The sequence below is a fragment of the Pseudonaja textilis genome, chromosome 4 (genome assembly GCF_049901715.1).
Source record: "Pseudonaja textilis isolate UNSWEBS1 chromosome 4, rPseTex1.2, whole genome shotgun sequence".
Lineage (NCBI taxonomy): Eukaryota > Metazoa > Chordata > Lepidosauria > Squamata > Elapidae > Pseudonaja > Pseudonaja textilis.
The window spans coordinates 14388661-14594757 of NC_141993.1; the positions used below are offsets into that span (position 1 = coordinate 14388661).

Genomic DNA, 206097 nt, shown 5'->3' on the forward strand with positions numbered 1-206097 from the left:
AAATGTTTTGTATGCTCTAGTTAGTAGTGTGATATTACCAGAGAAAAAGCTAGGTAAGATTAGGTTTACAACTCCTAATGCCTTTTTCGCTATGTAATTACAGTGGCCCCTAGCATTTAGATCATTAGAGATAAGAACTCCAAGGTCCTTGACAGAGTTTGGATCATCAACAAGGTCTTGACTATTCAGCCTGTATTTTATTTTCTGATTTTTTTAAAATAAAGTTTTATTGAGTTTTAACAAAACAAATAAAACATCTTATTTGAGTACAGCATGGTTCCGGGTTATCACATTTCCATACAGACACAATTTCATATGCATATTCATCTTATGTATTCAACTTCATACCACTGAGAAAGAAAAACAAGAAATCCAAGAAGAAACCAGCATGGCTACACAAAGATCTCTGGCAAATTGAAAGAAAAAAAGGACAAGTACAAAAAATAGAAAGGACATACAACTAAGGCAGAATATCAGCAGATAGCCAGAATCTGCAAAGGCAAAGTCAGGATAGCAAAGGTTCAGAACAAACAAAGACTTGCAACAAAAGTCAAAAATAATAAAAAAAAGTTTCTTCCAACATATAAATAAGAAAAAAATCAAGGAAACAATCGGTCCACTAAAGAGAGAAGATGGCAAGGAAGTAACAGGCAACAGAGAGAAAGCAGAACTGCTTAACTCTAATTCTTTGCCTCTGTCTTCACACAAAAAGAAACTATAGCTCAACCCACCAAAAACATAACTGTAAAAGACAGACCAGAAATAAAAGTTGAAATAAGCAAAAAAAAATAGTAAGAGCACACCTGTCTGATCTTGATGAAAAAAAATCACCGGGGCCTGATGGATTACATGCCAGAGTTTTAAAGGAACTGGCAGAACCACTCAGAACCACTGCACCATATCTTTCAAAAATCCTGGAGCACTGGGGAACTACCAGAGGACCGGAAAAGAGCTGATGTGATTCCCATCTTCAAAAAAGGGGAAAAAAAACAGACCCAGGAAACTATAGACCAATCAGCCTAACATCAATACCCGGGAAGATACTGGAAAAGATAATAAAAAAACAGATCTGCCAACATCTAGAAACAAAGTAATAACTAGCAGTCGGCACGGGTGTCAGTGTGTGCTCCCTTCAAAATCCAAGAAAGAAAAAGCCAGACTCCATGGATCAGAGCAAAGTTATTCTTTTACTGGAAATTAAAGCGGAAGCTACAGATGGAATTCCGAAACTGAGAATTTGGCGCGCAGATCACACATACAAAGAAATGGAATTGTTCCCACCCCCCAAAGTCCAGAAGTCTCTTCCAATTAAAAGTTCTGAATATGATCATGTGGGCATCTTCAGGTGGTGATGAGGCCTCTGTCCGTTGACCTTGACATATTTTGATAAGACATCGCAGCTGCGCAAAAAGGGATAGAGGCTAGCAAGGAAATGGAAAGTCGAAAAGAAGAAATTATACACCCCCTCCTTTTGCTTACATTTGTAAAGGAATGCAAAACACCTCCAGCTCTCTTCCCCCCACAATTATCCCTCCCCCCCTTGCTAATGACAGCCAAAAGAATTAAGCCTAGCAGTAGAGAAGATAAAGTAGGTAGGATATGGGAGAGATAAATGAGATAGATAGCAGTTAGGGTACCCGAAGAGATCTTGAGGCTGACATTCGGACCCCCCTAGAAAAAGGACATTAGTCCCTGTAAGAGAACAAAAAAACACGTTAAGCATTGCATACATTTCTATGGTTTATCAGGATACTTAGCATAAAATTTCTTTAGCAGTTCAGGGGCCCTAATGTCTTTTTCGTTCACCCACTCAGCATGGGATGGGGGAAAATGTTTCCAGGCTACAAGATATTGAAGACGACCCCTCCACTTCCGAGAGTCCAAAATCTCTAATCTCGAAATGTTGTTCACCCTCAATCAACAATGGCATGGGGGGGATCAGTCTGGGTCGGTCTCAATGTACAGGTATGTTCGGGTTTTAGCAGGCTAACATGGAAAACCGGATGAATGCGACGAAGAGTTTTTGGTAGTCAACTGAACCGTCACAGGATTCACAATCCGCTCAATAGGGAAAGGCCCCACATACTTAGGACCCAACTTTTTTGATTTCTGAGTGGTTTGCAGATATTTAGTTGAGAGGAACACTTTGTTGCCTACTTGATACGACTTCTGTGGGGCTCTCTTCCTGTCCACAAATTTCTTATGGGATTGGTGCGCCTCGTCCAGAGCTTTACGAGTGACTGGCCAATTGAGTTGAAGTTGAGATATCCAGTCGTCCAATGACTGAACATTGGGTTTCTCGCGAGGGAGTTCAGGTATGGGTACAAAATCTTGCCCCATGGCCACTTTGAAGGGGGTAAAACCAGTACTGCTGTGGACAGAATTGTTATACGCCACCCCCGCAAAAGGTAGTAGATCCACCCAGTTGTCCTGCTGATAATTTATGTAACACCAGAGATATTGCTCTAACACCCCGTTAGTCCTCTCACAGGCCCCATTAGTTTGGGTGTGGTGGGTGGAGCTTAAACCCTGGGTGGAGCCTATTAACTTCAAAAATTCCCTCCAGAAGTTCGAGGTAAATTGAACCCCTCGATCAGAAACTACACGCTCAGGGACACCATGCAGTCTGTAGACATGTATAATGAACAGTCTGGCTAACGACTTCGCCGAGGGAATCTTGGAGCAAGGTATGAAGTGTGCTTGCTTGGAAAACAAGTCGGTCACCACCCAGATGACTGTGTGCCCAGCACTCTCAGGTAAATCTACTATAAAGTCCATAGAGATTTCCTTCCAAGGGGCAGTTGGTCTGGCCACATTCTGCAACAGACCTGGCGGCTTACCAGGAGGTCTCTTGGCTGAGGCGCAAACTGGGCAGCTTGCTACATAAGTTTCAATGTCTTTTTTCAAGGAGGGCCACCAGAACTGCCGCTTCACCAGGTGTAAGGTCTTCACGAAGCCAAAATGATCCGCTGCCTTGGAGTCATGAGTCTGTTGTAGCACTTGGCTCCTCAGTGTTTGTGGTACATACAGCTTCGCACCCATCCAGGCTAACCCATCTCTAACGGTGCAGTTATTTGCATTTGTCTGGAACCACTCATCTGTTTTCAGAGCTTCTTTAAATCGTTCGATCAAGTCATTGGACAGATCTGCCTCTTGTTTCTTCTTTTGCGCTCTGGTGACCACTGGTGCAGCCAGCTGTGTGGTGGGCACAATCGGACTTATCACTTCTTTTCAAACACTGTTGTATTGTGGCATTCTAGATAAAGCATCCGCCTTAAAATTCTTTCCTCCTGGGATGTATTTCAGAAAGAAATTGAATCGCTTGAAGTACTGGGCCCACCTCACTTGCTTAGGAGATAATTTCCGAGGCGTTTTTAAGGCCTCCAGATTTTTATGATCAGTCCAAACCTCAAATGGGTGCCTTGCGCCTTCCAGAAAATGCCTCCAGGTCATTAGGGCCCAACAGACTGCAAAAGCTTCTTTCTCCCAGACGGCCCATCTAAGTTCAGTGTCAGTTAATTTACGGGAGGTATAGGCACACGGTTGTAGTGTCCCCTTCTCGTTTAACTGAAGTAAGACCGCTCCTACAGCCACATCGCTCGCATCAGCTTGAATCACGAAGGGGACATCCATGTCTGGATGCTTTAGCACTGGTTCTGCAGCAAATAATCTTTTTAGCTTCTCAAAAGTGGCTTGGCACTCCATGGACCAATTCAACGGCTGGCTGGGCTTTGGCTTCGCTTCTCCCTTTGTTTTTAGGAGATTGGTGATAGGCATGGCTATTTTAGCAAAACATGGGATGAATTGCTGGTAAAAGTTGGCAAATCCAAGGAAACTTTGAAGTTGTTTTCGGGTTCTCGGTGGGGCCCAATCCAATACGGCTCGTACCTTCTCCGGGTCCATCTCGAGGCCCTCGGGTGAGATACGATATCCCAGGTAGTCGATTTTTTCTTGGTGGAACTCACATTTGGACAATTTGGCGTACAATTTGGCAGCACGCAGTTTGTGCAACACGGACCGTACCAGTTTCACATGTTGGTCTCTAGTCTCCGTGTAGATAAGGATATCGTTCAGGTAGATCAAAACCCCCTTGTATAAATGTTCATGAAGCACCTGGTTGATCATTTGCATGAAAACGGCTGGTGCCCCCTGTAGGCCAAACGGGAGAACATTGAACTGGAAGCAACCCATCGGGCAGTTGAATGCAGTTTTCCACTCGTCCCTCTCTTTAATTCGGATTCGGTAGTAAGCTTCCCTCAAGTCCAGTTTCGTGAAGATCTTCCCCTTGGCCAGGTGGGCTAACATGTCCTTCATTAGAGGAAGGGGGTACATGTTCTCCACGGACACCGCGTTCAAATTTCGATAGTCCACCACCAAGCGCTTGGAGCCATCTTTCTTCTCACGGAACATCACAGGGGCTGCCACTCGAGGTCTGGCAGGTTGGATGAAACCTCGTTTCAAGTTCTTGTCGATAAACAATCTCAATTCCTCCAGCTCCCTTGGGGTCATCGAATACATCTTTGGTTTCGGGAGCGTCACCCCCGGTAGAAATTCAATGCTGCAATCGGTTGACCGATGGGGAGGGAGCTCATCGGAGGCCTCTTCGCTAAACACCTCTCTCAGGTCCCAGTACTCTTGGGATTTTCTCGTCCCCTTCTATGCGCTCGGCCCCTGCGGAAGCTGTCTCAGCAGGGGTTTGGGGCTTCGGAGGGGGATTTTCCCCAGTTCCCGGGGGGGGGTTGCTCCTCCCTTTCCGGAAGTCGGTCGGTACGAATCCGTATCCACCCCTCTCTCCAGTTCACTTGGGGATTCCATTTCCGAAGCCAGGGCAATCCCAAGATTAGGGACTGTTCCATCCCGGGAGCCACAATAAAACACAAAGTCTCGCTGTGGGTTCCCATGGTCATCTCTAGGGGTTCCGTTATAAAACGTGCAGGGCAACCTCCCACCTCAGACCCATCCAATTGACAAAAGGATATGGGCGTTCTCAAGTTTCTCAGTCCTATGCCCATACCCTTGACTACTTTCATGCTAATTAGGCACCTCGTGCCCCCCGAGTCCAATAAGGCCAGCATTTCCCCCTCGGCCCCCGAGGTTGGCACCCTTAACTTAATTGGGATGGTAACGGGGCCCCGGTTAGGGCTTACCGGGATGTCGTCTTCCGAGTCGGTCTCACTCTCGGGAGGAGTCGGAGGTCCCAGCTCTTTTTCTGCTGGGGGAGCGACTTCTACAACCTCCCCTATCTTTAGCCCGGTTTCGCGAGGCCTGGTTGGGGAGGATTCGGGCTTCCTTTCTGGGCCCCGTCCTTTCCTTGGATCTGGTTTGACTCGACAATCCGCAATCCGGTGGCCCTCCTTCCCACAACGAAAACAGGCAGTAGATTTGGCCCTTGCTGTCACCCCTCCCTTTCGGGGTTTAGGGGTCTCTCGGAGCCGGGGAGGGAGCAGGTTGCTCCATGCGGGGCCTCCTCTGCGTCTGCTTCGGGCTAGATCTATTTCCACTTCTTCCGCTAGCAGGTACCACAACTGCAAGTCATGTGGATCCTTTCTGGAGGTGCACATGTGGTATACCTCTTCATTTAGGCCATCTTTGTAGGCTTCTATTAGAGCCTCCTGGGACCAGCCTCGGATGCGGTATGCCAGCTGTCTGAACTCTTGGGTGTAGTCAGCAACTGATCTCCCCCCTTGAGTTATAGTTTTCATTCTGATCCTGGCCCTTCTCTCCGCCAGAGGGTCTTCAAACCTCCTCCTCAAAGCAGTCATGAAAATATCGAGACTTCGCAGTTGGGGGGAGTTATCATTATACAAAGTCACCACCCAGTCTGCTGCCAACCCCTCCAGGGTCCTGGTAACACATCTTACTTTGGCTGCCTCAGAGGTGAACTCCCTTTCATATTCTGCCATATAGCTTCCAATCTGTACCAGGAAAAACCCCAAATCCTTGGGATTTCCTCCAAACTTCACATCTAAGGAGGGCAGGTGGCGTCTTCTAGGCATTACCCCCGCTGCTGGGGCTCCCCGGGCGGCAGCTGGTTGTTGCGCTGGCGTGGGCTGGGCTGGGGGGGTGGCAGCCCGACTTCCCCAGGCTGAACTCACTCCCCTTTCCCCCTCATATATTGGAGCCCTGCCAGGTTTCTCAGAAGCATCCTTAAAGCTTTTCCCGGCTTGATCCAGCCTGCATTCCATCTCCTCCCCCTCTTGCCACAGCCGTTCCCTCGCACCTCTTCGACTTACAGTGATTCCAGGAGGGGGGGGCATCTTCCGGATCTCTCCATCCAACTCCTAACGACCATCTGGGCATCTCAGCTGGAGTTTCTTCCAGAGTAAAATCAGCTAACAAGTCGGCGGCTGGCATCTCTGGTAACAGCATTGGCTGCCCCACCTGCAGCTCCCTGGTCATCTTCATCGCTGGCTGGAGATGACATGATGTGAAACCCCCTCAGAAGAAAAATTGGTGTTTTCTCCGGGTGGGCTGATGGTGAGTTTCGGAATAATGTCAGTGTGTGCTCCTTTCAAAATCCAAGAAAGAAATACCCAGACTCCATGGCTCAGAGCAAAGTTATTCTTTTACTGGAGAATGAAAAGGAAGCTACAAATGGAATTCCGAAACTGAGAATTTGGCACGCAGATCACACATACAAAGAAATGGAATTGTTCCCACCCCCCGAAATCCAGAAGTCTCTTCCAATTAAAAGTTCTGAATATGATCATGTGGGCATCTTCAGGTGGTGATGAGGTCTCTGTCCGTTGACCTTGACATATTTTGATAAGACATTGCAGCTACGCAAAAAAGGATAGAGGCTAGCAAGGAAATGGAAAGTTGAAAAGAAGAAATCATACACCCCCTTCCTTTTCTGCCCACAGTAAAAGAATGCAAAACACCTCCAGCTCTCTTCCCCCCCACAATTACCCCTCCCCCCGTTGCTAATGACAGCCGAAAGAAGTAAGCCTAGCAGTAGAGAAGATATGGGAGAAATAAATGAGATAGATAGCAGTTAGGGTACCCGAAGAGATCTTGAGGCTGACAATATCTAATATTCAAGAAATAAATATTGAAACGGGTATAAGGGCAGACCATAACCCAATGACAATTAAATGGAAAGGACAAAAAAGAAGATCTAGATGGACATTAAACAATACTATTTTAAAGGGAAAAGATTTTACACAATGGATGGGCAAAGAATTGGCTTTCTTTTTCAGTGAAAATGAAAAAGAAGATACTTCAATGCAGAATGTTTGGGATACAATGAAGGCATATGCGAGAGGATTAATAATGGACTATTCAAAGAAAAAGAATATTAGATGATTATAAAAGATTGGAAAAAGAACTGCAGAACATGCCACAAAAAGATATTAAATTCAAAATGGATATAATTAAACATAAGATGGGCCAGGCAGAAAAAGAAGAACTGGCACAAAAAATTAGAAGTGTTAAACAGAACTATTTTGAAGATGCAAACAAACCAGGTAGATGGCTAGCATACAAATTGAGAAAGGAGAAAGAATCTAGGAAAATATTACAGTTAATAGATGATCAAGGCCAAATGTGTTATGGTAACAAGGAGAAAAAGATAATTATTCAAGATTTTTATGGACAATTATATAAAAAGGAGGATTTTGATGAGGAAAGAATTAAACTTTATCTACAAAATGCTAACCTACCTAAGATATCTGAAGAGACTGAAAAAATGGTAGAAAGTACTATAACAATGATGGAATTAACTGAAGCATTCAATAGGCAGAATAACGGAAAAGCACCAGGCCCAGATGGGCTCCCGGCAGAATTTTATAAAACATTACAAGAATTGTTGAGCACTCTACTATTAGAAGTCATAAATGAAGTCATGTTAAATAAGAAAATACCTAAAACATGGTCGGAAGCTTATATTACACTTATTCCAAAAGAAGGGGCTGATCCATTACAAATTAAGAACTATAGACCTATTTCTTTACTGAATGCAGACTATAAAATTTTTGCCTCAATCTTGGCAGAAAGGCTCCAAAGATACTTAAATAACTTTATTCATCCTGATCAGAATGGATTCCTGCCAAAGAGACAAATTAGGGATAATATGAGGGTAATTCTGGATACCTTGGAATATTATGAGGCGCATCCTGAAAAACAAATGGCTTTGATATTTTTAGATGCCCAAAAGGCATTTGATAATGTGAACTGGAGATTCATGTTTTTGTTATTGGAACAGATGGGCTTTGCTAGAAAATTTATTCAAGCAATAGAAGCCATATATGATAAGCAAACGGCAAAAGTAATGATAGAGGGAGAATTTATAGACTCTATTAATATAAGAAAAGGCACAAGACAAGGATGCCCATTATCACCTTTGTTATTTGTATTGACTTTGGAAGTGCTGAATAGAAATATTAGAGAGGATCCAAATATAACAGGAATGAAAATTAAGAAGGAGGAATTTAAACTGCAAGCCTTTGCGGATGATTTGGTTTTTATTCTGGAAGATCCTCTAGAAACAGCTTTAAAACTATTGGAAAAGATAGAGATGTATGGTGAGATGGCGGGTCTGAAAATAAACAAAGATAAAACAAAAATCTTGACGAAGAATATGTTACCAAAACAAAGAGATGAACTGGCAGACTTATTGAAAATTCAAGTTACGAATAAGGTTAAATATTTGGGAATACATTTGACGTCAAGATGTACTACACTGAAAGAGAATAACTATATTAAACTTAAACAACAGATAGCATCTGATTTGAAGAAATGGGAAAACTTACAATTGTCATTGATAGGTAGAATTTCAACAATCAAGATGAATATTTTACCCAGAATTTTATATTTGTTTCAAACTATACCAATTAGACTTGGTAAAGCTTATTTTGAAGAATTAAATAAAATTGTGTTGAAGTTTATATGGCAAGGTAAGAAAGCCAGAATAAAATTAAAACTTCTACAAGATGCTAGAATTAGAGGAGGATTTGGCCTTCCGAACTGGGAGTTGTACTACCAAGCTGCAAATTTAATGTGGGTTAAAGAATGGATAACATTAAGAAAGACCAGATTGTTGACATTAGAAGGACATGATTAATTACCGAGATGGCATGCTTTTCTGTGGTATAAGGGAACTAAATCGCAGGGCTACTTTAGAAGGCATTACATACGGGAGTCTTATGGTTGAATTGGGAGAAAATTAAGAGAAAATGTTATTTGAAAATCCCAGTCTGGTTATCAACTATTGAAGCCTTTTCTTATCCTATAATATATGAGAAGGAACAAACAGTTAGATATGGGGAAATATTGGATGAAAAGAGTGAACTTAAAACAATGCAAAAACTAGAAGAACAAGGCATAAAGATGAATTGGTTTTCATATGCGCAAATACATTCAAGGTATCTTATAGATTCTAAAATGGAGGGATTTTATGATAAATTGACTGATTTAGATAGGATCTTGACAGGTACTGATGAAAAAGTGATTAAAAAACTATACAGTTATCTGTTGGAAATTATATTAGAGGAGGAACAAGTTAAAGAAACGATTGTTTGGGGGAAGAATTTTGGATATGGGATTGATTTGGAGAAATGGGAAAAATTGTGGTCTCAAAATTATAAAATGACAATGTCAACAGCATATAAAGAAAACTTGTATAAGATGTTTTACAGGTGGCATTTTCCCCCGACAAGAATTGCAAGAATGTTCAAGAACAAATCTGAAAAGTGCTGGAGTGAGTGAGACCTGAAATATCATGAAGAGTGAGTCTCCAAACCAAGGAGAGTGAGACCTGAAATATGAGGGCTATCCACAAAATAGATTACATTTTCATCTGTAGCAAGAAGGGGCGGAGCTAGCCTGGCCATCTTTGGTCTGTGCATCCGCCGCTCAGTCTGCATCTAGTCGTGCTAGTGGGAGGTTCGTATCGTTGCCCGTTATTTCACAGCAAACGTTTGAAATGTGTGCTGCAATTGAAAATCCCTCGAGTTGTGAGGTGCGATCAGTGATAAGGTTTTTGTTGGCAAAAAAACATAAACCGATTGAAATTTTTCGGCAACTGTGTGAAGTATATGGCAACAACATCATCACTGAAGGTGGAGTGCGCCAATGGTGCATTAAGTTTAAAAATGGCCGAACTAAGGCACTCAAGAAGTCCTGAATGCTTTCAAGTGGGAGATTTTTCCTCATCCGCCCTACAGCCCCGATCTTGCACCAAGTGACTACCACTTGTTTCCGAGGATGAAAACCTGGCTTGGAACACAGTGCTTTGATGCCTGAGATTTGAGCCAGTCAGTCACGCCCGCCGCGTCATCATCAAAGAGCTGTGTTCCAAGCCAGATATGATTTGGATGAACCCAGAAATTGGAAGATACATAGTCGAAATAGAAATTGCGACAAATACTTGGGCGGATCACAACCCTTTGAAAATAAGTTGGAAATTACAGAAAAGGAGATGGATGTTGAATCAAAAAAATTGAAAGAGGATTATGTCAAAATGAGAAAAGAACTAAAAATCTTCAAAGAAAACAGGAAACAATGCTCCAAAATCTGTGGGAAAGCTTAACAATAGCATATACATCTTGAAGAAAGAAGGAAAGAAGGAAACAACAAAATCTGCTACAGGAAAAACTAAAAAATCTGGAATTAGCACTATAAAAAGAACCACAAAATAATAAAATAGAAGAAAGGACTTTAGTGAGACATAATCTAAGCTTAATGGTGCAAGAAGAAAGGGCACATTTTAAACATGCCAACAAACCAGGGAGATGGCTATCATACAAATTAAAAAAGGAGAAAGAGAAAAGACTAAAACAGCAATTGTCAGGTGAAAATGGAAATTTGCAAGGGGAAAAAATGATGCAAAAATTCTTTGAGGACCTGTACAGGCAGGAAGAAATAGCGAAAGAAAGCATGCAACAATACTTAAAGGAGAGGTGCCTAACTACAATACTAGAAGATAAAAGGGAAATGGTAAATGGTAAAATAACCTTGATAGAACTAAAAGAGGCTGTTCAAAAATGAAAAAAACAATAAGATGATGAGCTCCTGGGGGAATTGTATAAAATAATACAAGAACCATTGAAGATGTTAATGCTAGAAGTACGTAATGAAGCATTGGCAGAGACGAAACTACCAAAATCCTAGACCGAGGCATATATCACACTGCTATTTAAAGGAGGGCACAGACCATCAACCAATCAAAAATTATAGACCTATTTGACTGTTAAATGTTGATTATGAAATATTTGTGATTATCATTGCGGAAAGGGTTAGAAAACTAAATGAAATTATACATCCAGACCAAAATGGGTTTCTATCAAAAAGGCAGATTAGGGATAATACAAGGATGGTAATAAATGTTTTGGAATATTATGAAGCCCATCTGGGGAAACAAGCAGCATTAATCTTCTTAGATGCACAAAAAGCATTTGACAATTTAAATTGGCAGTTCCTTATCCAACAATTAAAAATCATGAACTTTGGAGGGAAATTTGTTGGGATGATATCGTCAATATATTCCACACAAACAGCCAGTGTGTTATTAAAAAGGACAAAACAGAGACATTTAATATAACCAAAGGAGTTAGACAAGGATGTCTACTGTCACCACTACTCTTTATTCTCTCGCTAGAAGTATTAACATGCATTAGACAAACAGGAACTGTCCTACTATGAGAAATTGAAGAGTTTGGCAAGGTGGCAGGACTCAAAAGAAAAATAAAACAAAGCTACTAGCCAAAAATTTCACGGATATCCAGAAAAAAGAAATAGAGAAGTTGGGAATACAGATAGTTAAAAGGGTCAAATATCTTGGAATTTGGTTAAAGGCAAGATGCTCCTCAATAAAAGAAGATAACTATAATAAACTTCTACAAATAAGAAAAGATTTGGATTCCTGGGGAAAATTGCAAATATCACTAATTGGAAGAATCGCTACAATCAAGAATATATTACCAAAAATGTTATATGTATTCCAAACAATACCATAAAATTAGACAAAAGATTCTTTGAGGAGCTAAACAAAATAACAACCAAATTTGTTTGATTGGGGAAGAAACCCCAAATAAAACTTAAATTATTGCAGGATAAAAGAACTAGAGGGGGTTTTGGACTTTCGGGCTGGGAACTATATTATCAGGCAGCAGCGATGACATGAATAAAGGATTAGATAAACCTAAATAATAAAAGGATACTGCTATTAGAAGGCCGTGACCTGCAACTGGGGTGGCATGAATTCATCTGGGAAGGGAAAAGCAAAACACACTCTTTCAAAGACATCAGATGAGAGCTGCACTCATACAAGTCTGGGGGGGAATTAAAAAAACATTAAAATACCAGGTTGGCTGTCAATGATGGAGGCGATGATATAATCCAACGTATTGGGTTTAAATAAAATAGCAAAATATAAGGATCTACTAGACATAAGGGAAATTAAAAATAATTCAAGAATTAAAACAGCAAGGTATAGACATAGATTGGCGGCCATACTTACAAATCCAGGCAAGGTACAAATAAGACCTAGAAGAATATGGTTTCTATAAGGAACAACAGCAATTTGATAAAATAATACAGGGGATGGAGGAGAAGATGATAACCAAAATATACAATTTCCTTTTGAATTTTAAAATGGAAGAAGAAACCGTTAGATTATGATAGCCTGGGCAAAGAACTTTGGGTATAGTGTCAAATTATAGTATTGGGAAATGGGGAAAAATTACAAATTAACAATGTCAGCAGTGTATAAAGAAAAAAATATATATATAATGTTTTATTATTAGCATCTACCCCATGCTAAGGTTCAAAGATGTTCCCAACCAGAAGCCCAGAATGTTGGAAATGCAAAAATAGTCAAGGTACCTTTTTTGACATGTGGTGGACATGCCTGGAAGCCAGGAGGTATTGGATTAGTATTAAAAAATGGTTAGAGGAAATAACGAACCAATAAATTGAGCTTGAACCTGAACTTTTCTTGCTAAGGAAGAGACGATTATAGTAAAAAAGGATAAATATATCATTTTGCATATAACTATTGCAGCCAGAACTGTATATGCACAAATCTGGAAACACGATAGTATACCCTCCGAAGGGATAGTAATCAAAAAGATCTTAGACTGCACAGAGATGGACAGACTTACACTGGAACTAAACGATAGAGGCAAATTGGAATACTATCTGGTCTGGGACGCTTGGTACAGATGGTTAGATTAAAAAAAGATTAATAATGTAATTGTGATGAATATATGAATATCTGCGGTGCTGTAATGTAAAGAGTTTGTATATGTTTTTAAATTGTTGAAAAATGTTCAGTAAAAAAGCAAGCAAGCAAGGCAAGATCAGATTCAAAAGGTGAGAAAGTTACAGATTGACTTTCCCTCTTCAAATCCTACTCCCCAGGATCCCAGGCTGAATGTCCTGTATGTCCACGTCCCGCATGTCATGTGAAGCTCATTTTCAGATATTTTGCCCATCTGGAGTTCTAGGACAGTTGGCCTTGACTGGGTGCAAACAACTCCACTCAGCAACAATAATTCTTGAGAGCAAACCTTCCTTTTAGGTCACATGGGCCTTCACCACACCAGCTCACTTCCCAAACTCAAATGCCATGCCCCTCCCTATTATTATAGTAGCCGATAGCAAGCATGCATCAAAGGAAAATCCCATGCTGGAGATCTAGCTGACATTCAGCCCTCCTGTAGTAGAAGCGTTAGCCCTAAGGAAAAAAACATAAGACAAAGAAGATAGCATAGAAGCAATCTACAATAATGGAGAATAAAAGTGCATTAAGGTTTGTCAGGATACTTAGTGTGAAACAATTGAAGATGTTTGTGGGGCCGGATGTCCTGAGTGTTCACCCATTCAGATTGTGAGGGAAGTGTTTCCAGGCCACCAAATATTGTACTTTTCCCCTATGTTTCCTGGAATCCAAGATTTCCTTGACTTCAAAGTCTTGTTCCACTTTGATGAGAAGGGGAACTGGGGAGGGGACAGGTTGGGCTGGTCAAAGAGGAGATATACATGCTCAGGCTTTAGCAAGCTAACATGAAACTGGATCCACCTAAGGATTTTGGGTAGCTCTTGCTACCATGACTACATTTACGATTCTAACTACGGGGAAAGGGCCTTCATACTTGGGCCCCAGTTTCTTAGATTTCTGGGTGGTTTGTAAGTACTTTGTAGTTAGGAAGACCCTGTCCCCTACTTGAAACTCTTGGTTTAGCTCTTTTCTTGACAGTCTGTTTCTTAATGGCCTGATGTCTAGTGCCTTATGGCTGAGGGGCCAAATACGTTGTAGCTGTTCACTAATGAGAAGATCTGAGACTTTCCCTGAGGCAGTTCTGATATGGGGATGAAATCCTGACCAGAAGCAACTTTAAACGGGGTGAAGCCAGTGCTACTATGGATTGAGTTATTGTAAGCAACCTCTGCAAATGGCAGCAAGTTGGCCCAATTGTCCTGCTGGTAGTTTACATAGCATCTAAGCTACTGTTCGAGAAGCGAGTTTGTACGTTCACAACCCCACTTGTTTGGGGAGTGGGGGGGTCAGATGTTAAACCCTGGGCAGAGCCTAACAACTTCAGGAATTCGCACCAGAAGTGGGATGTGAATTGTACCTCCCTATCTGTCAGCCTCAAGATGATCCCTTCTACATATTCTGTGCTACTTTGCATCTTTCTTATTGCTCCATCTTTCAGCTGCCATTAGCAACGGGGGGAGGGGGGAATTGGAAGGGAAGAAAGCTGGAGATGTTACATTCCTATGCTGTAAATGGGAAGAAGGAGGGGGAGTATAAATTCCTATTCTTAAGTTTCTATTTCCCTGCCTAGCTTTTCTATCCTTTGCGCAGCTGCGAAGTTTTATCAAAATATGTCAAGGTCAACGGACAGAAGCCTCATCACCACCTGAAGATGCCCACATGATCGTATTCAGAACTTTTAATTGGAAGTGTCTTTTGGACTTTGGGGGGTGGGAACAATTCCATTCCTTTGTATATGTGATCTGCACGCCAAATTCTTTAGATTCAGAATTTAACCTGTAGCTTCCACTTTGATTTCCAGTAAAGGGAAAACTTTGCTCTAACCTATGGAGTCTGAGTAGTTCTTTCTTGGATTTTGAATGGAGCACAGACCGACATTATTCTGAATCTCCCATCAGCCCACCCAGAGAAAATATCAACTTTTCTTCCGAGGGGTTTTTACATCATGTCATCTCCAGCTAGTGAAGAAGACGACCAGGGAGCTGTGGGGGGGCAGTCGATGCTGCTACCGGAGGTGCCAGCCGCTGATCTGCTAGCTGACCTCACTCTGGAAGAAGCTCCAGCTGAGAGGCCCAGATGGTCGTTGGGTGTTGGATGGAGGGATCCTGAATACCTCCCCACACCTGGAATCACCGTAACCCGAAGACGTGCGAGAGAGCAGCTGTGGCAAGAAAGGGAAGAGAGAGAATGCATGCTGGATCAAGCCAGACAGCTCCTAAATGATGCTTTCTAGAAGCCTCACATCGTTCCAAGGTATGAGGGGGAAGGGGGAGCAGCTTCAGCCAGGGGGAGCCAGGCAGCCCCCACCCCACTAGCTCAGCCTACAGCCGGCTGCAGCTCCAGGGGCCCCAGCAGGAGGTCTGATCCCTGGAAGGCGCGGAGCCTTCAACCTGCCCCCTTGGAAGTGAAATTTGGGGGAAGTCCCAAGGATTTGGGTTTCTTCCTGGCATAAGTTTGGAGCTATATGGAAGAATACAAGAGAGAATTCACTTCTGAAGCAGCCAAGGTGAGATGTGTTACCAGGGCCCTGGAGGGAATAGCAGCAGAGTAGATGGTGACTTTGTATAATGATAACTCCCCCAAACTGCGGAATCTCAATGTCTTCAGGCTGGTCCAAGGGAGCCCTGATAGAAGCTTACAAAGATGGCTTAAATGAAGATATATACCACATGTGCATCTCCAGAAGGGATCCCTATGATCTGCAACTGTGGTATTTGCTAGCAGAAGAAGTGGAAATAGATCTGACCCGAAGCAGATGCAGAGGAGGTTCTGCATGGAGCAAACCGGGGGCCCCACGTCTCCAAGAGGCCCCAAAGCCTTGGAAGGGAGGAGTGATGGCGAGACCCAAATCCACCACCTGTTTTCAATGCAGGAAGGAGGGCCACCAGATTGCGGAGTGCAGGGTCAAGCTGGATCCAAAGGGAGCGTAGAGGGCAGGGAGGAAGCCTGAAAACCTCCCAGCCAAGCCTCGCGAAACCGTGTTAAAGACAGGGGAGGTTGTAGAGGTCACCCCTCCAGCAGGAGAGGAGCTGGGACCTCCGACTTTCCTTGAAGAGAGTGAGACTGACTCGGAAGATGACGTCCCGGTAAGTCCTAACAAGGGCCCCATGACTTTCCCAATAAAATTAAGGGTGCTCACTTCAGGGACTGAAGGAGAAATGTTAGCCTTACTAGACTGTGGGTGCACAAGGTGCGTAATCAGCATGAAAGTAGTTAAGGAGATAGGCATCAAACTGAGAACCTTAGAAACACCCATATCCTTTTGCCAACTGGATGGATCAGTGTCGGGAGGTTGCCCTGCACGTTTCATAACGGAGCCCCTAGAGATGACCATGGGAAGCCATAGCGAGGTCCTGTGCTTTATTGTGGCCCCTGGGATGGAGCATCCATTAATATTGGGGCTGCCCTGGCTCCGCAAGTGGAACCCCCATGTGAACTGGAAGAAAGGGTGGTTATGGATTCGTACCAATCAGCGGCCGGAAGGGGAGGAGCGATCCCATCCGAAGCTTCAGAACGTGGTTGAGTCAGCCTCCACAGGTGTCGAGAGCTTGGAGGGGGAGGACAAAATCCCAAAAGAATATTGGGACTTAAGAGAGGTGTTTAGCAAAAAGGCTTCTGATGAGCTCCCCCCTCATCGATCAACGGATTGTAGTATTGAGATTCTACCTGGGGTGATGCTCCCAAAACCATAATTATATTCGATGACGCCACGGGAATTGGAGGAGTTGAGATTGTTTATTGATAAAAATTTGAAACGTGGTTTCATCCAACCCGCTAGACCTCGGGTGGCGGCCCCAGTGTTGTTCCGTGAAAAGAAAGATGGCTCCAAACGCTTGGTGGTCGACTACCGAAATTTAAATGCAATTTCTGTGGAAAACGTGTACTCCCTCCCCCTGATGAAGGACATGTTGGCTCACCTGGCCAAGGGGAAGGTTTTCACGAAGTTGGACCTGAGAGAGGCGTATTACCAAATCCGAATTAAAGAAGGAGATGAGTGGAAAACTGCGTTTAACTGCCCGATGGATTGTTTCCAGTTCAATGTTCTCCCTTTTGGCCTACAGGGGGCTCCAGCCGTTTTCATGCAAATGATCAATCACGAACATTTATACAAGTGGGTTTGGTTTACCTTGATAACATCCTTATCTACACAGAGACTAGAGACGAACATGTGAAACTGGTACGCTCAGTGCTGCACAAACTGCGAGCTGCCAAATTGTATGCTAAACTGTCCAAATGTGAATTCCATCAAGAGAAAATTGACTACCTAGGATATCGCATTTCGCACGAGGGCATCGAGATGGACCCAGGGAAGGTGCGAGCTGTATTGGACTGGGCCCTGCCAAGGACCCGAAAGCAGCTTCAAAGTTTCTTAGGATTTGCCAACTGTTACCGGCAATTCATCCCGTCTTTTGCTAAAAATAGCAATGCCTATCACCAATCTCTTAAAGACAAAGGGGGAAATGAAACCAAAGCCCAGCCAACCATTGAAGTGGTCCATGGAATGCCAAGATGCTTTTGAAAAACTAAAGCGACTGTTCGCTGCAGAACCAGTACTGAAACACCCGGATATGGATGCCCCTTTCGTGATCCAAGCCGATGCGAGTGATGTGGCTGTTGGGGCGGTCTTACTTCAATTAAATGAGAAGGGAACACTACAAACTTGCACATACACCTCCCGTAAGTTGACTGACACTGAGAGGAGATCGGCCTTCTGGGAGAAGGAAGATTTGCAGTTCGTTGGGCTCTACTAACCTGGAGACATTTCTTGGAAGGAGCGAAACACCCATTTGAGGTTTGGACTGAGCACAAGAATTTGGAGGCCTTAAAGACACCTCGAAAATTATCTCCTAAGCAAGTTAGGTGGGCCCAGTATTTCAAACGATTCAATTTCTCCTTGAAGTACATCCCGGGAGGAAAATTTTTTATGGCAGATGCTTTATCTAGAATGCCTCAATACAACAGTGTTCATCAAGAAGTGATAAGGCCGATCATGTCAACCACACAGCTGGCCGCCCCAGTGGTCACCAGAGCGCAAAAGAAGAAGCAAGAGGCGGAGCTGTCCAATGACTTGATGGAACAATTTAAGGAAGCGTTGAAAACAGATGAGTGGTTCCTAGCAAATGCAAATAACTGCACCATTAGAGATGGCTTGGCCTGGGTGGGAGTGAAATTGTACGTACCACAGACCTTGAGAAGCCAAGCGTTACAACAGACCCATGATTCCAAGGCAGCTGGTCACTTTGGTTTCGTGAAGACCTTACACCTGGTTAAGCGACAGTTCTGGTGGCCTTCATTGAAAAAAGACATTGAGACTTATGTAGCAAGCTGTCCAGTTTGCGCCTCAGCCAAAAGACCTCCTGGTAAGCCACCAGGTCTGTTACAGAATGTGGCCAGGCCAACTGCTCCTTGGAAGGAAATCTCCATGGATTTTATAGTAGACTTACCCGAGAGCACTGGACACACAGTTATCTGGGTGGTAACTGATTTGTTCTCCAAGCAGGCACATTTCATACCTTGCTCCAAGATTCCCTCGGTGAAATTGTTGGCTAAACTCTTCATCATACATATCTATAGACTGCATGGTGTCCCTGAGCGTATAGCTTCTGATCGAGGGGTCCAATTCACCTCGAACTTCTGGAGAGAATTTCTGAAGTTAATAGGCTCCACCCAGGGCTTAAGCTCTGCCCACCACCCCCAAACTAATGGAGCCTGTGAGAGAACTAACGCGGTGTTAGAGCAATATCTCAGGTGTTACATAAACTATTAGCAGGACAACTGGGCTGATCTGCTGCCTTTTGCGGAGGTGGCATACAACAATTCTGTCCACAGTAGTACTGGCTTTACCCCGTTCAAGGTGGCCATGGGGCAAGATTTTGTACCCATACCTGAGCTTCCTCACGAAAGACCCAATGTCCAGTCGTTGGACAAATGGATATCTCAGCTCCAACTCAATTGGCCAGTCGCCCGTAAAGCCTTGGATGAGGCACATCAAGCTCATAAGAAATTTGCCAACAGAAAGAGAACTCTACAGAGGTCAACGGACAGAAGCCTCATCACCACCTGAAGATGCCCACATGATCATATTCAGAACTTTTAATTGGAAGAGTCTTTTGGACTTTGGGGGATGGGAACAATTCCATTCCTTTGTATATGTGATCTGCGCCCCAAATTCTTTAGATTCAGAATTTAACCTGTAGCTTCCACTTTGATTTCCAGTAAAGGGAATGCTCTAACCTATGGAGTCTGAGTATTTCTTTCTTGGATTTTGAATGGAGCACAGACCGACACTATCTGAAATCATGCAGCTAGGAACCCTGTGTAACCTATACACATGTTGAATAAATAGTTTGGTGAGTGTTTTTGTGGAGGGTATCTTGGGGCAGGGTACAAAGTGCATCTGCTTGGAAAATAAGTCTGTAATCACCCAAATGACTGTATTCCTCCCACTCTTGGGTAGTTCAACAATAAAGTCCATAGATATTTCCTTCCATGGGGCTCTAGAACTGGCAACACTCTGGAGGAGTCCAGCAGGCTTCCCTGGAGGCCTCTTAGCATCACACACAGGACAGTTGGCCACATAGATCTCTATGTCCTTTTTCAACAAGGGCCACTGACATTTGACCAGGTATAAAGTTTTCACAAATCCAAAGTTCCCAGCAGCTTTTGAATCATAGGCCCATTGCAGCACAATCCCCCTAAGACTGGCAGGAGTTTAGCACCAATCCATGCCAGGCTGCCTCGCATTGCGCACTCGTTTGGGACAGGAACCAGTCATCACTTTTTAGCACTCCTTTCAGATTCTCACATAAATCACTGGGAAGGTTGATGTCTGCTTTTTCCTGGGATTTGGTGACCACCAGGACAGCTAGTTGCTTGGAAGGGATAATGGGGGCAATCTAGACAAAGCATCCACCATAAAGTTCTTCCCCCAGGAATGTAGCGCAAGGAAAAGTTAAAGTAAACTGTTAAAGTATTACGCCCAACGAATTTCCTTGGGTGACAGCTTTTGGGGAGTTTTTAGGGCTTTCAGGTTTTTATGGTCAGTCCACACCTCAAAAGGGTGCTTTGCCCCTTTGAGGAATGCCTCCAAGTTAATAGGGTGCAATGGACAGCAAATGCTTCTTTCTCCCAAATTGCCCATCATCTTTCAGTTTCGGTTAATTTCCTGGAGGTGCAAGTGCAGGGTTGTAAGGCCTCCAGCAGTGTTTACCTGCAAGGGCATGGCCCCCACAGCCACATCACTGGTGTCAGGCTGGATTATGAAGGGGACATCCATGTTGGGATGTTTAAGGATAGATTTGGCTGCAAATAGCTGCTTAAGTTTCTCAAAGGCTGCTTGGCATTCCATTGTCCACTTGGGATGGCAATGTAATGCAATGTTAGCAAATGAGGGGATGAATTGTCTATAAAAGTTTGCAAAACCCAGGAAACTTTGCAACTGCTTTCTGGTGCATGGGAGCACCCACTCCATTATTACTTGTACCTTCTCAGGGCCCATTTCTATTCCCTCATACAGTAACCCAAATAGTCATTTTTATCCTGGTGAAATTTGCACTTTGACAGTTTGATGTACAGTTCATCAGCCCTGAGGTTTTTTTAGGACTACATGCACTAATTTCATATGTTCCTCCATAGTTTCGGTGTATATAAGAATGTCATCTAAGTAAACCAGGAGCCCCTTGTACAAGTGCTCATGCAGCACCTTATTGATTAATTGCTTGAACACAGCAGGTGCCCCTTGTAATCCAAACAGGAGCACCATGAACTCGAAGCAATCCAAAGGGCATTTGAAAGCAGTTTTCTACTCAGGATTTCCGGTTGATGTTACGGCGAGAATGGCTGGAAAATAGCAGAGCTCCACCAGGCTCCATGAAATGCAGCTGGCAACTGCTTGCTGGGTGACCCTATGGGGTTAAGCTGCCCTGGAGGAGTGAAGAAAGGAGAGGTGCTTTGTCAATCACAAGGAAATCAATATTTCCTCGATCCAAAGAAAGCTCTCCTAAATGGCAGCAGGGACGACAGCCATTTTGGTCAGTCACAAGCTGGGACAACTGGGACACTAAGATCTTGTGCTGGAGTGGTGCGTGGACAGAGTAGTGAAACTGGGTGAGATAACTTACAACTATTACTTTAGAGATTTAACCCAAGAAAAAAGTTCCAAAAATTATCTCCTAATGTAAAGAAAGCAATGACTGGATTTATGGAGAAAGATTAAAGACTAAAAACTAAAGAGGAAGATTAAAGACCTAGAAGTAAAAGAAATATTTAGAAAGAATGATTTAAAACAGAAAGCCTGGGAAAGCCTAATAACATTGTGAAAGTGATCATTGGGAGAAATTGCTTTTCTAAAATCTATTTTTAACACCTGACTGGATGACAATAAGCTGTTTTTTACTTTTACATTATTAAATGCTGGAATTGGGAGCAGGAGAGCCACCTATTAGAGGAAGATGATTACTGCAATGTGTAAAACTCAAAGGAAAGTGAGGGAAGGAAAGAAAGTAACACTTGGAAGGCTACTTGACTTTGACTTTATCTTAGTAGGTGATTTGGATGCTGGGAAATATTCACTGAGCTTTTTGAAGATCCATAAGGCAAATTAAACTAAACACTAATAACTTTATTGGAACTGTGCATTGAAAAGTGGATTTGAAAGGCTTGAAGAAACCTGGTGGGCTAAGCTGGATTTGGATTATTAAGTTAATAATATTAAATTAAAAAGCATGACAGATTATCCTATGAAGCAAAAGGAGAAAATCAATAGAAGGATGAAAAAAGAAAAGATAAATAAGACTATAAAATCTGGACAATTGGGAAGGTGTAAACTAGGAATTATAAAGACTGAAAAGCACAAATTTATAGCACTTAAAGACTAGAAATTTAGGGATCTTGGAGGAACAATTTTGGGATTGACCAAATTTTATTAACAATTTATTTTTTTCTGGAGTTTTTAGATATTGGGATATTAGGGGTATATTAACTTGGTACAAAATGACCCAGCAGGACATAATAAAGTTCTATGAGGAAATGTTAGAAATGGGGACAAAGAATTATAAGAAGATGGGGATATTTAAAGATAAAGATGTGAAAGTAGAAGGCCCTCAAATGGTGGGAAAAGATGAATATAATACACAGAAGACAGGTGAGAAATTAGAAGTGGTAGAGAAGACAAAGCAAAATTTACTACAAGAAGATAAAAATAAAAACACTGAAACGACAGAAACAATAAATATTAAAAATCAAATAGATTATCCCTTAATCTCTTAAAAATTTATAATAAAATAGAGAAAAAAAGGAAGATTTTCCAAAAACAATGAAAGGGTTATGGATGGATATACAAAAGATGCAGCAGGAGGAGATAAAGGCAGAGGCAAAAATGCTAGAAAGACACATAGAAATATAAAAGAATCACCAAAAATTCAATAAATGATGAATTTCTAAAAAGGCTGAGAGACCATGTATAGAGACATATTACCTTGCAATACAGTAATTATATTAAAAACTAATAGAAATAAGGAGAAAGTTTAAGTTGGGAAATTAGTAGCACATATATAGAGATTGTGTGGAAAGAGTTCATAGGTTTAAATTTCTAGGAACTCATATTTCCAACAACCTTACTTGGTCAGTCCACACTATGGCCACTGCAAAGAAGGCCCAACAGCCTGCACTTTCTTTCACATGCTGAAAAAGAGTGGTCTGGGTGAGAAGTTGCTGGTTACTTTTTACTGTTCTACCATCAAGAACATTTTGGCATACTGTGTAACGGTGTGGTATGCTGGATGCTCTGCAGTGGATAAGAAGATGCTCCAAAGAGTTATAAACACAGCACAAAAAATTATCGGTTGCTCTCTTTCTTCTTTGGAAGAGATTGTGGAGACTAGACTCCTCTCTGGAGCACTAAAAATCTCCACAGACCGTTCTCATCCTGGTCATTCATATTTTGAACTGTTACCATCAGGGAGACGCTATAGGTGTTTTAAAATGAGGACTAATAGATGGAGAAACAATTTCTTTTCCAAGGCAATAATTGTCTTGCATCAAACAATGCATATATGATTTAGCCCTATGTATATAGTGGCATTTTTAAACTATCTAACTTACTATATGTTTTAGATAGGTTTTAGACTAGGTTATTATTATTAATAATATTAACATTAATATTATTTAAATACTCTGTAGTGTGATTGTGATGTGATGTTTGGGCACTGCTGGAGTAGCTTTCAAATTTCATTGTATTGTAGAATGCAATGATAATAAAGGTATTCTATTCTATTCTATATACAATAGAATTTATTATAACAATAAATATATTAAGATTAGGAGGAGGAAGACTAGGATTAGGTATATCAAATTTATTATGGTTAACAGGGTGCAAATATATACTGGAATATATAGTTTTCAAGGACTATAAATACAGGGGAATTAGAGATGTAATCTGGGGACTAATTAAATCTTATTAACAATAGGTTTTATTGGTGTTTATAGAAAATTGAGATATTAAAAATGTGGTGGAACACTGAATGATATAATATTAAAAAATTAGTGGCTTAATGTATTAATAAGTATATTGTATGAAGAGGTGTTATTGATGTTTACATATATTTTTGGAGAAAGTGAGGAAAAAAATCATAAGAGAGAATAGTATTGTTTAAAGATAATGAGGTGAATATAGAAGAACCCCAACAAAAAATGAATAAGTACAAATTGGGAAAATAGTATAATATACAGTATATTGATACATAAAAGAATATATTATAATTATAATGTACATATCAAGGTTAGAAGTTGGAAGATAAAAGCCCTGTATATGTAATTGTATTATTACGGTTAGCATTGTGTGAAAAATGTATTAATCCAGTCATTACACTGTCCACAAAAAATGTTGGTTGTTAAAGGAAAACTACAAATAAAGCATATACAATTTTTAAAAACTAGTTTTCCACTCGTCTCCCTCCTTAATGTGAACTCTGTAAGCTTCTCTCAAGTCCAGCTTAGTAAAGTTTTTTTCCTTTGGCCAGATGACCCATCATGTTTTTCATTAGGGGCAGCAGATAAGCATTCTACACACACACTGCACTAAGTTCTTTATAGTCCACACACAGACCAAGAGATCCATCCTTTTTTTTCATGAAACAACACAGGCAGCCACTCGTGGCCTACCATGTTTCCCCGAAAATAAGACTGGGTCTTATTTTCTTTTGACCCCCGAAAAAATGGCTAGGTCTTATTTTGGGGAGTGTCTTCCTTTTCCGCACATGGGGCAGGAGGCAGGGTGACTGGCCCCTTGCACCTCCTAGCCTAACAATGTTACCAGCAGCTTGGTCTGTGAAACAGCTGGTCTGCTGGTGCATTCCTGCTGCTGTCTCCAAGAAGTAGAGAATTTTTTATTGGCCAGGTGTGATTGGACACACAAGGAATTTGTCTTGATACATATGTTCTCGGTGTACATAAAAGAAAAGATACATTTGTCAAGAATCATAAGGTACACTTAATAATAGTCATAGGGTACAATAAGCAATAAGCAATCAAATCATATTAGGAAACAGTCAGTAAAAATTGTAAGGATACAAGCAATGGGAATGGGAGGAGATGGGTGAAAGGAAGCATGGGAGGATTAATAGTAATAGTAATGCAGACTTAGTAAATAGCTAGACAGTGTTGAGGAAATTATTTGTTTAGCATAGTGATGACATTCGGGGGGAAACTGTCCTTGTATCTAGTTGTTCTGGTGTGCAGTGCTCTATACCATCATTTTGAGGGTAGGAGTTGAAACAATTTATGTCCAGGATGTGAGGGGTCTGTAAATATTTTCACAGCCCTCTTTTTGAATCATGCAGTATAAAGGTCCTCGATGGAAGACAAGTTGGTAGTAATTGTTTTTTCTGCAGTCCTAATTATCCTCTGAAGTCAGTGTCTGTCTTTTTGGGTTGTAGAACTAAACCAGTTATAGAGGTACAGATCACAGACTCAGTAATTCCTCTGTAGAACTGTATCAGCAGCTCCTTAGGCAGTTTGAGTTTTCTGAGTTAGCACAGAAAGAACATTCTTTGTTGTGCTTTTTTATGACTTTTTTGATGTTAGATGTCCATTTTAAGTCTTGAGATATGATAGAACCTAGAAACTTGGTCTCTACTGTTGATACTGTGTTGTCTAATATTGTAAGAGGTGGTACTATGGGAGGTTTTCTCCTAAAGTCTGCCACCATTTCTATGGTTTTGAGTGTGTTCAGTTCCAGATTGTTCCGGTTGCACCACAAGGAAAGTTGTACAACCTCCTGCCTGTATGCGGATTGGTTGTTGTTCGAATGAGACCAATTACTGTTGTATCATCTGCAAACTTCAGTATTTTAACAGATGGATTGTTTGAGATTCAGTCATTGGTATATAAGGAGAAGTGGAAAAAGCATACAGCCGGGGCGGGGGGGGAGCTGTGCTAATTATACAGGTGTCAGATGCGATTCTGCCTAGCTTCATTTGCTGCTTCCTGTCTGTTAGGAAGCTTATGATCCACTTACAAGTGTGTTCAGGTACTGCTACCTGGGGTCAGTTGTGGGAGGTTTGGCTGTTGTTGGTGTGTCTGAGATGAGGTCAGTTGTAGGAGGTTTGGCTGTTGTTGGTATATCTGAGATGGGAGTTGTAGAGAAAGGTGGCTGTAGTTTCTTTTCAAACCTTCAGTAAAACACATTCAGGTCATCTGCTAGTTGTTGATTTCCTTTTTTTTTTTCAATAAAATTTTTATTTTTAAAAATATCTCTTTAGGAGAACAATGTGGATCCAGGTTTTTACATTTCAATACAAATATGACCATGAGTACATATTCAGCTTTCATGTCCAATTTCATATCATATTATTGCTTATTTCATTTTTCTTTAAATATTCTCATGCATCATTTTACAATATTATCTATATTCTTATTCAATTACTATATTAATTACAAACATTTTCTTATATCCATCATATTTGCAACTTTTATCACATTCTACTATTCCATTCATTGTTTAATAAAATTCATCTTATTATCGAAAAGTTATCCCCTTTCATTGTCGATTCAACCTTGCCACCCACTTTATCTTATGTATTTTCCTCATTTTATTCTCTTTGACCCATTATAAGAATTTATAGCAATATAGCCTGTGGTGGTCTCTCATGGAAAAGATGAGACACAAGCGAGTGTTCTTGGGATGAGAGCCCAGAGCAAATTCCAATGCTCTCTTTTATTGAGATTTTTAGCATAGCAAGTATAGTCACATTGTGGATTACAATAATTAGATATAGTACAGACTTGTTTACAGTTGTCTGAGCTGCTTGATTGTTTCTAGTGTTTGTTCTTAATTTCCTTACACTATCTCAGTGACCTTTAAGCAAGCATGTATGTATAAGGTCTTAGACCATTACCCAATACCCAAGTCAAAGTTTATTCCCACATCTTCCCTGTTTCATTTTTTTGATGATCGCGGATGCCTCGGTAGCTTTTCGCCATCTGCAACAGCAGTTCTCCTTTCGTAGGCTTCACCCGACACATTCCTAAAAGTCCAGGGAGACATTGGATACAACAGCACAAAGAGAAAATATAATAAGCAATATCACTCCAACAATTAGGTGACGAATCCATGAACCATCTGGCAACCAGGACCAAAGTGCAGACCACACGTCCAGTCCCTCACCCTCCTATTGTAATGGATTCTCCTTCAAGGTTCGTTCCATATGCTGTATAGTAGCTGTAATGTTTGGAGAATAATCAGAGATATACATGCAACAATGCGTATGAACCACAGCGCAAACTCCCCCTTGCGCAGCCAAAATAGTGTCCACCGCATATCTGGTTTGCAGGACAAAGTCAAGAATTTTGCCTTGCTCTTCTTCAGCAGCTTTAGCGTTTTAATGGTGTCTTTAAACATAGTAACTGTCCAATTGTTTAAATGATGTAAATCTCTATAGTTCATCATGACTCCTAAAGGGGGAATGACTCCCCTTGATATTTGTGTCCAGTAGTCATGGGTCAAAACAGAGTTTACTTCCGTTGCAGAACGCGCATTGCGGATATGAGCAGTCCCCAAAGATTTTAAAATGACATGAGATGGGATTACTTTCCCAAAGGTGCAGACCCCTTTCCATCATGCTGGCATGAGATCATAGGCCATCCGTCCACACAGCAACCATAGATTTGCTCCTAGGAGATGACCAACCTTTTTTGGCTCAGCATAGATTAGTTTTGCAAAGGACCCCATTAACATAGCCAAATAAGTGGACGATGGTGCGTTATTCCCATTTCTACATTTAGGCAGCTGGTTTTCTTTCATGGTGGGACAGCATGTGGCAGGAATATATGGACACCCATTTTCATTGATCGAAGATGTGATATCAAAATAAGAAATGTTGTGTACAAAGTAAGTAAGATTTTTTGTTTTCATGTCACCTGAATAAACCCGACTTCCATTGCCAATAACAATTGTTTTGTTACAAAATGGATATGTTCCCAAGTCATATTCTCTACCGTCTCATTGTGGGTCCAGCAAATACCCACCTCTTGGATCCGGCTTCCAAGGTGTAAGGTATTTATGTTACTTGTAGTCCAACTGCTAGACCACATCCCCGAACAAGCATACAATTGTTCCTTATACCAGTCGCCTTCGGCCAGAGGTACTGCAATCATTGGAAGCCCTGATGTTTTGTGAGTTGGCATGTGCATACATACCCAACAATCAGTTTTATTATGAAGGTTTGCTAGCTTCTCCATGTCCTGGATCAATGTGTTTCTTTTCCATTCCCCCAAATCCACCCCCTTGCCCCTTTGGCTGATGATAAGGATGCACACAGCGAGCAGGAACCCAAACAACTGTCCCCTCATCTTCAATGGCAGTGTATCCTCGGCCCCAAGTTATCAGCAGGACAGGTCTTCTCCACGTTGGATCTGGCAGTCTCCTATACCAAACTTTTGGTCTTGGTGCTCCTGCAGAAGGGGAAGAAGCAAAATGTCTACTGGCTGCCATAGCAGCAGGGGATCCTGTCATGTTTAAAAAATTTAAAGTGTATAAGGTAATATTAAGAATGTTTTGTATGTAAGGCAAACCATATCCATCCACTTCCCCCGTTTTTGTTTTTATATGAAGGAGTGCTTGTTTGAGTGTCTGATTAGCTCGTTCCACGATGGCCTGAACAGTGGAATTGTAGGGAATGCCAAATTTATGTATAATTGACCATCGATGACAAAATTCCGCAAAGGTGGTGCTGATGTAAGCAGGGCCATTAACGTTTTTTATCTCCATTGGTGGCCCCACATGTGTGAAGGTACGGAGACAATGGTTGATTACATGTTTTGTAGCCTCTCCTCATTGAGATGTTGCCATAATGAATCCTGAATAGGTATCAATGGTGACATGTAGATGGTGCCATGGTTTGAAAGGAGGGTGTTGTGTGACATCCATCTGTCATAGTTGACAAGCAGCTGTTCCCCGATGATTTACTCCTTGAGGAAGAGCACTGGATTGGGCACTGCAACTAGGACATTGCTGAATAATAGCTGCAGCTTCTGCAGCAGTGAGACCAAATTGTTTACAAAGAGCTTTGGCATTCTGATGAAAATAGCCATGTGAGTCCCACGGAGTAACAGGGGAAAGCGAGAGGCAGGACATGGCCGAGGCGGCCGCGTCGGCCACGTCATTCCCTTCCTTCAGCTCCCCGGGAAGTGGTTGGTGGCTGTGAATATGTGCGATATGCAAAAAATATATGCGAGAATGAAGACAGCTTTGCAGGGCTAAAAACAAACTCATAAGATTAGCATCAATAGATGGGGAAAGATAAGCAAATTCAATGTTAAGTATCAATTGATAAACGTAAAGAGAATCCACAATTAGATTTAGCGGTTCTTGCGCAAATTCCTGTAAGGCCAAAATAGCAGCAGCTAATTCAGCCCTTTGTGCTGATTGCTGTGGAGGGATAATCTTTGTTTTCCATACCCCTTCCTGTCTCCATGCACAAGCGCCGTAGGTCTTACCACCATCCGCATAAATGGTCATGCCCTCAATTGGCTGCTTAGCAATAACTGAATTAAAATTTACAGATACGTTTCGGTGCAACTGGAAACGGGGGTCACTGGGGGTATGGCAAGAAATCTTCCCTGGCCAATTTTCAAGAGCAATTTGCAATTCAATGGATTGACTATATCAAGTTTCCCACAAAGTGAGGGAGATAGGTAAAAATAACTGAACTAGATCTATGCCATATAAATGCATACTGCGATTCTGGCCTTTGATGATTAACTCACTATAAAGCATAGCCATTATAGAAACTGTTTTTCTGGGAGTGTTCTGCAAATGCAACCATTCAATGATATAAACCTGTGTTTCCTATAATTGAAATAAAGCTGCCGTAGGCAAGGCTGGAGTTTGTAAAATTGCCAAAGCAAATGGAGTGTCAGGAATGCATCGATCAACCCAACGCTGCGTTAAAGCCGCATTTACATGTGCCAGTACCTCCCTTTGTTCCGCTGATAAGGTTATAGCAGAGTCCGGTCTCGCAGAGCCCTTTAGGGCCAAGAACAAAGGCTGGAGTACCGCTGTAGTTAACCCCAGGTAGGGTCTAACCCAATTAATTGTCCCTAGTATTTGTTGTAATTTTACTAGAGAAATCTTTTCCTCAATTTTGATTTCCGTAATAACCGGATGAGCATAGGTTGCAAGGACCTTATGCCCTAAGTAGGCGTATGGTGTTTGACTTTGAATTTTTTCTGGGGCAATATGAAATCCAAATTGCAATAATACCTCTTTAAGGCAAGGTAACACTGCCTTAACCATTTCCAGTGGGCCGGGAGCTGCAATTAAAATATCATCCATGTAATGGTAAACCTTCCACCCAGAATGGGAGGTTCTGAATGGAGCCAGAGCCATTTGAACATATGACTGACACATCGTTGGGCTGTTTAGCATTCCTTGTGGCAAAACCTTCCATTGGTAACGAAAGGTAGGTGCATTGTTATTCAACTCAGGTATGGTAAAGGCAAATAATTGCTTGTCATCTGCATGCAAAGGGATAGAAAAGAAGCAATCCTGCAAATCTACTACAACTAGATCCCAATTGCGCGGGATCAGGTTAGGGTTAGGCAAGCCACATTGTAATGCTCCCATTGGTTGAAGGATGGCGTTGACCACTCTCAAGTCATGTAAAAATCTCCATTTTCCATTTTTCTTTTTGATAACAAACACCGGAGTGTTATACGGACTAGAAGTTGGCTCAATGTGGCCTAATTGTAGCTGCTCAGCTACCAATTGATGTAAAGCTACAAGTTTTTCCTGTGGAAGTGGCCATTGGTCAATCCAAACTGGCTGAGAGGTTAACAGTTGTAACTTTTCCATTATCCAATAACAATTTTTGTGCGGAACTGTGACAGCAAATCTCTACCCCACAAGTTTATGTGCAGGGGCAACACAAGAGGTTGAATCCTTGCGGTCTCGCCAGTTGCTCTATGCAATGCCGTCAACCAATGTACACTACTTCTTGCAAACTGCATACCACCTACGCCACGAACAGCTGGAGAGTCCTCAAGCGCCCATTCATTTGGCCATTCCTTTTGGCGTATCACACATCTGCTCCGGAATCTTTAAGGCCAGAAAATGATTTTCCTTGAATTTCAATTGTCATTTTTGGTTGGTCTGTAGTCAAATTTTTTGTCAGTGCTAGCAATTCTGCAGCAACTGGAGAACTGGCCATTTCAGTGGACCCAAAACCGCCAGTTCGTGGGATGCCAATTAAAGGATTCATAGGAATGTATGGAAGCAATAATAACTGGGCAATAGATTCACCGGCCATTAATGATGTAGGAGTATCAGTGTACAATTGTATCTTAATAACCCCTTTATAATCTTGATCAATAACCCCTGGAATAACAAAGAACCCCTTTTTTGATGCAGAAGACCTGGGAAGTACCAATCCCACTGTTTTTTGTGGCAGTGGCCCATGCAAATGAGTGTCCTCAATGTACACCTGATTAGGAAAAGTCACATCCATCAAGTGCAACATTTTTAAACACAAACCTGCATTCCCGGTAGTTGAAGGCGATGCCTTTGTAACAGCCTTGGGAGCGGGGCTAGCTGCATGCCCCAAATTTAGTTTCCCGAATTTTGGTTCTGATCAGAGCGACATTGATTTGCCCAATGAAACCCTTTTTTGCATTTCGGACAGACCGACTTCGGGCAGATGTCCTTATTTTTGTTTTTGTTAAACGCCATTCCCCCCCCCCCAGGTGCTTGGCACTGGGCTTTAAAATGGCCAGGCTTCCCACAATTAAAACAGTTCCCCGTAGGTTTCATCCCTCTTTGTAATGCCATAGCCAAAGTCTCCATGTTGTAAGCCTGAGAACCCACCACTGCACATGCCTTTAACAGATCAGCCAGAGTAACCTCACCTCTAGCCACCAAAGGCTGTAAGATACGCTTGCAGTCAGCGTTTGCATTTTCGACTGCCAATCTCAGCAAAAGTTCCTTTGCTGCTTCCTCATTGGAGATTTGCCGGGTAATAGCCAATTGTAGTCTTTCCACAAAATCGTTATAAGACTCAGATGCTGTTTGCTTAATTTGAGAAAAAGACCGTGCCGGGGTTCCCACATCCTGGATGCGGGACAACGCCCCAAGGACAGCCGCCATAACCACGGGAAGTGTGTGATCAGGCAAATTAGTAGCTTGATCAGCAGTGGATTCAAACAAGCCTGCCCCATAGATTTGGTCTGGCGTATACAGCCCCCTGAATTTCATCCCCCAATGATAGCTTCCCTTTGGTACTCTGAATCAAAAACCACATACTGAGTAGAACTCAATATCATTCTCATTAAATCTTTCCAATCATTAGGAATCATACGTGAGGTAGCCAAACTTGTCAGAAGACCCTTTGTAAAAGGACTTTGAATACCATAATGTTTAATGGCGTTCTTGATTTCCCTAAGTACTGCCAATGGAATTGGGACCCATTCCGCCTGCATGTTGCCTTGAGCATCCACTTGCCTATTAACTGGAAACAAATTCATCTGGGGAATCTCATCAGGCTCTAATTTCCCCTCATTGAAAGCTTGATGCATCATTGCTTGAACTTTTCCCATTTGTGGCTGGGGTTTCTCATCCACAGGCATAGGCGCTGTTGGGGGTGAGAAAATATACTCCAGCTTTGGAGTCGGAGGGTGCAACACAACTCCTTTATAAGGAGGAAGTTCTGCTAAAGGTTTTAAAAGAGGTTGTTGCTGGGTCTCTAAAGCAGTCATAACAACCTTCCAATATGTCAAAATTTCAGCTGTTGCCCGTGGTTCCTCATGAAGGATAGTTCCAATTTTCCTCCACGTGTCTAACTTTAAAGACCCCTTCTCTGAGTACCAGGGGCATTGCCGCCAGATCTCTTGCAGCAGATTTTTCACATTACCTCTTGAAAGAACTATATGCTCCCCTCCAGAAGGTTTAAAAATAAAGAAATTTGTCCTGACTAACTTCAGCAGCTCACTAACATGACGTTCCTGTGGCTGAGAAAGTTTTCCCCCCATGTTCCCTGAAAAATCCTATTGTCCAGCAATAGTTAAGTATGTACTTTACCTATTCCAGGCGAGGAAACATGGAGGTCCGGACACGTACCACCTGCAGTGGATCACGTCGGGGTCACCACTTGTGGTGGTCTCTCATGGAAAAGATGAGACACAAGCGAGTGTTCTCAGGATGAGAGCCCAGAGCAAATTCCAGTGCTCCCTTTTATTGAGATTTTTAGCATAGCAAGTATAGTCACATTGTGGATTACAATAATTAGATATAGTACAGACTTGTTTACAGTTGTCTGAGCTGCTTGATTGTTTCTAGTGTTTGTTTTTAATTTCCTTACACTATCCCAGTGACCTTTAAGCAAGCATGTATGTATAAGGTCTTAGACTAATCATTACCCAATACCCAAGTCAAAGTTTATTCCCACAATAGCCATTTTTAATTACCACATTCTACATTAACAATAATAATCCTTTAATTACTATATATCATGTACATATATATATCTATATTTTAAATCAGATTCCTCATGGTATTTTTTGTGAGGCACAAATGATGTCCATGATTTATTAACTAGTAACTATTAACTGTAACAAGTACTGTAAGAATAACTGTAACCGCGGTAACCGCAATAGCTGTTACTGTTGCGAGTCAGCTGGCAAGCACAAGCAATTAACCGATGTGGTCTGACAGCTTGCTTTTATATGGCTCGCTGTCAGACTGCTCAGCCAATGGGAATGGACTTCAGTTCCTGCTCAGCCAAACATAACACCCCTTCCCGCCAGTCAAGTGCATTCATAGTCATTCAGATAGGTGGGGCGTTGTCTATTCCGGCTGGACCTACGGAACTCAGCTTGCCCAGTCATCTGAGAATGATGGCCTGTAGGGTTAACAGACAACGATGGAAACATCGCTGGACCCCTCCCCTCTGCTGACTCGGACTCAGATGGAGGAACTTCTAAAGGTAGATCTTCTCTTCTTGGCAAGTCGTCCACTTTGAGTTCGCGTTGCTGTGTGTTAGCCGACTTGCAGTCATACGGATCCTCTGATAACTCAGCCCAACACCCCCTTATCTGGTCTACATATTGGCGCCAAACTTGGCCATCCAACAGAGTTATTTTATAAGATTTTGGGCCGGTAACTGCCTCTATTTTCCCTGGCAGCCACAATGGATTACCTACAAAATTCCGTGCATAACCCAAATCCCCCACTTGGAAAACTTTCATGCCACTAAAAGAATTTAAAGGAACATTGGGCATAACTGGGGTGGAGTCTGACCATATGGTTCCTTAACTTTCGGCCCATTAATAACTCTGCTGGGGAACGATTGGTCACTGTGCTGGGAGTAACGTGCTGCATTAGCAGGTACTTTGCCAACTTAGAGTGCCAGTCCTCACCCTCTAATTGTCCTAGCACTTCCTTGGCAGTCCTCACAGCCCTCTCTGCTTGACCATTAGACGCCAGTTGGTAAGGAGCAACAAGGGCGTGCCTTATGCCCTGGTGTACCAAGAATAACTCAAAGTTTGCTGTGGAAAACTGTGGACCGTTATCCGACACTAGGATGTCGGGAAAACCATGAGTTGCAAAAAGGCGATCTAACGCCTTGAGGATCATCTCTGATGTGGTAGACTTCATGAGGACCAACTCTACCCACTTTGAATATGAGTCCACAATGATAAGGAAGATGCAACCTTGAAACAACCCAGCCAGGTCAATGTGGACCCTGACCCATGGCGACTTAGCAGACTCCCATTCCCCGGAAGTAGCTGCTGGAGGTGCCGCTCTAGACATTTGGCATGTATGACATGCCCTAACTCTTGTGGTAATATCAGAGTCTATGCCAGGCCACCAAACATAGCTCTGAGCTAAAGCCTTCACACGGGCTATTCCTGGATGGCCCTCGTGCAAGCTGTTTAAAATCTTAGGTCTGAGGATATTACTCTTCCTCCCCACAGTAGGCAGCCCTGTTGGGTGGATAAGTCATGCTGCTTTGCTCTGAATGGCACAAATGGGACATCTACAGCCTGCTCTGGCCACCCCCTTATCACCCAGTCTAATACCTGTAAGAGAATAATATCATTAGAGGAGGCTTTCACGACATCTGCGGCCGTAATAGGTAATTGATGATCATCAATTAGTAGTATAGATGAGGAAGGGGCAGGGTCTATAATTTTGTCTGGCAAAGGGCAATGGCTCAATCTGTCTGCATGTCCTAGGTACTTTCTGCTCCTGTATTGCAAGGTATAGGAGTATGCTGCCAAGAATAATGCCCAGCGGGTCATCCTAGGGGACAAAATAGGGGGACTTTGTCAGTCGCCAGCCAGGATACTCAGGAGAGGCTTGTGGTCCGTTATTAAATGGAAGTGACGGCCATAGAGGAATTCGTGGAATTGTTTATCAGAGGCAACAGCTGCCAAAGCTTCCTTATCTATTTGCGAGTAATTTCTTTCTGTTGCTGACATAGTCCTTGAAAAATAAGCTATAGGGGCTTCCATTCCACTAGGCAATATGTGAGCTAAGACAGAACCTATACCGTAAGGAGATGCATCGCAACATAAGATCAAAGGCAATTGGTTATTAAATTGCATTAATACGCTGTCAGAAGAAAGCATTGCTTTGATAGCGTCAAAAGAATCCTGTTGTGATTTGCCCCATGACCATTTAGCTTGAGAGTCTAATAATCTGTGAAGTGGTTCTGCAATAGAAGCCTTGTGTGGCAGAAATGAGGCATAGAAATTTAGGAGACCTAGAAAGGCCTGCAGCTCCTTTTTGTTGGTAGGAACAGGTGCTTTTTTATGGCTGTAACTTTAGAGTCTGTAGGGTGAATCCCTTGGGCATCAAATGCGGTATCCTAGGAAGTCCACTTGGGAAACACCAAATTTGCATTTATCTCTTTTTGAGTCCTGAGTTCTTGAAGCAAGTGAGGACTTGTCTAAGGCGTTGCAGGTGGTCTTGCTTGTTTTGTGCCGAAATGATGACATCATCAAAGTATGGTATAATACCAGGGATACCTTGCAGCAATCATTCCATAAGGCATTGGAATATACCAGGAGCCACAGATACCCCAAACTGCAAGCGTTTACACTTAAATGCTCCCCTATGTGTTACAATGGTTTGGACCAGAACAGTTTTTTCAGTGACAGGCAGCTGTTGATATACTTGGGCCATGTCAAGCTTAGCAAATATGGTGCCCTTTTCCATTGAATGGAGATGTTGAATTACAGGCACAGGATAAGCGTCAGTGTGCAAGGCCTTATTTATTTATTTTTTTAAAATAAATTTTATTGAATTTACAATTTAACAACGTATCAACAATACATACACAAAATAGAAAAAGTAAAGAAAAGAGAAGAAAGAAAACACCCGGCCTAACAAACCGGAAAGGGACCAGTTGGGAGGGAAGAGAAAGAATATGAAGGGAGAAAGGGAAAGGATGGGAGGGGGGGAATAGAATAAAAAAGTACATTTAAAAGCAAACAATATCTTTTTGTGACAGTCTGTAAGGTTCGTTTCTCTACGTTAGATCAAATCTACTCTTCTTTTCCACTATATTTAAGTTACCCTATATCTTTTACACAATTTGTCTCTGAGTAAGCCAATTGTACCAAGAATCCCAGTTGTTATAAAATGTTGAAGACTGTTTTTTAAGGCTATAGTTAGTTTATCCATTTCAGCACACTCACATATTTTCTGAATAACCATTTGCTCTGTAGGTGTATGGGGTGATTTCCAACATTGAGCAAACACTAGTCTAACCGCAGTTAAGATATGAATTATTACATATTTTGTCTTTTTGGATAGATATCTGTCAGAGATCCCTAACAGGAAGAACTCTGGTTTATAGTCTATTTGTTCTTTAGTTATCTCCTCCAATCATTTTCTAATTTTTTGCCAAAATTTTTGAGTAGCTTTACAGGACCACCACGTGTGGAAGAAAGTTCCTTCTGTGCTTTTACATTTCCAACACTTTGGGCTCATATTGGGGTTCATCTTCGCCAGCCTCAAAGGGGGCAAGTGCCATCTATATAACGTTTTATATATATTTTCTTTGTATGCCGCCTATTTCATAATCTTGATATTTCTATTCCAAATCTTTTCCCATTCTGTTAGTGTAATGCTTCTTTCAATATTCCTACTCCACGCTATCATGTTCCCTTTCACTATCTCTTGCTCTAATTCTACCTCCAGTAAGTATTTATAAAATTTAGAAATATTCTTTTTATTTGATCCTAATAAGATTTTGTCTAAATATTGCAATTTGCTATAGATTCCAAACTCTTTGATATCTTGTTTGTATCTGCTATGGATTTTTATGTATAACCACTGGTCTATTTTGAATCCCTGTTCCTGTAAATCCTGTCGAGTTTTTAATTTTCCTAATGGATCTAATAAATCTTTATATTTAATCATTTTTGTTATATCCAAATTGTTGGGATGTACCATTGCCTCCATTGTTGAAAGTCAGATCGGAATTTTTAGATAGTGTTTTTTGCATATTTTTTCCAATTAATTAGTAATGAGTCTCTAATAAGGTGTCTATGAAATATGACTGTTTAGTTTTCCCCACTTCCCATAGAAATGCGTGCCACCCTCTCTGAAGGTCATGCCCTTCTAGTGCTAGAGTTCTTTTATTGAGTAGATTCACCCAGTCTTTCAACCATAGTAAGATGGCTGCCAAATAATATAATTCCCAATTTGGGAGCACTAGCCCCCCTCTACTTTTTGCATCTTGTAAGGCCTTAATATTAATACCTTTTTTCCCTTGCCAAATAAATTTAAGTGTTAACCTATTTATGTCTTCAAAAAATTTTTTTGGTAACTTAATTGGAATTGTCTGGAATAAATAAAGAAATTTTGGTAGAATATTCATTTTGATCGTGGCAATCCTGCCCAGTAGGGAAAGCTGCAGCTTGTTCCAGGATTCTAGGTTTTTCTTGATTTGTTGGAGTAATTTATTGTAATTATTCTCTTTAAGCAATTTGCCTTGTGGTGTTAGCCATATGCCTATGTTGTAGGGAGCTGTTGTGGTTTGTTCCTTGGGTTCAAGCCTTTTTGTTGCTACAGTTGTTGGTGATTGGAGAGGCGATTAACATCTTCATCATAATCTAATAATTCATTAGGGGCAAACTCTTCAAAATGAACAGTAGCATTTGGTTTAGCCCCTGGACTGCTAATTGTGCCTTGGATCTCAGCTGCAGAGAGATTGGACATCTCAGCAGCTTGAGCCACTTCAATTGCCATTTTTAAAGTGAGGTCACCTTTTGCTAACAGACGTCTTTGGAGTCTAAGGTCTCTCACTCCACATACTAGTTGATCAAGCAGCATATCATCCAGTTCTTTAAAACCCACATTGCAATGCAGCCATTCGGAGAGCAGCCATATACATACTGATGGTCTCTCCCTCAGCTTGTGCCCGTCGCTGAAAAGCGTGCCGCCTAGCGATTTGTGATAGTTTGGGAGCATAATGGTTACTCAGGATTTACTGTAGGGCTTCCCAGGAAACCTCTTTAACTGATTGCGGTGCCAATAAAGCGGTAGCAGTGTCGAAGATAGCTGCTCCACAAAAGCTTAGGAAATAAGCTTTTTTTCTGTGATTTGATACGTCCGCCAAATCTGCAGCATCTAAAAAACACTCAAAACGGTTAATGTAGGAATACCACGTCTCCATTGTAGGGTGGAAACACGGGAATGCTGGAGTGGAGGACATCTCATCAGCTGGCTGAAATAACTTTACTGCATGCTCCGACTCCTTGAGATTTCTGTGTGCCTTCACTGTGTCGATCCCATCCTCATCACCAGTTTCGTGAGGCACAAACGACGTCCATGATTTGGCTAAATCAACATTTATTAACTAGTAACTATTAACTGTAACAAGTACTTTAAGAATAACTGTAACTGCGGTAACCACAATAGCCATTACTGTTGCGAGTCAGCTGGCAAGCACGAGCAATTAACTGATGCAGTCTGACAGCTCGCTTTTATATGACTCGCTGTCAGACTGCTCAGCCAATGGGAATGGACTTCAGTTCCTGCTCAGCTCAGCCGAACGTAACAGTATTCCCTTTTCTCTATTACATTCTAATTCTTATATTTATTTCAAAAACATTTGAATAACATTATTTTTCCCATTTTATTCCATTCAGTTAATTATAAAAGCTAGTAATCTTTCTATTTTAATTCTCATATTCCATATTCACTTTAGTCGTGACATTGTTAAATATTAATTAATATAGTAAATTCTTATTTCCATATCTATTCCAATTAAATTTATATATAGTTTAACAATAATTCTTAATAAAGTATCAATTCCAATCCCCTTCATTTTTATATCTATATTCTTTTTTTTAAAATAAAGTTTTATTTGGGTTTTCATACATACAAAATACAAGTAAAACATCTTTTTTGAAAACAGCATGGTCCCGGGTTGAACTTCTTTATACAGACACAAAACTCAATTTCATGCTCCTTTTTGTATTCTATTCCATATCTTATACTATTTTACATTTTCTATATAGTTTTTCCCCTCTTTTAATTTTCTCAATTTTATTTTGATTATCTCATCTCAATTCAAATCATTATATTTATACTTTTATCAGTTCTGTTTCAATTTCATATTATCTTTTCTCATTAAACAAATTTTCTCCTGTAGTTACTAATTGGAGTATGACACCTTTATATCTTTTAATTACATCCATTCAACTCTTATTTAAACTTCAATATATACCTTAAGTTTATGACCTTCAATATAATACATAATACATAACTTCCAATCGAATTCTGCTTGGTACATTCTTATAATACACACTATATTCTTTTTTTTTAAAAAGAAGGATTGTAAATATATGTAATTATAAACCCTCATTCAATTCCAGTTCAGTTCTATCATTAATAATCATTAAAATCTTAACATCTCTAACACTTCTTTTCAATTAAATATCGTACTTCCTTAAAAACATATATAATCTCCATAATTAATTTTTCCCTTATTTCTCTTCACGTTTTATAAATCATTGAATATACCTTTTGTTACATTTATTTATTGACAAGCATTCTACTGAATTAAAATAGCTATTTTATCAGACATTTTAATCATACATTGTTTCATATTTTCTAAAATTATTTGTTTCTAATATAACCATACTATCTTATGTACCTTTGCAGAATCCCTTTTTCCATTAAGTTTTCATCCATTATCTCTAAATAGGCCCTGTTTCTCTATATTTTGCTTCTGTCCTTTATGACTTTTCCTTTCTTTCTTCCCTCTCATCTTCTCCCTCCCCCTTTTCCCCCTTTGTCTCTCTAGTTCTAATTCTCTCTTCTGCATTTCCCTCTTCTGTTGCTTTCTGATTTTATACTTATTTTTCACTCTATTTTTTTTGGAGTTGTTTTTCCTAATCTTAAACTTTTCATTCTCTTTCCCCCTTTCCATTTCCCCCCCATCTAAGATTACTTGTTCATTAAAGATGGCTTCTTCTTTGTCCCAATCTTCTTGTTCTGCAGGCATTTTTTGTTGTTTCTCAAAATTCCAAATCTCCATTTCTAAAAACTGAAATACGAAGCCAAAAGAACCTCTCTCTTGTGCATCTTCTTTGCATTTTTTAAGTTCCATTTTCAATTCTTCTAAAAGTGGAGCCATTTTAAACAGTTTTAAACAACCACCCAATTGATTTTAGTCATTCAAAACAGTAACCAAGAATCCAGAAATCATCAAGTAATCCAGATAGTCCCAAGTTATATCTTCTTATTTCTTTTTCGACTTTCTCTTCCTGGGGTTTTTGTTGCAATATTTCAGTTAGAATGTATCTTTTGGAAGTCTTGTTGAGATTTTGCTGTAAGTTCTTTTTTAATTCCAGGCAGTCTCCTCCCTTCCAGATCCTGCCCTTTTATTCTTTTTCTCTCCTTTCCTGTTTTCAAAAGCTTTTAATTATCCAGAAATATTTATTATCCCTTTGACTTTTTATTTTCAGCATTAAATGCCTATTGATGTCAAAGTGGATTTTTTTCCAATTTCTTGCTTAAGTCTCTTAGCTGTCAGTATAGGAAAAGGAAAAAACCAAATCTTTTCCCTTTTCTCTCTCCTTCGCAGCATTGTTCTTAAGGAACAATGTTATTGTTTTTTACCAGTTTCAATTCCAGGGTACCTTATTTGTTGCTTTTGCTGTTTGACCCGGTCAACCAAAATTTTCTCTTCTTATCTTCCTCCTGCACATTCTTTTCCGGTCGAGTTCTTTGTGGTGGCCATTTCTGACCATCGCTGCAACCACCTTCAGGAAAGGGAGTAATGGCCATCTGGGGAGAAGAGATGCGGCTCTCCTCAACCCTGCAGGCAGTCTCCCCCCTCTTCACCACCTCTATGGGGTAGCTTAGCCCCGAAACCAGCTGGCTCGGGGCACTCTAGCGGCGAGCACGGATCGAAGCCTCGTAGAGATGAGGTCTCGGTCTGTCGCTGAAGAAGCTCAAACCGGAAGTCCCTTTTTTATATCTATATTCTTGAATACCACAGTGCATTTCTATGCAGAATCCCTTTTCCTACTCATCTTTTAACCATTGTCTCTAGTCCTCCTGACCAGTGGCCCCCAACCTTTTTTGTGCCATGGCCCGGTACCGGCATCACAAAATGATCCACAGCCCGGTTCCAGCATCAGCACATATGACAAAGCAAGGCAAGCCAAGCAACTGGCCAGCCAGCTGTCCCCCGCTTCTCCCCACCACCTTCAACTCCTCCTTTGTACCTTTGTCGATGGGCTTCGCTTTGGGACGGCTTTGGGACGGTCACTCAGCTCGCCTTGCCTTGGGTGTTGAAAGAATCCTCGCGCCTTAGTTTCATTCGAAGCCCCCCCACCCTCGATGAAACTAAGGCCCGAGGATTCCTTCAGGATCCAAATGCTGCTTTCCAACCGGAAAAGCTCACCTGGAAGCACTTTGGAAGCACTTTCTCATCAGACAAGATGTCGGTGCCCAGCAAACCAGTGGCCCGGTAGGAAATGTTCCACAGACCGGTACCGGTCCACAGCCCAGTGGTTGGAGAACCCTGCTCCTGACTATATAATTTCTCTTCATCTTGCTTGCTTTACATTTTCTATCATATTTTGGTCCTTTCTCTTAATTTCCCCTCTTTTCCCTGTTATTTCCCTCCATTTCTTGCTCCAATTATTTGTTTTGTCCCCCTCCCTCTTTTGATCTTTCCTCTGTAATTCCCTCTTCCTTTGTTTAACCTTCCAGTTAGTTCTCCCTTTGTTTATCACATCCAACCTTAAAGTCTTAATTTTAACTCCTTTTTTGTCCTGTCTTAATGTTCGTTGTTCGTTGTTCCACTTGTTCTTTGAAGTTGATTTCTTCTTTGTTTAACTCCTCTCCATCTGGCTCTCTTTGTTCTTCTTTAGTTTGCGTTGCCTGTTAGGAATAACAAGGTTACCTAACGTCATTTGGGTAAAATAATATATATATAAACTATGATTGTAAGTTTAAGTGTGTGTCACTTTAAACTGCAAAGCATGTAATTTTGGGTGCGGTGTTGAACCGCCATAAGAGGGAGCAAGAGAACCTGACGATTCCTGACAATTACTGGTTTGATGGATTGATGGTTTGCTAACTGCGTGTTTTCCCTACTACTGAGTTGCTGAACGTTGGAGGAAGAAAGGAGGTTTGACTTCTTCATATCTCTACTGCGAGGAGATAAATTACTGGACTGATATTTGTAAGTTTACTGATCTCTTTTTCGACACTGGACTTTGCAACTGATTAATCCCCGGATGGACTGAACTAGTGAATGATATATGGACTGTTTTTTTGACTATGCTAAAACTCTTACTGGAATAAACTATTTAACTAGCACAGTGTATCTGTTTTACTGAGTGTAAGCTACAAAAATGTTTATCTCACATATTTTGCCTGCCTGCCTGACTGCCGTGCAGATTCTGCTAGGGTGTATCCCTAACATTGCCATTTCTAGTTTTTCTATTATAGTACTCCATATTTCCAAGGTTTTTTTCATCATATCCTTTACGCTTTGCAGTTCCAAACTTATTTCCATATATATTCCACTCATTTTGTGCACCTTCTTTTTCTTTTTTAGTATATCCAATCCAATTATCCTGCAGTTTATTTAAACCAGCGTCTTTTAAATTTAATTTTTACAGTCAATATCTATAAGTCTTTATTTCCCAGTTCTATTCAGTTTGCTCCTTTACAAACTACTTTTTAAAACCACTAATCAGTCCCGGGGTAATATCTTCAAGTATCCCATTACTGTGATATTTTAATATTCCACTTTTCAGGAGTTTTGTTATATTAAAATTCCTCTTATTTCATTTCACATTCCAATCTTAAATAGACCAAATACTTTCCATAAAGTCAATGAAATTTTCCCTTTACCATTAGATGGTGCTCTTAATTCAATTTCTACTTTCCACCTTTTATTTTTCAGCTTTTTCTTTTTTTAAGCTTTTATTAACTTCACTAATTCCCAATTATTAGCTGTTATTTCTTTTTAATATAGTAAATTCCAGCATTTATTGCCTTAGTGCCAAAATCTGAATAATTGTCCAATTCAGTTTCCAAATCTGTTATAGTTAAGCATTTTTCTCTGAGTTATTTCACATCCAATTAACTTTTTTCCAAAATCCAATTTCTTAAGTTTCCAATTTTTCTGTCTCTTTCAGGCTGCTGCTTTTACAATCTTTTGTGAGAACTCTTTCCTTTAATTCCGGGGTTACCTTTTAATGTCCTGTTATTTCACCTGGTCCATACACTGTTCACTACTTCACCGCTCCAGCATAACCTTATTTCCTGGTTAGCCTTCCGTCTTCATGGTGGCCATTTTAAACCACTGCTACAGCCCATCTTCAGGGGTAGTGTTCCTAGCCAGGGAGGGGAGATGTGGCTCCCCTCAATCCAGCAGGCAGTCTCCCCCTTTCTCATCACCCCTACAAGGTGGCTCTGGTCCTGTTTGGGACCCTCCAATGGGTAGAGCATGAATTGAAGCCGTGCACAATTGCAGACTCTGCCTTCGATAGAGGTGCCACCAGAAGTCATTGTTGATTTCCTTCTGCCTGGGAAGGAGGTTTGCCATAGCCGGTGATATTTTTAAGAGTTTTCCACATGTTTGCTGGTTCATTTATTGAGAACTGATTCCTTAACTTTTCAGAGTAGCTTCTTTTTGCTGCTTTGATCTCTCTTGTTAATACATTTCTGGCCTGATTGTACAGCATTCTATCACCTTTTCTGTAGGCTTCCTCTTTGGAACATCGAAGCTGCTTAAGTTTAGCTGTGAACCAAGGTTTACTGTTACTGTATATTCACAGGTTCCTGCACATAAATCTTCACAGAAGCTGACATATGATGTTACAGTATCTATGAGCTCATCTAGGTCTGCAGAGGTATCTTCGAAAACATTCCAATCAGTGCAATCAAGGCAAGTCTGTAGCTTTAGCTTTTCCTCCTCAGTCCAAGTCCTCACTGATTTAATTGTTGGTTTTGTAGTTTTAAGTCTTTTCTGTAAACAAGTACAAGATGAATCATGCAGTGATCAGAGTGTCCCACAGCTGCTCGTGGTAAAGACCTATAAGCATCTTTTAATGTTGTCTTTTAATGACCTAAAGTATTTTTGCCTCTGGTGGGAGACTCAACATGCTGGAAGTGCGGCGATTATGGCTGCAAAAGCAGCAGGATGCCCCACATACCTCTGCAAAACAGCTGATCTGTGTGCTCCTGCAGATGGCTCAAAGAATTCTGGCCCTTTTGCAGCTTCAATCTGCAGGCGTCCTCCTTCCCTTGGATCCTGCCCTTCATTTATTGTAACCCAACACAACTTTGGGTGGGGGAGGATGGGCAGCGTGAGCACTAAGTTGTAAGCCGGTCGTCGCTCCTCTCTTGCTCTTTGCCAAACCTTGCCTGCCTTCTCCCTGACCCCAAACACCTTGCATTGTGGCTGTTTTGAGGGGGGCGGGGAAGAGACCTGTGTGTCTGTCTGTGTGTGAATGAGAGAGAGCGAGGCTGCTGCTACACGGCAGAAAGCCATTTGGTGTGTTGGGATTGCCTGCTCTCTCCCACACTTCTACCTGGCAGCACCTGCTGCTGTTGGCTTTGTGAGGGCTCTTCGCCTTCCTGGTCGACTGATTCATAAAAGCCCCTTCTTCCAATTCACATGAGGGTTCCATTTTTGGAGCCAGGTTAATCTAAGCAAGAGGCATCTTTCCATTCTGGGGGCTACAATGAAACTCAGTGTTTCTTGGTGGTCCCCCATCCACATCTCCACTAGTTCAGTTACAAAGTGAACTGGGCCTCCTCCAGTTACCAACCCATGCAGCTAGCAATATGCTATGGGTATCCTCAGTGTTCTCAGTCTCAGTCCCAATTTCTCTACCATCTCGGGGCTAATCACATATCTGGTACACCCTGAGTCCAAAAGGACCAGCATCTTCCCCAGGAGGCCAGATGAAAGCACCTGCAGCTCCACTGGATGGTCATGGGGGCCATATGCTGATTTACCAAGGGGTTGGAGTAAGAGTCGGTTCTCACTGTCCTCTGGGGTGATTGGAGTTCCTGGCTGCTCCTAGCCAGAAGGGGTGAACTCAATGACCTCTGGCCCCTTCAGTGCTGTTTCGTGATGCTTTGCTGGCTGCTTCTCAGGCTTCCTGTCCTCAGCTGTTGCCAGCTTGGAGCTTGGCTTGGTGAAACAATCAGCTGCTTAGTGCCTCTCCTTTCCACACTTGGACCTTAGTTTAGCTGCTGGCCCTCCTTTGGCAGTCCTCAGGGCCTCTTTAGGAGCAGAGGGGGAAGGCTTGCTCCAGCTGCGGCTTCCACAGTGCCGGTCTCTAGCCAGATCGATTTCCACTTCGGCTGCCAACACATACCAGTGCTGAAGGCCTCAAGCCCCCACCCCCCTGCCTCCCCAGGAGACACAGGTCTGATAAGTTTCTTCATTAAGCCCATCTTTGTAACACTCTATCAGGACCTCTGGGGCTCAGACAAACATGTGGCAGACCAACTCACGAAACTCCTGGGTGTATTCTGCTACTGACCTCCACCCCTGGTTTATGGTTTTCAGTCTGGTCCAAGCCTTGTGTTCACCTAAGAGGTCCTCAAACCATGTGCAGAGCACCATCATAAACTGGTTGTAATCCCTCAGTTGGGGGACATCATTGTTGTGAAGGGTGACCATCCAATCTGCCATAGCCCCTTCCAGGCCATGGTGACACATCTCACTTTGGCTATCTCCGAAGTAAAGTCCTCTCCATACTCCTGCATGTGATTCCAGACTTGAGCTAGGAAGGGCTTTGGGATTCCTTCCATATTTTACTCCCAGTGGAGGAACCTTTGGAATTTGGCACCTCTGGGGGATGCTCCCCTACTGGGCTGGGCTGGGCTGGGCTGCAGCAGCAGCTGCTGCCAGGGTAGCTGCTGCTAGAGCCAGCCCTTGCTGAGCTACAGGAATTGTCGCTGGGGTTGCAGAGATGGCAGTTCCCCCTGTTGCCTCTCCAGCGTCTTTGTGCACTGGCAGGGCATGCTTCTGTGGAAGGGCCTCCCGAGCTTTCCAATTCTCAAGCGCTTCATGGGTCAGCAGGAGGTCCTCTGTCAGCCTCCTGCAAAGCATAATCTCCCCGCCAGCCTCTCCTGAGAGTCACCTGCAGGGGGTGGTGCTCCTCAGAGTCTTCCACGCATCCTACGTACAGTGACTATCTGGCTTGGACTGGATTTTCTCCAAGCTGCAGCTCCTCCAGCCATTCAGTTTCCTCACGGCACTGGTGTGGCTGGGGAGAGGTTGGCTCTGCAGTCTTCCTGGTTGTCCTCGTGGATTGACATTATGCGCTCAGCCACCTTGGTAGACTGGGGTCTTCGGGCTGGCCAATAAAGCAGATCTTGCCTAATGCCAGGCCTTTCTCTGCTCAAAATCCAAAAAACATATTTTATAATCAACATTTAATAGTGATATAGGTCTATAATTTTTAATCTGCATTAAGTCTGAATCGTCTTTCGGTATAAGAGTAATGTTTGCTTCTGTCCAAGTATTTGGTATCTTAGCTTCTAACAGTACTTCATTATAAACTTCCAACATTGATGGTCCTTAGAGTGTCTTGTAAATACTTATAGAATTCTGCCGGTAGCCCATCTGGTCCTGGTGTTTTATTATTCTTTTGTCTCTTGATCACCTCCATTCACTCCATCATCATTATCCTTTCATTTAACATGGCTTTCACCGTTTCAGGCATTTTAGGTAATTTAGCTTTTTCCAAATATTGTTTTATCTCCTGGTGCTGTGTGTGTGTGTGTGTGAGAGAGAGAGAGAGAGAGAGGAAGGAAGGAGGGAGAGAGAGGGAGAGAGGCCACCAGGCTCATATAACACTCCGAGATTGGATCCCTCTCTCTCACACACACAGAGGTTAGATTGGATGTATCTCTCCCTCCCTGCTTTAGGCAGGCTTAAAAGGTCTGTCAGGCCCAGCATGCTGAGGACGCCCCTCGTTCAAGCCCCTTTGCCTGGCTTCCCTCCTCCGCAGTCTTCTCGGTGCTCACTCACGTTCTTCCTCCCCAGTACAGCTCACTTTGCCCTTTCCAAGCCCGCTGTTGGTGAAGCTGGGCGCTGGTGAGGGCTGGCTTTTTGCCTAGCTTTGTCCAGGGGAGGGGGGAACAGATGGGGGCCTGGGGAGGAAGCCTGCATCAAACTAGACTGGGAAAGCTGGCTGTGAGAAGAGAAGTTGCAACCTCACACTCTTCTTCACATGGGATTGCCCAGCAACAGAGACAGAGAGAGAGGAGGGGACGGCGTTTCTGTGTGTTCCTGTTTCTGTGTGGCACTCTCCCCTGAATGCTAGCCCAAATGGTACCCCTCCTCCCTCTGTGGAGGAGGGAAGCCAGGCAAAGGGGTGAGCGAGGGGCATCCACAGCATGCCGGGCCTGGCAGACTTTCTAAGCCTGCCTAAAGCAGGGAGGGAGGGAGGGAGGGAGGGAGAGAGAGAGAGAGAGAGAGAATAAGAGAGAGAATGAGAATAAGAGAATGACAGAATGAATGAGAGAATGACAGAGAATAAATGAGAATGAGAGAGAGAGGAGAGAGAATGAGAGAGAATGAGAGGGAGAGAATGAGAGAGAGGAGAGAGAAAATGAATGAGAGAATGAGAGGGAATGAATGATAAATGAGAGGGAATGAGAGAGAAAGGAAAATGAGAATGAATAAAGAATGAGAGAATGTATGTGTGTGTGTGAGTGTGTGTGTGTGTGTGTGTGTGTGTGTGTGAGAGAGAGAGAGGCATCTGAGAGTTATATCAGGGCTGGCGGCCATTCTCTCTCTCTCTCACACACACAGAGAGAGAGAGAGAGAGAGAGAGAGAGTTGGATCTTTTTTTCCTCCCTTCTGCCCCACCCCCAGAGACCCCTGAATTCCCTCCCCAACCCTGCCTGTCTCATACAGGCATCACCCACATGAGTGACAGAGTTGGCATGCCCCCCGCAACCATGTCTACCCAGTCATTAGGAAGAACTGGTTGTTAAATCATTTGAATCTCAGCACTGGAGTAAAACTTCAGTATTCAGGTTAAATTGCTGTGTTGGCACTTTGCGATATAAATAAGTGGTTTGGGGTTACAGTTTGGTCATTTGGTCCCTAAAAAGTTCACCATCATTGCTATAGCCATCACTCTTCACACTGTTCTGACTCATTTGGAATGGTGGTGGGGGCAATGTGGGGATGCTTTTTGTTAGATTTTAGCTCTGCATTTAACACAATTCTTCTATATAGACTAGCCTTGGGCTTTCTTATTCGATACGCCTTTGGATTATGGATTTCTGGACTGGTGGCTCTCAGAGGGTCAGATTAGGTAATATCTCTTCAGCCTTTATTCTTAACACTGGTACACTACAGGGTTGTGTGTTGAGTCCTTTACCCTATACACCTTATATGCATGACTGCATTCTCACTCATGGCAGTAATATTATTAAATTTGCAGATAATACAACATTGGTGGGACTCATCTCCTGAGAGGTGGGGAATGAGTCTGCCTATCAAGATGAGGTGGACCGGTTGCTTTTGTGGTGTGGAGACAATAACTTGGTCCTTAACACCAATAAGACCAAGGAGCTTAAGGTCGACTATAGAAGGAACAGATCAGATATCCAGCCCTTGTTTATCAATGGAGTGGAGCAAGTGGCCAGTTTTAAATTTCTGGGTGTTATCATAAAAGAGGACCTGACCTGGGGCACTCACATTGGGTCAAAAGGGCCCAGCAGAGATTATCCTACCTGAGACTGCTCAGGAAACAACAACTGAATGAAAAACTGCTGGTGACTTTCTACCACTGCACCAGAGTATTTTAACTTACTGCACCTAGGTATGGTTTGTCAGTGGCAGATAGAACAGCACTCCAGAGGGTTAACATCAATGTCCAGAAGATCATAGGTTGCCCTCTCCCCTCTTTGGAAGAGCTTTGTAGCTCCTGCTGCCTTAAGAAAGTTCAAAACATTCTTAAAAATTCATCTCATCCTGGGCACCCTTTTTTTTTTAACTATTACCACCTGGCAGATGGTACAGGATAAGAAAAACAAGGATAAATAGGCTGAAAAACAGCTTCTATCCCAGGGCAGTAACTATATTGAATTCTTCTGTATAGTGCAACATTAATGCAATATCAGGGGTTTTCAATTCAAGTGTATAGAACACAATGGAAGTTTTTTCATGTGTCTCCATTGTCTTAATAAACTTTACAAGATTGCTTTTGCAGAGTGAGTACACTGGTTGAAATTGAGTCTAAACCTAATTTAAAAAGAGATGGTTGCAAATTGTTTTGTATTGTTTTTTAACACACAGGTTATCCCCAGGGACATGCTAAAAACTTTAGAAACAGTTATTATGCACTGTAGATAAAAATAAATTGAAATAAAATAGATGTTTCGACTTCTTCTTGACATATAAATTTGAGAAGCATGTCATTTGTCTGCAAGGCATAGGATTAAACCACAGCACACTGGTAAAAGCTGAAGAGTTCAGAACACCTGAATCAAGCTTTTGTCTTCACTTGAACAGAATTACGTAGCAGTGGTACAACCACATAATAAACAGCAGATTGATTAAAATGTCTACCTACTGATAGATTTGTGCACATACAATATTTGAAAAGTATCAGTGGATAATGAATTTATATGCATAGTGAACTAACAAATTAAGTATATTCATGTACATTTCTTACAAAAACTACAGCTGAAACATTATCTAACAAGTAAAACAATAGCACATGTTCTTACAAAAATCAACAGAAAAGTATAAATTAATAACATTATTAATTAAATCATCTTTTTTAAAAAAGTATTTGAAACAAACAATAGGTATTCATGGTTTGTGAGTTCTCCTGCCAGTTCTGTCTCTTAAGAATCAAGGCTTCAACAACAGACTAGCTTTGTTATTTCTAAGTCAAATTACTACAATGCAGTCTACAAGTAGCCCTTGATTTATGACCACAATGGGAACTAGAATCTCAGTCATTGAGCAAAGTGGTCATCAAGCAGACAGCCATATGACCACTCATTCAGTGACCACAATTCCGGCTCTCTCAGCTGCACTTGCCAAGCGATTGTTCAGGTCATTAAGCAGAGCATCAGGGAGAAGGGCTCTCTGTGGCCCAGCACATCCAGATGACCCAGGCTCTCTCCCCAACCCAACCAAGCCCAGGTCCATTACTTTTGCCTTTTTCTTAGCTGCAAGTGTGCCCAGCTGATGTGTGATTGGCCTTCCTATCAAAGCCATCTTGTGCCATTCGGCAGTGGGCAACATTCTTGCAAATGGAAGGCTCAATCACGCCATTTGAATTCACTAATCTTCCTAGCCTAGGAAAGGTAGACAGCTAGTGAACATCATTTGTCCTGAAGGCTAGAAAACTAGAAGTAGAGGTCAGCCCCTCCACTGAGCTGCAGAAATGGGGCTTGGATCTTTGGCATCTAAGCCATGACTCTGCAGCCTAGTAGAGGCTGAGCTTTCCTATGTGTGTGGAAGAGAATGTCTCTGTCAGGCTGCTGAAACAGGGCTCAGGTCTTCAGGAACTAAGCCCTATTTCTGAAGCCCAACAGAGGGCTTGAGCTCCATTTAGTTGGCAGGTCTTTCAGCAGCCCTCCCAAGATGAGAGGGAGTCCAATTGGCAGGTAGCAGCAACTTACAATCTTCCCTGTTGGCTTCCACTTTCTGAGAAAACCCACGGAGAAGCTGGCAAATAGCAGTCACATGATAATGCGGTGCTTGGCAACCAATCATAAGTGCAAACAGGTTGCCAAGTGTCTTAAAAGTTAGTCATGCAAGAGAAAAAGTGTGAATGAACCTAGAAACAAAACTTTTTAATAGTTGCCTATCCATTTAGGGGAACGGAATGTACCGTCCCCTAAAATCTGTATGACTTCAACACATTTTCCACAAAGCAACCTTCCTAGAAACTCTCTCCGCTATCTTTAAATAAGTTGAGGTATTGCAAAGGCCAGTCCTTGCTAGTTGTCCCTGAAAATTGCTCTGTAACAATATAATCTGTGCTTCAGTTAAAATAGCCGTTGGGTATATGTAAAGAGTACATTTTTCACCTCTCTATTGAATGTACCAAATTGGAAATAACTTGATGACACCTGCATGTCACATTAATGAGCTTTCGAATGTATTTCTTTATTTTTTAAAGACAGAAAATGAAAATTCTGAAAAAAGGAAACTGTCTTTAGAATTTCAATCCTATGCATGATGATTTGCTTAATGATGGCAATTGGAAGTGCCAGAACTTCTATTGCTACGCAACGTTGTCTAGTGATGTCACACGTTATGATTGTATCACTTAGAAATGAAATTCTGGTCCCAACTGACGTCTCAAGGATTACCTGAAACTGAATGCAAATAGGGTCTCGCAGCTGCTCCACCTTGTTAAGTTAATTCCATCTCATGCTGGGTTATTACACTTTCTCACAAACCAACACGGCTAGCTGCCTTTTTGGATACAGTCTGTTTACAATGGGAACAAGAATCTCTTCTAGTAATGATGTGATCCCTGTCAGTTGAGATTGGTGCACAAATTTTATTGAAGTTCAAAAATAAACACCAAGTTTCTTTATATTCATGGTCTGCTAAGTACTTCTTGGCATATTCTCACAGAAATAATACAGATTCAAGACTCATATTGATGACTCATATAGAGACTCTTTGATTTAAGCTATACAATCTGAAAAGAAAAATCCTCCCCAATTTCTCAGTATAGTATTACTGGAACAATAACCAGAGGCATCAATTAGACAATTGTGAATATGAAATTATAATAAAATCATTAAGAAATTAGACAAATTTCAAATGAATTGCACTGTACAATGCAAGGCACTCTAGATTCACTATATTGTGAAAATATAGTTATCTACAATGAGTAAATATTTTCAGAGCATCATCACCGGCTACTTTATTTGTAGATAAACAGACAAAAAATATCTGCCGGTAGCTACTCCTTTCTGAAGTTTTAAAATATGTGAGAAATGATTGAGATACCTTTAGTCTGGTGTAATTAGAATCTAAGAATTCTAATAAGTTCAGCATATTTTTTGATGTTCTAATAGTTTATTTGTTCTAAATGCTGAAATTTTGTTGATTCAATTTTTAGAGTAAATTTGACCAAAATTATTCATTTGAGATTTACAAGGGGTGAACTGATATGCTGATTAGAGTTACAGCATAACCATTCAAAAGTCTTTTTGAAGAATAAAAGTTCTGCTTTCTCATGTTTCAGTTTTTAATATCCAAAAGATTTAGTGTAACTTATCACGACCTCTTGGAGGCACAGGTGGTGGATGGAAGTTGTCAGTGTTTGACAATCTGCAAATAAATATTTGAAAATAGCATAAGAATAGTTTATTATGTTACATAACCTATTACACTTCCACATTTATTTTAAAAAGCAATTAAATACTTTGAAATGTAGGGTTTTTAAAGTTGATATACAATAACATTTACAATAGAAAAACATTATATTATTATTCTTTCATGTGGAATTATTCATTGACATCCCATTACAATACTAGCAATTTCTAACTCTATTAAATTAATCAGGTAATATACAGGTAATACTCAACTTACAATTTCTTTAGTGACATTTGTTACACTTACAACCATTGCAGCATCCTCATGTGATCAAAATTCATATTTATGATGGTTGCAGTGTCCCAGGGTCATGTGATCATCTTTTGCAATCTTCTAATAAGCAAAGCCAATAGGGAAGTCAAATTCACTTAACTATCGTGTAACTAACTTAATAACTGGAGTGATTTGCTTAATGACTGTGGCTAAAAAAGTCATAAAATGGGAAGAAACTCACTTAACTGTCTCACTTAGCAACATAAATTATGGTCATAAGTCAAGGACTAGTTATAATCCTTAAATAAACAAGGAATTAGATCTCCAAATCTGCAAATGTTTTTCTGATTCTGTAATCTTTATATTAATCAAATATATATAATTTGTACATTCATTACAAATTACCACCTTATTCTAATCTGTCCACAGAACTTCTGCCAAAAGGGCTAGATTCTAATGGTTTTGGACAACTAAAGACCAGTCTCCAATCTTCGTTTTTTGGGGAAGGTTCATAAGAAGATGGTTGGTTTATAGCAATTGAGAACTGTGGAAGAAATAGATTATCTAGACCTCATGCAATCCATTTTCAGACTGGGATTTAGCATGGCAGCACTGCAACAACATTGGTTATGCTTATGAAATACCTGTGACACACCTGGGATTGCAGTGTTGCATCCATACTTGAGCTGCTTGATTTCTCAGTGGCTTCTAATACTGTCAACTAAAGTATCCTTCTAAACCAGCTTGGAAGGATGGGGATTGGGATTGGTTCTCTTCCTCCAAAGCCGGTTCAGGATGGTGTTGGTTAGAGATGGGGGAGGTGTCATTTCCTGTGCCCCTACTCTGTGGGTGTGCCTTCCCTCCTTTTCAGTATCTACATGAAACCATTAAGTTTAGGATTCTATACCCTGAAAATGCTGATGATGCTCAGCTATATCTTTCAACCCCAGACCAGCCAAGTAAGGTTGTCAAGGTTTTGTCCTAACGCCTAGAGGCTGTGCAGGTTTGGATGGGGAGAAACTGTCTCTGATTCAATCCTAACAAGACCAAGTGGTTGTTGGTATCTAGCTCTGGGGATGGAAATCTTTTACCTTGGATGAGGTACCATTTCCCCCTTCAAGCTTGGTATACATTCTGGGGCTCTTTCTGGACTCACTGCTCTTGATTAAGGGCAGGTGTTGGTTGTGGACATGAAGGCCTTTGCACAATTCCATCTGATAGCCTGTTGCACCCTATCTAATTTGCCCTCCTTTCAGAAAGTTACTCATTTCTAATTACCTCATGGCTTGACTACTTCAATGTGTTATAAATGGAGCTGCCTTTCAAGGTCATTCAACTGATCCAAAATGCAACAGCACAAGCAGTAATGAACATGTCTCAGTGTACTCATACAACCCTTCTACTTAGCAAGCTGGCTGCTTTCTGGCTTTCTTCTGAGTGCAATTCAAGAGGTTGATTGCTATCTATAAAGACCTACATGACCTTGGTTACTTGAGGGACTATCTGCCTCCCATAGCATCTGTCTGGTCAATTCAGTCCTGCAGGGCTGGTACACTCTAGGTTCCTTTGATTAAACTATGTCACCTATCAGGATCCCGGAAGCATGCCTTCTCTATAGCAGTATCTGCCCCCTGGAATGAGGTCTTGGCCAAGAATGAGGTTCTCCTGCCCCCCCCCAAATTGTTGTTTAAAAGAGCCATGAACACCTCTCTGTTTATCTAATCGATATTTAGGTTTAGGGACATAGTGAAGTTCTGGTTTCTATATTCTGCTACCATGTTTCCCATCTGTTTTACTTTGTTATATCCCTTTATATTATCTATTTTAGAATTAATCCAGGTAGAACAGGGATCTGTCAAATTCATTCTTTGTACAGTATAAATGTATTACAAAACAATATATAACCTGCTAGCAACTCGAGGAGGTATTCTTGGTGGTCTTCCAAATGAAATGGAAAGTTGGTTGTCTATCTGCAAGGTTCTCTTCATGTCAGGTATCTCATTATCCTACATAAAAAAGACAGTGATGTTCATTCAGTTTTAATTATCCTTTTTGAAAGTAATGTAACATTTTTTTCTTATTCCCCAGAAGATTTTGTATACCCAAAATTCTTACCGACATTATTTTCTCCCTTCCAATCTTGTGGTTAGATAAATTTATATTTTTAAAGACATTATCTCATTCACTTTTATTTACAAATTAGAGCAGAGAACACGATAGGCATATTAGAATAGGTATAAATGAACAGTAATATACTGTACCTGCTGGATAAACACTAAAAATAAACATTTTAATAAAATGAATATTTTCAACTTTAGACTAAGTAATGAGGAATAATTTCTGTAGTTGCAATTCCTTAAATGTTCCTACTAGGAATTCTAATTCTGGGGGAAAGGAGTGAGTTTTTAAAAATTATGCTTTAAATATATAGAAATTATCCCCAGCCCCTTTATCTGTAACCTTCTCAAACTGTTTTGCATTATATTAAGGTACATATTATGGTACTTCACTGTAAATTTAATTTAATATATATATATATATATATATATATATATATATATATATATATATATATATATATATTACTATTATTTGATTCTTAACAAAAACAATCAATCAATCAATAACCAATACAAACATACAATCAATCACTTCAGTAAATAATGCCATCAGAATTCTGTAAAAATAGATCATATTAGCAAAAACAGTCCTTTGTATTTCAACGAAACCTTCTCTGTTAAAATTATTTGGTGTATTGATTGTATACAATTGTATAGTTGTATTAAAAATAACTGATGAAGATTATGACATGCATAAATCTGTCTTTTTATCTTACGTTAAAAGACTTTTAAAATAAACAAATAGCCTTATTCTTTTAACAACTATTTTCAAGTTATCTCTGCATTAGATAGAACAAAATCTACTGCTTATGCATTCTATGTCATAAATATAGAAAAATAATTATTTATAGCCTTGGTAGGAAATTCATACTAGTGTATGTATGCATGTGTGTGAGACAGAGGAAAGAAAGAAAGAAAGAAAGAAAGAAAGGAAGGAAGGAAGGAAGGAAGGAAGGAAGGAAGGAAGGAAGGAAGGAAGGAAGGAAGAAAGAAAGATTGCACAACTAAAGTTTACCTCATTGTCACCCTCCATTCCACTACTGATACTCAATAGACTTCGGGTACTTGATCGGTTACTTGAACTGCCTGGTTAGAAGAGAAAATAAGCATTTTATAGTAGACTCCACTAATTTAAATTTCCACCCATTTTTGCCAACTCTGACTTATATTTTGGTTTATCATATATTTTTAATTAGTCAAATATTTTCCTACAAAGCTTTAGTCATTCTTGAACTATTAAACGCTATTCTTTCTTGCTTTTGAATAAGCAGCAATTAAAAAACAAAAGTAATTTATCTAGAATCTATATCAGAGGTCTCCACACTTGGCAACTTTAAGACTTGTGGATTTCAACTCCCAGAATTCTGGGAGATGAAGTCCGTAAGTCTTAAAATTGCCAAGTATGGGGACCCCTGATCTATATAATATATATATAATATCTATATATTCTATATAATCCTATGCAATGTCACAAAAATCAGTTTATATTATTCATAAATATGTGCACATATTAATCATTTCCCATTGTGTATTTAGTATGCCCAATGGGAATGATAGTGACAGATATAATTCAGAGTCTCATCATATATTTTATGCTTATTTTCACTATTCTTAAAATTATAAATGATTTTTTTTCTTCAAGAAAATGAGAGAATGATCAGAATTCCAAGCCTATATTTGTAGATTTGCAATATACACTGCTCAAAAAAATAAAGGGAACACTTAAACAACACAATGTAACTCCAAGTCAATCACACTTCTGTGAAATCAAACTGTCCACTTAGGTAGCAACACTGATTGACAATCAATTTCACATGCTGTTGTGCAAATGGAATAGACATCAGGTGGAAAGCATAGGCAGTTAGCAAGACATCCCCAATAAAGGAGTGGTTCTGCAGGTGGTGACCACAGACCACTTTTCAGTTCCTATGCTTTCTGGCTGATGGTTTGGTCACTTTTGAATGCTGGCGGTGCTTTCACTCTAGTGGTAGCATGAGATGGAGTCTACAACCCACACAAGTGGCTCAGGTAGTGCAGTTCATCCAGGATGGTACATCAATGTGAGCTGTGGCAAGAAGGTTTGCTGTGTCTGTCAGCGTAGTGTCCAGAGCATGGAGGCGCTACCAGGAGACAGGCCAGTACATTAGGAGACATGGAGGAGGCCGTAGGAGGGCAACAACCCAGCATCAGGACTGTTACCTCCGCCTTTGTGCAAGGAGGGACAGGAGGAGCACTGCCAGAGCCCTGAAAAATGACTTCCAGAGGGCCACAAATGTGCATGTAGCTGCTCAAACGGTCAGAAACAGACTCCATGAGGGTGGTATGAGGGCCTGATGTCCACAGGTGGGGGCTGTGCTTACAGCCCAACACCATGCAGGATGTTTGGCATTTGCCAGAGAACACCAAGATTGGCAAATTCACCACTGGCACCCTGTGCTCTTCACAGATGAAAGCAAGTTCACACTCAGCACATGTGAGAATGTTCTGCTGCCTGCAACATCCTCCAGCATGACCGGTTTGGCAGTGGGTCAGTAATGGTGTGGGGTGGCATTTCTTTTGGGGGCCGCACAGCCCTCCATGTGCTCACCAGAGGTAGCCTGACTGCCATTAGGTACCATGATGAGATCTTCAGACCCCTTGTGAGACCATATGCTGGTGCGGTTGGCCCTGGGTTCCTCCTAATGCACGACAATGCTAGACCTCATGTGGCTGGAGTGTGTTAGCAGTTCCTGAAAGACGAAGGCATAGATGCTATGGACTGGCCAGCCTGTTCCCCAGACCTGAATCCAATTGAGCACATCTGGGACATCATGTCTTGCTCCATCCACCAATGCCACATTGCACCCCAGACTGTCCAGGAGTTGGGGGATGCTTTAGTCCAGGTGTGGGAGGAGATCCCTCAGGAGACCATCCGCCACCTCATCAGGAGCATGCCCAGGCATTGTAGGGAGGTCATACAGGCACGTGGAGGCCACACACACTACTGATCCTCATTTTGACTTGTTTTAAGGACAATACATCAAAGTTGGATCAGCCTGTAGTATTTTTTTCCACTTTAATTTTGAGTGTAACTCCAAATCCAGACCTCCATGGGTTGCTAAATTTGATTTCCATGGATAATTTTTGTGTGATTTTGTTGTCAGCACATTCAACTATGTAATGAACAAAGTATTTAATAAGAATATTTCGTTCATTCAGATCTAGGATGTCTTATTTTTCTGTTCCCTTTATTTTTTTGAACAGTGTTTGCCAAATGTCTTTATTTCAATAATTGAACAGAAAAACAGGTTTGACAAATAGAATTATGATTGTCACACTGATATATTAGTGTATTTCAATAGCATATAGCAATAACACTTAGACTTATATACAGCATTACAGTGCTTCACAGCCCTCTCTAAGCAATTTACAGAGTCAGTATATTGCCCCAACAATTTGCGTCCTCATTTTACCCACCTTGGGAGGATGGAAAGCTGAGTCAACCTTGAGCCTGATGAGATTTGAATTGCCAAATTGCAGGCAACCTGCAACCCATATGCTATATTGGCTAAAATTTTAATTGTTAGCAAAAACTATAGTATCATGATAATGATAACATAAGTTTAAGATTCTAAACACAAGGCTGTATACAATGAAAATGTTTAATACTGTGCCTATAGGAAGTATAACTGCAAAATATATAGTAGGATAGTATAAAAAGAGTGATTATGACTTAAAGGACTAAAGAATTAAAAAGATTTATTTATTTATTTATTGAATTTATATTGCCGCTCATGGTGACTCGAGGCAACTTACAGAATATAAAGCCACATTTAAAACAATAAAAACTAACAAAAAGAATTAAATAAATTAATAAAGTACAGTAGAACAAAATCTGGAAAAAAAATAACCCACCAACTCCCACCCGATGACAGCAGATCACACAAGCTATTTGATGGGCTCCATCCCGCTCTGGGTTTCCCAGGCCCGCTGGCAGAACCAGTTCTTCAGTGCCTTCTGGAAGAGTGGGGGCCATTCTAATCTTTGAGGGAATGATGTTCCAGAGAGAGGGAGCCACCACAGAGAAAGCCCTTCTGGGTCCCATCAGGTGTATCCCCCTCGGGGATGGGACCCGCAACATTCCCTGTCTCCCTGCTCTGATGGGCCGGGTAGATGTGACTGGCAAGAGATGGTCCCTCAGATAACCTGATCCCAAGCCATGAAGGGCTTTAAAGGTGACAACCAGCAGCTTGCATTGCACCTGGAAACAAATCAGCAACTAATGCAGCTCCCGCAGAAGACATGATACATGTGCAACTGGGGTCTGTTGGGTATATGAATACACCAACTGGTTTGGGTGAATGAATATATAAAACCTAGGCATAAGTGTTTGCAACTTTAAGCTCGAAACTGCAATGTCATTGTGGGTGCGGTTGCAGGCAGCCATAAAGGTAGGAAGGGAAACGTAATAGACCCGGCTTCTGGATGCACCTGGTTCTGTTCCTGGTCTGTTGCCTGCTGGAACGTCTATCTGCTTACTCTTGGAGGCTACTGTGCCAGATACCATTTCATCTGAACACAAGGACTGTTTGCTTGGTGAGCTGTGGATTCAGCATTGTATTTGAGAGAAAGGTATCTTAAGAAGAAGATATACATGCAGATAAAGACATTGTATTTACTGTTTAAAAGACTAGGTAACTGGATTGATATGCTGGATACTGACATGTGGACTGAATGACTATTCTTAATCTCTGTGTGAATTAAATATCTATTTTAAAAACCACAAACAGTGTTTTTGTCTCAAGTGTGTGTATACTCTTGGGCCCAGCCTCTCTCTCATTTGGCTGCCTGGCTTGACTGCTGCTGTGCACTCAGCTTGGGGGTTTATCCCCAAACACTAACATTGGTTATGGGCCCAGCAGTGTGCACAGTCTAGCTAACCAGGATATACCAGTGAGAGTTTGGTCAAGAGTTACACATTGCTGTAAAGACAAACTGTTGAATAGTTATTTTTTCTGCATAGCAATGGCACAAGTAAATTTGCCAAGTTTGTCCATGATATCCAGGTTAGATGGAACAAACTATGTTTCATGGTCAATGAAGTGTAGTTTACTTCTACGAAGAGAAGGTTTGTGGGGCATAGTTACAAACCCACCAGATGTATCAAACTTGGATCCTACTGTTGATGAGGATGCCAAAAAGATACAGGACTATAAGCAAAAGAATGAACAAGCTTTGTGCATCATAGGACTGACTCTCTCAGACCAGCAACTGATTCATATTCGTGGAGAGGATAGTGCTGCCAACTGCTGGGAGAATCTCAAGAGGATTTATGTTCGAGACAGTGTAGGAGCTCATATAAATCTTACACGGAAGCTGTTTAGAACACATCTTGAGAAAAATGGAGACATGTTAACTCATTTAAACTGTATGAAAAGCATTTTTCAAGAGTTACAAGAAAAAGAGCTTATATTTAATGAGTTGCAACAAGTATACATTATACTGTCTTCTTTGGAACGAAGCTATGATGATTTTGTGACTGCATTAGAGGTATTGCCAAAAGACAGTTTATCAGTAACTGAGATAACTGGCAGGCTATTAGAAGAAGCCAGGAGAAGGAGTGAACGTGACCAGCTGAGAGCAGATAAGCCTAATGAAGAGAAATTATCTTCAAAGCCTGAAAGAAACCAGCTATGCAAGGTAAAGCACCCAGAGGAAGAGAAGTTATCTTCAACGGCATACACAATTAAAAAGTGTTTTAATTGTGGAGGCAGAGGACATTTGGCAAGATTCTGCAGAAAAGGAAAACGCCAGAATTTAAAGAAGCCAAAGAAATCCTTTGAACTAGTCACATACAGCAACTGTGATGTGAAGAGTGATTTATGGGTGGTGGACAGTGGAGCATCCCACTGCATCACGAGAGATAAGACAAAATTTATAAAAATGTCTACAAGCTCTCAGCATATATCACTCGCAAATGGTTGGCATCTCAAGGCCAAGGGTGAAGGTATTGCTTATTGTCCATGTTTAGACCAGAATATAAAAATGTTATATGTACCACAGTTAAAAATGAACTTACTTTCTGTAAGAGAATTAGATAAACTAGGATATGTGGTTACATTTAAGAATAATAAGTGCATACTGGAAAGAGATAACAAAAAGGTAACTGCAGCTTTAAATGGAGCATTGTATGTCTTACATGATAGTAAGAAAGGGGAGGCACAAACTGTATTTAACAATGTCAAGCCTCATGATGAATGTATCCATTTATTGCATAGACGTTTGGGGCATGTGAATTTTAAAATGCTAAAACGTACAGTAGAGTTATCTGAAGGTATAAGGTTAAAACCCTGTGAGAAGTATTTGCGTTGTAATGTCTGTTGTGAAGATAAGAGTAAAATATTGCCTGCAAATAGGCTAAATGGTTTTAAAACTAAAGAACCTTTAGAAGTTGTATTTGCAGACATTATAGGTCCAAAGAAACCCAGTATGGGGGGTGCTCGATATATACTGAGCATTATGGACCATTACTCTAGATATGGGTTTTGCTACTTAATGAAAAGCAAAACTGAAACATATCAACATTTCTTCAACTGGTTAAAGTTTGCTGAAAGAAAAACCAAACGGCAACTGATAACCCTGGTGACAGATAATGGTACGGAATTTGTTAATAGCAAATTCCAGGATAGATTAAAGGCAGCTGGTATAGAGCACAAGAAATCTGCACCATACAGACCACAACACAATGCATTTATAGAGAGAAGAGGCCAAACACTACAGGCAATGGTTAGAACAATGTTAACTGATTCTGGATTACCTGATACTTTGTGGGGGGAGGCCACAATGTGTGCTAATCATTTATTAAACAATGTGGTTAACTCAACTACTGGTGAAATACCATTCACCATGTGGCATGGCATGAAGCCTGATCTGAGTTACCTGCACACATTTGGTGCACCAGCATGGGTGCATATCCCTACACAACTCAGGCGTAAAGGGCAACATAGAGCTAAACAATTTTTCTTCGTTGGTTACCAAGCTAACCATAGGCCATATAGATTTTGGGAGAAAGGCACATCTAAGGTGTTATGTAGTGCCAATGCCCAATTTCTAGAGCATGTAGGATGGGATAAGTTAGAGCAGGATAACAATAAAGAAGTGGTTATTGAATCCTACAGAAATCCCATCAATTATCCCTGTAACTTCAAAAATAAAGTAAAGACAGAAGTACAGGAAGAAATAGTGCCCATAGAAGAAGAAAAAGAAGAAATAGCTCAGCAAGATGAGGAAAAAGACCAAGTAGTAACTCAAAAAAGTCCTCATACAAGCCCTGTAATTCCCAGAAGAACTACACGTATATCTAGACCGCCTGATAGATACCAGGCTAATACAGTGTGCCAGGGAAATAGAATCCCAAATACTGTGGATGAGATAAGAAGATATCCTTCTAAAGAGAAAGAAAATTGGTATGCAGCAATCAATAAGGAATTGAAATCTATGAAGGATATGAAGGTGTATGAAAATGTGAGATTACCTAGTAATGAAAAACCCATTGGCTGCAAATGGATTTTTAAGATAAAAACTGATAAGGATGGAAATATAATCCATAAGGCAAGATTGGTAGCCCAAGGTTTTAGACAAAGTGCAAATGACTATGATGAAGTATTTGCACCTAGTCTTAAAGCAGCTACATTAAGGGCAGCCTTAGTGTGGGCAGCAAGCAAGAAATATATAGTTAACCATTTAGATGTGGAAACTGCTTACTTGCATGCTCCACTAAGACATACCGTATATATGAAAAAGCCTAGTGGATTGAAAGGTGATAATAATAATGATTGTTGGTTGTTAAAGAAGAGCCTCTATAGTCTTAAACAATCGGGCTATGAATGGAACCAGTATATTGTGAAGGAACTGACCAATATAGGGTTTAAAGCTGGTTTAGCCGACCCATGTCTATTTAAGAGAGAAAAGAATGGGAAGATATCATTATTATTGTTGTTTACTGATGATATTGCTCTGATAACTAAGACTAATGATGAAGCAAATGAAATAATATCATCATTAGCCAAGAAAGTAAAAATCAAGCAATTAGGGGAGATAAAGAGATATCTAGGTTTGAATATAATGAAAACTCAGAAAGGTTTTAGGATATCTCAGGAAGATAAGATATCTAAATTGCTAGTAGATTATAAAATGGAACTTTGTAAGCCTGCAAAGACTCCAATGAGTCAGGATATTTGCAAAATGGATACACAAAGTCCCAAATGTGATAAGGAACTGTATCAATCTTTGATTGGTAGCTTATCATATATTAGCAATTGGTCAAGGCCAGATATTGCTTTTTGTATTAATCAGCTGGCACGACACAATAATGACCCACTTCAGTGCCACTGGATAGCATTGAAAAGAATCTTAAGGTATCTTAAAGGAACATTACACCATGCACTGTATTTAGAACCAAAAGGTGATCTCATATTGAGTGCTTATGCAGATGCTAGTTTTGCATCAGAAAGAGATACTAGAAAGTCGACTTCAGGAACAGCCATAATGCTGGGTAAGACATTAATAGGCTGGAAGTCTATAAGGCAACAGCATATAAGTTTGTCTACTATGGAGGCAGAATTCTCCTGTTTATCGCTACTGTGTACTGAGTTAATTATGTACAAACAAATGTTGAATGATATGGGTATAACTGTACATTACCCTATAGTTGTACATGAAGATAATCAGGCAGCAATTCAAATGGCCACTAATATTGCAGTTAAAACGAGAAGTAAACATACAGATTTGAGGTATCTTAATGTAAGACAATCTGTACAGAGTAAATTGATACAGCTGGAGTACTGCATGTCGGAGGACAATGTAGCTGATCATTTTACTAAAGCCCAAGGTGCTATTAAGCATCTAGAGAGTTGTGAAAAATATGGGTTTAAAATGTAAAGGCATTATATATTTATGTCACCCAAAAGGGGAGTATGTTGGGTATATGAATACACCAACTGGTTTGGGTGAATGAATATATAAAACCTAGGCATAAGTGTTTGCAACTTTAAGCTCGAAACTGCAATGTCATTGTGGGTGCGGTTGCAGGCAGCCATAAAGGTAGGAAGGGAAACGTAATAGACCCGGCTTCTGGATGCACCTGGTTCTGTTCCTGGTCTGTTGCCTGCTGGAACGTCTATCTGCTTCCTCTTGGAGGCTACTGTGCCAGATACCATTTCATCTGAACACAAGGACTGTTTGCTTGGTGAGCTGTGGATTCAGCATTGTATTTGAGAGAAAGGTATCTTAAGAAGAAGATATACAAGCAGATAAAGACATTGTATTTACTGTTTAAAAGACTAGGTAACTGGATTGATATACTGGATACTGACATATGGACTGAATGACTATTCTTAATCTCTGTGTGAATTAAATATCTATTTTAAAAACCACAAACAGTGTTTTTGTCTCAAGTGTGTGTATACTCTTGGGCCCAGCCTCTCTCTCATTTGGCTGCCTGGCTTGACTGCTGCTGTGCACTCAGCTCGGGGGTTTATCCCCAAACACTAACAGGGTCTGCACAAAACCATGTGGGCTGCTGCATTTTGCACCAACTGGTGCTTCCAGATGCTCTTCAAGGACAGCCCCATGTAAAGTGCATTGCAATAGTTAAGACAGAAAGTGACTAGGGCGTGAGTGACTGAGTAGGGACTGTTGGTCCAGGAAATGGTATAACTGGTACACAAAGTTGCCTAAAGGCCCTACTGGCCACGACTGCCACCTGCTCTTCAAGCAGGAGTTGTGAGTCCAGGAAAAAAACCCTAGATTACATACAGGATCTGTTTGGGGTAGTGCCACCCCATCCACGACCAAAGGTGGCAATTCTCCCTGAGCCAATGAACCCCAAACCCAGAGCCACTCAATCTTGGAAGGATTTAGTTTCAACCCATTGTTCCCCATCCAGGTGCTAACAGCCTCCAGGCACTGTGAGAGGGAGGACACAGCAACACTTAACTCACCATGGGCCAAGACATACAGCTGGGTATCATCAGCATATTGATGATACTTCAGTCCATGGTGATGGATGATCTTACCCAGTGGCTTCATATAAATGTTGAACAGGAGCGGAGAGAGTACTGAGCCCTGTGGAACCCCATAAAGCAGTGGGCAAGGGCTGGATCTCTCCCCTCCTATCAACGCTGACTGAGAGCGGCTGCAGAGGAAGTGAACCAGGACAGCACAAGGCATCCCACTCCCATCCCCCGAAGCCGCCCCAGGAAAATCCCATGGTAGATGGTATCCAAAGCCACCGAGCGGTCAAGTATAACTGCAAAATTTATAGGATAGTATAAAAAGAGTGATTATGACTTAAAGGGCTAAAGAATTAAAAAGATTAATTACAGTAACTGATTCTATAAATTGATAGCAATAAAGTAATAAAAGTAAGAATCAATATTAAATAAATGTACCTACAAATATAGTGCAAAGATATAAATAAATGACTAAATAGACAGGTAGAGTTGAAGTGGGTGATCAAGAGAGCCAGACAGGAAGAAAAGAGATTTGACAATACATTTAATGTGAAGAAACAAATTATAGGTTAGGAATTCCTTAATTTGAGCAATGCAAACTATTGAAATCCAAAGTATACTTCTTCATTCCTTGCTAGATAGCTTTCTGGCTACCTGCTTGCTTACTTGCAGTACTTGATGTGCTTTCTGTTTTCCAGTCACCTCGCTTTATCTCTTTGCTTACTGGGAAAAGATTTTTTCTCGGACTATATTCATAAATGCTACACTCTGGTTTCTTTGGCATAATCTGAGAATGTCCAACTGGTATAGTGATTTCCAAATCTAAGAAGAAAGAATAATGATTAACCAATTAGTTAGCATCTGCAGGCCAAAACTTTCAAGTTCTTCCTAAGTTAAAATCGGAAAAATAGAAACTGTTTTGGTTCTAACACATATCTTGGCATGTACAATTACAATTCTAATCATCAAACAGAAAGCATCTTCACCATTTTGGAAAACCAATAGGGGTGCTTTAATCTTCATTTGGACATGTTTTGATCTTTTTCTTTTTCCCACTGAACCTGGAATGTACTCTTGAACTGCATACGTAACAAGCTATGCCGTAATTTTTTATACATTTAGAGTAATACGTAAAAATGGACAATGGACAATCAGTATTGAATGCAAAACATATATTTCAACCATTTACTGTATATATACTGCAACATGAAAAAATGACCTATTGATATTTGTCAAAAACAAAACACTGAATATTGCATGAGTATATGCTTTTTGGAACATCTTGAAGGCTTTGTATGCCAGCAAACACATTCCTGACTTTTATAATTCTTGACACTGTATGTTAAGAAATTGAAAATATTCCCCTATCTTTAGTTTGTATTACAATAAAGCAATTACTCTTTAGTTCCATATTTTATAAGATGCTAATCAAGAATAAAGGTATTCAGCATTTTGGATAGTTGTCAGTATATCTTTAGCATTCTTGCAAAATGGGGGTCCTGGTTGCTGAAGCCATCCATAAGATATGCATGAGATGTGATGACAATATAGCCCTGACCTATTGCTAGCTTCCCTAGCCCATGACAGGGCAGCAGTCATCCACCACTCTCAATTTCAAAGAATAGATTAAATTCTTGGAAGTATTGTTCTAAAAGTTTACTTTGTTGATTAGCCCATGGGCTATATCAAAGTGCAGAATTCCAAACAGAAAGTATATTCCCAAGTACTTGACTTTCTTAACTATTTGAAAATTCACTTTTTCTGCCAGTTTTTTTGTTTTTGTGTAAGGTTTTAACTATCACTTTAGTTTTTTCTGTTTATTCTTAGTCCTGCTACCTCTCCAAACTCCTTCATCTCTTTTAATAGAAGTTGTCTCTAACGGTTCTTCTACAATGAATACCAAATCATCTGCAAATGCTTGTAGTTTATATCTTTCCTTTCTTATCTCCAATCATTTAATTTCTGGATTTTGCCTGATATCCCTATTCAAGACTTCCAAAGTTAATATAAATATTAAAGGCAATAATGGGCATCCTTGTCTTTTTCCTTTCTTTATATTAAAATTATCTGTGTAGTCCCCATTTACAGTTACTTATTATAAACCAGGCTTGTCCAACCCGCGGCCCAGAGGCCGCATGCGGCCCAGTTCACCTCGTAATGCGGCCCAGTGCCCACCCCAACCTTCGTGCCAGAGCCAGCGAGGAGGAGGAGGAGAGGCAGGCACGAGGCAGGGCAAGGCGAGTGCCAGGCCAAGCAGCAAAAGAAACGGCAAGCGCCGTAAGAGCGCCACCTCCTGCTGTTGCCGCCGCCACCACTGCCGCTGCTTCTGCCCCCACCGTCGCCGCTGCTTCTGCCCCCGCTGCCGCTTCTGCCCCCACTGCCACTTCTGCCCCCACCGTCGCTGCCACTTCTGCCCCCGCCACCACTGCTGCCCCTGCCGCCGCTGCTTCCCCCGCCGCCGCTTCTGCCCCCGCCACCACTTCTTCCCCCGCCGCCGCTGCCCCCGCGGCGGGGGCAGAAGTGGCAGTGGTGGCGGGGGAAGAAGCGGCAGTGGCGGCGGGGGTGGCAGTGGGGGCAGAAGAGGCGGCGGGGGCAGAAGCGGCGGCGGGGGTGGTGGGGGCAGCAGTGGTGGCAGGGGAAAGCTTCTGCCCCCGGCGCTGCTGCTGCTTCTGCCTTCCAGTCCTGCCTCATCCAGCCGGGCCATTTGCAGGAGGAGAGGTAGGCGCGAGGCAGGCGAGCTTTCTCCCCCCCCGCACCGCAAAATTTGGCCGGAAAATAAACCGTGATAAAAAACAGTGATAAAAAAAACCGTGATAAAAAATAAATAATTTTTAATAAATAATTAATAATAAATAATAAAAACATCTCACTAACTTCATTTCCAAATAAATTTAATATGTTAACTATGTTTTCTATGGTTTTTTTGGATGATCAGGTATCGTTACTGTTATTTTATTTTATGTGTGGCCCAAACCAAATTTTCATCTTCTAATGTGGCCCAGGGAAGGTGAAAGGTTGGACACCCCTGTTATAAACAGTGGTTTGTTTATATCATCTTAATTACATTTATAAATTCTTCTCCAAAGTCCATACAGTTTAATTGATGTATCATAAATTGCCAACTTACATTACCAAAAGCCTTCTGAGCATCTAAGAAAATTAGTGCCATTTGTTTTCCTGGATGTGTTTCATAATATTTTAATGTATCTAATATAATCCTTAAATTGTGCTTTATTTGTCTTTTTAATAAGAAACCATTTTGATCTGGGTGGATAAATTCAGTCAAAAATGTTCAGTTTCAATTAAATTTTCACCCATTATCTCTAAATAGGCCCTGTTTCTCCATATCTTGTTTCTGTCATTTATAACTTTTACTTTCCTTCTTTACTCTCTTCTTGTTAGGAATAACAAGGTTACCTAACGTAGTTTGGGTAAAATAATATATATAAACTATGATTGTAAGTTTAAGTGTGTGTCACTTTAAACTGCAAAGCATGTAATTTTGGGTGCGGTGTGAAACCGCCATAAGAGGGAGCAAGAGAACCTGCTCATTTGCTGACGATTGCTGACAATTACTGGTTTGATGGATTGATGGATTGATGGTTTGTTAACTGCGTGTTTCCCTACTGTTGAGTTGCTGGAGGAAGAAAGGAGGTTTTGACTTCTTCATATCTCTACTGCGAGGAGATATATTACTGGACTGATATTTGTAAGTTTACTGACCTCTCTTTTTCGACACTGGAATTTGCAACTGAATAATCCCTGGATGGACTGAATTAGTGAATGATACATGGACTGTTTGACTATGCTAAAACTCTTACTGGAATAAACTATTTAACTAGCACGGTGTATCTGTTTTACTGAGTGTAAGCTACAAAAACGTTTATCTCACATATTTTGCCTGACTGCCTGACTGCCGTGCAGATTCTGCTAGGGTGTATCCCTAACACTGGTTATGGGACCAGCTGCACAGTCAGACTAACCAGGATATAACAGGCTTATATAAAGTGAGAGTTAGTGTAGTTACACAATACTGTAAACAGACGTTTTATTAATTACAGTTTAATATCCAGAGAAAGATGGCACAAGTCAATTTACAAAGTTTGTCTCTAATATCCAAACTGGATGGAACAAACTATGTTTCATGGTCTATGAAATGCAGCCTACTTCTACAAAGAGAAGGTTTGTGGAGTATAATTCAAAACCCACCAGAGGTAGATGCTTGGGATCCAGATGATGAAGATGATGCCCAGAAAATACAAGAATATAAACTGAAGAATGAGCAAGCTCTCTGTATAATAGGACTGACACTCTGTGACCAGCAGCTTGTCCATATTCGTGGATCAGAAACAGCTGCTAAGTGTTGGGAGAATTTAAAGAAGATTTATGTTCGAGACAGTGTAGGAGCACATATAAATCTTACACGGGAGCTGTTCAGAACACATCTTCAAAAGAATGGAGACATGTTGACTCATATAAACACTATGAAGAGGATTTTTCAGGAACTGCATGAAAAAGAACTTATCTTCACTGAACTACATCAGGTTTATATAATTTTGTCTTCGTTAGATGAGAGCTATGATGACTATGTAACTTTGTTGGAAGTTCTGCCAAAAGATAACCTCACATTAACTGACATTATTGGCAGATTAATTGAAGAAGCCAGGAGAAGGCTTGAAAGGGATCAACTGAGAAGGGAAGAACCACAAGAAGATAAATTATCTTCGTCAGCCTACACAATTAGAATATGTTTTAATTGTGGAAGAAAAGGACATTTGGCTAGATTCTGCAAGAAAGTAAAACGCCAAAATGCCAGCCAGAATGCAAAAAGGCATCAAAAGGATAAAAAATGCTTAGAGTTAGCCATGTATAGCAACGAAACTGTGAACAATAATAATTTTTGGGTGGTAGATAGTGGAGCATCGCACTGCATAACGAAAGATAAGAAAAGATTTATTAAGATGTCCACGAGTTCACAGCAAATTTTCCAGCTAATGGCTGGAAAATTAAAGCAAAAGGTGAAGGTACTGCACATTGTTCTTGCATACAAGAAAATGTAAAAATGTTATATGTACCACAACTTAAGTTTAATTTGCTTTCGGTTAGAGTTTTGATTAAACTAGGTTATGTAGTTACCTTTAGGGGAGAAAACTGCATAATAGAAAAAGAAGGTAAAAAGGTGACTGCAACTTTAAAAGGTGAATTGTATGTATTAAAAGATAATCAGTTAGAGATGGCTAACACAGTGTATAATAACGTTAAACCTCATGATGAATGCATACATTTGTTACACAGACGTTTAGGGCATATAAATTTTAAAATGCTCAAGCAAACGGTTGAACTATCTAAAGGTATAAAACTGAAGTCTTGCAATAAGTATTTGTACTGCAATGCTTGCAGTCAAGAAAAAAGCAAGGTAATACCAGCAAATAGAATTAATGGATTTAAAACTAAAGAGCCTCTAGAGGTCGTATTTGCTGATATTATAGGTCCTAAAAAACCAAGTGTAGGAGATGCTCGTTATATATTAAGTATAATGGATCATTATTCTAGATATGGTTTCTGCTATTTAATGAAGAGTAAAACGGAAACATATCAGAATTTCTTTAATTGGTTGAAGTTTGCAGAAAGAAAAACTAAAAGGAAACTAGTAACTCTTGTAACTGATAATGGTACGGAATTTATAAATAATGAATTCCAAAATAGACTGAAGATGGCAGGTGTAGAACATAAAAAGTCTGCACCATATAGGCCACAACATAATTCCTTTATAGAAAGACGAGGCCAAATACTACAGGCAATGGCTCGTACTATGTTGTCGGATTCAGGATTATCTGAAACTTTGTGGGGAGAAGCAATAATGTGTGGTAATCATATATTGAATAATGTTGTTAACTCAACAACAGGTGAACTACCATTCACACGGTGGCATGGTAGAAAACCTGACCTAAGCTACATGCACACATTTGGAGCACCAGCATGGGTGCATATTCCTACACAACTGAGACATAAGGGGCAGCATAGGGCTAAAAGGTTATTTTTTGTAGGTTACGAATCTAACCATAAATCTTACAGGTTCTGGGAAAGAGGCACATCTAGAGTTTACTGTAGTGCTAGTGCACAATTCCTTGAACATGTAGGATGGGCAAAACTGGAACAAGATTCAAGTAAGGATGTAATTATAGAAACCTACAACAGACCAAACCACCATATCAGTAATAAGAAAAATACAATTAAAGAGGAAGTACTGGAAGAGCAAATAGGACAAGAACAGGAAGAAACAAGTGAACAGGAAGAAATAGATAACCAGGAACAGGTAGAACATGAAAGTCCACCTGTAAGCCCTGTAATACCTAGACGTTCAACACATGAAACCAGACCACCTGATAGGTACCAAGCAAGTGTAGTTTGCCAAGTTAGTAAAGTTCCAACTACTGTTGAAGAACTTAAAATGTATCCTGCAAAGGATCAAGAAAATTGGCATAGAGCAATGGAAAAGCATTGATTGGTTGGAGGTCAATTAGACAGCAACACATAAGTATGTCCACAATGGAAGCAAAATTTTCCTGTTTATCTTTATTATGTACTGATTTAATTCTGTATAAACAGTTGTTGTTGGATATGGGACTAACTGTTAATGATTCCATTGTAGTGTATGAGGACAATCAAGCAGCCATACGGTTGGCTACAAATCTTGCTGTGAAAACGAGATCTAAGCATACAGATCTTATAATATCTGAATGTAAGGCAATCTGTAAAGGATGGTTTAATAAGACTGGAATATTGTATGACTGAGAAAAATATTGCTGATCAGTTTACAAAAGCCCAAGGCGCAGTCAAACACAAAGAAAATTGTGATGACTATGGGTTGAGGTTGTAAATAGATATATATATTATTATATTACCCAAAAGGGGAGTATGTTAGGAATAACAAGGTTACCTAACGTAGTTTGGGTAAAATAATATATATAAACTATGATTGTAAGTTTAAGTGTGTGTCACTTTAAACTGCAAAGCATATAATTTTGGGTGCGGTTGTGAACCGCCATAAGAGGGAGCAAGAGAACCTGCTCATTTGCTGACGATTGCTGACGATTGCTGACAATTACTGGTTTGATGGATTGATGGTTTGTTAACTGCGTGTTTCCCTACTGCTGAGTTGCTGGAGGAAGAAAGGAGGTTTTGACTTCTTCATATCTCTACTGCGAGGAGATATATTACTGGACTGATATTTGTAAGTTTACTGACCTCTCTTTTTCGACACTGGAATTTGCAACTGAATAATCCCTGGATGGACTGAATTAGTGAATGATACATGGACTGTTTGACTATGCTAAAACTCTTGCTGGAATAAACAATTTAACTAGCACGGTGTATCTGTTTTACTGAGTGTAAGCTACAAAAACATTTATCTCACATATTTTGCCTGCCTGCCTGACTGCCGTGCAGATTCTGCTAGGGTGTATCCCTAACACTTCTTCTCCCTCCCCTTTTTATCCCCTTGTCTCTCTACTTCTAATTCTCTCTTCTGTATTTCCCTCTTCTGTTGCTTTCTAATATTATACTTATTTTTCAAACTATTGTTCTTTTTCTTGGTTGTTTTTTCAAATCTTAAACTTTTCATTCTCTTTCCCCCCTTTCCTTTTTTCCCCCACATAAAATTATTTGATCATTAAAGATGGCTTCTTCTTTGTCCCAATCTTCTTGTTCTGCGGGCGTTTCTTGTTGTTTCTCATAGTTCCAAATCTCCATTTCTAAGAATTGAAATACGAAGCCAAAAGAACCTCTCCCTTCTTTTGCATCTTCTTTGTACTTTTTAAGTTCCATTTTCAGTTCTTCTAAAAGTAGTGCCATTTTAAAAACTTTTAAACAACCACCCGATTGATTTTAATCATTCAAATGCAATAACCAAAAATCCAGAGATCACCAAGTAATACACCCAAGCTGTTTCTTTTTGCTTCTTTTTTCCACTTTCTCTTCTTGAGGTTCTACTATTTTGTTGCCAAGTTTCAGTTAAAATGTATCTTTTAGAAGTCTTCTTCTTCTTCTTCTTCTTCTTTTAATAAAGTTTTATTTGGGTTTTCATACATACAAAATACAAGTAAAACATCTTTTTTGAAAATAGCATGGTCCCGGGTTGAACTTCTTTATACAGACAGAAAACTCAATTTCATGCTCCTTTTTGTATTCTATTCCATATCTTATACTATTTTACATTTTCTATATAGCTTTCCCCCTCTTTTGATTTTCTCGATTTTAATTTGATTATCTCATCTCAGTTCAAATCATTATATTTATACTTTTGTCTGTTCTGTTTCAATTTCATATTATCTTTTCTCATTAGACAAGTTTTTTCCTGTAGTTACTAATTGGAGTATGACACTTTTATATCTTTTAATTACATCCATTCAACTCTCATTTAAAATTCAATATACACCTTAAGGTTATGACCTTCAATATAATACATAATACATAACTTCCAATCGAATTCTGCTTGGTACATTCTTATAATACACACTATATTCTTAAAAAAAAAAGATTGTAAATATATGTAATTATAAACCCTCATTCCATTCCAGTTCAATCCAGTTTAATGATTATTAATGCTCTTTTAGAAGTCTTCTTAAGGTTTTACTGTAAATTCCTTTTAATTCCAGGCAGTCTCCTCCCTTTTCTCCAGATCCTGCCCTTTTATTCTTTTTCTCTCCTTTCTCGCTTTTAAAAGCTTTTAAGTATCCAGAAATCTTTATTATCCCTTTGACATTTTATTTTCAGCTTCAATGCCTATTGATGTCAAAGTGGATTTTTTTTCCAATTTCTTGCTTAGCTGTCAATATAGGGAAAAGGAGAGAGAGAAAAAAACCAAATCCTTTCCCTTCTCTCTCTTTCGCTGCTTCAAAATCTTCTTTGCGAATGTTACTTTTTTTCGTAGTTTAAATTCCAGGGTACCTTATTTGTTGCTTTTACAGTTTAACCCGGTTAACCAAGACTTTCTCTTCTTATCTTCCTCCTGCACATTCTTTTCCGGTCGAGTTGTTCTTTGAGGTGGCCATTTCTAACCACCGCTGCAACCACCTTTGGGAAAGGGAGTAATGGCCAGCTGAGGAGGAGAGATGAGGCTCTCCTCAACCCTGCTGGCAGTCTCCCCCTTCTTCACCACCTCTACGGGGTGGCTTAGCCCCCAAACCAGCCGGCTCGAGGTGCTCCAGCGGCGAGCATGGATTGAAACTGCGCACAATCGTAGTTTTGGTCTGTCCATGAAGAAGCTCCTAGCTGCCTGTCATCTTGTAGAGGCAGAGTTTGAGAGGTGGCTCTGTTTTCAGCCATCCTGGAATCTCTCACTGCCTTGTCAAACTGTTTATCTATGGCTTTTTGTCTGTGCCTGGCCTGCCTATCCTCAGAGCTAGAGGGTCTTTTAGGGGCTAGAGCCCTGGCTCTAATCCTAGCTGCTGCCTCCAGTCCAGCAGACCTGGACTTGAGAGAACTTTTACAGCCTTCTCTCTACCCTGCTGAGGAACTGACAGTTCTTTTTTTTAAGTTTTATTGTTTTTTTAAGACAAACATGAACAAACAAAACATAAAAACATCAAACCATCTTCCAAATATGTACATACAGTGGTATGTACATGGTTTACAAATTGGTTTGTGCTTCCACTTCGTAGTCCTCAATTAGAATTACATTGTATATGTTCTCATATTGTCAAATATTCCTAAATACATTAATATCATTGTTAATCAATCATTTGACTATACTATTATTCATTCATGTTTTACAAAATAATCCATATTTTACTTAATTTATTTTATGACAGTTCATATTTCCATCTCAAATCTATCCTATAATCATTTTGTAGATATAATAAAAAATACATCTTTATATATTCATTATGTTCTAAAAATCTACATATTTCATTACCATTTTTTATTGTCTAACCATTGATAGAATAGATCCTAAATTTTATAAAATTGTTTATCTTCTTGTTCTCTGATTTCAAATGTCAATCTACTCATTTCAGCAAATTCCATTATTTTCTTAGTAACTTCCTCCTGGGTTGATATTTTCTCATTTTTCCAATTTTTAGCAAATATAATCCTAGCTGCTGTTAATACATTCAAATATCAATCAAATATTTCAATTTTTACTATATATTTCAGGTAAGATTCCCAATCTCTGGTTTCAAGTCTATATGCTTTTTTGTCATTTTTTCCAACCATGTGTGGATTTTAGTCCAATACTTTTTGGGATCTGCACATATCCACCACATATGGTAATATGAGCCAGGTATCTGATAACATTTCCAACATTTTTCAGAATTGTTCTTGAACATTCTTGCTATTCTTGTTGGGGGAAAATACCACCTGTAAAACATCTTATACAAATTTTCTTTATACGCTGTTGACATTGTCATTTTATAATTTTGAGACCACAATTTTTGCCATTTCTCTAAATCAATCCCATATCCAAAATTCTTCCCCCAAGCAATCATTGTTTCTTTAACTCGTTCTTCTTCTAGTTTAAATATCCTTCCAGTTTTTTAATCACCTTTTCCTCAGTACCTGTCAAAATCTTATCTAAATCAGTCAATTTATCACAGAAACCTTCTGTTTTAGAAACTTTATCATAACTAGAATGTATTTGCGCATATGAAAACCAATTCATCTTTATACCTTGTTCCTCTAGTTTTTGCATAGATTTAAGTTCACCCTTTTCATTCAACATTTCACCATATCTAACTGTTTGTTCCTTTTTGTATATTATAGGATAAGAAAATGCTTCAATAGTTGATAGCCAGACCGGAATTTTCAAATAACCTTGCCTTTTAGTCTTCTCCCAATTTAACCACAGAGACTCCCATATATAATGTCTTCTAAAATGCCCCTGTGTTTTACTTCCTTTATACCATACAAAAGCATGCCACCCCAATAACAGATCATGTCCTTCTAGTGTCAACAATCTAGCATTTCTTAATGTTATCCATTCCTTGACCCACATCAAATTTGTAGCTTGGTAGTACAACTCCCAAAACTAAATCCTCCTCTTATTCTAGCATCTTGCAAAAGTTTTAATTTTATTCTCGCTTTCTTACCTTGCCATATATATTTCAACACAATTTTATTTAAATCTTCAAAACAGTCTTTTCTAAGCCTAATTGGAATTGTTTGGAACAAATATAAAATACTGGGTAATATATTCATCTTGATTGTTGATATTCTCCCTATTAAAGGCAGTTGTAAATTTTCCCATTTCGCCAAATCTAGCACTATCTGCTGCTTAAGTTTAATAAGTTATTCTCTTTTAGTGTACTACATCTTTCTGTCAAATGTATCCCCAAGTACTTGATCTTATTTGTGACCTGGATTTTCAATACATCCGCCAATTCTTCCTTTTGTCTTGATAACATATTCTTTGTCAAAATCTTTGTTTTGTCTTTATTTATTTTCAAACCAGCCACCTTCCCATATACCTCTATCTTTTCTATCAATTTTAATGCTGTTTCTAGTGGGTCTTCTAAAATAAAAACCAGATCATCTGTGAACGCTTGCAACTTAAATTCTTCCTTTTTAATTTTCATCCCTTTTATATCCTTTTCTTCTCTAATATTTCTGTTTAGCACTTCCAAGGTTAACACAAACAACAGAGGTGACAGTGAGCACCCCTGTCTTGTTCCTTTTCTTATATCAATAGAGTCTGTCAGTTCTCCCTCGATCATTACCTTTGCAGTTTGGTTATGATATATAGCTTCTATTGCTTGGATGAATTTTTTACCAAAGCCCATCTGGTCCAGCTGTAATAACATGAATCGCCAATTCACATTGTCAAATGCCTTCTGTGCATCTAAAAATATCAAAGCCATTTGTTTTTCAGGGTGTGCCCTGTAGTATTCCAAAGTGTCCAAGATTACTCTCATATTGTCTTTAATTTGTCTCTTTAGCAGAAATCCATTTTGATCAGGATGAATAAAATTATTTAGGTATTTTTAAGTCTTTCTGCCAATATTGAAGCAAAAATTTTATAATCTGCGTTTCATAGGGAAATAGGTCTATAGTTCTTGATTTGTAATGGGCCAGCCTCTTCTTTTGGAACAAATGTAATATAAACTTCTGACCATGATTTGGGTATCTTCTTTTTTAACATAACTTCATTCATAACTTCTAGCAATAGAAGATTCAACGATTCTTGTAGTGTTTTGTAAAATTCCGCCGGAAGTCCATCTGGGCCTGGTGCCTTTCCATTGTTTTGCTTCTTAAGTGCTTCAGTTAACTCCATCATCATTATATTGCTTTCTAACATTATTTCAATCTCTTTAGGTATATGGGGTGGATTAGCATTCTGTTCTGTTTAACTCTTTCATCATCAATATTCTCTTGTGTGCATAGTTTCCCATAATAGTCTCGTATAATTTCCTTCTTCTCTTTACTTCCATAGCAAACTTGGCCTTGATCATCTGTTAATTGCAATATTTTCCTTGATTCTTTCTTCTTTCTCAATTTATATGCTAACCATCTACCTGGTTTATTTGCATCTTCAAAATAGTTCTGTTTCACACCTCTGATTTTCTGTGCTAATTCTTCTTTTTCCATTAGTCCCATTTTATGTTTAATTATATCCATTTTTAACTTAATGTCCTTTTTCTGTGGCATTATCTGTAACTCTTTTTCAAGTCCTTTAATGTCTTAGAGGCTAGTCTTTTCGTGGTATTTCTTTTCCTTGTATAGTCTATTATGAAGCCTCTGGCATATGCCTTCATTGTATCCCATATGTCCTGCATTGATGTGTCTTCTTTTTTATTTTCTTTAAAGAAAAAAGCCAGTTCTTTCTCCATCCTCTGTATGAAGTCTTTTTCTTTTAGTGTAGTATTATTTAACGTCCTTCTAGATCTTCTTCTTTGTCCTTTCCATTTAATTGTCATTGGATTACGATCTGCCCAAGTACTTGTTTCAATATTTATTTCTTGAATATTAGCTAACAATTCTGTTGACATCCATATCATATCTATTCTGGACCATGATAAATGTCTGTTTGAATAGAAGGTGTATTGTTTAGTCTTAGCATTTCTTTCTCTGCATGTATCTTTTAAATTTATTTCATCTATCATTTTAAAAAGGATTTAGGGAGAGTCTTTCTGTTTTGCTTTGTTGTTTTCTGTGTTGTATAGTCCAATTTATTGTTTACAATTCCATTAAAGTCTCCCATCATAACGATATTAGCATAGTACAGTTCAATTATTTTCATATGTAATTTTCTATAAAATTCTTCTTGATTGTCGAGGAACTGACAGTTCTTGATCAGCTCCCATGGTGGCCATTTTGAGCCCACCAAAATTAACTGTCACTTGACAGGGGGAGGGAAAGGGAAAAAGAAGTAAATAAAAAAAACTTATTTAGCCTAACACTGTCTGCTACAGCCACAGTAGCTGTCCACAACTTCAGGAGGCTAATGCAACTCAAAGTGGTGAGATCAGCCTAGCTCCGCAATTCAAAAGCCGAGTCAGAGAAAAAAAGGTTAAAAACGGCTGACTCTTTGAATTGCAACAAGCCCTGACAGGTCAGAGGCTTGCGAGCCTGGCGCTGGCTGCACCACAATTATCTGGCAGACTCAAGCGTCTCACAGCTGCCATGGTACTCTGGGGACTGGATAGGGGCTCAGGATTCAATATTGATGGCCAAACCCCACCCCCCCAGGACAATCCTGGAGATGAACTGCAAGATTGTCCCCAAACGCGAGAAATGGCTGCTGCCGCCGAAAAAAGGGTCGTTTAGCAGCAGATGCGGCTAGCCCATGTCAAGGGAAAGTGGATTGGGAGGAGGCGAGTTAAATAAGACACTGCCTCCCGCCCCCAGCCCGGGCCATATGGGGACTCAGGGTCACCTCCACCCAAATTCCAACCAGAAAGGGAAAAAAAAGCAGCACCAGCAAGGAAAGTTTAAAAATTAAATAATAAGCAAAAAAAATGCAAACCGGAAAAAAAGGTGTGAAAAAAGGAAAGTGCTAAACCGGCAAGCTGGCTAGCTGTCAAACCTGATCTAAGCCTCTCTAAGACAAAAAACTCAATCCAGAGCCCTTAAGAGGTGGTCTGAACATGCTGAGACTGAAGAACTAGGGACTGTTACCAGGGGGTGTGTCCTCAGTTTTTCAACTCGGTCTGCAGAGCTAGGAGACTAGAGACAACCCATCCTGGACTCTCCCTTCAGCTCAGTGGAGAACGGAGCATTTGGACTACCAGACTGGTTTTTATATTACCAAGCATGTGTGATAACATGGTTAAAAGAATGGATAACTGTCAGACACAAGAGATTGTTATATCGAGAAGGACATAACTTGCAACTGAGATGGCATGCCATCCTATGGTATGAGAAGAATAAAATCCATAAATATTTTCAAAATCACTATATAAGAAATTCACTAATGGGAAAAGATAAAACCTGAAAATCCCAGAATGGCTCTCAACGATGGAAGCCTTTATATACCCAAATCTGATAAAGTTCAATAAAATTGTGACATATAAAGATTTGGACACTGAAGGGAAACTAAAACCGAAGCAAGAGCTCGAAGACCAGGGCATTATATTATCGTAGTGGCCTCAATTGCAAATACAATCTAGATATGATTTAGATATGAAAAACTGTGGCTTTTATTTAAAAAACCCCATTTGATCAGACACTGTTGAACTCTGATGAAAAACTAATTAAAAAGGTCCAGGAAATGTCCAACTTTTTACTAAATTTGAAAATGGGAAACTAACAAATAAAAGACACAATGGTACAATGGGGAAAAAACTCTAAAATAATTTGGCTATAAAATAGAACTAGATAAATGGCATAAGAAATTATTAAGAAAATATTGGAATGTGCTGAAATGAGTAGATTGACATTTGAAATTAGAGAACAAGAAGATAAACAATTCTATGAAGTTTGGGACCTTTTCTATCAATGGCTAGATAATAAAATATAATAATAGAATATTTAGAACCTTTGGAAACAATGAATACATATTTCTTTTTTTTCTTTGATACTATCTTTATAAAATTCTATTAAGATAGACTTGGTATGACTTTATGATTTGTTATAAAATAAATTAAGTAAACTATAGTTATCTCGTTAAAGTATGAACTAATAAAATTATAGTCAAATGATTGTTTAATAATATCAGGCTATATAATTGTTGATTGATAATATGAGCTATTATGTTATATAACTACAATGGAGACTATGAAATGGATGCACAAAAAAAGTGGTAAACCAACCGATACACTGTCTGTAAACTCATGAAGGAAAGGATGATGTTTTTATGTTTTATGTGTTTTTGTTTGTTGTTAAAATTAATAAAACTGTTTTCAAAAAAAACAAAAAAACAATTGAGGTATACATTTGAGTGACAAATTTATAAATATGTTCAAGGCAATATATTCAAAACAAGAGGCCAAAGTAATAATGAATGGTGAGGTGACATGAAGTTTTGCAATACAGAAAGACACAAGACAAGGTTGCCCACTATCACCACTGCTGTTTATCCTAACACTGCAAGTATTGATGAGGAACATTCGGAAAGATGAACAAATTAAAGGATTGGAAATCAGAAGAGAAAAGTACAAGTTCCAAGTTTTTGCGGACTTGTTAGTTTTTATTCTAGAGAGCCCTTACAGTCTGGTGTGAAGCTTATGGAGGAACTGATAGATTACAGAGAAGTAGCAGGTTTAAAAATAAACTAAAATGATAGCTAAGAACATGACAAATAAACAGAAGGATGAATTGATAAAAGGAATGAGTATTCAAATAGCTAAAAAAGTGAAGTAACGGCAAGGTGCATAACACTTAAGGAAGATAACTACACTAAATTAACAAATCAAATAAAGGCTGATCTAGAGAGATGGAAGAACCTGCAACTCTCCTTAATGGGCAAAATAGCAAGGAAAGAGACTGAGAATCAAATGGAAATTAATGCAAGATGCTAAAGCGAAAGGAGGGTTTGGCCTGCCCGACTGGGAGTTATACTATCAAGCTGCAGCATTCACCTGGATAAAAGAATGGATTACATTAAGGAATAAGAGGCTACTAACCCTGGAAAGCCATGATATTCAAGCAGGATGGCATGCTTTTCATTGGTACGAAAAAGGCACAGTACACAAATACTTTCAGAGACATTACATAAGACAGGCACTCTTGGCAGTATGGAATAAAAGTAAAAACCAAAATTACATGGAAATTCCAGTCTGGCTCTCTACACTAGAAGTACTAATACACCCAAATCTGATAAATATGGGGAAAATTGTTGTATGTAAGAATATATTAAATGAGAAAGAAGTATTGAAAAGCAGATTAGAAGTAATAGCACAAGGGGTAGAACTGGAGTGGTGGTCATATCTACAAATACAGTTGTGATACACACATGATGTGAAAACATGGGACATTAATAGAGAATTAACAACATTAGACAACTGTTCGTAGGGATTGATGACAAATTGATCAAGGTGATATATAAATAGCTATTAGACTATAAAATGGAGGAAGGGTAGGTTAAAGAAACAATGGTGGTATGGGCCAAAAATTTCTGATATAATATTGAATTGGCTAGGTGGCAGAATCATTGTGAAAAGAATAGGAAATTAACACTGGCCACATCGTTTAAGGAAAATTTATACAAAATGTTTTATAGGTAGCATGTTCCTCTGGCAAGTCCAGCCAAACTGTTGAGAAATTTATCACCAAAATGTTGGAAATGTAAGGATCTACCAGGCACATATTATCATATGGGTGGACATGTAACTACACAAGGAAATATTGGTGACGGATTCAGAAATGGTTAGAACAAATGGTGGGAGAACATATACAATTTAAGTCAGAATTATTCCTATTAGGAATAATAACAGAAGGTTACAGTAAAGGCTCAGCATATTTAATACTACATATACTGACAGCGGTGAGAATGGTTTATGCACAGCAATGGAAGAACAAAAATACACCATCAGAAAGAGAGATAATAAGGAAAATACTGGCTTGTGCAGAACTTTAGAACTGAAAAATAAAGAGGAAACAGAATATTATGCTACTTAGAATAAGTTTTATCAATGGTTGCAAAATAGAGGTGGAGGTCAGAACAAAAAGCAATCAGGATGAATAGACCTAGAATGTGACATGACAAAGCTGTGATGGTGAACCTATGGTGCCACAGGTGGCACGCAGAGCCATTTGTGCCGGCATGCGAGCTGCAGGCAAACTTACCTCATTGAGTATGTGCACACCTCACAGCTGATTTTCGGCCAGTTTAAAGCCTTTTTTGGCCTCCCAAAGACTTGAAGAAGGCTTCTGCAGGCTTTGCAGGCTGAAAACAAGCCCTGTTTCATCACTTCCTATTTTTCTGAAAATATAGGAAATGACAAAATGGGGCTAGTTTTCGGCCTGCAGAATCCTGCAGAAGCCTTCCTCAAGCCTTTGGGAGGCCGAAAAAGGCCTCAAACCGGCTGAAAATCAGCTGTGAGGCACAATGCAGGTAAAGGGGCAGTGGCTGTGGGTGAGTGGGGATTATGCGCGCATGCATAGGGGGCGCAGGGGTGGTGCGAATTACCTTCTGGGTGCTGGCACGTGAGTGTGAACGTGCAAGCATGCACACAATTTTTGGCACAGGAGCCCAAAAAGGTTAGCCACCACTGTGATAGAGGATTTAATCGAGTAGGATGGTCAAAACAACTATAACGAAACCAATATTGTACAAATAATATGAATGTTAATTGTTTAGCAATACCCTAGTATGTATGGCAGAGTAATGCCAGGATGGTTGTACTGTGTTTGATATTTACATTTGTAAACAATAAAAATATGTATTTTTTAAAAATATGGTTTCAGGTTCTGTGGAAGCAAACAAACATTGATAGTAGTTCTCCCAGTCCTTAGCAGAGATTGGTATATCAAATGCAAATCTCTATTCCTTTAGGACTCCTGATACAGAGTGTCAGAATATTACTGAGTTATGATTTTGGCAACCAGCTCAAATTCTGACCAAATTGAAATGGCATTTTTCCCCCTTTAATTTTATGATTTTTTTTCTGTATTCTCTTCTTTATATACAGCATCTCAGCTTGTATATGGGCAATAGGACTTCTCTGAGAAAGTCTCATGGATGTCTTCAATTTCTTTTTCAACAACTGGCATTCAAAATCAAGCCACCCACTCAAAAACTTTTGGCAGGAAGTTATTAAATATTTCTTCAGTGTATTGCAAAGATTAAATAATGCTTTGGAGGCTGGCAGCCAGTCAGTAGTAATGACTGGATTGTTCTAGCCCAGTTAACAGCATTCTCTGTTTTAGTTGCTTTGTAACTAAAATTTAGCCCAAATTAACCATTTATTTTGGATCACTCTTTTTAGTGAGCGATGTGTTGGGTGTATTATATAATCTTAAATCTCAGTGACCTTGTAATGTCATATTCACAGGCTGATTTCACTTTCACTACCTAAATGTACAGTAACCACTAAAAAGAGGTCAACTTTATCTCTTGATACAGAGAAGAGATCTAGCACATTACTTGAGTGGGCTGAGTGGTATGTGTGAGAGTATACATAGTTATTATCTTATCCTCCCAAGATTTGAAGATTACCTTTGAAAATTAAAGAGACTAGGAGCAGACCAGTCTCTTTAATTTTTGTTGTCTCTAAAAAGCCATAGTGAATTATTTTCAAGAAATTCCTTTGGGAATCCTTTCTTTTGAGCAAACTCCTGCAAAGTAGACCTAATTTAGCATTAAAGTCTCCAAGCAATATAATTATAGATTGAGGAAACAGAATGGATCTAGTATGACCTCTAAACATATCCAATACAAGTAGTCCTTGACTTACAACATTTTTCACACTTATGATGATCATGTGATTTACATTCAGATGCTTTACAACTTACTCACATTTATGATGGATGCGGTGTCCCAAGGTCAGGGGATTACCTTTTGCAACCTTCTGACAAGCAAGGTCAATGGGGAAACCAGATTCACTTAACAACCATGTTACTAATTTAACAACAGTGCAGTGATTCACTTAACAAATGTGGCAAGGAAAGTTGTAAAATGGGACAAAATTCACTTAACAAATTTCTCACTTAGCAGCATAAATTTTGGGCTCAACTGTAGTGGTATGTTGAGAACTGCCTCAACGTTGAGAACTGCCTCAAGAGTTATAATACAGGGATGTAATTGGAGGAATATATACATATATCCTCATATCTAAATTTCACAGCTAAACAATACAAAAACCTATCATTATATAGTTTCTCCCCTTGCCATTGCAATTCTTGCTTAATGAAAATATATATAGTCCACCAGAAGGTCACCCATTATTCTTTGTTTTTGGGGCAGGGGAAGCCCATCCCTGAAAGTCCAGAAGTTGTAGTAATTTGTCTTCTTCAATTGGCCAGGTTTCCTGGATGGCTGTTGCATCAAATTTAGATAAGAAACTCACTAGTCCACTATCAGCCATTTCTTTCTAGCCAGCTATGTTCCAAGTCACAATTTATATTGGACTCCTGAAAGCAAGATATTCTGACTGGGTTGGTTGATTAGGAAATAAAGGCACTGAATGTCAACTTGGTTTTGGAACTGGATCAATGGTGACTATACATTCTGTGTAAACATAATTATTGTAAAGATCAATATTACCCCTCATAAGTTTAATTGTTGCTCTTCTTTATCTTGATAGCTAGTATTTCTTTAAGACTGGCATTTCTACTAATACACGAGCACTCCAACCAAGCTTCTCATTATCTAGTTGTCATACTAGATGGTTAATTTGGAGTTGTACCTGCTGAGTATCTTTTTCCTTTACTTTTTCCTTTGGCCTAACATGGCTTCTCATTTTATTTATTGGGGATTTGGTGCTTTCAGAAACTGAGTTTGATAACAATTCCACAGAAGAGCAGCTAGAGGGGAGAAGAGTCTTCAGATTTTCTGTTGCATTAGTAACTGATTTCAACATTGAACTGGTTATTCTGATTTTCTATAAAATCAGCTGTTGAACTCCTAGGCAAAGTGTGGCAAACTGATGGATTAAATCTTCCTCATCATCCATAAACTGTAACCATTAAGTAGATCTCAGATCCATTAAGTAGATCTGAGTTCTCTTTTTATTATCCTTAGTTTGTTCTATCCTTGTTAATAGAAGGTTTCCTTGCTTGGCTGTTAATGTTTTAGAATTTTCAAGGTTAGAGTCAGCCTCCCTCACTGTCTTGGCTCTCTGCCCAGACTTTAGCAAAAACTGGATTTGTGTAGTATAAAACACCCATATTGGCCGAATACAATATTTCCTTAAAGAGGTTTCAAGATGGAATAATATTGATGGAAGAATGATCTGCCCAAAGGCTAACAATATTCCTTTACAATCATGTCTACAGGGGAGCCAAAAATTTGTTAGTTAATTGGAATATACCCTGCAGTGTAAAAGTTGGCAAAGACAGTTCAGTATTACTCGTCTGCTATGCCACCTGTCCAGGTTCAAAGGACTATCAGCAACTTAGTAGCATCCTATGCTTCTGTAGAACTAGCCTCTCTTCCGTGTCTTCTCCATATTGCGGCACTCAATCCACGTGAGCTGTCCATGGATTAAAAATAAGTTTTGGAGCATGGGCTTTGCTATTTACTTCTTTATCTAATTTAGAGATACAGTTTCCCAATAGAAGTCTTCAATCTTTTTATTTGCTTCCAAAAGCTGATCAAATATAGCAATAATTGTGCTGTCAAGAGCCAATTCTTAGCAACCAAATCCAAGTCTCCTTTAAAATGCTCTTAAAATGATGCTCTTAAGAGCCTAATTTTCCACAAAAAGGCAGTTGTCATCCTCCTAATCCAGTAAGGAGCAGGACTTGTTTACAAAGGTTACAAGAGGAGAAGAGAAAAAGAAGGAGACTTACTTGCAGTGTCTCTTATCTGAAACAACTCCTTTATCTTTGATTGTCTGGGTGTCATTGCTGCCATGTTGTGTTTAAGTAAGGTCTCCTCCGAATTATATATACAATGTATGCCTTCTTTTAAACTTTCTTTTTGAATCCTTTAGCTTTTGTTTTTGCATTCTTGGGTAGTTTAAAGGGTTTTAAAACATGCCTCCACTTCATCAGAGAATGTTTGGAGCTGGTAAGTTCCAGAACACATAGTTTAAAACCTAATCCTAAATCTAAAACCTAAAATTACTACTCCTAGTGAAAAAAAATAACCTTAGTAGTTAATATTAGAGAAAAACAGATAAAATAAACTATTTTAACAACCTTATAAAAATAACTAAAATAAGAGGATAAGAAGCTCACTAAAAGAATTGTCACATGGCAGCCATCTTCCTCTCCTTCCCCTACTTGCAGAGTGATCTACTTTTATATCATTCGCTACAGAAAGTCTGTGGCAATGAGTGACGTAAAAGTAATATAAATAAATAATTAAGGATATTAATAGATGAAGTACCTTTAACAGGAAAGGTATAGAAGAAAAGTGGTACAGATGCTTAAGAGCATCCAATCATGATCCAACCACTATTGTTGTTAGCCAAAAACACACCAGCTTGATCTATACATCGTTATAAGTAGAAGAAGCAACAGCTTCTTTAAATTGTAATATTTAAAGCCTAATGCCTAATATGAGTGATGCAATGATAGTGTTGCACCATCAACAAAAACAAAAACAGTAATATATAGTGGGAAGATGTGTTTCCAGAGCTTTATAGCAATTAATATCATTTAATATAGTTATCATACAAATGACACAAATAAAGTAAAATGATAAAACTGATATAATTGCATAATTTATTAATAAGCACTAATGTAAATTTAAGTAAGTAGACTACTTTGGATGCACTAATTTTCAGGAAGTCATCAAGACATAAATGTGAGAGACATACACACAACGTCTCGTAAAAGAAGGGTTGTTAAATAAAGTATTAACTGTGATATATAAAAAACTCATATTGATGTAGCCATACTCTGATTTAACATGATTACAAATTTCATAGATAGAATAGCTAGATACACCTATTAAAACTAATGGAGCCAATTCCTCCTTGCTCAGATTTAGTGAATCTTCCCACCATCTTCCCAATAAAGTGCTTTACAAAAATGTATCTGCCAGGATGAACCATTAACACAAGAGTTTCCTAATGATTACTTCTTGGTTTTAGATGAATAGAATGACTAATTACTGTTATTAATTAGTTAAGAATTTTACCTGCATGCTTCCCAGCCTTTTGCTTTTCAAGCTGTCGTCGAGTGATGCTATCACGTAACCGTTTTAGATTTTCCTAGAAATGCAAAATTAAATTTTTAGGAATATGAACAAATGCCTATTTATTCCTAATAACATAAAAATCTGGCAAAAATTAATTGAATCAAACTGAAAAATCCAGGAGATCCAGTTTGGTCCAGTGGTTAGGGCACCAGGATAGAAAGCTGGAGACAATGAGATCCAATTCCAGCTTAGCCATGAAAAGCAGCTGGATGACTTTGGGTCAGTCACTCTCTCTCAGCCCAACCCACCTCACATATATGTTGTTGTGGGGAAAATAGGAGGAAGAAGGTGTGTTGGAGAAGTTTGCGGTCTTCAGTTATTTATAAAAATAATAAAAGCAAGAAAGAAAATGGGTATTTCTGGTAAACTTTCTGACAGTAAATGTAGGCATAATAATTCATATAACTCTGCAATCTCCTTATCCACTCCACTATTATTCAATAGTCCAATTGCTTGGATAGAGGGATGAAGGGATGGAGAGATGGAGGGGATAGACAGAAAACTTCATTTTAGTCAATGATCAGTTTGAAACGTAATATTGTAACTAAATCCAGCCAAATAATATAAAATATTACACTGTCCTGTTAATATCAGGATTGAAAACTAAAAAATAATAATTGTGAGTGAAACTTAAAATTAGAGAATTTAATTTATAGTGTAATGTAAGCAACATAGAAATAAAATAATGTAATATTAGATAATGTAAAGTATCATTTCTAATTAATATGATTGATAATATGTTCATACATGATAAAAGATTGAAGCAAATATTAATAATGTAGACCAAAAATTAATTGTTTTAATACATTTGCAGTTAACATGCAAAACTTTGATTCATTATATAGAATAAAGTTAATCTTATCTGACAGAAAGAAATTAACATAATATTTTCAAACTGATTTAGAGCATTTAACACAGAAGAAAAATTAATCTTTTCCAGATATCATTATAGAAAAATAGCGCAACAGAAAATGGAGGATGGATTTAATTTAACCATCATCCCAAAGGGAGGTTCAGATAGCTGTATGAACTTTGCTAAATCTTTTCCATAAAAGTACTAAAGGCAAGTTATTGTATTTATCTTTGAAGAGAAACAGGAATTTTGATGGATCACATTTGAATGAAATCATCTGCATAAGGCAAGAATCAGACTTTTTTCCTGCTCTTCTGTGGTATGTATATGAGAGCTTATATACTGAGTGTGAATTCATGTATAAATTCAACAAAGAGAGTTAGGCAATACCCCTCTCCAACACCCCTATGCATAAGGGTTTTATTATAGGTCTTGTGGGTCAATCTTATTCTACTCCTAAAATCTTTATACAAATTCTGGATGAGGAATCTGTAAATCAGTGTCAAATTCCCTAAGTTTTTTTCCATAAAAGTGGTCTCAATATTGAATCAAATACTAATTTAAAATTCATAATCTAAGCCACAATCTGGAGGTAATTTTTCTCCATTAATGAATGTATGAGAAAACTAAGGCCAAAATAGATTTCAGCATTTGAAACAAGACATGGTCACAGTCAGGAACTTTCCCTGGCCTGTTGATAAGCTTTTCACTTCAGACAGTGAAACTGGTGTCCATTCGGGAGGAGTTTTTATTATTTGGGTGTTGAAACAACCACAGATACATTTGGCTGAGAATTACAAAGAATTGTAAAGTGATTTTTTTCAAACCTCCATGGGGATCTGACTTGATATTTGATATAAATTGTCCGTCTACAAAGTGCCAGAATAGAGAGGGATTTTAATTCAGCTGCAATTATCAACTTTGCTTTACTGAGGCCTCCTTTTTCTTCATTTTCAAAATTAGTAATCTACATACTGATATTTATGCAGGGTATTGTTGATACAGTTTATAAAAGCAAACTAGAACTTCTGGTAGCCACATACTTCTGGATCAAACCATCCTGTGCATTATGTTTCTGCAGATTTGAATAAAAAGGATTCGGAGGCCTGCCTGATGGCTCTCATTGCATAATTCTTCTTCATTTAAGATTTTAGACAAGGAAATATTCTAGTTTTAATACCATATAATATATAAGGTTTCTATTTCTACAAATGAAAGATTGTGCTAGTTTGAAAGGGAAATCAGTCCTTAAAAGAAAAGGGAAATCACTATCCGGGCATGTCTCAATTTTCATAGAATTTACACTGATACCTTGGTTAGAAGATACCAGCATTTTGAAATAGAAACCCCAACTAGTACATAGTATCTCCTGCTACGGGCCCATTTAAAATCAAGTAAGTCAAAACAGTTAGCCAGTCAAAATTGTGCAAGGTTATGAATATCATTCTTAGCTATGCAAAGACAGAGAACAAAATCCTCTTTTGCTTAGGGAGGGAGACTATGACAGGAAGAACTGCCTCTGGTTCCATTCAATCATTGAAATCCCCATACAATATGGTAGAAGCTGAAGGCTTAGACACAAGCCACTTTTCCAAATAATTGTTGAGTTATTTTCATAGATGTGTACCCTATTTGTAAAGAGGTGGATAATAAAGGAAAAGAGTCCTTGTGGATTTTACACTGCTAATTGTTGCCAATTATTGGAGGTGGTGGTCATCTCTGTTTCAAAGCCATTGAACCAGTACTGTCCAAAGACATTTCCATGGTCATGTGGACAGCATGACACTATGGACCGCTGTTACTTTTCCACTGACGTACTTATTTATCTATTTGCATTTGATTGCTTTCAAACTGCTAGATTGGCAGGAGCTGGAGTGAGGATGGGAGCTCACCCCATTGCATAGTCCTTGGGTCTCAAACCCGGCTTGCCAACTTTCCAGTTGGCAAGCCTAGCATCTTAACTGCTCAGCCACCGCACTGTCCTAATAAAAGGTGTAATAAAAGTATTGAAATATCTTTAATACGCAAGTGCGGGCTGCTGCCCATACATGCAATCTGGAGGGGAATATTCACTGTCTGGAAAGCTAATGAGATGAATTTTGCCAGGCTCTTTTACGTGTCCCTCCTTTGTCACTTGACTAGCTAATATAGGAACTATCTATATTGGGTTCTTGTAAAGCCCAAGTCTCTTGTAAAAAGGATGTCATGATCAGATAAAAACTGGGTTAAAAAGAGATTTCTGTTATGGAGTGGGCAACTATACAAAGAGAATTAGTTTAATTTTCAGAAACCTTCCTCTTACCTTACTATTCATTGATGAAGAAGCTGAGGGGAAATATTCCTCTAGGATAAAAAGTATTCCAGTTGTCACAAGCTACCTTAAGAGGTTTTTTTACATAAATCAGAAGTTCTGTCTATTCTAGAGAATATTTTTATCATTTTTACCTATTAATATTTGAATATTTGAATTCTATTTAAAAACTCAACTATGCTATTTATGGATCGATATGGAGCAGAAACTGTAGCAGTTAACCTTTCCTGCAATAACAAAAACAAATTAAAAATAATAGGATATATAAGGTGAAGTAGGTTTAGTAATAAGATTTGTAATTTTCATCTCTTTAAAATACATACCTGTTGATAGCGAAATGATTCTGCTCTCTTCTTTTGATTTAACTGCCACTCTTTGAAACACAGGACAGCTTCATCTACAGTGAGCATCCCCAACTTCACCTGCTCTTGTAGAGTAATCAGGTGTCTCTGACCTGGAGTCTTCATACCAGCAAATGGGTCATACATACTCTGTTGAGGCTGGTTTGAAACTCTATTTATTTGTTCTTAAAATTAAAAAGAAAAAAATATTTCATGTTAGTCTCTCACAGGGAATATTACATAGTTCAATTGTGAAGTTTAAAGCAAAGCCATCTATATTCTAACTAAGGAATGTTGTTTTCCAGTACGTGAGTGTGCTGAGTGAAGAGGAGGATCAAATGGGATATTTGTGTATGACTGTCATAGGAAAAAGGAAGAAGAGAACAGGTGGAAGTGTGCTATCCTGCTCACTCACACATAACAATAGTTTAGTGCATTTATTAATATTCTCCAGCAATTCCCTTCACCAAAAACCCAGAATTGCCCCAATTAAGCCCAGCCAAAAGCAGACCAATGCTAATCCACAAAGTAATGGCCAATGAGTCCACAAGGCAACTTGAAAGTTTCCCAGTCAAAATAAATCCACCAAACTTAAATCCACAAGAGGGTTCACAAGGCAAGAAAAATCACAAGTTCATGGCATGGTGTCAATCCAAAGTGAGGCAGGAATCACAATGACTACAAAACACACAACTAGGAAATCAATGTATTTTTCCCAGCATCTCCTCCATCTGTCTGCTATGCTAAATAGCCAGCTTCCAGTGCAGTCCATCAAGAATGGTGAGGCTGTCTCCTCACAAGTAATTAGGCTGACTTTCTCTGCTCCTGACTAATGTGTTCTTGGATCAGGTACAGAAGGCAGTTCCTCTTCCTCTTTGCTGACCAGCTGCAGCTGTGTACTTTACCCATCTGAAGCCTCAGGGCTGTCCTGCTGCAGCTGCTCTTCAGCCAAATCCCTCTCATACAGCTGCTTGGAGCCACTGACCAATTCCGCGCCAGACATGCCTGCAATTGGTTCATCCTCCTCAGAGCTGACATCTGGGGAGGTATCTGGGGAAGCGTTGGGAGAGTCATCATAGGCAGAGATTGATTGCTGTGCTGTTCCTTGCTTTTTCATAAACCTGCTAATCATTTTGTTTCTGATTGCTTACTATGCATGATTGTAGTTTATGTGGGGACTAGGTAGAGTTCATTGCTAATTATGCAATGCTCACATTTCCCCAGTTTGATGGTAAAGCTTAGTCCAGACTTGGACACTTCCAGAGAAGCAGCTCTCTGGAGCTTATGTCTAGAGCAAGCAAACACAAGAGGTTTCATAGGAGTTTGGCAGGAGAAGACTGCAATCTATTTACAGCAGCACAGAAAGTAAAGAAAGCTTCACAATATGGTATTCTGCAATCTATATGCAATGTTTCTCCTTCCAACTAAACATTACACTGAAACTCATTTGGAAAAATGAGTTTGAGAAGCTCTAGCCAGGATCAATAAAACTCCTCAAAGGAGCATAGAAGGGAAATAAACACAGAAGAACATTAAATTAAATGAAGTCGAACTAGAAGTATATGATCCGAAGGCATTCAATGTCAATAAAGCTCAGCAATCAGTATCAGACTGGAGCAGGCTTTGCTAAGCATCACAAGCTAGAACACCAGCATTATAGACCATAGCATTAGTTCCTCTAATGATTCACTTCTCTTCATCAAATTTTGCAGTTGGTGGATGGCATACTTTTATTTATAATCCAAAAGTGAAACTGAGTCGGTTACAAAGACGAATGTAAAAAGGAGACTTTTCTCTCTTTTTTTTCTTGCTTTTTCCTGTAGTAATTTTATAAAGATTATAATTTACAATAATAAAAACTAATACAAATTTTAAAAAGGAAAAATAAAAAATAAAATGCAGTAAACAAAAAAATACAAAAACAGAAAAAAGAAATTAAAACATATGTATGTATGTATGTATGTATGTATGTATGTATGTATGTTGTGGCTCTGAGGTTTGAGCCTGCATTGTTACAGGACGAAGACTCGGACAATGAGGAAGAGGAGGATTTGGAAATGCCTTCCTCCCCAGGACCTTCCTCTTCGGCAATGCCTTCCTCCCTGATTGTGCCTCAGGTGTCGGCAGACAACCAAGAGGCAAGACCTGAAGCTAATCAGGAAAAGGAGGAGGGCATATCAGAGTCTCTGACTGAGAATCAAGCAGAGGAATGCGGGCTTGATGCGAGGCAGCATTGCAGGCAAAAGTGTGAGCTGCAACGCAGGAGGAAGGGACGAATCAGAGACTGAGCTGAGGGACTGACACACCCCACAGGGAATAAAAGTGGGTGTGTTCGCTCTGAGTGTTTCGTACGGGACAACGTGTGACTTATTCAGAGGAGCTCCGGAGTATTCTGTGTTGTGACAGCTTGTGTGATTTATATTCCTGCTTTCTTGTTGGACTTGGCAGACAGCATGTGTGAGACTGCCAAGAACTTTATCGGCTCAAGGAATTAACTCTATAATTACTGGATTTGCTTGCTTGCTTGTATTCAGTTGGAATTTGGACTTCTCACCTCCTTTGTAAAGGTGAGACATAACATACATATATATACATATATATATATATATATATACATATATATATATATATATATACATATATATATATATATATATATATATATATATATATACACACACACACACATATATATATATATATATATATATATATATATATACATATACATATATATATATATATATATATATATATACACACACATACATACATACATACATACATATACATATATTTGTTTTTGTAGATTTTCATGGGTACAGGTATGTAGGTCTAGGTATGTTTGGGTCTTTTCCCGTGTAAGATTAAGAGTATCTTGGCAACGTTTCGGCGAGGTCCCACTCACCATCCTCAGGCTTGCACTGGCATGAAACCGAAAGCACCAGACTGAGGATGGCAAGTGGGACCTCGTCGAAACATTGCCAAGATACTCTTAATCTTACACGGGAAAAGACCCAAACACACCTAGACCTACATATATATATTTCCTCATTTTGTCGAGGTCCCACTCGCCATCCTCAGGCTGGTGCTTTCGGCTTCGTGCCAGTGCAAGCAGTCTGTGATCAGAGCTGCCGTCTCTCTATAAATACTGGTGGTGGGGGCTGGTGTGCTGCGCTGGTTGGCTACGCTGCTGCCTCTTGATTGGTTGATGGAGTTGATGTTGGTATAATGGGCTGTGTGATGGCCTTGTGAGTTTTGTTGTGGAGATATCCTGGATCTTGTGCTGTAATCTCCTGGGTTGTTTGTTTTGTAGTGATCTTTTTTCCATTAGCCTCTCGTGTTTTAACGGCTTGGGTAATGGGTTGTGTGATGGCCTTGCGAGTTCTTTTGTTGTGGTCTCCTGGGTCCTGTTTTGTAATCTCCTGGGTCGTATGTGTTTTGATCTCTTTTCCATTAGCCTCCTGTGTTGTAACGGCTTGGGTAATGGGTTGTGTGATGACCTTGTGAGTTTTATTGCTGTGGTATCCTTGGTCTTGTGCTGTGATTTCCTGGGTCGTTTGCTGTGTTGCAACTTCTTGAGTTCTTGCAGTGCAATTTCCTGAGTTTTCTGATGTAAAAACCAACACCAGACCCAAAACAACATGGGACACTACCGCCAATCCCCCTAACCAGACCCAGGCCCAAACCCATCCTATAAATGAAGGACAACCACCGTCCAGAAACAAGACCATGGCTGCTTCACCAGCTGTCGCACCCCGACCCCAAAAGCAAACAAGCTGACACACACCAAGAATACAGACCCAGACCCCAAACTCGAAGCCAGACCAAAACCCAGAATGCTATATCACAGCCACCCGCTCAGGATATCACATCAGAAAACTCAGGAAAGGTGCTTTCGGCTTCATGCCAGTGCAAGCAGTGCGTGATCAGAGCTGCCGTCTCTCTAGAAATACTGGGGGAGGGGGGGGCTGGTGTGCTGGGCTGGTTGGCCTTTGATGTAGGGGAGGAAACCCTCCCCTCCACAAACACAATATCAGGACAGCCTTCAGCACTGACCAAAAAATAGCCAACATCCTAAGAAACCCCAAAGACAAGATCCAGCTAGCAAACCAAGGCATTTATGAAATACCATGCAACAATTGCCCAGGCACATACATTGGACAAACCAACAGGAAAATATAATGCACGCATTGCAGAACACAAAAACGCAGTCAGAAGAGAAGAAAATACTTCCTCCCTCTTCCAGCACCTTAAAGCCACAGGACATGAAATTAATTTCGAAGGAACCAAATTAATATCCAACACTGAACACTCCAGCAAGAGAAAAATCAGGGAAGCCATCGAGATAGAGAAACACCTCCATAACATGAATAGACGGGATGATACCTCCCACCTACCAGACATCTGGAAGCTAACCCTCACCAACAAACGAGTCCCAACCACGAAAACCAACAGCAGATCCAAAACAACATGGGACACCACTGCCAATCCCCCTCATCAGACCCAGGCCCAAGCCCACACTATAAAGGAAGGACAACCAACATCCAGAAAACAGACTACGGCTGCTTCGCCAGCTGTTGCACCCCCGACCCCAAAAGCAAACAAGCTGACACATGCCAAGAACACAGACCCAGACCCCAAACTCGAAGCCAGACTAAAACCCAGAATGCTATATCACAGCCACCCGCTCAGGATATCACATCAGAAAACTCAGGAAATTACACCACAAGAACTCAAGAAGTTGCAACACAGCAAATGACCCAGGATATCACAGCACAAGACCAAGGATACCACAGCAATAAATCTCACAAGGTCATCACACAACCCATTACCCAAGCTGTTACTACACAGGAGGCTAATGGAAAAGAGATCAAAATACAAACGACCCAGGAGATTACAACGCAGGACCCAGGAGACCACAACAAAAGAACTTGCAAGGCCATCACACAACCCATTACCCGCCGTTAAAACACGAAAGGCTAATGGAAAAAAGATCACTACAAAACAAACGACCCAGGAGATTACAGCACAAGATCCAAGATATCTCCAAAACAAAACTCACAAGGCCATCATACAGCCCATTATACCAACATCAACTCCATCAACCAATCAAGAGGCACCAGCACAGCCAACCAGCCCAGCACACCAGCCCCCACCACCAGTATTTATAGAGAGACAGCAGCTCCGATCACACACTGCTTGCACTGGCACGAAGCTGAAAGCACCAGCCTGAGGATGGTTAGTGGGACCTCGCCGAAACGTTGCCAAGATACTCTTAATCTTACACGGGAAAAGACCCGAACACACCTAGACCTACATATATATATTATATTATATTATATTATATTATATTATATTATATTATATTATATTATATTATATATATTTAAGTTTGGTGGATCTTTGGTTATTCGGTTTTTCTCCCGCATAAGGTTGGAACTATCTAGCCAACGTTTCGATGAAGTCTCATTCATCGTCTTCAGTTACTTACTCTGAGAAGCACAGAGCTGAAGACACAAGCCTGAAGCTGATGAATGAGACTCTATCGAAACATTGCCTAGATACTTCCAATCTTACACGGGAAAAAACCCGAATAACCAAAGATCCACATACAAATACCCGCGAGAACCTCAGAAAACATATATATGTATGTATGTATATATGTATATATGTTTTCTTAAGTTTTCACGGGTACTTACATGTATGGCATTCAGCTTTGTTCAGGTATTTTCCCATGTCATTGTAGTTATGCTTTTAAAGTTGTAGCAACGTTTCGGCAGAATCTCATCTGCCATCATCAGGCTTGCGTATTGGGTTCGTCTGTGTGTCAGCAGATAAAGGTAATGCCACAGTAGTAATGGACAGAAAAGACTATGAAACAAAACTGACAGACCTACTCCAAGACTCGACATACAAACCCATAAACACGGACCCAACCACATATCTGGAAAAAATAACCAAGAAGAAAATCATAATCAGCAACATGAGGAAATAGATCCAACAGACGATCATCCCAAGAGAAAAATCTTCCAGATTCCCCAAACTATACGGCCTCCCCAAAATGCACAAAGAAGGCATACCTCTGAGACCCATAGTCACTCCAGAGGAGCACCACTACAAACCTAGCCAAATACCTAGCAAAGCAGCTACAGCCTCATGCTGAAGCAGCAACTTCACATGTACAAAACTCATACAACCTCTTAGAAATGATCAAAAATCTACATGTGGAACAAAAAGATCTGCTTGTAAGTTTCGACATGGTTTCACTATTCACTGAAGTCCCGATAAAAGAAACCCTAGAAATCATCAAAAACAAAAATACCAAACACCCAAACACCTCATGGAACTAGCAGAACACTGCTTAACTAACACGTATTTCATATACAAAGGACAAAGATACAAGCAAATTGAAGGAGCCCCCATGGGATCACCACTGTCACCGATTCTTGCAAACCTGTACATGGAAGAATTCGAATCCAGAGCCCTGGCTAATGCCACCTACAAATCCAAACTATGGTTAAGATACATCGATAACACATTTGTGATTTGGCCCCATGGAAAAGAAAACCTAAACAATTTCCTAACACACCTAAACAGCACACACCCCAAAATCAAATTCACCATGGAAATGGAAACAAACAATCTACCATTCCTAGATGTACTAATCTACAAAACAACAGATGGCACACTAGGACACACCATATACCAGAAGAAAACACACATCAACCACTACCTCAATGCCCAATCCCACCACCACCCAGCAAAGATAAACTCCTTGACCAAAACACTAATTACCAGAACCAAACGCCTGGCAGACAAGACACACATAAAGACTAAACTATGCACCCTGACCAAAGTACTAACAGCCAACAGCTTCCACAAAAGCAAAATCACAGGCCTGATCCACAAAAACACACTGAGACATAATAGAGACCTAGAAGATGAACAGACCTATGGAACAGCTATCCTGCCCGACATAAGAGGTACAACAGACAAAATCAGTAAGATACTACACAGGAATCACATCAAGGTGGCCTTCAAAACAGACAGAAACATAGCAGCCATCCTAAGGAACCCCAAAGATAAAATTGACCTGGAAAACCAAGGCATATATGAAATCCCCTGCACATCATGCCCTGCCACATACATCAGACAGCCCAATAGAAGAATAAATACCCGCCTGGATGAACACAAAAATGTAGTAAAAAAACTGGAACACACTTCCTCATTAGTCCAATACATGAATGTCATAGGTCATAGCATCGACTTCAATGGCACCAAAACCCTAGCCACTATAGAAAACCCCAGCTACAGAATTATCAGAGAAGCCATAGAGATTGAAAAACAACCTGAAAGCATGAATAGAAGAGATAACTCCACCAGACTGTCAATTATCTGGAAGCCTGCACTCACAAACAAAAAAATCTCTACACCACAAGCTAAACAAACACCTGGGCACAAACCGACCACCCCCCAATACCTCCAGCCCAAACACACCCCAGCCAGCCACCCAGATGAAACCTAGTTTCCTAATAAACGATAGCCAGCCATTCACCTGAAGCCAACCCATGCTAAAAGCCCCCAATACACGAACACAATGTTGCCAGCTAATCAAGACAAAAAAAACCCACTACAAAACAGACAGAAGATATTAGAAACACCAATCAAGCAGAACACAGCAAACTCCAAGACCAATAAACACAGACCAAGACTCCCAACCAATCAGGATGAAGAAAAAAACATTCTAACAAAGCACGAGGCTGGCACCAAATTTAAAACAGAAATGGCTGTGAAAGCCTGACACACAGACGAACCCAATACATAAGCCTGATGATGACAGATGAGATTCTGCCAAAATGTTGTTACAACTTTAAAAGCACAACTATAAGGACCTGGGAAAATACCCGAACAAAGCTGAATACCATACATACATACATACGAATATATATCTGAATATATGTATGAATGACTTCTCTCTTCAATACCACAGGTATAAACAATCTATGAACTTTTTATCTTCTTTTGTAATACAACAAATAATCTCTTCTCATATCCTATATCTTATCTACAAAATCCTTAAGACCTCATCATTCAGTCTTGATCAGCATCCATTAAGGGTTACCCAAAATAACACCATTGATCAAATACATTAACTTTTTATTCCTTCATTTTAACAATTTTGATCTTTAATCTCTTCAAATAATGTCCTAGAACTTCTTTTCATTTTTTTTCTTTGTTCCTTCTCACAAAATTCTTCAAAGTTTAAAAAAATCTCTTTTGTAAATCCAATGTAGGGAAGTTACCCAGGTCACTCTTTTGGTTTGTTATATGCATATCCTTTTTAATTATTAAGATATCATAATAAGCCTTCATTTGTATACCCAGTGTAACATCTTTTTTCATATTATTCTTTTGTAGCCTTTCATTTTTAAATCCATTTTCCAATGTCTCAATCTTCTCCAATAAAACTTACTCCTTATTCCATTCTTATCCTTTAATTGTAATCTTTAGTTCCTTTTGATTCCTTAGAGTTGTCAACCTTCAAAGTTCTAGCCTAGCAAAACAAAAGCACTTTCATATAAGAAGGATTTTGATAATTTATTTTAAAATCTTATTTTAAATCCATTTGGACCCTTAGTCAGTTTGAAAATTTCCAAATCAAAATTCTAATCATCTTGTTGCTGTTTATTCCAAAATATTTTTAAAAGTTCTTAAACTAGTACTTAAACTTCTTTCACTAAAGATTGAAAGAAACTCACCCTGTGCTGTAAAATGTGTTGATCCAAATGTTCCTAATAGCTGAAAAGCAGTTAACAAGCAATTTCTGAAAGTGATTATAAAAGGAATATGTCGATGACGATTCTCAGTCATCCAGGTAGAGTTCTCTGGAAGTTGAGTCAGGGCAACTGGACTTCTTTTTTTTTCTTGTTTGAAATGTTTTGTTGCTCATCAAGGTAGATCTTCTTCAGTCTGAGCAAGTTGGTGAGAGGGATCCCATATATGTTCTCCAGGGTAGTTTCATTTCTTACCTAATCTAAATAGGCTCGTTAGGTGAGTAGGAGAGACTTGTTGCTCATTTCTCCTAAGGGGTCGTTTGGTATGGACTCCTTAGTGAACCTGCAAAGTAGTCTTGATTTTCCTCGGGCCTGATGTAAGAGCAGCATAAAAAATGAGGCACAGATTGTGTCTGAGACCTCTATTTCTGTTGAGAGAAAGATTTTCCACTTTGGCATAAATGGATTCCTTCACTCCTCTCTCAAACTATCTATCTTCCCTGCCCAAAATGTGAACATTATGGTATTCAAAAGAGTGTCTCCTTTCTTTTAAATGAAGGTACAGTGCTGATTCTAGTCCTATGGCAGGGGTGTCAAACTTGTAGCATCACATTGTTGTCACATGCTGTAGCGTGACATTTTCCCCGTTTGCTAAACTGGGGGTGGGTGTGGCCAGCATGTGATGCACTGGCCCATGGACCGCGGGTTTGACACCCCTGTCCTATGGTATTGCTTCTCCTGTGTTGAGCCATCTTCTTGTGTAAAGGCTATTTATGTGATGACCTGGAGTGTATCAAAAATATAACAAAAACCAAAACATAAATAAAAGTCCTTTAATGCCTTCAACTTGGCTTCACTGTTTAATTGTTCACCGTTGAAGATTAAACTATTTTCAAAATAACATTCCAAATGAAAGAAACAGTTCAAATTCAAAGAGCAGCTAATGAAACAAAAACCAAAAACAAACCACACTAAATAAAGTTCCACGACAGACCAGGATAATTACACACTTCAGGAATATAACCAGGTACAGTCCGTTGGGAGAACGTCAGCCAAGATAAACCTCATCTAGGAATAAAACACTAATTTGTCTCCAGCATTTGTTAGCACGCAGGTCCAAACTCTTATGCAGATCTCACACCTGCAACCCATGAAGAGGATCATGGCCTTCTCCTCCTGAGTAGACTATGTTTTTCCCTGATCCTCTCCTCCCTGCGTGACCTAGGATGGATAGGGGATGGGCCTGGGTCCTCCTCTGACTGCTCAGCCACCTCTGCCGTTCTCCAGCCTCCTCCACCACCTCTGGAGCCACACTTCCACTACCTGTTGGCTTGGTACCTGTTACCTCAGAGTCAGTCTCCACGAGGGGCATGACAATGTAGTTTCTCCAACATACAGCTCTGCATACTCTCACTGAACTGGACTGCATACACTATATACATTACTCTTACGTTCTGGTGTCCGATCTTTAGGGTGGACAAACCTCTGATTCAAGTTTGAAGAACAGAAATATTTGGAAAACACCACATAACTGTCTTCTTCAAGCCCATCAAACCACTACTCTGCCTACTCACCTAACAAGTTTATTCAGATTAGATGAGAAATGAAACTACTGGAAGACACATACAGAGTCCAAGTTGCTCAGACTGAAGAAGCTACTTGGATAAGCAGCAAAATGTTTCAAACCAAAAGAAAAAAGAAAACCAGTTGTCATGACTCAACTTCCAAATTAGAAAAGGAAGTATGTGAACCCAGTGTCCTTTGGAAAGGCAGCAATGGCAGTTTAAGCAAAGTCTCCCTTGACCTCTAACTCTGCTAGAGACTGCTGGCTCATTGCCAGCTCTTCATTCCACCACTGTCTCCAGTTCATCATTTCTTCCCCAAAAGTCCTGACCATTTTTTTTGCCTTTTCTGTGCCCTTAAGGCTTTAGTCCAAATTGGCATTCCATTGAGTCACACAATCTATCTCATATTACATTTATTTCTTTATTTTTGTAAAATCCAATAATTGCCTTTTCCCTTTCATATTAAACAATAAGCACTCCCATGAAGCCATGGTCTATTTGTCTAATTATTTCCAAATAGTATTAAAAGCGCTTTTTCCAAAATAAATTTAAACTGTTCAAATAGAATTAAACTTTTTACTATTAATTTAAAAATCTTGAAATTATTTCTTTTTCTGTCTTTAATCTGTAAGGAAGGCTGATTCACTAAGTGTTTTTTTCTTCTTCCTGCTGATTTAAAGATTTCTCTCTATAAACTGATTATATCCAAATGTGGTTAAGAAAGGGAGATCCATACCCAGGATCCTTAAATGCCTGTGTTGCAGTACAAGTTTAATTCCTGCAGTCTCCTTATAAAAAGTAGCTGTTTAAAATATAGGTGGAAGATTTTTTAATCTCTCCTTATGTGAAGAGGCTCTGCTGCCCAGAAATTGTCTGTCCACCAGTCATCCCCACAATGCTGTGTCTGCTTCTCCAGAGATTTTTTTAGTCTGCCATGCACTTTTTCCAGACTCATCTATTTATTTAGTTAAATTACACTGAAGACCAAAAAAATCCTTGTATGAGAAAGCAATAAAACCAATTATAAATATCAAGAAATCTGCACAGCCAAATTTATGAAACTTCTGAAGTTCCCAAAACTACTACACAATTTAACATATGAAAGTGTAGTAAATTTAGCAGTATTTCTATAAATGTCTGGAGACCTGTCAAGTATGATTAAGAATCAGAAGAGTGTGCTTTTCTGAGATTATGTAAAAACAGAGAAGAGAAATGTTCTTAAGACAGTTCACCACTGTAGATAGAAGAGGAATCACATCAATATCTTGCATGGCTACTTATGTTCCTCTAAGGCAGAGATGTCAAACTCATGGCCTATGGGCTGGATGGGCCACATGCTGGGCCCCCCCACCTTGCCTGGTTTAGCAAAGGGGAAAAAAGTCCTGATTTGTCACGTGACACCACCGTGACGCCGTGAGTTTGACAACCCTGCTCTAAGGTAGAAGCTCTTATATCACATTGCCATTTCTTGTTTTAGCCACATTAACCAACATGGCTCAGCTACGCTGATCTATGCTGAATAGCATTAACTCTCAGTAAAACTTATAATAATAACCTGTCAAAAAACTGCAAAAATTCTGTAATCCTGACTCACCTTTGCCAATATTTTTTGCAGAAACATAAAGATTCCCAGCTTTCTCTTGATCTTTTCCTGCAAATACTGAACATGTACAATTTATTTAAAACATTTTAAAAGTTCATAATATAAAGTTGTGTAAATAGCACAAATTGAAAAATGTTATAAATAGTATTGAAATATAAATCATGTTAAACATAACATCAAAAGAAATATAAATACAAATAGGACCAAAACTCAGAGGAGTACCCAGAATTTAAATACATTTTAAAAGGTAGAGTTCTAGACTATAAGAACAGAAATTTTTATCACTGTAAGACAAACTTTTAAAGACAGATGACATAACTGATTCAGGTCCATTTTCACAATACAAACTTGTGAGAGAACTATTTTACAGAGCAAATCTTTCCCGTGAATCAAAGAGAATTTATTTTTAAAAATCCCTTCAAATTAAACCACAAGGTTCCGTCTTAGGCCCAGTACTCTTCAATATCTTCATAAATGACTTGGGTGAGGGAATAGAAGGGGAATTACCAAATTTGCAGATGATACTGAGCTGACAGAAATAGCTAACACCCTAGGCTCAAGATCCAGATGGATCTTGAGAGATTTGAAGACTGGGCCCTATCTAACAAAATGAAATTCAATGTAGAGAAAAGTAAAGCCTTACACTTAGGCAAGAAAAACCAAAAGTACACATATAGACTGGATAAAACCAGGCTTAATAGCAGTAACTGTAAGAGGAATCTTGGAGTCGTAGCGGACAACCAATTAAATATGAGCCAGTAATGTACGGCAGCAGCCAAAAATTTATGACCAGACCCTGGGAGGAGGGGGGAAACAGGGTCATAGGTGGGCAGTAAATTATGTAGGGCAGAGCCACTGAACTTGGGAAGTGCCGACATGTTGCTCCTAAAAAATAATTGGATTTCTTTTGAAACTTGGCTTGAGGCCCATGAATTAATTAGGGCTTCCGTCAGAACTCTGACAATAGGATGGTTAATTTGGATAGCCATCTGCCCAAAAGGTTTTTGCAGCACCTACAGCTGCAGCAGCTACAGTGAGTAAGGGATTGACTAAATTACAACTAAACTACCTTAGTTATATCTCCAATCTTGTAGGAATCTACTAGAAAATTATGCAAAAAATTATACATTTGACAGTTGTTATGCAATTGCTATGAGGACTTAATATATTAGATTTTATTTTATTTAGTTTCATATACTATAATTAATATAAAGCCAACTCCATAGATGCCTTACAGTTTTCTTGAAAACTGCTATTAAAATGTGCTGGAATGTACTACATGCAAAAATGGTTGCCAGAAAACACAAATAGGGATTGTGAGACAAGCAAGAAGAACTTAGAAGGTATGTAATATAATCAAGGGATATGACTTGCACTATTTCTGTTGGGTTGCATTGCACTTGTCACTTGGAATTATTTAATCTTCTCAGCTCTCATAGTAGATCAGTAACAAAAATGTACCTATGCTTTAGTTATGTTAATTGTCTCCTAGACAAGAACAATTGTTTTCCCCAAAATAAGGCCTAGCTGGATCTTTTTAGCATGCTCCTAATGTAAGCCCTGTCCCCAAAATAAGTCCTAGTTAAGACTGTGTGGTGGTACTAGCAGCAGGTGGGTAGAAAGGTGTGCGAGGGAGGCACAAGTCAAGAAACACAAAAAATGAAGATAAGCCTCCTGCAGCTGGCCAGCCGCTTAGGCCCACCGACTCTTTCCCACAGCCAAAACAGCGCGTCTGGACTGCATGCCAACTCCCTGCACCTCTGCCACTGTCTATTTTATTGGACAGGTAATCAACTCAAATGCGCTGTGCGGGCTACGCAGCCGCAGAGTGCACCAAACAAGGGGCCAGAGGGCTGCAGCTGTTGGCGGACATTGGCCCCTGCACATTCTCTGCTTTTTGTGTGCATGCCAGGGGTGTGTGAGGCACCCAGCCAGGCTGAAATCGTGTTTCTCTGAAATCACCCTGAAATCATGTTTCCCCAAAAATAAGCCTTAGTGCTTATTTTGAAGCCCTAAAAATATAATACCAGATCTTATTTTTGGGGAAACACAGTATAAATTAAAGGTATTATTTAAGGCAAAAGTAGAAGTAATGGGTGGAAATCACAAGGCAATAATTAGGCAATAGGAGTATTTCCTGAAAGTAAGAACTTTCAACTAATGCAGTGCTCCACAATCTTTTCAGCTTGGTGGCCCGGCGTGAGGGGGCTAGGCATATGAGTGGCAGGTACACGTGCAAAGTTCCATTTATGCAAGTGGTGCATGTGCATAAATTAATATTTATTTTTTACTTTATTATATTCGTACTTTGTAAAGAGGCAAAAAACTCTGAAATAATTATTTAATATCTGTTAAAATTGACATTTTCATTTACTACTCTACACTGTCTAGCAAAAAAAGTTATTAGTTTTTTGGTCATTAGTTACCTTTATAAATGTATGGTTCTTTGTCTTGATGTATGGAGGAGGGATCAGGTCTTGGAATAGGAACAGGTGGCCTGTTGACCATTTCCTGGGGAAAGCTGTCTTGTTCCACAGTATGGTAGACATCTTTGTCTTCACTTTGATGGTAGATACCTTCTTTAGGTTCTGGTATCTCCAAATTAACACCTAGAAAAGGAAATCATATTAAAAATAAAACAAACAAAAATGAATAAACTACAAATTTCTTACAATTTTCTTCATAAAGAAAAGTTTCAAGGCATCAGCTCCTCTAGGGAGCTAGCTTGGGATAATACCATTGTTCGTTGAAGTCTTCTGCCATTTCCAAAGTGGCCCCTACATATATGGTAGAAAATTGGCAATTCAGTTGAGAACATGGTTGTACTCTTAAGCAAGGTCCAAGCTGTATGTTTCTATAACCAGTACGGGCTAGGCCTATTTTTCATTATGCTAACCCCACTTCTTACTTTCCTATAAATATAGTTATATAAATACTGACCTGTGTTCTATTTATGGAGATGGACTAATAAAGGAATGTGAGAATTATTGAAGAAGCAATACATAAAATTAGTAAGATACAAAAGCTGGAAAATGAAAAACAGAGAGGTTTAGGATTCCATTTAAATTGGATATTCTGCACTGATGAACAATATCTATCTCAGTAGTAGTTTCACTATATAATTTGTATAAATTATCATACAGTAAAAGTTTTGCTGATCAATGACTAAATAAAATTTGATTAACTGATAAGTGATACAATAAAAGCACTTAAACAGTAACATGTAGAAATAGAGTCGCATAGAGTCTTTTAGAGTAGAGTCGCGTAGAGTAGAACAGAACAGAATTCTTTATTGGCCAAATGTGATTCGACACACAAGGTATTTGTCTCCGGTGCATATGCTCACAATGCAGATAAGAGGTGGTATTCAGCAGGTTCTGACCAGTTCTGGAGAACCAGTAGCAGAAATTTTGAGCAAATACCACCTCTGACTGGCCCCACCCCCATCTATTCTGTGCCTCCTGTGTCCCAGTGGATTGGCTGGGTCTTCTTTTGTTGCCCTGCACAGGAGAATGGAGTTGGAAAGCAGGTTAGTGGGGTGGAGAGGGAATGGGATTTTGCAGTAACCTTCCCCTGAAGTGGGGTGGGAATGGAGATTTTACAGTATTCTTCCCCTGCCATGCCCACCAAGCCACGTCCACAGAGCCCATAGTAAAAAAAACTGAATCCCACCACTGGTGCAGATCTATCATATATCATAGATACAATTATTAATCACAATATATAACAACAAAGGATAAATCCTAGGTACAAATAGGAGAATGTATTAGGAAAGAGGAGTAGGATGGTATCAATATGGCCTACTACAAGGCCATATTGATATATTTAGGCTTAAGAGAGTGCTGTGGAAATTAGTATTCAACAAAGTGATGGCATGTAGGGGGATGGGACTATCTTTGTGTCTAATTGTTTTGACATGCAATGCTGTGTAGCAGCATCCAGAGGAGAGAAGCTGAAACAGTTTATGTCCAGGATGAGAGGGGTCAGTAGATATTTTCTCAGTCCTGTTTATGGTTCGTGCAGTCTACAGGTCCTCAATGGAAGGTAGGTTGATTGAAATTGTTTTTTCTGCAATTCTAACTATGCGTTGAAGTTTGTACTTGTCTTGTTTGGCTGCTGTGCCAAACCAGACAGATAAAGGCACAAATGACAGACTGTAGAACTATATCAGTAGATCCTTGGACAATTGGAGCTTTCTGAATTGACACATTCTTTCTTGTACTTTTTTAATGGTGGTTCTAAGGTGTCAATTTCACCTTGGAGATAATAGAACCTAGAAACCCGAAGGTCTCTACTGTTGATACTGTGTTGCTTAATATTGTAAGTAGTAGAATAGGAGAGCTTCTTCAAAACTCTATTATCATCTCTTCAGTTTCAAGAGTGTTCATCTTCAGGTTGTTCTGGCTTCACTACAGGTGCAGTTGATCCATCTATATGTAGATTCATTATCTCTAATGAGTGTTGTATCATCTGTAAACTTCAGTACTTTAACAGGGATCCTTTGAGATGTAGTCATTGGTAAATAGAGCAATGGAGAGAGCATACAGCCCTGGGGACTTCTGTACTAGAATAGAAAAAAATCCTATTCAAAGCCGATGTCTATCTAATCAAAGATGCAATTTTCTTTATTTTTAACAGATTTACGATTTTCTTCCTTTACTTCCTTAAAATTCTACTACAGTGTTAGGTCGCTGCCACACTAAGAATAATTGTGAGTCCTCTTTTCTGAGTCTTCTTGTCAGGGTTACATTTAACAGTTCAAAAGTATTCTCTCACTCAGTTCACACACCATTCACTGTCTCTTCGTTCCTGCACTGTCTTGGGTTCCCAAACTGTCCCCAGCTTCATGGCAGCCATGTTGGTTGCCACTGTACCTTGTCTTCAGATGAAGGGGTTTTCCAGGTCAGGGAGGAGAGACGCAGCTCTCCTCGACCTGCCAGGCAATCCCCCTTTACTTCACCACCCCTCCGGATGGCTATGGCTCCAATTGGAACCCGACAGGGCGAGCTCAAAACGGGGCCATGGAGCTCACGGTCCTCACTTCTAATAGCACTAGAAGTACAACCGGAAGTCCCTCTACAATTCTTATCTGCTCTTTGAATCTGAAATCCTGGGATTTGCAAACAGCTATCATTAATCGAATTGTTCAGCCATGTTTCAATGAAGCAGAAAGCTACCAAGTTAGAAAAGTCTGAATTGTTCCTCTGTAAAAGTAGCAGTTCATTTATTTTATTTACGAGAGAATGCAGAGAGGGGAGGAGATATTTCCTTACCCCCGTGCTCCCTGAGTCTTTGTAATATGTCTTCTCTCTTGTCCCTCCTTCTCCTTTTGTTTCTCTTCTTTGTTTCTGCTGGGCCAAAAGAGATAACTGCTGTTCCCTAAGTCAGAATTTCCTCCACATTTGAAAAGAAGGGATGGTTAGTCCCAGAAAGCTGCTTCTTATTTAAGATCCACTGTCTGATATTCAAAATTTTATCTTTTGAGTATAAATTTTCAGAGTCACAGAAAATAATAGAAAACATCAAAATTACAAGAGAACTTTTTACTAAGACTGCCATCAGCATTATCATCTTGAGATTGCAATACAACAAGATAATATTGCAATCATAGATTGTGAGGGTGCTGATAGATACTTGCCAAAGAATAACATGCAAACCAATTGTTTCCAATTGTAATCTTGCCTTTCAGTTAAGTTTGCTATGTTGCTCACCTTCTAAGAATCTGCGCATCATATAGTCCTTGGTTGTCCGTGAAAGAGGATTATTAGCATCTGACTGAAGCATTTCTACATCTGGAAAAAAATGACCACGCATGTACTTAGTTGACTTTGCCAATATACATATTAAGTATATGTGTAGCGTCCTACATTTTTATTTTTTAAGGATGAGGAAGGATTATTATTTTTAAAAATGTTGTATTAAAAATAGGCGAAGAACACCTTTCAAAGTTTAGTACCATTTTGAAAATCAATCCATGTCCGGGTATTGACCATAAATTTTATACTGTTGGATTAACGACGTTTGTTCCTCATGCTTCCATAAAAGCTTGGCCATCAAAATGTCACACAAAGGTTATATGCTTACAGTGAGTTCTCAACTTATGAGGACAATTAGGACAGGACTTTCCATTACTAAGGGAAGTTGTAAGTTATAAAGCACCACCAGTTTGCTTAGCAATGGGAATCCCTGCAGTCCAAGTTGTTATTAATAGAATTCCACACTTGTTAGGCAACTTTCTATTGATTCTCACAAGCAAAGTGAGTGGGAAAGACAGCAGGAAGTCCAGGCTGGCAGATAAGGGGTTGCTGCAGGGTGAGGAAGGAAGAAGTGCGCAGAGGGGGAGGATTGGGGATGATGACTGAAGGTGTAAGGAGGTGTGTAAGAGGTGCTGGGCAGGTTGGGAAGGTGCACTGGGATGCAGTGGTTGGGAAGAGTGTGTGGTGTAAGGAGGATGTGAGGAAGTACATAAGGGTATGCAAGAGGTGCGGGGGGGCAGGGACAGTGTGCAGGGATATGTGAGAAGAACCACATGGGTTGGAGAGGGTACATAGGGATGCACAAGAAGTTCCATGTAGGTTGGGAAAGGTGCCCATAAATGTGCATGGGCATGTGAGTGACTAGTATGATACTATGCAGAAGGGCTGGGAAGAGTATGTGGGTCAGGGAGACTAACTCCAGTGACTTGTGACTTTCCCTGCCAGTTTCCCCATTGACTTTCTGGGAAAACTGACAGGGAAGTTTGTGAATGGTGTTCATGTGATTGTGGGTGCTTAGGAACTGGTCCTAAGTATGAATGAGTTGCAAAGTGCCCAGATTATGAACATATGACTGCAGGGATGCTGTAATGGCTGTAACTTCAGCAACCAGTCATAGGTTCCTTTATTCACTACCATCATTGCCTTAAACTGATGGTAAACCATTTCTAAACAAATGGTCAAGAACTACCTGTATTTTAAATATAATTGCTCAGACATATGCAAGTTCTTTGAATATATAGATGAGAATGCTATCCTCCATATAGTAAAAGCTCCTGTAGCATAAATACAGTGTGACAAAAAATGTTCCAATAATTAATTAGCAATATTGATCTCCTTGTCAAGACTGCAGAACAAATCTTGGTAAGAATATCAAGAAACTATAAGGAGCCAGATAGGAACTAATAAGAGTTGGAGCATAGGAGATATTTCAATTCCAATGGCTAATGATGTACCAAAGAAGGAACAAAGGATTCTGGAGGTGAACAGTTGGCTCAAAGAATGGTATCAATAACTCTGACCGGCTTACAGAATTATAACACACTTAACCCCACACACACCTGGTACTCAAGGATATACAATGGCCCAACACATCATCAATGATAACAGCTCATCTACCCACCATTAAGAAAAAAAATGGATTCCTGTACCATGGTCATCTCTACCTATAAGAAGGGCTTCTGGCAAGATATAAGCTTCATCTCACAATGACATTTTTCATACTTATGACTGTTGCAGCATCCTCATGGTCATACGAACAAACGTCGGACTGTTGGAATACAGTGTTCACATGTTTTCTACAACTATTCAATAAAGATATATATTCTTTAACCAGTAGATGAATGGCAGTGTCACAGTTAAACAGAAAAGCACATTTGGACTGTGCACTGTTTGTTCTGTAGGGCTATATACAGGATTTCTACAGGTTATGGGCCCAATCATAGCTGGCTACAGCAAATAAGTGCAAGATGACTGCAGCAGAACCAAAGGAAATGACCAGTAACACAGCTGCAACAAAGCTTTCATTTGAAAATCTGACAAACCAGAAGTACCAGTTTGGGAAATTCAAGATGAAGGTGCTGCTTATAAGAGTATATACGTAGAAATGTATAAATGAAGTTAGGTCAAAACACCCTTCAGATGAGTGAATAGAGAAAGATCAGAAAGGTCAGAGCACAATCTCTCTTAGCCTAGAAGATGACCAAATCATACATATACATGTGAAACTGCTAAAGAAATGTCATCTTTGTAGGCATGATGTATTGATTCAGGAACTATGAATCACCTGACAAATAACAGAAATCTCTTTATTCATAGTGACCAGAGTAAAACAGAAAAAATCACCACAGCTAATGGGCAAATGATGGAATCAGAATAAATAGGAGATGTTTTTTTTTACTGTCCTATTTCTCAGAGTGTCACCAGAAAAATACCTGTGAAAAATGTCCTGTATGTTCCTGCTCTTGAAACTAATCTTTTGTCAGTGAAAAAGCTCACAAAACAAGGCAATGTAGTGCAGGGGTGGGATCCGACAGGGTTAATTACCGGTTCGGTGATTTCCGAGGTTTGGTGATTTACGATATGCTTCCCTGCATGCTGCGCATGCACCTGTAAATCGTCATCAGCCTGGTGCCTGGACAGCTGAGCAGCGCTGCGTGCTGAGAAGCAGCCTTTGAAAGAGTACTTTTTTCCTGCTTTTTTAACTGCAGCTGTGCCTCACATGGCAGCTGAAGTTGAAAACGCAGGAAATAAAGGTCAGGTAAGAGCCCAGGCGGGTGGGTGGGCAAAAACATCAGCAGACATAGAACCGGTTCTATGTCTGCTGCTCTTCAGAGCTACCGGTTCTACAGAGGTGGACAGAACCAGTAGAAACCCACCCCTGATATAATGACCATCCAAGGGGACAGTTGTGCCATCAAAAAAGGGATATCTTAGTTGCAAAAGCTACAATTACAGATGAACTGTATCAACTGAACTGCAATGAGATGCTTAATACTGCCAAGGAGGAAAAACATTCAAACTGCTTTCACACATGGCACAGATGTCGACACAGAAATCCTGTGGAATGATATGCAAATGGGATAAAAGTTAGTCTATGTGATCAAACAATGAAATGCACCAGCTGTATAAATGGAAAAACAACAAAAAAACTTTTCGAAACATAGTAACAGTAGAACTAAAAAACTTGTGGACTTAATGTATTCAGATCTTTGCAGTCCAACGGAAAAATTGATTCCAGAAAAGAAGAGGTATTTTTTCACAATTATACATGATTACTCAAGGTATACCACACTATATCTGTTACACAACAAAAGTGCAGTATCAGAGAAACTTGAACAGTATTTAGCTCAAGTAACAAATCTGGCAAAATGCCAAGTGTCTTGTGCACAAAAATAGAACTGAATATACAGATAAAAACACACAAATGATTCTCAGAAAGCATGGCATAGGACTTCCAGTTGCGTTTCCTTCTAGGACGGACTGAAGACTGCGACTATGTGTGGCTTTGATCCGTGTTGTACCTGTTAGAGGGCTCCGAACAGAGCTAGAACTGCCTTGGAGGGGTGGGGAAGAAGGGGGAGACCGCCTGTCAGGCTGAGGGAAACCACATCTCCCTTCCTCGGCTAAGTAAATTCCCCCCAAAGACAGGCTGCAATGGTGGTTAAATATGACCCCCCCCGAAGGAGAGCTACCCGGGACAAAGATCGTGCAGGAGTGGTGAAGAAGCAGACAGAGTGGAGACCAGACAAATTAAGCACAATATCTGAGTATAAGCTATCCCGGATTTAAAAATTTAAAGAGACTTAAAAAAAAGAAGATTGGAACAGTGGCGACCAGAGGGAGTGGGAAAAAATAGGAAATAAGTGAAAGTGCTTTGAACAGTAAAAGAAGTAAATCGAAAGAGGGAAACATCTGTGTAAATTGGATGATACTAAATTATACAATTGGCACTAAATAGGCATACTTAAAAGCTGAACTTGGATGTGCCAAAAGGAAAAAATATACTAATTGGATTTACTGTTTTTTTTTTAATTTAAAAGCTCTAAAAAGGAAAGGAAAGTGGAAAGAAAAGGTGGAACTTGGACATAACAGAGAGCACCATCTAATGGTAAAGGAAAACTTTCAATAACTTTTTTTAAGTGTTTGGTTCTATAAAGATTGGAACTTGATACAAAGTAAGAAGATCTTTGAAACAGTAAGACAGAAACCCTAAAAAGTAAATTTACTATACTACGAAAGAAGAAGAAAGAAGTCTGGGAACTGGGAATACTAGATGACTTTGAGGAAAATTTAAAACTGAACAGAAGGAATCTAACAACAAAACTTAAGAACATTTGACTATTTTGACCCTGGAAACTTAAATAAGACTTAACAGAAGTGGATGGTTTGAAGCTGGATTAAACTAACTACTGGAGAACTGAACTGGATTTAAACACTGAAAAAAGAGGTAAAAGAAAAATTTAAAAAAAGAGGTGCACAAAAATGGCAGAATACTGTTTGCAAATAAAATCAGATTTAAGAAGGATAAGGGAAATGATATGGGAAAAAATGGAATTGTGCAGTATTGCTGTGCAAATGCTAGAAAGGCATCATTGGAGAACAAAGACGGGCAAGGAGAACCAGAAGAGGAGTTGATTAAAGAAGAGGCCAGCTTTAATAAACAAATGACACAGCGAATATTGAAAGGGGGGGGGGAACGACACATGGAAATTAAAAATTGGAGGTCTGAGGGGACAATTAAAGAGGTAATGGTTAGGAAAGTCAGATGAAGGAAAAAGAAACAGCAGAAAGGGGAAATACAGAAGAAAGCTCAAAAGAGGGAGGGGGATAAAAAATGGAGTCAGAAATGGAGGGGAAAAATAAAAAAATAAAAAATAAAGGAAAAGAGGAATAAGGGGAGACCAGGGAGACCAGAAAAGAAGGGGATATAGAGAGCAAAAAAAATAAAAAAATGAAAAGAAGTCATATGACTAGAAGACCTAGAAATAATGGCTAAACTGGGAATAAAAAGGGGGATTCTACAAGGTAATATATAAAGAGGTATAAGAATATAGATTGTAAAAAAATGGAATGATTGGAACTGATGTTTTTATTTTTATATATATATTTTCAATTTTCTTATTTGATTATTTTCCAAGAGTTATTGTTATATTAACTGGGATATATGTAAAGATGGGATTGTAATGAGAATGTTAATTACATTAAATGAAAATAAAAATATAGTTAAAATGAACTATGAGAATTGCACTAAAAAGATAAATATCCCTTAACTTAGCTGAAAAGATTAATGTATTAGAAAAAATAAAAGCCTTTGAATAAAGAAAAGAATACCATGTGGAATCTAACCTAAAATGTATATATGATATGTAGTATTTAGGTAATAATTAAAAATTATTATATTATGGTAATTTTTAATATGAGTTAAAGGGGAGAAAATTGAATGATGTGTGGGATAAAAAGGTGGTACACTCAAATGGGTAATTAAGGGGGGAAATCTTTGGAATTATTAATATTAAGATGGAATTTATTGAATAATGAAATAAGAATATGTGATCAAATGGCAAATATGACAGATAAAAGTATAAGAATATAGTGAATATAGAATAAGAAATAAAGAATTTTAAGATATTATATAAAGAAGATAAGAGTATAATTAAAGAAAAATAGAACAAGTTATATGAATTAAAATTGGATAAAATAAAAGTAAAAAGTATATTTTTGAAAATTTATAGAAAATGGAAAATGCAATGATATGATAAGAAACAGAATGTGTGAGATAGATATGTAATTATGGTCATGTTTGTATGGAAACGTAAAAACCTGGAATCACACTGTTCACTAAAAAGAGATGTAAAAGATTAAAAATAAAAAACTTTTTGGAAAAAAGAAAGCATGGCATAATATCTCAAACTACTCTACCATACAACTCAGAACAAAATGGGATTGCAGAAACAATGACTTGTATTCTATGTGAGAGTGGAAGAACCATGCTGTTTGTTACAGATATGCCAACCACATACTGGAGGGGGGAGGCAATTATGTCCAAATGCTATCTTCAAAATTGACTACCAGGAAAATCAACTGTAAAAACTCCATATGAACTGTGTGAATGGGCATTGGTACTTACCTGACACGCCATTTCTAGTTGAGCTGCGTAGAGCATCCAGAGAGTGGGAGGTGCTCTAGTCTTCACCAATTGCAGGCTGAGCTATAATTGAGGAACGCTCCTCCCACCACGTGGCTTCTCCATGCATTCCCCAGTTTTTACGAAGACGAGAAGACAAACAACTATCCCCTCATCTTAACTATAAACAACACTTAACTACAAAAAAAACAATATGAATCATTGGCCGAAACAGGATTCCCCACCAGATGGACCAAAGAGGGTGGGGCTGGATGCTCTACACAGCTCGACTAGAAATGGCGTGTCAGGTAAGTACCAACGCCCATTCTCAATCGAGCTGCTTCGAGCATCCAGAGAGTGGGACATACCAAAGCATGGCCTGTCCTACGGGGGGGACTCCGTCTGGCTCGGAGCATGTTCTGGATCTCTCACCACTTGCTGAAGGTCTCGTCTGCCAAAGGAGGCTTCTGCCGAGGCAAAAACATCGATTTTATAATGGCGAATAAATGGAGATGGAGACGACCAGGTAGCCGCTCTGCAAATATCATGAATAGGAGCCTGAGTAGCCCAGGCTGCAGAAGTAGCAGCACTCCTTGTAGAGTGAGCGGTTACTCCACTGGGAACAGGAAGCGACTGTGACAAATAGGCCTTGGATATTGTAGCTCTAATCCAACGGCCAACAGTAGACGGGTAAACTGCAGCCCAGCGTCTTTGGTTGAAAAGATAAAAACAAAGCCTCCGACCTCCTGTTAGGCTGACTGCGACTGATATAGATACGGAGCGCCCGTCTAACATCGAGAGTATGCCACTGCCTTTCTCTCTCTTGAGAAGGTCTTGGACAAAAGTTAGGAAGGACAAACTCCTGTGATCTGTGAAAGGCTGAGTTTATCTTGGGCATGAAGGAGGGATCTGGCCGCAGGACCACCCGATCAGCGTGGAAAACGCATAACTCCTTTCTAACGGATAGAGCTGCTATCCGACGAGCCGATGTAATTGCCACAAGAAAAACCACCTTGAGCGTGAGGAGTTGGAGTGACGTCTCTCTTAGAGGTTCAAAGGGGGGCTTAGTTAGCGCCGAGAGAACCTTGTTGAGGTCCCAGGTCGGGTATCTGTGAACTACTGGAGGGTGCAAATTAGTGGCACCTCTAAGAAAAGCTCTAATGCGAGGATGGTGGGAAAGCGGGCCAGACAGGTTGCCAGAGATAACCATAGATAGGGCCGCCACCTGCCTTCTTAAAGTGTTGGGGGAAAAGACCTTTGCCCAATCCTTCTTGTAAAAAGGCCAGAATTTGTGCGATTGATGGAGAGATTGGATTAATGTATAACTTGTGGCACCACTTACAAAATATGTTCCAGGTGGCATTGTATATGTGAGTGGTTGAAGGCCGCCTGGCTGCCAGAATAGTGTTGATGACCAGATCGGACATGCCTTCCTTCCTTAAACGGTCCCGCTCAACCTCCAAACGGTCAGCTGAAGCCATTGTGGATTCGGATGCCGAAGAGGTCCCTGGGACAGCGAAATCTTGTCCGGTGGAATCCTCCAAGGAGGAGCCACTGACAGGTTGTGAAGGTCCGCAAACCAGGGTCTCCTGGGCCAATATGGGGCCACCAGAAGTTCCGCTTTCTCGAGGATTACCTTTTGGATCACCTTGGGCAGCAGCGGTGGGGGGGGAAGCGTATAGGAGCCCCATGGGCCAAGGACAACGCAGGGCATCGTGGTACTCAGCCCCCTGGGTGGGGTACCGGAAGAAAAACCTTGGTGTCTGGGCATTGGATGGGGACGCAAACAGGTCCACTAGCGGTAACCCGAACTTCCCTGAGGCCTCCTGGAAAAGGGAGGGATGCAGGCGCCATTCGGACTGGTCGGTGACGGTTCTGCTCAACCAGTCTGCTTGAACATTGGAGGCCCCCGAGATGTGCTCCGCCTTTATGGATAGCAGATTGGTCTCCGCCCATCGACAGATCCGTTCGGCCTCTTTCATGAGCCTGATGGAGTGAGTGCCCCCCGCCAGTTGATGTGGGCCTTGGTGGTAGTGTTGTCCATCAAGACCAAGACGTGATGCCCTCAAACTTGAGGAAGAAAGGTGCGTAATGCCAGATATACTACGTGGAGCTCTAACCAATTTATGCTGCAAGAGCGCTCGTTTACTGACCAGGTTCCTTGAGCTGACAGCGAACGAAGGTGGGCCCCCCAACCTGTTAGGCTGGCGTCTGTTGTGAGGGTGACTCTCTGGGGTTCTTTGAATGGATGCCCTTTGTTGGTAGTGGGTCTGGTCCACCAGAGTAGCGAGGTGAGAACCTTTGGAGGGATCCTTACTACGAATCTTGAATTGCTCCTTCTTGAGCGTTGATAAGGTAGCAGGAACCACTGAAGGGACCTGGAATGAAATCGGGCCCAGGGAACAATGGATATACATGAGATCATTTTCCCAAGCAATTTAGATAGGTCCAGCAATGAAGCTTTCTTTGCCCGCCTGATGGCCTTAATCAATTTTTGAATGCTAGCAAACCTTTCCGGGGAGAGGAAAACCTTTCTCTCAACTGAATCAATCACCGCCCCTAAATGAACTATTCGAGTGGAAGGGGTAAGCTGGCTCTTTTCCCAATTTACAAGGAAACCATGATCCCGAAGTACTGAAAGAGTGGTTCTGGTGTCCCTCTCAGCTTGGCTTTGGGTTGGAGAAAGAATGAGAATGTCGTCAAGATAGCAGTAAATACGGACAGGGAGTTGTCTGCAGTGAGCTGCTAAGGCTGCCAAAACCTTGGTGAAGGTCCTGGGAGCCGAGGCTAACCCAAAGGGAAGGGCTACATATTGATAATGACAGCCATTGTAATAAAATCTCAGATATCTAGAAAAGGAAGGGTGAATGGGTATATGAAGATATGCCTCAGAGAGGTCAATGGAAGTGAGCCAGTCTCCTTCCCTGGTGCCCTGTAGGATGGACTGAAGGGTATGCATTTTGAATTTATGATGAACAATATAACGATTGAGCCTTTTTAAATCCAAAATGGGCCTCCAACCCCAGAGTACTGAGGGACTAGAAAGAGGAGGGAATGGAATCCCTCTCCTCGTTGAGAAGGTGGCACGGGCTGTATGGCCTTAATATCCAACAGATGTTTAATGGCGGTCTCTAGGAGAGCGCGCTTGGTATGATCCCTGGAAATGGCAGAAACCATGAAGTGTTCGGGTGGAAGGACTTGGAACTGAAGGGAAAAACCAAATTGGACCGTGTCTTTAACCCAAGCATCAGATGTAGATGCTTCCCGCTGGCTCGCGAAGAATTTAAGGCGACCGCCAATGGGCAAGGGGGCTGAAAACCTATCTTGGACGGTGAGGAGTCTTACCTGCCGAACCCCAGAAGGGTCTTCTGTAACTACCCCCCCTCTGGATCTGTCTCCCGAATCGCCCTGATCTCGATAGGCCGGGCGAAAGGTTGGAGATCTCTGATAACGGGGGGAGAAGGGAGTTTGAAAGGGGGTGTGGAAGGAGCCCCTTCGAAAGGGCTGAAAGGATCTGGACTCTTGCCTACGAAAAAGAGCCGAAAGAAATTTCTTTTTGTTCCGGCTCTCCATCAACAATGGTTCCAGGGCCAGACCAAATAATTTATTTCCGGAGATGGGAGCTGAGGCCAGTTTCGACTTGTTTTTAATGTCGGCCTGCCAATGCCTAAGCCAAAGCAGCCATCGGGCCGTAACATGAGAGGATATGGCCCGAGAGGAGAACTTCACAGAGTGAAAATTTGCATCGGCCGCAAACTCAGCTGCTGCTGTTAGTTTTGCAATATCTTGATGGGCCCTAGTATTAGATGGAGGAACATGCTGCTTCAGCTGTCGAAGCCACCTAATAGACGACCTAGTAAAAAAGGATGAGGCGGTGGCAAACCGAATGGCCCAAGCATCAAACTGGTGCGCCCGTCGCAGCGCCATCTCTGCTTTCTTGTCCTCCGGCCTTAAGGCTTTCAGAGAGTCTGTGGGGTTAGACGAGGATGCCAGTCTGATAATAGGGTCATCCACCTCGGGGGTGTCTAGCATGGTGGAGAAGTCTATGTCGAGATTAAAAAATCTCTTGTCCTGCCCTGACGGGGTGGAGGGGAGACTGGAAGAGGCTAACTGTTTCGCCACTAGATCGGAGAAGATTGGAGGGACTGACACAACTTCGGCCTCCACCGCTGGCTGCCTGAAAATGGCATCCTCTGGAGCCCCAGAGGCTGCTGGCGAGGAATCAGAAGATGGCTGGGGAGTTAGGCCTGAGATATTCTTTGCTTTGAACAGCAAGGACTTAAATAAATGAGGCTTGAACAGGCCTACAAGGGAGGGCTGGTCGGGGGAGATGCCCTCATCCTCCGACATGTCCCCTTCCAGCTGTTCCACTTCGGAAAAGGGCTCAGAATAATGGAGGGACCCCCTCTCTGACCCTTCCTCTGCCCCGTAGGGTGCAAAGGCCATTTCCTCTTCCTCGTCCTCCTCTTCCTCCCCTTCTGGGAAAGGAGGGTCCCCTTGGGAAGGTACCTGTCTGTGGAGAGTCACCGGTCTGGGTAGAGGTTCTCCGGAGGCAGAATCAATCTCGGGTGCCATTGCTTGAGAGGCTGTCTTGGACAACTGTTGCATACCTTCCGCGATCCCCTGGCGGATGGCAAGCTGCATCCATTCCTTAACGCTGTCAGGGATGACGCTAGTTGAAGGGTCTTCTGGGCATAGGCAAGCAGCGGTGGGGTGAAGGTCACCTCTGGAGTTCGAGTGGCCCGGGGGCTCTGGACAGGTGTGTTGTGCCTGTAGAGAGAAGGTTGTTCTGGCAAAGGGGGAGGTTGGTTAGAGGTAGAGGGAATAGAAGCTGGAATTACAGAATGAGAGTCCCTGGAGCGCCTATCAAACTCCTTTTCCAGAGCTCTGTGGCGCCTCAGGGCGTCCCTTTCAGAGGCTGTGGTAGGTTCCTTGGCCCTTTTGCGCAGATGGTGAGTTTTAGACTTAGCCTTTAGGGAAGGCCCTCTGGGATTTTCCTCTGCCATTATAACCAAAAGGTAGAAACAAGGTATATTGAATATGAAGGCGGTTGGCACGCCTAGAAATGCAGTCCACAATGGGAGCCGGGTATGCTATAGTTGAGCCACGTCCCCCTTTTGGAAATTTTTTTAGATAGTGATATATATATATATATATCACTATTTATTTATTTATTTTGGAAAAAGGAAAAAAACACCTCTAACGGTTTACAATAAAAAAACTGCACCAAATTATCAAAAAAAGGAACTAAATTATTACTAAAATATAAATGGTTTTTTGTTTTGTTTTTTAAATAGAGAAAAATTAAGATGAAAAAACTATCTCTAAACAACCAATTTAACCAAATGAACGCTGAGGCCAAACTTTAAACACGAAAAAATATACCAGGAAAGAAATTGTAAAGGCCTCTGAGGCTGCCTCCCAACAACCTGGGAAGTAGGTGCCTGTCTTCGCCTCTGAGCAGGCTGCGGAATGCCAACAATTAAAATGGGGCAACAGGGCACAAAGCCACAACACCCCTTCTGAAATAAAAGCTCCCACAGGCCTGTAGGGCCTGCTATGGGGCTCTATCAACGTCGCAGCAATTTGAGCCTGGGCAAAATGGCGCCCACCACGAGGCGCACCTAAAAGTGGCTGGACGCAGGGTTCAGAGACAGAATAGCCCTAAGAAAAAGGCAGTCAGCTAAAAGGATTGAGCTGAACAAACAAGGGCTAGGAAAAGGCATTCGTGGGGGGAAGACACAACGCGCACTAGGAGAGCGTGATCGCAAGCCACTGCTTAAAAGCAGGAATGGCTTGAAACGGCAGGAAAGAGGGAAGGGGGGGTGGGGGGAGCAAAGGCTCTAAAACCCCTCTATCTCCCCCCTGAGGGGCAAAACTTCGCTCTTTACACACAACTAAAACTCAAAAGCGCAGGGACCAAGGAAAGAAGCCAAAACGAAACGATCAAACCTGAAAGTGAAACAGAAATCCTGAAACGACCAAGGAGAATGATCTATAGCTGCCTGTCTCTTGCGAGGCTGAGCTAAAAACTGGGGAACGCATGGAGAAGCCACGTGGTGGGAGGAGTGTTCCTCAATTATAGCTCAGCCTGCAATTGGTGAAGACTAGAGCACCTCCCACTCTCTGGATGCTCGAAGCAGCTCGATTGAGAATAGAAAGGCCTCAGATTTGATCCATCTAAAAAAAAATTGGATGCAAAGCCTATGTGCATATCCCAAAAGGGAAATGTACAAAATGGGATACGTGCAAAGGACAGTGTGCTTGTGGGATACAGAATTCTACACCAAGACACAAACAAGATAACCATCACCAGAGGTGTAATTGTTGATGAAACTTCAGTGGGTTCAAAATTTCATGAACTAACAAAAATATTCAAAACTGAGGGAAATTTCACATCAGTGTCACATGAAGATAAGCAACAAAGTGACATAAAAATATAAATTAACACAGACTATCCAAATACTGTACAAGAAAACGTGCCACAAGAGGCGTCAATCAGGAAATCCACCAGAAGCAACAAAGGCATCCCAGCCAAACCTCTGTCCTATGTTGCTGGTGTATCATTAAAACCAGTGTCAGATTCATGGGTTAAGTTGCAAAGACTTCCAACCCATGAGAAACTAAAGTGGATCAGTGCTGCTGATGAAGAGATAACATCTTTTAACAAACTGCAGTAATGGACATTTTCAGCAGTACTTCATGGAATAACATGAGGAGTACTTGTCGAATGGGGGTGCTGGAATACAGTGTTCATGTATTTTGTACAACTACAGCAGTATTCAGTAGAGATATATATTCTTCACCCAGTAGATGTCAGTGTTATAAGTTTGTAATTGCATCTATGGTATACTCTATGCTAGAGGTGTCAAACCCTAGTTCTCTAACTATTTAAGCTTTAGTCAAGTGTAGTCTTGGCAAAACAAATGGCCTTTGCTAGATGACTGATTGGGACAGTTGACATTTGGCAACTGGCACATATTTATGATGGTTGCATTGTCCCAGGGTCATGTGATCATCTTTTGTGACCTTGTGACAAGCAAAGGCAACAGGGAAGTCAGATTCACTTAACAATTGTGTTACTAACTTATCAACTTCAGAGTTTGCTTAACAACAGTGGCAAGAAAGGTTGTACAATGGGGCAAAATTCACTTAACAAATGTCTCATTCAGCAACAGAAATTTTGGACTCTGTAGTGGTCCTAAGTTGAGGACTATCTGTATTCTATGTTCCTCCATATCCAAATTTGAAGTGCAATACTGTAAAGAATACAGTCTGCCAAACCATAAACTGTAAACAGAACATCCACTACATGAACATTGCTGCTTTCATTGTATGCTCCCTTTCTGCCTTTTTGCTACTTACATTCCCATGCAAAATTAAATATGTTTTAACTTTGCATCCCATGTGCAAAATAGCTACGTTTAAAGTGACAAGAAATTTTGGCTTAACATTAGTGAGTAGCTATCATATTATGAGATAAATAAGGAGCATTGTATATGTACATAAGTCCTCTGTAGAGCTGGGGATCAAACCACCCATGGATTCATAGAGTTCTTCATCACAACTGGGGTTCAGCGAACATTTCATCAGTAGGTCAGCAGATACATGAGCCATGGACTCATAAATAGAGCCATCTTCCTCCCCCTGCATTAACTCCTCTTTTATGTGAGTTTTCAGCATATCTGCTGTCTCCTGCAAGAAAAAGAAAAGCAAATAGTCTCTCTCTAGGACAGTAATGATTGCTTGATTAATGCAATCTGTTCAAAACATAGTCCTACTGAATCTAATTTAAAAGTAGCAAGTGTATCATGTATAAAACAACAGAATCATAGAATTACAGAGTAGGAAGAGACACAAAGATCATCTAGCCAGCTGCAAAGTGTAGGAATCAGTTAAACTTTCCATGAGAGATGACTACCAGGCCCTTCTTAAACACTACTATGATACCAGATGCAGTGAAAAGGACCTCTCCATTCCTGCTCTGGATTCTCCCTGTTTGTGGGCTCTGATAGCTGCCTAAGCCGCCCTGGAGGGGAGGCGAAGCTAAGGAGGGATGCTCTGTGAGGCTACGGGAGAGATCGCAATCTTGTGTTGAGTCTCGGAGCTTTTTCCCTCTACGCCATGACAAAGAGAAGAGACACGGCCAAGATGGCTGCCATGAAGTTGGGACAGCCATGGAACATCTAAGAAAAGTGCTGGAGTGAAGTTGGTGAACAGATGGAACTGGGTGAGAAGAATCTTTTTTTATTCAAATCTTTAAACCCCAAAGAGAATCTGGAAAAGGATCCCCAATATCTTTAACCTAGCAGTGACCTGGCACATTGAAAAAATATTAAAAATGAAGGAGGAACTAGATGGAAAAAGACAGAAAAAATTGCTAAAAATATAGAAAATTGAACATCTAAACTGAACAGGCATTTAACTAGACAGGCATTTTGAAACTCTGGAAGTGTTTACCCAAAAATTAACACCACCTTTATATCGTGGAAAAATGGAGGAAATGGCTTGATATTGAAATTTAAATAAACAGCACCACCTGTTGATGAAAGGAAGAATAGCATATTCCCAAAACTGTTCATTGGAGAATTAAACACAGAAGAAAATATTGCTGAAAAGACCTCTGAGGATTAAGCATAAAATTGAAAGATTTAAGGTGCATTTCAGAGGTACAGGCAGACTAAACTAGGGATAAAGAAACAAGAACATTGGACTGTTAGAGAAGTTTTTGTAGATTTGAATATATGATTTTTGGACTATTGGATAAAAGAGGGATTTAATAAAACTCAACAAAATGCTTCATCAAGAAGAATGGACTGGAATTTGGGAAGAGGTGACGTCGGCAATTCAAAGTACAAGGGGGACACTGACAAGACATTGCCAGAAAATTATGGGAAGACTGGAGAACATAGGTGAAAAGCTGGAAAATACAATGCAAAAGTCAGTGAGTGTTCAAGGCGCCCAAGAAAAGGAAGAGTCAGCTGAAAGAGGAGATGAAAAAATGGAACAGACAAAACAAATGGGACAAGAGGAAAAAAAAGAGATAATAAAAACAATAGGGACGGATGATATAAGCCTAGCGGAGCTGGCAAGGTCATCTCAGAACCACTGCACCATATCTTTCAAAAATCCTGGAGCACCAGAGAACTACCAGAAGACTCGAAAAGAGCTGATGTGGTTCCCATCTTCAAAAAAGGGAAAAAAACAAACCCAGGAAACTACAGACCAATCAGCCTAGCATCAATACCTGGGAAGATACTGGAAAAGATAATAAAAAACCCAGATCTACCAACATCTAGAAACAAGTAAAGTAATAACTAGCAGTGAGCATGGTTTTGTTAAGAACAGATCATGCCAAACCAATCTTATTTCATTCTTCAACACAGTAACTAAATTAGTAGACCAGCAAAATACTGTGGACATAATATATTTAGATTTCAGCAAGGCATTCGACAAAGCAGACCACAACCTACTTCTTAGCTAGAAAAAAAGCTAGAAAAAAGTGGAATAGATAGCACCACCACTAGATGGACTCGCAACTGGCTGACAAACTGTACTCAATGAGTAGTCCTTAATGGGTCTAAGTCTACATGGAGGGAAGTAAGCAGTGGGGTGCCACAAGGTTCCATCTTAGGCCCAGTACTCTTTAATATCTTCATTAATGACTTAGATGAGGGAATAGAAGGGGAACTTACCAAATTTGCACAATGATACTAAGCTGGCAGGAATAGCTAACACCCAAGAAGATAGGCTCAAGATCCAGAGGGATCTTGACAGACTAGAACGCTGGGCCATATCTAACAAAATAAATTCAATGTAGAGAAAAGTAATGTCCTACACTTAGGCAAGAAAAAACAAAAGTACACATATAGACTGGGTGAAACCAGGCTTAATAGCAGTAACTATGACAGGGATCTTGGAGTCTTAGTGGACAACCAGCTAAATATGAGCCAGCAGTGTGCAGCAGCAGCCAAAAAAGCTAATGCAATCCTAAGTTGTATTAACAGAGGGATACAATCAAGATCAAGGGAAGTACTATTATAAAGCCTTGGTAAGACCACACCTAGAGTACTGCATCCAGTTTTGTTCACCACATTACAAAAAAGATGTTGAGACTCTAGAAAGAGTACAGAGAAGAGCAATCGGGATGATTAGGGGACTGGAGACTAAAACATATGAAGAACGGTTACAGGAACTGGGCTTGGCTAGTCTAGTAAAGAGAAGGACCAGGGGAGACATGATAGCAGTCTTCCAATATTTGAGGGGCTGCCACAGAGAGGAGGAAGGGGTCAAGCTATTTTCTAAAGCGCCTGTAGGCCAGACAAGGAATAATGGATGGAAACTGTACAAGGAGAGATTTAACCTGGAAATAAGGAGAAACTTTCTGACAGTGAGATCAATCAACCAATGGGACACCTTGCCCTCGGAAGTTGTGGGAGCTCCATCACTTGAGACTTTCAAGAAGACATTGGACTGCCATTTGTCAGAAATGGTGTAGGGTCTCCCGCTTGGGTGGGGGGTTGGACTAGATGACCTACAAGGTCCCTTCCAACTCTGATTATCTGTTATCTGTTAAGGAAAATATAAAATAAATTTGGGAAGATTTTTATGGAGAGTCAGGGGCAAGAGCAGATATTTTGAAAACTAGATCATGGAAAAGGGAAGAGAAGGGAGAAAAACTTAAAATGAGTAGCCAAGATGTAGGCACAGATAGAAACAAAGACCCAAGAGGCAAGCTAAAAAATGAATAATTAAAGCTTTAAGGTGGATAAGAGATGATGATTAGAAAAGGGAATTTAATTAAATAAAGTAAATAAATTAAATATAATAAAAAAGAATAGAGGGAATTTAGAGAAAGGGGGTTAATAAAATACACATTTTTATATAACAAGGGAAAGTAGTAATAAGGGAGGAAATTATATTTAATGAACGTAATGTGTGTGTATATTAGTTAAAGGTAATAAATATGATCAATATTTTATTTGTATTAAAATGCATGATATGCAGAAGGTGATTGCTATAAAATACATTGTAAGATAGAATATTTAAATAATGAGGTATTATAAATAGAATAAGTATACAGTGAAAGATTTTAATTTGACATAACCAATGATATTATTATTAGAAGTCTATTAGTTTGAAAAATGAAATAAATATGGATAATATTCTATAAAAGATGGTACGATTAAGTATATTTAAATAATATGATGATTAGCATAAGCAGAATAGGGTGATTGTCATGAAGATAATATGTTGAAATATATTAACAGTAAAAGATATGATACTTAAGAAAGGGTGGCTGGTATAAAAATAACATGGAAATAATGGATAATTGAACAATGAAAGATTATAAATTATAAATTAATACAAATATGTACATTATTATTTGAATTCTATAAGCTTGTTAGATGGAACAAATATGATTAATATCAATTTATTTGTATTGAAATGTATGACACTCAGGTACCACATTCACACACTGATATGTTTGTAAAAAAAAATAAAAAAACTTTAGAAAAAAACACCTCAAAGATGGAGAACTGTCTCAGGTGCACAGTGGTGGGGCCCTGCGCATAAGGCAGCAGCCCAGGGACAAGGCGCCAGTGCAGCACCGGAGGGTCAGGGAGGGTGCTGAAGTGAGCAGGTGTCTTGCCTGCATTTCCCATGCTGGCTGCCCATTCCTGGCCAGAGCTGGAATGCTGCTGCATGTAAATGCCAGTAGATGCCAGCTTTCCCTCCGGTGGGTCTGGGAAGCTGCTGGAGAGAGATGGGCCTATTTCAGTGCCTGGTGCCCAGATGTCCTTGCTTCCCCCAAGCATTTCTTTGCCTACCTGATTTCCATCTCTGTCGCGTTTCTCCACTGTGTTTCCCGCCATCGTATGCAGGGAAACAAAAGTTTATGGGACTTTTTAAAAAAAGTTAAATCAATCAAGTCCAACTTCTCACACAAAAAAAAGATCTTGCAAAGTTGGACTTGATTGATTGAACTTTTTTTTTTTAGTCCCACAAACTTGTTTCCCTGCACATGGTGAAAAATGCAATGGAGACACCTGACAGAGCTGGAAATCAGATAGGTAAAGAAATGCTTGGGGGAAGTGGGGACATCTGGGCGGTAGAGCAAGCTCCACAGCACGGCGCTGTAATGAAACGGAAAATGGAATGCCTGGTGTGAGGGAAAGAGGAGGCCGTTTTTCCTCGTTCTTCTCCCTGTTTCTCCTCCTCCCCTCATGCTGGCCATTCCATTTCCTATTTCTTCATTGCAGCGCAGTGCCCAGGATCCACTTTGATAGCCAGGTGTGTGTGTGTCAATTTAACAACTGGTTCACACAGGGTCAGGTTAGCCATCTCGGAGGCTGATCCCACATGTGCAGTGGAGCTGGAGAATGGGGATGGGCCACGCCTCCCACAATAGCCAACCTGACCCTGGGCAAACTAGTTGTTAAATTATTTGAATCTCACTATTGAATCTTACCATCAGGAAATTATATTCAAATAAAATCTTGGTAGCTGCAACTTATAGCTGTTTAGGTTTGGCTCTGGATTTTGTAATCATGGAAAATAGTTCTGGACCATCTTCCCTGTAACTTCTCCTTATATACCTGAACACAGCTATCATAACTCCATTCATTCTCATTTCTTCCAGACTGAACATCTCTAGTTCCTTCAGCCTATCAACTTAGGGCATCTCTTTAAGTACTTGTATCTTCTTCACTATTTTCCTCTGAACTTTCTCTAATCTAATATCTATTTGGAAATACAAGGCTCAGTTCTCTGATATTTATCATTCAGCTTGTTGTCAGTGATCACCTCAAAGTCCTTCTCTAATGTATTAACAAGTCATGTATTCCCATATTATATAGCTGTCCTAGATTTTTTTCTTTCTAAATGTAATATTTTAATTAAGAAAGTTTATTATATATTGCACATTACATCTTCAGAATATTTTGGTTACAAGAATCCAAGGAAAGTTCAACAAAACTGTGTCTTCCAGTTCTACTCCTTTTTAAAAAGATACTAGTTGATATCTGCAATGTAGCTATATATAACCCACAGTGATTGTGCATACTTCAATTCCTCTGTGATCCTTTAGAATCTAATATAACCCATGCAGATTTTTTCGTATGTGAAAACCAAAGTATCAAATATCTCCAGATCTAATTCAAAAATTCCATTTAGATTAATGGTGAGGACTCCTTAAAATCTGTCTTTCAAATTATTATTTCACTACAAGAATAGCCCCTTCATCTTCTGGAACACTAAATATCATTCACATGTTTATTATTGTGGAATAAGACCACACATATATCACTGAAACCTTCAAATCTATTGTTTCTATGTGAGTTATGAACTGTTAAATTACAGTACTTTTTTCCCATTATAACGGAGAGAAAAAATATTTTTACCACATATTCATCAATGAATTGGCGGAGATCTTTGAAGCCATGCTTTTCAGCAATGTTGTTAGGATAGTGACCATACTTGTTGGCAACACTATACGCCTGCAGAGCTCCTGGGCATGTAAGCAACAGGGCTGTGAGATTTTTTAAACCATATTTTGCAGCAAAGTGCAGCAGAGTTGGTAGCTCTTCATCTCTTTGACCTGAAAGAAAAAGGAGGAAAATGTAATTTCTTATAGAGCTATGCCACCGGTGACAAATTAAATAATGGAAAAAGCCTAAATCTAATTTCAACTTTTGTTTATCATGTGCGGACTATTGGCTTGTCCTGTAGACTCCCTGTAAGCATAGGACTGCCAACCCAGGTCATGTGGCATTTTTGGGGAGGTGGGGGTCACGGCTACTCTGCAAGATCTGATAAAGCACTTTCTAGAATGCAACATGCAACATACAAGAGTATTGTACATTAAATCAGTTCTTAAATATAAAATGAGTCATGTGTTGATGTACAAAGCTGGCAACTGATATATTGGCATGGGTGACTTGGGTCAGTTGCTCTCTTTCAGACCAAATCATGTCACAGGGTTGTTGTTGTGGGGAAAATTGGTGGAGGAAAGAATATTAGATATATTCACCACTTTGAGTTATTTATAGAAATAATAAAGGAGGGATAAAAAAAAAATCTATAAATAAAAAATGTGAAACTTTTTTTTCTGCTACCTTTTATTACAATAATTAAACTTGTCTATTAAAGTATGAATTTTTAAATAAATAAACAGCAATCAATAAATAAGGGCATTATTTCTGAGCTACGCTTTTTCTTAAAAGAATACTTCAGTAATAGAACCAGTATTCTGTCCACATTGTCATGGTTCCGAGTAATGCTCTTAACCAATTCAAGACTCTAAGGCCTTGGTTTCCTCAAAAATCTGGTTCATTGGGTACATCATAGGCACGGTCAAAGGTGAAACCAACACTGAATATTTCCTACATTTTTGGTATAAAGGACAGCTGCTGTCCACCCCCCTTGTGTCAGAGGTCACCAAGCAGGTGATGAACTTCTCAGCACTCCCCCCTGCCGTTGCTAGGCCATGCTGATTTAGCCTTGGTTTTCAGGCGCCTTATTGTTGTTAAGTCTAGCACATTAGAGAAAAACATTCTACATTCCATAAGTCCCCTCCCCCCCATAAGTACTGTATGGCAACTAAGACACGAAGCAAGAAAAATATGGCTTCAGCTAGAATCGTTTTGAGAGATGACACACATCTCTCTTTAGTTTCTTAAAATATGCATTTTAGGAATTGGCTTGGAACTCTGCTAGTTGCTCTAGTTGCTTGGATTGTGCAAGACAGTCACACATGCCCAACTCTTTCATATAACATATGCTTTTGCATAACATAGTAGCACTTGAATTTAGTATAGAATAATTCATATAGGCTTTTTTCTCCAAATCACAATTATACTCACTAGTAATATTTTCTTCTTCCAATTGGTTGATTCCTAAGAGGTGCAAACCACTGGCAGGAAGGTTTTTTTTCAATGATTCTGTGAGAATTTTGTCCAGAGCTTCTGTGCTATAAGGTACAATCTTAAATGCCTGGATGTAAGAAGAGAACAATCACCAATTATGTATACCCTGTACTGGTTCAATGTATTCAGAATTTGTCTGTGACTTTAAAAATGGAAGAAATTATTAGCATTTAATAATATTAAAACAAAATGATCATCTATCACCATGCTGTACTCAGCTTAATTTACCTGAGTAAATTAAATGATGTTGTGGATATTCTGACATGGTGCTTGGAGGCTGTGGAAGGCTGGATGGAGAACAGGCTTCAACTGAACCCTGGTAAGATGGTTATCATATCTGGGGGATTTATCATTTTTGGTCTTGGATGGAGTTGCCCTGCCGCAGATAGATCCAGTAGATAATCTGAGGGAAAACCTGGATTTACAACTCCTGCTCAAGGAGTAGACAGCAGTCACGGCTAGGAAGGCTTTTGCTCAACTTTGTGTTGTGCACCAATTGCACCCCTTCCTATATCGGAGGCCCTTCTCTCAATCATTCATGCCCTGATCATCCTCTGAAGGACTATTGCATAGGGCTCCACATAGGGCTACCCTTGAGGAGTATCCAGAAGGTGGAGTCGGCACAGAATGTGGCTATGCAGGCAATTCTGGATGTCCCAAGGACTGAGACCGTAAAACCTTTGTTGCATGAACTGCATTGAGTGCTTATTTGCTGATTACCTGAAGAAGCATCTTTTTCCAATTACATTGACTCACTCTACCCTATCAGGCAAAATGGGTATGCCATGTTAGTTGAAGAATTTTGACTGACAGGATCTAGAAAGAGAGCCTTCACTTCAGAGAGCCTTCTCCATGACCTATAAAACATCCTCCATCCAGAGATGAAATTGGCATCCAGTCTCTTGGCCTTCCAAAAAGTAAGAAAACCTGTCTCTGCCAACTTGCCTGGGGGTTGAAAAGTGGCATGCCTCTAAGGTGGGGGAGGATTTGGTGACTTAAGGGTACTCCCTCCAATTTAATCTTTGTTTTACTTGTTTCTCATCCTATTTGGATTTTATTTTAATTGTATGGTTTTATATGGTTTATATGGCAGCCCAGAGTCACTTAGGTGCTACTGGCTCTCGCTGCTCCCTAAGAAGGAATAATCCTTGACTACATAGGTTTAGGGAAAAGGTACTTTAACTAGAAATACTGAGTGCAGCATGGATGAGGCAAGGTCTAAGGAAAAACCATGCAAAAATTGTATATTGAAAGCAATCCCCAATGTCCAACACCCCCCCCCGGAAGAGCAGTCCAATCAGGTCTCATTCTGATGTTTTGGGAAATTGGTGCCTCAAATGCCTGTGTAAATTCCTTTCCCAGGACTGGCATCCTTGAAGCTTGGCAAATGGCTCTGTTTGGCACCCCTGATTCCTGTTAGTGTCCATACTCCGATAGCATTCTTTCACACCACCAGCACACATCCCCTCCCGGATGCTCCCTTCCCCCTAGTTATGGCAGTTGCTAGTGAGCTTCAAAGAAGGCGAAGATGAGCAGCTGACATGGGTGATCCCTAAATTTGATAAATAAAATAAGTTTGTAGTAATACTAAAAGCAATGTTGCATATTTAGACAGTGGCAGTCAACTGATGGCTGATATGAAAATGAATGTTCTTATGCTACATATATATACAATTTTTGTATATATACCTACCAAACTACCAAACATTTAGAAGTCATCAGGTAATAAATATGGGAAAAGTAAATATAGTAATACAGGTAGTCCTTGATTTACAAACAGTTCATTTAGTGACCATTCAAAATTACAATGGCACTGAAAAAAGTGACTTATGACCATTTTTCACAGTTACAATCTTGGTAGCATCCCCATGATCATGTGATCAAAATTCAAATGCTTGGCAACTGATTCATACATATGACCATTACTGTGTGCCAAGGTCATATGATCACCTTTTGCAGCCTTTTGACAAGCAAATTTAATGGGGAAGCCAGATTCATCTAACAACTGGGTTACTAACTTATCAATTACAGTGGTTCCAAGGGTGGGATTCAGCAGGTTCTGACCAATTCTGGAGAACCGGTAGCGGAAATTTTGAGTAGTTCGGAGAATCGGCAAACACCACCTCTGACTGGAGATTTTACAGTAGCCTTCCCCTGCCACACCCATCAAGCCACGCCCACAAAACGGTAGTAAAAAAAAAATGAATCCCACCACTGTGGTTAACATAACAACTGTGGCAAGAAAGGTCATAAAATGGGGCAAAACTCACTTAGCAACAGAAACTTTCGGCTCAATTGTGGTTATAAGTCAAGAACTACCTATATTTTAATATACAGCTTCTAACAACATTACTACAGAAATGCAGCTATGTTGTAGAGCAGGCTTGTCCAACCTTTCACCTTCCCTGGGCCACATTAGAAGATGAAAATTTGGTTTGGGCCGCACATAAAATAAAATAACAGTAACGATACCTGATCATCCAAAAAAAACATAGAAAACATAGTTAACATATTAAATTTATTTGGAAATGAAGTTAGTGAGATGTTTGACATTGTTTCTCAGCCACCAATGCATCCATATTTGCTTCGATGGAACTTGTTGCAATTCTCAGTGAGTGCTCAAGGTGCTCATCAGATATTTTGGCTCTGACGGCACCTGCCTTTTCTGTTGCTGCTTGGCGTGGCGCTCGCCTCGCCCCGCCTCGCGCCTGCCTCTCCTCCTCCTCCTCACTGGCTCGTCCTCTTGCACGAAGGTTGGGGTGGGCACTGGGCCGCATTACCAGCTGACTTGGGCCGCATGCGGCCCATGGGCCGCGGGTTGGACAAGCCTGTTGTAGAGGTTCTTATATATTTACATCTCAAGCTACATGAAATTAAAAATGTTCATGTCTGAAGTCCCCTTCCTTTATTCTTTGTTTGAATTTAGGAAACTTAAATCAGGGATATTGAATACTGAGAAGAATAATGCATGCCCAGAGTCATGCTAATTACCACTTCCCTGTCCAAAGGCAAGCATACAAATTTGAGAAACTATCATGTTCTGAAAAAATGGATTTATCAGTTGTGGATCTTCACATTCCCCTCAAACGAAGGAGCTCAGAGGTCTGGTTCTGATCCCAAAATCATGCCACTGCCATAAATGCCCACTTGCGTACACACCAATCCATTAAAGTCAGAGAGAAACTCATGCAATTGAAACAGCTTTTCTTTCTAAAAAGAAAAATGCTGTAGATGTAAGCAAGAACTGTCACTCATGCACTATTGGTCACCTTATGGTTGGACTATTGTAATGTACTCTTCGACCAAACCAGTTGGAAGATACTGCAGGTACAGAATGCAGTAGTGCAGGTAGTGTCAAGTAGGCTTCAGAATGCCCCTGTGACACCACTACTGCATAAATTATACTGGTTAACTGTGAACTTCCAGGCACAATTCAAGATGCTGGTTGTTACCAATATAGCCCTATATGGTGTAGAGCCAGATTATCTTTAATAGTCTCCTTGAGGTTTCCAGATTATCACAATTAAACAAAACCATACAATTAAAAATATCTTTTTTCTAATAAACACACTATATATTTTAGCAAGAAACAAGTTTCCTGAATCCTCCACTTATTTATTTCTCAAAAGATGCTTCTGCTACTTACTCATGCCTCAAGTTTACAGTTGGTCCTATCTTTCTACTATCTAAATCAGGGGTGTCCAACCTTGGCAACTTTAAGACTTGTGGACTTCAACTCCAGCTTTGCTGGCTGAGGAATTCTGGGAGTTGAAGTCCACAAGTCTTAAAGTTGCCAAGGTTGGACACCCCTGATCTAAATGATATAACAAGCTCTCTCTTGTTCCCCCCCCCTTCCTAAAGCAGGGAGGTTATTTACTTAAAATGCCCCATTAAAATTAAATTTCACCTGACACATGAATTCCACTGGATTTGCTGCAGTAGACAACAAGTTGCTAATTTCTTCCATGTCAGTATAGTAATTGATGTTTGATTCAGCTATCATTAAATCTCCAGAAAACAGTTTCAAACATACAGTTCCAGGTGATAAGTCTGTGAAGGGCAAGAGAAGTTCAGCAATAATCAGTACATAAAAGGAAACTCATACATCGTGTTGAAAGAAGCGGTGGAAAAAAGGGTCAGCAAATACACATGTAAACTGGATACCTCCCTAACTCTAAATTAAGCAAAATGCCCAGAGTTGTTAAACATGATGAGACCTTGAGTGGGAAAACAAGTCTATATGTTAAAAAAAACCCCACATGCTGTGGGAAAAAATGGGCAAAGAACTTCCATTTCTGAATCAAGTGAGTCTTTGTTCTTTACAGAATTGAAAAGCTAAAGTCAGAAAAGTGCCCATGCAGAAAATGCTGCTGCTTAGAATCAAGCAACAGTCCATGTTTTTAATTCTACTTTATAGTTTTATGTTAATTTTTAGTGATAAAATCTATCATTTTAACTGCTGTTTCAAGATCAGTTTAAGTTCCATCCAAATTAAAAAGCTTCAGAAAATAGCATCACCTGGACAACTTTCACTGATTAATAGATGGGAAATCACCAAGTTAATTTGGGGCCAAAGACTAGAAGAGAAAATTAAGCATTTCAGGAAGCAATGATAAAATGCTTCCTTACTGTTGCCAAGAAAACTACACAGATGAATCCAGGGGTGGGATTCAAATTTCTTAACCACCAGTTCCGTGGGCGTGGCCTAATCTGTGGGTGTGGCTTGGTCATGTGACTGGGTGGGCATGGCTTGCTGACTGGGCGTGGCTAGGTGGTCATGTGACTGGGTGGGCTTAGCTGGGTGGCCATGTGACTGGCAAACCAAATATAAGTGGTCCTTGCTTAATGGCCAGTTGTTTAGCAAGTGTTCTAATTTATGACTTACCTCCCCAGAGCTACTTGACCTGTTTTTGACGTTTTGACAGCTATACATACAAACACACACTTATGACCAGTTACAACATCTCACACAGTCTTATGACTGAGGTTTTCTATGTTTGTTGCCAATTTCCAACAATTCCTTCTGGTTTCCAGTTAAAAATGCCCACTGAGGAAAATGGACTTGTTTAACAACCAGTGATTGCTTAATGACCACAAGGTTCACTACCATGGTGTTTGCCTAACCCAGGGGTCTGCAACCTTAAAACCTCAAAGAGCCATTTTTCTATTTTCTTTTAAACAGGTATCTCTGTCTCTTTCTTTCTTTCTTTCTTTCTTTCTCTTTCTTTCTTTCTTTCTTTCTTTCTTTCTTTCTTTCTTTCTTTCTTTCTTTCTTTCTTTCTTTCTTTCTTTCTTTCTTTCTTTCTCCCTCTCTCTCTCATCTGTTTCTCTTTCTTCCTCATCTCTCTTTCTCTTTCTCCCTCTCTCTGTTTCTCATTTCTTTCTCTCTCTCATCTACAACTGCTAAGATTGGAAGCTGTTTTTTTATAATCCTATTTCTTTGCAGTTTTTTTCACACACATTTGTGTATATGTATCCAATACTCTTTCTTCCTTTCCGCTATGTATTCAAAATGGGCAATGATTTTATGTATGTGTGTGTAGCATGTGTATATGTGTGTTATGTATGTGTATGGATATGTATATATATTTCACTTTTAATGCATGCCAGTGTACTTACAGTAAAATACAATAAAAGTTACCTTATTCTATCTCCCTTCCTTCCTTCTTTCCTTCCCAACCCCATTCCACCCCACACCCTATTTTGTGTTGACTTCCCAGCCAAGTACTTACCAGGTCTGAACCTGATTAGCTTTCTAAAATCAGCCTACTGAAATAAATACCAAATTAAACTGCCCAATGATTTCAACGCAAACAGCCAATCTGCAGTATTACTAAATTTTGCTAGGCATCTGCTGCATGTTACTCTCTTCCTTGATAATCTAGTCCAGAGGTCCCCAAACTTGGCCACTTTAAGTCTTGTGGACTTCAACTCCCAAAATTTTCCAGCCAGCAAGTTTGGGGACCCCTGATCTAGTCTTAGCTGGGCAAAACAGTCTGGAGTCACTGGCAAGAGCAGCTCAGCATGGAGAAAAGTTGTGTGTCCTCCCATATTCCTTTCTCTGTGAGCAGCCTTGTCCCCCCCATCTTCCTCATTTGTGAAGCGCACTAAGTTTAAAGGTGTTGCTTGTGGCAAGAGGAATATGGGGAGACACGCAACTTTTCTCTGTACCAAGAGGGCTGCTCTCTCTCTCTCTCCTCCACTCTTGGCACAGAAAACAGTCAGTGGGAGCAGCAGTTGAGGCGGTCGGTCACCCATCCCGGGGCTCACTCTCACCATGCCTGCAGGGGGTGGGGGATGCAGCAGCAGCGAGACGGCAATGGCAATTCTGGAGGCATCAGGGATTCCAGGACCAGTTCATCCCCCCGCCATCCATGCGGCTGCATACTTGATGCATCGGGGCTTTCAGGCTTAGCTCCCCGCAGTCGCTGTCAGCTGTCCTGGACTCAATCAAGGGGCGCCTTGCTGACACGAGCTCTCCACGTGTTCTTTTCTGCTGCTGTTTTTGGAAGAGCAAGAGTTTCCCAAAATAACAGAAAGCTTCTGAATCTCCCCCATCAGAAACGGCTCCCGGGTAAGCAGAGAGTAGCAGGATTCAACCTGGCTTGCTTCTCTGTTTGCCTGGGAGCTGTTTCTAATGGGGAGGGGACTTGGAAGCTTTCTGCTATGCTGGGAAACTCCTATCAACAGCAGCAGGAAGGAACACATGGAGGCTCCAGCCAGGTTAGCAGTTCCTTTTATCACCTGCTGCTGTTTTGGGGAGAGCAAGAGTTTCCCAAAACAGCAGAAAGCTTCTGAATCCCCCCCATTGGAAATGGCTCCCGGGCAAGCAGAGAGTAACAGGATTCAACCTGGCTTGCTTCTCTGCTTGCATGGGAACTGTTTCTAATGGGAGTGGGACTTTGAAGCTTTCCGCTGTGCAGCAGCAGTTGAGAGAAGCAGCTGCTGACCTGGCCAGACCCTATACCAGCCTCTCCACATGTTCCTCGGCAGAAGGCAAGTGGTGAGGGAAAGGCGACCAGCAGCAGCAGCAAAAGGCAAGTGTTGGGGAAGGCGACCGGAGGCGGCAGCAAAAGGTAAGTGAGGGGAAGGCAACCGGGGCTTGCAGAGCCTCACTCACCCAGGGAGATCAGTAAAGGTAGGGCTGCAATGGAAGGCAGGCAGCAATGGCTGGCCTGGTGGGTGCACAAGAGCACGCTGCAGACAGCAGTGTTGTGCATGTGTGCAATGTCACTCATGCGTGATAAGGACTGACGGGCAGGCAGTGGAGAAGCGGGCGGAGAGGGGCGGGGCCAGCCAGAGGCCTGATTTACCGGTTCTCCAAACTTTCGGGAACGGTAACAACTGATTCTATAGAGCCGGGCCGAATCACTAGAATCCCACCCCTGGATGAATCCATGAAGTTAACTTAAATTCCTGGTTTAAGTTCATGGATGGAACTTAAACAAGGAGTCAAGCTTGCCTTGAAAGGCGCTATCTTTTCCCTTTATTCAAATACACTCAATCCTTGTTATTTCTGGGGTTTGTTCTTGAAAAATCCCACAGAAATGGAAACCACAGTTATTGAAGCATTGGTCCTATGGGAAAAATGGGATTCAGTATATTTTATTTAAAAGAGTAATCTTTCTTTATAAAACAAACCAATTTCATCCGCATTACAAACTTGCTCAAATGGGTACCCTTTGTTTCTGGTGTTTTTCAGAAGTTTTACAAATTCTTCAGCTGCTTCCATTATTTGCTAGACCAACCTCACCTGAAAGTTTCACATTTTTCAAACCATACCTGTTTTTAAAATGCTCTAACCAACTAATGCTCTCACAGATGACTTCCTGATTTTCAATCAAATATTTGAAAATTTATATAGGGTTGTTTTTATTTTGTTGTTCACAAGACATCCCTTGCAGCCAACAATTTCATTTATCCATAAATTTGGCCACTTTTCTGTTTCTTCCATATTTCTTTACAAAATCACAGAAGTCACTTTAGCACTTTCTGGAGCAGCTTTGCAAATAACCTTATGAACGTAAGTCTTCCTTTTGGCATATGGCAGATGGTTGATTCATTTACATTGAATTTTCTGTCTATGGATGCTACAGAGTTTCCAGAACAAAGCAAATCAAACACTACAATTTTATTCATTAGGTTCATTATGGAGTGTTTGCACTTGTTGAAACAGTGTCATTAGCACTTTGCTTGGATGACATTGCTGAAATTTTAAAGCATAAGAGAGTGCGAACACAAGAACTATTATCAAAATGGCACAGAGAATAAAATAAGAATATGGTTTCCTTTTGTGTAATTTTTGTCACTTGTGTCATTGCTACACAATAAGATTCCATTGTGCATGGCCGTATATAGCTGCATTAAGACCATGTTTGAAAAAAATGGGTTACACTTCCATATATAATTGAATCTACAGGAACAGATTGTATGGGGAGTGAGTGTATACAGGTAGTAATCAATTAATGGTAATTGGGACCAGAATTTGTTATTAAGCAATGTAGTTGTAAAGCACAGTATCACATGATCACATTGTTTAGCAACATCAATCTCAGGGATTCTGGTGGCTGCCATTAACCAAATCCCACCTGGTTATTAGGCACCCTGATCCAAGTAATTCCTGGCTTGCTGCCTTGGGGAGCCCTGAGTCTCGGTAGGGTAAGGAACTGCTTCCTCTCCAGCTCCTTTCACTTACTTATCTCTGCCTGCATTCTGTCACCTCTACCAAATCTGCTATCCAGCGCTCAGCCAGCCCAGCAACCTCAGCTGACCTTTGCTGTCACCTTCCTTCCACTGTTGATAAAGTGTGTCTGAAATGGCTTGTGAGGCAGCTGACTTTCAAATGTTGAGCGAGGCATACAGAGGACATCCAGCAGAGTGTAGGACGGCCCAAAAGCCAGATATGGGGGAGAAAGTAGAGGTGTCTGGGCCAGGGGAGGAAGTACAGCCAAAAATGGCTGTGGTTTATAGAGTCAGCATATCGCTCCCCAAAATCTGGGTCCTCATTTTACCCACCTCAAAAGGATGGAGAGCTGAATCAACCTTGAGTCCATCAGGATTGAACTCCTGGCAGTGGATAGAATCAGCTTGCTATACTGCATTCTAACCACTCTGCCACCATGCCTGGGTGGGTTGCCAAGTGTCACATGACCATGGGGGTGCTGCAACAGTTATAACTTCAGGTGTCACTACAATTTTTCAGCACCTCTGTAGTTTCAATGGTTACTGAACAAATGGTTGTTAACCAAAGACTACTTGTACAGAGTAATATGCATAAAACATTTCTAATTTTATATATATGCCTGATGTGGTTTTATTCTAAGGTATCTATTAAGGGCAAAAGAACCTCTATGGAGTTTATAAAAAATGTTAAATTGACATTTTGCAAACAGAACATTTTATTAACTTTGCTTTAATATGCAGCTCTCACTTCACATTAAGTTTGCCAACAGAGAAAGAACAGCAAAAGGAGGGGGAGAACGAACAAATCTGATTCCATTCCATGGCAGTAGCAGAATCTATGTAGGATCACACTTGACCCTAAATAAACTGAACTGTAAAACGTAAAAAACTCATAAAATTGTAAAACATTAAGCAACTTAAGTATTCCAAGCAACCTGACAACTCTAGCAATTTCACTCAGTATGTAACTAAAAGGTTTAAAATAAGCTTTCAAACCACTGTTGATGTTTAGAACAATTTTATTTCATTCTTTATGTTATAAAAAAAAAACCTATTGTGCAAAGTCTATGAGTGTATCAGGCTAAAATTTTGAATCAAAAATCCAATTACCAGAGTAACAGTGACTCAGATATCCGACTAGTTAAAGCCAGCACCATGTGCTTCAGATGCTTGGCTCAATACTGAGTGCTGATCCATATAGCATCTAACATTAAAATTCCACAATTAGGAGAGGGGAGGAGCTGGCGACGTGACGATACGGCTTGCAATCGAGCTCTATGATTGCAGCCGATATCTTTGCTCCTGGCCGGTCCAAACGGACCTAAACCGTCCCATAGGGACGGCTATCGTGAAGGGTATACCCTGTGGACCCCAGGGACACTGCAAAGTCCCTGGATGACCCAGGAGAAGTCCCTTTTGCTGGCAGCGGAGAGGCAGCCCCCAAGCTGCTGAAGTCGGGGCAGCTCCGGAAAGGAAGAGGCTGAAAGAGAAAGTGTGTCGGCTGGGTGAGAAACTTTTTTTTTTTCAATTTTTTGAGGCTTGAAATGACACTTTGATTGCTAGAAGAAATCTGTGTGATTTTTGACAAAACTGACCAAGCGGCGTTTTTTTAAGGGAGACATCAAAGCGAGGCTTTATTTTTTTTTATTTCTTTTTTGCTACCGGACTTCATTGTTACTTAGTAGATAACCGGACTGTTTTTTTTTATATATATATATTTCTTATTCTCCCTTTGGATTTCTTTTTTTTTTTTTTTTCCTTAGGCTAGAGGCTCCCTTTGGTTATTTCTTTCTTTGTATATATATGTATATACTTTTTGCGTTTGTTTTTTTTTACTTTAATTATGCTGTTTTGAGAGGTGGGGGGAAAGTGAGAACTAAGAAACTTTGTAACATTGCCAACTAGAGGCTTGAAAATATTCTACTTGAAGTGGAGAGAGATGTGAAAGACTCCTTCTCAAGGACATTCCTTGATAAGATAGAGGGAAGAGCGCAGTAGAATATTATTACAGGTGCTCTTCTGGATTTCTATCAACAATTAAATATTTATGGCTTGGCTTTGAAGCTTGTGGGAAAGGGAAGAGAGTCATAATAAGAGCCTTGGACAACTAAGCAGAGTGCAGTGTGTTGTTTTTCTTTTCTCTTTCTAATCTTTTTTTAGTTTCGCTATCCCCCCCTACCAGCATTATTGTATATTTTTATTCTAGCAGGTCTTTATTTTTACTTTTTATTTTCAAGGGGAAGCCTTAGAATTTTTCATTTTTATTTTATCTTGATTTTTTTTCTTTCTTCATTGGGATTTTTGCTTTTTCTATTTATGCTCTTGGATTATTTTGGTCTCCTTTTTTCTTTTTTCTTTCCAATTGAGATTTTTTGGCTGGATTAAGGTGTGAAGAACCTGAAGAATTTCTGCTTGTTTGCTTTGGCCTTGTTTATTATTATTATTATTGGGTCTTCTTTTTTTTATTATTGTGGACTATTTTATAATTGGACTAGGGTCAGGAAGAACCTGAAGAATTTTTTTCTCTTTTCTTTTCTCTTCTTTCTCCTTTATTATTGGGCTTTTTATTATTGGACTTTTCCATTCTGGATTATAATTGGCTACTTTCCTAATTGGATTAAAATTTGAAAGAACTTGAAGAATTTGAACCATCTAAAATGAGTAGGAAACTTATACCTTCAGGTGCCTCTGTGTCTACTTCCGCCTCCCCACCATCTGGAGGACAATGTTCAATTCAGGTAATGTTAAAGCAAGACAAAGAACAAGAAAAAGTAACCTTACAGATGATTATGCAAGGAATCCAAGACCTTAAGATAAAAACAGACACCATTGAACAAAGAACAGGGAGGACTGAGGAAAAAGTGGAAAATATTCAAAAGATGATGGTGAAGTATGATGAGAGACTCCAAAAAGTTGAAGAAGAGGGTAAACGAAGAGAGAAGATTGGAAATATTGATAGCAGACTAACAGTGGTTGAACAAGAAAAAAGTGGGATGCTGAAGTGGGAGATGGAGAGGTCAGAATTTTATCTTAGATTCCAAAATATAGAGGAAGAAAAAGGGCAAGATTTGGCTGCGATAATGATAGAAATCTTGGCGGACGCTTTGGAAATAACAGAGGAAAAGATGATGGATGGAGTAGATGAGATATACCGAGTCTTTACAAGATATGCGATGAGAAATAATCTACCCAGAGAAGTCCATATTAGATTTACTAAAAAATCCATCAAGACACAAATTTTACAAGCGGCAAGAGAGAAGACGTTGAAATACAAAGGCAAAGAAATCTTGGTCTTAAAACAAATACCCAGAAGAGTGAGAGAGATGAGAAGAGAATATCAATTTCTGACCAAAATGCTATTGAAAAAGGAGGTGAATTATAGATGGCTGATCCCAGAAGGATTGATGTTTACATGGCAAGAACAGAGACACAGAATTGATTCAATTGAGAAAGCAGAACGTTTTTATGCAGAATTTTTTGGAAGGAGAGAAGAAGAGGCAGAAAAAGAGATTTCATTAATTGAATTCCAAGAGGAACAAATGGAGATTGAAAAAGAAGAAGGCACAGTAGGTGGACAGGTGGATATTAAAGATCAACGTGAACCAAGATCTACGAGAGCGGCTAAACCTAAATATAAAATATAACCAAGGAAGAGAAAAAACTGATTACAATGAATATAAATGGATTGAATTCAGCTGCTAAGAGAAGGAAGACCTTTCATAAGGGAAATTAAAATTTGATATAATTTGTTTACAAGAAGTACACATTAAAAAGCAACATGAACAATTGTTAGTACAACCAAAACTAGGGAAATTGTTTACTTCTTTGACTCAGTGTAAGAAAAGAGGAGTGGTTTTATATATTAAAGAGGCCACCCCAGCAAAATTGATTTATGCTGATGAAGATGGGGGAATATTAATGGTGGAAATAACGGACAATAATAACGGACAATAAAATTTTGACTTCAATTTACGCTCCGAATGATAAACAAGAAGAATTCTATAAAAAATTACATATGAAAATGACTGGTCTGGACTATACTAATATAATTATGATGGGAGATTTTAATGGAATTGTGGACAATAAACTGGACTATATAGCAACAACAGCAAAGCATAATAGAAAGATTCTTCCTAAATCCTTTTTTAAAATGACAGATGAATTAATTTTAAAAGATATATGGAGAGAAAGAAATGCTAAACTCAAACAATATACTTTCTATTCAAATAGACATTTATCATGGTCCAGATTAGATATGATTTGGATTTCAACAGAATTAATATCTAGCGTTCAAGAAGTAAACATTGAAACAAGTACTTGGGCAGACTATAATCCATTGACAATTAAATGGAAGGGACAAAAAAAAAGATCGAGATGGACGTTATATAATACTATTTTAAAGGAGAAGGATTTTATACAATGGATGGAGAAAGAACTGGCCTTTTTCTTTAAAGAAAATAGAAAAGAAGATACTTCAATACAGAATGTTTGGGATACAATGAAGGCATATGCTAGAGGCTTGATAATAGACTACACAAGAAAAAAGAACATTAGGAAAAGGCAAGCCACTAAAGCCTTGGAGGATGAGTATAAAAGACTTGAAAAAGAACTACAGAAAATGCCACAGAAAAAAGATATCAAACTGAAACTGGACATAACTAAACATAAAATGGACTTAATAGAGAAAGAAGAACTGGCACAGAAAATCAGGAATGCTAAACAGAATTATTTTGAAGATGCAAATAAGCCAGGTAGATGGCTAGCATATAAGCTGAGAAAGGAGAAAGAGTCGAGGAAAATATCGCAGCTAATAGATGACCACGGTCAAGTTTGTTATGGCAGCAAAGAGAAAAAAGAAATTATTCGAGATTATTTATGGACAACTATACAAGAAAGAGAATATTGATGAGGAGAAAGTTAAACAGTACTTGCAGAATGCAAACCTATCTAAGATATCCAAAGAGACTGAAGAAATGTTAGAAAGTAATATAACAATGATGGAATTAAGTCAAGCACTTAAGAAACAAAATAATGGGAAAGCACCAGGTCCAGATGGGTTCCCTGCAGAATTCTATAAAATATTACAAGAATCACTGAGCATTCCACTGTTACAAGTTATGAATGAAGCTATGTCAAAGAAAATGATACCTAAAACATGGTCAGAGGCCTATATTACACTTATTCCAAAAGAGGAGGCTGATCCACTGCAAATCAAGAATTATAGACCGATTTCTCTATTAAATGCAGACTATAAAATCTTTGCTTCGATATTAGCAGAAAGACTTAAAAAATATTTGAATAATTTTATTCATCCAGACCAAAATGGACTTTTGCCAAAGAGGCAAATTAGAGACAATATGAGAGTAATTCTGGGCACTTTGGAATATTATGAGGCGCATCCTGAAAAGCAAATGGCTCCGATATTCTTAGATGCCCAAAAGGCATTTGATAATGTGAATTGGAGATTTATGTTACTCTTACTGGAACAGATGGGTTTTGCTAGAAGATTTATTCAAGCAATAGAAGCAATTTACCATGAACAAACAGCAAAGGTAATGATGGAGGGAGAATTTACAGACTCTATTAACATAAGAAAAGGCACGAGACAAGGATGTCCCCTTTCTCCTTTGCTATTTGTATTGACTCTGGAAGTGTTGAATAGAAACATTAGAGAAGACAAAACTATAAAAGGAATGAAAATTAAAAAGGAAGAATTTAAATTACAAGCGTTCGCGGACGACTTAGTCTTTATTTTGGAAGACCCTGTAGAAACGGCTTTGAAGCTATTGGAAAAGATAGAGACATATGGTGAAGTGGCCGGTTTGAAAATAAATAAAGATAAAACAAAGATTTTGTCAAAGAATATTGTTATAGCTCGGAAAGAAGGGGAGGCCACACCAGAGCATTCCAATAACACACTTTATTCAGGGGAATAAAGGGGGCTGTCGCGTCTGCTTCTAACCAGGCAGACCTACCAGCGAACAGCGGCTGGCTCGACCTAGCAGCCGGCTTTTATAGCCGGCTGTCGAAGGAGCCAGCCAATGGGGCTGCAAACGCCCCGCAGTATGAACGGACCTGAGGGGAACTTGTGTCAGCCCGAGGACATAACACCCCTTCCCCCTAGATACGAACACGAATAGTCCTTTAAGTAAGCTGGTGGTTTGTGTGAGCGCCCCGACCGGCGCAATTCTGGCGATGCACAAAGTGGCTCAGAGTTCTGGGAGTCCATAATTGGTCTTGCCGGGCAACAGGGTCGATCTGGAGTTCGGATTGGAGTCTGGGAGTGGTCACAGTCCTTGGGTTGGATTGTTAAATTGTCATTGTCCCGCAACCTGGTGGTGTTGTCGGCTGGTACGGCTGATGACTCTGCAGGACGGTCCCGGTCTACCGTCCGTTCCCTCAGTTCGGCTGGTGGCGACTGGTCACTCTGGAGGTCCCAGCTAGGATTCGGGTGCGGCGATTGGAGAGTCACCGAAGTCCCTGGGTCAGCATCGGCATGCTCGCCCTGGCGACTTCTTATCTGGTCCAGATGCCTCCGCCAGATACGCCCGTCCCCCAACTGGATGCGGTATGACCTTGTCCCGGTGATGGCCACGATCTTTCCTGGTACCCACAGGGGGTCGCCTGCGTAATTCCTGACAAAAACTTGGTCCTGTAATACAAAACTCCTGACCCTAGTGTTAGAGCCCAATGGTGTGTCTGGGCAATAGTGGGGATGCAGTCTATCCAGCACTGTCCTTAGCCGTCTGCCCATCAGCAATTCGGCTGGGGACTTGTTTGTGACAGTACATGGGGTCGAGTGTTGGCTTAAGAGAAAACGAGAGAGTCTGGAGTGCCAGTCGTCTTGAGTGAATCTTGCCAACGCCTCTTTTGTTGACCTAACGGCTCTCTCCGCCAACCCATTGCTGGCGGGATGGAAAGGGGCCGTTAGGATATGCCGGATGCCCAGGTTGGTGGCATATCGGCTGAATTCTGTGGACGTAAATTGGGGCCCATTGTCTGAGACTATGGTGTCAGGCAGACTGTGCGTAACAAATAAACGGGTCAGCGCCTGGGCAACTGCGCGGGTGGTGGTTGTGGGTAGGAGAGCTACATCAATCCATTTGGAGAATGAATCCACGACCACCAGGAAGGTTTTGCCATGGAATGGCCCAGCCAAGTCAATATGCAACCGTGACCACGGTGCGTTGGTACTTTCCCATTTGGTTGGGGTGGTGATTGGTGGTGCTGGCCTGGATTGTTGACAGGGGCGGCAGGAGCTTACCCATTTCGTGATCTCGTCGTCCATGCCCGGCCACCAGACGTAACTCCGGGCCAGCGCCTTCATGCGGACGATGCCAGGGTGCCCCTCGTGTAACGCCTTCAGGACGGGTGTGCGCAGAGGTTTCGGAATGACAACTCTGGTCCCCCATAACAGGCAGCCCTGTAAACTGGAAAGTTCTTGCTGGCGGGTTTTGAACGGTGAGAATTCAGTTGAGAGATTGCCGCCCGGCCACCCCCTCCGTACCCAGTCCAGAACCTGGGCGATAAGTTTATCTTTTTTGGAGTGGAGAGCGATGTCGCCAGCGGTGACTGGGATGTCGAATTCACTGGCATCGAAAATGGCATGGACCGGGGCCGGGTCCTCCACGGGTGCTGGCAACGGGCAGCGACTGAGGGCGTCGGCGTGGCTGAGGTTTTTTCCTGGGCGGTGAACCAGTTTGTAAGAGTAGGCCGCCAGGAATAGGGTCCACCTAGTCATCCTGGGGGACAAGACTTGAGGTGTTTGTTTTTCTCCTGAGAGGAGCCCCAACAGTGGTTTGTGGTCTGTGACAAGTTCAAAATTGTGACCAAAAAGAAATTCATGAAATTTTTTGACCGCAGCAACGGCGGCTAGGGCCTCTTTGTCAATTTGGCTATAATTACGCTCAGTTGTTGACAAGGTCCTAGAAAAGAATGCGATTGGCGCTTCGGAACCGTTGGGAAGTCTGTGGCTTAAGACAGCCCCAATCCCGAAAGGTGAGGCATCTGCAGCTAAGACTAGAGGAAGGTGCTGGTCAAATTGTATTAGGACAGCGTCCGAAGTGAGTAGCGATTTGACTGCTTTAAAGGCGTATTCCTCTTTGGGACCCCAATGCCACGGAGTGTTTTTGTCTAGAAGTCTATGCAACGGTTCAGCTACCGAGGCTTTGTGGGGTAGGAATGACGCATAGAAGTTTAGCAGACCCAGGAAAGCTTGTAATTCTGACTTGGAAGACGGAGTGGGTGCCTCGTGAATGGCTTTGACTTTAGACTCCACGGGGTGGATGCCAGAGGCGTCTATTTTATACCCAAGAAAGTCCACCTGCCTGGTGGCGATGGCACACTTCTCCCTTTTTAGTTTGAGGCCATGCTGCCGGAACCTATCCAATACTGCTCTGACTCTGAGAAAAAGTTGGGACCTGTCCCTGGCTGAAATCAAAATGTCATCAAAGTACGGAACTATGCCAGGGAGGCCTTGCAGTATCCGTTCCATTAATGACTGGAAGATTCCTGGGGCGACGCTAACGCCAAATTGGAGGCGCTTGCATCGAAACGCCCCTCTGTGGGTGACAATAGTTTGCAGTTCGGCCGTTTGGTTATCCACAGGAAATTGCTGATAAGCCTGTGACATATCCAATTTGGCGAATATGTTTCCCGGTTCAAATGTGTGTAGTAAGTGTTGGATTACTGGGACTGGGTATGCGCTAGTCTGTAGATAGCGGTTAATTGTGGTCTTATAGTCAGAACACATTCTGATACTACCATCTTTTTTAAGGGGTGTGACAATTGGAGTCTCCCATTTAGCAAAATCCGTGGGCTCGATCAGCCCTTGTTGGAGCAATTTGTCCAGTTCCGCATCCAGCTTAGCGCGCAGAGCAAATGGTACTCTGCGCGGTTTTAGACGGACGGAACTGCTTGGGGTCCACCGAAAAGGAAATGGGTGTACCATTATAACAACCCAATTCATTGCTGAACACATCAGCATAGTCTGAAAATAGTGAGTCGATATCGGAAGGTGAGACAGCATGTACTCCCGTTAAGCTAAGGCCGAGATAGGGGAACCAATCCAACCCCAAAAGGCTAGGGAGGGCACCATCTACTACCACTAAAGGCAGATGGCCTTTAAAGGATTTAAATCTAACGAGGAACTTGCCTGTTCCGAGTACTGGAATATTCTTCCCCTGGTAATCCCTCAAGGTGAGACGACTCTTCTGGAGTTGCTTCCTGGAGAGGTTGGGTCGTATTTTCTTGAGTGTGCTCCAAGAGATGATTGATAATGCCGATCCGGTATCGACTTCCATAAGACAGGGTTTACCTTCTAAATGAATAGAGAGGGTAATTTTATTAGGAGTCAAAAAAGTGTGGTTAGCTTGGTAGCACGTATAACAATTTTCTACTTGCCTGGGTGGCCCCGGAGGGGAGTAAGGGGACGATGACTTTTGTGGAGCTGCGTGCGTTGCCTGGCAGGCCCTGGCGATGTGGCCTTTCTTATCGCAATTGTTGCAGGTGGCATTCCTGAACCTGCAAGTCATTCTGGCATGGGACCCCCCGCAGGAGAGGCACAACAAGATGTGTTTGGGCACGTTGCCGTTCTTTGGTCTAACTCCTACCTGTGGTTGTTTGAAAGGTTTGAGGCGATGTACTTCTAAGTGTTTGGTGGAGTCTTCTTCACTCACTGCTTCTTCGGAATGGACAGTGACTGGACTGGGTTTGGCTGCACTTCCTTGTATTTCAGCGGCCGATTGAGTCGCTAGTTCAACGGCCAAAGCTTCCTCGATTGCCTGGGTGAGGTTGAGGTCTTTTCTAGCCAGCAGCCGCCTCTGTAACCTTACGTCTCTGACTCCACAAACGAGCTGATCCAGGAGCATGTCATCTAGGTAGTTTTTAAATTCGCAGTGGAGAGCTGCGGTTCTCAGGGCGGCCATATACTGATTGATAGATTCTCCATCTGTTTGTTTTCTCATACGAAAGGCAAAACGTCTCACTATTTGCGATGGCTTTGGAGAATAATGGTTAGAGAGGGTCTCCAACAACTCGGACCACGGAACGTTCTTTAATTCCCTGGGGGTGAGTAGCGCTGTGGCGGTATCGAATACTGTGGCTCCGCAGTAACTTAGGAAGTACGATTTCTTCCTGTTCTCTGTAGCGTCGGCCAGACTGATGGCATCAAGGTAGTGATTGAAGCGGTTTCTGTAAGAGTCCCACTTGTCTTCATCTGGCTTAAATGGCGGGAACGCCGGATTTGAATTCATATTGGGTTTTCAGTCTGTTGGTAGACTGACCAATCTCTCTGGGAATACAATGGCCCTGATAAGTGTGGCTTTCAGTCTGTTGGTAGACTGGCCAATCTCACTGGGAATACAATGGCCCTGATAAGCGTGGCAGCAGTAGCTTGCAGCTCTGCCCCAGCTTAGTGTTTCAGCTCTTAGAGGTTCTCTCTGTGTTTCCCGCTCTATGTGACTCTGTCGGCTATGGCTGTAGCCCGTAACTGACTTCCGTTTGAATTTCGTGCCTTCCCAAAGGCGTAGGCGGCTATAGCTGTAGCGTCGTGCTGACAGCTATTCAAATCGCGCGCCCAATGCGTTCTGGCGGCTGCGAATACAGCGCCAAGCTTGCTAACAGCAGAATTCGAACACAACAGTTGAATTCTGCGCTTCAGTGTCGGCGGCTGAGGCTCTCAGCGCCCTGCTCTTCACGTAGCTTTCTTTTTTTTTTACACGGAGCGGCTACACGCTCCGCTTTCACTTCTGCAATCCACAAACTGACCGAGCTCTCACGGCGCGGTTACGGTTCAGCGTTTGGTGTGTGATTTCAGCTCTTGCTATTGCTGCTGGTTGGCCAGATCCCATCCTCGTTGCCAATGTTATAGCTCGGAAAGAAGGGGAGGCCACACCAGAGCATTCCAATAACACACTTTATTCAGGGGAATAAAGGGGGCTGTCGCGTCTGCTTCTAACCAGGCAGACCTACCAGCGAACAGCGGCTGGCTCGACCTAGCAGCCGGCTTTTATAGCCGGCTGTCGAAGGGAGCCAGCCAATGGGGGCTGCAAACGCCCCCGCAGTATGAACGGACCTGAGGGGGAACTTGTGTCAGCCCCGAGGACATAACAAATATGCTATTAAGACAAAGAGAAGAACTGGCAGATTTGTTGAAAATTCACGTTACGAATAAGGTTAAGTATTTGGGGATATATTTGACATCAAGATGTAGCACATTAAAAGAGAACAATTATATTAAACTTAAACAACAGATAGCCTTAGATTTGAAGAAATGGGAAAATCTACAACTGTCATTAATAGGGAGGATCTCAACAATTAAGATGAATATTTTACCCAGAATCTTATTTTTGTTTCAAACAATACCAATTAGGCTCAGGAAAGACTATTTTGAGGATTTAAATAAAATTGTGTTGAAGTATATATGGCAAGGCAAGAAAGCAAGGATAAAGCTAAAACTCCTGCAAGATGCTAGAATTAGGAGGTTTTGGCCTGCCTAATTGGGAGCTGTACTACCAAGCTGCAAATTTGATGTGGGTTAAGGAATGGATAACATTAAGGAAGACTAGATTGTTGACATTAGAAGGTCATGATCTGTTGTTGGGTTGGCATGCTTTTCTATGGTACAAGGGAACTAAGACACAGGGCTATTTTCGAAGACATTATATACGGGAGTCTTTGTGGTTAAATTGGGAGAAGATAAAAAAACAATGTTATTTGAAAATTCCAGTTTGGTTATCGACAATAGAAGCATTTTCTTATCCTAAAATCTATAAGAAGGAACAAACAGTTAGATATGGGGAATTATTAGATGAAAAGGGTGAACTTAAATCGATACAAAATCTAGAGGAACAAGGTATAAAGATGAATTGGTTTTCATATATGCAAATACACTCAAGGTATGATGAGGATTCCAAAACAGAGGGATTTTATGATAAACAGACTGATTTAGATAAGATCTTGATGGGTACTGATGAAAAGGTGATTAAAAAATTATATGGTTATTTATTGGAAATTAAGCTAGAGGAAGAACAAGTTAAAGAAACTATGATTGCTTGGGGGAGGAATTTTGGATATGGGATTGATCTAGAGAAATGGCAGAAACTATGGTCGCAAAATTATAAAATGACAATGTCTACAGCTTATAAAGAAAACTTGTATAAGATGTTTTACAGGTGGCATTTTCCCCCGACAAGGATAGCAAGAATGTTTAAGAACAAATCGGAAAAATGTTGGAAATGTCATCAGATACCTGGCTCATATTACCATATGTGGTGGACTTGTGAGGACGCTAGAAAATACTGGACTAAAATCCGCATGTGGCTGGAAAAAATGACAAAGAAACACATAGATATGAAACTGGAGCTCTTTTTATTGGGAATTCTACCAGATGTATACAGTAAAGATTTGAAATATCTGATTGTAAATGTATTAACTGCGGCTAGAATTGTATTTGCTAAAAATTGGAAGAATGAGAAAATTCCATTGCAGGAAGAAATTATTAAGAAAATATTGGAATGTGCTGAGATGAGTAGATTGACATTTGAAATTAGAGAGCAAGAAGATAAACAATTTTATAAAATTTGGGACCTTTTCTATCAATGGTTAGATGATGAAATATCACAATAGAATACTTAGAATTTTAGATAATAAGGAATATTCTTGTTTTTTCTTTTTCTTTTGTTATTAAATACTATATCTATAAAGTGTCTTTTTTTTAAGGATAGAATTGGCATGATTATATGATTTGTTACAGAATAAATTACTTAAATTATAGTTATCTCATAAAGTATGAGTGAATAAAAGTATAGTCAAATGATTTTTTTAAACAATGATATGAGGATATATGAGTTAGGATTGAAAATAAGAGTTATTATGTAACATAACCGTAATTGAGACTACGAAATGGATGCACAAAACTGATGAACCAATCGACACACTATTTGTATATAAGTATGGAAGAGAGCTGATGCTTTTATGTTTTGTCTGTTTTTGTCTGTTTGTTAAAAAAACCAATAAAACTGTTTTCAAAAAAAAAAAATTCCACAATTATTAACATATGTATCTTGTTCATATAATATAGGACAGCGATAATAATTTCTTTCTTTCTTATTTTTATTAACATATTAAATTTCACAGGCATACTTTTTAGACTTTTGTTTGACTACAAGTAGTCCTTGACTTATAACCCTAATGGGACTGTAACTTCCAATACGAGGCAATGTGGTCATTAAGTGAGCCATATCTGACTTTATAACTTTTACCACAGTTGTTGTAATCATTCAGTTGTTAAAGTGAATCCAACTTCACCCATTGACTTTGCTTGCTTTTGATCACATGATCATGGGGACATTAGTGTCAACATAAGTCATTTTTCGGCGCAGACATAACGGTCATTAAACATATAAGTCAAGGACTACATGTAAAAATTAAATTAGCTACTATATGTATAGAAATAGGTCCTCTGACTGTGTCTGTGGGGGTACTATCTAGTTTCCAACTTTGGGCATAAGTTATTCTTGCCGCTGTTAGAATGTGTATTATGAGGTATTCAATTTCTTTCTTTCTTTTCTTTTTTTAATCGTTTTTATTATTTTTCAAAAATACAAATCTCATCCATATTTATGACAACATTTTAGCATCGACAAATACATATAACTTATGTACCTTATTCTATATCTCATTATTCTATACATCTATAACTACCTACATCTTATATGGTTTATTATATATATCAACACATATATCTTATATTTCTTATGATAACAATATCTACAGTAACAATCCCTTAAGGTCTCTTACTTTATTTGCAATAAACCATTCTTTCTAATCTTTATACCTCTTTTTTAGCCACTCGTACCATTTCTCCCATATTAGGTAGTATTCAGAATTCTCCTTATCTTTCATTTCTAATGTGAGCTTGTCCATTTCCGCACACTCCCAATATTTTTGTATGACTAGCTGTTATGTCTCACCTGGACAAACGAAGTAATACGTCCAAATTTCCAACTGAAACACAAATAAGCAGGCAAGTCCGGTAACTACAGGGTTAACTTCCTTAGTCCGAAAACATTCTTGGCAGTCTCACACCAGCTGTCTGCCAAGTCCGATAAGGAAGCATAAATCACAAGCTGACGCCACACACAGGAAAAATGCAGAAGCTTCTCTCATAAAACAACACGTTGTTCCGAACAAGAAACCAGAGCTAACACGCCCACTTTTATTCCCTGTGGGGCGTGTCAGTCTCTCATCTCAGTCTCTGATTTGTCCTTTCTTTTTACATTGCATTTCACGCTTTTGCCTGCGTCTTTGCCTTGCATCAAACCAGCATTCCTCGGCTTGATCCTCAGTCAGAGGCTCTGATACGTTCTCCTGATTATCTGCCGACACCTGAGGCACAATCAGGGGGGAAGATCCTGCCAAAGAGGACAGTCCTGGGGAGGAAGGCAATTCCAAATCCTCTAACAAAGCAGGCTCAAACCTCAGAGCCAAATCTTCCGCACCGTCTGAGTCTATGTCCTCTAGCTAAGCAGGCTCAAACCTCAGAGCCAAATCCTCCTCTTCCTCATTTACCAAGTCCTCGACCTCTGACAAAGCAGACTCAAACCTCCAAGCCACAACAACTAGCTCTTCTGGTGGGGTATTGACTCCCTTCCATAGTTGTGCAAAAGTATTCTGGCTGCTGTCAAGATGTGTAAGATAATATATTTAATTTTGGGGGGATATTGGTCTGTGATTATTCCCAAAAGAAAAGAGTTCTGGTTTAAATTCAATTTGATTTTTAGTGATATCTTGAAGCCAGTTCTTTATTTTAATCCAATATTTCCTGGTCTCGGGGCACAACCACAACATATGATAAAAGGTACCATCTTTCTCTCCACACTTCCAACACTTTGGACTTGTGTTTTAATCCAATATTTCCTGGACTCTTAGCCAATCTTGCTGGGGCCAGGTGCCACCGATAAAACATTTTACATAATTTTTCTATATAGGCCATAGAGGTCATTAATTTATAGTTCCTAGTCCACAATTTCTCTCATTCATCTAACTCAATATTATATCCAAAGTTTTGCACCCAAGCTATCATGGAACCTTTTACAAGTTCTTCTTCCATGTTAAATCCCAATAAATATTTGTATGTTTTATATATAAATTTTCCTCTGTTCCAACCAAAATTTTATCTAATTGTTGTTGTTCTTTATTGAATCCAAATTCCTCTAGGTCTTTTTTGTATCTATCCTGTATCTGTAAATATGGCCACCAATAAAGTGTAATTCCTTGCTCCCTCAACTCCTGATTTGTTTTGAGTTTCCCTTGGTTATCTAATAATTCATTATAACTTACCATTTTTTTTATACCCAATCTGTTTGGGTGGATCATGGCCTCCATAGTTGACAGCCAGAGGGGTATCTTCATATAATGTTTTTTTTAAATTTTCATCCAAATCTGAATAAGCGAATCTCTTATTTGATGTCTACAGAAGTATGAATGTACTTTTACTCCTTTTTTTCCCACAAAAATGTGGAGCCTATCTGGAGGTCATGACCTTCTAAAGTTAGATTTCTTTTATCTTTTAAATTTACCCAATCCTTTATCCAATTTAATGCTGCAGCCTGATAATAGAGTTCCCATTCTGGTAGCAATAAACCCCCCTCTGCTCCTGCTATCCTGTAACATTTTCAGTTTAATGCATGGTTTCTTGTCCAACCAGATATTCTTATTTTACTTAGCTCTTTGAAAAACTTTTTATCCAGTTTTATCAGAATCATTTGAAATAAATATAATAATTTGGGTAAAATGTGCATTTTAATGGCAATTCTTCCCAATAGTGACAGCTATAAATTTTCCCATGATTCTAAATCCTTTTTCATTTGTTTTACTAATTTATTATAATTATCTTCTTTGATTGAAGAACATCTAGGGGATAACCATATTCCTAGATATTTCATCTTTTTTGCAATCTGTAATCCCTTTTCCTTTTTCTGATTTGCAGTACAGTTTTTCACTATCATTTTAGTTTTATCCTTATTAATTTTGAGTCCAGCCACCTCCCCGAATTTTTCTATTTCCTGCAACAATATATGTCCAGTATTTAGTGGGTCTTTTACAATAAATACTGAGTCATCTGCAAATGCTTGGACCTTATAGTCTTCTTTCTGAATTTTAATCCCCTTTATTTCCGAGTTTGGTCTGGTTTGGGATAGTAACACTTCTAAAGACAGGATAAATAGCAAAGGACATCCTTGCCTCACTCTCTTGGCTACCTTAAAATCATCTGTATGATCCCCATTTAATAGTACACTTGCTCTTTGTCTAGATCAGTGGTTCTCAACCTGTGGGTCACGACCCCTTTGGGGGTCAAACGACCCTTTCGCAGGGGTCGCCTAAGGCCATTGGAAAACACATATTTTTGGTGATCTTAGGAACTGAGACACTGCTCCTCTATCCATCTCCAGGTGGGTCTGCCCACATGCAGATACACCCACATACGAGTACCCGGCGTGATGACATCATCGCGCCAATCCCATCACATACACCCCATACAAATACAAGTGTATATGACAGGGTTGGAGTCATAATGTACTTATCCTGACCAGACACACAAGTGTAGAGAGCAGCTACTGTTTAGAAAGCAGCTGCTGTGTTGAAAGCAGCTACTCTGTTTAAAACAGCTACTGTGTTGAAAGCAGCAGTATTGGAGGTAAAATGACACTTCATGAATTATAATTACTGGGTAAATGTAAAATCGTGTACTGTAAAATCATCAACTACTGCAAAAAAAAATATCTGGAACTTAATCTGGAACTTAATCTGGATGCTGATCGGTCTTTTTATATTCAACTGTGGTTGATGTGAATACTGCCCCCTTGTGATAGTAACAGGTTTGTAAAAAAAACAACACAGAATGGTAAATCATAGGAAACTTTAATGAACTGTATTAACTGAACTATGCCATGTATCATCTTTTGTATTATTAAAGCTATTGTTATATATTATTTTCATTAGCAAACCATCCCATGGCAATGGATTGTGTAGAGAGAACATTAAGAAAAGAAAATATAGTGAGGATTTTTTACAGTATGGTTTTACTTCAATAATTACAGCAGGAATTGAGAAACTGCAATGTGTTATCAATGTGTTATCAAGTTCTATCAGCTGAAGCCGAAAAATATATTTATGATTGGGGGTCACCACAACATGAGGAACTGTATTAAAGGGTCGTAGCATTAGGAAGGTTGAGAACCACTGGTCTAGAATATATTGCCGGTAATGTTTTTTCAATATTTGTTCCAAAATTCATTTTTTAAAATTTGTTGTAACATTAATTGCCAATTAAGATTATCAAAAGCTTTTTGTGCGTCTAAAAATATTAGCTTTTCAGGATGGGCTTCATAATATTCAATGACATAAAACACTGTTAACTTGATAACAAGATGGATGAAATTCATCTCTTAAATAGATGGAATTCTAATTTCTATAATTCAGCAGTTCTTGGTTTTACTGAAACCTAACTTAATCCACAAATTCATGGGGACACCACTATATACTTCCCAGTATTTCAGACATTTAGATCAGACAGAATTGAAGAGACATCAGGTAAAACAAAGGGTGGAGGATTATGTTTCTATATCAACAACAGCTGGTCTCAGGATATAACTATAATATATAAGTTCTGTGACGAAAACTTAGAGTTTTAAATATCAACTGCAAGCCATTTTACTCTCCACATGAGTTCTCCTCATTTCTCCTAATAGCTGTGTATGTTCCTCCACAAGCCTGTGTTAACGAGGCATTACGAACTCTTGCTGATCAAATTATGGAGGCTGAAGCCAAACACCCAGGTTCCCTTCCCATCATTTTAGGAGATTTCAATCAAGCAAATCTAAGGAAAGAGCTCCCAAAATATTTCCAGCATGTAAATTGTCCCACCAGAGCCAAAAATACTTTAGACCACTGCTACACAACAGTAAAAGATGCTTACAGGTCTTTACCACGAGCAGCTGTGGGACACTCTGATCACTGCATGATTCACCTTGTACCTGACTACAGACAAAGACTTAAAACCATGAAACCAACAATTAAATCAGTGAAGACTTGGTCTGATGAGGCAAAGCTGAAACTCCAGGCTTGCCTTGATTGCACTGATTGGAATGTTTTTGAAGGTGCCTCTACAGACCTAGATGAGCTTACAGATACTGTAACAACATATGTCAGCTTCTGCAAAGACATGTGTACAACAAGGAACCTGCAAATATATAGTAACAATAAACCTTGCTTCACAGCAAAACTTAAGCAGCTACATCATTCCAAAGAGAAAGCCTACAGAAAAGGTAACAGAATGCTATACAACCAGGCCAGAAACATATTAACAAGAGAGATCATGGCTGTGATCATGGCTTGTGAATACTCTGCAAAGTTAAAGAATCGGTTCTCAACAAATGAACCAGCAAATGTGGAAAACTCTTAAAAACATCACTGGCTACAGCAAACCTCCTTCCCGGGCAGAAGGAAATCAACAACTGATGACCTGAATGTATTTTACTGCAGGTTTGAAAAGAAACTACAGCCACCTATCTCCACAACCCACATCTCAAACACACCAACAACAGCCAAGTTTCCTACAACTGGCCCCAATCCATTGGGTTCACAACCTCTGGTGATCACAGAAAAAGAAGTACAAGATCTATTTCACAGACAAAAGCCAGGAAAAGCACCAGAGCCAGACAAGATAACTCCTTCTTGCTTAAAAGTCTGTGCTGACCAATTGGCCCCCATCTTCACCAGAATCTTCAATAGATCACCAGAGATGTGGTATGTCCCTTCCTGCTTCAAACACTCTACTATCATCTCAGTGCCAAAGAAGCCCTCCATCAAGGAACTGAATGACTACAGCCCAGTTGCTCTAACATCTGTAGTTATGAAAATCATTGAAAGACTTGTGCTGTCCCACCTGAAAACCATCACAGATCCACCGTTAGATCCCATGCATACCGAGCAAATAGATCAACAGATGATGCTCTGCATTACATCCTGGCTCTGCATTACATCCTGCAACACCTTGAATCTCCAAATACCTACTCAAGGGTCCTCTTTGTAGACTTCAGTTCAGCATTCAATACCATCATTCCAGACACTCTTCTAAATAAATTAAACCAACTAGCGGTACCTGAACACACTTGTAAGTGGATCATAAGCTTCCTAACAGACAGGAAGCAGTAGGTGAAGCTAGGCAGAATCACATCTGATCCTATACAATTAGCACAGCACAGCCCCCCCCCCCAAGGCTGTGTGCTTTATCCACTTTTCTTCTCCCTATATACCAATGACTGCATCTCAAATGATCCATCTGTTAAAATACTGAAGTTTGCTGATGGCACAACAGTGATTGGTCATTTGAGACAACGATGAATCTGCATGCAGACAGGAGGTTATACAACTTGCCTTGTGGTGTAACCAGAACAATCTGGAACTGAACACACTCAAAACCATAGAAATGGTGGTAGACTTTAGAAGAAACCCTCCCATACTGCTATCTCTTATAAATACTAGACAACACAGTATCAACAGTAGAGGCCTTCAAATTTCTAGGTTCTATCATATCACAAGACCTAAAAAGGACACCTAGCATCAAAAACATCATCAAAAAAGCACAACAAAGAATGCTCTTTCTGCGCCAACTCAGAAAGCTGAAACTGCCCAAGGAGCTGCTGATCCAGTTCTACAGAGGAATCATTGAGTCTGTCATCTGCACCTCTATTACTGTCTGCTTTGGTTCTGCAACCCAACAGGACAGACACAGATTTCAGAGAGTAATTAGGGCTGCAGAAAAAACAATTACTACCAACCTGCCTTCAATAGAGGATCTGTATACTGCATGAGTCAAAAAGAGGGCTGTTAAAATATTTACAGACCCCTCACATCCCAGACCTAAACTGTTTAAACTCCTTCCCTCAAAACAACAATATAGAGCACTGCACACCAGAACTACTAGACACAAGGACAGGTTTTCCCGAAAGCCATCACTCTGCTAAACAAATAATTCCCTCAACACTGTTCAACTATTACAAAGTCTGCACTACTATTACTGCTACCTTGTCATCACTCCTTATCACCCATCCCCTCCCACTTGACTATGACTTTGTCACTTGTATCCTTACAATTTATATTGACTGTTTCCTAGTATGATTTGATTGCTGATTGTATCCTATGACTATCACATTAAGTGTTGTATGTTATAATTCTTGATTCTTAATGAATGTTTCTTTTCTTTTATGTATATTGAGAGTATTTACACCAAGACAAATTCCTTGTGTGTCCAATCACATTTGGCCAACGAAGTATTCTATTCTTATATTATTCCTTATCTGTCTATTTGGTAAAAAGCCATTCTGATCAGGATGTATAATTTCATTCAATATTGTTTTCATCCTTTCTGCTAATATCATCATAAATATTTTATAATCGGCATTCAACAGCGAGATTGGTCTATAATTCTGGATTGTTGATTGGTACCTTCTTTCGGGATTGGGGCGATGAATGCCTCGGACCAGGATTCAGGCAATCTGGCTTCTAAGAGTGCCTCTTTATATACTTCCAATATTATTGGTTCAAAGACTTCATACGTATTTTTATATAACTCAAAGGGGAGATCATCTGGTCCTGGGGTTTTATTATTTTTCTGTTTTTGTATTGCTTTCTTCAATTCTTCTGCTGTTATTTCTTTAATGACTCTCCTTTCTTCCGAAATTGGAGTTAAACCGTTTTCCTCTACATATTGCGTTATACTCTCCCCATTAATTTTCTCCTGTTTATACAGCTCCTCAAAATAGCTTTGCACAATTTTTTTTCTCTTCTATCTGATGGCATACATTCCCTTTCTCATTCTTTAGTTGTTGTATTAACTGTTTTTTCCTTCTCTTTTTTCAGTTTATAGGACAGCCATCTACCCAGCTTGTTTACAAATTCAAAGAAAAATTGGTTTACAAATTTTAAATTTTGTGCCTTTTCTTCTTGTTGTATCAAATTTAATTTATGCCTAGCAAGGGTTATTTTCCTCTTTGCTTCCATGTTTTTAGGATTTATTTGGAGTTCACACTCGTATTTTTTTATGGAATTCATTTTGTTGTTTCCATTTCTCCTTATTTTTCTTAGCCATATACGCTATTGTGATTTCTCTCACATATGCCTTGGAGGTATCCCACAAATTCTGCAGAGTAGTATGTTGTTTCAGATTTACCTTAAAAAACAGTTCTAATTCTTTTCTAATCCTTTGATCATATTCCTTTTCCTTCAAAATTTGTGAATTCAGTGTCATCTTATCTTCTTTTTTTTTGTCCTTTCCAAATTATTTTCAAGGAGTTATGATCAGCCCATATACTGGGCATTATTTCCACTGTATCTATATCTTTTTCATTTTTGCCATTCACCCAGACCATATCAATTCTCGACCAAGACTTGAGTGAATTGGAGTAGAATGTATATTCATTATGTTTTGGGTTCCATTTCCACCATATTTCCTCTAAATTTGTTTATTTTATCAATTCAAAAAATGATTTTGGTAAGATTTTCTTTTTTTCTCATTAGTTTGTTCTTTACTAATGTAATCTTTTTCAATATCCATTATAGCATTAAAATCCCGTACTAAGCAAATATTCTCTTGTCCTGTTTCTATTATTTTGTCATGTAGCCTATTGTAGAACTCTTTTTGGTTGTCATTGGGTGTGGGAATAAACTTTGACTTGGGTATTGGGTAATGATTAGTCTAAGACCTTATACATACATGCTTGCTTAAAGGTCACTGAGATAGTGTAAGGAAATTAAAAACAAACACTAGAAACAATCAAGCAGCTCAGACAACTGTAAACAAGTCTGTGCTATATCTAATTATTGTAATCCACAATGTGACTATACTTGCTATGCTAAAATCTCAATAAAAGGGAGCACTGGAATTTGCTCTGGGCTCTCATCCCGAGAACACTCGCTTGTGTCTCATCTTTTCCATGAGAGACCACCACAATTGGGGGCATATATCCCCACCAATAATATTTGTTTTTGTTGAATCATTAATCCCACCATTAATATTCTGCCCTGTTCTTCCACATAGATTTGTTGGGCTTTTATCCCTTTCCTGATATACATTACTACACCCCCTCTTTTTTGTCTGCCAATGCTGTGTACCATATTCCTAATTTTGGGTAATCTAAACATTTACTGTATTGTTTATGAATGTGTACCTCTTGTAGGCACACAATATCTGCTTTTTGTTTAACTAATTTTACAAAGGTTTGTTTTCTCTTGGCCGGGGAATTTAATCCATTAATGTTTACTGAAATTAGTTTGATTTATTCCTCCATTTTACTAATTGTAGGTCTATCTTGGTCTTCTATTGGTTCTTACTTCTCTCTGTGTTCTTAATTCTTAGTCCTCCTCTTCTCAGTTGTTCTCTCTCTTTCTTGTCTTTTTCTTTTTGTTCTACTTCTTGTATCTCCTGTTGTTAGTCTTCTTGGCTTCTACTTTCCAGCTCATCCTTACTGCTGGTTTCTTCTTCTGACCCCACCAGCTGCTCATTCAGTTCTTGTGCTTTCTTGATACTGTTGATTCTAATTTTCCTTTCTTGCCATGTGATCAACATTCTTTCTGCAACTAGCCATCGGAACCATATTTTTTGTTTATTCAGTGATGTTGCTAGGAAACTATTCTTTTCTTTGTTCCCTCACTCTTCTTGGGATCTGCTTCAAGGTCACAATTTCTTTATCTTCATGCAACATCGATTCCTCTTTAGTGATTTTATATGATATCTTTTACCTTCTTCCTCGCAAATCATATGTGCACCTCTCTCAGCAGCTTGTGTCTCCTCGTGTAATTTGTGTGTATTCTGTACACCTCGTCGAGTTTGTTCACAATTTCCTGCCAATACCTCTGTAACGCTTCCGCTATTAGTTCTGACATAATAGCTCCCAGGTCTTCATCTTTGGCTTCTGCAACGTTCTGGAATGTCAGATAGAATGTGGCGCACTCCATTTCTAGGTGTACTATCGAGTCTTCCAAGTCTTTGTTCATCACCATTACTTTCCTATCCATCACTTCCAGCTTTTTTTCCATTTGTTCTGCCTTAATTTCCACATTTTTTTTTATTTTTTGCTCGTTTCTTTCTATTGTTTGTTGGATTGTACCTACATTTTCATCTAATTTATGGATATCTCCTTTCATTTCTCCCATCTCTGTCTTTAATTCCGTGTTGTTCTTCGACATCATCTCCTGCATTTTCAACATCGTTTCCTGTATGGCTAACAATGTTGTTTGCATCACTTGCAGTATTACTTGACTTTTCCGTACTCAACATCCCCTCAATCGATTTCTGACCAGATGGTGATGCAATAGATGATAAACCTGACATCGCTTTTTTTTCCTTTCAGTGTCATCGTTGTAATGCTTGTCATGTTCTTTATCTTCTAATACAGTTCTTCCCAGTCACCATCCACTATTGTTTAAATACTTCATTCTTTATCCACTCAATTCGACTCTATACACTCAATACAGCATCAACTTTCCAGTATATATATTTCCTTCTATATTTATCCAATTCTATGCAAAAAAACTAATATTGTTATTATAGTTATATTCTTATATATAAATTAACTATTTTAGCAATTTACAATAACTTTATATGCTTATATTCTTATATTCTTACAATATATTTGTTATTCAACCAAAGATCTATAATGATCACCACTTTCGTGTTCAATTTCTTTCTTAAATGTTCCTCTAATTATCCCTAACAAAAACATTTAAGGCTTAAATTCTATGTGAAATCCAGTAATTTCTTGCAACCATGTTCTAATTTTATTCCAGTATTCTTTTGCTTTAGGGCAGGACCACCACATGTGTGATGACCGAGAGTGTAACACAAACATAACAAAATCCAAAACGGAAATAAATGTCCTTTAATGCCTCCAATTTGGCCCCACTGTTCAATAATTCTCAGTTGGAGATAAAACATACTCAAAAATAGTCTTCAAAAGAAAGCAATACAGTCCGAATTTAATGAGCAGATAGAGGTGAAAATAAAAACCAAACAAACTATAATGATGAAATTTCCACAACAGAACAGGAGAAATATTTACCAAATTCAAGGAGATAACAAGGCACGGTCTTTTGGAAGGACACCAACCAAGATAACCTCAAACCAAAATAAAACATACTTTGTCTCCAGCGTTTGCCAGAACGCAGGTCCAAACTCTTATGCAGTTTTCACATCTGCAGCCCATGAAGAGGATCAAGGCTCTCTCCTCCCAAATAGACCACGTCTCTCCCTTATCCTCTCCTCCCTGCGTGCCCTAGGATGGATAGGGGATGGGCCTGGGTCCTCCTCTGACTTCCCCAGCCTCCTCCACAACCTCCAGAGCCACACTTTCACTCCGTTGGCTGTTCCTCCTCTCCACCAGGGGCATGACACTATGTGAAAGAAGGTACCTTGTTTATTTTTGCACTTCCAGCATCTAGGGTTCATATTTGGGTAAATTTTGCCAATCTTGCTGGTGCTAGATGCCAACGATAAAACATTTTGTAAAGGTTCTCCTTATAAGCAGCAGCCATAGTCAATTTATAATTTTGGTCCATAATTTTCCCCAATCTTCTAATTGTATATTGTATCCAAAATTTTTCTCCCAGGCTATCATTGTTCCTTTAACAGTTTCCTCTTCCCTATCAGATTTGAGTAGATAATTGTACATTTTAGTTATAAATTTTTCTTCTGACCCTAATAAAATTTTGTCAATTTGTTTTGGTGTTCTATCTGTACCGAATTCTTCCATGTCCTTTTTATATCTTGTTTGCAACTGCAAATAAGGCTACCAATCTATCATTATTCCCTCTTCTCTTAGTTCTTGGTTTGTTTTTAATCTACCTTGGTTATCTAGTAATTGGCTATATCTTATAATTTTGGTTTTATTGAATGTATTTAGATATATCATAGCTTCCATTGTTGATAACCACCCTGGGATTTTGATATGTTTTCTTTTTATTTTCTCCAAAATTTGTAATAATGCATCTCTAATTTGGTGGTGCCACCCTATTTGCAGATCAGGCCCTTCCAGTGTTATTATTTTTTTGTTATTCAAGGATATCCAATCTTTAATCCATAGCAGTGCTGCTGCATAGTAGTAGGATTCCCAGTCAAGTAGTCCGAAGCCACCTCTATTTCTGTTATCCTGCAATAACTTTAGCCTTATTCTTGGTTTTTTTCCAGCCCATATAAATTTAGTTGTTATCCTATTTAATTCCCCAAAGAATTTTTTGTTAAGTTTTATAGGAATCATTTGGAATAAATACAACCATCTTGGTAATAAATTCATTTTTATTGCAGAAATTTTTCCTACTAATGATAGTTGTAATTTTCCCTACATTTCCAAATCTTTGTCTGATTCATTAATTTATTATGTCTTCTTTTATCGACGAGCACCTCATTGTTAGTCAAATTCCTAAATATTTAATTTTATTTGTAATTTGCAGTTCCGTTTTCCTTTCTAATTCTTTTTTCTGGCAATCTGTAAGGTTCTTAGCTAATATTTTAGACAGTATGATTGTAAAGATAATTATGGATTGTGCAGAAATGGCAAAACTCATGTTGGAATTACAAGAGAGGAAAGAGAAGGAATATTATACAGTCTGGAAAAAATGGTATAGTTGGTTGGATGATAGGACAGCAAGAATAAAAAATAATATAAACAAATAAATGTATATATAAATATATAGATAGTTAACAAAAACTGGGAAAGTAGATGTCACAACATTGTAAATATGGTATTTGTGTTGTTGGGTTGTTTTGTATTTGTGTTGTTTTTAACTGTGTAAAATTTAATAAAAACGTATTTTTAAAAAAGGAAATATGTTCTCTGACAATATATAAAGAGAAGTTTCTTAATGCTTTTAAAAATATCATTTTGTTAAAATTAGCAGCATGAACAGAAAGTACAGGAAACAGGAAATGCAGCTGAGCTTCTGCTTCCTATGTCAGCTTTCTCCTCACATTTTGACTTCTTGTATTAACCCATGAAAAAGGCAGGTCTCATTTATGATCTTAAACTCTTTTAGTTCTGTGCATTCTACCAGTCATCCACTTCTGAGTTTGTGTAAATAAGTTTATTTTTTAATTATAGCCTTTTGCATCCTCGGTGACATGAAAAGTATTTGTGATTTGTTTGTTAGCCTAGTAAAGTCTGCCACTAATAGAAAGATAAACTCTACCAAAATGTTTTAACACATACACAAATTCAGGATAAAAAGACCAGCTTTAGTACTTACCCGGTGCGTAAACGGAGACTGTATACTCATTCTCGATACTTGCTGATAGTCGCAGTGGCTGACAGCTCTTAGAAGAAAACTCTACTTCCATTTTTATTTGTCTATCCAATTTACACTTTAGGATTATAAAAATGGTTGTCTGCACCTACAGTAAAAAAAACATTGTAAGATCTAGGGCCTTTGGAATATTCTGTTTTCACAATACATTGGTATCTTTTCGGGCATGAGGATCTAAAGCATAAGTTCTCCTTATTTGTGCTTGGGATGAGGAGGAATGCATCTTTTTTTTCAACCCTATATAGATGGCTGCTGAGCCTGATAACATTGGTTCAGAGGGAATGAAACAAAATTTATTCTCATCACAACTTGATTGTTGTGGTGACAGTGATAATGAGAGGAGACATTGCTGTCCTTCATTTAGCAAATTCATAAGTGTCATGCAATATTAAAAGCATTAAAATGTATTTAGGCACTTAAGCCAATTACAAACAAGCTCTATCACTCAGCAAATATCAGTCACATTTTTTTCTAAAATATGTATTTTTAGGCAGGGGGAGATGAAAATTTTTACAAAGCTATGATTAAAAAATTATACTCATTTTGCCTGCTGCTATTGACTCTTACATTATTTTTCTATCCATGTTATTTTCAGTCAATTATAATTTTTCAACAGTTTTTCACAAAACATTTGAATGCACACCTCCACATTCAATTAACACTGCATTTGATTTCAGTTATTCTAAATAGTTATTTATCCTTAAGAGTCATGTTCAGCCTTCCAAAATATATGAAGCAGTTAGATTCTTAAAACTTTCCAAGGATTTTCCAACAGGCTTTGGTGCACATGGCTTGTTTCTCCTCTCTCCACAACAGAGAGCCCAATTGTCTGAGCCCAATCTACCCATTTTGCAAAGCAGCTCAGGTGACTAATAAAACAATTGCAGGATTGAAGAAATTGTAGTACAATATTAGAAAGAACCAGCTCAGTTTAGGGCAGAACTGGTTTTAAAAGAAGACCTTTCTCCCTCCTTTTTGTTCCACATAAATATTTTAAAAGGCTGAAAGTAGAAGACATCCAAGCTCCCTTCCAACTCTTGTTAGTCTATTATTCATGCAAAAACCACCACATGTGTTGTCAGTCCTCCTTTCACTCTGGAGGGGGTGGCAAATCCACAGCTTCAGTCCCTCATGGACACTAAGCTCCTTCTGAAATACAAGAGAGCAGCTTTGGCTGGTGTCCCAGTTGAAGCACTTTTGAGAGCAGAAGACCTTAGCAAAAATTACCTATATCTTCATTACCCCTAGACTGGTTTACTGTAATAGTCTCTTTGCTTAGACCTACCCTTAAGATTACCTGAAACTATAATTGTTTCAAAACTCAGTTGCACAGAGTTACCCTGTGTTAAGATGGGTAGCCAGTACATTTAATAAACAAATAAAATAATAAATAAAATGCAGTAGCCTATTTGCTGTCAGGTAAGAACCACTTTTGAAGTACAGAACCAATATGGATGGTGCTACTCTGATTACCAAGTTTCTCAATGAAACCAATAAATCCCTATACAATTTGGGTCTGGGTTAACCAAGGTATCATTTCTTCCAAATTGAATTATCTCATCTTATTGTTTATTATGGCAGGGATGCTGTAGGTTTTCTCTTTTCAGGACATTGTGGAGGAAAGGGGAGGAAACAAGCTAGAAACCTGGAAACCAACCTTCTTGGTACAAGCACTATCTTTTTGATAGATTCAGGCCAACTATGCAGCCGACAAAGATAAAAAAAATCATTATAGTTATGTTTGAGCAGAACTACAACATCAATAAAACCCCAGCAACATAAGTTGTTTCCCTCCCCCATAAGATGAATTACAGAAAACAAAACTCAAATTCAACCCAAACTCATGTAAGACCTCAGATAACACTAGAAAAAGGAAATGCATAATAAAAAAGAATATGGCAGGGATAGAGTACTTTTGGTAAACCAGATGTGACCTGTGATTTAACTAAGCATCCTTAATCAGTCTCTATGCTGGCTAAGGTTGCTTACGTTTTGGTTGAAGAGTACTGTATTTGGTTGCAGATTCACCATCTCTTGTCCAAGAAAAGGAAAATGTGTTACAGAACTCAGTTACATATATCACACATTTTCTTACCTACATAGTCAACTCAAAAATTTGGCTAGCAGTGTTAAGGACAAATCTGCTTGTGAATAGCTGTGTTATTATAATTAAGCTGTATCTACTGCAGGGCATGATTTCTCTTCCAGTTCTATCAGATCAACTTTGAAAAAGTAGAAATATACTGTACCCCACAGCGTATACGATCAGGCTGCACTGCAACAAGATTTTCTAATCTGGTCACTAAAGTTTCATATGCCTGGCAGGCTGGAACAGTGTATGACACTTGTAGACGCCCAGCATCCTCCATCTTTGCATCAGCCACTGAATCACAACCAGAATCTAAGAAGAGGATAAACATTAATGTGATTTCAGAAAATTGTTTGGCTATTAAGAAAATCCATAAAAAGAACATGAATTAAAAATTAAATGCATTCTATATAAGAAATATTACTTGAACTCAGTAAGGATCATATGGAGAGCCAGTTTGGTATAGAGGTTAAGGTATCAGAGTAGAAACAGGAGACCATGAGTTCTAGTCTTACCTTAGACACAAAGTCAACTGTGTGATATTCCTGGACATTGTGGTGGGCACACTCTGCCTACCCTAGGAAGGAGATAATGGGAAGCCACTTCCAAAGTCTTGGTAAGGGACTTGTCCAGGCAGTCACCAAGAGTCAAGAATGACTTAAAAGCACATACAAACACATAACACACAAAATGATCATATTGATAATATTATTATGCACAATCTCTTAATCTGGGTCTCTTTCCAGAAAAGATCTGAGTTGGTAAAACCCTCCCCCTCTGCTGCTGCAGGTGCCCTTTCCATCACAGATAGACAGATTAGTGATCTACATTACAAGAGAACTGATGTCAATAAGCTAAAGAAAAAAGTAGGAAGGATTCTATAGATGCTTTCTCCATTTTTATGGAGAAATTCTGAAAAATGACATAACCATAACTCATGACTAGGAACCAGGGGGTTTGACACCCATGCCCTACACCATTTCTGACAAATGGCAGTCCAATCTCTTCTTGAAAGCCTCCAATGATGAAGCTCCCACAACTTCCGAAGGCGAGCTATTCCATTCCTGTTCATTGCCAGAAAATTTCTCCTTAATTCTAGGTTGAATCTCTCCTTAGATCAGTTTCCATCCATTATTCCTTATCTGGCCTATAGGTGCTTTGGAAAATACAGTAGCTTGACCTCTTCCTCTCTGTGGCAGCCCCTCAAATATTGGAACACTGCTATCATGTCTCCCCCTGGCTTTCTCTTCACTAGATTAGCCATGCCTGTTCTTCATATGATTTAGTCTCCTATCCCCTAATCATCCTGGTTGCTCTTCTCTGCACTATTTCTAGAGTCTCAACATCTTTTTAATACTGTGGCGACCAAAACTGGATGCAGCATTCTAGGTGTGGTCTTACTAAGACTTTATAGAGTGGTATTGGTACCTTATCTTATTATTAATACCTTGATCTTGATTGTATCCCTCTGTTAATGCAACTTATGATTACATTGGCTTTTTTGGCTGTCACCGCACACTATTGGCTCATATTTAATTGATTGTCCACAAAGATGCCAAGATCCCTCTTACTCTGCTATTAAGCCTGGTTTTATCCAGTCTATATGTGTACTTTTGGTTTTTCTTGCCTAAGTGTAGGACTTTACTTTTCTCTACATTGAATTTCATTTTGTTACATAGGGCCCAGGGTTCAACCGGGTCAAGATCCATCTGGATTTTCAGCCTATCTTCTTGGGTGTTGGCTATTCCTGCCAGCTTAATATATCTGCAAATTTGGTAAGTTCTTCTATTTCCTCATCTGAGTTGTTTATGAAGATACAAAAACTGTTCTTTATATGTTTTTGTCTCCGGGACCTTAATCATCTTAGTTGCTCTTCTTTGCACTTTTTCCAAATCTCAACATCTTTTTTGTAATGTGGTGACCAAAACTGGATGCAGTATTCTAGGTGTGGTCTTACTAAGGCTTTATAAAGCAGTATTAATACTTCTTGTGATTTTGATTCTATGCCTCTGTTTATACAACCAAAGATTATATTAGTTTTTTTGACTGCTGCTGTACACTGCTGACTCATGTTTAAGTGATCATCCACTAGGACTCCAAGGTCCCTCTCACAGTTACTGTTTTTGAGCTAGGTTTCACCTAATCTGAACTTGTAGTTTGGTTTTTCCTGCCCAAGTGTAAAACCTTGCTTTTTTCCACATTAAATTTCATTTTGTTGGATAGGGCCCATTGTTCAAGTTTGTCAAGATTTTTTGAGATCCTGCACTTGTTTTCTGGGATACTGGCTATTCCTGCCAGCTTGGTGTCATCTGCAAATTTGATGAGTTCCCCATCGATCCCCTTGTCCAAGTCATTGATGAAGATGTTGAAGAGTACTGGGCCTAAAACAGAGCCTTAGGGTACTCTACTGCATACTTCCTTCCATGTAGATGCAGTTCCATTGAGGACTACATGTTGACTATGATTGGTCAGCCAGTTATGACTCCATCTGGTGGTGATGCTGTCAAACCCACATTTTTCTAGTTTATCTAGTAGTAGGTTATGGTCTACTTTATCAAATGCCTTACTGAAGTCCAAGTAAATTATATCTGCTCCACTAATTTTATCACTTTGTCAAAGAATGAAATAAGACTAGTTTGGCATGATCTGCTATTAACAAACCTGTGCTAACTACTAGTAATAACTATTTGTTTCTAGATGTTCACAGATTTCCATTTTCCCCCCCAGTATCTTCCAAGGTATTGATGTCAGACTGATTGGTCTGTAGTTTTCTGGTCTGTTTTTAACCTTTTTTGAAGATGGGAACCACCTCAGCTTTTCCAGGCCTCTGGTAGTTCCCCAGTGCTCCAAGATTTTTTTAAAATATATGATACAACGGTTCTGAGATAACATGTGCCAGTTCCTTCAGAACTCTGGAATGTAATTCATTTGGTCCTGGTGATTTGTATTCATCAAGATCAGACAGGTTTCCTTTACCATTTTGGGGGGCTTATTTTAATTTTTATTTCTAGTTCTGTCTTTTATGGATTTGTTTTTGGTAGGTTGGGCTATAGTTTCTTTTTGCGTGAAGACCGATGCAAAGAATGAGTTGAGCAGTTTGACATTCTCTCTGCTGACTTTTACTTCCTTGCCATCTTCTCTTTTTAGTGGATCAACTGTTTCCTTGACTTTTTTCTTGTTAATTATATATTGAAAGAAGCTTTTTTAAAATTATCTTTGACTTTTGTTGCAAGTCTTTGTTCACTGAGCCTTTGCTTTCCTGACTTCATCTTTGTAGATTTGGGCTATCTGCTGACATTCTGCCTTAGTTATGTGTCCCCCTTTCCATTTTTTGTACTTATCTTTTTTGTCTTCCAGTTTATCAGAGAGATCTTTGTGCAACCATGCTGGTTTCTTCTTGAATTTCTTTTCTAGTGGTATTGTGTTGGACTGGGCTTTTTTGATCATATTTTTCACTTCTTGAGTTGTTGATCATATTGTTCACTTCTTGAGTTGTTTTCCCCTTTAGGGTTTTTATCCATGAATTTTTGCTTAGGCTCTCTCTTGAGTTTGTTAAAATTCGGCTCTTTTAAAATCTAAGACAATGGTTGGATTATATTTTATTGCTTCTGTTTGCATTATATTGAATTCCAGTATGACGGGGTCCCTGTCGCCCAAAGTTCCGGCAACTTCAACTCCCTCTATCATTTCTTCTCTATTAGCAAGAATTAGGTCCAGTAAGCCCTACATAAGAGCCTGAGCAGCTGGTGTCCAACCATTCTGTCTGGTTGATCATGGTGCCATGGTCATGTGATGCAGGGGGTGGAGCCACCCCACACTGACTTACCTCAGGGCCCCCACAGAATACAGAAAAGTAATTATACCTGCAGACTAAAATGTTGCTCTTCAGCAAGTCATTTAACAATGTATGAAAATGTTTCTTGTAAGTTTGTTGATTTATAGAAGATTATGATAAAAGATATGCAATTGTATTATGGAAATATAATACAATGCAAATATAAAGATGACTAATTGCAACATGAGCAGTTAGTAATATATGAGGCAAATAGAGTTTCTGGATGAATAAATGGAATGCTTAGGAAATAGTTCATCTCTAAGAAGGGAGTAGGGCAATAATACAGCACATAATTAGGAGATATATTTTAGATATAGGAATTAAAAATATTAAAGTGGAGGGAACTTCGGGAACAAGTGATTCACATTGATTTTAACAAAAATCTTGCTATGAAGACTCAAATCATGGGATTCAGTAAGGCTACTTTTAATAAATTAAGAAAAACAGCAAGTAAGATGTGATAAAAGGGGAAAAATCCGCGTCCCATCTATATTAACACTAATTACAAGTCTACTTTCAGACTGCAGAAAGTTAGATAATATCAAGTCAGTATCCACAAATTTCCTCCTCATAAAACAGGCAAGAGATGCTCTTTTTCACAAGCCAGAAGTTTTGTTCCTCATGAGCCACCTTTTTCCATGATTTTGAAACACGAAGAATTTAGGAGGTTAGGGGACCGAGAAATATTTCCTCACCCTAACTAAACAGAGAAAGGTTGTTTTCTTTGCCTTTTCTTATCTCTCAAGGATTAAGTGGTTTTCCTGCAAATTTCAGAGAGTTGGATCCTTGTTCAGTAGAACCTCTGGTCATGAACACTTCTGGCCACGAACAAACCAGGTTCCGAAAAATTCACATCATTTTTGAATCTGGTGATGAACACATACTCAGGTGGCGATCAAACATGGCTATGGCCAATTTCCCCTTCAGCGCCATTTTTATTTGTAAGCACATGCTCAGTCAGTCTTGTTTCCGGTCACGACCAAATCGATTTGCGACCAAAGTTACGGAACAAATTATGGTTATGACCAGAGGTTCTACTGTAGTTCCTTTCAACTCTAGGATTGATTGATAGGTATCAGAAGAGCCAGTTCTGACAAGGTTCATCTAGTACTAGGTAGAGTCTATAGATACAAATCCTCAGAAAAAGGAATTCTCCTATGAATATATTTAAATAAAGGCTGGATGGACATCTTCTGGGGATGCTATATTAGTGAATTTCTACACTAAGGAAGGGGTTGGGCTAAATATTCTACACGTTCTCTTCCAACATGTGCATCCTATCATACTCTGATTTTACAAAAGGCAAAGGCAGTAAACATTAGAAAATGGCCATGGTGCTTGACAACCTAATTTTTAGTTAAGTGACATCAATCAATCGGAATAGAGCTGGAATGTACCTTGGAGGTCTAGTCCAACCCTCTGCTCAAGCAGGAGACCCTATACAATTTGAGACAAGTGGCTGTCCAGTCTCTTCTTCATCAACCTCCAGTGATGAAGCACCCACAACTTCTGAAGACAAGCTGTTCCATTGGTTAATTGTCCTCACTGTTAGGAAGTTTCTCCTTAATTCCAGATTGCTCCTCTCCTTAATTAGTTTCCATCCATTATTTCTTGTCTTGCTTTCTGGTGCGTTGGAAAATAAGTTGACCCCACTTCTTTCTGGTACCCCCTCAAATACTGGAATACTGCTATCATCTTACACCTAGTCCTTCTTTTTTCTAGACTAGCCATACCCAGTTCCTGCAACCGTTCTTCATATGTTTTAGTCTCCAGGCCTTTAATTATCTTATTTGCTCCTCTCTGCACTTTTCCCAAAGTCTCAATATCTTTTCTGTAATAGTGACCAGTCCCATACATTTGTTAAAACAGCACTCTCCAACCTTTCCAGCTTGGTGGCACAGTGGGGAGGAGGGGGGTTAGTTCAGTGTGAGTGGCAGGTGCATGTGTGACCATGTACAGCTCCAATTCCTGAAGCTTTGCACATTTGCACATTCACCCACCACTCACACAAGTGGAGCTACACATGTACACACGCTTGCCCACCACTTGCACAGCTCAATTCCAAATGACCTGCAACCCAGTCATGGATTGTGACCTGGGAGTTGGGGACCTCTGCATTAAAACATTAGCTTATATATTGATATATCTTTTCTGGTTCTGCATAGAAAGGGGTAAAAATATATTGAGAAAGAGCTCTTTGAAGCCTAAAAGCAAATACAAGAAAATCCTCTAGAGCACAATCATTATTTAGCAATTACTATGCATTCGGGAAGTATTCAGACCCTCTTCATTTTGTTATGCTGCAGCCTATTTCTACAATTGAATTTCATTATTGTCATTAATCTATACTCAGTATCCCATAATGACAAAGTGAAAACAGAAGTTTAGATATTTATTTATCTGTAAAATTTATTTTAAAAATCTCTTAGTCTCTGCTGCTGAAAAATAGCCACCACCATGTTGGGATGATACAGGTGATGAGTAGTGCCTGGTTTCCTTCAGACATAAAGTTTAGAATTGAGGCCAAGCAGTTCAATCTTGGTTTCATCAGACCAGAGAAACTTATTCCTTACAGTCCTTCAAGTTAATGGTGGGATTCAAATTTTTTTACTATCAGTTCTGTGCGCGTGGCTTGGTGGGCGTGGCATGGCTTGGTGGGCATGGCAGGGGAAGGATACTATAAAAATCTCCATTCCCATCCCACTCCTGGGGAAAGTTTACCGCCAGTTCTCCGAACTACTCAAATTTTCCGCTACCGGTTCTCCAGAACTGGTTAGAACCTGAATACCACCTCTGCTCCAAGTAATTTTTTGCAAATTCCAAGAAGGCTTTCATGTGTTTTGCACTGAGTCATAAAGCCCAGATCGGTGAAGGGCTGCAGTGATGGTTGTCCTTCTGGATCTCTGATGTCCCATCTCCAGGATCTCTGGAGCTCAGTTACCATCAGGTAACTTCTTGGTCACCTCTTTTACTAAGGCCCTTCTCCTCCATTGCTCAGTTTGACCAGGCAACCAGTTCTTGGAGGAGTTCTAGTTGTCCCAAACTTCTTCCATTTGAGAATTATGAAGACCACTGTGCCCTTAGGAACTTTCAGTGCAGCAGAAATTTTATTATAGGCTTTCCCAGCTCTGTGCTTTGCAATAATCCTGAACTCTGTAGGCAGTTCCTTTGACCTCATGGCTTTTTACTCTGCTACAGTATGCATTGTCAGCTGTGAGGCCTTCTATAGAGAGATGTGTGCCTTTCCAAATAAGGTCAATTTAATTTACCACAGGTGGACTCCAATCAAGGTGTAGAAATATTGTCAGCAACTATCAAGAAAAATAGGAGCACTAGAGTTAAATTTCAAGTGTTGTTGCAAAGGGTCTGAATGCTTATATCAATATATTTCAGTTTTTTAAATTAATTTACAGACATTTTGAAATTCTATTTTCACTTTGTCATTATAGGGTACTGATGTAGATTAATGAGAAAAAAATTTCAACAACTGTAAAATCAGGCTGCAGCATAACAAATTTGACAAAAGTGAAGGGGGTCTGAATACTTTCTGAACACACTGTAAGTAGTTGAGCTTTTTTCAGAAGATAATCCTGAATCTCATTGATCCTATGCAAATAATAAAACAGAAAAATACAGATATGAAAGTAATTTCTGCAATTCAGTACTTACGTAATTTTGTAATATGTAGTATTGATATCCCTGTTGAAGCATCTAATTTAACAAAGTTGCATGCTATTAAATCATAGGTGTCAAACTCGATCGCATCATGTGATGTATCATGTTTTTTGCCTTTGCGGAGCTAGGATGAACATGGCCTGTGCATGATGCATCCAGCCCACGGGCTGACAGTTTGACACCCCTGTATTAAATTATCCACTGACATTGGCCCCAGTCATTTGTAATTTTTGTCCTCTGCAGTCAAATATATTTATAATATTTTTTCTTACATTCAATTCTTGCAGAATGCCTTAACACATCCCTTCAGATTTCTTGGCAATTATTTTCAGAACTGGTTTTGCCTGCTTCTTAAAGCTGACAGTGAGTGACTGGCCCAAGATCACCTCGGCTTTGTGCTTAAGGTGGAACTTGAACTCAGGATTCTTGGTTTTTAGCCTGATATCTTTACCACTACACCAAACTACAGGTGGTCCTCAACTTAAAACAGTTCATTTAATGATTGTTCAAAGTTACAATGGCACTGAAACAAGGGACTTATCACCATTGCATCATCTCCATAGTCACATGATCAACATTCTGATGCTTATCAACTGATTCATATTTATGATGGTTGCAGTGTCCCGAAGTCATGTGATCCCTTTTTGTGACCTTCTCATGAGCAAAGTCAACGGGGAATGCAAATTCACTTAACAAATGCTCTTAATAACTGTGAAAAGAAAAATCATAAAATAGGTCAAATTCACTTAACAAATGTTTCACTTAGCAACAGAAATGTTGGGCTCAATTGTGGTCATAATTCGAGGACTACCTGTATCTCTCAGATTTATAACATGAAACAAGGAAAACAGCATCAGTATTTGATTTTACAGTTGTATGCAAAGTTAAATATTTTGAATATAAAAGTGCAAGGCTCGTTTCTAAGGAAGGTTTAGAAAACAATGCATGATGAAAATCTGGAGAAAGTCTCCAGTTAAACAATCAACTATTTAACTAACTTTATTTAATTTTTATTTCATTAGATTTAGATACCACCTAACTCTAATAGATTTTGAGCAGCTCACAGAAGAAAAATAAATGATACTGTACAACGCAGAGTAAAGCCATACCCAGAATGGGGAATACAGACATTTTTTTTAAAAAAACATAGCACCTTACCTGCTTCTGAAATAACATTTATGACTGCATCAACATAAGCCTCTGGTTCATCATCATAGGTAAGCTCTTTCCATTGAGACCAGTCTTTGAAAAACTCATTGTAATTCTCACATGCTGAAACACCACAGAAAAATTTCACCACTTTTGATGGAGGTTGTAGAATATTTTGCAGACTCTGAAGTACAGCAGGAATACAGAAGCTCTGTACCAATTCAGATGACAGTAGAATAATTATACACTTGCTGTTCTTGAAGGAAACCTGTTCCGCCATGGAAATAGAAGCTCTGTTCTCCACTTTATAGCTCTGAATTGCTTGGCATGAGTGCAAGAGACTCTGAAGATACTGACACCATTCATCAGCATCTTTTCCATATACAATCAGCACACTGCAAGCATCAGAGTGTTGTTCTGTTGAAAAGTAAAATAAGTTTGATCTTACAAATAGGGTGTTAAGCTACACTAATTTAATCAAATTTCAGTGTTGTTTTCCTACTTTACCCCATCTTGGCTGATACAAGACTGCCATGTACCCTGGGTGGGGGAGAGGGACAACAGATAGGAGGGGAAGACCAGAAACCAAAACTACTCGAGTGCCTGCCAGAGACATCAGCTGGCTGACCCTAAGCCCACAAGCATGGGAATGGAATGTCCAATGTTTAAGCCAGAATGGCAATAACAATCCACCCAGAGAATCACCTCTACTGTGGAGATTGTGCAAGAGATGTCAGACCATAATGGAGAGAAGGAGGAGATGGAGCCTGGGGGTCAGCCACTTTGAAACTGAGGGACAGGAGGGAGTATCCCTGGGCTAGAAGAAGTGGAGACTCCCCCAGAAGTAAGCACCTGACTGAAAGAGTCAGGAGTAACTCCTACCTGTGGGAGCCAATCCCAAGCCTGGTGCTCCATACAGGCATGTGAGCCCATACCGGATGAACCAGATCTTCACATGATGGTGCTTGAGCAGGCAACTCATTTTCTGAGGGATGCCTTTGACAAGCTGAGAACTGAAGGGCAGATCCACCATCAGCGCAGCAGACCCAGGGGGCAGCAGCCCAGCCAGCAGTTGCCTGACCAGCTCCACCACTGACCTGAGCCACTATCCCTGGAGGAGGAGACCTCAGTCCAGTGGTGCTAGGAGTGAAATTCAATGGAGATGTGAAATAGCTGGTATTATGTATATGTAAATAACGTAATTGGGTTGACAATATATAAACTACAAATATATATGTTTGTAGCTTTAAAGGAAAATACTGTGATGTATTATGCTGTGTTCTGGTTGATTAAATATGCTACAAGTTGCCATAAGAGGGAGCTATAGATCATGGTTTAATTCTCTTTCTCTTTTTTACTGATGATCTCTCTTGATACTGATACTGACTACGGACCGATACTGACTAACCCTGTTTATTTTGATATTCTGTTGATATCAAAGGTTATTTGTTATATTATGGTTTGATATTTGTCTGCTGTAAAAGACATGGAACCGGTAAGAAGACTTTATAACTAGATGTAAGAAGACTTTATAACTGGATATTTCTGGACTGTTAAAAATGTGTATAACATGGACTGTTTATTGGACTGTGCCATTTTTTCAAGTAAACATTAATACAACTTGTTCAACTCTATGTGGTTGTATATTTCTTCGTAACTGTTCTCATAAACCGTTTTCCATGTGCATATCCTTTTTATACAAGGGTTACTCTGCACATATCCTAACAACTGGCCTTCCTCCTAACCTGTGTGGAATTACATGGAAGAGTATGGTGCAGATCTACTGAACAACCTGGCCAAAGGGTAGTGCATCACCATGGCCTTTGAGGAAGAAGCCACACAGAGGCTAGTGGCTTCCCTGATGATGACACAATGAAGCTGCACCAGTTCAACAGATTTATGGCTGCCTAGAGGAAGCGGTTTGAAGACCCACTTGCTGACCAGATGGTATGAACCCGACCAAAATCCTCAAGCAAGCAAGAAGATGCATCACAGCCTACATTCAAGAGTTCTGAAGCTTGGCCAGCAAACTGGCAGATTGGCTTCAGGGCATGCTGATAGTGTGCTTCCAAGAGAGGTCGGCCAACAAAGTATTCTACTCCTGTCTGTCCAGGGGGGTGCCAAGGACCCTCCAAGACTGGTATGTCCTGGCAGATTAGGTGGAAATCAACTGGCCAAATACTACGCACATACCATTCAAGAACAGCAAAGTTTATTTGGGCCAAAAAAATGAGAGCCTTCAAAACCAAGAAAACAAAACACCAGTTCTCGCTGCTGCAGGGCCAGATGCTTTTGGTGTGGTAAAGAACGTGATTGGGGGGCTGATTGCTGAGCTGCGGCATCCACAGGAGCTAAAAAAAAGGGCGGCAAGGAGTCAACCATGCACTGCCAATTAGGAAAGTGAAAGGGCAAAGCACAGCAGTAGCATGCAAGTAGACAAATCTCTCTTTGCTAATCCCAAGAGAGTATTGGAACTTGAAAGAAATCTTCAGTGAACAGGATTCAGACATGCTTCCACCTCACTGGCCCACAAACTGCATCACTGAAATTCTACCTGGGGCCTAATTACCCAAACCCAAGCTCTACTCTATGACACTGAGAGAGCTGAGGAACTGAGGGCAATCACAGATAAGAATTTAGCCAGAGGTTTTATTCAATCTACAAAGTTGCGCATGGCATCTCCCGTGCTATTCTGGGAAGAGAAAGATGGCTCCCTTCATCTATGCATGGACTATCATGGGCTTAGTGTGATCTGTGTGGAAAATGTATATCCCCTATTGCTAATGAAGGACATGTTAGCCCATCTAGCAAAGTGGAATTTTTTTTACCATGCCAGATTTGAGAAAAGCCTATTACCGGGTATGGTTCAAAGAAAGGTGTCAACTCTGAAGCTGGCCTGTCTGAGGCCATCTTGGAGGTTTCAGTGTAGCCACAATGATGCTGAGGGATAGTGAGGGGAAAATAGAGATAGCTGGGGTTTTGTAGTCAAAACAAAATAGTTTCCCCTGAGAACCAAGGACATTCTCACAGGTGGCTGAGAGGAGGAATGAAGTTTCCAAGCAACCAGACAGCACCTTGATTGGACCATGTGACTAATTGTTTGGGAAAGGGGGAATAACTTTTATTTTTAATTAGGTGAAAACTGCTGGAACCTTTAGAGTCAGTTTTACCAGCCTGTGCCAATATATGTCCCAAAACTGTGATATGTAGCTGTACGTAAAGCTCCCCAAGTGCGAATTCCATAAAACTAAAATAGACTAGGCTACTGGATTTCACACAAAGGAGTAGAAATGGACTCTGAGAAAGGGAAAGCTGCACTAGAATGGGAAACCCCATGCACCTGGAAGCAAATGCAGAGCTTTCTCGGCTTTGCTAACTTTTACTGGCAGTTTATCCTATCCTTTGCCCAAATAGCCCTTCCGATTACCAATCTCCTGAAAAAAGCAGGGAGGGAAAATCTAAACTGAGTGAAACCACTTAAATGGTCTATGGAATTCCAAGCAGCCTTCGAGAAGCTTAAATGCTTGTTCACTGCCAAACCCATCCTTAAGCATCCAAATTCTAGTATGTCTTTTGTCATCCAGACTGACATCAGTAATGTAGCAGTGGGGACTGTTCTCCTACAGAAAAATAAAGAAGGAATCCTGCAACCCTCTGCCTACACCTCCACAAAGCTCTTGGATGCAGAGCACAGGTAGGCAGTCTGGGAAAAGGAAGCCTATATAGTGCAGGAAGCATTTTTCACCTGGACGCACTTTTTGGAAAGTAGCAAGACCCCTTTCAAAGTGTGCACGGACCAAAAGAACCTAGAGGTGTTAAAATATCCTACAAGCTATCTCCAAAACAAGTACAATGGGTGAAGTATTTTAACCATTTCAATTTCACCCTATGTTATTTAACCGGGAGAAAGAATTTTTTGCCGGATGCCCTCTCCAGGCTACCATAGTACAACAGCCCTAAACAGAATGCTGTTAACTCAGTCATTCCCTCCAGCCAGCTGGCAGCCCTGGCCACAAGAGGACAGACCAAAACAGTGCCCCAAGTGGCCGATGATCTTATACAAGCACTGAAAACATCCTTAACCAGGGATGATTAATTTATCCACCACCAATAGGATTGCACTCTATGTGATGGTCTGCTTGCATGGAAAATTGACTCTACATGCCCAAAAGCCAAACGCTACCCATTCTACAGTGAAGCCATGACTTTGTCAAAACTCTTCATTTAATAAAACTTCGGTTCTGGTGACCCCATGTGAAGAAAGACATGTGTTTCTGGGTGTCTGGTGTGTGCAGTGGCGAAAGACCACCTTGGCAAGCCCATGGCACCCTGGAAGGAAATATCTGCCAGAAACCTTATTATTAACCTCTTGTCTAAGCATGTACACTTTGTGGCTTGCTCCAAAATACCCTCTGCATGTATTCTAACAAAACACTTTATGCAGCACATCTACATGCTTCATGCCCCCCCTCCCCAACCAGATTATCTCAGACAGAGGTGTCCAATTCACCTCACAATTCTGGTAAGAGTTTCTCAAGCTGTTGGGGACACTCAGAGGTGCCATTGGCTGACTCAGGAGCAGCAGCAGACCCAATTGACCAGGCCACTGCCACTGCTCAAACTGAAATGCACTCCTTGCATCACTCCCAAACAAATGAAACCTGTGAAAATACAAGTGGCCTGCTGGAGCAGTACCTTAGATGTTACATCAGATACCACCAAGACAACTGGTCCAACCTCTTCCCATTTGCAGAAGTTGTTAAATTATGGGCTGAGTGAAGAGGCAGACATTGATCTTCAACTTCAAACTCTTTATTAAGCAACAAGAACAACAACCTAGTGGCTTGCTTGTCTCACAGCTCGCCCTTTTATAGGGAGCTGTCAGATGGGCTCAACCAATCAGGATAAACTATTTTTCCCGCCGTAATGGCAAACCAGAGTGAAGCCTTCATTCCTTGGCTTTACTCCTTCATTTAGATATTCACCACCACTCCCCATCTAGATAGGACATTGACCAGTCAGCGAGCGGCTTAGCTGACATAGTCGCGCAGGTAGGCGGGGTGGCGATTAGCTCACTCCGACCTGTGCAATTTAGTTGGAGCAGTGGTGGCGGCCTGTTCAGTTGGGTCTGCTGCCGCTCCTAAGTCAGCCAATGGAATCGCCTGGAACTCAGCCCTGGGCGTGGCCTGCTCACTTGGAACCAGTTCCCTGATGGCTCTCCACTGGATGCCTGGTTCTCCAGGTATGTGCACCCATTATTTGTTCGGGTTTTCATCTGCTGCTGGTGGGATTTCAGGACTTTTGTTCATTTCTAAAGGGGCATTTTTAGTTTGTGTTATTTCTGGTTGCTGGTGGATTGAAGTTCCCAACAGGCCACAGAGTTGATCGATGTGTCTTCTCCACAGTCTCCCGTCCTCTAGCTCTACCCTATATGAACAGAGACCTGTAATGGTTACCACCTTGGCAGGAACCCAGAGAGCATCCCCAGTGTAGTTGTGGGCATACACCAAATCCCCTACAGTGAAGGGACGTTGGTACTTACCTGATATGCCCGTTCTCTTTGAGCTGCGAAGAGCATCCAGTAGTGGGAGGTGCTTCAGTCTCTGTCAGGCTGAGCTTGAATTGAGGAACGCTCCTCCTCCTCCATGTGACTCCTCCGTAGCATTCCCCAGTTTTGCAAAGACGAGAGGAATAAGTGCTCTCATCCTTACTACCTAGAGAGGTTCATTGGCCGAAACAAGAGCCCACCAGACAGAAAAAAAGGGTGGGGCTGGATGCTCTTCGCAGCTCAAAGAGAACGGGCATATCAGGTAAGTACCAACGCCCCTTCTCCTATGAGCTGCTCAGAGCATCCAGTAGTGGGACATACCAAAGCTTGGCCTGTCCTACAGGAGGGACTCCGTCTGGTTTGGGATCTCCTCAGGGTCCCTAAGAACCCGTTGCAGGACCCATCTGCCAAATGTGGCCTCTGCAGAGGCAAACACATCAATTTTGTAGTGCCTAATGAAGGGTGATGGGGAGGCCCAACTCGCCGCCCGGCAGATTTCAGATATTGGTGTCTGAGTGGCCCAAGCTGCCAAGGTCGCCGCACTCCTAGTTGAGTGAGCAGTTATGCCTCTAGTTATGCCTCTAGGCACTTGCAGGGCTTGAGCCTGATATGATCTAGCTATTGTTGCTCTTATCCAATGACCTATGGTGGATGGGGATACCTTATGATCCTGTACCTTAGATTGGAAGGAAACAAATAAAGCTTCCGATTTTCTGAAGGACTGAGTGTGCTTGATGTATATTCGCAAGGCATGCCTAACATCAAGTTGGGAAGAATGAGCTCCTGTGCTCGGTGGAAGGCCGAGTTGACCTTGGGCACAAATGAGGGATTAGGACGGAGAACCACCCGATATGAAAAATGCAGAGGTTTTGTCTGACGGACAAGGCTGCGATTTCCGATATGCGACGAGCGGAGGTGATAGCTACCAGGAAAGCTACCTTATATGTCATTGCCTTCCAATGTGTCGATAACAGCCCCCAAATGAGTTATTCGAGTCAATGGAGATAATTGACTCTTTTTCCAATTTATGAGAAAGCCATGCTCCTGGAGAGAGGCTAAGATGGCCTGGGTATCCCTTGCTGCTTGGGAATTAGAGGGGGACAGGATTAAAATGTCGTCCAGGTAACACTGAAGGCGAATGGGGATATTCCTGAGGTGGGCAGCAAGTGCTCCGAGAACCTTGGTAAAGGTTCTGGGGGCAGAGGCTAGTCCATAGGGGAGGGCCACGTATTCAAAGTGGTGATTGTTGTAACAAAACCTTAGAAATTTAAAGTGGGAAGGCCAAATAGCGATATGAAGATACGCCTCTGTGAGGTCGATGGACGTGAGCACGTCCCCATGTCTGATGCCCATCAATATAGATTGTAGGGTATGAATTTACGATAAATCAGAAAACGGTTAAGCCTTTTTAAATCCAAAATTGCTCTCCACCCCCCCACCCCGAGTGTTTGGGAACGACGAAGAGATGAGAGTAAAAACCTCGCCCTCTTTGGTCATACAGAACTGATTGGATGGCTTTTATGTTCAGGAGGTGTTAGATAGCGAAATCCATTAGATTACGCTTGGTCGGGTCTCTGGAGGGGGGGCATGACATAAAGAAATTTGGGGGAGTGGTGTGAAACTCAAGGGCAAGGCCAAATCTAACGGTGTCTCTGACCCAAGTGTCAGAGGTAGAGGCTTCCCATTGACTCGCAAACAACTTAAGGCGACTGCCAATGGGAAGGGTCTCTCCCGACCTATCTTGGACGTCGGAAAGGCCTGCCTCCAGTCCCTCGAAAAGGCCTCTTGTATTGGCTGCCCCTTCTACTTCTGTCTCCTGGATCAGATCTGTCCTGGGGCTGACCTGGTCTGAAGGGAGGGGGCCTCTGATATCTGGGGGAGAAGGGAGCCTGGTAGGAGGGCCGAAAGGAGCCTCTCCGAAAGGGCTGGGGGGATCTGAAATCAGATTTATGAAAGAAGGAGAGAAGAAACTTTTTCTTGTTGCGGGTTTCCATAAGTAAGGGGTCCAGGGAGGGGCCAAACAGCTTGTCCCCCACAAGGGGGGAGGATGCCAGTTTTGCTTTATTTTTAAAATCTGCCTGCCAGTGTCTCAGCCAGAGTAATCGGCAGGCAGTGACATGTGATGTGATTGCCCGAGAGGAAAACTTGACTGAGTGATAAGTGGCATCAGTAGAAAACTCAGCAGCAGCCGTAATCTTCGCGATGTCCTGGTGTGCCCTGATGTTAGTCGAGGGGACGTGTTGCTGTAGTTGGCGAAGCCAATGAAGGGATGCCCTTGTGAAAAAGGATGCGGCTGTAGCCGATCTGATGGCCCATGCATCTGACTGGTGAGCCCTGCGCAGAGCTAACTCGCCCCACTTTTCCTCAGGCTTTAGAGCCTCTAGTGCCTCAGTCGGAGTTAGGGAGGACGCTAGGCCCACTATGGGCTCATCTACTTCCGGGGTACTCAGCAACTTTGAAAATCCTGAGTCTAAATTAAAGAATTTTTTATCATGACCAGAGGGAGCCGGAGGCTAAGCTAAAACTGGGGAATGCTACGGAGGAGTCACGTGGAGGAGGAGGAGCATTCCTCAATTCAAGCTCAGCCTGACAAAGCAGAGACTGAAGCACCTCCCACTACTGGATGCTCTGAGCAGCTCATAGGAGAATGACCAGAGCTCGCTGGTCAAATTGGTTGGCGCTTCTGCTGCGTAGTTAGGGTATCAAGCCAGTCAAGCTCTGTTCTGAGCCAGTGACCCATTAATAGCTCAGATGGGCTTCAGTTTGTGGTGGCGCTAGGGGTTACGTGCTGGACTAGTAGGAATTTGTCAAGCCTTGTTTGCCAGTCCTCTGGGCCTATTTGTGATAGTGCTTCTTTCATTGATCGCACCATTCTTTCTGCCTGACCATTGCTGGATGAGTGAAATGGTGCGACCAGGGCATGGCAAATTCCCTGCTCTGCAAAGAAGACTTCAAACTGTGTCGCTATGAATTGGGGCCCGTTGACCAAGGCTAGTACATCTGATGGGCCGTGTGTTGAAAACAGTCCTCAATACCCTAATGACTGCCTTGGATGTTATTGAGAACATGAATATTATTTCTAGCCATTTTGAGTATGCATCCATTATGACCATAAATGTACAGCCCTGAAACAGACCAGCAAAATCTATGTGCACCCTTGACCAGGGTGCTTTTGGTGTCTCCCATTCGTGTGCTGGGGCAGGGGGCGGGTGCTGGTCTGGATTCCTGGTGTACATGTGGCAGCCCATTCTGCAATTTCCTTGTTCATATTTGGCCACCACACGTAACTTCTGGCCAGTGCTTTCATCCTGACTATGCCAGGATGCCCCACATGTAAGACCTCTAATATCGATCTCCTTAATTTTGGGGGTACAATTATCTGATCCCCTCACAGCAGACCTCTTTGGGCTGGTAGCTCGTGTTGCTGAGCATGAAATGGCTGTAAGTCCACACCAACTGGCCCCTTTGGCCACCCCCTCCACACCCGGCTTAGTATTTGGGCCAAGGTTTTATTCTTGGCTGAGTGTCTCGCTATTTCAGCTGCTGTGATGGAGCTGGAAAATATCTCCTCAATGAGGAGTACGGGTGCAATAGGGGTGGGGTCTTTCATGATTGCTGGAAGAGGGCATCGGATGAGGGCGTCGGCATGGCCCAGGGTCTTGCCAGGTCAGTGAATCAGCTGATAATGGTAGGCCACCAGGAATATTGTCCAGCGTGTCATGTACAGTGATAAAATGTTGGATGTTGGGTGGTCCCTGGCAAGCAGGCCCAGTAGCATTTTGCGGTCAGTCACCAGTTCGAATTTCCAGCCATACAGAAACTCATGAAATCATTTGACCCCCACCACTATAGCCAGTGCCTTCTTGTCCAGCTGGCTGTAGTTTCATTCGGCTGCTGATAGTGTCCTGGAATAAAATGTGATTGGGGCCTCGAACCTATTAGGCATTCGGTGGCTGAGGATAGCCCTGAAGCCAAACAGGGAGGTGTCACATGTTAGGATTACAGGCATAGTCTCATTATACTGCATCAGGACACTCTCTAAAGATAGAAGTGTTTAACTGCGGCGAATGCAGCAGTTTCCCTTTGGCCCCAGGTCCATCTTGCCCCTTTATGGTTTGGCCACTGTTGCCTTCTGTGGCAAAAACATACTATAGAAATTTAACAGTCCCAGGAAGGCCTGGAGTTCTGACTGGTTTCTGGGAGTGGGAGCTTCTTTAATGGCTCTGAACTTGTCTTCAGTGGGATGTATTCCTGAGCCATCAATCAAATAACCCAAAAACTTGACCCAGGGCACCTCTATCTGACACTTCTCCTATTTAACCTTTAGTCCAACTTCCTGAAACCTATTAAGGACTATTCTTAGTCAGCCAATGAGTTCCTTGTGGTTGGAGGCAATCAGGACATAATCGAAATATGGCACAGCCCCTGGAATGTCTTGTAAAAAGATATTCCATGACGGTTTGAAATAGCCCTGGTACTATACTCATGCCAAATTGCAATCGGCAGCATTTAAAGCACCCCCAGTGAGTAATAATAGGTACTCTGCTGTAAAGCCTTGTTGATCATACATGTGTAGTCCCTGCAGATGCGGTCTGGTTTGACCGGCATTACTATGGGAGTCTCCCATTTGGCATGGTCTACCGGCTCCAAAAACTCCTGGGCAATTAATTTATCAAGCTGATTGTCTAGTTTGGGCCACAATGCAAAAGGGACCCTGTGTGGCTTTATCCTTATGGGGGTGACTTTGGGGTCGAGGTTGAAGGAGATGTGTGTCCCCATATATTTGCCCAAACTCCCATTGAAAATGTCCACGAATTCCTTGATCAGCTCATCAGTGCTGTCATCTCCGATGGTGTGGATCCCAGGCCCAGGAATGTGAACCAGTCTAAGCCAAGCAGGCTTGGCAGGGCGCCGTTCACTACAGTCTGCTGCAGAGGTCCCCTAAACTTTTTGAATTGTACTTGAAAGGTCCCGCTCCCTATGACAGGGATACAGTTCCCTTGATAATCCTTCAGCTGAATTCATTGGTACTTCAACTGTTTTTTCATGACCCCTGGCACTACTTTCTTGATTGTCACCCAGGACACGATTGACATTGACAACCCAGTGTCCACTTCCATAGTACACAGTGATCCCTCAATGAGGACTCTGACATGGATTTTCTTTGCGCATGGTGAACTTGCTTGTCCAATGGTCATCTGGTATGTGTTCTTGGGCTGTGACATGTCCTTCTCCCCACTGGATTTTCCAGGGTTGCTCCTTTGGGGGACCCATCTGGTAGGCAGGCTGGTTTGTGCAGTATGCGGCAGGGTGACTGGTGTGGCAGACCCTTGCCAAGTGCCCCTTCCTGTCACATCTCTGGCAAATGGCATCTTTGAATCTACACACCAATCTGGGGTGATTGTCCTCACACCCAGAGCACATAGCCTGCTTTTCTTCTGCTTTGGGGTTCATCCTCTTTTTTGCCAAATGAAGGCGGCAAACCTCATCTTTCTCCTTGGACGATTATTCACATTTGGTGCTTTCTTGATGAATGATAATAGCTCTGCACAAATTTGGTGGGGTGTTAGACTTCTGAATTGGCACCATAGACACATTCAAAGTTTCTGCGGCTCTGGCTTCATCTAGTGCTGTCTGTAGTGACAGGTTAGGTTTTGTGAGCAAGCACCTTTGGAGATTAATATCCCTTATTCTGCAGACTATTCTATCCAAGAGAACTTAATCAAGTTCCCTGAATTCACAATACAATGTGGCTTTTCTTAATGCAGCGATGTATTGGTTAATCGACTCGCCCTCCTCCTGGTTTTGGCAGTTGAATTCATGCTTCCTGACAATTTTATTTTTTTTGTCAAAAAGCTTTTTTATTTTTTAATTATTTAAATACATTTAAATACAGTTTCAGGTGTTTGACATTTTAAACCAATCATGTCCATGATCATAAATACAACTTTCCAGCATCACTTCATTGTCTATCATTTTTTTCAACTTTATATTCTCATAAATTACTTTGTATCAGTCTCTTTATTTTAATTCACTCTCTATCTTCCTTTGTCATATATTCTACGTATTTATAATTTAATCAAATCATTTCATTTCATTAGCCATTCAAAATTTTCATCTTAATTTAAAGTTATCCCTTCTCTAATGTCCTTAATTGTATGTTTTTATAGTTGCCATATTTATATATTATATTATCAAATTTATAACAATGTATCCTCATTACCTTGTACACGTAGATAACAAAATATTTAATTCATTAAAAACATATTAAACAATCTCTAATTTCCTTAATCATGTATTCTTGTGCTCACCATGTTTACAATTTTGTACCATTCTTTAAATGTTCAAAAATTCCATCTTAATTTATAATATTCCCCTATTATGTTCCCCCAATATTACATTTGCCACTATTGCTTATATTTTATTTTCCTTCCCTCTAACATTTTAACACTAATATATTTTCTCTTAGCCAATAAATTCAAACTTACATTATTACCTTGTTACTTTATCTATATGAATAACAAAATATACAGTTCATTAAAAATATTATCTTACTATACAGTTATATCTATTCTCTGTCAGACTCCACATAACATTTATTTTCATATCCTAACTATTGATCGCTTATATCTTACATAAACGTTTCTATTTTATTTGATTAATCTATTATAAATTCTTGTTTTCATCACTATTACATTAAAATTATTCCTTCTTGTTATAGTTTGTAATCCCATTTCCTCAAAATCTATTATATATATTTACTACAAATATACTTCTTCCTGTGGAGTCTCCCTCTTTTCCATTTCTAGCCATTATCTATAAGTCTTTCTTTTATGCTAATTCGTCTTTTCTTAGCTTGCTTGCCATTTACTATCATTTTTTGGCTTTTTCCCTTAGTCCTTCCTCTATTTAGCATAACTTTCTTATATTTTCTCTTCCTTTTCTCAAAGTTTGCCCCAAGATTCTTTTGATCTCCTCTCTGTATTCCCCTAACCATTTCATTTATCAGCATTTCAATCTCAATCCCCCCTTATTTATTATGTCTATCATTAATATCTCATGTTCAACTTTTTTCTTCCTTTGTATTATTTGTTGTTCATTTTGTTCTGTTTCACTGGTTCCTTTCTTCTGACTCCTCCCCCTTTTTTTTCCTTCTTCTTCTGCCATCACCATTTCTGAATTTTCTTCTGTATTCTGTATTTTAGTGCATAAATCCATCTCATTCATAGCTCGAATATCCATTCTTATTTCTTTACATATTTTATTCATCTTTATATTGCTTATTATTCCAATTGTCCAGTATCCAGTTAATTTTATTTTATTTGAACCAGTGTCTCTTGTTTTAAAATACCAATGTCCTCAAATCTTTATTTCTAATGTTAATCAGTCCAACTTCCAGGAGTCTTACTATAATGTCTTTTTTATTTCTTTTTTAATTTTTTCTTTTAATAAAGTCGTTAGTTTGAAGGGATCTACAGGATAGTAGCCCTTTTAGTCCAGTTCCACAGCCACTCTTTTTCCATTTCTTTATTTAGCTTCACCAAAAATCAAATATTACTCCTTTTTAAAACAATCATTTCCAGCATTCATATTAATGCCCTTTAATGCCAAATCCTGCCCAATCACCAATTTTAAATTAATGTTCTTCTAAATTTGTTCCTTTTCAAATTTTAGGTTTTTTTTAAAAAAAATTAAAACTCTTTATATTTCCAAATTCTTCTTTTATCTGCCGCTAGCACAATTATTTATTCTTCTCTATTATAGACTTTTGGGGTAATTACAAATAATATAGATTCTTTTCACCCTTCCCAGTCTCCACATCAGCGCTGTGCTTAGATGTTCCTTGGCTGTCCCAACTTTGTAGCATCCATCTTGGCCCTCTCTTCTCTCCGTCGTGGCATAGAGAACAAGTTCGGGGTTTCTACCGGGGAGTTGCATTCTCCCCTGGAACCTCACCGAACACTTCTCCTTAACTTCGTCACCCCTGCAAGGTGGTTTTCGGCTCTGTCCAGAGCCCACAAACGACGAGAAGCCAGCACAGGAATGGAGACCTCTGTTTGCTGTTTCTGGTCTCATCATGACATCAATCGGAAGTCTCCCCCCTGACAATTTTAGATGGTATGGACACATAATGAGTCCTGAGCATACTTTGAAGCATCATCCAGGGTACAGTCTGCATGGCTACTGGTGCCATGAGCGCCTTGGCAGTCTTAAATATGTCTAAGCTGCAATAGCTCAGGAAGAGCACCTTCTTCCTATTGTCAGAGAGTCCCAAGAGGTCATTAGCTTCCAAGAATAATTCGAACCAGATGATATAGGAGTCCCAGTTCTCTGAAGCTGGGTTGAATAGAGCAGGTGGGGCATGTGTAGTCATCTTGGTAGGACCGATGCAGATCCGCGATTAGGAGGCTGGGTGATGGTCACTGAGAGTGAGATGCCGACACAGCCCATCTTCTTTGCTCCAGCTGGGATCACGATCAGCTCTTTTTGATTATTTCTCTTCTGATCCCACCTTTGTCGCCACTGTTAGATTGTGGCTGAGTGAAGAGATAGATGGTGATTTTCGACTTCAAACTCTTTATTAAGCAACAAGAACAACCCAACAGCTTCCCTGTCTGACAGCTCATCCTTTTATAGAGAGCTGTCAGATGGCTCAGCCAATCAGGATAAACTATTTTTCCTGCCGTAATGGTGTACCGGAGTGAAGCCTTCATTCCTTAGCTTCACTCTTTCATTTGGATATTCAACAGAAGTTGCATACAACAATGCAGTTCATAGCAGTACCAGATTCACACCATTCTGAGTGACCACCAGCTGAACCCCCAAACCACCTTACTGGCAGAATGAATTAAATCCTTCCAAACCACCTGACCTGTTGTGTACAAGGTGCAAGAAGATACACACATAAAAACTTATTAAAAATCTGCAGATGAAAAATGTTCTCAGCAAAAGGACTTTTTAAGTGGGAAAGGAAGTCTACCTCTCACCAAATTGTTGCAGTTAAGGCAGTAGTTTAAAAAATAGGGCCCAAAGTATATTGGCCCATTCCCCATTTCCTGAGTTATTAATCCAGTCACAGTTCAATTAACATTGCCAAAAAATCTCAGGCACACCCATCCCATTTTCCACTGCAGCCTATTAAAGTGGGTGGCCACATCCCCTTTGTATCCTGCAATGAACTCACCTGCAACACCAAACCTCATTAAAGGAAAAACAACACTTTGAGATCAAAGACTTTCTTGACTCCCATCTTCATATGGCAAATTCCAATACTTAATCCTATGGACGGACTTTCCTCCCTCTGAAACTAAGTGGGTCAATTCGCAACATGTGCAAGCCCGTCTCCTTCAAAAATTCCATGGCAAATACCCTGATAAACCCCACTGAAATAATCCATTAATCTCTCATTTATTTTCTCTTTTTCTCCCTCCTAGGACTAGCCTTTCATTTTAAAGGGGGTAGAATGTCAGTGCTACCATCCTGCTTTGCCACATTGCTTCTTCGGTGATGCCAGACTGCCATGAACGGGGGGCAACAGATGGGAGAGGAAGACCAGAAACCAAAGCTATTCCAAGTGCCTGTCAGAGACATTGGCCAGCTGATCCCAAGGTCACAAAACATGGGAATAGAATGTGGACCATTGCAGAACCTACCAAGCATTAGAACTTTTATCAAAACAATTAGTTTGAATTCAGTTGGGCACCAGGAAGATAATGGGGGAGAAGGACCTGGGAAAGGGGAAAGTAAGGCAGTTTTCATATGCAAACCTCAGGTCTGGCTTTTTCCTAACTTGTAACTGCTTGCCTCTAATAATGTTTACGTTTCACTGTGAATGAAGCTGAAGGCTCTTTCTTCCTAATGACTGAGTTAGGACAAATCTGACATCAAATTTGATGACAATACTCAGACTAAAAAGTTAAAGGCTGCAATCTGCGAAGGATCATAATTCAAAGAGAATCTGGTAAACATAAAATTAGCTAAAGTAACTTGGTTGAATCAAATTTAATTCAACTATTTTTGCAAATTCTACCCTTCAGATATTGATAGTTTCCACATTATTAGGTTGTTTCAACATCACAGGTTAACATTTTGGCTATCTTCCAAATAAAACAATTGTCTCTTCAGTTGCAGCAAATTAGGGAAGAATTGATGGTCCTACTCCAAAGAAGCAAGTTATTATTAACCATATGGTTTCTTCCACTTCCTTCAAACTGTTTTGTTTCTATCAGTGGCTGCAACATTGAGGTGCTCTATCCCCACACAGGGCACCTGCATTTTAGCTACAAGATATGGCCTGAAAATGACCATTAAATCTACAGGCCTTTCTCTAAATAGTAATGGTAGCAATTCTCTGTTTATTCAACAAATATACACTCATTCAGTCAGGGAGCACTGGTGGTGTTATTATACTCAAATAATACGGTATTATCTACAGTTTTACAGCATAGAACGATTTATGTGATATAATAAATTTGAATCCCGCCTGCCTACAAAAATAGCTGAATTCTTCTATAAGGTTGAGATAATTGTTAGATTAAGCATTCAATGAATTCAATGTGCCTGTTAACCCATTCCAAGATAGTATTTGTGTTTTAGCAACTGCACACAGTACTGGGTCAAATTTATTTAACTGTAGTTGACAAAAACCTTTTTGTATATACTACTGCTAAACTAGGCTCTCCCATACTTTTGTGCCTTTTATTTTTCCTACTTAGATGTAGAACTTTATACTTCTTCCTATTATATTCCATCCTATTCATTTTAGCCCACTCCTAAAGTCAGTTTAGAACTTTTTTGAATCTTCTTTTTCACCTCTACAGTATTAATCATCCTAGCCAAAAACTGTATTCATTAAATGCATCTTTAAGCTCCTACAGCTAGTTCAACAAGGGTATTGTTCCAATCAATGATCATTCAATAGCATTCAGGAAACTATCAACAGAACAGATGGCCTTCACTTAGTAAACCTAATTGGGACTGGAATTTCCAATGCTAATCCTTAACCATTTTACATGTTTTAATTTGCAAATGTTAGTACAAACTGATCTAAATGCAATATAACTATTCTTGGAGACTTTTGTGAATTTATCTGTCAGAGAAATCCAAATATCTTAATTTAGAAAAATAGTTACACGCATTTGTTAATAATCTGTGGAAAAAACATTTTTCCATTTTTTTTTTGAATCTTGATACTTGATAGAGATTTTCTCCTAACTTTGGGTTATCTACAGCAGTGGCCCCCAACCTTTTTTGTGCCATGGCCCGGTACCGGCATCACAAAATGATCCGCAGCCCGGTACTGGCATCTGCACGCATGACAAGGCAAGGTGAGCCGAGCGACCGGCCGGCCAGCCGTCCTCCGCTTCCCCCCGCCACCTTCAACTCCTCCTTTGTACCTTTGTCGATGGGCTTCGCTTCAGGATGGCTTCGGGACGGTCGCTTGGCTCGCCTTGCCTTGGGTGCTGGAAAGAATCCTCGCGCCTTAGTTTTGTTCGAAGCCCCCCCCCTTCGATGAAACTAAGGTGTGAGGATTCCTTCAGGACCCAAACGCCGCTTTCCAACCGGAAAAGCTCACCCGGAAGCACTTTCTCGTCAAAACAAGATGGCAGTGCCCAGCAAACCGGCGGCCCAGTAGGAAATGTTCCACGGACTGGTACCAGTCCGCGGCCCAGTGGTTGGGGACTCCTGATCTACAGCTCTGATGATATTTTCTAATCCCACATCAACATAAATATATTGAACTGTACAGCAGTGGTCCCCAACCTTTCTAGCTTCACGAAGTGGCAACATCGGCGGTGTCAGCATCAGGGAGAAGATGATTTCATGTGCAGCCTAGATCCCCTGCATGTGCAAATGAAGCTTTGTCCACTTACACGCCGCTTGTGCAGCCTAGTTCCCAACAGGCCAGATTGCTACCACTCCAGAATCCGGGGATTTGGGCTCTCTACTGTATAGGATCTAAAGCAGATTCCTACAGAATGTCATTTGAGATCTCCGACCAACTTGACATGGGGCCACTATTCTTTGTTCAACCAATTCTATATCTATTGAATGGGAATACCATTCAGCTCATATTCAGTTATCTTCTTTACCTGAATTTCAGGGGAAATTTGTCAAAAACTTTGCTGAAGTCACTCCTGCGTTATCACTGTCAGCTAAACTATTCTATCAAAAGATGAGATCAGGTTGATTTTAGGGTTTTTTTTCTGTTCAATCATGTCCAAATCTCAGAAACTGCCCGGACAAATCCCTACAGTTTTCTTGGCAAGGTTTTTCAGAAATAGTTTGCTATTGCCTCCTTCCTAGGGCTGAGAGAAAGTGACTGGCCCAGGGTTACCCAACTGACTTCATGCCCAAGGCTGAACTATAACTCATGGTTTCCGGTTTCTAGCCTGATACCTTAATTACTACACCAAGTTGGCTTTCTGGTTTAAAATATTTATTCTTAACAAATCAATGGTAGTTCATGCCAAACAATGTATTGTTTTCCAAATCCTCACAGACTGATTATTTAATCTATTCCAGAATTTAGACAGAGTTCATGTTTCTATAGGCCTGTACTTCCTCTGCTTTTAGCTTTGGGGAAAATGAAACCATTACATCAGAACAGTTCAAAAAGCCCCTCAAAGGGTCTTGCATGAGTTCCCTCTTTGTACATTATCCATGCAGAAGCTTAAATTCAAAAACAGAAGAGAAACTTGCTTGTATTTTCTGGCTTCAATTCTTAGCAGATTTAGGAGAAATTTAAAGCTGCTGATTTTACAGCAGCATAATCCAATTTACACATAATGTACCTTGGTTACTTTATTTAGTTTCTAATATGCTTAATAACTTAGGTAGATGATAAAGTTATTTACAACATATACATTGTAAAATAAAAGAATAGTGAATATAATATAATGCAATTAAAGAATACTTTAAATTGCATGTTTCTATCTTTTAATTAGCATAGTGTTAAATTCCATGCAACTTTTTTTTTACAATCTGGCTGCTGCAATGCAGTATATCTAAGCAATTTTCTAAATAGGTTGTAATCATGTATCTAATTTTGGAATTTATATGGAAACAGCAAAAAGGCAGGAGATTTGAAGTGCTGAAATTTGAAGATTTTCTAAATAATCTCAATAATTGTCAAGTATATACATAGACAAGAGAAGACATTGAATCTCTGATTTGTAGCTGAATCAGTTTTAGAAGCCAGTATGGTTGTGGGATAACTCACAACACTCTGACTATACAGGAATTCAGGTAAAATACATCTGTAATTCAGAAAAAAAAGAGACAGACAGTATTTGAACCATATGCTTACTCTTGATTACCCCTGAAGTATGATTCACTCAGCCCTTTTTATGTCTTTTTTAGAGGAATCATAATTATATGCATAGGCTTCAGTTAACAAGCTAGGCTAAAATGTGACCCCTTTTGTCGCTCATTTTGCAGTGTGAATCCAACTAGATTGCACTACTCCTTAGGGCAGTCTAAACAGGATCAAGTGGAACTACATATTACATACATACATGTATTATGTGCAAAGCTGATTTGGCAACAAGTTCCTTTATAGATTTATGAAGAAAGATAAAAACTAGAACAAGCTTATATAAAAAGTATAAGAAAAAGAAAAAAATCAAACAGAAAACTAAAAGTGCAAGAAAGGAGAAAAAGTTAAAATAAAGAAAAGATAATAAGTGACTTCCAATCTTTTTTAAAGCAGTTACAAATTCAATTATAAATTTACCTCTTACTCTATAATTACAATATACTTCTTTCTATCATCTATACGATTTAATCATCGAAATAAGCAAGCCTCTGTTCATTTTTTTCTGTTTTAGGCAAAACAGAAAAGGGCTTCTAGTCACCAATAAATTTCACTGAAAAAGTGCGAAGCTTACCGGGTAAATTTCCCATAAAAAAAACAAAAAGAAAACGCACAGGAACGGTGTCTAAAGCTGCTCCAGGGAGAGGCACTCAGTCCCTGCTTTCTTTTTAGCATCCGCTAGCACCAGCAGAACCTCGGTTAGCCCGATCTCGTCAACGAAACTCGGAAACGTTTAGAGTCGTGGGAACGCCGCAAGTTTATTTGTAGGCGCCACTTTCTTGGCCGCCCTCATTTGGCCGGACGTTCTTCGTCCACCTGAGCGAGCCAGAATCGGGCGTCAGCAAACAAGAGACGTAGAAGCCTCGCTACGCTTCTTCCGCTATCGAAACGAAATGACCGAAATGAAGGGGGCGCAGCGGACCGGATAGGCGCTGCTGTCCACGGCTGGGGGGGACTCTTTCTCCGACCTCCGAGTTCGCCTCACTTACCTGGGGCGGCCGCCGCCATGCCGAGCTTCACCTCAGACAAGTCGAGCTGCCTCCTTATGGCCGGCAAGTCAGCCGGAGGTCCTGCTCCAGCCTCCTTCCGGCGCTTGTGGGGAGACAGGCTCCTACCACGGCGACGCGACGGTTCTGGCGCCTCGGCGAGAACGGCCGGCTGAGGCGGCGACCACTTCCTCTCTTTCCCTTCCCCTTCCCCTTTTTCTGCGCCGGTAGAAAAGCGACGGCCGGCCCTGGCGGAGTTCCCACGATTAGGCGAATGGACCCCCCTTCGGTCAGCCGCGCGTGTGCCGGGCGCAAGTGGTTCGTTCGGCGCAGCCCAGGAACTGGGCAACTGGACCAACTCAGCAGGCTTCGGGCAGTTAAGTGAAGCCCGCGAACCTCTGTGAAGATGGGGAAAGCGCCTGTCCGGGGAGCGGGATTCTTCGCTGCCGATCCTGGGGCGCAGCTTGCTAACTTCTGTACAATACTGTATACAAAATAAGTGGCAAAGCACCAATCTCAGGGTTGTACTTCAGTGCGTATAGGCCGGTGGTTCCCGGACTTCTTCAGTCCACCACCCACTTGGTGCTACAAACTCATCCTTGGTGCCCCCCACCCAGGGTGGGATTCAAATTTCTGTGGGCATGGCCTAATTTGAGTGTGTGGCTTGCAGATCATGTGAGTGGGTGGGCATGGCTTGGTCACATGACTGGCTGGGGGGGGTGGCTTTCTGGCTGGGAGTCGCTTGGTGGTCACATGACTGGGTAGGTATGGTTTGGTGGTCACATGACTGAGTGGTTGTGGCCAGGTGACTGGCAAACCAAATACAAGTGGTCCTCACTTAATGGCGACTGCTTAGCAAGTGTTCTAATTTATGACTAGCCTCCCCAGAGCTACTTGACCTGTTTTGGAAGTTTTGTTTTTTAAACAAATTTTATTAATTTTCAAAGACAATACACAAACAAACAAAACATAAAACATAAAAAATCTTTTCTGAAAGCTGCTTGATCCCGGGTTAGATCTCTTCATACAGACAAAAATTTAAATTCATCTTCATTTTATATACCATTCCATATCTTATTACCATTTTACGTTTTCTATATAGCTTCTCCCCTCTTTTGAACTTTCTTAGTTTTATTTTATTTATCTCATCTCAGTTCAGATCATTATGCTTATTATTCTTTGTTCTGTTTCCAGCTATCTATTTATCTTTTCTCTTTAAAAAAAATTTCTCCTGCACACTAATTGGAGTATGATGCCTTTATCTCTTTCCCCTAAATTTATAACACTTAGTATAGTACATAACTTCCATTGGGATTCTGTTTAGTACATTCTAGAATTACACATTATATTTTAAAGAAAGAAAAAATTGTAAATATGTAATATAATTAAAACAACAATCCATACCAATTCAAATCTATCATTAATATTAATATTCATTTGAATCTTAAACATTTTACTTTTCGATTGAATATCATACTTTTATGGGAACACTTATAAGCTTTCCATAGTTATTTCCCTCCCACTTCATATCACTTGTATTGTAAATCATTGTATCATTAAAATGTTCCCATTTCTTCCTACTTCAATTCTCTCATTTATTTCATTGCCTTCCTTTTATTCACAAAAATTTCACTAAATTACACTGAATATTTTATCCCATTTTTTGATCACATGTTGTTTCCAATTTTCTAACATTATTTCTAAGTACAAATATAACAATGCAATCTTATGTACCTTTGCAGAATCCCTTTTTTAATTAAATTTTTACCCATTATCTCTAACTGAATCTTGTTTCTTTACATCTTGCTCCACACCATTGAAGCTTCTCATTCCTTCCTTCCTCCCTTGCTTCTTCTTCTCCCTGCCCTTTTTACCCCCTTGTCTCTGCACTTCCCTTTTCCTCTTCTGTATTCCCCCTTTCTGTTGTTTTCTAACATTATATCCACTTTTCACCTTATTTTTCTCTTTTTTTGATTGTTTTTTAAGTCTTAAAGTCTCCTTTTTCTTTTCCTCCTTCTCCCTTTCTTCCCCAAATAAAGTTACTTGTTCATCAAAGATGGCTTCTTCTTTGTCCAAATCATCTTGTTGCGCAGTCAGTTTCTCATAGGTGCAAGTCGCCATTTCTAATTGAAAAAGATTGAAAAAGAGAGCCAAGAGAGTCCTTCCCTTCTTGTTCCTCTTCTTTGTATTTTTTGAATTCAATTTTCAATTCATCCACAAGTGATGCCTTTGTAGAGAGAATTTTTTTTTTCAGAACAACCACCCAAGTGTTTTTAGTCCTTCAAAGATAATTTCCGAAAGTCCCAAAGTCACCAAACAGTCCAAATAAGCTGTTTCTTTAAACACTTTCTTCTTTCTTCACTTTCTCTTTCTGGGGTTACTGTTTAATTGCAATATTCCAGTTAAAATGTATCTTTTAGAAGTCTTGTTAGTATTTAATGATTCTTTAAAATTCTAGGCAATCTCCTCCTTGCTTCCAAATCCTGCTCCAGTTCTTTTCCTCTCTCTACCCACTTACAACAAAAGAATTTTTTTTTTTCTGTTCGCTGTCAATGTTAGGAAGGAGAGTGAAAAAAATAGAACTTTCCCTTTTAACTTCCATTCGCCACTTGTAAATCTCTGGGAACGATGTATCTTTTGCAAGTTTTAAGTTCCAGGGGACCTTCGTTGTTGCTTTGTCCCGGTCAGCAAAAAAACTTTCACTTCTTCTTAACTCCTCCTGCACTTTCTTTTCTGTCTGAGCGCTTCTTTGTGGAGACCATTTCTGACCGCCGCTCTACCGCCTTCGGAAAAGGGAGTTAGGGAAGAGAGGTGCGATATCTCTTGACCCTGCCAGATCCCCCGTCTTCACCACCTTCTACGGAGGTGGCTAGCCCTGAAGCCAGGTGGCTCAGGGCACTCCAGTGGCGAGCACAGGCAGAAACCGCACACGATGGCAGATTCCTGCCTGCCCCGAAACACTGCAAACCGGAAGTCCTCCTGTTTTGGAAGTTTTGACAGCCATGCACACACACACACACACTCCCTCCTAACTCTGCTGGAGCAGGTCATTGGAAATAGAATCGGCAAAGTATCTGTGATTAGATTCTAGTAGTGAATAGAATCTAATCAGAGATGCTTTGCCTATTCTTGTTTTTGTTTTATTTGTATTTCTTTATTTTATGTTGCTGAATTGCATTGACATGTGTTTTCCTTCTTGTGCACAGCCCAGAAGCTTTTGTGATTCTTTGCAGCAAAAATTACCAACCTCTGGCTTTGTTCCACTTTTCAAATGCTCCGCCACTGCGTGTTCTAGGTGTCGGCCCCGCAGGTCCACCTCATTGAGCCCACTGCACTGGAAGGATCTGCCCAAGAAAGCCCAAGCGGAGCAGTGCACCAAGTCAATGGGGTGAGCATGAGAGAGAGAAAAGAAAGAGAGAGAGAAAAAGAGAAGGAAGAAAAGAAAGAGAAAAGGGACAGAAAGAAAATGGGACAGACAAAGAAAGAAGGCGGGGTGGAAGGGACAGAGAGAAAAAGAAATAAAGAAGGAGGGAGGGAGGAGAAAGATAATATCTATTCTACTCCAATCACCTGCTCCAGCAGTGTTAGAAGGGAGTGTGTGTGTGTGTGTGTGTTCTCCTTGTAATTTACAGTACATTTTGGTTTTCCTTCTTCAAAATTGGCACTGTAATACATTAGGGAAAAGTAATTTTTTAGGGCAGAGGTCTGGTCCAATGGATCCAGTTTAAAGCCTAAACAAAATGTGATAGTTTCCTGATAGTCTTGACCATGTTTTGTCCACAAAATCTTTAATTAGAAGCCAAAGATGTTTCAGTGTTCTGGCAAAGATGTTTCAATGTGGAAAAGGGTCTCTAAACTAGGCCTCATTTCAATCTGATGCATCTCTCTCTTTCTCTCGTTCCCTCTCTCTCTATCCCTTCCTTAACCTATCTACCTATTTTTTGCCCAGGAGGCCTGGGCAAATCCTGCATCATCCCGTTTCCCCTTTTAGAGGCCCCGGCCCTTAATCTCCCCATTTCCTCACCCACGACTGCCTCTTTCGTCGTCCCATGGCCATGACTTTACCTTCCTCCCACAGCTAGCTGCCAGAGAAGGCAACCCAGGGCTGAGCCATTGTTCTCGCTGGGCTCCCCGCCAGCCCATGTCACCCTTGTCATGAATGCCTGCAGTGGCCACGTTTTTTTTCGGTGTAGCTGGACTGCATAAATTAGGCATGATTCACTTAATCATCTTGTTTAGCAACAGAATTCTGGGAGCAATTGTGGCTGTAAATTGAGGACCATCTCTGATATTATTTGCTGTAGCAAATAGGAAAGGGTATTTACACTGATTCAATTGATGAACCTCGTTGATAGAAAACCACTGTAGAATGAAATCGATTTTATTTATTTCCTATATTTATAGCCCACCTTAATTGTATATTACTGAAAGCTGTGTTCTCTCTCCTTTCTTCCCCACAACAACCTTGTTAGGTAGGTTGGCCTAAGAGAGGGTGACCCAGGCAGCTTTTATCTCCAATTTTGCAATTCATGGTTTCCCAGTTTCTAAGTCAAAATAAAGGACAAAGAGAAGCAGTATTAGAACAATATATGTAAAGACACTGAAGAAACAGACATGGAAAACCAAGGAAAGTTATCCAAAAGTTCTCTGAACTCAGAAGGAGGTCACAGCCACAAATTGGGTAGTAAAGGATGCTAATGGACAGATAGTAAACAGTTCAAAGGAGATCAAACAAAGATAGAAGAGGTATGCAAAAATACTATACTGTACAGTACAAATGTCATCATCTTTAGAAGATATTTCTTATATACCCTTTTCTTTCTATGATCGATAATAATTTATGAACTTTGAATGCTGCCCAGCTCTCAATGCCACTCGACCATGCATCTTGAAATCTAGCCCGGTGTAAACTGAAGATGCTGAAGGTGTGGTTAACGACTTAAAATTTGGTGTAATTTTACGATGCAAACCTAAACCATCAGGATGGTTAATAGGTTACCTAACCCAGATAATTAGGTTAACTCAGCTAACCATGATTTAGTGTGAAAGCCAGAGGTTTTCCTTTGCTTTTCAAAACCTGGCTGCCTTTTTGCTGGAAATCTTGGCATAACAAGGGTGCGTGCATATGTCTTGCTTTTCTCGCACTCCACCGTTGCCCCCCGAGAGAACCCCCTTTGCCCACCTGCGGAGGAGGCTTCATCTACAGCCACTGCCAGTGGGCTCTGGGTGGTGCCGGGGAAGAAGTCCGGCTTTCCATCTCTGTCGTTCCGTGGCTCTGGGCGTCACTTGTTGAGCTTTCTGGGTGACTCGGAGACAGCGGTGGACTGGACCAGGAGAACTACCCTGCCGCAGGTCCATCCCGCCAGCCGGTGGAAGACCTTGTAGCCAGCTTGACCCAACCCAAGTGGGAACCTGTTGCGGCTCGGTGCAGGCAGCGCTTCTGGGATGGGAAGGGTGAATCCCGCCTGCAGTGCTGCACCAATCCCCTGTGCCTGCAAAAAACCCTGTGCCTGCAAAACCCACCACATTTTTTTCGGTGCAGCTGGACTGCTGTGGCTGTCAGCGATTGCTGCCCATGCACACTATGTCACATATGTGCAATAAGGACTGACTGGCCAGGGAACAGAGGAGAGGCGGAGAGGAGCAGGGCCAGACAGGGGCTCGTTTTACTGGTTCTCCAACTACCGGGAACAGTAATGAACCAGTAGAATCCCACCCCTGAGTTGCGCCCTGCAAGGGCCCCAACTCCAGTGCCCCCCTGGCACCTCTTAGCGCCCCCCTGCTGGCCCCCTTTTCTTTTAGCGCCCCCCTAAGGCACCCCACCGCCCCCCAGGGGGCGGTACCACCCACTTTGGTAACCACTGTTATAGGCTGTTCTAGTTAATCTACTAAACCAAATCTGAGCAGAGTGCAATTCCCAAATCATAATAAGAGTTAAAGTAATTAGTTTTAATTATCAAAGATTAGAGCTAAAATCATAATATAAAAGAATTATAAATATAATCAAACATTGTAACAACATAAAGTACTCAACCAGAGGAGTAGTAATAGCTGCCCTGGCACTACGGCTTGATGAAATAGTCTCCACTGATTTTCTCAAGATCAAGAGGAAAGGTGCAGACAACACAGTATCAGCTGTAATACTTGATACACCCATTCCATAGGTGACAATCTCTGATTGAGAGGATATGTGAATAGCTCACTGTATTAGATTTATTGGCAGGTAGATGATATAGAAAGAAAATGGTCCCACAAATATCAAGGCTCTGAACCCTGAATTTAAATATGACAACCTGCATCCTGAACTGCACCACAAAATAAACTGACAATCAGTGCAACTCTCAAATCAGAGACATTTTAAAGGGGCTTCAGGAATACTCATAACAGAAACTTCCGGTGGCACTTCCGTCAAGGATGGATGGAGACTGCGATCGTGCGCGGCTTTGATCCGTGCTTACCCTGTTGGAGGGGTCCCTATGGGACTGGAACCATCAGACTCACCTCAAAGGGGTGGGGGAAGAGGGGGAGACTGCCAGCTGGGTGGAGGGGAGCTGCATCTCCCCTCCCTGGTTTGGTAAACTCCCCTGGAAGACAGGGGGAAGTAGCAGTTTTAATGGCTGCCCTGAAGATGGGAAGCTACTGGGACCTAAGTGTGTACTGGAGAGGTGAAGTGGTGAGCAGCATGTATCCAGACAAGAGAAGCTGAACCTTTTGTTTTAATAAACCCAAAAAGCAGAAAGAAAGACTCCTCGCTTGAGAGTACAACAGTGGCAAATAGAAAACAAGAGGACAATATAAGGTAAATAAAAAACTGGACTACAAAAGAGCTATAATGAAATTAAGGATGGAATTGGGAATAATATACAGAACCTGGCATTAATTAGGCATTGAACAAAATGCTGAACTTGCTTGGAATTGATTATACTTTTTTAAAAAAAGCCAATGGTTGAAATGCTTGAAAATTAACGTTAATATAATTGGGAAAAAAAACTTTGAAAAGTGGAAGCAATATAGCGCGCCACCTAATGGTACAAGGCATTTTTTCCTGGATGACTTTATGGAAAATTACTGGTCTGTTAAATGTGTGAATGAGAAAAGACATGGAATAAAAGACTTTAACATAACAAGAACTTAAGGAAGCTTAAAAGAAAAAGGGGGAGATTGCAGCAAGAGGACAAAGGAAGGCAATATTTGGGGCTGTTGGGGGTTGACTGTGCAAAGGAAATAGAAGGACCAATAAGGAAAAGAGATATAAATGGAGTCTCTTGGCAAGGATTGCAATTAACTTTAATAAAATAAACAATAACACAATTGATTAAAAAATGGAAGAAGCAAGCAAAGAATTTAAGTTGGAACTGCAAACTGAAAGAAATGATAAAAGAAAGAAGGGGACTATTGGATACACTGGCAGAAAAAGTAATGCAATTTATAGCAGAACAAAGGAATACTAGAGAGGAGGAGCCAAAGGAAGAGGAAAACAGCCAAGATGGACATGAAGATTCAGAGACATTGCCAAAAAACACAAAAGGAACTAAAACTAAGACATTGATGACAGAGATAATAAACAAAAGAGAAAAAGCTCCCAAGAGTAAGCAGAAGAAGCTATACAAAAAGAAATTTAAAAAAAGAGAAGAGGAAAGACGGGTGACTGGCAGATGGAAATAAATGTAATATTAGTGGAAAAAAGAGGGATAAAGAGGAAAGGCCAGGAAAACTTAGTAAAGGGAAAGCTGGCTAAAACTAAGAGAAATTACAAGGCCAAGAGATTTAGAAATAAGGGTTAGATATAGCATAAGCATAAAAGGGGGACACCACACGGGAATATATCTTTGTATTTTTTATTATAAATGTAGACTGGGGAGATTTGAAGTTTGTAACTTACTGGGAATTACCTTAAAATTATTAGATAATTATAGATGAGAAAAATGAAGATGGAGTGAGCAATATTAAGAGGGTTCTATTGTTATCAATCCATATATATATATATCTTCTAAAATATGCTAATGACTAAATGATATTAGGAAAACAGAATATGATGACTTGGGTGAAAATCGGGCATTAATTATGTTCAAAATGTGTGAATTAGGGTTATGTAAATGCTATAGGTTGAAATTGGTCAAAGGGAAGTAAAAGGGAAAATTAACTCTGTTTTTATTTTATTTTTTTCTTTGCGGTATACATGAAATAGAAAATACAATTGAATATACAAAGGATATGAGAAAATAGAAAATATAATGAACTAGAAGGGATTATGTGGGAATGTAAAATATTTATAATGAATGAATTGTATTATAATCAAAAGCAGGGGAATGAAACTTTATTGAAATTATTTAGGTACATTTTGGAAGCAAAGAAAAAATATGAAATGATTATATGAATATCTCTGGAATAGATACAAGATATATTGTAGATGGGGGATATACCATGTGGATCATAAATGTATTACTCTTACTTCACTTTTACTTGTTTTTTCTTTCATTGACTGTCTAATTATATATTGGTCTTGAGAAAGTTATAGATGATAACAATACATAAGGTAACATAAAACGGGTGATAAGCTGAAAATGGAAATAATAGGGGATAAAGAATTGAAAATATATGTGAGGATGAAATGATTTTGATATTGAATTAATGAATTGAAATATGAAAGGAAAATTTATCTAAAGATTAGTCGAATGGATAATAATTTGAAGTGATATTAATTAAGAAAGTTGAAAGTGTAAATATGACTATGTATAAATATTGTAATCTGGGATCACGTCGCTCACGTGAAGAGATGTGTTAAAAAATAAAAATAAAAAAACTTTGCATTTTTTTTAAAAAGGAATACTCATAAGCAACTAGAGCCACCACATTTTGGACTATCTGTAGCTTCCAAATGCTCTTCAAGGGCAGTCCTATATAGCAGTGTTTGCCAACCAGTGGGCCACGGACCACTGGTTGTCCATGAGAAAATTTTGGTGGTCTGCAGAAAAGTGTCACCCCCAAAGCAGCCCCCAAAGCAATTAATCCAGGCTGCGTGGGGACACAAGGCTGCGCCACCCACATGGCCCACGGGAACACAAGGCTTATGTCACTTGCATTGCGAACAACACAAGGTAGTGAGGGGAGGGAGGAAAGGGCAGGGGGGACTTGCCCCACTTGCCTGCCTGGCCACTGGGCTGCTTTTTTCAGCTTCTTTCTTTTTCTGTTTTTGGCGGCACGCAAGGAATGCAGCCCTTTCTCTCCCCCAAACTTTGCCAGAAATGAGTCTTTGGGAACCTGCAAGGCATCCTGCTCCAAGAGCTGTGCCATTCTGGTGGAGTTTGGGGGAGAGAAAGAAAGACTTCTGCTGCTTCTGCTGCTTTCCTTGCATGAAGCCAAAAGTCTCTTTCTCTCTCCCCTGAGAACGGAGCTGGAGCTGGTATTCTGCGATCCCAAGTAAAGAATGATCAATCGGTAGGAAAACGGGGTGGGGAATTTTCCTGCAGACTTTTTTTGGATTTTCCCAGGATCTCTGCTGTTTCTGCTTTCTCTGCAGAGACTCTGGGGAAATCCCCCCAAAAAGTCTGCAGGAAAATCCCCCACCCCATTTTCCTACTGTTCAAACATTCTTTATTGGGGATCGAGGATGCCCTCTGTCTCTCCCTGTGAATGGAGCTGAAAAGCAGGTTAGGAATGTGGCTGCCTTGATGGGTGTGAAGGACCTCTGTTTTGTGTGTGTGTGTGTATGTGTGTGTGTGTGAGAGAGAGAGAGAGAGAGAGAAAGAGATCATCGCCAGCCCTCTGAGGTTAGATCGAATCTTGATCTCTCTCCCACCAACGTCAGCAAGCCACTGTCAGTCAAAATTCATATTACTGGTCCGCGGGATTTAAAATTATGAGCTTGGTGGTCCCTGAAGTCCAAAAGTTTGGTGACCCCTGTTATATAGTACTGCAGTACTCCAAATGAAAGGTATCTAAAATCTCTCATTCCGGCAAAGGTTATCTAGCACTGCCCTAACCTTTCGGGGGTTCATTTCGATCCCCTCGTGGAAGATTTGGTAACCCAAATTGTCCTGGTGGAATTCACACTTTGGTGTAGAGTTTAGTGGCCCGAAATCTCTTAAGGACCACTCAATCCAACTTCATGTGTACTGCTTTGGTTTTGGTGTAAATTGTCAGCCAAATACACCAGTACCCCTTTGTACAGATGTTCATGCAGGACTTCATTAATGAATTGCATGAAGACTACAGGGCATCCTTGTAATCCAAAAGGAAGCACATTTGAACTGGAAACTACTTAGCAGGCAGTTGAAAGTGGTCTTCCATTCATCCCTCTCCCTGCTTCTAATGTGGTCATACATTTCCCACAAGTGCAGCTAGATGAAAATTTTCCCCTTTGCCAAATGGGCTAGCACAGGGGTTGCCAACCTTTTGGACCTCAGGAACCACCAAACTCATAATTTTAAATCCCACGGACCAGAGATCCTGGGAAAATTCCCCACCCCGTTTTGCTACCGATCGTTCTTTATTTGGGATTGCAGGATACTGTCTCCAGCTTCATTCTTGGGGGGGGGGGGGAACGACTTTTGGCTTCATGCAAGGAAAGCAGCAGAAGCAGCAGAAGTCTTTCTTTCTCCACCTCAAACTCTGCCAGAAATGAGTCTTTGTGAGATTTGTTGCACCGGCGCAGCCTCTTGGAGCAGGATGCCTTGCAGGGTCCCAAAGACTTATTGGCCCATTGGTTGGGCTAGCATGTACTTCATCAGAGGGAGAGGGTACATGTTTTCCACACATACTGGAGCACAGAGATGCAAAGTCCCTTCTTTTTTCTCCCTGAATAAGAGTGGTCATGCCGGTTGAATAAATCCATGAGCTAGGTTTTTATCAATGAATAAGTGCAGTTCTTCCAATTCTCTAGAGATCTATATTTTAGGGGAATATAGTTTCAGTTTCGGTAGCTTTGCCCACAGCTCAGTCTGTGGGCTGGTGGGAAGTTCGTTTGACCCCTTTTCACTAAATACATCCCTTGGATCTCTATTCCTTAAGAATGGTGGGAAGGGGCTTCCCTTGCATCACTGCACCAAGTT

At 40.2% G+C, this 206097-nt stretch overlaps 2 protein-coding genes across 14 annotated transcripts; both read right to left on the minus strand.

Moving 5' to 3' along the window:
* Positions 1-51737: 51737 nt before the first annotated feature.
* PIK3AP1 (phosphoinositide-3-kinase adaptor protein 1) lies at positions 51738-195169 on the minus strand. Of its 13 annotated transcripts, none has more exons than XM_087933859.1 (17): positions 195050-195169; positions 175207-175614; positions 166699-166850; positions 164393-164537; positions 133317-133459; positions 129347-129476; positions 127886-128082; positions 121988-122177; positions 108314-108394; positions 105029-105211; positions 102594-102659; positions 90640-90842; positions 87093-87165; positions 65576-65731; positions 55933-56003; positions 54703-54803; positions 51738-52539 (listed from the first exon to the last, which is right to left on the minus strand). In XM_087933859.1, the coding sequence occupies exons 1-17, from the start codon at positions 195066-195068 to the stop codon at positions 52473-52475; spliced, it is 2385 nt and encodes a 794-aa protein (XP_087789985.1). In that variant the 5' UTR covers positions 195069-195169; the 3' UTR covers positions 51738-52472. The 13 variants fall into 13 exon arrangements, with proteins under 13 accessions (XP_087789985.1, XP_026566810.1, XP_087789986.1 ...); XM_026711025.2 differs by having other exon boundaries at positions 65564-65731; XM_087933860.1 differs by lacking the exon at positions 195050-195169 and adding an exon at positions 194635-194876.
* On the minus strand, positions 135747-148344 carry LOC148125757 (uncharacterized). Its single transcript, XM_087932071.1, has 2 exons — positions 147703-148344; positions 135747-135908 (listed from the first exon to the last, which is right to left on the minus strand). The coding sequence occupies exons 1-2, from the start codon at positions 148342-148344 to the stop codon at positions 135747-135749; spliced, it is 804 nt and encodes a 267-aa protein (XP_087788197.1).
* Positions 195170-206097: the final 10928 nt, after the last annotated feature.

Coding starts and splice junctions, on each gene's coding strand:
- LOC148125757 (XM_087932071.1), bottom strand. CDS start 148,344: ATGAATTCAAATCCGGCGTTCCCGCCATTTAAGCCAGATGAAGACAAG. Junction 135,909..147,702: donor AACCTTTCAAACAACCACAG/GTAGGAGTTAGA, acceptor TTCCAAAAACAG/CAGCAGAAAAGAACACGTGG.
- PIK3AP1 (XM_026711025.2), bottom strand. Junction 164,538..166,698: donor CTGATCGTATACGCTGTGGG/GTACAGTATATT, acceptor TTTTTACTGTAG/GTGCAGACAACCATTTTTAT. Junction 54,804..55,932: donor GAATGGAGGGTGACAATGAG/GTAAACTTTAGT, acceptor TTTTTTATGTAG/GATAATGAGATACCTGACAT.